We start from the raw sequence: 259,662 nt of genomic DNA, 5'->3' as shown, positions 1-259,662 counted from the left end.
TTTAACAAATCATGAATTACTTTGCACCATGTTTGTACAAATAATAACTCATGTAAAATACAAAAGTAAACTCTCAAATTTTTAAATCATGTCACACTTTGAACTGGACACCAAATCTGTTATCTGTTTCTTTGTCAGTTAGTGGGAAGCCTGGCATTGCATGCTGTTAACTAGTGTGTTGTACTCTGGTGTGTAACTTGACACTGCAACTCTGAGTGAGTCTTGCAGATGTGCATCAGTGAGGCGTGTTCTGTGTTTGTTCTTGATGAAGTTCATGTCAGAAAAGGCTGATTCACAAAGATAAGATTTTTCCTCATTGTTTGCGGAACCTTCTTAATCTTTTGGACATATTTTCACAGCAATCTGGCTTTAAGCTTAATTATGATAAATGTAAAATGTTAAGGATCGGAAATCTAAAGGGAACGTCCTTTCGAATGGAATGCAAAGTGCCTGTTTTGTGGACAGATGGACCAGTTAACATACTTGGTGTTGTTGTCCCAGAAAATCTGGAAGATCTAGGCTCAGTAAATTATGATAATCGACTAAGAAAGCTGGACAAAATTATGCAATTATGGAAAGGGAAATCCCTAACCTGGTAAAATGTCTTTTGCCAACTCGTTAATTATTCCTCAATTTATTTATTTGTTTTTGTCATTACCAGCTCCATCACAAAACTTTTTTAAGATTTATGAGCGGAGGGTCTTCGATTTTGTCTGGAACGGCAAACCAGAAAAGATTAAAAGAAAGGTTTTGTACAAAGAGTATGAATATGGGGGCCTGAAACTTCTCAACCTTGAAGCTATGTGTCTGTCTTTAAAAGCATCAATTGTTCCAAAGATGTATTTAAACATTGAGTGGTACACAAATGTCCTGTTGGACAAAAAACATGTACTGTATCAAAAGAAATTGTATCCTTTTTTACAAGTGATCCCCTCCCAGAGAGTCTGCTGGGAAACATGGCGGGGTTCATAAAGGAAACAATCCACTCATAGTGGTGTTTTCAATTTTTATGTGCCAGAAAAAAGAGACGATATTTTGCAGCAGTTAATATGGATGAACTCTAATATTGTAATAGATGGAAAGCCTTTCTTTTGGAAAAATATGTTTGAAAGAGGAATCATTTTTGTCAATGATATTATCCATGAGAATGGTAAAATTATGAAGTATGATGAATTTAGAGCTATGTATGGTGATGCTTGCTCAAGCTTTTCATTTTATCAACTAACTGGAGTAATTGGGAAAAGATGGAAACAAATAATTAATTATGGAACTACTAAATTATTAGTTTGTAAACCTCTAATAAGAAATTCTAGTTGGCAAAAAGGAACTAAAATAAATAGAAAAATATATAATTTTTATTTAATAAAGAAATCTTTGAAGGCTGCCTCATACAACACAAATGGAAAATGGGAGGACTTTTTTGACTGCCCGTTGCCATGGGATGCCATATTCAAACTAATCTATAAAACCACTATCGATGTGCAAAATCGTTATTTTCAAATTAAAATTATTTATAACTTCTTACCCACAGGGAAAATGTTAAAATTATGGAATATGACAGAGTCAGATGATTGCCGATTTTGTTGTCAGGAGCCTGAATCCACCCTGCATTTGTTTTGATATTGTCATATTGTGTCTTTGTTTTGGGCGGAAGTTGAAAAAATGTGTTTAAGGATTGGTTTGTTTATGAAGCTTAATGTGGTTTGTTATTTTAGGAGAGTTCATTGACAATCATGATTTAGTCAATTTAATTATAGTACTCGGTAAAATGTTTATTTTTAAGGCCAAAAACAGATAGTCACTTAGTATTACTTTCTTTAAAACATTTATTCAGTATTTTCTAACTTTAGAAAGTTACATGGTTGAAAACGATAATGATGCCAAAAAACATTAAAAAAAAGATGAGAAGTCCTCAAAGGCTTATTTTGAAAGTATAATTATGTTTATAGATTATATGATATCTGTTGTTGTGTTCCCTAATTTGAGTGACCTGGACATAATCTGGACTGTACATAAATGCTTATTTTGAAAATGTAATTCTCTTTATAAATTATATGCAATCTGTTGTGTTCCCTAATTTTTTTCTGTGTACATGAATGAAGGTGTGTGTTGCTGAGTCCGACTTGGACATTATCTGGACTGGGCCTGGTTTAAAAAATCCTTTAAACAAATCTAATTTCATTGACAACCTGGTCTGTTGAAGATAAGGCCCTTTTTTAAAAAATAAAATAAAATAAGATAAATAAATAAATAACATTTTCTTGGATAAAAAAGAAAGTAAAACAATATAAAAATAATTACATTAAAAATAGTAATTAATGAAAATGTTAGTGGACCAGCAGCCTATACAATCATGTGTGCTTCAGGGACTGTGTCCCTTGCAGATGTGTTGTCTGTGTTGTGGGAACCAGAATATTGGTAGCAGAAAGAAATAACCCCTTTTGTGTGAGTGGGTGTGGATGAGTGTGCATGGGGGAGGTTGTTTGGGTTGATGCACTGATTGAAAGTGTATCTTGTGTTTTTTCTATGTAGATTTAATTTTTAAAAAAAAAAAATACATATATATATATATATATATATATATATATATATATATATATATATATATATATATATATATATATATATATATATATATATATATATTTTTTAAATTTTTTTTTTATTTGTATTTTTTAGAACAGGCCCGCGGGCGACTCGTCTGGTCCTTACGGGCGACCTGGTGCCCGCGGGCACCGCGTTGGTGACCCCTGCTATAGCGTATATAAATGAGTTTTAAGATGGGACAATGCAGTTAATGGAAGCAATCAATTCTACCTCTAAATCACTTTAAATATGCATTCAAAAACCGTCAACAATACTTCATTTATGTTCCATAACCTGTAAAATAACCAAGCTGTAGCGACATTGTTATTGTAAGAGCGATTACAGAGGAACTCTTTTTCTAACGTAGTAACACATCTGCGTGCTACAGAAATACCCGTAAAAGCTAACTACGGAAAGAGATAAGCTAGTTTCTACGTCAGCACGAAACACGTTTGAGTTTGTAATGCACAACACAGCGATAGAACACAAATCTGTAATGATTGAAAAACATAAACAATCATATTACAGTATCTGTAAAGTATTAGCCCACATTTCATGTTTTGTTTGTACACAGCTAGCTCGACAGCGTATGCACTGTAGTGTACGAGGATGTGCTGCATGTATCATGATCAATAGTATAGTGACTCACTCGATGGACAATTGTCCGTTTGGTCCAGCTGGCCGGGGATGTTTGATTTGGGTGAGCAATCCATTAATTCGGCATAGCTTGGCTCAAAGTTCCAGATTTGCAGCGTGACCATGTCGCACTCTCTCGGCTTCCGTCTACTCCAACGTTTCAGGCTCTTCTTCGTGCTTGCTTCCATAAACAACAGTTCATTCTCCGTATATTTTGTTTCAAAAAGATAAGGTTGTGAATCCTCATTTGTCCAAAAATAATTTTCTTTGTTGTCTTTTCTAAGTCTGCCATGATTAGAAAACACACTAGCGTTTGATTCCGGGAGTAGGAACATATTTGTTGTAGAAAGTCGGAAGTGCGCTGCTACGGAAACGTAAATAAATGCGCCAAATAATTAGTTTCCGCAGAGCATAAAATGACCTAAATACGGTAAATATTATACATATTGTTAGGATTGTGTCTGTTACTACATTATAAATAGACTTGCAGCTTGTATACAAAACTTTGATTGGGGGTTTTGAAGTTGTTTTAGAGGCTTTGAAGGCTACAATGGTGACTCCCATTAGCCACATCTTGCAAGCTTTTTTTTAATCATTATTAAAATCCTGAAAAAAAACCCATGAGTCTTCTGGTTTCTCATAAGGATTAAGAACGATAGGCGAAATTCCAAAAAATGTGCAGTTCCCCTTTAAGTGGTGTATCTACAAATCTGCACAATTTACAGCCCTTTGAGACACTTGTGATTTAGGGCTATATAAATAAACATTGATTGATTGATTGAATTTGGTGCACATTCAAAGCAGGATTGCTATTCCTTTCACTTTAATGGCACCATATGAAGTAACCTGGCACAATTTTATTTTATTTGAGCTGTCACGCGAGGTTACATTTTACGATTACATGCAAAAATAAATTATGTCCACAGAAAATTCAACACCATGCATTAGGGATGTAGATCATACAACACATGATTCAATTAGAATCTTGATTCAACATGATTCTCGATTTAAACCAATTCTCGCAGTATACTATTTGGTGTATATCTCCAGCACCCCCCGCGACCCTGTAAGGAACAAGCGGTAGAAAATGGATGGATGGATGGCATTTTAATGAAATATTTTCATTTGATCGATTGATTGATTGAGAAGTTTATTGACATACTAAATAATTGAATCCATGTAATGCTTTAAAAAGGCAAATGGATGGCACAAAAAGCCGAAAGGCTTGTTTCCATTGTGGTCCATTAAATATTCATCACATTTGATACATTCAATAATAAAAGACATATAACCTGCAACATGTATATAAACAATATGTTAAAAAAATGGATACATTATGTACATATACACAGTATACATGTCAGGTAATTTGAAAAACAATATATACAAAAAATGGGCTGGGGGGTATATACAGTACACTATGTACATGACACCATGTACCTGACTATGCACATGTTGACTCCAAGAGTGTGCAAAACAGAATGAGAAAATATATATACACTGACTATAACCACATATAAACCTGTTTGATGCTTCGAAGAGTTGCTACAGGGATCCATTTTGGTTCAGATCAGGTAGAGGTTGAGCTGAGCCATGATTTTATGGCAGTTTTAAAATTTAGTAGGGAAGTTAGAATTTTAAGGTCTGTTGGTAGTGCATTCCACTGTGTGGTGGCAAAATAGTAGAATGCATTAAAAATGTCAAAACTTGTTACAGGTTACAAAAGCTCCTCATGGCCGCTAATGTATGACATATACGCGATCCTAAATGGCCTAAAAATATTTTTTTCAAATCAATTTAGAATCGTAATAAATACAAAGGAATCGCGATTCAAACCTGGCACCCTTTCTGTGTATTCTGTGCTTATCTTGCGACTTTGTAACTTTAGAAAATACTTGTTGACCCTTTAACACTGTTTGTTTTGAGTAGCCTAAATCCGCCCTTGTCTGTTCACAGCCATGTAAAAGAACAAACAACGGTAATTGGTCTTAACACTTCACAAATCTGGATTTGGTTTCCTGTGCTAGAGCACCAAGAATGGTGTTTTTTGTTGAACTCCATGTAAATGTATAGTTTTGTGTTTATGCTTTCTTGATGCTCATTTATAGGCATCAATATTGGAAGAATAAAACACTTAAACTGTTCAATTTGGTCAGAGAAATATTGTCCTGAATAAACCTCATTTTGGAGGCCACATGGTGAGACAGAGGTCAAGGCACACTTCACACATTAGCCAAGAGGGTTAGTTTGTTTGCTGTCATCAGGCTCAAGGCATGTGTACACATCTGGGCAAAACCACACGTACACACAAACACATCTGCACAATGACTGTGGTCGCTTTAGAAATACTTTTGCTCAACTATTGTAAAGCTTTTGTACCAACATCTCTTTTTTCCCCAAACATTGTTATGTAGTCATTCAGACATATGTAGTTTCAGCAAATACATCAGGTTTCTTATTTCTAAAAAATAAAATGTATTTGAATGAAATTAATCATAATCTTCACATTCAAGGCACATTAAAAGGACATGACATAAATAGGACACAAGTAAATGGATAATTTGGAGTTGGTGGCCCTTTTTGAGTTTATACTGTATATGCTTCCATTTCATGGACCACTTTCCACAAGATATTTGTTTTGTTCTTCCTCACCAGACCTTATTCACTCCCTTTATGGACCTTACGTTGTGCACTGGTCATGCTGTAAAAGCCTTCCCTAAACGTATAGGATAAATTTGGAAGTACATAAACGTTTTAAAAATATATTTATTTAGCTCGTGTGTCTCAAGACTTTTGTCAATATATTGAGCATGGACTGCTGACAGAGCAGCACTGCCCCCCTGTGGTATCTGCAGGTAACGTATCTGCCCTCTGCCCTCTTAATTTGGTGTGATCTTTTCTTTTCTTTTTTTTACAAAAAAGTGCAGTAAAATTCAATATAAATATGCATTAATATAAATAAAGAATAATATAAACTTTTACTATTAACAATGATCATAAATAATTTGTTTTCCCTTCAGTTCACAGTGTAAGGTGGAGACCCTTTGTCAGTGCTTATTATCCAATCCAATCCGTTCCACCAGTTTCTTTCCACAGGAATCTCCTCTGTTTTAATGTCAACTCTGTAGTGCTTTGCACGTTCATTTACACTGCTACCATCTGTGCAACGTGTCACAATATACTCCATAAGTAATAACATTAAAAATAAATACATAAATAATAATTAGTGAAGTAAGTTATATTTTATATGGTGAGATAAATAAGATTATCTAGAAAATGGATGGATGGAATAAATTCAGGATGTTTATCATGGTTCTTCTTCTTTCTACGTTGTAAACACTTTAAGTTTTAACAGTTTTTTTAATTGGATCATATTAGTACATTGTTTGATTTCTTTGCTTGATCCATTCCATAATTTAATTCCACATACTGATATACTAAAGTTCTTAAGTGTTGTACGTGCATACAAATGTTTTAAATTGCATTTTTATCTAAGACTATATTTTTCCTCTTTTGTTGAGAAGAATTGTTGTACTGTATGTTCTTGGGTATCAGATTAGTTGGCTTTGTGCATAATTTTAGCTTTTTGCAAATTCCCTATGTCGTGGAAATTCAGTATTTTTTATTCAATGAATAAAAAGTTTGAATGTTCTCTATATCCAACATTATGTATTATTCTAACTGATCTTTTTTGCAACACGGTTAATGAATGAAGTGTACTTTTGTATATTTCTGCCCAATTACTCAGATATGGTGACACTAGCGAGCAGTAAAGAATATGGAGTGATTTTTGGTCCGATGCATGTTTAGCTTTTCTTGCCACCTTATGTTGTATATTTTTTATATGCGATTTCCAGTTCATTTTATCATCAATCATTATACCTAGAAATGTGGTTTCATTTACTCTTTCAATTTCTATTCCTTCTATTTGTATTTTTGTTTGACATTCTCTTCTATTGTTACCGAATAGCATTATTTTAGTTTTACTGAGGTTTAAGGATAGTCTGTTTTTGTCAAACCATCTTTTTAATTTGTTAATTTCTTCTGTTATTTGTATTAGCTTCTGTGTTCTCTGCTGAACAAATCGTATTGTCCGCGAATAATACTCACTTTAAATCTTTTGTAACTTTACAATGTCATTTATATAAAGATTGAACAATTTTGGTCCTAGTATTGATCCCTGGGGACACCACAGGATATAATTAGCGTTGTAGATGTGTGTCGCGTCACGTATTGTTTCCTGTTGGTTAAGTAACTTCTAATCCAGTTTAAGACCAACCCTCTGATGCCATACCGTTCTAATTTTTGGATTAAAATATTGTGATTAATTGTGTAAAATTATTTAGTTAGATCCATAAAAAGTACCAAAAAAGAAAAGACCTTGCAAGTGCAAATTTGTTTCGCTTGCACGCTTTGCGCACTCACATCCTGCAAATCTCCTGGGGGCTAAGCCCCCCTTGTTCTTAAAACCTAGTGACGCCCCTGGTCAAACCCATGCACTTGGTTGGCGACTGGCTTCCTCTCGCTTGTCAGCTGGGATAGGCTCCAGCTAACCCGCGACCCCAATGAGGATAAGCAGTATAGAAAATGGATGGGATGGATGCATGTTCAAATCCATTGTCTGCTTCATGCAGGCTATACAGTGATGCTCTAAACGTTATCTCGGGTGGAAATTCCTAAGCGACTGCAAAAACTACTCATTAAAATACATTTGTATTAAAGATTAAAACAGAAGGTAGTAGGCAGCTGCTCTGTGTTGAATCTCAAATGTGTGTCTGTTATTATTTGAGGCTGCTCCCTCCCGCAAAAGCAATTCATTCACATGATTCTTTCATCTATGGGAGGTCAAATTAGGCCAGTGTGCCTCAGCTGCAAGTTAAAGAGGAGCTCCATGCACTGTAGCTTTTAAATAAATTCCAGTCATGTGCTTGGACTACTGTATCCCAGCATAAGTAAATACATTTAAATTACATATGTGGATTTTATATTCGTGAAACCCAAATAAACTACCGTGCTTTAAAATTAAAAACAATGGAAATTTTAAGAAATTGGGTATGTATTTTCAGACATAAAGCCATTTAGAAAACATAAATTTGCTTGGCGCATCAGCATCTCATGGTTTCTGTTATTTTTTATTTAAGCGGATGTGAAACGAGGACATTCATGGCTGCTGCTGACATACTTATATATTTGTTCTGCTAGTAATGCTGCACTTTTAACTCTACTGTTTTGTCTCAGGCTGTAAAGTGGCTTGCTCCCAATCTGAGGATTGCGAGTTTTATCCTAAATCAACCTTGTGACCTGCATTTCTGTCAAAGTATCATTGAGTCAATTTTATTACACAACAGATGTTGTCTAAATGCATAACCCAACCTTTAATGCATTGTACAGAATTTAAGCAAGATACAGAACACCCACTGAATGAGGATACGCGGGACAATAATGATAAAGCGCTTCGAATACCTACATCAATTTATTTAGCTGTTTATAGAAACTGTTACCCGAAGAGTGCCTGATAAAACACAATTACTCATAACTGACCTTTAACTCAAGTAAATATCGTTGAATAGCTACTGTATCTACTGTGTATAAAAACCTATGCATTTCATAATGTTGAGTTCCTTGATTAGATTAAACAATCACTTGTTTCTTGTTTGACCTAAAATAAGATTAGCACCCACACGTTTAAATTAATGTGACTTAACTTGAACCTGCAATTAACTTTCATGGACACTCTTCAGACATTTTTTATTTGGCTATTCCCAGTCAAGCCTTTGAAGAGCAACATTTTAATTTATTTTCAAATATTTTTTGTCCTGGTTGAATCCAATTATTCTCTGTCTTTAAGCATTAGTCTACTACGTCTGAATTTATTCATCAGATTGAGGGCTCACTGAATACTGAATGCTCGCACCATCACCTTGTGAGGTACAAAGTGAGTGAGATCATAAGAAATGTATCTACAGTGGTACCTCAACTCACGAGTAATTTGAGATACAAGCTCGCTAAGCTTTTTGTTATTCTCTAAATTGTGAGCATACCTTTTTTTTATTACGCTTTTGCAGATACAGGTTTAAGAAAATACATTCAAAGAACCTATCACTGATCTGTATCTACTCAGAGGTATATAGGAACTTTATGTTTGATGATTAAAAATACTTGAGTTTTAAGGGATTACAGTCACAAACTGAGGAGGTGTTTGTCCAGCCTCTTCTTAAAGGCATGAACACTGCTTGATGTAATGTATCCAACAACCACAGGGGGAAGACTGTTCCATATTGTAATAGCAGAGTGGAGAAAGCTCCTCTCGAGGCATTTGGTGTTTGACTTTGGGGTTTCCAGGGCATGGCTTGGTAGCACCTTTCGGGTGATACCATCTGAGATGTAAGTTGGGAGTAGCAGTGCTTTAAGATTCGCAGGAGAACTAGGGGTATGCATCATATAAAGCAGTGGTCCCCAACCACGGGGCCGCGGCCGGTACCGGTCCGCAGACCGATTGGTACCGGGCCGCGCAAGAAATAATAAAAAAATGTAAAAAAAATAATAAAAAAATTTAATCAACATAAAAAACACAATATATGCATTATATATCAATATAGATCAATACAGTCTGCAGGGATACAGTCCGTAAGCACACATGATTGTATTTCTTTATGAAAAATAAATAAATAAAACATTTTTAAAAATCCCCCCCCCCCCGCCCCCCCGGTCCGTGGGACAAATTTTCAAGCGTTGACCGGTCCCCAGCTACAAAAAGGTTGGGGACCACTGATATAAAGGGCAGTCGTTGCTGCAACTGCTAGTCGATAACAGCTTGCTGATGGCAAAGTCTTCATCCACGGCAATGCTTTTTAGAGCCTTTTTTGGATGATGTTGAGCTGCCCGAGAGTGGTCTGAGCGGCATTCATCCAGGCTAGGCATTAGTACTCCATAATGCTCCTGACCTGGATCTTATAAATGTTGTCTCTGCCTTTAGGGCCAAGCTTGTTGGCCAGTTTACGTAGCGCTCCGAGACGTTGATCATGACCAGCACGTTTGCAGATGTTGGACAGGTCCACGTTAGTTTGGAGTCAATACAAAGACCCAGAAACTCTATCTACTCACAGAGCCTAATTTTAGTTACCCCGAAGAAGAGATCTGGGCGGGATGGATTCCTCTTCCTGGACAGGATTTTAACCTTGCACTTGTTGAGCTTGAAAGTGACCTTCCAGGTGTCAGCCCACTTTCGGATGTTCTCCAGGTCTTTGTTTAGCAATACAGCTACCTCCGGTCCATTTAATGTTGTTAGGTGCTAAGATGGTGGAGTCGTCCAAATACAGGAATATGGTGTTCTCACACTGTTCCACAACATCATCTATGAAGATGGAGAATAGTAATGGATCGGAAATTGATCCCTGGGGTAGATACATTGATGGAATGTGGAAATGAAGATTGACCAGAGAGCACAACCTTGATGGTTCTTCTTTAAAGGTAGTTCTGTAGCCAGACGTGCAGTCTTCCAGTTACACCCTTTGAAGTTAGCTAAGCACATAGGTCATTGTGCCAAACCTGGTCGAATGCACTCATAATGTCCAGTGCGACAGCGTACACTTTGCCACCTTTTTCGAGGATGTTGTTCCAGGTCTGTGACAAAACTGTAAGGAGGTCTGCTGTGCTGTGGTTTGGTCTGAAACCATATTGTTTACTGGAGATAAGGTCATGGCGGAGGAAATATCTCTGTAGCTGTTTGTGGACAGAGGATTCAATCACTCTACTGATGACGCTGAGCAGGGATATGGGACGGTATTTGAATGGATCTGATTTAGAGTCCCTTTTGTGAATTGGGATCACTCTTGCAGTTTTCCATTGGTCAGGAAACAAGCCACGAGAGAAGAGGAGTTTAAAGAGACGGCTTTGGCACACTCTTTGAGGACCCTAGTCGGGATTTCATTTCATCCGGCCCTGAGGCCCTACCTGGGTCTAGCTTGCGTAGGATGTTCCTCACCTCTTTGGGTTTGCAGTGGACACGCCAAAGTGAGAGACTGGTGGTGGGCTCTTAAGCTAAGGTTGTGCTGATGCCCCAGGCAATGTGCACTTGTCCGCAAAGATTTGGCAGAAGATGTTGGCCTTTTCACTTGCTGAGATATGGGAGATACCCTGATGTTCGATGACGAGTATGTCCGTACAGTGTTTCCCATAAACTACCAAGATACCTGTGGCGGTGGGGGCGTGGCTATGGGCGTGGTCACCATGTCATCATCGAGTAATTTGCATAATTTACTACAATGATATGATTTTCTCTAAAAAGGCTCAAAAAATGTATACTTACTAATTAATAATAACAGTTTTGTTTTAAACGTCCATCCATCCATCCATCCATCCATCCATCCATCCATCCATTTTACATTATGAATACACAAAAGATAACTACTACAGTATCAAATTAGTATTAGTATCTAAAGCACCGTCTCCACGTGTGTTTATTGACAACAGGTTTATAACCTGGACACGTTAGCTCGTCGGTATGGTAACAGGTGACTGTTACTGCGTGCGTCTGCCCCGGCCCCCGAGTCAAGTGTTAATGAAGCAGCGTCAGGCTGCTCACCGTCAGTGAAACGCTCGGTGAAATCGCGGATTAACGTTAAATATATGACAAGCCGCGAGCGATGCAGCTATAACCTATCTCACCTGGTAGAGCACCCGCTGCGGCGGCGACCCAGTTCGATCCCACCTGACAGTCGCTTTGTTCCGCGTCAATCCCCCCTCTCACCCTCTCTCCCCCCTCCCCCGTCTCTCTCCAGCAGTCCTTTCAAAATAAATGCATTCAAATCCCGAAAATAAAAATTAAGAAAATCCGAGTCATGGCGGACGTAATTCTTTCATGGCGGGCCGCCACAAATAAATGAATATGTGGGAAACACTGCCGTAGAGCCACTTCTCTCTGAGAGAGAATTGACAATGCCCCACCATTTCTTCGAGCTGAGTGCTTTGTCCGATATATCTTTTTTCAGCTTGTTGTTAAATTGTCTCTTTACTTGTTTCTTGGCTGCTCTTCTGCATTGTCCGTCAAACCAAGCTTCATCACCAGGCTTTCTGGTTATGATCTTTCTTGGTATAAATGCAGCAATGGCGTCTCGCAATAAGTTGGGGAGAGTGATTTTTATTTTTATTTTTATTAAGGATCCCCATTAGCTGGTTGCCACAACAATCCACTAGTCTTCCTGGGGTCCACAAACTCAATACCATTACAAGTAAAAGCATATAATTATATTTACACAATACAGAAACAAATAAAAATAATCAACAAGCAAACAATTTACAGTCTCAGAATATGAATTACAATATAAATATAATTACACAATAAAAAAACAAACAAAAATCATCAACAAGCAAATTAATTTACAGACTCAGATAAAATATTAGTTTTCTTTTAAAAACCTGTTTACTTTCAATGCCGGTGAGAATTCGAGGCAGGTTCCCACACAGCAGAAGACTGCTATACGGATCCGCCTTCAAGTCGCCCAACCCGCGTTACTGTCACATTCGTTTTGGCTCCGCCTAGAGCAGGGGTGTCAAACGTACGGCCCGCGGGCCGGATCAGGCCCGTAAACAGTTTTTTTCTGGCCCGCGTGATGAGTTTGCCAAGTATGAAAATGAGCTGCTTTTTTTTTTTTTTTACAAAAAAAAATCTGCTGTTTAAAATGTGTCCACTCGATGTCACAATAGCAATTCTGATAGGCAAGCAAACGGTTTATACCAAGGCCAAGCAAGAGGTACACAGTAAAGGGGGACTGTGGCTCCTCCTCATTGACCCTCATGAAACCTAAAACCTGCCGTTTAATGTCTTCTGCTTGGAACACATCGTCACTTGGCATCCTCGTTACCCCAAAATGTCTCTGTCAAACACAAGAAAAGTGAACTTAACCATTTTGTAGAGTTTTTACCTCCGTTTCTCATGGTTTGTTGAGTTAGCACTGGATTGATACGTGGACATGACAAAGGAGGTATTTGATACCTACAAGAGTTTACATGTTGTGTTTTTTTGTTCAATCCCAGAAAGACTGTGACTTAAAGTTTGAATCCTGGCTTTGTAGATACTCTGAGACAAAGTCTAAGCTCGTTGTGTTTTTGAAACTGCACCAATTTCCTCAGAATTTTAGACAAACTTTAAGTGTTTTGTCCAGAGGATTATTTGTGATTTGTACTTTTTCAGAATGTGTCTCATTCTATTTTTGGCCAAAATAAAACAAAGAAAAGAACCTGGATTTGTCTTTATTTTTAAGTTATCATGCCATGATTTTACCATTACGGCCCACTCGGGAATAGATTTTCCTCCATGCGGCCCCTGAGCTAAAATGAGTTCGACATCCTTGGCCTAGAGGAAAATTGTACGGTCAGACAGCTGATCCTGAGCGGACTTGTGTCTGATTCGCATACGCATACGCGGACGCGACAAACCAAACCGGCGCGCGCCGCCTAGAGTTATAGGCTCCGCCTACGCGCGCTGAGCCGACCAATGTCTGCACCTGCAGACGTGGACGCGCCTACTAGCGTGTACGCGCATGAGCCAAGATCTCTGGACTTTCTTTGCTGGAACACGAACGTAAGTATAGATTTATTGCTACATTCGCAGTAAAGATCAGCCTTTGTGTTTCCATCATCATTTATGTATGATTGTAATGACGTTGTTTGATATTAGCACTAGCAGTAAAACTTTATATTCTGTAAAAAAAAGGCTTTATTTCCAGCTCCGCCTCCCAGAATGCTTTGCATGGGGACGTGCGTCTGGCGTCACGTATACAGAAAATTCGAAATGGCTGCACGCGGTAGGTGAGGCCCGAGCGAAGAAAAGTGGAAAAGAGTGTTATTCGTCAAAAAACCCACACACGACGGTCATTTTTTCGCCGTGCTATTGTAAAATTGTCTTTTATCTGTGTTTTGTGTTCCGGGGGACCCCGACTCCAGAATGTGAAAGTTTCCCGCGTGAAGCCGGTGAGTAAAAAGTTCAATACAGTTAACTTAGGCCATCTTTTGTTAGACGCTGTGAATGTGTGTAGGTTACATGCTACGATATTCCACATATATCCAACTGCTTGAAACGAAAGCGTATTACTTTATTGTCAGTGTTGTTTAGGCCCAGGTCGCTAACGTTACTGCGTTAGTCAACAACGTAACGCTAATGGGAACAGCCGTTCTTTGCCATTAATGTGAGTGTGTATTATTTCTTTCTTTGTTCTTTAGTGGAGCTCGAGATCCTGTTTACTGTGGACTAGCTGTGTGTGACGCCATGTTGTTTTTGTTTCCATTACAAAAAAAAGGTATGTCTATGTGTTTTTTGGCATAGTTAATTGTAGAAAAAAATATAAAATGAGGTGATGTGAGTGGGAAAAATTGCTGCACATATTAAGGATCCTTTTTCTTGATCTATATTTTTGTTATTTGCTGATGTATATATTTTATATGCTGTTTTTTATTTATTTAATTTATTAGAGACTATTTTATGCTTTATTTACCTTTTTTTATTATTATTATTTTATTTACTATTATTATTATTATTATTTCCACATGTAAGCATAAATAATTGATCATATTAGTACATTGTTTGATTGCTTTGCTTAATGCATGATAATGCTGATATACTGAAGGTCTTAAGTGTTGTATGTGCGTACAAATGTTTTAAATTACATTTCTCTCTAAGATTATTTTTCTCCTCTTTTTTTGAGAAGAATTGTTGTATATTCTTGGGTAGCAGGTTATAGTTTGCTTTGTTTATAATTTTAGCTGTTTGCAAATTCACTATGTCGTGGAATTTCAGTATCTTTGATTCAATAAATAAAGGATTTGTGTGTTCTCTATATCCAACATTATATATTATTCTAACTGATCTTTTTTGTAACACCGTTAATGAATGAAGTGTACTTTTGTAATTATTTCCCCATATTTCTACACAATAACTCAGATATGTAACACTAGTGAACAGTAGAGAATATGAAGTGATTTTTTGTCTAGGACATGTTTTGCTTTATTCATTATTGACGTGTTTCTTGCTACTTTATGTTGTATATTTTTTACTTGAGATTTCCAGTTCAATTTATCATCAATCATTATACCTAGAAATTTGGTTTCATTTACTCTTTCAATTTCCATTCCGTCTATTTGTATTTGTGTTTGACTTTCTTTTCTACTGTTACCAAATAGCATTATTTTAGTTTTACTGAGATTCAAAGATAGTCTGTTTTTGTCAAACCATCTTTTTAATTTGTTAATTTCTTCTGTTATTATTTGTATTATCTTCTGTGTGTTCTCCCCTGAACAAAACGCTGTTGTATCATCCGCAAATAATACGAACTTTAAATCTTTTGTAACTTTACAAATGTCATGTATCTAGACATTGAATAATTTAGGTCCTATATTGATCCCTGAGGTACACCACAGGATATATTTAGCGTTGTAGACGAAACCACCACATTAATATTAAAGATATGGTTAACATTCTTAGTGCTAAAGATATTCCCCTCTCCTTGTATCCCTTCTCCCAGCTCCACCGTCTCGCCGAGTGCCAGCAAGAGTCATGAGTACTTGTCAACTCGACTCCTCAACTGGAGATAACTTTCTAGGTAAAGACTGATCTCTGAAATAATATCTCAGCATCCAGTAACCATGGTTAACAGATCACAACCATTTAATACCAATTTATCTCCCTTAGCACCTCACCATGGGGAAGGACGCATTCATATGCCTTCACCAGCACCTGCATTAAACATGCAGAGAGTTACACAAGGTAGGGACTGATCTCTGAAATATTAGTGTATAGATAGGCCCCTTGGGTATTACCAGTCATGGTTAACTGATGGCTCTCTCACAATGCCCACCTCACTAGGAACGGCAGTCCCTCCTCGACTCCCTCCACCCCCCTCACCAGCAGCCCTCAACATGTGGCAGACCCAGGAGCCTGGATCCAGCCTGGCCTACAGGCCAACATGGCGAGGGGGAAGAATGGCCGACAACATTTCCTGCTCTGGTGAGCAATAACTGACAAATACCGGATGGTCATTCTGTGCCACAAATTTTGGAAAAAATTCAAATTCACAAGCAATCACATATTTTCTTCAAACTTTGTCAATAACTTTTGTCATTAACTAAGGTCAATAGCTAATGTCAGGATTATGAGTAATGAGGATAAACACTGAAACATGTTAATTTTATACTGCTGTTTGTCAACAGCGCCTGAGGTAATCCACATCCTTAGCCTGCTGGAAACTATTAAGCACAACCAAGACCAGCTGATTGCGAAGGTAAACTTCTTAAGCCTTGAATAGGTCAATAATTCATAATGACATTGATTTTGATTCATTATTATTTTTTAAAGAAAGAAACAGCCTACATGGCAGCTTTGTGTGATTAGAGTAAACATTGCTACATTTTCTTGTTACATTTCACCTGTTTGCTCTTTAAATACCACTTTTAATGTTTTTTATTTATTTCGATCGTATTTTTAAAAAATGTGCCCTGGGGCCGTTAAAAAATGACCTGCAGGCCGCAAATGGCCCCCGGGCCGCACTTTGGACACCCCTGGCCTACACGAATACAAACATAGAATGATAGTACAAATATAATAAGAAAACAATGTCAACCTCCCAAAGTTGGGTTATGGATATTTATTTATGCCACCCACCCCCAACCCCCAGCCGCCATCATCCAACAGAGCCAAACAAGTACTCTGATCAAGGAACCAAATAACGATATTGTTTAAACATTTTGGATGTCTTGCACACCTATACCCTGATCACAAATTCATAGTTTACGCGCCTTATTTTAACCACCTCCAGTAACTTTAAGTCCTTTTTTTTTTTTCAAATGTAATCTCCTTAATACCTATCACATATTTTGTATTGTGTAAGCATACTTGGCTTTGGATGCTTCCTACCATAAACATAAACGTATCTGTCTTGTAATCTTGTTTGATTACAGGTGCTGTGAGTAAAAATGTGTTGACAAGGTCAGCCACGGACGCTGAGGTCACCAAACACGCCATCAGGTGGTTCAAATTGGCGGGGGATCGGGCAATGAGGAGACGAGTCCCGCTTCCACCTCCTCAGGAGGAATAGAGATGTATATGTATAAATAAACAACCTTTTAGATTAAATATGTATATTTACTTTTTAAATATATATTATATATATTTACTTTATAGAGTGAATTGACCATTTTCTGTTTCTGCCTATTGACAATATTGTTAGTTTAAAAATACAAGGCAATGCATATGTAAGCCTATATTGCTGTAGTAGGGCTTAGAATTTTTTAGTTTCCTATTTTATCCTACAGCAAGAACAGAAGGGATTTTGAAAATAAGATAAAGGGGTCCAACACGGCCAGATGAGCCAGGGTTTTTATGAGTCCGTTGCTGGTCCGCGGCGGGAGGTTAGGCTTTGATCTTGGGTGCGGAGCGGATGCAGCGCGCCGTCACGGCGCACCCGCCGCAGAAATAAGGCTTTGATCATGGGTGCGATGCGGATGCAACGCGCCGCCACGGCGGATCAGCTACCCGCCGCCGTGGCGGATACATTCCTGAGTGCAAATGGACGCCGATGCGGGTCCGTTCCGGAAAGCGCGATACCTGCGCGGGGGATCCGCCGCGGAGTGTTTTTGCTGTGTGGGTTATTCCAGAGCGATACAGATCTATAAATAAAAAATGTCCGCAATGCATTCTTCCTCGGACGAGGGAGTACAAAATTACCCTCACTAGACGCCCTGGTATTATGATTATGCATAGTGCTACTGTAAACTATTTCGGCCATATGAAAAGCAGGAGTTTTACTCCTGGTTACTGATTTGAACAATATTAGAGTATTAGCTGACAACCTGTTCTGCACTGTTAGCCAGGAAAGAGAAGCATGCATTTGATTAACATTGGTTCTTAGTGAACAACCCAGAACCAGTCGTGCTGCCCTATTCTGGACAATCTGGAGCTTACTGATCTCCCCACTAGCAGCAGACGCCCAGATTGTAGAACAATAGTCCAGATGACACAAGACTAAACTCTTAACAATTTGACAAAAAAGAGGTTGTGAGTGACTGCTCGCTGACTGCTCGCTGTTGCTATCTGTGTGCTTTTAATTGTTTTACAGCTTTCTTTACCACTTCCCAAACATACTTAGTAGTCCTATTTATCTTGCAAATCACCCGATCTCTGTCTCACCACCCCTCCCTCAGCTAGCTAGCTGCTAAGCTAACGAAGCTAGCGCGGAGAAGGTGGCGCCGGTAAGGTGGCGCCGGTTTGAAGGAATCTGCCCCCGCATACCGTGACCACTTCCCTGAAGACCAGGCCTGGCCCTAACCAATCTGGCGCCCTAGGCAAGATTTTAGGTGCCCCCCCTCCCACATCGGCAGTGAAGTGTATATATTCACAAGAAACCGAATAGCTTTGTCTTTGACCTTTTTTTTTTACTTAAAGAAAGCAAATTAACATATTATATGAGAATGTTATGTTATGATTATCTTTAACCGAATCACAGCAGTGCTCAAATGGATTATGTAACAAATAATATTTCTATTAAATAATCTTTACTTTGCATTTTTATTAACGTGGGATTATTTTTTGTATTTAGAAATAATAGTACCAACTTTTTTTTTTTTTCTCCAACATTTGTGGCACTGGCGTGGCGCCCCCTGATGGACGGCGCCCTTAGCATTTGCCTATACGGCCTATGCCACGGGCCGGCCCTGCTGAAGACAGCAGGAACTTCACTTGGTGACAGAAAATACCATGAGTATGGCTCCCTGCGCTTCATGCACCGTTCTCATGGATAGTCTGGCTCTGCTAGAGGGCTGTGTCCACCAGTTAGAGCAGAGTAATCTCGTATCTTTAAAGATGTTGCGGACACATCTGCTAGCGTTAGCTGTAGCGAGCTAACTAGCCCAGCTTATAGCAGTCCTAAGCGGCCTATAAGCAACGGTGAACCGGTTGAGCCGCATAATAGATTTAGCCCTTTAGCTAGTCCTACACCCCAGTCTACCGGGCACCACACCTTAGTCATAGGGGACTCCATCACCCAAAACATAAAGCTTAGCAAACCAACCACAAATAAGTGTATTCCCGGGGCCACAGCACCTGACATTGAAGCTAATCTTAGGGAGCTAACTTGCAACAGGCCCAGTAAAAACGTACGACAGGCTAATCGCACCACTAGTTATGCGAACATAGTTGTACACGTTGGCTCCAGTGACACTAGGATGAGACAGTCAGAGATTACAAAGAGAAACATAGCCAAGACTTGTAATCTACGAAGAAGATGTCCAGGCATTGAGTAATTGTCTCTGGCCCCCTGCCTGCGAGAGGCAATGATGAGAGATATAGCAGATTAGTCTAGCTTGACAAGTGGCTGGCTATCTTCTGTAGACAACAGGGACTAACGTTTATTGATAATTGGCCCTCTTTCTGGGGCAAACCAGGCTTGCTGATGAGAGACGGCCTTCACCCTAACCAGGAAGGCGCCATCATCCTGCCTAGGAACATAGATTTCTGTTTGAGTCACACTTGACTAACTACACTAGAGCAAGCCCGGTCACAGGCAATTACAGAATCTGCTAGTCCGGGTGAGGAGTCAGCTAAAATAGAACTAGCCAGCGCCAGGCTGGAAAATCCCTGCATACATAGCAATTCTCTTAGAATAATACAAAACTCACAATGTTTGTTCTGCAGTGACTGTGTCAAAGGTGGACATGCATTCTACTGAAGTGGCAAATTATGATGCGTTCAGTGTATCGCAGCACCAAGCAAACAATCTGAATATTCCCGTCGTATCAATTCCTAGATATGGTCGAAACTATTTAAAGTGCACTACGCATAATAAACGCAACATTATTAATATTGCTACTTCGGATAATTTCAACAAACAATCCTCAAAACAGCCCACTACCTATAATATGGGCTTTTTAAACATAAGATCATTATCTTCCAAAACGTTATTAGTTAATGAAGTCATTAGAGACAACAAACTTGACGTCGTTGGTCTCGCCGAGACCTGGCTCAAACCAGACGATTTTTTTGCGCTAAATGAGGCATCTCCTCCTAACTATGCCAATACACATGTTGCCCGACCTCTTAAAAGGGGAGGGGGTGTCGCACTAATATACAATGAAAACTATAATTTTACACCTAACCTAAATAATAAATATAACTCGTTTGAGGTGCTCACTTTGAGGTTTGTCACACCGCTGCCTCTCCACCTGGCTGTTATCTACCGCCCCCCTGGGCCCTATTCGGACTTCATCAGTGAATTCTCAGAGTTTGTTGCTGATCTAGTGACGCACGCCGACAATATAATCATAATGGGGGACTTTAATATCCATATGAATACCCCATCGGACCCTCCATGCGTGGCGCTCCAGACTATAATTGATAGCTGTGGTCTTACACAAATAATAAATGAACCCACGCATCGCAACGGTAATACGATAGATCTAGTGCTTGTCAGGGGTGTCACCACCTCTAAAGTTACGATACTCCCGTACACTAAAGTAATGTCCGATCATTACCTTATAAAATTCGAAGTTCTGACTCATTGTCAACAAACTAATAATAATAATAATAACTACTATAGCAGCCGCAACATTAATGCTGCCACAACGACGACTCTTACTGACCTACTGCCTTCGGTAATGGCACCATTCCAAATTATGTGGGCTCTATTGATAACCTCACTAACAACTTTAATGACGCCCTGCGCGACACCATTGATAGTGTAGCACCGCTAAAGCTAAAAAGGGCCCCTAAAAGGCATACCCCATGGTTTACAGAAGAAACTAAAGCCCAGAAATGATCATGTAGAAAGCTGGAACGCAAATGGCGTGCGACTAAACTTGAGGTTTTCCATCAAGCATGGTGTGATAGTTTAATAACTTATAAACGCATGCTTACCTCAGCTAAAGCTAAATATTACTCAAATCTCATCCACCTCAACAACAGGGACGGCGTGGCGAAGTTGGTAGAGTGGCTGTGCCAGCAATCGAAGTGTTGCTGGTTACTGGGGTTCAATTCCCACCTTCCTAGTCACGTCCGTTGTGTCCTTGGGCAAGACACTTCACCCTTTGCCTCTGATGGCTGCTGGTTAGTGCCTTGCATGGCAGCTCCCGCCATCAGTGTGTGAATGTGGAAATTATTTCTTTCTTTTAGTTTATTTCGAACATGAACACATTTACATCATAATACATCACACAATTTCATATCATTTCATTTACATCATGCCCGAAAAGGAGTAGGAAGAAGCAAAGCTTATTTAATCCTACCCCTTTCTCACTTCAAAGCGTTTACAATTATATAAAATCATTTACTGACCTTTTTATATAATAAAATAACATCTATGAATTAGTATATACAACAGTTTGTAATATGTAATTAATTAATTCAGTCATTATTAACATACTGAGATGAAGAATATTTTCAATAAGGTTGGAAGTTTTTCTCATAATTCTTCTTCTTTGTACTTTGTAAGCACTATTAATTTAAACAACCTCTTAAACTGGATCATGTCAGTACAATTTTTAACTTCTTTACTTAATCCATTCCATAATTTAATTCCACATACTGTTATGCTAAAAGTTTTAAGTGTTGTACGTGCATATAAATGTTTTAAATTATTTTTTCCTCTAAGGTTATATTTCTCCTCTGTAGTTGAGAAGAAATGTTGTACATTCTTTGGTAGCAGGTTATAGATTGCTGTGTACATCATTTTAGCTGTTTGCAATTTTACCAAATCACCAAACTTTAATATTTTTGACTTAATAAATAAAGGGTTTGTATGTTCTCTATATCCAACATTATGTGTTATTCTAACTGATCTTTTTTGTAACATGGTTAACGAATGTAGCGCACATTTGTAGTTATTTCCCCATATTTCTGCACAATAACTCAGATATGGTAACACTAGTGAGCAGTAGAGAATATGAAGTGATTTTTGGCCCAGTACGTGTTTTGTTTTATTCATTATTGAAATGTTTTATTCATTATTGAAATGTTGTCCTTATGTTGTATGTTTTGTATATGAGATTTCCAGTTCATTTTATCATCTATTAATACTCCCAAAAATCTGGTTTCTTTTACCCTTTCCATGTCTACTCCGTCTATTTCTATTTGCGTATGATGCTCTTTCCTACTATTACCAAATAGCATTATTTTAGTTTTACTGAGATTCAAAGATAGTCTGTTTTTGTCAAACCATCTTTTTAATTTGTTCATTTCTTCTGATAATATTTGTATTATCTTCTGTGTGTTCTCTCCTGAACAGAAAGCAGTTGTATCATCTGCAAATAAAACTAACTTTAAGTCCTTTGTAACTTTACAAATGTCATTTATATAAAGATTAAACAATTTTGGTCCCAGTATTGATCCCTGCGGCACACCACAGGATATATCTAGCCGTGTTGACATATTTTCACCCATCTTTACATATTGCTTCCTGTCAAAGCACTTTGAGTACCTTGAAGGTAGAAAAGCGCTATACAAGTATAACCCATTTATTTAACAAAAATGATCCTAAATTTTTGTTGAGTACAGTAGCATCGCTAACCCAACAAGGGACTCCTCCCAGTAGCTCCACCCACTCAGCAGATGACTTTATGAATTTCTTTAATAAGAAAATTGAAGTCATTAGAAAAGAGATTAAAGACAATGCATCTCAGCTACAACTGGGTTCTATTAACACAAATACGACTGTATATACGACGGATACCGCCCTGGGCCCTATTCGGACTTCATCAGTGAATTCTCAGAGTTTGTTGCTGATCTAGTGACGCACGCCGACAATATAATCATAATGGGGGACTTTAATATCCATATGAATACCCCATCGGACCCTCCATGCGTGGCGCTCCAGACTATAATTGATAGCTGTGGTCTTACACAAATAATAAATGAACCCACACATCACAACGGTAATACGATAGATCTAGTGCTTGTCAGGGGTGTCACCACCTCTAAAGTTATGATACTCCCGTGTACTAAAGTAATGTCCGATCATTACCTTATAAAATTCGAAGTTCTGACTCATTGTCAACAAGCTAATAATAATAATAACTGCTTTAGCAGCCGCAACATTAATGCTGCCACAACGATGACTCTTGCTGACCTACTGCCTTCGGTAATGGCACCATTCCCAAATTATGTGGGCTCTATTGATAACCTCACTAACAACTTTAACAACGCCCTGCGCAAAACCATTGATAGTATAGCACCGCTAAAGCTAAAAAGGGCCCCTAAAAGGCTTACCCCATGGTGTACAGAAGAAACTAGAGCTCATAAATTATCATGTAGAAAGCTGGAACGCAAATGGCGCGCGACTAAACTTGAGGTTTTCCATCAAGCATGGAGTGATAGTTTAATAACTTATAAACGCATGCTTACCTTAGCTAAAGCTAAATATTACTCAAATATCATCCGCCTCAACAAAAACGATCCTAAATATTTGTTTAGTACAGTAGCATCGCTAATCCAACAAGGGGCTCCTCCCAGTAGCGCCACCCACTCGGCAGATGACTTTATGAATTTCTTTAATAAGAAAATCGAACTCATTAGAAAAGAGATTAAAGACAAAGCATCCCAGCTACAACTGGGTTCTATTAAGACAGATACGACTGTATATACAACGGATACTGCCCTCCAAAATAGTCTGTCTCTTTTTGATGAAATAACAGTATGGGAATTGCTACGGCGTGTAAATGGGATAAAACAAACAACATGTTTACTTGACCCACTTCCTGGGAAACTTATCAAGGAGCTTTTTGTATTATTAGGTCCATCAGTGCTAAATATTATAAACTTATCACTTTCCTCTGGCACTGTTACCCTAGCATTCAAAAAGCGGTAATTCATCCTCTGCTCAAAAGACCTAACCTCAATCCTGACCTCATGGTAAACTACTGTAATACTGTAATAATAACAGCTAGATCGACCTTGTGAGCATACATGCAACATATGTTCAAAGATGCAAACCTATTATTAACACTTACTATTTATTATTCTGTAAAGGGGAAAGTCCTCAAACGCCACTTTTCCTGACTTTCCACGGAGGCCAAGCTGCTCCAGGACTTTGTTTGTGGCAATTTTCCTCAGCATTGTCCTCACCGTGTCTGCCAAATTCGGAACGTTCAGGCAGCATTCAAACCATATCACTGACGGGGCAAATTATTGTTTAACTAAACTACAAATAAATCCACCCTTCTTCAGAAGTCATTCGTTGGTATTTGGTCAGTTTGGAAACTTTATAACAGCCAACCTGCACGAGAAATGTATGCTAGTTAGCGCCGGCGCGCATTTATACACAACGCTAAAACCGTAAAATGGTATGAAATTAATCATGTAGGTTGGAAATTGTTATACAAAAACGTGCTTCGTATTTCACTCTTTCTATACTTACTTGTGATAAATGGATGGTGCACCAAATTGCTTTAAAATCGGGATTCTGGAAGTAGTTAGCCTTCGTCCTTCTTTGTCTCACGGAGCAGCTTCAATTGTGCATGCGTGCAGTCTTCTTCTCCTTCTTCTGATTTTCATGGCGGTTGGCAAGCAACCTTGTGTGTGCATTACCGCCACCTACTGTGCGTGCAGCCTTGACTCAGCCGGCGTCAGATTGTTCACAAAACACAACACTTTCGCAGAAAGTTAGGGAAACGTTACAACATACTGTATAAAAAGTAAATTTGCGAAAAAAAACACTTATAAAAGCCTAACAGTTGCTGTTTCCATTGCAGGCAAATTATATTTGGTATATAGATGAGAACGAGAACGTTCTTAGAACATATTTTTAAAAAAACATATTTTTTAATATGTTCTAAGACCGTTCTTAGAACGTTTTTAGAACATATCAAAAACTTTTATTTTTTGATATGTTCTAAGAACGTTCTTAGAACGTTCTTAGAACGTTCTCATCTTGCATAACCAAAAGAGAACCATAAGGGAACGTTACGTTAACGTTAGGTGTTACCTGGGAGGTCTGCGCAAAGGTCAGCATTGGGTGGTTTTTCTATTTCGTGGCTTTGTTATTAGTTCCTAGCAGATCAGTGCATATATGACCTAATCTGAAAGCATCTTGCTTGTGCCGATGACTTATAACGGATCGAGTTTCAGAAAAAAACACTTGGCCAAGGACGGGGTGATCGCACTACTAATGATCTCTACTAGCCCTACCTTCAGTTATGAGCATTTTCACAGTCGGTTGAAGTAGCATTTATAACAGGGTTGTGCTGTTTGAGCTGTTTTTTTACATGTTGTTGTTTCTGAGAATCAGCACATGGGGAGGTGTTTAGGGCACGTCTGACCGGTAGGAGGCCATGGGGAAGACCCAGGACAGGTCGGGGAGACACTGTCTCCCGGCTGGCCTGGAAACGCCTAGGGATCCCCCGGGAGAAGCTGGACGAAGTGGCTGCGCTTCTCTGCTTAGGTTGCTGCCCCCGCAACCCGACCTCGGACAGGCGAAAGAAGATGGATGGATGAGTGTATCGATGGATGGTTGTTCCTGCTTCATTTACACAGAACAAACATGTGATTAAACAGTTGATGTGTGCGCAATACTGACTGCTAGGACCCACATACAGACCCCATTAGCCTCTATGACAAAATGAGTATGCATACACTAAACTAACATGTATTTATACAAATGAATCTGAATTAAGACAAAGTCACAATATTCTCATTTTAATCATTTCAATAACCCCAGTGGCCCCTTCTTAAAAATGGCTTGTTCCATAGACTCCACACCAATGTTCCCTCTTAGGTGAACGTTTTCGCAATTGAGCACTGCTCCCAAAGTGTGACATTAAACTCATACCCGGAGATGGAGACAAACACACACAACCGTAGACAGTGTCCGCAGGGAGACTTTTCCTTATTAACAGTAATCATGATTAATTATTCAACTAAACGGGAACATATGGACATCCTATCAGTCGTCATCACAGTGAGAGCAGACATTGTACAGTAAGTTATCATTTTATTATGTTTGTAGTTTGTATTTCTTGTTTAGCACTTAGCCATAGTGCTGCATGATGCTTAGTGTTTCACTAATCTGGATCTGTTTATCAAAACTTCTAAAACTTGTAGCTCATCCTCCTTATATTCAGGATCAACAATATAAGGTTCTGGATCAAAATTGTTGCCAAAGTAATTGTTGTTGGCTTTCACAAAGTCTGCATGATTTGCATTGTTGTTGGTGGTGAAGGGATCTGCGGTTCCTACCTCTGCGTCACACGATCATGTGACTGGCTTCCTCATTATCGCTCAAAATGGCTCGGGAATCTCTGTGAAATGTATACTATTTTGATCATATCTATTTAGTTGCAAACTTTGGAGGCCTTTAGGTGCCATGCATCAGATATATATGATAATAGCTGCAATATTGAGGCAACTTGTTTTTCCACTCTACTGGTACTTTAAATTAAGAATATTTCAAACCAAATACTACCTATTTTTTACATGAAACTCTAATCTGAGTGTGAGCACACTAATTTATTAACACAATCTGTTATAAATTACACAAATTATATTTATATTGGGGGTAATCAGTGTTACCCACCTCTTCTAAAGTTTTACGTATCATTGCAGCAACTATCTTTTCAAACGAGGTGCAGCAATACTTCCTCTTCGGTCCCCTTGCCTGTTTTGGCCATGCACGTCCACCTTCTTCTTCGCCTTCTTCTTGATGTCCGACCATGTGTTTTTTATTTCAGCCTGTGTGCAGTTCTCGGAGCCCTCAGCATTGACAAGCTCATAATGTCAACCCTCTTTCGTTCGCTAGAAACATGAGAAAGAAGCAAGTGCTACTGACTCCTACTGAATTCTGATTGGGTAGAGTGTGCCGATCTCGGGCAGATGGCTAATTTCAATATGATTTGCATATGTATAAGGGGGTGGAGCCTGGGCCTGCTCAGGTACACAAGAATCTGCAGTCAAATCCACTTTGATTTGAATGTAAAAAAGAAATGTGCTTGGATTAGTGTATGTACACTTTAATACATCTAATTAGTTTTCTTGTGTACGCTGTTTTTTAGATTTGAAACCCACGCAACTCTTAATACTTGAGGCATCAACTCTACAAAAACAAATCACTTTTAATACTTTAACTGGATAAGACGCAGACTTAACAACACATGATGAAAAAGCAGCCAAAGGAGACACATAGTCAGCTTCCCAAGGTAAATGCTGAACAACATTATTACATTACTAGCGTAGAGGTTAGAGTGTCCGCCCTGAGATCGGTAGGTTGTGAGTTCAAACCCCGGCCGAGTCATACCAAAGACTATAAAAATGAGACCCATTACCTCCCTGCTTGGCACTCAGCATCAAGGGTTGGAATTGGGGGTTAAATCACCAAAAATGATTCCCGGGCGCGGCCACCGCTGCTGCCCACTGCTCCCCTCACCTCCCAGGGGGTGATCAAGGGTGATGGGTCAAATGCAGAGAATAAATTTGCCACACCTAGTGTGTGTGTGACAATCATAGGTACTTTAAAGGCATACTGAAACCCACTACTACCGACCACGCAGTCGGATAGTTTATATATCAATGATGAAATCTTAACATTGCAACACATGCCAATATGGCCGGGTTAGATTAGTAAAGTGCAATTTTAAATTTCCTGCGAAATATCCTGCTGAAAACGTCTCGGTATGATGACGTTTGCGCGTGACGTCACGGATTGTAGCGCACAGCATTGTGGCCAGCTATTAAGTCGTCTGTTTTCATCGCAAAATTCCACAGTATTCTGGACATCTGTGTTGGTGAATCTTTGGCAATTTGTTTAATGAACAATGGAGATAGCAAAGAAGAAAGCTGTAGGTGGGAAGCGGTGTATTAGCGGCCGGCTGCAGCAACACAAACACGTCGTAGCCGGTGTTTCATTGTTTACATTCCCGAACGATGACAGTCAAGCTTTACCATAGGCCTATGGGGAACTGGGACAACAGAGACTCTTACCAGGAGGACTTTGAGTTGGATACACATTGGCCTGTGGGGAACTGGGACAACAGGGACTCTTACCAGGAGGACTTTGAGTTGGATACGCGGTACCGTGAGTACGCGGCTGCGGCTTCCAAACATTTAATCGCTTGCCCGTACGTGCGTGCCGCTATGTGCATGTCACGTACGTAACTTTGGGGAAATATATGTGCTGTATGAACTTTGGGGAGGTGAACGGTACTTTGGGATGTGGGATTGAGTGTGTTGTGCGGGTGTTTGATTTGTATTGGCGGGTTATATGGACGGGAGGGGGGAGGTGTTTGTTATGAGGGATTAATTTGTGGCATATTAAATATAAGCCTAGTTGTGTTGTGGCTAATAGAGTATATATATGTCTTGTGTTTATTTACTGTTTTAGTCATTCCCAGCTGAATATCAGGTCCCACCCGCCTCTCACAGCATCTTCCCTATCTGAATCGCTTCCACTGCCCTCTAGTCCTTCACTCTCACTTTCCTCATCCACAAATCTTTCATCCTCGCTCAAATTAATGGGGAGATCGTAGCTTTCTCGGTCCGAATCGCTCTCGCTGCTTGTGGCCATGATTGTAAACAATGTGCAGATGTGAAAAGCTCCACAACCTGTGACGTCACGCTACTTCCGGTACAGGCAAGGCTTTTTTATCAGCGACCAAAAGTTGCGAACTTTATCGTCGATGTTCTCTACTAAATCCTTTCAGCAAAAATATGGCAATATCGCGAAATTATCAAGTATGACACATAGAATGGATCTGCTATCCCCGTTTAAATAAGAAAATCTCATTTCAGTAGGCCTTTAACTTTAACTTAAGATATTTGTAGTACATGCAATTTATTGTAATGTTTTTCAAACAGCCTTTCTTGTCTAAAAATGTTTTTTTTTTCATTTTAAAAGGCATGTTACATCTTAAAATTGATTGTGGTGTTTCGGGAGGACCAAGCATAAATTACATTTATTTCAATTCATTTCAATGGGCGAGGCTGATTTGAGATACAAGTGTTTACACTTATGAGCTTGGTCGTGTATCGCAAAGTGTGCTCTTAAGTTGAGGTACCGCTGTGTGTAGTATGCTGATGGTGACCTCCTTTTCAAAAAACATGCATATAAAGATGCAAAAAAATGTTTTGGTAATACCGATGCCATTCCACTTTTGCATTTTAAATAAATGATAAATGGGTTATACTTGTATAGCGCTTTTCTACCTTCAAGGTACTCAAAGCGCTTTGACAGTATTTCCACATTCACACACTGATGGCGGGAGCTGCCATGCAAGGCGCTAACCAGCAGCCATCAGGAGCAAGGGTGAAGTGTCTTGCCCAAGGACACAACAGACGTGACTAGGATGGTAGAAGGTGGGGATTGAACCCCAGTAACCAGCAACCTTCCGATTGCTGGCACTCTACCAACTTCGCCACGCCGTCCCAAGAACAAAATGTATAATTAAAAGCTGTGTTTACATTAACTGACAAAAGTAAAGACATTTATGCAGTTCTGCAAATATTGTATCATATTTTTTCATACAACAACATTAAAGACATGTGCATTTGATATAATGTAAAGTGGTCAATGTACAGTTTGTATAACAGTAGACATTTACTCTCCCCTCAAAATAACTCAAAACACAGCAATCAACGTCTAAACCCCTAATCCCCCACTTTTGCCCATGCATGAACACCTGAAACTTTGTAACACTATGGAGTTACATGACACTAGGGAGGGAAAATATCTAATTGGGCTTGTAAATTAATTGCTGTGTATTTACTTGTTTTAAGGGGAAAAGTAAATGTATATTGTTACTGTATCGTCATTTCTTTAGCACTGTCCCGTGAAAAGATACAATAAAATATAATTGTGAGGTGTGTACTCACTTTTGTGAGGTACTGTACCAGAATTCTTGAGTGGCTTTGCTTTTTTAGATTAAAGTGAATTTAATCCTACAGTACATGATCCGTATAGCTGGCAGCATGGTGAGGTTATGATTATAGCACATGTACTCAGGCACGTGCACACATAGGGCCCTATGGGTGCCTGAGCCCCTGCCCTTTTTTGCCTCGTCTTAAAAAGTGCCCTCTGCCTGTGTGTGTGTGTTTTTTTTTCTTTAAACAACATTAATAAATTCCTGTCAGGGATGTAAAAAAAAAACAAACAAAAAAACCAGCGGTACAAAAACTCCACGTTTTCTTGTAATACCGGGTTGTTTGAGCCTGCCGCTTCCTTTAAACGTTTAGCCCCTCCTCGATCTGCGGGCTGCAGCCAGGGGTTACTCAGACGTGACAGTGGAGCAACTTGAACCTGTGAGTTATGGTCTAGTCGCCGTCCACTTATTCAGCATCTAATATGGGTAATATTTCAGAAAAACGCTGTATTATTCTATTAGTCAATGTGTCAGCTTCTGTTTTTGCCGGACGTCGGAGCACGGCGCATCAATTGAGCACGGCACATCAAGTCCGCACAGAGCAGAGTGGATCGTGCGGGACAGGAAGTAATGTACAAAATAAAACACCGGGTTAATTTTCAAAATAAAATGCACGTTTACGGCGGATCACATTTCTCTCACAGTAGAGTTTTAGATATAAGGTTATTGTGACTTTGCTATTACTGTGTGGGTTAACCAAATAATAATAATAATAATGATAATAATAACAATAATAATAAGAAGAACAATGATAATTGTTGAGTATTAAACTCTGCGACTGTTTTTTTCGGATATTGACCACGTTGGGGTTCCGGTCAGAGAACACACAGTCATCATTTGGACTCCTCCAATTTTAATGGTGCATATTGGTGTAGGTTCATTTAGTTAGTTAGTTAGTATCTGTAAACCACAAGCAAACACCCATCAACATTTATGTCATTTAACTAAACAACAATATATATATATGCCTATATATATGCTCAAAGTAAAATACTAGAGACATAATATATTGCATTCCCACAATGGCATATGAGCTAGCCACATTAGCAGCAGCAATGCTATCCTTAACAGGGAGATGTTAGCTCGTAGCATTCTGACAACACAGCATCAATAATATTATTAAAACACCCCTAAATGTTACACAAACACAGTGATGTCTATTAATAAACTAAATTAGTCTTATATAATAATCAACATACTCACACCGTCAAAGACTAGAGCACCGATTAAACTTAGCAGAGAAAACAAGTCAGCACACATTAACACACGTCAAAAGGGAAGCGGAAGTGACCCCTACAGGAAGGAAGCGGAAGTGACACTGTCATGAAATGCTTCAAAATAAAGTATCTGAAACGTAGATAACATGGGGAATTCTTAACAATAATGATGATAATAATAATAATTATTATTATTATTAATAATAATAATAACAATAATTTCAGCATTCTGGGGATATAAGATGTAGGTTATCTGTTAGGAATAGTGCCATCTGTATTTAAACTTGATTCATGTTGATTATGCCTGCAGCCCAATGCCAAAAAAGAAAGGATACAGCCCTCTACTGGCCCCTGGTCCATATTTCTGGCCCTGTATTGGGTTTCAGTTGTTTAGTCTGAGCATTAAGTGAGATAGACCATAAGTTACAACTTGATGGTGTTTTCATCAAGTTAAGGGAAGAAGGACAGATTTTCACATTGAAGTTTTTTCCATTTGGGTATTTATTTTTGTATTTTTTTTCAAAGTTCATGTTGCACTGTTCAATGTTCAATATTAAAGTGCTTATCTTTAACAAAAATAGCCTAATAATAAACCAGTGTTTTGTTGCTTTTCATGTCTTCCAAGCCTATGATAATGTGAATTAACTCATTATGACCATAATTTGTTGACACAAAAGAAATGGCAATCACTTTTACCTACAAAGGACACACAGCTAAGTAGTTAGCTCCCTATTAGCACATTTAATTTTACATTAATTTCCATATTGTGTAAAGGACCAAAAAAAAATTTCTGCCCTTTTCTGACTTTGAGCCCCTGCCCCTCTATAATCATGTGCACGTCCCTGCATGTACTTCATCGTCAATAGATGTTGAGTCTGCTTGTTCTCTCAAAGTTTGCACTGTACAGTAAACCCTTACCCTTGTTTATCACTATTGGTTCTAGGCCTGACCGTGGTAAATTAATTCCCAAGCATAAAATAGGAATTATTCATTGTAAATTGAATATTTTCATAGCTAAAGCCTAAAAAACTGACATGCCTTTCTAAATATGATTAACGTTATGAGAGCCCTATAGACATGATATAAAACACTCATAGTCACTTTTAAACTTGTTCAATTTAAAACAGTAAGGTTGCAGAAGCTGAGCCATTGGCCAGTGGCCGCATGTATTAAGACTTGTGTGGATTTCCCACTAAAAATTGGTGAACGTTCAAATCCAGAAAACAGCGTATTCAGATGTCCAGATGTATTTAAGTGTGCGCACACACTAATCTAAGAACATGTGTTTCTTAAATCTCAATCAACGTGGAATTGATTGCAGATATTTGCTTGGTTGGGCATGCCCAGACCATGTCCCCTTATAAATACCCTGCGATGAGGTGGCGACTTGTCCAGGGTGTACCCCGCCTTCCGCCCGATTGTAGCTGAGATAGGCTCCAGCGCCCCCCGCGACCCCGAAGGGAATAAGCGGTAGAAAATGGATGGATATTGAAATTAGCCATGTGCCTGAGATTTGCACACTCTGCCCAATCAGAATTCAGTAGGAGGTGCTTCTTCCTCATGTTTCCAGTGAACAAATGAGGGTTGACTTTTTGAGCTTGTCAATGCTGGGGGCTCCGACAACCGCACACAGGCTAAAATAAAAAATAAATAGTCGGACAACAGGAAGAAGGTAATGAAGAATATGGATGTGCTTGGCCAAAACAGGCGAGGGGACGGGAGATGAAGTGGTGCTGCACTCTATTTGAAAAGATAGTTGCTGCAATGATACGTAAAAAGAAGATTCTGATTAACCCCAATATAAATATCATTTGTGTAACTTACAACTAAATGTGTTCAACAGTAGCCTGCTCACAGCCAGATTTGAGTTTCACATGAAAATTATGTAATATTTGCTTTGAAATCTTTAACCAAACATGCCAGCATATCAAAAAGGTTACGAAAAACTTTGACTGATATTGTTTGATTACTCAATTTATAATTAAAACACAGGAGATTTACTTGTGGTAGCACCCGAACATAACACATAGGGCCTGATTCACTATAAGATCCAAATACCACGTGCTAAAAAGTGTATGCAAAAAAAACAACGTGTGAGTGGGCGTGTTGCATGTGATCTACTAACATTGCGCGTGCAATTGTAAAGTGGCGCAGACCGCCCTATTTAAATGAGGATTTTGAGTGCAGACGGGGCTTTTCCCATGGAGACGATCATTTTCTTCTCATTAATTTTACCATGCTCTTTCTTACCTGTGTGCGATGTGTTGAACCAGCAGTACACATCTATAATTTGTAACACCCTTTTTGATTCACAATCTAGACAACAGACACTTTTCTTTCACTTTCACCTTTAGTGAGCAAGGCTGTGGATCGCACCACCAGCGCATTTGTGCGCCTGTAATGACTATAACGCAAGAAAATGCATAACGAAAGACGACTTTTCATGTAGGAGGTATATAATAGTAACATATTTACCTAAACACTTTGGAAAAAGAATGCCATTAAAAAAATAAAAAATAAACGCCAGCAGACACCAAAACTCTGAACGCACCAATTGAATGTATTTTATTCGGCCCCATAAATCATCCAGCAGCAATAAAATTATAAAATAAAATTGTTGAATATGTGTAATATTTCTGACCATCCACCAAAATGTTGACATTCACATGTAGGACATAGAATTCTTGTTTGTCCATTTGCAGGTCCTTCTGATAAAACGTAAAATAGTGCTCGCAAAACGGTGATGAGTGTTGACAAATCCCATTGCGAGTGCTAAATAATTATATTTGCATTTTCCCCTCTTAGTATTGTGGGCGTTTTGATGATCGGCATATATTCTGCATATTAATGAAGACAGAAACACAAAATGGACGACACGCCTTATACTGCTCACTTAACAGAAGCAATCCATTTTGCACACGTTTAGTAGATCAGCTTTGCGTGTGGTATCAAGTTTGCACGTGTTTTAGTGCACGCAGACCTTCACTCTATCACAAAAAAATAAGAGTTGTAGAAATTATTGGAAACTCAAGACAGCCATGACATTATGTTCTTTACAAGTGTATGTAAACTTTTGACCATGACAAAATATATATATATATATATATATATATATATATATATATATATATATATATATATATATATATATATATATATATATATATATATATATATATATATATATATATATATATATATATATATATTTTGACCATGACAGTATATATATATATATATATATATATATATATATATATATATATATATATATATATATATATATATATATACATGCCATGACAGTATATACCTGTATATATATATATATATATATATATATATATATATATATATATATATATATATATATATATATATATATATATATATATATATATATATATATATATATATTCATATATATATATATATGACCATGACAGTATATATATATATATATATATATATATATATATATATATATATACAAACCCCGTTTCCATATGAGTTGGGAAATTGTGTTAGATGTAAATATAAACTGAATACAATGATTTGCAAATCATTTTCAACCCATATTCAGTTGAATATGCTACAAAGACATCATATTAGATGTTCAAACTGATAAACTTTTTTTTTTTTGCAAATAATCATTAACTTTAGAATTTGATGCCAGCAACATGTGACAAAGAAGTTGGGAAAGGTGGCAATAAATACTGATAAAATTGAGGAATGCTCATCAAACACTTATTTGGAACATCCCACAGGTGAACAGGCAAATTGGGAACAGGTGGGTGCCATGATTGGGTATAAAAGTAGATTCCATGAAATGCTCAGTCATTCACAAACAAGGATGGGGCGAGGTTTCACCACTTTGTCAACAAATGCGAGAGCAAATTGTTGAACAGTTTAAGAAAAACCTTTCTCAACCAGCTATTGCAAGGAATTTAGGGATTTCACCATCTATGGTCCGTAATATCATCAAAGGGTTCAGAGAATCTGGAGAAATCACTGCACGTAAGCAGCTAAGCCTGTGACTTTCGACCCCTCAGGCTGTACTGCATCAACAAGCGACATCAGTGTGTAAAGGATATCACCACATGGGCTCAGGAACACTTCAGAAACCCACTGTCAGTAACTACAGTTGGTCGCTACATCTGTAAGTGCAAGTTAAAACTCTCCTATGCTATGCAAGGCGAAAAACGTTTATCAACAACACCCAGAAACGCCGTCGGCTTCGCTGGGCCTGAGCTCATCTAAGATGGATTGATACAAAGTGGAAAAGTGTTCTGTGGTCTGACGAGTCCACATTCCCAAATTGTTTTTGGAAACTGAAGACGTCGTGTCCTCCGGACCAAAGAGGAAAGAACCATCCGGATCGTTATAGGCGCAAAGTTGAAAAGCCAGCATCTGTGATGGTATGGGGGTGTATTAGTGCCCAAGACATGGGTAACTTACACATCTGTGAAAGCGCCATTAATGCTGAAAGGTACATACAAGTTTTGGAGCAACATATGTTGCCATCCAAGCAACGTTACCATGGACGCCCCTGCTTATTTCAGCAAGACAATGCCAAGCCACATGTTACATCAACGTGGCTTCATAGTAAAAGAGTGCGGGTACTAGACTGGCCTGCCTGTAGTCCAGACCTGTGTCCCATTGAAAATGTGTGGCGCATTATGAAGCCTAAAATACCACAACGAAGACCCCTGGACTGTTGAACAACTTAAGCTGTACATCAAGCAAGAATGGGAAAGAATTCCACCTGAGAAGCTTAAAAAATGTGTCTCCTCAGTTCCCAAACGTTTACTGAGTGTTGTTAAAAGGAAAGGCCATGTAACACAGTGGTGAACATGCCCTTTCCCAAATACTTTGGCACGTGTTGCAGCCATGAAATTCTAAGTTAATTTTTATTTGCAAAAAAAAAAAAAGTTTATGAGTTTGAACATCAAATATCTTGTCTTTGTAGTGCATTCAATTGAATATGGGTTGAAAAGGATTTGCAAATCATTGTATTCCGTTTATATTTACATCTAACACAATTTCCCAACTCATATGGAAACGGGGTTTGTGTATATATATATATATATATATATATATATATATATATATATATATATATATATATATATATATATATATATATATATATATATATATATATATATATATATATATATATATATATATATATAAAATATATATATATATATATATATATATATATATATATATATAAATATATATAATATATATATATATATATATATATATATATATATATATATATATATATATATATATATATATATATATATATATATATATATATATATATATATATATAAACTGTATATTACTGTCATGGTCAAAAGATATATATATATATATATATATATATATATATATATATATATATATATATATATATATATATATATATATATATATATATATATATATATATATATATATATATATATATATATATATATATATATATATTTATATATATACTGTATATATACATTTATACATATATACAGTATATACTGTCATGGTCAAAAGTTTACATACAGTACACTTGTAATGAATATAATGTAACGGCTGTCTTGAGTTTTCAATAATTTCTACAACTTATTTTTTTGTGATAGAGTGATTGGAGCACATACTGTACTTGTTGGTCACAAAAAACATTCATGAAGTTTGGTTCTTTTATGAATTTATTATGGGTCTACTGAAAATGTGACCAAATCTGCTGGGTCAAAAGTATACGTACAGCAATGTTAATATTTGGTTACATGTCCTTTGGCAAGTTTCACTGCAATAAGGCGCTTTTAGTAGCCATCCACAAGCTTCTGGCAAGCTTCTAGTTAAATTTGTGACCACTACTCTTGACAAAATTGGTGCAGTTAAGCTAAATTTGTTGGTTTTCTGACATGGACTTGTTTCTTCAGCATTGTCCACACGTTTAAGTCAGGACTTTGGGAAGGCCATTCTAAAACCTTAATTCTAGCCTGATTTAGCCATTCCTTTACCACTTTTGACGTGTGTTTGAGGTCATTGTTCTGTTGGAACACCCAATTGCGCCCAAGACCCAACCTCCGGGCTGATGATTTTAGGTTGTCCTGAAGAATTTGGAGGTAATCCTCCTTTTTTAGTGTCCCATTTACTCTCTGTAAAGCATCAGTTCCATTGACAGCAAAACAGGCCCAGAGCATAATACTACCACCACCATGCTTGACGGTTGACATGGTGTTCCTGGGATTAAAGGCCTCACCTTTTCTCCTCCAAACATATTGCTGGGTATTGTGGTCAAACAGCTCAATTTTTGTTTCATCTGACCACATAACTTTCCTCCAGAAGCTCTTATCTTTGTCCATGTGATGTCAGATGAAACAAAAATTTTGCGTTTTTTTGTGACAAACAAGTATGTGCTCCAATCACGTACTCTATCACAAAAAAATAAGAGTTGTAGAAATGATTGGAAACTCAAGACAGCCATGACATTATGTTCTTTACAAGTGTATGTCAACTTTTGACCACCATGTGTGTGTGTGTATATATATATAACACACTATAACAAAGGATGTATCCCGTCCGTAATATTCCTATGTCCCATCACACAGTTCCTTCAATTGAAAAGTGGAGATGGGTGCAGCGAAAAAAAGGCTTTTCATCCGCTTGCCTGTCAGTCTGCACTCATGGCTGCCTTAATTACAGGCCCAGGGCTGCACTTTGCTCCTTCGTGCTCTTGAAAAAGAGTGGCGCGTCCCATTCTCACGACACCGACAAACTCGCGAACGCGCACTCGCTCGCGTCACAACGTGTATAGATGAAAGTCCGCAGCAGACAGCCGCTGTCCGACTTCCACCACTGAAGCGTCTGTGCGCGTCATCGCGGGCTGCTTGGAGGAGCTCGGAAGATGCGGGACGTCGTCCCTGTTGGGAGAAGCTCATTCAAAGTTTAGTCTTTTACAGCGTAGGGGAGGCGATGCTCCACTTGTGTTAAGTCCTCGCGGCGTGGAACCATCATGGCTGTTGACGGTAGGCGACTTGCTTCATTCATATTATATTTGACACATGTCCAGAATAATTCGCATGCACTAACTTCGCCACAAGATTATTCACGAATCAACACAATATCCAGTACATATGTGGCTCTTACAAAGGTCTCAAATCTGTTTAACTGTCAGGGAGATATTGATGAAACGTGTTTTATTATTGTGGCTGTGGTTAAATAAGGTGCACACTATTAGAAACACGATCAGAATTATGAAGTGCAGCAATAACATATGTGATACAATAACATACATGATAGAATAACATACATGATAGAATAACATACATGATAGAATAGCATACATGATACAGGTTCACATCTCTGGCAGTGTTGTTGAGTTTACAATTCAATTCATTAGATGCATAGATGTGCAGGTGTAGCTTGCCTTAAACGTTAAAAGATACCAACGATTATTGTCCTCTTTTCTGACTTATAACTGCTACAATGTTGGAATACTTGTGTTGAAAAGTGCAAAAGAGCATCAAATTATGAGCTTGCATTCTTTGTTTTTACCAGTGGACACAGTGACGTCACAGTGTGGTGGTTGTACTTATGTGGTCATTTCTAGTTCATGCTCTCTGTCAGGCCCCTCCTCTCTCTCCTGTGCCAATGCCTGGAGCCTCCAGTGTTAATCCTTCTCATGTTATGCTCTGTGCTTGCTATTTATAAAATTAATACTTTCGTGTTTTTGTCCAGGACAATTTAGACTGGACTGTTTTGTCGACATGATGAAGTATTTGTTGCGGGTGTACAGGGGAAGAAGACGGCACAGACAGGAGGGACGTCGTATTAGCTCTATTTATCTATTTATATACAAGAAATAATAATATTAATAAACAAGGGAAATTGAGTGTGACGAATCCAAAAGTGTATGGTGTGACTACGTGAGTGAATTAACTGTTGTGTGTTACCGGTAGTGTTGAACAAGAGGCGCGGAAGTTCTATAGGGGCGAGGCAGGCTCGTAGGTCCGTGAGCACAGGCAGGAAGTCGGGGCAATAGCGAGGCGTCAAAAGTCCGTGTCCAGGCGGGAGGTCGAGATCCAAGATGCAGCCAGGGAACCAGAGGGAACGCGGGGAGAAGATACACACAGCTCGTGACGTGGGAACGAAGGCATGCTGCAGAGAGGCGACAAGGAGGACACGAGACAAAAAAACATGACGGGGGAGAAAACACAGAGAGAAAAACGAATGCATAGAGCTAGACAGGTTTGGCTTACTGTACAGGACAGGTAGCTACGTTCTGGCACATGATGCAGGTTTGCCCTGGCATAAGTAGGCAGGTCTTCTCATCAGCGACAGGTGCGTAGATTGCTGGCGATTGATTGCAGCTGCTTGCTGCAGCTGGACTGGCACGCGGCGGGCGCGCTCCTGGAGGTGCGCCCTGCGCAGTGCACAAATGAATGCGCACTGACGTGTGCCCGGGCCGTGACGGTATTATTTTAATCAAATTGTGGCATGCGCACAATATCACTGGCATGCGATTGGCAGTGACATAAATGCTGTCTTTTTTTTCCATGCTGCTCCGTATTGATCTGACAGTAGGCAGGTGTACCTGATGTTGTAAGTGTAAATGGAGTTTATTTATCGACCTGTGAAGAAAGCGGTGAGATCCTCTTCAAGATATATTTACCATTGTACATTTTCCAAAGATAAATTCCAATACTTTTGGAGAGGGTGGAGGGTTTCATTTAAAATCTGGGAATGCCTTCATACACAAACTGTTTGCAAACACTCAAAAAACAGGTTAAACATGTGCCTGTCAGTTTCAATACACCACAAGGAAGTATTTTAAATGTAAATTAATATTGTCATTGTCTATAAGGAAAATTATAATTATAAACAAGCAGTGTAAATTGCTGCAGGTGAGACTGCTGTCAACTTGGAACAGATTTGTTTAATTGTCATTATGTATTGTTTTTACTATAGTATTGTATTTTGTAATCAATTATTTAAATTAGATTTTCTTTTTACTACAAATGCGCTTCGGGCCCCTTTAAGCTTTTCTAATATTTCATTCCAAAATCCTCCAAAAAAAGAAATCAATTTCATGACACCCATAGCTGCCTAATACTGTACATGACATATTATTTTTAATTTGTTCAACTTTTTTCTTTTGTTTTTTGTAAATTCATTCATCCATCCATTCATTTTTATATACTGCTTATTCTGGTGTTAGTTAAATCATTTCATGAAGTTTTGTACTGCATGGGAACTTCATAATAAATATAGACTGGTTTCCGTATTTTAATATGATATACCGTATTTTCCGCACTATAAGGCGCACCGGATTATAAGGCGCACCTTCAATAAATGGCATATTTCAAAACTTTGTTCATATATAAGACGCACCGGATTATAAGGCGCACCTATGCATCCATTAGATGGAGCTGCGCTAAAGAGAATGTCAACAAAACAGTCAGATAGGTCAGTCAAACTTTATTAATAGATTACAAACCAGCGTTCTGACAACTCTGTTCACTCCCAAAATTAATAAACAGCTGATTTACTCGTGTTACGGTAAATCAAACGTTAGTGCAATCACAATATAGTAACACTCGAAATAGTGCAGAGCAATAACAATATATAACAACAACAAACGTTGCTCAAACGTTAATGTCACACAACACAACACACAAAATAAACATGTAAAGCTCACTTTATGAAGTTATTCCTCATCCACGAATCGCTCAAATTCTTCTTCTTCAGTGTCCGAATTAAACAGTTGGGCGAATACGGCATCCAAAATGCCCGGCTCCGTCTCGTCGAAGTCGTCATTAATGGAGTCAGTGTCGCTGCTGTTGTCTAGCAGTTCAGTGACAATTCCTGCCTTCCTGAAAGTTCGGACCACAGTTGAGACTGATATATCAGCCCAGGCATTTACAATCCACTGGCAGATAGTGGCGTATGTCGTCCGGCGCTGTCTCCCTGTCTTGGTGAACGTGTGTTCGCCTTCTGTCATCCTGTGTTCTACTGCGTGACTGATCGCTTTGAGTTTAAACTCTGCGTCGTAAGCGTGTCTCTTAATAGGAGCCATTTTGGGGTCTTTACATAAACACACAAATAGAAATGAAACGTCATATATCCCAGCATGCACCGCACGCTTCTTCTTCTACGGGGGCGGCTACTTACCATAGAAGAAGAACTTCTTCTTCTACGGGGGAAAAAGAAGTTGGCGGCTGTTTACCATAGTTGCGAGACCTGAACTTTATGAAAATGAAGTTTAGGTTTGTTGTGGCTCAATATTGGTCCATATATAAGGCGCACCGGATTATAAGGCGCACTGTCAGCTTTTGACAAAATTGGAGGGTTTTATGTGCGCCTTATAGTGCGGAAAATACGGTAATTACAAACCCTGTTTCCATATGAGTTGGGAAATTGTGTTAGATGTAAATATAAACGGAATACAATGATTTGCAAATCCTTTTCAACCCATATTCAATTGAATGCACTACAAAGACAAGATATTTGATGTTCAAATTCATAAACTTTTTTTTTTTTTTTGCAAATAATAATTATCTTAGAATTTCATGGCTGCAACATGTGCCAAAGTAGTTGGAAAAGGGCATGTTCACCACTGTGTTACATGGCCTTTTCTTTTAACAACACTCAATAAACGTTTGGGAACTGAGGAGACACATTTTTTAAGCTTCTCAGGTGGAAATCTTTCCCATTCTTGCTTGATGTACAGCTTAAGTTGTTCAACAGTCCGGGGGTCTCCGTTGTGGTATTTTAGGCTTCATAATGCGCCACACATTTTCAATGGGAGACAGGTCTGGACTACAGGCAGGCCAGTCTAGTACCTGCACTCTTTTACTATGAAGCCACGTTGATGTAACACGTGGCTTGGCATTGTCTTGCTGAAATAAGCAGGGGCGTCCATGGTAACGTTGCTTGGATGGCAACATATGTTGCTCCAAAACCTGTATGTACCTTTCAGCATGAATGGCGCCTTCACAGATGTGTAAGTTACCCATGTCTTGGGCACTAATACACCCCCATACCATCACAGATGCTGGCTTTTCAACTTTGCGCCTATAACAATCCGGATGGTTCTTTTCCTCTTTGGTCCGGAGGACACAACATCCACAGTTTCCAAAAACAATGTGAAATGTGTACTCGTCAGACGACAGAACACTTTTCCACTTTGTATCAGTCCATCTTAGATTAGCTCAGGCCCAGTGAAGCCGACTGTGTTTCTGGGTGTTGTTGATAAACGGTTTTCGCCTTGCATAGGAGAGTTTTAACTTGTACTTACAGATGTATTGACCAACTGTAGTTACTGACAGTGGGTTTCTGAAGTGTTCCTGAGCCCATGTGGTGATATCCTTTACACACTGATGTCGCTTGTTGATGCAGTACAGCCTGAGGGATCGAAGGTCACGGGCTTAGCTGCTTACGTGCAGTGATTTCTCCAGATTCTCTGAACCCTTTGATGATATTACCGTAGATGGTGAAATCCCTAAATTCCTTGCAATAGCTGGTTGAGAAAGGTTTTTCTTAAACTGTTCAACAATTTGCTCACGCATTTGTTGACAAAGTGGTGACCCTCGCCCCATCCTTGTTTGTGAATGACTGAGCATTTCATGCAATCTACTTTTATACCCAATCATGGCACTCACCTGTTCCCAATTTGCCTGTTCACCTGTGGGATGTTCCAAATAAGTGTTTGATGAGCATTCCTCAACTTTATCAGTATTTATTGCCACCTTTCCCTAATTCTTTGTCACGTGTTGCTGGCATCAAATTCTAAAGTTAATGATTATTTGCAAAAAAAAAATGTTTATCAGTTTGAACATCAAATATGTTGTCTTTGTAGCATATTCAACAGAATATGGGTTGAAATTTATTTGCAAATCATTGTATTCCGTTTTTATTTACATCTAACACAATTTCCCAACTCATATGGAAACGAGGTTTGTAGTTTTAAACATGTACATTTTATGAAGACCCATGTACATGTACATATACGTGTGTTATTCATTAAGCCCTGCACCATTTTTAGTGTATGTTGTTGATCTTTCAGTACTATTTAAGCAATACTAAGGACAGCACATTTTGACAAGTGTTCCTAATTATCCACATTACCATGGAGAAGCAGCATGTTTACAACAGCAGCCTGGGGGAGAGTAGCATTGTAAAAGATGTTTTGCACGTCAGCTGTCTTGGTGAAGCTGTAATAATTTACTGGACTTTTATCCACAATGTTGGTGATTGGTGGTGCAAGTGATTGCAGGATGTATCTTTGGCAGGACATATTGAATGAAAGCAATTGTAGGATCACACATGGAAAACCAAACATACCCTTCTGTCCCTTCATAGCAACTATCCCTGTCCTCTTCAAAATCTCCTCTTTTCCATTTTAAGATATATAAAGTGTACCGCAACAAACATCATAGAAAATCCTTCCAAAATGGCACATGAATCAGTAATGAGTTCTTGTTGACTGCCAAAAGCAGCATGTTTGCTGTACTTCCACACTTTCTTTAATTAGTGACTGTTGGGGAAACCACCTGCTGTTGAGTTGGTTTGGATGTCAGCCAATACAGACCTCCTTTTAATGATGAGAAAGTAGCGTGTTGAGCAGCTACGACTTTGCACAAAGTTAAAAACATTGACGTAAAACACAACTTCCTTTAAAGGCCTACTGAAATTATTTTTTTTTATTTAAACGGGGATAGCAGATCCATTCTATGTGTCATACTTGATCATTTCGCGATATTGCCATATTTTTGCTGAAAGGATTTAGTATAGAACAACGACGATAAAGTTCGCAACTTTTGGTCGATGATAAAAAAAAGCCTTGCCTATACCGGAAGTAGCGTGACGTCACAGGAGGAAGGATTCCTCACAATTCCCCGTTGTTTACAATGGAGTGAGAGATATTTGGACCGAGAAAGCGACGATTACCCCATTAATTTGAGCGAGGATGAAAGATTCGTGGATGAGGAACGTTAGAGTGAAGGACTAGAGAGGCAGTGCAGGGTGTATCTTTTTTCGCTCTGACCGTAACTTAGGTACAGGGTCTCATTGGATTCCACACACTCTCCTTTTTCTATTGTGGATCACGGATTTGTATTTTAAACCACCTCGGATACTATATCCTCTTGAAAATGAGAGTCGAGAACGCGAAATGGACGTTCACAGTGACTTTTATCTCCACGACAATACATCGTTGACGCACTTTAGCTAACGTGATAGCATCGGGCTCAAATGCAGATAGAAACAAAATTTTAAAAAACCCTGACTGGAAGGATAGACAGAAGATCAACAATACTATTAAACCATGAACATGTAAATACACGGTTATTAATTTCCAGCTTGGCGAAGCTTAACAATTGAAGCTAACTTAGCTACAGAGCTAACGTGATAGCATCAGGCTCAAATGCAGATAGAAACAAAATTTAAAAAAAACCTGACTGTAAGGATAGACAGAAGATCAACAATACTATTAAACCATGAACATGTAAATACACGGTTAATAATTTCCAGCTTGGCGAAGCTTAACAATTGAAGCTAACTACGGAGCGGTGGCGGCCGCGGGCGTTGTAGCTTTCTATGACACCCCGGCCGCCATCGGAGTCGGCAAGAAACATATATTTCCCCAAAGTTACGTACGTGACATGCACATAGCGACACGCACGTACGGACAAGCGATCAAATGTTTGGAAGCCAAAGCTGTACTCACGGTAGTGCGTCTGCTATCCAGCTCAAACACAACACAACCTCCTGATTGTGTTGCTGTAGTCCGCTGCTAATACACCGATCGCACCTACAACTTTCTTATTTGCAGTCTCCATTGTCCATTAAACAAATTGCAAAAGATTCACCAACACAGATGTCCAGAATACTGTGGAATTGTTCGATGAAAACAGAGCAGTTTGTATGGTGACACACTGGGTACGAATACTTCCGTTGCCGTCATGACGTCACGCACATACGTCATCATACATAGACGTTTCCAACCGGAAGTTTAGCGGGAAATTTAAAATTGCACTTTATAAGTTAACCCGGCCGTATTGGCATGTGTTGCAATGTTAAGATTTCATCATTGATATATAAACTATCAGACTGCGTGGTCGGTAGTAGTGGGTTTCAGTAGGCCTTTAACCTGCCTTTAGGATGCATGTGAATGTTGCCTCATGGTTGCTATTTTTACCAGCAAGTACAAAGGTACTTCATGATAACCTCACCACACAATGACAGGGTGTGTGGCTGAACGTGTAAGATCATGCATTTACAGGTTTCTTTGTCATTCTATAGTTAAAATAGTTTTTGGCATTTCTTATCTCTGCAGCGGCGTCCAGTTTCAGTTTTTGTAGGCCAGCTGTGGAGTACAGAGCTCTGCCAGAGGACTTTGAACACCAGCTAACTCGGCGGACTGGGGGTAATCTAACCTGGCATGATGGGCGTGGGCAGAAGGCGACAGGAGGCAGAGTAAAGTTGCTACAGCAACCGGGCACTGAGCTCCACCAGGTACTGGACAACAGCACACACCTGCTCCACCCGGCTTGGACTGATATATTCATAAATTTGTATATTACATTTTGCATCGCAACACACTTACAATAACAGTTATCACATCACATTCTAGGGGTGTGGGAAAAAATCGATTTGAATTCGAATCGTGATTCTCACGTTGTGCGATTCAGAATCGATTCTCATTTTAAAAAAATCGTTTTTTTTCATTTAATTTTTTTTTTTTCATTTAATTTTTTATTTTTTAATTAATCAATCCAACAAAACAATACACAGCAATACCATAACAATGCAATCCAATTCCAAAACCAAACCCGACCCAGCAACACTCAGAACTGCAATAAACAGAGCAATTGAGAGGAGACACAAACACGACACAGAACAAACCAAAAGTAGTGAAACAAAAATTAATATTATCAACAACAGTATCAATATTAATTACAATTTCAACATAGCAGTGATTAAAAATCCCTCATTGACATTATCATTAGACATTTATAAAAAAAAAAAAGAACAAATAGTGTCACAGTGGCTTACCCTTGCATCGCATCTCATAAGCTTGACAACACACTGTGTCCAATGTTTTCACAAAGATAAAATAAGTCATATTTTTGGTTCATTTAATAGTTAAAACAAATTTACATTTTTGCAATCAGTTGATAAAACATTGTCCTTTACAATTATAAAAGCTTTTTACAAAAATCTACTACTCTGCTTGCATGTCAGCAGACTGGGGTAGATCCTGCTGAAATCCTACGTATTGAATGAATAGAGAATAGTTTTGAATCGGGAAAATATCGTTTTTGAATCGAGAATCGCGTTAAATCGAAAAAATAATAATCGTTTTGAATCGAATCGTGACCCCAAGAATCGTTATTGAATCGAATCGTGGGACACCCAAAGATTCGCAGCCCTATCACGTTTCATATTGAACAAGTCAAGGCTAAACTACATTTGTGGTGCCCTGTATAGGTTGTGCTCAAAATTATTTGGAAGACATGCTAGCTGAAAAGTATTCTGTCAAGTATTTTGTTTGTTCTTAGGTTTGGTTAGAAAGTGATCAGTAACTTTCTGTCTCAGTGCTGTGAGGTCACACATCTGTTTGGCTTCTGCCTCCTGTCTTTAAAGGGGATTTTTTCCTATCATTCACAATCTTATATGTAAAACAAGAACACATATGTTTTTATGCTGCTAACTAGTAAATAAATGCCATCAAAAGTCTGCTTAAAATAAAGCCTATAGTAGTCGCTCTATTCTCTATTCAAACATAATAAAACATCACTTACTCTACAATGTCTGCTGTTATTATGATGCCACCTGATAGAATCTTGTCACATTTCCGTTGAGATGAAGAATGACCAAGCGTCTTTTCTGTGTCTTTCTCGCCATTTCCGGGTCTAAATTGTCTGTCAAAGTGTACCAACTTGTCAGATTACGTCCTCATCTTTCTACTAATAACGTGAGAGGCATTATGATCTAGAATAAACATTCACAAGCCCTGATGCAAGGAAGCAGCTCACCAGCCAATCATGTCAACATAACCACATAAACTAGTGATCACAGCGCTGCTATGAATAGTTTGTCTGCGTTAGCGCTGATAATAACAATATCACTAATACTTGGAGTATTGTTGGCGGTTCATTGGTGGTTATTTATTGGGTTTTATGAACGGAATTGACTGGTAGGAAAAGAAGATTTCCCATTGGCTCCATTGTAAGTTGACTTTTATTACATTTATTTGAGTAAGAATGTATTTTAAAAAAATACAGCCATAGTATAAATGGGTTATTCTTGTATAGCGCTTTTCTACCTTCAAGGTACTCAAAGCGCTTTGACACTATTTCCACATTCACCCATTCACACACTGATGGAAGGAGCTCCCTTGCAAAGCCCTAACCACGACCCAAGACACTTCACTCAAGGACACAACTAGGATGGCAGAAGCTGGGGATTGAACCAGGAAACATCAGGTTGCTGGCACGGCTGCTCTACCAACCGGATATTTTGGACTGGTAGTAGTCGATCCCCAGCGATCGTTCTGCCACACAATACCTCAATGCTAACGAGGGGAAATTACACTTCAACGACTGTCGTTGGCTTTGACAGTTAGGATTGCTCATTTGCATCAAAACAGTTTTTTTTTCTCACTACGATAGGGCGAAACCATCCTTGCCCAAGCACACCATCCTGGTTTTTGAGTATAAATATTTGGGGTTTTGGCACAGGCCGCGGGACTAGATATGACCAATCTAAGTCTGTGAGCACGAATTGATGAAGTCTACTCGGATGAGCGGCGAAACGTCTTCTAAGAAAAACCAAACAGTCCAGTTGCGATCGATTGAATGCCCTGAGAGGATAACAAGTATAATAGTGAGGATATTTGTTTTTGTTTTTGAACACACTTAGCAAAGTTACATTAAGGAACATCACATGTTTACACTTGCACAAATCAAAGAAAACTAGACTGACAAACAAACAAAACCTAATTGTACTTACAGCTTTAATTAAAATTATTTATGAAGTAGACCGGAACTGTTTTAATAAATAAAACAATCCGTTGATAAATATTATAGAACTTATTAAGGAAGTTAATCTTACACAACTCACAATTCAATTCGATTCCGATTCTTGGGGTGACGATTTGATCGACCGATTCAACACGATTCCTGATTCAAACCGAATCTCGCAATATACTATTTAGTATATAAATGATAACACCTTTTCAAAGCACATTAAAGGTTACAAATGCACCTAATTTGGAAGACGTATACGCGTATAGAAAGTACACGTGATGACGACCTAAAAACATATTTTTAAAAAATCAATTCTTGAATATTTTTAATCGATTTAAAATCGTAATGAATAAGCATCACAATTCGGATGTGAATAAAAAAATTTCAGCACCTCTCATACTGTAGCTATCATTTTGCATAGGGCGTGGAAGGGAAATCTCTCAGGCAAATGTGTCCGGTCTGGATTGCAAATGGCCGCTTTGTTAACACAGCATATAAGCAGTTTTTTCCCCCATGGGGCTCCATCTCCGAAATGGCACTGGTTGTGTAGTATTCTGCATAACATAATTGCTGTTTAAGCAAAAATATATTTTGTAAGAATTTTTAATTAAAAAAAAGACTTATACGAAGATTTCAGTTCCTAAGAGAGTTGTAAACAGATGTTCATTCAGCTGCTGTTCTGCTCCCTTTTTAAGTCGAACATTTCAATCCATTATCTGATGCTGTATTGTTTCCTCACACAATCGGTGTCGGCAGAGACTGGCCTCATTTAAAGCCTGTGGTTACAAGTCATGCAGTCCCACTTTTGTCTTCACCCCATTGAATGGCTCTTCAATTATCAGCTCCTGCTAAAACTTCAAACTGGGCCGGGCTGATAACAGTTTTATACCATGCATTGTTCGCTCCCTTGAATCCGATCGGATGCACATTTTCTACAGTGGTCTGTTTACCTTTGTTTGGAAGATGAACTATAGTGCATACTGCTCAATTTTCACTTCTTCACCTTCCATTCAGTTCCACCGTTTGCACCTCTTAAGCCAACACTTAACATAAACATACTTAACGTAAATATGCCTGCATAGGAGAGATCCTGTAAGAACCTCTCTGTGATGAAGTGCACAGTTGAAAAACAACTTGTAACGACATGTCTCCCAAAACTATTTTGTCATTTCAAACATTTTCTTGTAAACATTAACTGTGTTACAGAACATATGTCTCTCCTCTGAGCTGATCATTTGGACTGTGCATTCTATCAATTGTTATGCTGTTATAATAGTTTAACTATTGAATTTCAAAGTAAAGGTTATGTATTAAATAATTAAAGCAACACACAATACGGACAGCACCAGTGCTCATTCATGCTAGCAGTGTGGGACTTCAAAAAGTGTCTATACCTCGTCAAGAAGTGAGAAATAGTAAATCAATCAAAAAGAAAGGGAGTGTGGGGGGGAAGCAACTAGCTGAGAAATGGATAGAATGACCAAGTGAAACTAAAGGAGTAGAAAACAGCTCTCTGTGGCAGGAAGGTTGTTTGTGAAATGTCAGTCAAAAAAAATGCATTTGATTGTGTCCATTTTCTGCTGCCTTCCACGTTTTAGAACATTAAAAACTCCCATGTGTTTGAAATGTAGGACAAACCCAATAATGTGTGAATCTCCATCTGGATATGTAATAGTTTCTCTACCCTTCAATTTGAAGATGAAACTAATGTATAAAGTGAATGGTGAAACACAAAATGGTGGAACCAATTGAGCCTTATTCAATGAAAAATAATTATCTAATTTAATCCTACTGGCATGATCAAGGTCCATTTTAAAATTGGGCTTCATGTGCTTTTTATGCCATGCTCATACCAACCTACACTCTCTTCATTGGGTTCTGCACTCACTGATCCTCCTTATATATCCCATTCCTTTAAAGTGCCAGTAGAGTGGAAAAACATGTTGACTTTATATGCTTAATTGTGTTTCAATGTATCCATTAAACCATATCCAATTGTATTTACAATCCGCAAAGTATGTGAAAATACCGTCTAAACACCATACAATGCCACAAATTCAGTCAGCCATTTTGAATATTCCGGTCCGAATACCTTTGACTATTTACCGTGATTGACGTCACTGGAGGAACGCTTCTGCACTTTGGTATCAGATCAGTCAAACTGGAAACACGTACAAATTAGAAAGATATGTGCTGTCTATCATTCACATTCTCTATATAAGACATGTTGCGTTGACCAGCATTCCTCCAATGGGGAATTAAAATTGCTAGTCTCTCCCAGATTCTTTTTATGGCAATAAGCTGATGTTTATATTCAATCAACAGGCAGCAGTTGGTATTTTGTGGTTTATTCTCCAAGCTTAGAGGACAAACCTGAGACCAACCCAGCACCCAAGCGTTCCCTAGCCCGGTCCAGATCGGTCTACCAAAACCCCGGAACTCCTGTCTACTTCCTCCTTCTCCTGTCCCCCCACCTGCTGTTTCCCCAGTCTAGCTGTGCTCCTTATCTTAGGAATGTAATGGCAGTCTCAACAAAGACAGCGCTCTACCTCTCTACTCAAGGACACTCGAATGCAAGCACTTTGTACCACACGAGACATTAGCTGATGAAAATATGACTATAGGAGTTTAGAAAGAAGTAACACTTAAATATGGATATGATTCTGATCTGCTTCCAACAAGTCCCCCTTTTGTCATGACGCGGAGTCGAACCCACGTTTCCTCTGCAGCTGGAGCTGCAGGCACTTCTGTTAACCCCTCTGCTGGCAGCACACTCAGACACACCTCTGCTCGCGCTGAGCACAACACGCCCACACAGCAACAAGCCTGCAAGCAATCAGTCATCAGAGCACCTGGACCTGACGAGGGGGAGCGGCATAAAGACCAGCGGACCCAAGGAACCTTTGCCAGAACGTCGCTAACCTTCCAGTAAGCATCACGTCTGGCATTCCTTTCCCAGTGATTTCCTCGTCCATGTTTTGCTCTCTCTCTCCGTGTTTTCCCCCTGGTTCATGCCCTTTTGTATTTCCACAGTGACTCTCCTGACCTCCGTGATCGTGCCTTGTCACTCGACACCCATCCGAATTTCTAACTGCCCTCCTCGATCCACGACCTCCCTGCTCGGACCTAGACCACGCTGCCCTGCTCTTGCCCACGACCACTTGCCTGTCCACGAACTGCCTCTTCACCCTTTTCCCCTTGGATAACGACGAAAGATACAACCAACATTTACAGACAACAACCCTTGGTAACATTTACATTATTAATTTTACACATAGTCAACACTCACTCACTTTGAGTAGCATACACACGCTACGTATTCATCAAAGGTTTCAAATAAACCTTGTAAACCTCAGTCCTGCCTTGGTTGTCGCCTCCTTCCCTTCTCTGATACATAACACCTTTAAGATCTTCTAATAAGATCTTTATTACTTGTACAAAACTTATAAAGCACGCCCCACATTAAAGTAGGTGCTGTTTTTTTTCTTTAAGCAAGCTAGCAATAAAACAACAGCTTATTTACATGGGAGATAGATGGAGGGAGTCCACGTCAATGTCGTCATGGTCAGGGAAGTAAACCAACAATTCTCGAAAGTCTTAAAGTTACCACTTTGCTAGACCCCCTTTAGTGACACTTAGCCCAAGGGGCGATAAAGCAACCGCATGAGGCTATGATGGCCAAAAAAACTCTGAATGGAGACCAAGACAGACTTAATTAGGTCAGTCCACCTGCCTAATGTGTCCCTAGACAGGGCCTGGAGGCCCTTTAAGGCCCTCTGAACTGAGCCATCGGGGGCAGTGTTGTTAGGAATGAAGGTACAGCATTGGTCACCAAACATTGCACACACTCCTTCTTCCTTGGCTAGGATGCGGTCAAGGGCTATGCGGATCTGAACGGCCCTGAGGGAGGTCGGGGCAAGTTGTTCAGCAAGTCCCTCAACGGCGTCAGGAGTCAGGTTGGTTAGTCTCAACGGCGGCGGGGAGTTAGAGAGGCCGCTGAAACAGGAGTTCCAAGGGGTGTTAATTTGGTGAGTGGGGTCACCAGTCTAACCATAGCACAAAGCCCAACGGCTGACGTCGGCATTCTAATGTACAATCTGTGCTTCCCACAACACCAGAATAAGTCAGCTCGTGCCCAAGGGCCTATCCTACAGCCATCTATCAGTGTGGTGCACCAGTAACGGTTGATGTCACCCAATTTGTTGGGGGACGAAGAGGGTCCTGTAATTTGAAAACGCGTGTAATTCAGCTTTTGGGCCACAAAGGGAAGAAGTCGGGTGGCATTGTCAACAGAAGGGTACACATGTCAGTCAACTTAAAAGGGGCGGGGTAAGTGTGGGAAAAGGGACGTCCAGCGGAAGAAGCAACACAGTCACCCAGGTTTTGGCATCCACCTGAGCCACAGGTTGTCTGCACCCGCTCCTAAGGTCAAAGGTCAAAGTTACCAGGCCTTCGGTGGTGATGTCATTAGCACGCACAGATGTGAGCCTTTGAAACACCACCGAGGTGGGGTGGTACTTTAGGTGCTACAGAGGGTGTAGAGGTAGTTAACGCCCTCTCAAGGACATTCATTTTAATAATTCCTTTAGCGTCTGTATCAGTCAGGTCAAGCCCCAAAACAACATAAAAGAGACGATGGGCACAACTTACCAGAGTATGTTGTCTGCATCCGACACCAATGGTTCAGGGTTGAGTCGTAACAAATATAGAGGTTATTACCACGGTAATAGCTATTGTGTCCCCCGTAATTAATCACACTGCACAGGTCAAAAATAAGTCTTGCTATCCCCTTTGACCCAGTCTATTTAAAGTCCGCTGTATGTTCTTAGACACTTGTCAGTCACTGTCGTCAGGAAGGATGAACTGAGACACAAAGACAGTAGAACACGCCCAAGCACCAGTCCGTCAGGGAACACTACCGGGTGTAACATCCTGCCTTTCGTCTATCAATATCAGAGTAATTTAGGTAACAAAAAGGGGATAAACATCAAACTTTTCACTTAATGTAACGACACAGATAGTTATGCTGCAAACAAGCAAGAAAAACTAAGAAACATTTAGCATACTGGATTGGTCTCACACAAGGATATACAATATAGAAGTTGAAAAGAGTAATGTAGGTAGAAAATCTCTCTCGTCTCCTGGGCTGAGGGGCAGATGTTGTGGCGATGTCAGCAATGACATCCCCTGGTGATCTGTCAGGTTCTTCAGCTGTAGTGCAGAGGGAGAGGTGGTACCAGGTGTCTCCTCCACCAGCCAGTCGAAGGGCGTGGGACGTCCGTTCCACGACCTTGAAGGGACCAGTCCACCTGAGCTCCGTCCACTTGCGTTTGATGACCTTGATCTTGACCCTCTCAGCGGGCGGAAGGGAATCTGTACAGAAGAACTGGCACACAAATTCTGCAATTTTTTGTGTAAAATACCATTTTGGTTTTACGCTGAGTCCTCCTTCCATGGTGGGCTGCTGGTCCTGTGAATGGCTGACCTGTATGCAGCTCATAGGGTGAAAAACTCAAAGGGCAGTAAAACAGTTTTATTCACGGACCTTCGAATGATCATTAACGCTAATTGCAACATGTCAATCCAATTAAATTTGGTCTGTGCACAGATTTTAGCCAATTAGTTTTTGATGTTCTGGTCCATCCTTTCAACCTTACCTTGGGACTGAGGATGGTACCCCAAACCTGTGTTCTAGTCCGAAAGCCTTTTCGACCAAGGCTAAGTGAGTATTTTTTTAAATGGTTGCCGTTGTCTGACCTAATCTTTTTGGGGAAACCATGTCGGGGTACTAGGTCATTCACAAGTCATTTAATTACTGATATTGCATCCTCTTTTGAGGTTGTTGTTGCTTCCGGCCAACCACTGTGATTGTCAACACAAGTCAGTACGTACCTTTTCCCTTGTACCGTATTGATCATATCAGTGAAATCAAAGACTATACATGGTTCACCCTCACCTCCTCCATATTCTAAATTTGATCTACTAAACTACTATCGATGTGTAAAATCGTTATTTTCAAATTAAAATTAGTTATAACTTCTTACCCACGGTAAAAACGTTAAAACTATGGAATGTGTCAGAGTCTGATTATTGTCGATTTTGTTCCAAGGAGTCTGTTTCCACCCTCACTCACCCCCTTCTGTTTCTGAAAAAAGGACTGTGTTAGTCATACTATCACTTTCAGAAACATCTAAGAAAAAGGTCAGCTAATAGTCAAGTAGCGGAGGACAGGTCATGTTTGAAGTCAATGATTGTCTCTTTAGCTTCTATGGTCCACTGGGGGGTGTTGTTAGGGTAGGGGACCCCTTAGCAATATCACAAATAACTCAAACTCAACTAAACCCTAACTTTTATGTAACTTATTCAATATGGTGAAAGTAACAAATATGCTTATATTTATATTGTCACCAATACTAGAAAAATACTACCCTTGTGGCGAATGCTTTAGCAATTGTATTTTTAAATTTTACCACACCTGGTGGCCCCAATAATTCATTAAGTCAAGCTCATGTTGTAGAAAGCTGAATGATGCAGACACGTTTATTACTGAATACTTTCTATCAGACTTCTGTCTTGACGACTATGTGTATGTAATGAGCAACTTATTACTGAATACTTTCTATCAGACTTCTGTCTTGACGACTATGTGTATGTAATGAGCAACTATAATTCTTTGATATGCTTAAATGTGTAATGTGTCGTTTTAGCTCAGCTGTTGTGTAGCTGCTAGCTCCTCGTAGCCTACAGGTGTCTAAAGTGCAGCCCATAGTTATGTGTTTAACATAACCATGGGCTAAACCTAAACAATTGAAAATGTGGTATTTGGGTGTCGGTGTAATGTTTGGCAGCTACGCCGTGTCTTATCATTGGACCTAAGTTCTTTGGGTTTTGTAGGCGAGACAGAGAGCAAGGGAACAATGTGGGACACTATTGTGTCCATCTTATACCATGCTAGCTGTTGCAAAGATAGGTCAACATGAGCAGCCACACCTTGAGTTCCAACATATATAAATAATCATAACATATGGCGAGTCGGGTGGCAGAACACACGGAAGCATCTCAGCCAGCTAGGGTTTTCACTGTTAGAGCAGTTGGATGTCAGCCATTCCTGTTGTTTCAGGCTGTGGTATGAGCTCATGGAGGAGTCTTGGTAGTGGTGTCGCAGCTGGGTGGTTGAGCCGTCAGGTAACACCAGGAATGTTCCTTCTTTGCGATTTGAATGTCAGGGTACAGTCTGTAAAGGAGGTCCAGCAATCTGAACCGGAAGTGGTTTGGTGACAGGTAACCTTCTTGTGACCCCAGCAAAGCCTTCGACCTTTAAAGAGGAAGCACACAGTTTTTTTGGTACCTCTGCATTCAGAATCGAATGGGTGGCTGATAAAATTGTCCGTTGACACTCATGTCCAGCAGGGGTCCTGTCGGTACTTCCTGCTGCGGCTCCTGATGTGGGCGTCCTCTTACACGCCTTCGTGTTCGTTTGTTGGCACGACGGAACCTTTCCTGTTCGGAAATGTTCGGACAGTCACGACTCCAGTGACCAGGCTGGTCACAGCCGAAACAGTGTCTACCCCAGACTGGCTTCGAAGCATCGTGTTGTCCACCACCCGAGTCCAACCGCACGTCTGTTGAGGATTATTTCCTCCACCTGTTGGAACTCAAAAGCAAGGTCACCCACTGCTGAATATACCCTAGCTGATCTTTGACCTTTTGGTTCTTTTAACCTTTTATCTTCAGCGATCTGTAATTTAAGTAGTCGTTTCCTTGTTGCTCTGTCATTAACCATATTTTGCATGGCATGAATAAAATGTCCATGCCATATGTTGGTTTTGGCACCGTGTATATCAGGGTTAACTTTGTCCAAAGTGTTTGGCGAAAGGTTCCCTCCCGGAGGTACAGGTGGGAAAGCAAGGTCAACAATGGCTTGCATGCATGCATCGTCAAGAGACTTATATTGTAGTATGTCCAAAGTGTTAATGTCATGTGTCAAAAATGTCTGCCGGAGAAAATGGTCAGACGTGTACAAGGGGTTAATTTTCGGAGGCAGGATTAATCTTAGAGGGGGCGTGTTAATACCTCCTTCTCTTGTCACTGGAGTAGGGGGCGGTGGCCTAGTCAAAGTCTGGGCGGGTCGTTTGAATTGTTTTGCGCATGCGCGGCAGACAAAAAAACAATCAGTCCATTCTGTGGTATTTGTCTCATTAATCATCGGTTCTTTTGCTGCATTTCGTTTTTCCACGTAATCCCCGCTTACTTTTATCATACGCCAAACTCTTAAATTCTCGAGCACCAACCTTGCTCCTTTTACTCTATCTCTGCGCGTTCCATTTTCACCAGCGCACACACACACACACAAGCACTCAGCAGCACACACACACACGCACACGCTAGCACTCCCGCACACACACACACACGAGCATGCGTAAGCACTCCCGCACACACACACTCACACTCAGCAGCACACTCTCTGCGTTTCACTTTACCATAAAACTTCCAGTTACTTTATTTTTTATTTTTTTTATTTTATTTTACCAGACGTTTGAGTTCACGACTTTTCGAGTATTGTAAACTCCCGCTTAACCCTTTCAAGGAACGTTCTCCTTTTTTTTCTTTCTTTTTTTCTCTACCTGCTAGTTCCATTGTCGACAACCGTCCATTCAATTGATCATTACACAGTAATGATTAATCACATTTTTCCCCGACCGCCATCGCATTCCTATCCGTCACACTTGTTCATGTCAAACCCCGTGGTCATTGTGTCTCTCATGCCCCATCCGTAACCCGAGAATGTATTTCTCGTATTTTTCATAAGGACTTTAACCTTGAACTCTATTAGGGGTGACCAAATCCCCAGGGCGAACCACACCACTATTTGCTTACTCGTCAGTGAAGCAGCCCGTCACGGTAATCTTTATCGTATTATTAATAAGGACTCCAACCTCAGAATTAAAAATACGAACGGACTTTAACCAACAACTTTACCGTATTCTTCAGAAGGACTTTAACCTTGCGAATTTAATATACGGACGGACTTTAACCAACAACTTTATCGTATTATTAATAAGGACTCCAACCTCAGAATTAAAAATACGAACGGACTTTAACCAAGAACTTTACCGTATTCTTCAGAAGGACTTTAACCTTGCAAATTTAATATACGGACGGACTTTAACCAAGAACTTTATCAGGCACAGATGAAAGATTCAAGACACAATGACATGAGTTGACCACTATGTACAACTATTATGTAAAATGGCGGACAGGGCAAAAATGCAATCAATTTGTCAAAATCACCACTCTGTGCCTGGGATTACAAAACAGTGTTTGACTTACAGACTTCAGGACAGACTCCTAACGCAGATTTTATCTAAAAAGAAAGGTTCTGCTTACCTTGAATTGGCCAATTGAGTCTGTCCAGAAGATTGCAAGAAGTCATCAATCAACAGCGTGCCATCCCGGACGAGCCCCCAAATTGTTGCGTTGACCAGCATTCCTCCAATGGGGAATTAAAATTGCTAGTCTCTCCCAGATTCTTTTTATGGCAATAAGCTGATGTTTATATTCAATCAACAGGCAGCAGTTGGTATTTTGTGGTTTATTCTCCAAGCTTAGAGGACAAACCTGAGACCAACCCAGCACCCAAGCGTTCCCTAGCCCGGTCCAGATCGGTCTACCAAAACCCAGGAACTCCTGTCTACTTCCTCCTTCTCCTGTCCCCCCCACCTGCTGTTTCCCCAGTCTAGCTGTGCTCCTTATCTTAGGAATGTAATGGCAGTCTCAACAAAGACAGCGCTCTACCTCTCTACTCAAGGACACTCGAATGCAAGCACTTTATACCACACGAGACATTAGCTGATGAAAATATGACTATAGGAGTTTAGAAAGAAGTAACACTTAAATATGGATATGATTCTGATCTGCTTCCAACAGACATGAACACATGTTTTTCTTGTTTTATGCATTGAAAGTCGTAAATAACTAAACAAAAAGTCAGCTAACAATGGAGTCTATCAAGGCTCTCTATTTTGCCCACAAAATTCTCTAAATAACCATCTAAAAACCCGCAAACAATAATGATAATAATGATAAATACTCCATTTACTTACCGTGACCTGAATATTAACCAAATATTAGTGATGTTGTTATTATAAGCACTAACGCAGACAAAGTCTTTTTAGCATTGATAACCAAGCGCTAACTATAGTTTATGCTGCACTGGACTCAAGGAGAGACTTTAATGTAATTATAAAATGAAACTGAAGATGACAGTAATGCAACGTATATGGATGCAAACTGCCGTAAAACTGTAATGAAGAAGAAGCTTATGCAGCACAGCAGCATCGATGGTTTGCTGCTGCATCGCGTCTCTGCTCGTCAAAGTTATTCTAGATTATAAATCATGCCTCTCATCTGGAGAATAGGAGGATTTAGCTATAAATCTAGAAATTGTTCATGTGTGAAATTTAATTTATACCCGGGGATGGAGAAAAACACACTACAACAGAATCAGAAGCAACTTTTTTTCTTTAACTCTTCTTGGGGATTAAAATGTATTCTTCATCTAAACGGGACTTTATGGACATCCTATCAGTCGTCCTCACAGTAAGAGCAGACATTGTACAGAAAGTGATAGTTTTATTATGTATGTAGTTTGTATTTCTTGTTTAGCTCGTAGCAATACTGCTACATGATGCTTAGTGTTTCACTATTGATTGATTGATTGAAACTTTTATTAGTAGATTGCACAGTACAGTACATATTCCGTACAATTGACCACTAAATGGTAACACCCAAATAAGTTTTTTCAACTTGTTTAAGTCCACGTTAATCAATTCATGCTACAAATATATACAAATATATACTAAAGCTGGATCTGTTTAGCAGAGCTTCTAAAACTTGTAGATCACCCTCCTTATATTCAGAATAAAAAATATAAGGCTCTGGACCATCATTTGTCCCAAAGTAGTCGCTTTTGTCTCCCGAAAAATCTGCATGATTTGCATTTTTGTTGGTAGGGACGGGATCTGCATTTCCTACCTCTACGTCACGCGATCATGTGACTGGCTTCCTTATTATCTCTCAAAATGGCTCGGGAATCTCTGTGAGATTGATACTATTTTGATCATATCTATTTACTCACAAACTTAGTAAGTCTTTTGGTGTCATACATCAGATATATATACGATAATCACTTCAATATAGAGGCAACTTGTTTTTCAACTCTACTGGTACTTTAAAGCAGTGGGGACTGGCCAAATTTGGCCCATCGTGTCATTTTGTTTGTCCCACCAAAGTGTGCCTTCCGAAATGTAATACATGTATATCTTTCATGTTCACAATCATTGATGGCATGTCCACAAGGTTAACTAGATGCCATCTAGCAAACATAACGATCTCTGATACCTTAATTTCGGTATGGAGGGAAATTCAAATGATGGAAAAAAAGAGGACCTAAAATGGAACCTTGAGGAACACTAGATTAAAGTTTTTTTTACGAGTATAACCAAAGAAATTGAACAGATGACTACTGACTGCATCTGAAGTAAACAAGCTACAGCAACACTTTAGTTATATAAATCGCATTATGAAAAAATAATGTAATTGCCAAAATGGAGAGGACTTAAAAGGGGTGCCTTGAGAAACGCCTCAGTTATGTAAATCACAAGTTCGGACCGCAGTGTTTTATGTTAGCAAGGTTAAAATGTAAATGCAAGGATCCGCCAATGTGTTTACTGTGGTCCAAGTTCCTCTATACATCAGAAGCATGATGTGTGTTTAGGAATTTGCTGCAAGAATATTTGTCTCCCAAGTTTTGAACTGAATTCGCAAGTTGAATAACCATGGTAAAGAAACTGCACATACGGTCTCAATCAATTCTGCAAGCTTTAATGAGGCTGATCAGGCTCAAACATATGTGTGTGAATGTGGTGGTAAACTGTGCCTGTTTGTCTGGTTGCTACCAAAGGTTCAAGCATACAATTATCATAGCATTTTTCTGACAAGTAGCAATTTTCTTGTGCTCACACATGATGAGTATGCAGAAGGGTCTGATCATTAAAAAGCAAAATGGCATGAGTTTAAACGTCAGCTATAACAGTTGCAACTTTGTACTATACTTAGTCAATCTGCCATCACTTCATAGAAACCACACACTAATTACTGACAGTGTAGCTCCTAGATATTTAACAATAAAGTTTTAGCAGTTTGCTGCAGATTTAGTGACGTACTGTGTGTATATATACGCAGATGATGCAATTTATTTTGACCGCACATGCTCCTTTACCTTAATCGTTGTGGGTTGCTATACGGTCAGTGATCAGACCAATGCATACATAGGTGCAAAGATGGGTTTGCTCACTGGTAAATGTCATGTCAAAATACACCTAGACGGTACTTTAGATAAAACCGTTACCAAGTTTTAAACAAGTAATTGACCAGAATTCAATTAAAACATTTAAAAAATATCCCTGTATGACATTCTGACAATAAAATTGTGTTGGTGTCCAAATATTGTTTAAATTACTTTAAATTATGGAAGCGAGTAATAACTTGTGTTTAATCATGATTAATACAAATTTGAAAGTGCAATAATCAGATTTTTAAAAATGATAATTTGCCAGCACAAATCTTTTCTAATGTCTGTTTATCTGCAGTATCGTTGCAGTGACAATTACAGCATATACAACACTAGCCCGACACAGCCAAGCTTAATCCGACCCGTGGTCATGTGGACACAGCAAGATGTTTGTAAATGGCTGAAGAAGCACTGTCCACACAACTATCTAACCTACGTAGAGGCCTTCTCCCATCATGCGATCACAGGTACTCACTCTATTTAAATGCAAATTATATCATTAGGTGGAAACTAATTACTAGCCATTGCAACTTTCAGGCCGGGCGCTGCTGCGTCTGAATGGTAACAAGTTACAAAGGATGGGACTGGTGCAAGAAACGCTGAGACAGGAGCTGCTGCAGCAAGTTCTTCAGCTGCAGGTGCAGGAGGAAGGACGCAACCTGCAGCTGCTCAGCAGAGGAGAAAGTCAGTGACTATTACACCAGTGTCCAACTTTAAATCAAACAATCAAACTTTCTGTGTGAAAGACCCTCACATCAGCTACAGTATGGCTAAAGCAAAGTGCTGGACAAACAGTGCAGGAAAAACATAGCATAAAGTGTGTTGTTGCTGTTGGTGTTGAATGATTAAACATTATCATTACATTCAGATTTGTCAGGAACAGGAAACAGACAAGGGTGAACTCTCAGAATAATGATGTTTTTTGTAACTTCAGGGTTTACGGAAATACCAATAAAACACAATTGCATACGTCATGTTGTTTCTTCTGCCCTCTGCTGGTGTAAATATTGCTAACATATACATTGTCTTTTTCAGGGTCCTTCGAAAAGCGATCGTAAGCACACAGAAATGTTTGAAGTGTTTTTGACCCTGAAAGACATTGTGAGAGTTGAATTAAACCCATCAGGTCTCCTTGCTGGACAGTATGAAAAAGCATCATGATAACAATCCCTTCTGTCAACTCAATAATCACCTATGCAGTGATATATTGTCATATTGTTTCTTATTTATACCTTTTCATTTATGTAAACAGTGCCAAAACTCATAAATAAATAAAAACGTCAATAAACGCCGACCAGATTCGTGTGTGATTGAAAATGAGTTTCGGGTGACTACATACGGTAAACTACATTACCCATGATGCGTCAGTAAGGAAGTATCCATCCATGGCTTCTGACTGTCGACGCCGGTTCGGACCTCCTAAGGTCCGCCTGGAAACGAAGTGCGGGTAAATAATGTCGTGTCGCTCCGACAGGTATATGACCAAACATGTTTTTAAGGGCACACATTTGTTGTAGCATTTCAATCATTGTCTTTTTCTTGTTTGTCACGCTGTTGTGTCCTTGGGAGTCCATCTCTCTCTCGCTCTCGCTCTGAAATACATTGTATTTACATATTTGATTAAAACATTTCACTGTCAATGTAAAATAGATTTTTAAAAAAAAATTAAATTAAAATTTAGTGGTTATGGACGAACCAAATGCTTTGTGTGAGATACTCGAGCCCCTCAAAAAGTAGCTGAGCTGATGACGCCTTTCTGTGTCACACATAACTGTTACACAATAAGATTAGACTATTTCCACAACAGTATGTTAAATGTCGCTGTACTACAATCACTTTTGACTATTAATATGTATTTGTGTCTCTATAGATGTATTTGTAAGTTAAACATTCACCTCATTACATAACGAGGCTAGCAAAAGGTCCTCTACACACTACATACAATATTTACATCATATCAAACCTTAATCTGCTCATAAAATCTTCTTTAATCCCACATTTACCAAGATGCATCCTGAACATATTTTAAACCAATATGTCATTTGTATTGTAATGACCTGCTGGTGTTAAAGGGGAACTGCACGTTTTCTGAAATGTTGCCTATCATTCACTGAGACAAGAACGCATATGTATTTTTTTTTAGGATTCTAAAGACAAAAAAATGCTTGCAAGATGCGGCTAATTGGAATCACCATTGTGGCCTTCAAATCCCTCTCTAAACCAGCTTCAAACCTCTCCATCAACGTTTTATTTGGATGCTGCAAGTAATGTTGCTACAACTTTTTTTTTCAATCAATCAATCAATCAAACTTGGTTATTATACAGATGATGGAACATAAATGAAGTAATATTGGTGGTTTTTGGATGCATATTTAGAGTGGTTTAGCAGAATGGATTGCTCACATTAGCTGCGTTGCTAGCCACCTCGAACGAGCTCATTATTACAAATTAGAATGCAAAAACCAAACAAACAGATGTGTGGCTGTCTCTCATAAGGATTGTGAACGATAGGTAAAATGAAAAGAAAGTGCAGTTCCTCTTTAATGTTATTTGTTCACATTATTGATATTCTGAGTTCCCATGTTCGTGAACGTACCGAGCCTGAAAGGTGATTGGTGGAGAAGGAGGAAGGTGTTGTGTTGTGCAGTGAAAATGGAGACACTTATGTGTGGACGACAGAGGATATTTTGTTGGCCGACTGTTAGCATAAAATTGCAGGCATCCCAGATAGGGATGTATATCGTTAAGATTTTATCGATGCGATACCCTTATCGACATTCGTTATCGATACCGGTATTTTTCGGTACTCTTACCGGTACTATATGTAATTGGTGTAAATAAAAATGTTGGAAAAATGCATTTTATATTACCGTTTTTTATTAGCACAAGATAGTGTGCAGGTCCACAACATGATGTAACATCTCAGCAGGGAAATTTTTTATCAACACCTGCTTTTTAAGTCCTAAACAAGTCAACTGTGTTTGCTAATGCAGTTCTAATGTCATCATCTTGTAAAAAGCTCACCGATCCATCACTGTTTCTATTCATTACAATTGCACTCAGCTGGAAATATCATTTATGCATTAATGTACAGAGCAGATACCTTTTAAATGATATATCATATCAAATATATATATTATAAATCAAGACAATCAATTAACATGTTATGTGGGTGTGTATTTTGTAACAATCAAAATAGTTTTGACCGACCGGAGATTGACAGCTACCGACCTATGACCTGTGTTGTGTGAACAATAAAAATAAAAAGACTCAGTGATCAATTGTAATTTTCAATCGTCAAGTTGTTGTGTAAAGAGACAGAAGTTCAACACAATTAAGCAAAGTGTCTATTAATGCCACGTCGCAATCGTGCCGCGATGAAGTGACGCCAGACAGCGACTACGGACCTGTCAGTGGATTTTATCTTGCGTCAAAGCAACTTTATGGATTATTGTATAACTTACATTTTTCACTGATATGAGTGGATTATTATTAGCCTATTGGATTATTGGATCGCTATGAGGACGGTTGATGAAGCGTGGTAGTGGCAGTCATGAGTTACGTTGAAACTATAACTCTTGTTAGCGTGCGTGACTTTGAGGGTCTTTTGAGGATGAATTGTGGTGTTACAAACTTTTGTGTGGTGTTTCTGTCTATTTGTAATATTACACGCTGGTTTGTTATGTGTAAGCCAGGGGTGTCAAGCTCATTTTAGGTCGGGGGCCACATGGAGAAAAATCTACTCCCAAGTGGGCCGGACTGGTAAAATCATGGCACGATAACTTAAAAATAAAGACAACTTCAGATTTTCTTTGTTTAAAAATAGAACAAGCACATTCTGAATTTTTTTTCCATTTTTTTACACTTATATGTTGCGGTTAATAGTATTTTAACTTTATATGTCGTTATGTATACTTTCTGAATAAATTATGCGATAATGTTCATCAGTCAACTCATTGGTGTTAATTTTCAATCTATCAAGATAAAAAAAATAATATCAAAATCAAATTACAGGATGTTATTTATGTAGATTGCTCATTCTCCTCGACTGATGTTATTCCGTCCTACGTGTCTGTGTCCGTGACGTAAACAAGTTGACAGATAGCTAACATGAAGATTCCAAGGAAAGGGAAGAAAGAGTCCAGGCCTTTTATCTTTAAGAATAGTAGTTTTCACAGGTAATGCACTTTTCCTTTCTTCTTGTCTAATTGGTCATTTCTTTCTTTGTTGTTATTGTAAAACTGTATAAAGAGACACAAATATATGTCAAATAAACACCACTAAGTAACTACATTTCCATAAATGTTTGCTGCATAATATGTTTTCACACTTACACACACAGCCCACACAATAGCATGTAAACAGTGCTCATAAAGTGATGTAAATAGCCCTATATAGCCCATGTAACACTCATTGCCACACATGAATAAGATTTACATTTACAAACATTGCACCCTCCCTTAGAGGAGTGAGCTAGCGAGCAAAGAAGCTATATGCTAAGTAGCAACAAGCTAAACAGTAGAACAAGCTATCGTCGCACAGTGCTATTTCTACATTTACACGCACACACAACGTCTTCATGTCACTCATAAAACAGACACAGGACTTACAGACAATGTTTCCAAGGCACTTTGTGGGAAGAAACAACAAACTTGGAGCGCTGAAACACGTAAACCTGTCTCGTGTGTAAAAAAGTGGGCGTCTGACTGTCGTGCAGAGACTACCGGAAACTAGAGGAGGGAGCAACTCGCCTTCAAAATAAAAGTCCCTTCTCATTACCTGATAATGTTACATCACACTCCCCGCCTGGTATAAATACTATACCACTATTTCGAACTGCAGTAGGAACATGCTTGATACAAATTACAGAAACCTAACTTAACTTAGTCTGTATCATTAGCTGCCAAGAGAAGGACTGTCTCAGAGACAGGCCTCAGAAAAGTCTTTGCAGATCCAGATCTTGTGACCTTGAGTTCTATCTTCCTGACCTTCCCGTCCTGGTCGGGGAAAGTCTTTGTGACAAGAGCCAGGGGCCACTCGTTCCTCTTAGCTTGATTGTCTTTGAGCAACACGAGGTCGCCCTCCTTCAGATTAGGCTTGACATCTTGCCACTTGTTGCGATTTTGAAGCGTGGGAAGGTATTCACGCCTCCATCTGTGCCAAAAGGTGTTGGCAAGATGCTGCACCTTCCTCCACTGCTGGCGGTAAAGATCCTTGTTGTCGAACGTTCCAGGAGGGGCAGGGAGAGTGCACAACTTCTGCGTCAATAGCGAAGCAGGGGTCAGAAGGAAAGGAGAATCCGGGTCTGAGGAGATCGGTGTGAGTGGTCTGGCATTAATGATCGCTGTTACTTCTGCCATTAGCGTAGACAACACTTCATGAGTGAGATGTGATCGGCTGGATTCTTGAAGCATGGAGTCAAGAATTCTTCTGGAGACTCCAATCATGCGTTCCCAGGCTCCCCCGAAAAGGGGGGAATGAGGCGGGTTGAAAATCCACGTACACCCTTCCTCACCCAAATACTTCCTGACATTGGGCTCTTTGGGATCTGTTAGGACCATGTGCAACTCCTTGCAGGCACCAATGAAGTTTGTCCCACAGTCGGAACGAATCTGCTTTGCGGGTCCTCTCAGTGCAAATAATCGATGTAAAGCGTTGATGAAACTTGATGTTTCCATTGATTCGATGAGTTCTATGTGCACGGCACACGTGCTCATGCACGTAAAGAGCACTGCCCACCTCTTGCTTTCAGCTTGACCTCCATGGGTTCGTCTCGTGGTGACAGACCAGGGACCGAACACATCAAGTCCCAACTAGGTAAAAGGTGGCTCTGTGCACAGACGGTCAGGGGGAAGATCCGCCATTTTCTGTTCAGCAGTCCTTCCACGAAGTTTGTTGCAAACCACACATTTGCGGAGAATGCTGTTGATGCACCGTTTGGCACCAACGATCCAGTATCCTGCTGTACGGATGGATCCTTCTGTGAAGACACGACCCTGATGTTTGACCTTTTGGTGGTAGTGTCTCACAACGAGCTTCCCAATTTGGTTGTGGGCTGGAATGATAATAGGAAACTGCTCTCCAATGTCCAGTGTGGCATGCTTGAGCCTTCCTCCTATCCTCAAAAGTCCCTTTTCATCCATGTAAGGGTCCAGCTTTCTTAGGGAACTATCTTTTGGAATGTTTTTCCCAGCAGCCAAGCAGTCGAGCTCAGTTCTGTAAGTCTCTTTTTGCACACAACTAATTATGAGAGTCTCTGCTTTTGATAGTTGTTGTGCTGTACAAGGTTTAGTGATATCGTCAGTTGTGACTGATGTTCTTTTACGTTCCAGCATGTTGGTTATGGAAGCGATAGCCCGTACTAATGACTTCCATGTGGAAAATCGCCCAAACCGATGAGATCCTAGCTTAGAGTGAGGAATGGAAAGTGCTGTAGCATGGGAACGTACCTCGCTGTCAGTGTCTGGGTCGACGAGCTTGTGATGTTCCATTTCAGAGCTGGGAACTTCATCAGGCAGGTACAGAAAGGTGGGTCCTGTGAGCCATGTAGTGTTTGTTAGCTCCGTTGCAGGAACTGATCGTGTAGCATGATCTGCTGGGTTTTGAGCTGTGTGGACGTAGTGCCACTGATCTGGTTTGGTTGACCTTCTGATTCGCTGCACCCTGTTGCAGACGTACACGTAGAATCGCCTGGTCTGGTTGTAGATGTATCCCAGGACGACTCTGCTGTCTGTGTAGAAATGCATTGTGTCAATACAAAAGTCCAGCTCTTTCTGTACCAACTCTGCCATTTCCACTGCGAGTACAGCAGCTCCTATCTCCAGTCTTGGAATAGTGTGGGTGGATGGAGGTGCTAGTTTCGCCTTTCCTAGGACAAAACCGACGTGACACCCTCCATCGCTGTCAATTACTTTGAGGTAGCCTACGGCAGCGATAGCCTTTACTGAAGCGTCAGAGAAAAAATGAAGTTCTCTCTTCTGTGCTTGTAGACAAGGTGGTAGGTGAGTACGCTCTAGGTATCCTGATGTCCTGTAGATCTTGTAATGAATCTTTCCACATCTTCCATTCAGCTTCCTTTGTCTTTGGTAGAGGGGTGTCCCAGTCAAGGGCTTTGTTGCAAGTCAGCTCTCGGAGTAGAAACTTCCCTTGAATGACGACTGGAGCTACAAGACCGAGAGGGTCGAACAGGCTGTTCGCTACTGCTAGAGCACCTCTACAGGTGTAGGGTTTCTCTGTGGCTATTGTTTTGTAGGTGAAGATGTCATGCTTTAGCTCCCAGCTGAGTCCCAAACTGCGTTGGACAAGAGTGGAGTTGTCGTCGAAATCCAAGTTTTGTAGTCCTCCTGCATGATCTTCCTGAGAGAAGGCTTTTAGCACGTTAGAGCAGTTGGATGCTATCTTGTGGAGTCTCAGGTTTGAAGCAGCCAACATCTCCTGTGTCCTTGTCAGCAGGTCGATGGCTTCCGTGGCTGAGGGTAGCGACGTGAGCCCGTCGTCGACGTAGAAGTCGCGTTCCACAAAGTGTTTGGCATCCAATCCGTGTTCCTCTGCTCCATGTTCTGCTGCACGGTGAAGCCCGTAGATGGCTACTGCTGGGGAGGGTGAGTTACCGAATATATGGACTTTCATGCGATACTCCACAATCTCTTGGCCGGGGTCGTTTTCTTTGAACCACAAGAAGCGCAAAAAGTCTCTGTTGTCTTTGCGAACGACAAAGCTGTGGAACATTTGTTCAATGTCTGCTATTACAGCAACAGTCTCTCTTCTGAAGCGCAGCAACACGCCGAGCAAACTGTTGTTTAGATCCGGCCCAGTAAGTAGTACGTCATTCAGGGACATGCCATGATGTTGAGCACTGGAGTCGAAGACGACCCTGATCTTGTCCGGCTTCTGGGGATGATAGACACCAAAAATAGGTAAGTACCAGCACTCACCTCCTTCCTCTAGTGGCGGTGCCAACTCAGCATGGTTGCGATCAAAGATGTTCTGCATGAAGGCAAAGAAGTCATCTTTCATCTTTGGCTTTCTTTCAAAGGTGCGACGAAGAGTGGTAAGTCTGCTGAGTACTTGTTCTCTATTGTTTGGGAGTCTTTGACGGGGAGATCTGAATGGAAGCGGTGCCACCCAGCTGTTGGTGTCATCCATTGTCATCTCTCTGTCCATGAAATCCAGGAACATTCGGTCCTCGATGGAAAGTCCTACTTGATCATCATCCTTAGTGCTCTGGAAGATCGTGTTGCCCAAGTTGCTGTCATCGAGGACAGGGATGCTGAATTTAAGGCTGCTAGAAGAAGTTGTATTGTGTACTTTGGAGCTGAACCTTTCCTTGACTTGAAGCTGGTTGGGACATGGAGTGAGGAGAGATGGTCTTCCATTTTCAAGCACACTGGTACGGTAGGAAGTCACAGCTGCCGCTTTGTGGGCTGACCCGAGACACACATCTCCTATGACAACCCAGCCAAGATCCAGTCGTTGGGCGAAGGGGGCACTATGAGGACCGTTACGCTGCTCTCTGACGTTATGGACCTGAAGGACGTCGCGTCCAAGAAGTATTAGTATCTGGGCTTCAGGGTCCAGACGTGGGATCATGTGAGCGATGGACCTCAAGTGGTTGTGGTGTCGTGCGACCTCGGGAGTTGGGATCTCCGACCGGTCGTCTGGCATGTGGTTACATTCTATGAGTGTTGGAAGCACTACACTGGTTTTTCCATCCAGAGACTCTGCGATGAACCCAGTGGCTCTCCTTCCGGATGTCTCGGTGACTCCTGCACATGTCCGGGGCGCAGTAACTTGGCTCTCTCTCCTCTCACTTACTCACACTCGCCCTCTCTCTCTCTCTCTGGCGGAACGGCAAGCTCAAACAACCCGGTATTACAAGAAAACGTGGAGTTTTTGTACAGCTGGGGTTTTTTTTACATCTCTGACAGGAATTTATTAATGTTGTTTAAAGGAGAAAAAAAAAAAACACACACACACACACAGGCAGAGGGCACTTTTTAAGACGAGGCAAAAAAGGGCAGGGGCTCGAGCACCCATAGGGCCCTATGTGTGCACGTGCCTGGCTGGAGGCGTGTCTTAATGAAATTAAACAATGGATGTCCGCTAACTTTTTGCAACTCAACGCTAAGAAAACGGAAATGCTGATTATCGGTCCCGCTCAACACCGACATCTATTTAATAATACCACCTTAACATTTGACAACCAAACAATTAAACAAGGCGACTCGGTAAAGAATCTGGGTATTATCTTCGACCCAACTCTCTCGTTTGAGTCACACATTAAGAGTGTTACTAAAACGGCCTTCTTTCATCTCCGTAATATCGCTAAAATACGTTCCATTTTGTCCACAAGCGATGCTGAGATCATTATCCATGCGTTCGTTACATCTCGTCTCGATTACTGTAACGTTTTATTTTCGGGCCTCCCTATGTCTAGCATTAAAAGATTACATATGGTACAAAATGCGGCTGCTAGACTTTTGACAAAAACAAGAAAGTTTGATCATATTACGCCTATACTGGCTCACTTGCACTGGCTTCCTGTGCACCTAAGATGCGACTTTAAGGTTTTACTACTTACGTATAAAATACTACACGGTCAAGCTCCTGCCTATCTTGCCGATTGTATTGTACCATATGTCCCGGCAAGAAATCTGCGTTCAAAGAACTCCGGCTTATTAGTGATTCCCAGAGCCCAAAAAAAGTCTGCGGGCTATAGAGCGTTTTCTATTTGGGCTCCAATACTATGGAATGCCCTCCCGGTAAAAGTTAGAGATGCTACCTCAGTAGAAGCATTTAAGTCTCATCTTAAAACTCATTTGTATACTCTAGCCTTTAAATAGACTCCCTTTTTAGACCAGTTGATCTGCCGTTTCTTTTCTTTTCTTTTCTTTTCTTTTCTACTCTGCTCCCAACCCGGGGTGGACCGCTAGCCTGTCCATCGGATGGGGACATCTCTACGCTGCTGACCCGTCTCCGCTCGGGATGGTTCCTGCTGGCCCCACTATGGACTGGACTTTCGCTGATGTGTTGGACTTTCACAATATTATGTCAGACCCACTCGACATCCATTGCTTTCGGTCTCCCCTAGAGGGAGGGGGTTACCCACATATGCGGGCCTCTCCAAGGTTTCTCATAGTCATTCACATTGACGTCCCACTGGGGTGAGTTTTCCTTGCCCGTATGTGGGCTCTGTACCGAGGATGTCGTTGTGGCTTGTACAGCCCTTTGAGACACTTGTGATTTAGGGCTATATAAATAAACATTGATTGATTGATTGATTGATTTACCACGCACAGTGGCTAGTTGATTGGCTGCTTCGAGTCAAAGCTAGCTACGTTAGCCAGTATAGGCCTAGTGCAGCCTGCGCTAACTGGCATGCCCACGCTGTCTCAAGGTGTTTTATTATTCTGTTCCAACATGTGCGTCCCTCAGCAGGGACAACCACTTTAAGAGAATTGTGCAATTTTTACTTGAAGCCATATTCACGTTAATGTTGGAGTGGTGATTTTTTTTTGTAGCCAGCAAAGCTAGGCTAAGCTAGTCTGAGTGTCAAAATCCAACAGTGAATGCTTTGAAAGATTAAAAAAATGAAGAGTGTGGACTGCGTTATAGTAGCCTATAGGTTAACTAGTGAGGCGGTAAAGAGGATGAAAGAAGTCAATAGATCAGGAAGAGCAGGATATATTATTGTAAAGTACTGCAGCAATGGGAATATTGTGGAGTGAACTGTACCCAGTGTGGACTGCAGATAGCAGTGGCAGGCTGGCCACAATGTTACACTTAGTCTGGGAGCGAAGAAGAAACAAGGAAGTGTTCAATGAGCTATTCTCATTAGTGTGTGGTGCACTCCTCCCTGTTAGATATACAGTTGTCTTGGACTCCATGCCACTGGACCCTGACCCGGATCTGTCAAGGATCGTGTGGTGAATGTCTGTGCACCAGTCTCCCCACGTTAAACAAAGTCACGCACAGGCATCTTCCATAAAGGGATACCCCCTGCCAGGAGGATCTTCATACTCGTTTCGAGTGACAGCCGATGATAATACAGTGCTAGTTTTGTGAAAACAAATACAAGGCTGACTTGTGCAGAGTCATTCTGCCTCCTTAATCGGAACCAGTATTACAGTATAATCATGAATTTATTAAGATTACATGTGTAACACAAAGGACGCTGTATTGGGTAGCCAGAGTCGTTCACAAAGAGAGTATGGCCTACCTGGTCAAAAGGCACTCACGTGACTGCCAATTATTTTAAAAGTGATGCAATGTGTTTGCAGCGCTTTTTTGTTAGTTTTTCGACATGTAAAAATGCCCTGTTGTTTAGCGTGGGGCTGCTCCACCCGCGATTATTGTGGAAAGCTTTTACATCGCTTTACCAACAACCCGGAAAGAAGACAAGTATGGGTGTCCGCAAACAACACTTGTGCGAGGAAAACACACGACACAACATCTACTTTCTGTTCAGGAGAGAACACACATAAGGTTATACAAATAAAAACAGAAAAAAATAATAAATTAAAGACATTGTTTAAAAAAACTAAATTAAAGACATTGTTTAAAAAAACTGACTGTCTTTGAATCTAAGCAAAACTAAAATAATGCTATTAGGTCACAATACGAAGGTCCCGAGTTCAATCCCGTGCTCGGGATCTTTCTGTGTGGAGTGTGCATGTTCTCCCCGTGACTGCGTGGGTTCCTTCCGGGTACTCCGGCTTCCTCCCACCTCCAAAGACATGCACCTGGGGATAGGTTGATTGGCAACACTAAATTGGCCCTAGTGTGTGAATGTGAGTGTGAATGTTGTCTGTCTATCTGTGTTGGCCCTGCAACGAGGTGGCAACTTGTCCAGGATGTACCCCGCCTTCCGCCCGAATGCAGCTGAGATAGGTTCCAGCACCCCCCGCAACCTCGAAAGGGACAAGCTGTAGAAAATGGATGGATGGTAACAGTCGGAGAGAAATTCAAATACAAATAGACAAAGTAGACATTGAAAGAGTAATTGAAACCGAATTTTGTGTGTAATAATAGATTAGAAAATGAACTGGAAATGTCATTAAAAAAATTACAACATAGAGTGGCAAGTAATACGTCAATATTGAATAAAGCAAAATATGTTCTGGACCAAAAATCACTCCATATTCTCTACTATTGGCCAGTGTTACCATATTTGAGTTATTGTGCAGAAATATCGGGAAATAACTACAAAAGTACACTTATTTACTTACCATGTTACAAAAAAGAAAGATCAGTGAAAATAATACATAGTGAGTGATACATAGAGTGATTACAAATACATTGGAGGCAACCACCATAGTTACACACTTCACACAAAAGTCACAATTTCTCTGTGATTGTTGGTCCAAAGCTAATGAACATTTTGACAAAATGTGGTTTGTAAGTTATTTTTCTCGTCGTTCTATGGATTTGTTTATGTTTATTGCGCCGTCGGGTGCGTATTAGAGTGCCTGCTGGTCACTAAACACTGTAGGAATGTAGCTGAAGTATGTTTGAAACTATATTTAGACGCATTAGTTTGGTTTATTTCGTCAGAAAAACTAACGACAAAATGACAGCCGTTGCATGCATCTGGGCACAGACGCACACATCCTTGGTAGCAGTCATGGCGCCTGTTGTTTAGTTTGCCATATTCCCCTTGTAAGTTGTATTTCGTCACGTGACTTTTGAACAGAAGTAAACAAAGTGGTGGGCCACCAAACTAACATGGCTACTGTGCAGCAAACAGAGTGCGAACTATCTGAGTACGCACGGGGCCTAGATCTTACTATTAAAAGCAAATACAAGCAAAAAATCTAACTATGCAATGGAATCTATCCCAATATGTTAACAAAAAAAGATTTGTCGAATGACCCCTCTTTACCCATTCCTCTTTGCAGCACCTCTCAAGCACCATCCGGTTGGATGGGAAGCGTTGGTTTTCATCCAGGATGTTTCAGTACATTGCTGCATTCATCTTTCCCTCTATCCTAACTAGTCTCCCAGTTCGTGCTTCTGAAAAACAGCCCCACAGCATGATGCCGCCACTACTATTCTTCACTGTAGGGATGGTATTGGCCTGGTGATGAGCAGTGCCGGTTTTCCTCCAAACATGATGCCTGGCATTCATACCAAAGATGTAAATATTTGTCTCATCAAACCAGATAATTTTGTTTCTCATGGTCCTAGAGTCAATCAAGTGCATTTTGGCTAACTAAGAAATGGCTTCCGTCTGGCCGCTATACCATACAGGCCTGATTGGTGAATTGCTGCAGAGATGGCTTCTCATCCAACCTGATGGCGCTTGAGAGGTGCTGCAAAGAGGAATGGGCGAAACTGCCAACATTTAGGTGTTCCAAGGTTGTGGGATCGTATTCAAAAATACTTGTGGCTGTAATTGTTGCCAAATGGTACATCAGCAAAGTTTTGAGTAAAAGCTGTGAATAATTATGTATATGTGATTTATTTTTCTTTTTTTTCTAATACAGTACATTTGCAAAGTTAAAAAGAAAAACATTTTCACGTTGTCATGATAAGGTATTGTGTGTATAATTTTGAGGACACAATTAGATATATTCCATTTTGGAATAAGGATGTAACATAACAAAATGTGAAAAAAGTGAAGCGCTGTGAATACTTTCCGGATGCACTGTATGTTTCAATGTCAATTCAAAGCATACTGGCCTTTGAAGTAAAATGTTTATTGGATGTGTTTTTAAATTAGGACTTCTAATTAAATCACAGCAAACAACCTTCAGTTCTGCCACCAAGCGGCTAAAACTGGGACTGTGAGCATGTAATGAGAGACAATCAAACATCAGTTAAAAAAAAGATACAATTATCACTTTTGTCTGGCTATTTTCTTGATTGTTCTGCACAGTGAAGCAGTGGTTAGTATTGCCGCCTCACGGCGAGAAGGTTCTGGGTTGCCATCTCTTCTTTGATCTTTCTATGGAGTTAGCATGTTCTCCTTGATTTTCTAGATACTTCGGCTTCTCCTCATAGTCCAAAAACATGAGACTATAAATTTTACATTATGTTAAAAATTATTACAACTGTTGTCCCTGTGTCTGGTCGAGACAGTCTAGCGGGGATGTGAAGCTGAAGATGGTTGAGGCTTGCCAGTGTTTTGTGTTTTAGTTTTTCTGTCAAATGTAGCCGTTTGTGTGACTCTGATTATTGACCCGTAACAAAGGATCAGCAAAAGACATTATCCTGTCCTCTTCTTTTACTTACAGGTGCCTCTATTAATACCAGCCAAGCAGCTCTTTGCTGCCAGTGTTACACTGATCCTCTTAAGTGTCTTCCATGCACACAATGTCAGAGAGTGGCGAGGACGCATGGACCTGACAGAAAAGGAGGCTGGTATTGTACTGTATGCCTAGTGCTATATTCATTCACGTTAGAGCCAAAGATACATGTGCCAAGGCAAGATGGACAACAACAGGTTGTCATCCGAAGCGGATAGAACCTTACTGGACTGTGCAGGTGCCAGAATCTCTGGCTGTTGGTCTCTGAGGTCCGACTCCAGGTATGACCCGCCTGCATTGATGTTTCTTGTATAATACAAGCAGGATGCCGGTTTTATTGCACAAAATATTAACTTGTTTGTTGTGTGTGTTGTGTGAGCTATAAATAGTCTTCTGAGCAGGGGTATCTAAGAGGTCACAGGCGGCGTAGGTTTATGATGCATGTGAGCGACAGCACAAGTTTTTTTTTTGTGGGTAGTCTCTCTGATGGTTCCCTGAAATGTGTATCAGTAGTCATCAAAAGTATGCAAAACACTTCCCATTTATAGTTTTCCCATATGTAGTTTTGCTTCATAAAATAATTCTAATTTCAGCCGAGAAGAACATGAGATTAGAATTTATGTGGTTTCACAGCTGGTACCACTTACACAATGCAACTTTGTGTTGTTGTGAAAAATGTCACCTAATAAGTGGTGGTAAAAGTGTTAAGAGTTTACCATCTTTTCAGAGTTGACAGTTTTACTTGGTTTCTGCTATCCTGTGTCTGTCGTGATGTTTCCATACTGGTCATCAATGTTTTGATACATACTGTAACTAAATGTATAACCTCCACCTGCCTGTTGTCCCTATACTGGTTTGGTGAATACTGTACCGGTATTATTTTACAAATGTAGGTGCAATATGTCACTCCCGTCAAAATTAATAATTTGAAACTGATAAAAGTACATATAACCACTTATTTTTTGTTGTTTATGTGACAGAATCTTGTGAAGTGTAACGTTCAGGTTCTAACTTGCATACTTGTTTTCCAGCGGGAGCGGAGAGGACTCGTTGGACCGGCTCCTGCCCCCCGCGGGCGCACCCCGCAGAAAGAGCACTACTTCGCTGAGTAAAACAGAGCCCCCCTTGCTTCGCACAGGCACTCGCACAATCTACACCGCTGGCCGACCTCCCTGGTACGATGAGCATGGAGCGCAGTCCAAAGAGGCCTTTGTCATCGGTATGATGCTCAGTGAAGATGGTTTGACTTTCTTAGCTCGCCACTTTTTTTGTTGAGCTGCACAGCATTTCTGCTTGTCCCACTTAAACACGTAACTGCTGTGACATACGCATGCGGCCCGACAACATTAGACACACTCTGCAAAACACATATAATGGTCTTCTGAAATAGAGTGCTGTGTGTATCGGCAGGGTTATGTGGGGGCAGTGCCTCAGGGAAGACGACCGTAGCCAATAAAATCATTGAGGCTCTCGATGTGCCCTGGGTGGTGCTACTGTCCATGGATTCCTTCTACAAGGTAAGTCATTCATGCATGTCAATATACTTTGTTCATGATGTTTTCAAAGTAGAAAGCAGATAACAACGGACGGTGTTCAAATAGTTTTCAGTTGTAGAGATTACATTGATTTATGCGTCAGGGCTATTGTTTAAAGAGTACCTATGATGATTTTCACTTTTCTCACTTACAAACAATTTTGGATACTGGTGTTAATACTCCCTGTGATGTGGTGGCCTACCGCCCGAATGCAGCTGAGATAGGCTCCAGCACCCCCCGTGACTCCAATGGGACATGCGGTAGAAAATGGATGGATGGGTGTTAATACTAAAGCATAAAATCATAAGGCTCATGCATTTGGGCGTGAGCTTGCACACCGTTTTGGATGCTTCTGAATGCTGTGATTTTTGACAGTGGGCCATTTGTGACATACTTATGTGGGCATTCTCGTGCATGCTGTGTCGGCAAGCCTCCTGCCGCTCTGCTGAGCCGTCACAGCCAAGACTGCTGCCTGGAACTTCTGTGTCATTCCTTCTCGTTGTATGCCATCCCGCCTGCTCTTATGTCTTTAAAATAATTACTTCTGTGTTTGTTTTACATGTGACTGTTTTGTCAAGATGAGCAACTATGTACTAATAATCATGGCGGACTTTGTGAGAACCTTGGAGCAAGATCATGTAGCACTTATGCTAAGTGCTAATTGTTTCAGGGACAAAATAAGAACATAAAACAGTCACTTAAAATGTCCGCTCTCACTGGGATGACGACTGTCGGGATGGTTGTGTCTTTCAGCAAAAGACTTAATCCTCACTCCTCAGATAACAAATGAGCATCTTTCTCAGTTTTCATAGCAATGTTTTTGGGTTTTATTCCATTAGTTGAGAGTCAAGTTGAACGCCAATATCCCCTATTTCAGTCTGTCTGGATTTTTAGCGTTGCGTGCGGAATTTCAATGTTAACCAAGTTCTCGGCCTGGTGCTACTACCTTCTACTATACAGGTGAGAGGCATGATTTAGATCCTGGCAATAACTTTTCCAGACTAAAAGGCAATACAGCAGAAGCAGCTCAAGTAGCTAGCATTACCTCTCGCTAGTGGCTGAAAAAGCAGTGTGAGCATGGTGATGTGAGCAAGGTCACTATGCCAGAAAAGTAGTTCCTCTGTGTTAGCTTTTACTTTAACAATGTCTTTATAGTTTGGTCAATATATACTGTAGGTCATGGCATGTAAATGGAACATTGTTAGAAGTTGTTGAATGTTTTTAGAGGGCTTTAATGGACTAAATAGATGAATCCCCATTATCGGCTTCGTACTAGTGGCTTTTTCCAATCTAGAACACACACAAAAGGGAAATACGTGTGTTCTTGTCTCATGTAGGAATTGTGGATGATGGCCAAAATTCCACAAAAATTGCAGTTTTCCTTTGTCAAAGTTGCAGATGACAGATAGTTTTCTTTAATGTGCTTGACATGCTTCATCAGCTAAACAACTAAGTGACAGTCTGTTGGGTTTGACAGGATTTATATCCCGAGGAACAAGCCTTGGCCGCAAGTAACGATTACAACTTCGATCATCCGGGGGCCTTCGACTTTGAGCTGCTGGTTGCCACCCTGCGGAAGCTGAAGCAAGGAAAAAGTGTGAAGATCCCTGTGTATGACTTCACCACCCACAGACGACAAAAAGACTGGGTGAGTGTGTTGTATTTAAGCTTAAAGGGACCAGCGCCTCAGTGGGGCACCTTTTGAGTTTATTTTAATGAAATACTCCATAAATCTCAAAGTTGAGTACAGGTCAAATCTGCATTATATTCCTTTCGGTCAAAAGGCTCAAATTTGGTAGCCTTTCTGTCCGACCTCGCTTCTGTTGCGATTACTAAGGGGTCGAGGTTTAGCCCTAGAAAATGTGACAATGAACTCTGCTGAGCAGCACTTACTGCTAGGCAGCAGGCAAGACATACTATACACTGACCTGGTATGGGTATCAAATTCTGTACTTTTTTTAGGCACTGACCGTAATCTGTTGGAACTACTATCATACAGTAAGGCTCCTCTTTTCCAAAATGCGCTAGCGTAATGCTAATTCCAATTGGATATGCCATAGAGAGACATGTGAAATTTCTGCGGGAACGCGGAAATCTGCGTTTTTAAACACCAATTTTCACGTCCACTTTTGCTTTTTTTAATGAAATTTTAAATAAAAATATATTGTAAATAATATTTGCTGAAATTTCGCCTTAGCCACAGTTACTTGCTGTTTCTCTTGCCTAAACGCCACACTGAGTTGCAGTACGGGGAGGTGATCAGGAGCACCGAAACAAGAGCTCTCGTTAGCTGACCATCTAGCTAGCTTACTTGTTGTCGACTCCATTCGCTCTCCGAGCCACAACGTTGACGGCTGTCTACTTTGCTGAATAATATTTGGATGATTACGATCCGAACACTGTTAGTTCCGAATCAGTTGAAGTTGTAGAGTATTTATCAGTAGCCAGCGAGAAGGTATATTTTCGACGTATATTTTCGACAAAGGTCACATAACCGGAATATGTTACCCGAAAGGGCGTTGCTACAGGACATAGTTGCCAAATGGAAAACGTTTTCTGAGTCCTTTGCATGGTTTTTATACATTACATTTTACATAGTAGTGTTAGTAAATTATCCAAAACAAAATCTGTGGTATGTTTACATGGGACATGTAAGTGTCAAAAAGACATCCAAAAGAAGTTGGTAGATGAGAATAAATTTCAAGGTCAAATAAAGTGTAGAATTCCACCCAATAGCAAAAAATGTAGTCTTGATTTTCAAAACATGTTTTTGGGGTTTGCTAGCAACACTTTGTGCTGACAGAAATATTCCTCTTTTTTTCCCTCAATTGTCCTTTGTTTCTCAATGAATAGTCACACCCCTGTAATGATTAACAATGTGCCATGTGAAAGGTAGCGATCTGGTCCTCCTAAAAAAATGTACAAGACCTTGTAGAAATCTTGTGAAGTTCTCGTACCCAACCTTTCACAAGATTTAGGAATTGTATTTGAACCATCCATCCATCAATTTTCTACCGCTTGTCCCTTTTTGGGGTCGCGTGGGGTGCTGGAGCCTATCTCAGCTGCGTTCGGGCAGAAGGCAGGGTACACCCTGGACAAGTCGCCAGCTCATCACAGGGCCAACACAGATAGACAGACAACATTCACACTCACATTCACACATTGAACCAGAGATAACCTAAAAACAGTCCAACCTCATCATGTATAACGAGTACTGTACAACATCTACAACATGCAGTAAGTCTGAAAATGTGATAAAAGGAAGATAGAGCCCCTTTTAAGGAGGATGCAGATAATACAGGCCAGGACTTAAATCTCTGTTAACCTTCCAACCTTTTATGTTTGTTAATTGTGTATTTTTTTTTATTTCCAAGTATTTCAATATGATTTATCAGGGTTAGGAGCACAAAAGACTTAAGTCCTTTTTAAATTAAAAGACAGAGCGCGCTCATCATGTTGAGAACAATGTGATAATCATGTCCACATACTTCTCAATAAAACATAATATTTAATATATATATATATATAATATAATAAGTTACGGTAACCTACTTTAATAGTTACATTCAAAAAGTGAAATTATTTTGTAATATTAATGTTACCGAATTTGTCAAAATTTTCTCTCTGAAGACTCCTGTGTGTCTCTCCCCTACAGAAGAACGTATATGGTGCAAGTGTAATCATATTTGAAGGAATCATGGCTTTTGCAGATAAAGATCTTCTTCAGGTAAAGTTATATGTTTGGAATAAAGTATATCTCCAGGTTTAACTTTTTAATGAATGTGGTAAATATTAATTGAACTGAAAATGTGTTTGACCATTCCAACTGCAGCTCCTGGACATGAAAATCTTTGTGGACACAGATTCAGACATCCGACTGGTCCGTCGCCTCCGTAGGGATATCACAGAGCGCATGCGGGATATCGAAGGTGTCATCAAGCAATACAACAAGTTTGTAAAGCCAGCCTTTGAGCAGTACATCGAGCCAGCCATGAGACTGGCCGACATCGTTGTGCCACGAGGTCGAGACAACTTTTTTTTTTTATGCAACTTTATCACCGTACTACAAAGAACGCACCGTTCACACCTCCTCTTACTGACTTCTCTTCAAGGGGGCTGCAATATGGTGGCCATCGATCTGATAGTCCAAGCATGTGCACAGTCAACTGGAGGAGGTAAGAGGAACATTATGTGAACATGAAACAGAGGCGCCATCTTGTGGGTGAATGCTGCACCGAGAAAAAATTCAAAAAAGTTACCAGAAGTTTTTCTTATTTCAAAAACACTGTTATTTCCTTGGGTCAAGTACTATTTTAATACCCTACTTTATATTGCTAGTCAGATTTGAGAACTTCATGATGTTGTTGACACATGGAACCAACTTCAAGCAACTTTCTTTTCACATTTTTTATGTCATCTGCTGCTTTCTCTTTATGCAGCGTGAGCTCAGTGTCAGGTACGCTAATGTGCATTTTGTGTTAACTAGTGCGTGTAACTCTATCTTTGTCCTCTCTGCGGCCAAGTCACACACTTTTGATGTCTTTTTTTACTAGGGCGCTTCTAGCATCCGCTCAGCAGACACAACCACTGCCACAGACGCTCAGTGTGTTGGAGGGCACGCCACAAGTCAAAGGCCTCCACACCATCATCAGGTAGCGATGCCTGCTTCTGCGATTTTGTGGGTGATTTGAAATCATCCCAGATGTACAACTTGATTTGTCTTCTCTGCAGGAATAAAGAAACCAGCAGGGATGAGTTCATCTTCTACTCAAAGAGATTGATGCGCCTTCTTATAGAACATGCACTTACCTTTTTGTCATCACAGGTGCGTAGTCAGTGAGTACACCATATAACGAGCTGTTTGTGTACTAGAATTAAACCACTGTGACTAATATGCTTAAAGTGTCTTACATATGCAATGTATCCTTTAACCTGTAATTTGATTATCAACAACGTCACAAAAGTTACTGAAAAAGCTCTAGATCCATCAATGCATTTCCTATACCGCTTGTCCTCATTAGTATCATGGGTTAGTAATAGTTATCCCAGCTGATTTTGGGTGAGAAGGGCAATGGACACGTGCAATCTCCAATTAACCTAACATGCATGTTTTTGGAATGTAGGAGGAAGCCGAAGAAAACCCAGCCAAAATCAAATAATAGGTTATGGTCAAGGTTTGCAAGCAGTCTGTGATCATGCACTACAACATGCAAAATGAAAGCAAAATTAAATATCTGAAATCAACATAAAAAATACTTACGTTGGACTAAAATAGTATTTACCCACTGATGGTGGGAGCTGCCATGCAAGGTGCTAACCAGGACCCATCAGGAGCAAGGGTGAAGTGTCTTGCTCAAGGACACAATAGACATGACTAGGATGGTAGAAGGTGGGGATTGAACCAGTAACCCTCAGGTTGCTGGCACAGCTACTCTCCCAACTTCACCACACCATCCCCATTATTTGGGCAGCACGGTGGAAGAAGGGTTAGTGCCAAGGTGAGTCGCCGCCTCATCGCAGGGCCAATACAGACAGACAGACATTATTCACACTCACATTCCCACACTAGGGCCAATTTAGTGTTACCAATCAACCTATCCCCAGGTGCATGTCTTTAGAGGTGGTAGGAAGCCGGAGTTCCCGCAATGGAGCACAATGGGAGTCGTTCTATTCTGCCTATAAAACTCTCTAAAAACATTCGATCACCTCCATTAAGGTTTTATATACACACTACATATATTCTTACAGTGTGTATATAAAACCGTATTGGAGGTGTTCTGATGTTTTTAGAGATGTTTTTATATAGTTTTATTCGAACACCTCCATTAAGGTTTTATATACACACTACATAAGTATATACTTACAGTGTGTATATAAAACCTATAATATATAGCGGTCACTAGGGCCAATTTTAGTGTTGCCAATCAACCTATAATAGGCACAATTCCCCCCAAAAGTGGAGTTCCCCTTTAACTGGCATCATTGACACAAATTCTCAACAAGTCCTCTGCAATCATGTTAATGTGTAGGTTGTTTGTGGCACCATGTAGAAACAATCCACACTCTTGCTTAGTTGTTGAAAATACTGTAATATGTACGGAAAGGCAATGTACTGTGTATACAGTAGTACTGTGTACCCTTTATATGCATCGCATGAATAACAGGTATTTTCTCTGTCTCAGCCTTGCAAGGTTCAGACACCACAGGGCCATGAGTATGAGGGCCACAGATTTGGAGGTAAAGGGGTGAGTGTTTTTTGCTCCTCATTCAAGTGTGTCTTTTGGGCTTTCGATCATCGAACTGTTCCGCTGACTCATGTCCACAGATTACTGGTGTGTCCATTCTGCGGGCAGGAGAGACCATGGAGCCCGCCCTGAGGGCTGTGTGCAAGGATGTGCGTATTGGCAAGATCCTCATCCAGACCAACCTGGACTCAGGAGAACCCGAGGTAGGTCTTGCTCATTTTGAAGCAAGTGTGTTTAACGGGAAATACATGTCTGAAAAACCCCATCAAACAAAAGGCGAAGAGGTTCGATTGTTGCTCTCCAGATGATGGGTGTCTCCTTGGAAACTACACCTCCTGCTTTTGTAACCATGGTAACCTGTCTGTTTTCCTACGGGCCTCCCCAGCTACATTACCTGCGTCTGCCCAAAGACATCAGCGAAGATCATGTCATCTTAATGGACAGCACTGTGTCGACTGGTGCAGCAGCCATGATGGCAGTGCGAGTACTTCTGGTGGGTTCACTTGACATTATTAGCCTTCCTTCAGACCTCATGATCACCTACCAACATTTCTTTTTTCAACGCCAATATTCACCAACCAGACACAATATTATGATCACTTGTAAGAGCTAATAATCAATAACAATTGTGTTAATCACTGTGCTTGTAATATGCACTGCACAATACTACACAATTTTGGAAGCGAAAATTACATAATAAGATTCTCAGTGTAGCTGCAGTACCCTCTCAGTGCACCAGTTCAAACTACATCGGTTTCATACAGCCCCCGTATTGGTCACATTTGATTATACAAAATGTCATAATGTTGGTCTGTGATGTGTTTGCGACTGAGCAGGACCACGAAGTGCAGGAGGAGAAAATCCTGCTGGTGTCGCTGCTGATGGCAGAGCTTGGTGTGCAGTCTGTGGCCTACGCCTTCCCAAAGGTTAAAATCATCACCACAGCCGTGGACAAGGACCTTGACGACTCTTTACACGTCATCCCCGGTATCGGTAAGGCATTACTCACACTTTCTGGTTTAAGTGGAATATGGAATTGTTATAGAGTACCTGAGAAAGATATTACAGTATATAGGTGTGTGCTTTTAGGGGACTTTGGGGACCGCTACTTTGGGACGGATGACTCTGACAGATGGAGTGATGAAGAGGATCAAGAACAGCCATCATACTGATGTGCGAAAGACTACTTAAAACATTATTTTATTCATGGCGTATTGTCAACTCACACTCCTGTACCCTTTGAGGGGGTGAGTTTATAAGGACTTTTGTTTCATTAACCACTGAGAATTTTTAAACTATGGTGCTTATAGAAAGCGGTGCAATTACTGTATGTAATAACAATGTTATGTTTCAAATGATGTTATTCAGGATTTCACTGCACCAGCTTTTCATTCATCAAGTTATTTGAGTAAATATGCTTCTGGTCAATGAGTTACAATTAAGGGAACGCAAAAGACCTCAGAAACATATTTGATTGCAAAGAACAAAGAAGGAAAGTCAGTTTAGAAACACAAAAGGAGATACAAATATACAGTATATAACAAAACTTGCAATCAGTCATAAAGGTGAGTAATTTGGGGGGAGAATAAAGAAAACCCCGAAATAAAGCGTGAAACATAGCAGCATAGTCTCCTAAGACCCAACCTTTTGTATGACATGCATTTTTTATTTATCTTGGTTATTTGGGCTCTTTGGAACCCAAAGGGTATAAAAACAAAGAATAAGTTTCCATCCGAACTTTTCGATGTGTTTTCAGTTCTCTTGAACCCATGTGATGTGGTATACACTTCCTCCACCACTAATTGGCAGCATAATGTCCTCATAAGTGCAAACTAGTGTCTTGTAGAGAAAGATGTTGTATTGTGGTCTACACCAGTAGTCCCCAACCACCGATTGGTACCGGGCCGCGCAAGAAAGTAAAAAAATATATATATATTTTTTTTTTATTTTTTATTAAATCAACATAAAAATCACAATATATACATTATATATCAATATAGATCAATACAGTCTGCAGGGATACAGTCCGTAAGCACACATGATTGTATTTCTTTATGAAAAAAAACAAAAAACCCCCCACCCCGGTCCGTGGGACTAATTTTCAAGCGTTGACCGGTCCCCAGCTACAAAAAGGTTGGGGACCACTGGTCTACACAACCAAAAATGTGATGGCCACATATGAGGATGTTAGGTCCTAGGAAGATATTTATTAAGCAGACTCATTATTTTCAGCATTCTGCTGGATACCGTAATCCCTCAATTTATGAGTTTAATTTGTTCTGTGACACGCTCTTAACTCAAAACATGTGTATCTCATGTGTTAAAAACGATGTGGGGAAGGAACTGTGCCCGATTTCTAGTAAATACCTGTTTGAGGTTGTGCTTTTCGGTGGTACCCTCGACAGATTAATGGTCTCATTTAAATGGCTAGGTGTGGTCGTCGAGGGAACAGCGGAACGTGAACAATTACCTTGGCATAAAGTGCTCCAATTCAAAACGGTGGTTTACCCCAATCAATACTAGGATTATCCAGTTTTAGCTATGGGAGACCTATTACAATGGATGTCGACCGACTTGGAAGAATAAAGAAGCGTATTGCCTCATGGTGTTTACCCGATAGCTGTACAGCAAAAGTCTCAGTTTGGTGCATCACCCTGGTCAGTTAACGGTCATCTGAAGACCAGACCTTCTGAGGAGAGCTAAGCTAATTTTAGCAATTTTATTCAAGTCACCCACATTTGCAGTCCTCTCCAAGGTTTCTCATTGTCATTCTCATTGACATCCCACTGGGTTGAGTTTTTCCTTGCCCTGATGTGGGATCTGAACCGAGGATGTCGTTGTGGCTTGTGCAGCCCTTTGAGACACTTGTGATTTAGGGCTATATAAATAAACATTGATTGATTGATTGATTGACAAAACCACATTACTCCTCCTAATCCAAGGGTTGGCTATCCGGTGTAGCATCCTCTCCAGTACTAGATCTTACCGGGAAGGCTGATTAGTGTTATCCCACGATAGTTGGACCACACCCTTTGTTTCCCCTTCTTAAAGTGGAACCACCACACCGGTCTGCCAATCCAGAGGTACCGCCCCCACTGTCCACGTAATGTTGCAGAGTCTTGTCAACCACGACAGCCCCACAGCATCCAGAGCCTTAAGGAACTCCGGGCGGGTCTCATCCACTCCTGGGGCCTTGCCACAGAGGGGCCCCAGAAATAGGAGAGCCCACCACTGAATTCCCCAGGCGCTGCTTCGTTATAGGAAGACGTGTAGGTGGGATTGAGGAGGTCTTTGAAGTATTCCCTCCACCAATCTACAACATCCTGAGTCGAGGTCAACAGTACACCATCCCCATCATACACAGTGTTGACAGTGCACTGCTTCTCCCTCCTGAGGCGGAAGATGGTGAGCCAGAACTGCTTTGAAGCCGCCCGGAAGTCGTTTTCCATGGCTTCCCTGAACTCCCATAACCAAATTTTTGCCTCCATGACCACTGCAGCCGCACACCTCTTGGCCTGTTGATACATGTCCACTGCCTCGGGAGTCCCATGAGCCAAAAGGACCCGATAGGACTCTTTCTTCACAGCTTGACGACACACCAGCAGGTTCTGGAATTACTACCATGACAGGCACCAACCACCATGCGGCCAAAGCTCCAGTCGGCCGCCTTGACAATAGAGCTGCGGAACATGGTCCACTCGGACTCAATGTCCAGTGCCTACCTCGTGACATGTTCAAAGTTCTTCCGGAGGTGAGAATTTAAACTCTCTCTGACGCGACCCTCACTATGCGTTTGGACCTGCGAGGTCTGTCCGCCATTCTCCCCGACCATCAGAGCCAACTCACCACCAGCTTATGGGTAGAAAGCTTTGCCTATTTCTTCACCCGAGTGTTAAAAACATGAGACCACAAATCAGATCATCGAACTGCGGTCTAGGGTGTCCTAGTGCCAAGTGCACATATGGACACCCTAATGTTTGAAAATGGTGTTTGTTATGGAAAATCTGCAACGAGCACAAAAGTCCAATAATAAAACACCACTGGGGTTCAGATCCAGACGGCCGTTTCTCCCAATCACGCCTCTCCAGGTTTCACTGTCATTGCCAATATGAGCGTTGAAGTCACCCAGCAGAACAAGGCAATCACCGGAGTGAGCACTCGCCATTACTCCCTCGAGGGAATCCAATAAGGGGGCTACTGTGACCTGCTTTTTGGTGAGTAAGCACAAACAACAGTCAGGATCCGTCCCCCCACCCGAAGGCGGAGGGAAGTCACCCTCTTGTCGACTGGGTTAAACTCCAACATACAGGCTTTGCGCCGTGGGGCAACAAGAATTGCCACCTCAGCCCGTCGCCTCAGTGTGTAACACCAGAGTGTAAGAGAGTCCAGCCCCTCTCGAGATGACTGGTTCCAGAGCCCTTACGGAGTCCGACTATAACTAGCCGGAACTTCTCCACCTCGCGCACCAACTCAGGCTCAAATACTAATGAGCATTGATAGAGGAACTGGTCGCAACAGCCAGACTCACCGGTGTAATGGGTGGGCGTGGGGGGGTATTGGCGGCCATCAAATCATGCAGGAGCTGGTCGTGATTATTGAGAGTCTGTTCAAAGCTAGAGAGCATAGAGTGAAGGCGTTCCTTTTCTCTGGAGTCCATGTTGGCCATTAGATTTGTCACAATCGGCTTTTGCCAGAGCAGGACACCAACGCAGAGAAGGAATAATACACATAATAACAAAAAAGCACACTCAAAAATGAGTGAGGAAAAACCACTAAGGATGCACACAAGAGGTGTGGAGAAATGGAAAATGCACAAAAAAGGTGTGGAAAGGAAACAGTTACAGTACCACTACACTGCAGTGCCAGGACGGAGCCACAGGAATGAAAAGCGTGACTAGAGCCAGAGCAGAGGAGATGAACACGACTGGAAGGGTAAATCATCAGGAATCTACTGGCACCAAGTGGATAGACGAGAGAGCTTAAGTAGTCAGGAGGAAAAGGGTATCAGGTGTACGTGAAGGTGTCTCCGCCCCTTGACCCGAAAACCAGGCACTGCAACAAAGAGCAGACAGGCGGCAGCAGAGCTCCCAGATCATGACAGAGAGGTTTACACAAGAATAGTCAATTTAAAAAATACAAATATAAGACAAGACAATGCAGTGGGATAAGTTCTTAGCTTACATTGCATTATGACATCATTACAAAGTTCTTTGGTCAGAACAGCTTTGGGGTTAATGCAATAATTTATCCTAATATGATTCTATTCTACAAAACTTGGTCAATGGTTTGCAACTTTCATTCATTAAATTTAAATATATGATATATGTAATTAATCCTTTTTATCAGAGTGCATGTTGGGAATTGATGCAATTATAGTATTTATTTAGGTTGATCAAAAAAGACAGTAGAGTATGTTGAGTCCCAGAACATATTGTTTACTTTGCATTGACACAGAAACCCTTGGAGTTTTGTGGGGACTTTTTCGTCCTTTCAGGTAAATTGTTGCTCTATTTTGTATTTTTTTGGTGATGTTACTCCGAATATAATTATTTTGTCCCTAGGAGGGGTTTTTAATGTTTAATTTTAATGTTTGTATTTCAAATTCTGAGCAATGATTTTAGCCTCAAAGAGTATAGCACCTGGACGGAAAATGTCCTCAGGTTGTTAAGGGGGAACTGCACTTTTTGGGGTATTTTGCCTATTAGTATCAATCCTTACGGAAGACAAGAACACATACGTTTTTCTCTTTTTTATGTATTCTTAATAGCAAAAACAAAAAACTAGCAGGTGGCGAACAATGTAGCTAATGGGATTAATCTATTCTGCTTATGAAGCCCTTTATAAAAACATCCAACAAATGCCAACAATACTCCTTTTACATGCTGTGACCTGCATAATGACCAAGTACGAGGAACTACTTTTAGTAGCACAGTCCCTTTATCAAAGATGAACTACGGTAGCTCTTGACATACTGAGCTGTTGCATCGTCTCTGAGTTGGTAAAAGTTTGTGCAAGATTATAAATCATGCCTCCCGCTTGTGTAGTAGAAGGTTGTGGCCATAAGCCGAAAACTTGGTCAACTTTTAAATTCAACATAGACCCGAAGACATTGCTAGGAAGACGCGAAAAGATACTTGTTTGTTCCAAACATTTTTATTTTTTTTACCTGAGTGAGGATTATGATCACCCAAATAGGGAACACAAGTCTAGTGCTGAAATATATAAACATCCCATCACTTGACATTCCGAGAAGAGCAGACATTGTACAGTTAGTAATTGTTTTATTATGTTCGTAGTTTGTACTTCTTGTTTAGCACTGAGCATATACAGTATGATGCTTAGTGTTTCACTGTAACATTACCTGCTTATTTCTCAGCTTTTAAAACTGGTAGCGAATCCACCTTATATTTAGACTTGAAAATATAAGGTTCTGGATAATCATTTGTCTCAAAGCAGTAATCTTTGGCTCTTCTGAAGTCTGCATGATTAGTAGTTGATGTTCTTGAAGGAAAAATGGAATGTGAAATATATGCGCCGCTATAATGTATCGGCAATGCCTAAAATGACCAAAATACGATAAATATTACATGTTATCATGAAAATGCCTGTTACTACATTACATATATACTTATAGCATGTATATAAAATGGTAATGGAGGTTGAAAGCACTTTATAGGCGGAATAGAATGTCCATTAATCGCATTGTTAGTCACCTCTTGCTATTATTTATTTATGATTTAGACTGCATAAAAAAGAGAACGACGTGTGCTCGTCTCGCATTTAGATTGTGATGATAGGCAAATACCCCACCAAAAGTGTTTTTTTTTTTCATTTTGTGAATGCTCCTTTGACCCAACTATATGTCAGTTTTATTTTGAGCAAAAAAAATTGTTTTATGCACTCTAAATTCTTAACTTTCTGTCCTAGTACCAATGTACTGCCATTAAATTATCAATCAATCAAATGTATTTACAGTCACGATTAAAAGTTTACATACACTTGTAAAGAACATAACGTTATGGCTGTCTTGAGTTTCCAATAATTTCTACAACTCTAATTTTTTTGTGATAGAGTGATTGGAGCACATACTTGTTGGTCACAAAAAACATTCATGAAGTTTGGTTCTTTTATGAATTTATTATGGGTCTACTGAAAATGTGACCAAATTTGCTGGGTCAAAAGTATACGTACAGTAATGTTAATATTTGGTTACATGTCTCTTGGCAAGTTTCACTCCAATAAGGCGCTTTTGGTAGTTATCCACAAGCTTCTGGTTAAATTTTTGACCACTCCTCTTGACAAAATTGGTGCAGTTCAGCTAAATTTGTTGTTTTTCTGACATGGACTTGTTTCTTCAGCATTGTCCAAACGTTTAAGTCAGGACTTTGGGAAGGCCATTGTAAAACCTTAATTCTAGCCTGATTTAGCCATTCCTTTACCACTTTTGATGTGTGTTTGGGGTCATTGTCCTGTTGGAACACCCAACTGCACCCAAGATCCAACCTCTGGGCTGGTGATTTTAGGTTGTCCTGAAGAATTTGGAGGTAATCCTCCTTTTTCATTGTCCCATTTAAAGCACCAGTTCCATTTGGCAGCAAAACAGGCCCAAAGCATAATACTACCACCACCATGCTTGACGGTGGGAATGGTGTTCCTGGGATTAAAGGCTTCACCTATTCTCCTCCAAACATATAGCTGGGTATTGTGGCCAAACAGTTCAATTTTTTGTTTCTTCTGACATCACATGGACAAAGATAAGACCTTCTGGAGGGAAGTTCTGTGATCAGATTAAACAAAAATTGCTTGTGGGTGGCTACTAAAAGAGCCTTATTCCAAACTTGCCAAAGGACATGTAAGCAAATATTAACATTGCTGTATGTATACTTTTGACCCAGCAGATTTGTTCACATTTTAAGTAGACCCATAATAAATTCATAAAATAACCAAACTTCATGAATGTTTTTTGTGACAAACAAGTATGTGCTCCAATCACTCTATCACAAAAATATAAGAGTTGTAGAAAATATTGGAAACTCAAGACAGCCATTACATTATGTTCTTTGGAAGTGTATGTAAACTTTTTATTGTGACTGTATATAGTACTTTTCATGTACAGGCAAGTTGCAACACAAAGTGCTTTTCACCAGTAAAACCCTAAATCAAAACATAAACGCATGCACAGACAACACTGACAATAATAAAACATGGCCCTGAAGATTGAAGAAAAACACCACCTGGGGAATAATTAATTAAAAATTGTCGTCATGTAAAATAATATAAAACATATTTTAAAGTACCGTAATATATATATATATATATATATATATATATATATATATATATATATATATATATATATATATATATATATATATATATATATATATATATATATATATATATATATATATATATATATATATATATATAACCATGAAATATTGCAAGTAGTAATAATAGCAATAAATAAAATAAACTTAAGAACCTCCGTAGAGTTTAAAATGTTCACTAAAAAGCATAATTTAAAGGTGTGGCTTTAATCTTTTTTTTAATACCCTGCAGTCCTGAGGCTCTTATATTTGATCGGGTTGGTCTTTCCAAAAAGCCAGTAATGTGTTGTTGTTTGAGCCTCTCTTTCTTTCCGAACATGGTCACTCAGAGTAGACGTCATACACTGAAAGCCCTGCAGGGGTCAGTGTTGTTTACATTTAGTTTCCAGTAATAACAAGACGGGGTATACCGCGCTGGCTACACTTTGTTGAACATGTTTAACGTATAAATGGCAGTTTCTGCCAAATGTGTTTTACTGTACAATGTGTGGTGCGTAAATACGAAATAAACTGTAAAATGTCACGTCAGGGTAGCAAAATAAGCAGTGAAAAAGCATATTTCTCCACAACACGCTTTGTGTGTGATAACAATCCTCCCGTGCAACCTTGTGCTCTAATTTGATCATCACAATGAAAGTGACGCCTTCACTCGTTCGTTCATTGTGCACATGTTGCGTTGAAGGCATAACACGGCGTGAGGATGTACGGCGCCGTGGCACATCCACGCGTGTTTTTGGCTCGTTCCTGTGCCAGGAGCGGGTGACACTACAATCACGGATGTCACAGGACGCACGCTGCATCCTCCAAGACAGCGCAAGACTCACTCGACCACATGACTCCTGCCTCAAGGTTAGCCTGTTGCCATGGAGACAAGCCCGCCAATGAAAATTGGGCAGGCAGTTGCGATGTCGACTGCAAGCTTTTTGTTTTAAGGGATGACCTATTTTCACCCCCCATCATGCATATAAGGGAACGCGTGTAGATGATCCCCCTCCCCTCAAAAAAAAAAAAGGCTACACATACTTTACACTAACAAAGGGGATTGGGTTTAAAAAAAATAAAATTTAAACCAAAATCCATTTATACTGTATGTTTATTTTTACCAATGAATGCAAAAATGAAGACACGTTTTCCCCAACCACAATCATGTTGCATCTTCTTCCCCCACACACCCTCTTAATTTGTAATAAGCGAGACTATGAGATAAAACATATGGTGTTTTTAAAGTGGCACTTTATTACAAAAGTATAAACTTGACGGACATTTCATGAATAGTCTTGATATAAAATATTACAATCTTTTGCACTTAGCACTTAATCACACGCTGGCGGAGTACAAGACCCTGTAGTCTGAATAGCAAACACAAAACAAGATCTGCCACACTGAAGTGGCGTGGAGCTTTCCAGGAACACGCCACTATAGCTTCATGGCTTTGAAATAAAACAGAACACACTGGAATTTACATTGCAGCTGTGTGAGTCACAAGAGAAGTTATTCCATAACAATATTAAACATCATACAAAAAGATAGATTTCTTGACATTGATGATATATTTATTATTCTTTCTCTTTTGTAATGTACATACACATTGCATCAACATACAGTATAATCACACACTTTGCTGAAGATATTTGGTCAAATGAAATCATCGTCCAGCATGTGGTTGCGTCTGCACTCTATGTCCTGCTTGTCTTCTTCTTATTCTTGCAACATTTGAACACTGATAACAGAGAAGATGTTGGTGATGGAGTGATGATGACGCATGACTTGTACACACCATATACTGTAATCTCTCAAAGCCGCAACTATGAAATCTAGACAGATGACCACAAGGCAGGGACTTTGATGTGATCAAAGGGGAGTCGAGCACTCTGTTGCCACCTTAAAAGACTTTACCAGTTTGGTATTGTTTGTGTTGCAGGCGCAAAAGGAATAGAAATGAATGAGTGAATGATGAGTCCCAACTCTAACTGGCCTTGTGCTCTACAGAGAAATAACGCACTGTGGAAATAAACACCCTACAACAATAGGAAAAAACCCAAAACATTAATATAGGTACCACTTGACAGGGCTTAATTTTTCTGAGTTTTTTTTTTTCTTTTCTTTTTTTACAGCATGCAACTTGTAGCAGGCAAAGTGCAGGACAGGGTCAACAAAGTAAAACAGCTCATTTACAGACAGCAGTGGAGACAGTGTTCAGTCCGTGTCAGCTGGGACACAATTTGTAACCATGAAAATGCTTTGTGTAGGCGTTAAGGAGGAATGCAAAAGGTGTGCAATTTATTTTCCTTAGAATACTCTCATAATTGTTTCTCTTTGTCCCTGAGCGTTCAAATGTTTTGACTAGTAATTCATTCCTTAAATAATTTAAATTCCATCCTGAATCGATATTGTACAGAGCCCCTAAAGGGACATGGAGGGGAAAACATTTTATACTTTTGCGAGATATCGCAAAAGGTCCTTCTTTATTCGTAGTCCATGATCTCTACATTTAGCGTACATCCACCGGTACTGTAGTTCGTTGCTGATGAATTCAACCAGGACCGCAAGATCACAGTACCCATTACGACGAGAAAGCCCCCTCGCCCTGAGTATTCTTTTCGGATGTCTCTCACTTATGTCAAAGCCATGTCTACATGCAAGAACGGATTTGATGTCTTTATATGTTAGGCAAATACTAAAATAGAAATCAATAAACTTCTCCCACGAATGATGGGTAGGCTCCTCCATCGCTTTGTCTGTTTCACTTCCGGTTCACTGACATAGGAAAAAAACGTTTTGCGAGACCTCGCAAAGAGTACTGCGAGGTCTCGCAAAACATGTTTTTCCCTCCATGTCCCTTTAGGGGCCCCGTAATATTGACTGCATTCAGGGAAGGCCTATTCACAAGTGCTACCGAATATTTCTCTCATTGCTGTGCTTGTTTTCCAGCCCATAAACAACTTTTACCCGCTAGATCAGAAAGAATTTAGGCTTCTTACTTTCTTGTGCTTTGCACATTTATAAATGAATGAACTACAGCATAGTGCTACTGTTACCTACTGATTGCGCTGCAATAGTCTTGTGCTCATCAATTACTCACTACCTTTGGGTTCCTTAGAAGGTTTGTAGATTGGACTTGGCCTAGGTCATAACAGATAAACATTAGTACCTTAAGGCCCCTGGAGCCCGGGAAAGGCATGACGTTATGATGTAAACAGTATGTGTGGGGGAGCATGACGGGGGCTCAGCCGCCATTCCTTAGGGTGTTTGCTCCTTGTGGCTAAGGTCACAGTGCAGCCGCCACCTCAAAGCCCTGTAACGTACATCTCCATGCCGTCATTGAAGGTGAAGATGGTGGTGGTGCTCGAGGAGGTGGAGCCTTGCTTCAGGTCACCGATGCTCTCGTACAGGCTCTCCCCCGGCAACAGCAGAGCTTTGGCAGGCAGGTGCTGTAATTTGGGGTTGTGCTGCGAGGGCGGCGGCGGAGGGGGCTGTTGCTGCTGCAAGGGCTGCTGGGCTTTCTTTCTCCTCGGCCGCAAAGTGGCACATGTGTTGGGGGGTCTTTCTCTTCTCCAGCCGCCCCCGCCATCCAGATTCTCGTAGGCTGGATCACACTCCTCGGCCCCGAAGGACTCATAGCAGTGGTCGTCAAGGGACCCTCCAGTTGCTTTTCCCTCCTGAGGGGCCCACGTCTGAGGTTTGACAACTACGCTAAAGCCCCCGTCTCTGTCTCGGTCACCACGACCCAAGGTCCTGAAGCCGGGATTGGACGGAGGAGACCCAGGTACTGCTCTCTTCTTCTTCCCTGGTTTACACACCTTTGAGTACATCTCAGCCACCTGAAATGAAACAATTGATGACAATGGGCCCCATTCAGCAACCGTTCTTAAGAACAAATTTTGTTCTTAGGCCCACTTATGAAGTTTTTAAGGAGATTTTTGTATTCACCAATGTTTTCTTACTGGGATTTGTTCGTAGGTAAGAACAAAATCTACGAGTGCTCCAGAGCATTCTTAGGGTGGCCTATTTGTTCTTAAGTGTGACAAGTTCCCTTACTTCTATTGTCTAATGTTAAATTAATATCATAGCTAGATAGATTTTATATATATATATATATATATATATATATATATATATAGATAGATATATAGATAGATAGATAGATAGATAGATAGATAGATAGATAGATAGATAGATAGATAGATAGATAGATAGATAGATAGACAGACAGCTAGACAGACATATAGCAAAATGAGCAATATATAGAAATTTCAAAATACACACACACTGCAAGATGCCGCAGATCGTGCCCTGGGCAGAGAGCGCATATTTCACGACCATGTACGAAGTGACAAATATTTACTTGAACGCTTTAAGCTACCGAGAGCTGCCCCCCCCTTTCTTAAACTTACGTTTTGACATTATGTATTTCCCCCGCGGGATAATACGAATTTATCTTCTGTAATCTGTTTGTGTTTACTCCGTGGGTCTGATGTTCGGCTTTTCCGCCGGAATTGTGCCCTTATATGGAGAATTTAGGGCGTTTACCTATGCAAATTACGGGATTAAGTGTGTTTACATATGCATATTGCGGAAATAAGGGCGTGTTAATATTAAAATTATGATAGACACGCACGCACTAACCATTTGGCATTCAGCAACTTAAGAACAACAGGTGGGAACAATTTGGGCGTTTAGGAACACGTCATAAATTTGAATAGACTCCTCTTAGGAAATCACTTAGGAAGAAAGATAAGAGGAAAAGTTAGGAACTTATTGCTGAATGGGGCCCAATTTACTTAGTTAGTATGTTTTGTTGCTTGTATTGTTTGCACTGGACTTTTTGTTATTGTGATGCATGTGAGGCACAAACTGTGTACCATTTAAATCAGTTAATCAATCAATCAATCAATTCCTTTATTGTCATTGTCATAATAACACTTAAGTCATACATGTCAACGAGATTTTGTTTGAGCTTTGTCCAGCGGCATAAAACTGCATTGAAGTTAAAAAGCAATAAAGCATTTTTTGGGCAAACATGTCAAAAAGGAATAATTAAAAGGAAACGTGCGTCCTCCCTTCCTTACCACAGCAGCAGAAGGTTGCATACTCTCCATCGTGTGTGCAGCCAGTGGGCCTAGGGCTTTATTGTGGAGCATGAGGGCATCTTCATCCTCTGGAGGCTTCCAGATGTACTGCTCTCCATTGCCCATAAACATCACTTCCTGTCAGCAGAGCAACACATTACATTTGTATGAATGTCCGTATATTCTTCAGTATTGCACTGATGAAACAGTTTAAATAAAGAAGGTGCGTTTTGAAATCACACCTAAAAGGCCCCTTAGGGGCATAAAACGAGGCATGGATGTATGTTGTTTTTTTTAGTGAGTAGACTTTCACTTGTACTGTGAGGAACCCTGTGCTTGGAGTCTGGGTGACTCACTTTCAGCATCTTGCATCATGCGCTGGAAATGCGCGCCGAGCAGCTCAGCCAGCAGACTGTACGCATGTAATCCTGTCGACTGTGTCATGTGACTTAACTGAGGTTCCTGTGCATAGTTTGACCTCAGTGACTTCACACGAGGCAGTAAATGGCCTCCCACTGTGACTGGAGGAGAGCGCCTCGCATTTAAAGCATAAAGTCTACCATGATTAGTGGCAGCAATCAAAGAGCGTGCTCTCTATGTTGTTATTGTTGTTAACGGGAAGTAGCATCCATTGCTAAGCGCTCTGTGAAATCAATGCGCCCAGGAAAGATGTTTTTGCAATGCTTAAAATGAGCCATATACTGTAAATATTACATGTTATCCTGAATGTGCCTATTACTACATGGCTGTATTCATGTGACTAAATGTATATTACCAGCATTGTTAGTCCCCCTGTGCTAGCAGTTTTTTTTACTATCTAGAACGCAGAGACAAGTGAAAGACGTGTATTCTTTGTCTCACATAAAGATTGTGGAGGATGAGAAAAAATCCCCAAAAAGTGCAATTTTCTTTTTAGTTGACAGTTACAGTTAGCGATAGAGCCACTAAGACATTAAATAAGGTTGCTTACATTGTCCCAGTAAAACAAAGTGTTTATAAACTCTCATAATGGCCATGAATATCATACTAATTTGGAGATTTCAATGATTAATTGGAACTTTTCTTTTTTCCAGGGTGGCCCGAGTGTAGCTGGAATAGGCTCCAGCTTGCCCCCCGAGGGACAAGCTGTAGAAAATGGATGGATGGATGGAATTATTTTAAACTTTTAAAACAGGAACTGAGAGCACAAGTTAATTTGAATGTTCTCAAATTACACAACGTCAAAAGTATATATAAAGAAATGCATACACTCCCACTAATGCTTTGAAAATGCCCTTTAGCAAGTTTCCCCTTGACTAGAATTGATAATACTTGATTAGATGTACCTAGCACTTTCCTAAACACTCAAAGCGCTTCACAGGGAACTGAGAACACATCGTTCATTCACTCCACATTGACACGTTGGCGGTGGTAAGCTAAATGTTTTGCCACAGCTGCGCTGGGGTGAGCTGACGGACGCGTGGTTGCCAATTTGCGGCTACGGTCCGTCCGACTACCACCAAACATTCATGAAGTCAAGTGTCTTGCCCAAGGACACAAGTGCCGTAACTAGGATGGCAGAAGCTGGAATTGAACCAGGAACCCTTGAGTTGCTGGACGGCTGCTTTACCATCTGAGCCAATTGTCCTAGAATTGATGGTTTCCTTACGGAAATATCAAATTATGAACACATGTGCAACTACACTACTAATTTGGAATAATTGTCCTGTTAGAACGCACAGTTGTGTGTAAGTTTCAACCATTTATCGGTTTAATTTGAAGTGGGATTGAAAATATTGGAGGTACTGTAGTCCTCATTCTTCAGGATTTCTTCTACAATGGCAGCAAAACGACCTGACGCTCCTACCACCATGCTTGACGTTTGCTGCAGTGTTCTTAGGTTGAAACTATTAACTCGTATGTCACATAAAAAAGTGCAGCTTTTAACCATTGGAATAATTTCTATAGTTTGAAAACATTTAGCGGGCCGCATTGAAATGTTTAATATGTTGTATTAAGCCAAGGTAGCACAGTTAACTGCTTTTTTGTGCTGTTTTTGCAAGACTCGTGTCACATGACTTCAAACTTGACACCTCATTGGCTGGTTCTGAGACAGGATAGATTGCTTTAGCCTTATTTTGGCGGGAAGAGAGGCTTGCTTTTTGAAACAGTGAATTTTTCAGCTCTCAATTTTTTTACATTGAATGTTTATACACAGAATTCTTTTACACTGATTTTTTTTCTACACAACATTTTCAAACATTTTTTTTTCAATGAAACATAATTTGATGTAAAAAAATTTCAGTTCACAAAATTCAAACGCAAAAATTTCAGTTACACAAATTCAGTGTCAAAAAAAGCTTTCGTAATAAAGACACAAATTAACCTGCATAAACAAACACAAGTCCAAAATTGTCTTATGGGATCATAAACCAGTCATGATCCGCAAATTGGTCAAAAAACAGTCTGGAACCTTCTGCACAACTTGTCAACAGACTTAGGTGAGTATATGTATGATTGTATTTGTATTACATTTTTAGACTGTGTGTAGGTTAGAGAAAATACCAAATAAAATAAAACTTGTGCACCCAATTCTTGCGAAAATCATTGTAGACATATGTTGTGTTGTCATTCCATCCATCCATCCATTTTCTACCGCTTATTCCCTTCGGGGTCGCGGGGGGCGCTGGAGCCTATCTCAGCTACAATCGGGCGGAAGGCGGGGTACACCCTGGACAAGTCGCCACCTCATCGCAGGGCCAACACAGATAGACAGACAACATTCACACTTACATTCACACATTAGGGCCAATTTAGTGTTGCCAATCAACCTATCCCCAGGTGCATGTCTTTGGAGGTGGGAGGAAGCCTGAGTGTGTTGTCATTCCATCCTCGAAAAAGAATGGTTGGAATAAACCATGAAAAGGAACACATTTATATATGATAATGTTTTATTTCAGTCTCTTAATAATGAACTATTTAGCGCTGATTTATTGAGTCACCCAAAATATTAACAATCTAAGTGTTTGTGTTGTAAATGTTAACATGGTGAACAGTGATTTGAACAGCATTATAGCTCTACATTTGGCAGATTATGAAGTTATGATTTTTATTCTGTCGTCTTGACGCTCAGCGGTGAAACTAAGTAATATAAGAACATTCTACCAACCTTAGGGAAGGAGGGAACATTAAATGCGTCCATGTTTCTACGAGGCAGCTTTGTGCTGTGTGGATGTGGCGGTGGAGGGGCGGGATGGGAAGGCGGAGGGTGTCGTGGCGGCGGCACCGGCGGGTCCCCCGTGTCCGTCCCACTGTCCCTCTTCTGTGGCGCTTTGTCGGCCTTCCTCAGCTTCCTGACACAGGCGTACTCGGCCGTCTCAGGAGGATGAGGTGGAGACATGACCTGGTTTTCGGGATCGGGCAGCCCTCCTTCCACATCCCCGTCCGGATCAGGTGGCGCCGGGGTGTTGGCGGGGACAGCCGGGGGGGCCGGAGTGTCCGTCTGCCCGGCCCTGCCTACCATGGCATAGAGCGCGTCGTCAGTTCGCGTGGTTGAGGAGCCACGGCCCACTTCAGAGTAAGTGTGCTCTCCATCCTCTCCAGTCCCAGAGGGAATCTGGGGAAGCTGCCTGCCTTGAGAGCGAAGGATCAGAGTTAGACTGGCAGCCAGGACCGAACTGGTTCTGGACACCTCTGCCAGGCTCAGGTTGGTACCACAGTCACCATAAAGCAGAGGTCACATCCTCTGCTTATAACATGAGAGCAAAACTGAGAATTTGTTTAGATTTTTAGGATCCAAATTGGCTTCCTTCCAGCAGGATGGACATACTTTTCTCCAGGGCTAAGTCCTACTACTAAAGTTTGCTTGCTCCATGATTTGACTTATTTTATATTGTTGTTTCTCTTATGGTTAGAAACCTTGACCCTTTTTCCTTTTGGGAACAACACAACCCCAAATTCCCTTTGGATGGCATCCAAAGCATCCTCCATCATTGTGCAAAGCAAACCATCTGAAGTACCTAGAAGAAGAAGGTCAGTACTTTTGCGTGTGAAAGACGCACTTACTTTTGCCATTGCAGTTCATCTTGTTCATCTCAGTGTCTGATTTACTGATGGACCGCAGCTTGGATTGCCTGAGTATGCCCTGGTGACACACACACACGCATGCACACACACGCACACAGGGCCAGTTAAAGACTGATTAAGACTAAAGATGTGAATGATATGTTTCCCTGTTGAATCATGTTGCTTTCTGAACAAGGACGCCTACCATGTCCATGAGACGGTGTTTTCCACCCTCGCCGGGTACATTATGTGTCTTTCCCTTCCTGGAGAGGACACAACTGTTACTGTATGTCAATCGTGGTCACATTAGCTACAGTTGCGTGCTAGAGGGATAGTCCAAGTCTTTGCATGTGAACATGTAGTATACATAGTGCAACTATATATCTTAAGTATTAACACAATTGGCCATTAGACCTAAGTTATACCTGCTAATCGCTGAGATCCAAATGTGTGTAAAGGCTGTTCTACCATTGCAGATTAACTGGCCTTGCATGGATACTACAGCACAGTAACTTCAGTACATTTTGCTGTCCGTGTAAATGAAAAGTGTACCTTTTTTTAAAATGAAGTAACTGTACTTAATGTTTGCAGTATATTTTGATAAAAGCTCAATATAAAAATAATGTGCTCAGATGTCTTGTCAGATTATCACATACAGTATTGGGGTTTTTTCTATCCCTTCACTTTAAAAAATAATTACTTACTTTAGCTTCTGTAGCACACATTTGTCTCCTATTTAGTGTAAACATTTGTCTACCATGAAGACTGGTGCATGCGTACAAAACCTGCTCCGAGGATTGAGCAATCAAAAGTGTATACAGTTGTACCTTAACTTGAGTGTTTTGAGATAAAAGCTGTCTCTCAACTAATTGTAATGCTTAAATGAAAACCGCTCTTATTTTTACATTTTGCTTATTATTCTCAATCCCTATGTAAAACAAAAACACATTTGTTTTTCTTTGTTTTCTGCATTGTAAGTCATAAAATGTATGAGGTGGCTAACCATGCAGCAAAAAGGAGTACTCTATTGCACCCATAAAGCCCTCTTAAAAACTTCTAAAAGCCGCCAACAATTCTCCATTTACATCTCGTGACCTGAATATTAACCAATTAATAGCGATATTTTCATTATAAGGGCTAACACAGAGGAACTACTTTTAGCTGTGACGTGATCACAGAGGGCTCACTAGCTTATGCAGCTTTTGACATACTGAGCTGCTGCTGCTGCATCGCCTCTGAGCTGGTGAAAGTTATTTCTACATTATGAATCATGCCTTTCACCTGTATGGTAGACAGATGTGGCCATAAACTGAGAAGTTGGTCGACTTTGACATTCAACTTATACCCGGAGATTGTGAGAAAGACACAAAAAGATGCTCGTTTGCGACAACTTTTTTTTTTGTAACCTGCACGAGGGTAATGATTAATTCGTCATCTAAACGGGAAGATATAAACATCCCACAAGTCAGCATCCCAGTGAAAGCAGACGTTGTACAGTAAGTGATTGTTTTATTATGTTCATAGTTTGTATTTCTTGTTTAGCACTTAGCAATAGTGCTACATGATGCTTAGGGTTTCACTAAAACTGGATCATTTTAGCACACAGCTTCTAAAACTTGTAGCTCATCTTCCTTGTAGTTATGCTAAAAAATATAAGGTTTTGGATCATCATTTGTCCCAAAGTAGTCTTTTATGGCACTCATGAAGTTTGTCATGGGTGGTCAGTTTTGTTGTTGAAGGGAAAAGCGAACTTTGTGATGCCTCTGTGAAATCAATACGTCAATTGTACATGTTATTATGAAAGTGCCTGTTACCACATACACTATACATACTTATATATGTTACTCCATATATACTTGCAGCGTGTACATAAAATGTTTATGGAGTTTTTTGGATGTTTTTTAGAGCTCTTTATAGGCAGAATAGAGCAAATCCCATTGGCTCTGTTGTTAGCTGACTTTTGGTAGCGTTTATCTACGAGTTAGAATGCATAAACATTGTCTTACATAAGGATTGTAAAATAATAGATAACATTTTTTAAAAGTGCAGTTCTTCTTTAAAGGGGAATTATTGTGCAAAACCAAATTTTCTCACCTGTTGATGTTTTTGTGTATTTGGGATCTGCATAAGTCCTAAAAATTTGAAAACAAACCATGGAGGCATAGCAAAGGTAACTATAAAACAATCATGCCTTCCGTCATTCTTCCTCCAAACGAACCGTTTGGAATTTTCTCTGACTGTTGATGTTATTCCAATTGGTGACATCAGCTGATATATCCATGTACAGTATCGTCACGTTTTACCCGAAGATCTTTGTGCCAGTCCGCCATTGTGGTCCGATGTTGTAATAAGTAAGTTCCTTCTTTTTACCTATCCTCTTTTGTGGGGCAAACTGGCTGGTACATGCTAATGCATCCTCCGCTGTTTCCTTTTTTAATACAAAGTATCGTATATATAACTTATATCTGCCATTAGAATTCATATGGAAGCGCTAAAAACTACAACATGGCTGTCGGGGAGAAGACACAGTTGAAGTGGACGCACGTAAATAAGACCGCCAACAAAACGGCACATCCTAAAGGGACTTCAAGACGATCTGTAAAACATAATCTATACTAAAGTGGACCAAAACACTGTAATTACATGTTATGTAGACCACAAGGAAGTGTTTTAAATCAGTGGTCCCCAACCTTTTTGTAGCTGCGGACCGGTCAACGCTTTAAAATGTGTCCCACGGACCGGGAGGGTGAGGGTGTGTGTGTGTGTGTGGGGGGGGGGGTTATGGTTTTTTTTTTCTTTTTTTTTTTTTGTGTCATAAACAAATACAATCATGTGTGCTTACAGACTGTATCCCTGCATACTGTATTGATCTATATTGATATATAATGTATATATTGTGTTTTTTATGTTGATTTAATAAAAAATAAAAAGAAAATGTTTTTATTTTTTTTTATTTTTTTTTTTATTTCTCGTGCGGCCCGGTACCAATCGGTCCACGGACCGGTAGCGGGCCGTGGCCCGGTGATTTGGGACCACTGTTTTAAATGATCCGACCAAAACATTTGACTTACTCTCTCGCATTAGCTTATAGCTAGAGATCAACATACCTTTTGTTTTTTTAAACCATGAGTAGGAAGAACGTGAGGGTGAAGGACAGTGCAAAGAAGAAGAGGTGATGTGAATGAACAAAAACAGGGCGGAGTGTGTAGTGAACTTTGCAATTCTGCTAGTCAATGCTGGTCTGCAGCATACTGAAGAAGATGGAGTCATAACACCAGCCAAGATTGTTAAAATAATATCTAAATGGTGTACATTTATCCATGAAAACATGGAGAAGCTGCTTATGGTGTGTTTGATGGAGAAGCAGCTGGAAGGAAATGCCGTTGAAATCCAGTCTCCAAGGTAAATTGTGTACATTATTGTTATATTACTTCATAAAACTCCTTTAGTTAGTAGTACATTCTATCATATTTTTTGTATACAATATTTCTTATCTAAAAGTTAGGTTTTTTTAAAAGGCATTTTACATGTTAAAACTGTACTGTTTTCAAGTCATTTCAATAGGAGATAATGATTGTCGATGCAAGTGATTTGAGTTAAGAGCTGCGTCACAGAACCAATTAACCTCGTAAGTTGAGGTACTACTGTATATGCGAAGGGATCTGGTGTCAGATGGAATACGGGGGTTCTAAAATGTTACTGGATTCCATTGAGGCACTATAGTAAAACATTTTCAATAAAAGTTGTGTACATTCTTCTCCTCTCAGCGTCATGCTCATATTGCGCAGCTTCCACCCTGACCATGCCTTATCTGTTGCATCAGTGGTCAAGGGCTTTTCTGGCTACCGTTTTTAGAAAAAAGTGACCAACTCTACTGAGCCGTGGTCGTCGATTACTGCTGTCCACCTGGAAAGTTGCCGTACATGGAATTTGTAAAATTGTAACGCGAGAAATCTTGAATTTTGTACATGTTTTTTTGTTGTTGTGTACAGTGTGCTAAGGCAGTGTGCCGTGAGATACAGTCTGGTGTGCCGTGGGAGACTATGTAATTTCACCTAATTGGGTTAAAAATATTTTTTGCAAACCAGTAATTATAATCCGCAAATGTGCCGTTGTTGAGTATCTGTGCTGTCTAGAGCTCGGCAGAGTAACCGTGTAATACTCTTCCATATCAGTTGGTGGCAGCAGGTAGCTAATTGCTTTGTAGATGTCGGGAACATGATTTGTCGTGATCACAATATGCAGGAGGCAGCGTGTAGGTAAAAAGGTATCTAACACTTAGACCAAAAATAAACAAAAGGCGAGTGCCGCTAAGTGCCGCTAAGTGCTGCTAAGAAAAGGCATTGAAGCTTAGGGAAACTAAACTAAAACTGAACTGGCTGCAAAGTAAACAAAAACAGAATGCTGGATGACAGCAAAGACTTACAGCGTGTGGAGCAGACGGCGTCCGCAAAGTACATCCGTACATGGCATGACAATCAACAATGTCCCCACAAAGAAGGATAGCGTCCGCACAACTTAAATAATCTTGATTGCGAAAACAAAGCAGGCGCGGGGAATAGCGTTCAAGGAAGACATGAAACTGCTACAGGAAAATACCAACAACACAGGAAAAGCCACCAAAATAGGAGCGCAAGACAAGAACTAAAACACTACACACAGGAAAATACCCAAAAATTCTAAATAAGTTACGGAGAACGACTTTTTATTGTCAATATCGGCTGCTGAGTAAAAATTGTTTATGTTTTCTGCTGGTGGTGTGCCTCGGGATTTTATCAATGAAAAAAATGTGCCTTGGCTCAGAAAAGGTTGAAAAACACTGTGCTACCGAATGCAGTAATTAGCACTGGCAACAAAAAGATTGAAGATGTGATTGTTAGTCTTATGTTGAGTTCTGTGATTGACATGCGATCAGGGTGTACCCCACCTTTCGATCTCAAATCAGCTGAGTGTGTACCAGTACTTGTGTGTAGTGGGTCATCTCACCTCTGGCAGCCCACGCAGAGCACCACAAGGAGGATAGTGACAACGAAGGCTGAGGCAGCAGCGATAACACCCAGCAGCAGGACCTTGCCGTAGGGAGGAGCCGTGAAGTTCAGCCCGTCCTGCATGGAGGCCATGTGGGAGCGCTGCCGCTCACTTTCTCTCACACACACTCACCTTTACCCTCACGTTCATGCACACAGGCAAACGCCACGCTCTCACTGGGATCTACGGTGAGAAGGAAAAGTACAACTACTCAACAAAACAAGTCGCACAGAACAAAAAAGTACTGTTAAATGTTTTCAGTGGTAAAGACATCTGTTACGACAGGGGGAGAAAATGTGAGGATTTCTGTCCAGCGCTGAGGCACTGAAGTGAACAGACAACACGCCTGCGGCATTTGCTTCACTTCTACCTTGTTTGAGGGATTACCGAGCTCTCTGTGTCACACATATTTAGACATCAACAGCAGAACTGCAACAGACAGCCCTTCTGGAACATGCCTTTTTTTTTTACTTTAATTTGTTGTGCTTGACCCAATAAAACATTTTTTAAGAAACGCTACAAAATTCCAAAGAAAAATATTATCAAGGTGTATCCATGTCCTGTCAACATGCTAACATTTGTGCTGAATCTTCCTACATGAAGTACTGGTTAGCACATCCGTCCCAATGCAGGAAATCCGGGTTCGAATCTCTGTCAGGAGTTTGCATGTTGTCCATGCATGAGTAATAAGAATAACAATAATGATGATTAATTAGATTTATATATTACTTTTCTAGACAATCAAAGCACTTCATGTAGAACTGAGAACACATCATTCATTCCCTCCACATTCACACATTGATGGCGGTAAGCTACATTTGTAGCCACAGCTGCCCTGGGGTATACTGACGGGTGTGCGCCTACGGTCCCTCCGACCACCACCAAACATTCATACACATTCATACACCAGTGTGAGCGGCACTGGGAGAAAAGTGGGTGAAGTGTCGTGTCCAAGGACTCAACGGCTGTGATTAGGCTGGCGGACGCTGGAATTGAACCTGTAACCCTAAAGTTGCTGGCATGGCCGTTCTACCATCTGAGCCACGACGTCCCAATAATGAATTTTAGCCTCTTTATTGTCCATAGGTCAGTCCGTCCAGGATTTTGTGGGATTTTTTTTGTGATTATTGCGGCCTAAAATGCTTAGATTGGGTGCAGCTTTTTTCAGAAAGTTGTGGCAAAAGTTGCGATGTTCTAACATTGAATAAACTTGTGATTTTATGAATTGCCGGTAGTTATAAATGTTTGAAGTCTTTCTTGTAACCTCAACCTAAAAAAATCTCAGGATTTCATCGAATACTGTATTGATGTTTTACTCACTTTATTCCGCACAGACTTAAAAGTAAACACTAGGTGGCAGTAAAAGCAATTTCTCAGAGATTATTGGCAAATTATTGTTTTAATTACAACAAATATTATTAATAACTACTTATAATTACAGAAAAAAACACCACAAAAGGCTTCCTTATCGTCCGATGTCTGCTCTGTTGTCCACAAGTTGCAGACATTCTCTGAGTTTGTTTTACGCTTGAAAAGTTTGTCTATCTTTCTGTTCCAACAAATCTACCTCTGTGCGTTAAAAGCATTTGTGAACAGTTGAGAGTGATCTACGACGACAATTTTTCTTGGTAATTGACAGACAATGAAAGATTATCATCACACTTCAACCTCTCTGTCATGTAAATTCTGCCTCTTTGCTAGGTCACTTTGCAAATGAGAACATGTTTTTAGTTGCTTTACCCCCAACGAATAAAGGTTAAATAAATATATCAAATATAAAAGTGAGGAGGCCGGTGTGTTGCAAAATGTTTGTATACTACATTACCCAGAATGCTTAACGTCGTAGACGGGGACTGGGAGTAGGTCTGATCTGAATTGTGCCGTTTGAGCAACAAAGAGTTGATATATTGTTACACGTTGCTGTTCCTACTTTGTCTACAGAAAAAACAAACATAAGTCTTGATTAGACAGCTGACGGGCACATTTTAGCGCAACTCAGAGACAAATTCAATTGGCAAAAATGACGCCGTTTAGCCAAAATGTGTGAGGAAGTTGCGATCATTGGCCAAAATTACCAGGTTGCGCGTAATTCGCAAGAACTGGTCAAATTTGCGTGAATTGGCGCGATGGTGACATTGCGAATTCCTGAAGGGACTGACAGGTGTGAATGTGAGTATGAATGGTTGTTTGTATGTGTCCTGTCATTAAAGGCCTACTGAAATGAAATGTTTTTATTCAAACGGGGATAGCAGATCCATTCTATGTGTCATACTTGATCATTTCGCGATATTGCCATATTTTTGCTGAAAGGATTTAGTAGAGAACATCGACGATAAAGTTCGCAACTTTTGGTCGCTGATAAAAAAAGCCTTGCCTGTACCGGAAGTAGCGTGACGTCGCAGGTTGAAGGCTCCTCACATTTCCCCATTGTTTTAAATGATGGCCGTCAGCAGCGAGAGCGATTCGGACCGAGAAAGCGACGATTACACCATTAATTTGAGCCAGGATGAAAGATTCGTGGATGAGGTACGTGAGAGTGAAGGATTAGAGTGCAGTGCAGGACGTATCTTTTTTCGCTCTGACCGTAACTTAGGTACAAGGGCTCATTGGATTCCACACTCTCTCCTTTTTCTATTGTAGATCACGGATTTGTATTTTAAACCACCTCGGATACTATATCCTCTTGAAAATGAGAGTTGAGAACGCGAAATGGACATTCACAGTGACTTTTATCTCCACGACAATACATCGGCGAAGCACTTTAGCTACGGAGCTAACGTGATAGCATTGTGCTTAACTGCATATAGAAACAGACGAAATAAGCCCCTGACTGGAAGGATAGACAGAAGATCAACAATACTACCAAACTCTGGACCTGTAACTACACGGTTAATGCTGTACCTCCTGGCGAAGCCTAGCAATGCTGTTGCTAACAACGCCATTGAAGCTAACTTAGCTACGGGACCTCGACAGAGCTATGCTAAAAACATTAGCTCTCCACCTACGCCAGCTCTCATCTGCTCATCAACACCCGTGCTCACCTGCGTTCCAGCGATCGACTGCGCGACGAAGGACTTCACCCGATCATCGATGCGGTCGGCGGCCCGGAGACGGAGAAAGTCAAGGTAGTCACGGTAGCGCGTCTGCTATCCAACTCAAAGTCCTCCTGGTTGTGTTGCTGTAGCCAGCCGCTAATACACCGATCCCACCTACAGCTTTCTTCTTTGCAGTCTCCATTGTTAATTGAACAAATTGCAAAAGATTCACCAACACAGATGTCCAGAATACTGTGGAATTTTGCGATGAAAACAGAGCTGTTTGTATTGGGATACAATGGTGTCCAAATACTTCCGCTTCAACCCTTGACGTCACGTGCAAATGTCATCATACCTAGACGTTTTCAGCCAGAAGTTTCCCGGGAAATTTAAAATTGCACTTTATAAGTTAACCCGGCCGTATTGGCATGTGTTGCAATGTTAAGATTTCATCATTGATATATAAACTATCAGACTGCTTGGTCGGTAGTAGTGGGTTTCAGTAGGCCTTTAACTAGAGGCCAGTCAAAGGCCTACCTCACCTTTCACCCCAAAGTCAGCTAGGATAGGCTCCATGGCACATGACCCTGGCTGTGGGAAAAGAAACTGAATAAAGTGATTTTTTTTTATTAAGACTGAACGTGCCAGCATAATTATTATTTCTCACCTACAACAGCAACGTGGCCCTTCATATTATGCAGTTTTCCATCTTTTTATCTTATATTTCATATTTGGCACAATCTCAAAGAGAAAGCTGGCATGTGCACATTTTTTCAATATTTTGTTAAAAGGATTCCGACACCTCAATATCACAGTGTTTGTTGGTGTTACTAAATCCAACATGGTAAATGTCTCTCCCTCTGTACGAAGGTAGTTAGACTTGATGCTGGTGGCTGTGGGACACATTTTAAGTCCGTCTCTCCTGGGGATTCTTCTTGTTTTTGTCAGCCTGCTGTTGGGCAGCCTGTAGATCATCCACTTCAGGAAGGTGTGTGGATGACAACAGGAACAACACAGACTGGAAATGAGGTATTAAGTGGAGACTTATGCCATTTTTTTACTTAAATGAAGTAAACAGTAAACCTGGTTTTAAAAGCAAGTTGCCTCCTTGGAGTGGTGAATATGTAGTCTCCAAAAGGAGATGTTTCTTGATGCCATGGATGTTTGCTTATGACCATTGGCGTTGTTAGGCCTATTTTAGGGGGGCTGAAGCCCCCCTAAAATGTTGTTAAGCCCCCCTAAATAATTTAGTGTTAAAAAAAAAAAAACAAAAAAAAAACATTTTTTTTTAAATTTTTTTTTTTTTTTTACAAATACATGCCGACATATTCATTATAAAGTGGCCCGAATATGAGTTTAAATACATAATCATATAACCTGTCATTATTCACTCAGTTTCCCCTCACTTCATAGCGTAAGGTAGAGAGCCCCTTTAGTGCGTCGGTATCCAATCCATTCCACTTGTTCATATAGAAAATGCCCACATCACTCAAAATCCAGTCCGCATTTTCTCTGCGACCTTGCTTGTGGTCCTTGGACTTGTTCATATAGAAAATGCCCACATCACTCAAAATCTAGTCCGCATTTTCTCTGCGACCTTGCTTGCGGTCTTTGGACTTGTTCATATAGAAAATGCCCACATCAGTCAAAATCTAGTCCGCATTTTCTCTGCAACCTTGCTTGCGGTCCTGCAGGTGTACGAAGTACGTTAGCACACAGCTAACTTACAATTGTAAATAATTTAGTTTTTAAGTTTTGTGTTTCTTGTAGAATCTATATAAAGTAATATACTTTAGCCTATTGTTAAAATAATGAAAAAAACATCATTAAATATATTTGTTTTATTGTATTGTTACATTAATAGCTGTTGTATTATTATAGGATGGCTTGTTAAACATTTCATTGGATTTTCAGAGGGTGGAAAAACCAAGATATTTAATATAAAAAGTAAAATGAATAAATACATAAAAAGAAAAAGAAAAAAAATGGTTAAAAGCCATCGTCCCGGGGAGCATTTAATTTTGTCCCGTGCATTTTTTTTACCGTCCCCGGGACGACGGGACTACGTTAATCTCAAACCCTGGAAGTTACATTTTATTGTTTGCATTATTTGTTTCAGCATTGCACTTTGAAGATGGTTCCTCAGCTCTTTGACAGCTTTGGCTCTTTTTCAGATCAGCAGACGGACTCCAAGTCTTTCTTATTTACAGTATATATAAAAGTTCCTCATTTCTATTCAGACTTCCATATATATTTAATTTCCTTAACGGCTTGCCATAATATATATATATATATATATATATATATATATATATATATATATATATATATTATATACAAGCCAAATTATCCCGATCCAGATATTACTTTAATTCAAGTAATTAAGTAATATTTCCAGGGCTTGAATTTACAACCATTTTAGTCACATATGTGCCCAAAATGTAATCTGTGCAACTTCAAAATATTTGGGAACAAACAATTATTGTATTGTGAGCTAAAGTGGTGGCATTAGCCTCTATGTTGTGAATGAATAACATAGAGGCTAATGCCATGACTTTCATTGTGTTTCAGTGTATCTTGAAGGATCATGCAAGTCATTGTTTCTTGTTGATGCTGTAAACAAAATGTCACTGTGCAAACCCATGTTTGTTTGTACTGAATACAGATTGAAAATAAACCCACTGAAATAATAATAATAACAATGATTAATTTGTAAGTCTTTGTTAGCCGTTTGTGAAGTTTTGTGCTTGTGCGCTACGTTCGCTCGCATCCTGCATCTCCTGGGGGCTAAGCCCCCCCCCCCCTGTCCTTAAAAGCTAGTGACGCCCCTGCTTATGACCCCTTTCACACAGCAAACTAATTCGACTTGTATTGTCCTTTTTGCTCCTTTCTTTTCATTGCACCTCAAGTGTGACTTTGCTGATCTGACAGTCTAAAGGTCCTCTGGGGTCACTTCTAAGAACCAAGCAGTTCTCTCTTCATCACAACTTTACCAAGACAGGTCTAAAACCCATATGACAAATATGGTGTCAGCGGAGTCCAAATTATTTAGTGGAGAGGTGTTTTATGGCTTCGACCGTGAAAGCCGAAAGCTGCGTCACAATAAAAGCCTCAGTTATTAACTGCAGGAAATTTGTGATGCAGCTGCAGGAATAGCATGAACTTCAGGTAACCGTGATTTACGCCTCCATCTGCACAAAGTGTTTGTCGAGTTCAAATGTTCTTTTACAGCAGACCATATGAGGAGGTTCGTCTGGCTCAGAGATGTGCAAATTTAGCAGATGTTGGGGGAATTTACATTCCTATAATTAGGTTCAGCCGTGGACTTAAATGTGTACCAAGTTTTACTGGCAGGAAACACTTGTCCTTTTAGTCATGGCGGAACCTTAACCATCATTGATTGTTATAAATTGTTAACACCAAGGGTGTCCAAAGGAGACATTTGCTACCATTTTACTTCATAGTGGGAAAACCATTTAATACAAAAATACCCCGCAAACAAGAAAAAAAAGAGGGCAAAAAGGCACAATGTCAACACAAAAATTTAAAATGTTGATACAAATAACTAACAATAACACATTACTTTGTCTTTAAATATAGTGAGGATATGTGGTGTAGAAAAATGGATGAATGTGTTGGAGACTCTAAACCAGGGGTGTCAAGCTTGTTAGAATTGCAGACATCGTCACAGTTATGGCTGCTTTGCGCCTCATATGCCTGTTTTTTGTTTATCTTTGTGTTTGTATTACCTGTCTCCTTAATGAAAAGGGCTTCTTACCTGCACTTGCCTGCCATCTCTACATCAGACAAACACCGAAACGTAACAGATCATACAATATCAAAGTTTACATTAAATTTTTCTCTGTCAAAATTGATAAATCAAAAACATTTATCAATATAGAATACTGGAAAGTGCTTTATGGGAGGTGAGCTTGAGTTCTACACCTGTGTTCGAAATTGTCCGTAGGTGTTAATGTAAGTATGACTGGTTGTTTTTCCTGCGATTGACTGGTGAGCAATTTAGAATGTACCCGCTTCTCGCCTAGTTTACCTACACCCTACGAGAATAAGCGGTATAGAAATTAAATGAAAAGAATAAATATCAAGATGGCCTCCTGCCACTTGTTTTGAATGTTCAGTACAGCATACTTGCCAACCCTCCCGTTTTTAGCGGGAGAATCCCGGTATTCAGCGCCTCTCCCGACAACCTCCCGGCAGAGATTTTCTCCCGACAAACTCCCGGTATTCAGCCGGAGCTGGAGGCCACGCCCCCTCCAGCTCAATGCGGACCTGAGACCGAGTGGGACAGCCTGTTCTCACGTCCGCTTTCCCACAATATAAACAGCTTGCCTGCCCAATGACGTCATAACATCTAGGGCTTTTAGAGAGTAGAGTGCACAACTGCGCACACAACAAGGAGACGAAGCAGAAGAACGAGGAAATTACAGACATGGCAACGCCGTCGATGAGCAAGATGAAGAAATACGCTTGCAAGTTCCAAAACGAATGGAAACAAGAATTTCAGTTCATCCAGGACAGTTCGAAGGGGAAGGTGTATGTTGCCTGTACATTTTGTAGAACAGACTTCTCCATTGAACACGGTGGCCGAAATGATATACTCATCATGAACGGAGAAGTTAAACAGGACAATAGTGCCATCTAATGGATAGCCACCGGAACACTGAAATTCAAGTATTTATTTTATTTATATGTAAATAAAATAAATATATATATATATATATATATATATATATATATATATATATATATATATATATAGCTAGAATTCACTGAAAGTCAAGTATTTCATACATATATATATATATATATATATATATATATATATATATATAATATATATATATATATATATATATATATATATATATATATATATATATATATATATATATATATATATATATATATATATATATATATATATATATATACATACATATATATATATATATATATATGAAATATATATGAAATACTCGAGTTGGTGAATTCTAGCTGTAAATAACCACGCCCCCAACCACGCCCCCGCCCCCAACCCCCACCCTCTACCCCCCACCTCCCGATATTGGAGGTCTCAAGGTTGGCAAGTATGAGTACAGTGGTACCTCAACTCATACTTGCCAACCTTGAGACCTCCGATGCCGGGAGGTGGGGGTGGGGGGTGGGGCGGGGGCGTGGTTAAGGGCGTGGTTAATAGGGGAGTATATTTATAGCTAGAATTCACCAACTCAAGTATTTCATATATATATATATATATATATATATATATATATATATATATATATATATATATATATATATATATATATATATATATATATATATATATATATATATATATATATATATATATATATATATATATATATATATATATATATATATATATGAAATACTTGACTTTCAGTGAATTCTAGCTATATATATATATATATATATATATATATATATATATATATATATATATATATGTATACATATTTATTTTATTATACATATAAATAAATAAATACTTGAATTTCAGTGTTCCGGGGGCTATCCAGTAGATGGCAGTATTGTCCTGTTTAACTTCTCCTCCGTTCATGACTCGGCCACCGTGTTCAATGGAGAAGTCTGTTATACAAAATGTACAGGCAACATAATTACATACACCTTCCCCTTCGAACTGTCCTGGATGAACTGAAATTCTTGTTTCCATTCGTTTTGGAACTTGCAAGCGTATTTCTTCATCTTGCTCGTCGACGGCGTCGCCATGTCTGTAACTTCCTCGTTCTTCTGCTTCGTCTCCTTGTTGTGTGCGCAGTTGTGCACTCTACTCTCTAAAAGCCCTAGATGTTATGACGTCATTGGGCAGGCAAGCTGTTTATATTGTGGGAAAGCGGACGTGAGAACAGGCTGTCCCCACTCAGGTCCGCATTGAGCTGGAGGGGGCGTGGCCTCCAGCTCCGGCTGAATACCGGGAGTTTGTCGGGAGAAAATTTCTGCCGGGGGGTTATCGGGAGAGGCGCTGAATACCGGGAGTCTCCCGCTAAAAACGGGAGGGTTGGCAAGTATGCCTCAACTCAAGGGTGCACTGCTGGTCTGCACCATACAGAAACAGAATGAGTTTAACACCAGCCAAAATGTTAAAAATAATAAATAAACGACAGACATATTTCCTTGAAAATATGGAGTAGCTGCTGATGGTGTGTTAGACTGAGAAGCAGTTGAGACGAGATACTATAGAAGGTAAATGATGTACATTAATATTATTACGTTAAACTACAGTTGTTGTTGAAGTACTACATTCTAGGAGTGTCAAAAAAATCGATTTTCGATTGATTTTGATTCTTGTTTGTAACGGTTAAAAAAAAACCTACTTTTTTTGGTTGAAATCTGTCCTGTCCATTCACTCAGACAAATCATATTGTTGATGTAGATGATCATATCTGCTGTACAGATTTACTTTAGAAAAGAGAAATAGTGGATATGTGTCTTGTTGCCTTATTTGTATTTGACTTTATTAAATATTTGGGTAGCATTTTGTTAAACAAATCCAGTTTTCTTTTTAGTAATTTAAACATTTGTTAGAGCTGTTTGTCTATTTTATGGAGGAATGCAGTTAATCATAGAACTGGTACCCAATGTATTGATTTTCAATTTAGAATCGGTTTAAATCCAGAATAGATTCTGAATCAAATCGTTACCCCCAAGAATTGAATCGAATCATGTGGTACCCAAAGATTCACAGCCCTACATTTTGTTGTATTGTTTTTATACTGTCACGGGGCATGCGTAGTCCCGCATGTCTTCTGTTGCAAGCTCTGCCGGCGCCTCCGCTGGCAGCGCGCCAGGACAAGCCCCTGCTCGCTCTGGCCGCACAGCGGCCACACGCCGGCAAGGCTGCAGGCGATCAGCAATCAGCGCACATGGGACTGATGTAGGCGAGCAGTATAAAGAAAGACCAGTGGACCCGAAGATCCGGGGCCGGAACGTAATTAACTCCTCGTAGTAAGCATCCCGTCTCTGGCTTCCCTCCCGCCTACTTGACCTCTCTCTGTGTCTTCCCAGTTCCCGTGTCTTATGTCCCTTGTGAAGTATGAAGTGAAGTGAATTATATTTATATAGCGCTTTTGATCTAGTGACTAAAAGCGCTATACATAGTCAAACCCAATATCTAAGTTACATTTACCAGTGTGGGTGGCACTGGGAGCAGGTGGGTAAAGTGTCTTGCCCAAAGTGCCCCCCCCCCCCCCCCCCCCCGCCCCCAGTAAACATAACATATTCAATATTTATTATCTAAAAGTTATATTTATATTTTATGTTTTGAAAAATCCAAATTCCAATTAAATACTTTTTTATCAAATTCAATGGGAGACATTAACTTCAGATACATAGCTAGGTACTGAGATACATAGCCAGGTATTGAGGTACTACTGTATGTCGCCCACAAGAGAAAAAATGTGGACACCCTTGTCATACACTATACACACTTGGTTATCAATTATTCATCTTAGCAAGACAACTGTAGGCTCCCAACTTTTTCTGTTCAACCGTGTTGAAGAAGACCACATCAAACTCTTCAAAAACAATGAGCTAACATGACGTCTCTCGGGTTCAAATGAAGTGACCTTTGACTTCAGTCCTACATCTTATAGAACGTCTTACCAGAAGAGAAAGTCCATTTTCTTCCATTTTCATTTGATGTATACAGTATGTGAAGTGATTTAGTGTAGGTGGTGTATCAGCCCAGTGGAAAAGCAACATGCAGGATACTTTTGAAGAACTGAGGAACGGCACATGAGTCATCTGTCAGTGAATGAAGAGGTGCAAAGACCGGAAGCAGTTCTATCTATTGTGAAACGGCAGGAGAGCCCATAGCAGAAACAAGGGAGAAGGTAATGAGTGAGAAGAAAGGGGATGGTGTAGGTGGGGAGGTAAAGAAAGCAGAGCGTCAGGGAGGAGAACGAGCGTAGGAGTCAGGTGTTTGAAGACGTTCAAAGCAGGTGATGAGACTGGCCGCCACATTTCCCAACAAGGTTTCCTCATCGGCTTGTCCACGGCTCCCCACCCATTCCCTGTCTCCCCCTCCCCCTCCTGCCTGCGGTGCTGAGCCAGAGTGACGCCTTAGCACTGCAGTCTAATCTCTGGCCTGGGAGCCAACCAATTGGACCGGCCGGGTCTTGGACGGATGCCTTCCAGCTAAACAATGGTTTGTTGACAGGTGGACTGCACATTTGATACACCACACAAGGGACCGCGATGTGTTCAGGTGCAGTAGCCATGACAGAGGTCACCTGTTGACTTGGCTCCAATCTTGGAGTGAAGCATGCGTGCCGTCGCCTGATTCCATTTTCCACTCAAGTGAAGGAGTTGCATGGTTTCTGCATGCAGCACTTGACAAGGCCATAAAGTCAACAGGCAACTAGGGTGTAGTCCTTACAAAAATAGCACGGGCAAGCATTTAGCCCAGTACATGTTCGATACCAGAAGGGTTTTGTTTTCTAGGAACATGTCCTGCATTTCTGTATGTCCATTATTAATAAAAGCCGAGCCGCCTTCAGTCAGCCAGGCTGGGGCCACACTGCCAATCTGCTGCATGTTTTGATAAACCACCTGGGAGTATAGAGCAAAAACCTCACTCTCTGTGTGACACAAATAACGTGTGTGTGTGTGTGTGTTGGGGGAGATGATTGAGAGGGGGGACGGGACTGCTATTGTATGAGAATGTGAATTAGGTCAAATGTTTCCTTGCAACAACGATTAACCGTGCGCCCCGTGAGGAAGAAGACTGAAGTGGAAGAGGTTCTGTCTTTATCTCTGTTACCTCATTTATTTTTATTAATATTATCTTCTTTTTTTTTTAAATGAACAATTTCTTCGGATTACATCCTTTTCTGGCAGTTCAGACAAACACGCTGTTGAATACAGATGCTGGAGGTTAAATGACAAGGCGGCAGCATCTTCTGGCTCCTATAGTCTTCCCTCCTGGAAATCAGGAATCGCCCCCTTGTGAGGAGCTAAATGTGCAGAGATGGGCTTCATAGTAGCACCAATAGCAGGCATCCATCACTGGCGGATGTTGGCTGCTGGCTCCAACCGCAGCAAAGCATGGTGACAAGAATAATGGAGGGAGCATGATTAGAAGTGTGTGGGTTTTTAAAAGAAAATTCACACCAAAGGTTTTTTTTCCAAATCAGTGTGGTTTGGTAAAGGATGTCCCTAAGGTCAGCAGGCAACTTAAAGCCGCCCCCCCCCACCCCCCACCCCCACCACCACACACACACACACACACACACACACACACATCCCCCAAACCCTCCATGAGTGGTGGGAGGAAAGAAGGTGGGGACCGCAAACGTCCACAGAAACCTTAATTATCTTTATACTTCACCTTAGCACACTTCACTGCTTACATGCGCATGAAAAGGTGTGATTGGCTGCTGTTTTTCCACCTTCTCTTTCCCACATTTTATCCAATATAGGCGCTCCTTTTTGGGGTTTGAACGCTAAAAAAAAAAAAAAAATGCAATGCAGTACACAGCTGAGAGGGGCGCACACGTGTCCGCGCCTTTTAACGGATGACCAACGTGGACGTGGCGCGGCTGCACAAAGAAAACATGCCACACGCCTAAATGAATAATGAAATCCTTTTGTATGTATCACATGTGTACAAGATCTAAGCACATAATGTACACCCCCCCAACCCCCAACCCCCCACCCCCACCCCCACCCCACTCCAACACACGCACGTGCACAAGCGCGCACACGCGCACAAACACGCACTCACCCACACACGCGCGCACATCATGATCCAGGCATTGCGCTAAAGCATCCCCATACTCACTCAGCTCAGAGGTTCGGAGAGGCGCAGCATCAGTCCGTCCTTTGGGTTCAGGTTCTGCTTCGGCTCGGACCAGCAGCCCTGCACCAGCCAACCAGCATAATCAATCACTTGCGACACTCTGTCTTCTCTGGGCTTCACACAACAGGAATGCAGCATATTGCATCTGGCAGCTTTTTTTTTTTTTGTGCACTGCCCGCTGACCCCGAAACTGTACCGACTACCGAGCAAGGGCCGCTTTCTTCCCAGTAGAGATCCGAACCTTCCGCCCTGACGTTTGCAACCCGGTCCAACAGAATCTCCAAGAGCCGGGTTCTCCTCCAGTATCCCTCAAGCCCCTTCCATCTCCACTTGCATCCTCTCCTCGCAGTCACTGCGCTTCCATGTGACACAGGCAAAGCTTGGAGACCCCACAATTACAATTCTTCCTTGTGATGCTGCTGCCACCCACTGGTAGAGTTGGGAAGTGCACCTCTCATGCATATTCCCTGTTGTGTCCATATAAAAACCCTCGACAATATTTTGCCAAATAATACATATGTTGAGCTTATAAACTTAATACAAAACATGTAAATCAGTCCTCTAATTAAATGTTCATTTGTTTTCAGTTGTTTTAATCTCACACATGTTTAAAGGCTTCAGATCCTCCAGTTTTGCAATTAGTACGTCGACTACTGCCACCTGCTGGTGTGTCTGAGAATAGCAGAGAGAACATCGACCTATCAGAAGGAAGGAGTCAGTGTTGCTGTATGAGGGGCGATCAGTGCCACAATAGGCGAGAGTAGGAGGAGGGCTGAAAAATACATAAATGGACAACAACGAGCAATGTGCCATCAGGTTCATGGCTGGTGAGGCACTTACTCCTTTGTTTATTTATTTATTTTTTATACTTTGAGTTATTGTTCTATAATAAGTTAAATGCCTACTGAAATTAAATTTTCTTATTTAAACGGAGATAGCAGATCCATTCTATGTGTCATACTTGATCATTTCGCGATATTGCCATATTTTTGCTGAAAGGATTTAGTATAGAACAACGACGATAAAGTTCGCAACTTTTGGTCGCTGATAAAAAAAAGCCTTGCCTGTACCGGAAGTAGCGTGACATCGCAGGTTGAAGGGCTCCTCACATTTCCCCATTGTTTACACCAGCAGCGAGAGCGATTCGGTCCGAGAAAGCGACGATTACCCCATTCATTTGAGCGAGGATGAAAGATTTGGGGATGAGGAACGTGAGAGTGAAGGACTAGAGTGCAGTGCAGGACTTATCTTTTTTTGCTCTGACCGTAACTTAGGTACAAGGGCTCATTGGATTCCACACTTTCTCCTTTTTCTATTGTGGATCACAGATTTGTATTTCAAACCACCTCGGATACTATATCCTCTTGAAAATGAGAGTCGAGAACGCAAAATGGACATTCACAGTGACTTTTATCTCCACGACAATACATCGGCGAAGCACTTTATTGAATTACATCAACAGTATACAAAATGGGTTATTTTCTGGCGCAATTAAAAATCAATTAAAACGCATCAGCAATTAAAACATATACCGTAAATTTATCTGCTTGGCTTATGCAACTTCTGGTCAATAAACTTTGATTCAAAGTACACACATCTCAAAGATATATTAACTGCCCTGACCACATGATGGCGACAAATGCACATGTAACAATGTTAATTAAAGGCCTACTGAAATGAATTTTTTTTATTTAAACGGGGATAGCAGATCTATTCTATGTGTCATACTTGATCATTTCGCGATATTGCCATATTTTTGCTGAAAGGATTTAGTATAGAACAACGACGATAAAGATTGCAACTTTTGGTATCTGATAAAAAAAAGGCTTGCACCTACCGGAAGTAGCGTGACGTAGTCAGTTGAACATATACGCAAAGTTCCCTATTGTTTACAATGATGGCCGCATGAAGTGAGAGAGATTCGGACCGAGAAAGCGACAATTTCCCCATTAATTTGAGCGAGGATGAAAGATTTGTGGATGAGTAAAGTGCAAGTGAAGGACTAGTGGGGAGTTGAAGCTATTCAGATAGGGAAGATGCTGTGAGAGCCGAGGGTGACCTGATATTCAGCTGGGAATGACTACAACAGTAAATAAACACAAGACATATATATACTCTATTAGCCACAACACAACCAGGCTTATATTTAATATGCCACAAATTAATCCTGCATAAAAACACCTGCGTGTTTGTTATGCTAGCTCCTAGCTCCTCTGCTAGCTCCTAGCTCCATAGAACACGCCAATACAATTCAAACACCTGATCAACACACACAATCACTCAGCCCAAAAGACAGTTTACCTAACCCAAGGTTCATAAAGCTTATATATTTTTAAAAAGTTACGTACGTGACGCGCACATACGGTCAAGTTATCGAATGTTTAGCAGCCAAGGCTGCATACTCACGGTACCTGATATTCAGCTGGGAATGACTACAACAGTAAATAAACACAAGACATATATATACTCTATTAGCCACAACACAACCAGGCTTATATTTAATATGCCACAAATTAATCCTGCATAATAACACCTGCGTGTTTGTTATGCTAGCTCCTAGCTCCTCTGCTAGCTCCTAGCTCCATAGAACACGCCAATACAATTCAAACACCTGATCAACACACACAATCACTCAGCCCAAAAGACCGTTCACCTAACCCAAGGTTCATAAAGCTTATATATTTTTAAAAAGTTACGTACGTGACGCGCACGTACGGTACGGTACGTGTTATGCTAGCTCCTAGCTCCTCTGCTAGCTCCTAGCTCCATAGAACACGCCAATACAATTCAAACACATGATCAACACACACAATCACTCAGCCCAAAAGACCGTTCACCTAACCCAAGGTTCATAAAGCTTATATATTTTAAAAAAGTTACGTACATACGCAAAAAAAAGCCAAAGCTGCATACTCACAGTAGCACGTCTGCGTCTTTGTCATCCAAATCAAAGTAATCCTGGTAAGAGTCTGTGTTGTCCCAGTTCTCTACAGGCGTCTGTGTATCCAAATCAAAAGTCCTCCTGGTTAGAGTCTCTGTTATCCGAGTTCTTCCATCTTGACTGCATCTTTCGGGAATGTAAACAAAGAAGCGCCGGCTGTGTACTGTTGTGGCTGACTACGTTCGAAAAATACGTCCATTTCGCACCGACAACTTTCTTCTTTGCTTGCTTGGCTTCCTTCTCCATAATGCAATGAACATGATTGAAACAGATTCACGAACACAGATGTCCAGAATACTGTGGAATTATGAAATGAAAACAGAGCTTTTTCGTATCGGCTTCAATGTGGAAGGCATACCCGTGTTCGCCGGGCTACGTCACGCGCATACGTCATCCGCAGAGGCGTTTCGAACCGGAAGTTTAGCGGCAAATTTAAAATGTCACTTTATAAGTTAACCCGGCCGTATTGGCATGTGTTATAATGTTAAGATTTCATCATTGATATATAAACTATCAGACTGCGTGGTCGGTAGTAGTGGGTTTCAGTAGGCCTTTAAATGAAAAGCATAACACACTTTAACAACAAGAGTTTACAACATTTAGTTGTAACAGAACAGCTACTGTCAACAACTTGTGATCTGATTGGCTATCGCAACTGTCTCTCAACTCTATGTGTTACTAGGCCACCTACTCAGTGGCCTAGTGGTTAGAGTGTCCGCCCTGAGATGGGTAGGTCGTGAGTTCAAACCCCGGCCGAGTCATACCAAAGACTATAAAAATGGGACCCATTACCTCCCTGCTTGGCACTCAGCATCAAGGGTTGGAATTCGGGGTTAAATCACCAAAAATAATTCCTGGGCGCGGCACCGCTGCTGCCCACTGCTCCCCTCACCTCCCAGGGGGTGATCAAGGGGATGGGTCAAATGCAGAGGACAAATTTAACCACAACTAGTGTATGTGACAATCATTGGTACTTTAACTTTAACTTAACTTAAATTCATCCGCTAACGGTCCCGATGAGTATTCAATATCCAACCACAGGACGCGTAAATGTCACGTTCAACATGAGGCCATCTAGAAGGCCTTACTGACAACAACTTGTGATCTGATTGGCTATCGCAACTGTCTATCAACTGTATGTGTCCGTTCACTTACAGTGCACAAACGCCCGCATTGTTGATTCTGAAGGCGTCTGGCAGATTTCGTACAGCATGGCAACATAAGCTAGTTAAATTCTGATTGGATACAAATTAAAACTAAAAACAAAATCACTGGAATGAGCATAATAAGACATGAAGAGAATATGAATAATTTTAGATATTTAGGGAAAGTAAATAAAAAAATAATTGTATCTTTAATAATGATCGGGATTTCTGGTTATGTTAGGCCAGCAGAGAAGGCCTTGCTGGCCCTGACGGCACACCACTGGATTATCATGACCACAACGTGGCAGCAAATTGTTTAATTTTTTCACTGGGACAGTTTGTGTCTATGTGTGTATGTGCATGCACAGGGGCATAGCCAGTGGTGTGCCAATACATTGTTTTATAGGTGGCACAGGGGTGGCACCTAGTTCTGCAGGGGTGGCAACCATAAAACAGTCTATCTACCCCAGGAGCTGCTGTAGCTACTACAGTAGTTTACCACGATTACCACCACCAAGTATCGAGTGACTCTTCTTGTAAAGCAATTGTTGACATTAAACAATATTGTAAAGCATCGAGGTATTACAGTACGTCAGACAACTTGCAACCATTGGCGCAAAATACAAATAAAGAATGTCAAATAGTCTCTTTAATAAATAAAGATTGTAACATTCATAAACCTTTATTTACATTTAAACATCATCATCATCATCAATCTTTATTGCAGACCTTAAGATCCATTTAAACATATAAAAACAGAATATAATACATTAAAAACAAAACAATAAAACATACATTAAAAACAAAACAATAAAACATAAAAACAATAAAAACATAAAACCCAAATGTCAGTTTCTGACATACAAACATGTGTGCAAATGATTCCACAGTCCAGATGAGTACTTAACAGAACTGCGGCCAGAGTTCGTTAACACAGAGATTATGTCATTTTCAGACTCAGATACCCTACACATAAACTTATACATAATGTTGCGTAGCAACGCTGAAAAAGTGGGCACCCCAACACTAACAAACATCTGGCTTGCACTGGAGCTTCTTGGAATTCCCAGGAGAAGCCTCATACAGTCATTATAAGCAACCTGCAGTTTCTGTATGCTTTTTTGCTTATACTTTACCCACAGGGGGGCAGTATACAGAGGAGTGCAATAGGCTCTGAATAAGTTTATCTTTACATCATATGTACAATAATAAAATTTATTTCTCAGCATGTTGGCTTGGGCATACAGCATACACCGCTGTCTGTATAGGTCATCATCATCACCCAATAGATCAGTAATGATGTGCCCCAGATACTTAGTTTTATCACACACACTCAGCACCTGTCCTGACAGATAGAATGAAGGAAAAGAGAGGTCCTTGTACTCTCTTGTTCTACATATCATGATGACACTCTTTTTGGCATTATATTTCACATCATATTTTAAACCATAATCTGTACATATATTCAGCAGCTGTTGGAAGCCAGCACTGCTAGGAGACAGGATGGTTAAATCATCCGCATACATAAAATGATTGACCACAGTATTACCAAGTACACATCCGGTTCTACATGTATTGAGCTGTACAGATAGGTCATTCATATACAGATTGAAGAGGGCAGGGGAGAGAATTCCCCCCTGGTGTACCCCGTTCCCAACCTTAAATGTTGCTGAGCATTTACCGCCCCATCTGATCTGCATGCTCTGATTAACATACCAATATGACAGAATTATGATTATACTATCAGGCACGCCCCTCTCTTTCAGTTTTAAAAACAGTTTCTGATGGTTGACTCTATCAAAGGCTTTCGATGCGTCAATATAGTCAATCAATCAATCAATGTTTATTTATATAGCCCTAAATCACAAGTGTCTCAAAGGGCTGTACAAGCCACAACGACATCCTCAGTACAGAGCCCACATACGGGCAAGGAAAACTCACCCCAGTGGGACGTCAATGTGAATGACTATGAGAAACCTTGGAGAGGACCCCATATGTGGGTAACCCCCCCCCTCTAGGGGAGACCAAAAGCAATGGATGTCGAGTGGGTCTGACATAATATTGTGAAAGTCCAACACATCAGCGAAAGTCCAGTCCATGGTGGGGCCAGCAGGAACCATCCCGAGTGGAGACGGGTCAGCAGCGTAGAGATGTCCCCATCTGATGGACAGGCTAGCGGTCCACCCCGGGTTGGGAGCAGAGTAGAAAAGAAAAGAAAAGAAACGGCAGATCAACTGGTCTAAAAAGGGAGTCTATTTAAAGGCTAGAGTATACAAATGAGTTTTAAGATGAGACTTAAATGCTTCTACTGAGGTAGCATCTCTAACTTTTACCGGGAGGGCATTCCATAGTATTGGAGCCCGAATAGAAAACGCTCTATAGCCCGCAGACTTTTTTTGGGCTCTGGGAATCACTAATAAGCCGGAGTTCTTTGAACGCAGATTTCTTGCCGGGACATATGGTACAATACAATCGTCAAGATAGGCAGGAGCTTGACCGTGTAGTATTTTATACGTAAGTAGTAAAACCTTAAAGTCGCATCTTATGTGCACAGGAAGCCAGTGCAAGTGAGCCAGTATAGGCGTAATATGATCAAACTTTCTTGTTTTTGTCAAGTCTAGCAGCCGCATTTTGTACCATCTGTAATCTTTTAATGCTAGACATAGGGAGGCCCGAAAACAAAACGTTACAGTAATTGAGACGAGATGTAACGAACGCATGGATTATGATCTCAGCATCGCTTGTGGACAAAATGGAACGAATTTTAGCGATATTACGGAGATGAAAGAAGGCCGTTTTAGTAACACTCTTAATGTGTGACTCAAACGAGAGAGTTGGGTCGAAGATAATACCCAGATTCTTTACCGAGTCGCCTTGTTTATTTGTTTGGTTGTCAAATGTTAAGGTGGTATTATTAAATAGATGTCGGTGCTGAGCAGGACCGATAATCAGCATTTCCGTTTTCTTAGCGTTGAGTTGCAAAAAGTTAGCGGACATCCATTGTTTAATTTCATTAAGACACGCCTCCAGCTGACTACAATCCGGCGTGTTGGTCAGCTTTAGGGGCATGTAGAGTTGGGTGTCATCAGCATAACAGTGAAAGCTAACACCGTATTTGCGTATGATGTCACCTAGCGGCAGCATGTAAATACTAAAGAGTGCAGGGCCAAGAACCGAACCCTGGGGAACTCCGCACATTACCTTAACATAGTCCGAGGTCACATTGTTATGGGAGGCACACTGCATCCTGTCAGTAAGATAAGAGTTAAACCAAGATAATACGCGTTTTGATACGCTCTAATAAAATATTATGATCAACAGTATCGAAAGCGGCGCTAAGATCAAGAAGCAGCAACATAGATGAAGCATCAGAATCCATCGTTAGCAATAGATCATTAGTCATTTTTGCGAGGGCTGTCTCCGTAGAGTGATTTGCCCTGAAACCGGACTGAAAAGGTTCACAGAGATTGTTAGACGCTAAGTGTTCATTTAGCTGCTGTGCTACAATTTTTTCGAGGATTTTCGAGATAAACGGAAGGTGGGACACCGGCCGGTAGTTTACCAGGAGATCAGGATCGAGGTTAGGTCTTTTGAGTAGAGGATGAATAACCGCTTTTTTGAATGCTAGGGGAACAGTGCCAGAGGAAAGTGATACGTTTATAATATTTAACACTGATGGACCTAATAAAACAAAAAGCTCCTTGATAAGTTTCCCAGGAATTGGGTCAAGTAAACATGTTGTTTGTTTTGTCCCATTTACACATTTTGACAATTCCTCCAATGTTATTTCATCAAAGAGAGAGAAACTATTTTGGAGGGCGGTATCCGTCGTATATACAGTCGTATTTGTGTTAATAGAACCCAGTTGTAGCTGAGATGCATTGTCTTTCATCTCTTTTCTAATGACTTCAATTTTCTTATTAAAGAAATTCATAAAGTCATCTGCTGTGTGGGTGGAGCTACGGGCGGAAGCAAGCCACAGGCAGCCCGGCTTCACCCTGATGACATCACAGCTCAAGATTTTTTTTCTCTGAACTCTTTTACTTTTGATCAGCCGCCCTCAACAAAGGACTCTGTTTCTATGATCAAATATTATCAGAACATGATTTTGGACATTAGAGCATATCAGTCACAGCCATCTGAATTTCATGCCCCCCCCCCCCAGGACTCAAGCCACGCCCAAGTCACAAAAAAAATTGTTTTCACCCACTCAATCCCAGGTACAAAAAGAGAGACATTTTGGACAATTGATAGGGGAGGATTTTACCCCCCTCCTGACCTCCCTCCACCCACCCCAAAAAACGGTTCCAGACAGCGGGGAGCGCGTCTGGTATCCGCTCCTTGAGGGGGGGGCTAGGGCTGGGAATTGTTCAGGTGGGGTGGCTCAGCATCGCCACGCCAAGCCACAGCCTCCAGCTCGGCCACCACCACCTGTCTTTTGTCACGCCAAGCCACAGCCACCAGCACGGCCGCCACCACCAGTCTTTCGACCTGCCAAGCCACAGCCTCCAGCTAGGCCACCTCCACCTGCTCCACGCCAAGCGCCACCAGTCGCAGCTCCACGCCAAGCGCCACCAGTCGCAGCTCTACGACGCCAAGTGCCGCCAGTAGCAGCTCTACGACGCCAAGTGCCGCCAGTCGCAGCTCCACGACGCCAAGTGCCGCCAGTCGCAGCTCCACGACGCCAAGTGCCGCCAGTCGCAGCTCCACGACGCCAAGTGCCGCCAGTCGCAGCTCCACGACGCCAAGTGCCGCCAGTCGCAGCTCCACGACGCCAAGTGCCACCAGTCGCAGCTCCACGCCAAGACCAAGCATCCCCACGCCAAGACCAAGCATCCCCACGCCAAGACCCCCCAAGCCAAGACCAAGACCCCCCAAGCCATGACCAAGCACCCCCATGCCAAGACTCCCCAAGCGAAGACCAAGAACCGCCATGCCAAGACCAAGACCCTCCAAGTGACCAAGACCCTCCAAGTGACCAAGACCAAGACCCCCCACGCCAAGACCAAGACCCCCCACGCCAAGACCAAGACCCCCCACGCCAAGCTTCGCCGCCTGACGCGCCACGCCAAGCTTCGCCGCCTGACGCGCCACGCCAAGCTTCGCCGCCTGACGCGCCACGCCAAGCTTCGCTGCCTGCCATGATGACGACGCGCCTGCCTCCTCGTCTGCCACGGAGGTGGCCACTGCCTGGTCGTCCGCCACGCCAAGTGCGCCCACCTCATCGTCGGCCACACATGTGGCCCTTCCCGGGTCGCCCACCTCGTCTGTGGCGGCGGCGTTCCACTCGCCGCCGCCACATGACTATGCCTCGGTGGATTCGGGGCCACTTGGCCTGGCGACCCACCGCCATGTCCCCCTCCCGCCGTCCCATGACTCTTGATCCTGTTTTTTGTTTTTGGACATCTGGGATCTGTCCGTAAGGGGGGGGGTTCTGTCATGTCTGTTCATGTTTTTGTTTTGGCCATGTGTTTGTTTTTTGGACTCTTTTTAGTTCCTGGTTGCACTTCCTTGTTTGTTTGTTTCCATAGCAACTCATTAGTTTTCACCTGTCCTGTCACGCACCTGTTTCACGTTTTGAGTCACGCACCTGTTTTCACCAATCATGTCACTGTTATTTAAAGCCTGTCTTTTTCTGTTGGTCTTCCTGGCGACATCACCTTCTCCACACTATTTCATCACTCTGCTTCATGTCATGTCACAGTTCTTTGCCAAGTAAGTTTTATTCATTTATGCCACAGTTAGTGTTTTTGTTTTATTGTTCATAGTTTCTGCCTTTGTGCAAGTTTTGTGTTTATACCCAAGTTTTGTATTTCCGCCTTTGTGCGCGCCTTTTGTTTATTCCTTTTTTTGTAGTTTATTAGTGTTAAAATAAAACATGTATTTAAATTCACGTCTGGCACGCGCCAACTTTCCGTTGCCTTCCGGAAAAATAAAACCCCAGGACCAAGTCTTGACAAAATCACTGTGTCATACCAAATCACACTATATTTTTATTAGTGTTTCAAAAATAAATGTGGGACAATCTGCGGGCTGTAGTTTGGGCACCCTTGAAATAAGCAATTTGGCGTACCACGAGATGGAGCCCGAATGATGCGCGTATCACAGTTTAAAAACACTTCCTCAAATTGTTCCAACTCTGAGTGAGGTGGCACCTGGGGTGGCCTGTCAGATTTTAGGGGTGGCACGTGCCACCCCAGGCCACCCCCTGGACACGCCACTGGGCGTAGCAACAAACAGTGGGCACCCATACACAAGATTCCTGAAGGCCCACTCATCCCACTGTAAACCAAACGTCGCCGCCCCATACACACAAACTTGGTATGTTTATACGCACTTAAAAACTGCTTTTTGCGTGGATTTGGCTGAAACCAGCTTTTTAAAACATATGTAAAACCCTAATTAAGTGTGTGACTTTTTAAAGAGGGGATCAACATATTTAGAATTTATCTAAATCCACCCCTAAATAATTTGGTTTTGGTTTTTTTTTTAAAAATATTTATTAAAAAAAAAGTGCCAACCAATTTAACGTAAAGTAATCAGCATAAGAGTTTATTTATTTTTTAAATGTATTTATTTATTCATTATTTATTTTTATGTCACCTTAATATTATTTTTATTTTTTTTATAACTAGAACATGATTTCAAACAGTGATGATTGTTTTAAGACTGTAAGGGAAGCTTCCCCTAATATATGAAAAAAAGTGGTCAATTATGTACTTTTGTGTTTACATTTCATTGATTACATATGAGCTAGGATGTGTTCAACTTTTTTTTCAGAATCAGCTACTTTCAGGACAGCTGATGCGACTTACTTCTCATTGATTGTGGGAGCGTCACATTCTATTAAGGAGTGTTGAGCTCAGCGTCCATTGACTTCAATGGGGTAGCATAGTGTGGGTTGTTCCTCTGCAGCGAAACTGGACAGTCATTGGATAAATGCTCAGCTTTGTCGTGCCCACAGGCGTCGCACGTCTCTGGAAGTGTATGGAAAGCAGGCTGGGCCTTGGTTGGCCTGGACGCCGGGCTTCTGCATGATGACTGGATGATCTGCCTGAGGTTGAACCCATTTTTGTTGTTGGTTGTCTTCGACATTCTTAATTTGATTTAAGCAACCATATCATTTAACTTTTATGGCTTTATTTATTTTAATATTAACATTAATAATTTTTTACATATTTAATAACAAAAACATCTGCAAACTTAACAAAACCCCAGGGCCCCTCTGTGCTGGTTTTTATATACTGTATATATGGTTACAAAAGCGTGAATGTGAGTGTGAATGTTGTCTGTCTGTCTGTGTTGGCCCTGCGATGAGGTGGCGGCTTGTCCAGGGTGTACCCCGCCTTCCGCCCGAATGCAGCTGAGATAGGCTCCAGCACCCCCCGCAACCCCAAAAGGGACAAGCGGTAGAAAATGGATGGATGGATGGATGGTTACAAAAGCTAGCCGATGGTGACTAGCCCCTATAACTGGAAACTAATGTTGGCTTCAGCTTTATTTGAATACAAAGTCCATGCTCCTATCCTGCAGGAAAAGCCCTTAGTTATACAAGTATATATTTATTTTAATTTCAAAGGTCAATCAGCCGCTTTGCTTCTATGTAGAAGGATGGCAGTGACAAGCTCTTGCCAGCTCACATACGCCCCCCCGCCCTTCAGGGTCAGTACTGTACTGGGTGCCTCTCCCTATGACATTCCTGGACAATGACCAAAGCGTGGGATTTTTCATTTGGGTATTCGATTCCGTTGAATAATATGCGGGCAAACAAAATACACGGCAAACTTTCGCCGAAAACAGACAAAAAGTCGGGCATACAAAAATCAAGGAGCTCCTGCATTGGCAACATGCTGACAAACATCTAACCCAGTTTATGAAGGATTTTACAAATCAATCAGTGTCTCGGCTCACACATCCTCATCTCAGATTAATGTATTTAATCAGGAAATGTGAAAATTCAGCCATTCTTAAGAATAGATGTCTTAGGTATTCAAATTAATTTTGTTCATGGAACAAATAAAATCACCAGTGCCGCTAAATAACCTCATGTAACGACAGAGATTCACACATCTTTTCAGGAAATGTACAACAGCTTGAATAACCAGTTTGTGCACATCCTCAAAAATACATGTTAATAATTGGAGACTCCTACTTATCCTAAGTGATTTCCATTCATCCATTTTCTACCGCTTGTCCCTTTCGGGGTCGCGGGGGGTGCTGGAGCCTATCTCAGCTGCATTCGAGCGAAAGACTCTCGACTTGAATCTTTTCTTGAGAAGCATCATATAATCAATGACGGTCAGTATGGTTTTAGGTCCAAACGAACAACCTCAATGGCGATAACTGAAGCTATTGAGGAAATTACTAATGCACTGGAGCTTAAAAGATATGCAGTTGGTATTTTTATTGATCTAAAGAAAGCCTTTGATACCATTAATCATTCAATTCTACTAGATAAAATGGGAAGATATGGAATTAGGAGGCTGGCTGGTGACTGGTTAAAAAGTTATTTAACAGGGAGGGTACAGTTTGTTAAAATGGGTCAATTTTTATCTGATACTCTTGGCATTGCTTGTGGTATCCCCCAAGGGTCCGTGTTGGGGCCAAAACTGTTTAATGTATATATTAATGATATGTTTAATACATCCAAAGTACTGAAATGTATACTATTTGCAGACGACACAAATATATTCTACAGTAGTGATGACTATATTGAGCTCATAGATACAGTAAACACAGAACTAAACATAGTAAAAAAATGGATGGACACAAATAAATTATCTTTGAATATAAATAAAACTAAGATAGTGATGTCTGGAAATCGCAACATAACATCTGAACAGAAAATAAGTATTGATGGTACCCAAATTGAAATCGTAAATGAGAATACATTTTTGGGAGTAATAATTGATAGTAAACTATCATGGAAACCTCATGTCAGACACATTAAAACAAAAATCTCCAAAAGCCTCTCAATTATAAACAAAGCAAAACTATACCTCAATGAAAATGCACTCCATACTCTATACTGCACCTTGGTACTGCCTTACCTTACATACTGTGTTGAAGTATGGGGGAATACTTACCACAACACAATTCATCCTCTGATCATATTACATAAAAGAGCAGTGCGGACCATTCACAATGTTGGTTATTTAGAACATACTCATAATCTGTTTATGCAATCAAAGTTGCTCAAATTTGATGACCTTGTTAAATATAATACATTAATAATCTTATATAAAGCATTTAACAAATTATTGCCATTAATCTACAACGTTTTTTTATAAGACGAGTGCAGGCTCATAACTTGAGAGGCTTTGGATATTTCTTATTGCCGAGAGCTCAAACCACTCGTAAACGTTTTTGTGTGTCTGTATGCGGAGTAAAACTATGGAACAAACTGGACTTACAACACAAGCAATGCCAAACTATTAATCGATTTAAACTATTATACAAACATGGGGTCTGGTTCAAATATAGAGATGAGGGTCTTTAAATTGACCTGCTGCTATACTCTGTCTCAAAGTGTTAACATGTGCTCAATGTTTCCTTACCATTATTGCTATGTTGTCTATTACCATTGTTGGTGTATTCATTATTCCTACATTGTTGATACAAATTATTGTTACAGTGTAATAATTATTGTTACCTGTGGTAATGCCACTATGATACAACATCTGTATTATAATCCTTCAACAAAGTAAGAGTGAAACTCATGTGAATAATCACTGAATGGAGAACTGGGGGTGGGATTAAATAAATTATCTTCTTCCCACTCCCTTTCAGGCAAAACTGGACAATCATGAATTACATACTATACATTACCTTTTGCACTATATTAATTTATATTATTATGTGTTGTCAACTTTGTACTGTTTTATGTTATTGCCTGAAATAAATAAATAAATGAAAATGAATGACAAAAGGCGGGGTACACCCTGGACAAGTCGCCACCTCATCACAGGGCCAACACAGATAGACAGACAACATTCACACACTAGGGCCAATTTAGTGTTACCAATCAACCTATCCCCAGGTGCATGTCTTTGGAGGTGGGAGGAAGCCAGAGTACCCATTATCTACATTTATACTGGGAGCAAGGTAGGTAAAGTGTCTTGCCTAAAGACACAACGGCCGCGACTAGAATGGAGGAAGCTGGATTCGAACCAAGAACCCTCAAGTGTCTGGCTGACTGGTTTGCCATCTGAGCCACACCGCCCCAATTAGTTGTTTGTTTATCACCCAAGGTCAGCTGAAGTAGACCCTGAGCTCACCTGTGTCCCTTAAAGGATCAACACTAGAAAACGGATGTCAGAACACATACAACAATAATGGCTGTTTAACCATACAACTATACAATACCATATCAAGTACAGTCGGAAAACCAAATAGCTTTGTTGTCTTCAAACTGATATTTAGTCAGAATAAGGATTTATATTTATGAATATTAAAAAAAAAGATTTTATTCTTCAAAAGTAAGTACCGATGAAAGTGTCAAAACAGTATGTGGCTGGAACTTTTGGTTGAGCATGGGTGTGCTTAGCGGGGTCTCTGTGGAAAAGTAATCTTTTTTATGTTTTACTGGCACTTTTGCTAACTCCAGCCGTCAACTCTATCATACTTTTTACAAAAACAAGAAAGTTTGATCATATGACGCCTATACTGGCTCACCTGCACTGGCTTCCTGTGCACTTAAGATGTGACTTTAAGGTTTTACTGCTTACGTATAAAATACTACACGGTTTAGCTCCAGCCTATCTCGCCGATTGTATTGTACCATATGTCCCGACAAGAAATCTGCGTTCAAAGGACTCCGGCTTATTAGTGATTACCAGAGCCAAAAAAAAGTCTGCGGGCTATAGAGCGTTTTCTATTCGGGCTCCAGTACTCTGGAATGCCCTCCCGGTAACAGTTAGAGATGCTACCTCAGTAGAAGCATTTAAGTCCCATCTTAAAACTCATTTGTATAATCTAGCCTTTAAATAGACCCCCCTTTTTTAGACCAGTTGATCTGCCATTTCTTTTCTTCTCTCCTCTTCTCCCCTGTCCCTTGCGAGGGGGAGTTGCATAGGTCCGGTGGCCATGGATGAAGTACTGGCTGTCCAGAGTCGGGACCCCGGGTGGACCACTAGCCTGTGCATCGGTTGGGGACATCTCTGCGCTGCTGACCCGTCTCCGCTCGGGATGGTTTCCTGCTGGCCCCACTATGGACTGGACTCTCGCTGATGTGTTGGATCCACTGTGGACTGGACTTTCACAATATTATGTCAGACCCACTCGACATCCATTGCTTTCGGTCTCCCCTAGAGGGGGGGGGGGGGGGGGGAGGGGGGGGGGGTGTTACCCACATATGCGGTCCTCTCCAAGGTTTCTCATAGTCATTCACCGACGTCCCACTGGGGTGAGTTTTTCCTTGCCCGTATGTGGGCTCTGTACCGAGGATGTCGTTGTGGCTTGTGCAGCCCTTTGAGACACCTGTGATTTAGGGCTATATAAATAAACATTGATTGATTGATTGATTGATTGATTTTACGAACCTGTCGTATGCAGCTTCTTTTTGGTCAGTTGCGCCTGTGAATTCCGCAAAGTCTGGCCAAGGGAAATCCGACAAGCCAGGCCGCTCCAAGCCTCGTGCGCCTCCGGATCCAGATATCACGGAGGAGTAGACCATTTTTAGGAGCATAGGTCAGAAGATGGACAAAATGCGAGGCGCCATCCTCGACACACTTAAATCCGTTGTCAGTGGAGAGATAGCGGCTGTTTTGGAGCTGTTCGAGAGCATTCTCTTGTCCTATGACGTGGCCATCGCTAGCCAAGTACACATTCGCTTGCAGAGCTTTATAAAGTCAAACATGTTCCACAGTTGTCCAGAATCCAGGGAGATTTTAATCGCTAGTCTTTACTTAATGTATCTGAAGTGGCCCGTGTAAACTCTGTTAAAATGAATGTACATCTGCAATTTTCCTGTTTGTTACAGTGTGTACCACTTTTTCTCCCTCATTCCTTCTTTCGTAAATTAGATAGTCACATTTTAGACTTCATTTGGAATAAAAAGACTCACGTTTACGAAAGCAATATTTACAGAGACCCCAATCGTCGGGAGGATTAGCACTACCAAGGTTTAGGTTTTACTACTGGGCCACCGACATTAAAATTCTTAAATATTAGCTGCAAAATGAAGCATTTGATCGCCCTCCGTTATGGCTGGTTATGGAGGCTAACTCAACTAAACCAGTATTTCTTAGGGCTCTGGTTCACTCCCCATCCACAATTCTACTCTCGCTTTTGCGAAAAAATCAGATCGTAAAAACCTCCTTCAGAATTTGGGTTCAGTTCAAACACTATTTTGGTTTACAGACTATTTCTAGTCTTGCACCCATCACTGCTATTCATGCTTTCCCTCCGTCTCTTGTCGACAGTGCCTTTTTAAATGGTTAAGTCTGGGGATCAACAACATTAAATATTTATACATTGACAACACATTTGCCTCTTTCCAGCAACTTTGTGATAAATTGTCAATCCCTAATCAACACTATTTTAGATATCTACAGATCCACAGTTTTGTTCATAATACTTTTCCCAGGATCCCAAACGTACCAACTGACACAGTTTTAGATGCTTTTTTGACACTATTTCCGACTTTAAAAGGATCAATTACACGTATCTACAATGAAATTTTTCATTTACGCCCTGAGTCTCTGAATTCAATTAAATCACTTTGGAAGGGAGACTTAGGAATGACCCTATCTGAGGAGAGTTGGACAGAAATTTTAAGTAGAGTTCTTCTAGTTGTGCTAGACACAGACTTATTCAATGCAAGCTAATACATCGTACTTATAATACCAAAGTACGGCTGGCTAAGATGAATGATGGAATATCGGCATTATTAGTGTCAACAGACTCCAGCCAACTTAATTCATATGTTTTGGCTTTGTCCATCCCTGTACAGTTATTGGACTGAAATTTTAAATACTTGATCTTTGGTAATTGGAGAAAAGATTGAATCAAATCCTCTGAGCGGACTATTTGGGGTGGCCCCGCTGCCATCTTCTCTTAGTAAATCCAAAAAGAACTTGGTAGCATTTACTATTTAGTTGGCTAGAAGACTCCTTGTGCTAAATTGGAAGGCTGCAGCTTCTCTTTGCCACACCAGCTGGATTAGAGATGTTCTTTATTTCCTTAAATTGGACACAATTACCAGTAGGCTGACATTGAATGGTTGTTCTGTGAAGTTTCAGAAAGTATGGGGTTTCCTAAAATATGTAAAAGAGACTGATCTCAAATTTAACCGCGATTGAAAAGTAATTAAAAGGTAGAAAACTGATGAGCCTTTTCTATTCTTTTTTTTTTTTTATTTTTATTTTTTATTTTTTTTATAATGTCCTGCCCAGCTTCTTGGGCAAATCATATAGCAGATGTAGATGCCCATATCGGCTGTTCAGATTTACTTTACAAAAGAGAAGTGCAGGATACTTCTCTTGTTGCCTTACTCGTATTTTGACTTTATTAAATGTATTTATATTATCATTTGGTGCAACCGGGCCGGAGCAGGAGGGGATAGAAAGAGAGAAAAAGGAAGACAGAGGGGGGAATTGTGGGGACAAGAAGGGGATTAGACAGATAGACAAAAACAACAACAGCAAACACAACAACAACAACAGAGCAACATCAGCAAATACGACATGTACAAATATGATGGTAAAAGTAATAGCAAATAAGCAGTTAGCGAAAATTTTAAAAAAAATACAGAAATGACAATGAGCATTATTACACTAAAAATGGAGCAATATGAATACCAATAGAAATAGTGCTATTGATAATAAACAATACCAGTACTTTACCTTTATTATCAACAATACAATTGTTCAAATGCAACAATACATATACGTAATGATAACTTGAGATACGAAAGAATGCAGAAAAATGGAGGGGAAGAAAGAGAAGCAACCTACATTAACCTTGTAGATTGTTATAGTAACAATAGGTTAAGCTTTGTCAGTGTGCCATGTGTTATACCCAGTTTACCCTTTTCTATTCTTGTGTGTATTGCTGCACCGTGTTGGGGATGGGGACACTCAGGAGTGTAGCTGTCTGTGGCTTCATGTCAATATTTGCCCATACTTATTTGTTCTTTTACAAGTTTATTATTTATTTATGTTATTTTATATTTTTTGGATTACTTGTTTTGGGAAAAAGGAACAATTGACATGTGTTTTATTGTATTTCTGAACTGTACAAGTAAAAAATTCAATAAACAAATGTAGAAAAAAAAAAGAAAAACAATACGGGGCTAAAATGAGGCCAATACCTGCAAGAACATTCAAAATGCTGTTTATGATCTTCCACTTGTGTTTATTTGGGTTGAGAATTTGAGTTACGGCAGGAACGCTTATGAAGCTCATTATATCGCACAGAATGTTCATGTTGTCCATTTTTGCACTTTTTTAGGACAACCTTTTCGAAAAGCATCCACTTCAAGGCTAAACAAGTTTGCATTTTTGGTGTTCAAAATACCACTGTCCAAACAAAAGGGTCCCAGTCATACCAAAGACTATAAAAATGGGACCCATTACCTCCCTGCTTGGCATTCAGCATCAAAGGTTGGAGTCGGGGGTTAAACCACCAAAATGATTCCCGGGCGCGGCGCCGCTGCTGCCCACTGCTCCCCAAGGGGATGGGTCAAATGCAGACACATCTAGTGTGTGTGTGACAATCATTGGTACTTTAATCTTTAATCTTTAATCACAGAGACATAATACTCAATCAAAACACACAAGGACAGGTTTGGAGCTGATCAAGAAACATACAGAACACACTGTGGTGTGTTTTCTATACATACTTCATGAAATCTAAGATTAATCACAATAATCACTCAGTGATGGTGTAAATGTGAGCAGGAATGTCTGTCTCCACATGTGAGGTGGGATCATGGTGACCGATCCAGATAAACCTTTCTCCCAAAGTCACCTGGAAAATACATAGGCTCCAGGTTCCTGTAGCCCTGAACAGATGAAAACAGATGGATATATGGATGGATTGATAGATGAATATCTGAGATACAATACTTAGAATAAACAAAATCATCTGCCAGAATGCTTAGACCAGTGAAATAATTTGATTAGTAACATATAATGCATAGTTTTTGGAAAAAAATTGTAAAAAAAATAAACAAAAACAAAATCAGTTTTGACCATGATTTTAGATATTTATTTATTCATCTTGTTTCTGTCGTGCATAGGGATGATGTTTGATAAGAAATTATCGAGTTTGAGCCCATTATCGAATCCTTTTATCAAACCGATTCCTTATCGATTATTTTATCGAATCCAGATAGGTTGTTGTATATGGAAAAAAACACACAATATTTGGTTTAACAAAAGCTCACTTTTATTTTATAAGAAACAAATAAAATAAAATAAATAGATAAATATGGACTGTTGTTACCCCCCTAAAAAAATAAAAATAAATAAAAATAAATATTGACTGTTGTTACCCAAAGTATATTAAGTGGAATTTTTCAGAAAAACAAATATATACAGTAACACAAAAACAACCTGTCTCTGTGATCACTATAGGTGTATAAATAATAATATAGTGTTAAATAAAATCAGTACCTGGGGCACAAAACTGAAAATAATACAGCTCTCCAAAAAGTGCACTTCTGCTGCTATTGGAACATCCTTCTGGGGTCCATCAGTGTGGCTTCCTCCAGGAATGACTGCACGTCCTTGTCCTGGAGGGAAAATGAGGGACAGACACAGCATAGAATTAGGGGGGAAATTAGCTGAATGTGAAGACTAGGCTGTTTGTTATTAAGTCTTTAGCATTAGTATGTGGAATTAAATGAAGGAATGGATTAAGTAATGAAGTTAAACATTGTACTCATATGATCCACTTTAAGAGGTTGTTCAAATTAATAGTGCTTACAAAGTACAAAGAAGAATTATGAGAAATACTTTCAACCTTATTGAAAATAAGATATTCTTCATCTCAGTATATTAATTATGACTGAATTAATTAATTACATATTACAAAACGGGCAGCACGGTGGCAGAGGGGTTAGTGCGTCTGCCTCACAATACGAAGGTCCTTAGTAGTCTTGGGTTCAATTCCGGGCTCGGGATCTTTCTGTGTGGAGTTTGCATGTTCTTCCCGTGACTGCGTGGGTTCCCTCCGGGTACTCCGGCTTCCTCCCACTTCCAAAAACATGCACCTGGGGATAGGTTGATTGGCAACACTAAATTGGCCCTAGTGTGTGAATGTGAGTGTGAATGTTGTCTGTCTATCTGTGTTGGCCCTGCGATGAGGTGGCGACTTGTCCAGGGTGTACCCCGCCTTCCGCCCGATTGTAGCTGAGATAGGCTCCAGCTCCCCCCGCGACCCCGAAGGGAATAAGCAGTAGAAAATGGATGGATGGATATTACAAAACTGTTGTATATACTAATTCACAGATGTTATTTTATTATAAAAAGGTCAGTAAATTATGTATATATTTGTAAACGCTCTGAAGTGGGAAAGGGGTAGGATTAAATAAGCTTTACTTCTTCCTACTCCTTTTCGGACATGATGTAAAGTGAAATTATATGAAACTGTGATGTGTTATGCTGTAAGTGTGTTCATGTACGAAATAAAAGAAAGAAAGAAAGAAAGCACTAGTTTATTAGACAGCCCTGCAAACTCTGGAGTGGTGTAGGCTACAAGATACCTTTAACGTTATCAGACACATACAAAAAGACTAACGTTAACATTACTGTTAGCCACTGACTATGCATAGGTAACGTTAGTCTAGCTAACATTACTGCAGTCCTGGTTGACATAAGAGGTAACGTTATTTTAGCCTAATGGCTAAAAGTGAGCAGATATGGAAATTAACCGGCAACAGTTAACGTTAGTTACTCACCAGCACTATCACTGGAATTGGCGCTGCAGGTTGAAGCACAGGAAGAGGGGTTTGCTTCGTCATCTCTGTCGCTGCTTCTCCACAACACGTTTCTCTAACCTTCAGGTTATGTACGGCCTGAACATGTTTCATCATGCTTGTTGTACTTCCCCCCTTACATGAGAGCGAAGTCTGGCAATAATTGCAGGTAGCTGTTTCCTTGTCGTATTTTTTTGTAAAATGAAGCCATGCCTTGAGGCGTTTTTTCCGGTCCATTGTTGTTGCTGCTTCTGTATCTGCCGCCTAACGACTGAGCTACGTCATTTCCTGGGACGTGCCACAGGGCATTTCCTGTGGGACGGGATTCGTTCCTAGGGATTCGAATAAAGAACCAACTCTTTTTCTTTACTTTAGTGGCCTCGATAACGGGAACCAGTTCTCAAAAAGGGATTTGAGTCCATGGAATCGGTTCTTTTCTTATCGAACAACCGGGAGAACCGGTTTCGAACATCATCCCTAGTCGTGCAGGACAACAAGGGTCGGACCAATACACAGGAAACCTAAACACAAATCTTGACAAAAAGTAACCATATTACTGAATCCCACCTACTACATTATACTTGTGTATTTTTTCAGTGAATGTAGATGTTTTAAGCATTTGTAGCTGTATATGATGCTGTTTTTCTTCCCATATATGTTCATCTACTAAATTGGGTTACCTTAAATCTGTGTTTTAATGTGATTTTGTCCTTCAGCCCCTCCTTTTCCGCCGTTTTTTTTTACTCCATGGCGTGGCTCTAATCATCTCCCATACTACCCTCCCCCTAGTTTCTAGCCATAGTGTTGTTGCGATGAGGTGTGTGTGTTTGTGTGTGAGTGTGTGTGTGTGTGTGTGAGTGTGTGTGTGAGTGCACTGCTGCATCTTTTACCCCTCACAGGATTGCTTCTCCTGTTTGAGCATATTTAAAAAGGAATATTGACTGTTGCTAGTTGGCATCTTTTAAGAGTGTAATCATCATGGGCTGCTGCTCGGCGCGATGCATGCTGGTCCTGCTGTGCTGTTTTCAGCTGGTAAGATGAGCATTTTCTCCCCTCGCACATGCATGATGCTTCACCACACACACACACACACACACACACTCACACACCTGCATTAATTTGGAAAGAAAGTAGTTTAAATGTGCATGCATTATGCTGTTATTAGTATACAATTTACTTATCAGTGCTGAAATTTTGAAGTGTTCACATATGGACTAAGTTGTTCAAGCTTGATATGTGAATTTTGGAAACCTTTTTAAAAATTGTTCTGCCTTTTTTCCTAGTTTTTATAACTGGACAAAACAAACTGAGTGTTTAAACCAATTTGTGCACATCAAACAAGTTATCAGTTATTCTACAAAATCTATCAAATTGTGCTAGTGGAGCAAAACTACACACAGGCATATGCAAGGTGCAAATAGAAAAGAGTGACTGCAACTTTGCTTCGACGACAATAGCTTTGCGTCTGCCTCTGTGTTTCCCACCCTGCCCCCCTCCTTTCATGGCATGCAGACTGGGCCACTAAACCCGGGAAAATGAGTGCTTTGTCCCTGGTGCCTGTGCTGAGACAATTCTGTTTTATGCTTCCAGATCACTGCGCTGGAGAGACAGGTGTTTGACTTCCTTGGCTTCCAGTGGGTTCCCATCATGATAAACTTCATTCACATCATCCTGGTCATCCTGGGCATATTTGGTGCCATACAGTGCAGAACACGCTACGTTATCTTGGTGAAGGAACTACTTGGCTTTGCTGTTATGCCTGATATATCGTATGCTGATATCTTTAATAGTGGCACAAGACTAGACTTAGACTTCCTTTTTATTGTCATTCAAATTTGAACTTTTCAGTACAGATAAGAACTAAATTTCGTTACATTAGCTCATGGTAGGGCAGGATAAAAAAGCAATAAGGTGCATGCATAAATAAATAAATAGGTTACTGTACAGATAAATATATTGCACTTTTTCATATGCATCCACGTTCATGGATGTATGTTATATTGTCTTTTTTATTCCAGCGAGTTAATCCATTTTAGGGGGAGTTGAGGGGATAATTGATATATATAATAACACAAGCATGGATATGAAGAATATGCCGATCAGGGATTCTCAACTGGTTCCAGCGTAGGACCCACATTTTCCCAAATGATCCGATTGAATTAAAGTATAACCATGCATGTATTTGTAAATAGCCTGAGTAATACTTTTAAGCATATTATGTATACAGAATTTCATGTGCAAAGTGCATTTCAGAGTACATAATCAAGGAGATGAGGAGGAACATAGCAGCATGTGTGCATAAAAATAACACAAACTAAACTTGTACACACACCACAAAAACAGATATTTTACTTACAGTATATCACTGCAATGGGTAAAGCCCATAAAAACAATTGTATTTCAAGATAACAAAACAGACATCAGCTTTATTGTTAATGTTCAAACCCTCAGGCTGACTTTTTTGTACTTTCAGTAATTATTTGCTGTATTATGGTCATCATTTTTGTTGTGTTACTCCATTTTATAAACCCCATTTCCATAAGAGTTGGGAAATTGTGTTAGATGTAAATATAAACGGTATACAATGATTTGCAAATCATTTTCAACCCATATTCAGTTGAATATGCTACAAAGACAACATATTTGATGTTCAAACTAATAAAAAACATTTTTTTTGTAAATAATCATTAACTTTAGAATTTGATGCCAGCAACACGTGACAAAGAAGTTGGAAAAGGTGGCAATAAATACTGATAAAGTTGAGGAATGCTCATCAAACACTTATTTGGAACATCCCACAGGTGTGCAGGCTAATTAGGAACATTTGGGTGCCATGATTGGGTATAAAAGTAGATTCCATGAAATGCTCAGTCATTCACAAACAAGGATGGGGCGAGGATCACCACTTTGTCAACAAATGCGTAAGCAAATTGTTGAACAGTTTAAGAAAAACCTTTCTCAACCAGCTATTGCAAGGAATTTAGGGATTTCACCATCTACGGTCCGTAATATCATCAAAGGGTTCAGAGAATTTGGAGAAATCACTGCACGTAAGCAGCTAAGCCTGTGACCTTCGATCTCTCAGGCTGTACTGCATCAACAAGCGACATCAGTGTGTAAAGGATATGACCACATGGGCTCAGGAACACTTCAGAAACCCACTGTCAGTAACTACAGTTGGTCGCTACATCTGTAAGTGCAAGTTAAAACTCTCCTATGCAAGGCGAAAACCGTCTATCAACAACACCCAGAAACGCCGTCGGCTTCACTGGGGCTGAGCACATCTAAAATGGACTGATACAAAGTGGAAAAGTGTTCCGTGATCTGACGAGTCCACATTTCAAATTGTTTTTGGAAACTGTGGACGTCGTGTCCTCCGGACCAAAGGAAAAGAACCATCCGGAAGTTGAAAAGCCAGCATCTGTGATGGTATGGGGGTGTATTAGTGCCCAAGACATGGGTAACTTACACATCTTTGAAGGCGCCATTAATGCTGAAAGGTACATACAGGTTTTGGAGCAACATATGTTGCCATCCAAGCAACGTTACCATGGATGCCCCTGCTTATTTCAGCAAGACAATGCCAAGCCACGTGTTACATCAACGTGGCTTCATAGTAAAAGAGTGCGGGTACTAGACTGGCCTGCCTGTAGTCCAGACCTGTCTCCCATTGAAAATGTGTGGCGCATTATGAAGCCTAAAATACCACAACGGAGACCCCCGGACTGTTGAACAACTTAAGCTGTACATCAAGAAGAAGCTTAAAAAATGTGTCTCCTCAGTTCCCAAACGTTTATTGAGTGTTGTTAAAAGGAAAGGCCATGTAACACAGTGGTGAACATGCCCTTTCCCAACTACTTTGGCACGTGTAGCAGCCATGAAATTCTAAGTTAATTATTATTTGCAAAAAAAAAAAAAAATTTATGAGTTTGAACATCAAATATCTTGTCTTTGTAGTGCATTCAATTGAATATGGGTTGAAAAGGATTTGCAAATCATTGTATTCCGTTTATATTTACATCTAACACAATTTCCCAACTCATATGGAAACAGGGTTTTTACTTTATTTTTCTTAAGAGGGTTTTTTCAGGTAAAATGTTTACATTTCCATGTCCAATTTTTTCACAGGTCTACAATACTCAGGCAATTATTCTACAATACTCTCAAAGCCAAACAGGATGTAAAAGTCTTTCATCATTTACATTTGTTTCTTACTTTTTTTGCTCAGAACACTCAATGAACTTCAGCCCTAAACAAAAATATCAAACATATAATGTTTGTGTTCGTTATTTTAACGCTTTGAAGGCCTTTTGATCAAATGATGCCGGTTTAAATTAGTATACATTTGCATAAATTTAGTTATTTTACTTTTTTTTTAAACCTGTGACCTTAGCTGATCAAAAGGCATTCAAAGAGGAGAAAATAAAGAAACAAACATTACATTTTTGATAGTTTTGTTTAGGACGGAAATTTATTAAGAGATTTTACCAAAACAGTAAAACCAATTATAAATCCTAAATGTATTAATGCCCTTCAGAAACGTGAGGACTTTTATGTTCTATTTGGCTTTGACGATAATTAAAATGTTCCCAGAAGGTTAAATACATGTTTATCAAGCTGACCCACAATCTCAGAATATATGCAGTAGATGACGTATATCACAATACTGCTAGTATTTTGCAAACTTTCTTGTGACAGGAACACACTTTCTTTTCTTTTTCTTTTTTTTAAAAGAAACCTGAGAATATGTTCAATCTTTTTAGAACATCAACATCTTCAAAGCACAGACACACGTTGTCAGTTAGCTGTGTAATTAGCACTTTAGCTTAGCTCAGAGCTACAATTAGAATGTGGCTCTATAAAGTCAATAAAATCTTATTTCTATGGCATCCATCTAAAACAGAATCTCAAAAAAAAAAATCTAAAACAACCAAAAGGGAATAAAAGCAGTAAAATGGTGGATAATAAATTACAGCAATAAACAGACAGTAGCTTTCAGCCAATAGCTATTGAAGTATCATAAAGGTAAAAAAAACAACAACAAAGCACTTACTTCTACTATGTTGAATGTCAGTGAAAAACGAGTTTTCAGCAAGGTTTTAAGGTGCAAGTGTCTGTAAAAATCTGGTTTTGACCATTTCATACAATTAACAAAGTGTAAGAATGTTAATTGTGTGGTTTTACAGCTATGTGTAACATTCCTGTCTCATCTTGTGTGTTTTATGTGCTCAGTACCTGCTGTGGATGCTCTTATGGCTCAGCTGGAACATCTTTGTTTGCTGTCTGTACTTGGACTTGGGAGGAATTTCCAAAGTGAGCCTACTGATTAGCTCTTGATTAAAGAGTGCTGCTAGTTCCAAACATGTGTTTACTTGCACACATTGTATTGCAACTGACACCTAATAACATGCTTGCACAGTTTGTTTATATTCCTGGTTAAATAATGTACAGTACAGGCCAAAAGTTTGGTCACACCTTCTCCTCATTGAATGCGTTTTCTTTATTTTCATGACTATTTACATTGTAGATTGTCACTGAAGGCATCACAACTATGAATGAACACATGTGGAGTTATGTACTAAACAAAAAAAGGTGAATTAACTGAAAACATGTTTTATATTCAAGATCTTCTTCTAGTTTCTTCAAAATAGCCACCCTTCGCTCTGATTACTGCTTTGCACACTCTTGGCATTCTCTCGATGAGCAGTAATCAAAGCAAAGGGTGGCTATTATGAAGAAACAACAATGTAAAACATGTTTTCAGTTATTTCACCTTTTTTTGTTAAGTACATAACTCCACATGTGTTCATTCATAGTTTGGATGCCTTCAGTGACAATCTACAATGTAAATAGTCATGAAAATAAAGAAAACGCAGTGAATAAGAAGGTGTGTCTAAACTTTTGGCCTGTACTGTATATAGAAGCACATAACACCATTAGCATATACAGTATGTTTCCATTTAGCTTGAAAGATGAGTTGAATTAGCTTTTTTTTGTAATCAAGCAAAAATGGTAATGGTTTTAGTTTTTTTCTGAAAAATGCATATAAGGTAGTAGTTTTACGTCACATATTTACAGTTTCACGATTTAACATGTCGAAAAATGAATAGGAAAACGCAGAGGTTGTTTAATCCTACCTCTTATCAGTTTCACAGCATTTACTTATACAATAGTTCACTTCCTGTGTTCAATGCAGCATGTACCAGTCGCCATTATGCATCCATCTATCCATTAATTTTCTTATGCCGCTTATCCTCATTATAAAGTCACGGGTAAACTTGAGCCTTTCCCAGCTGACTTTGGGCAAGAGGCAGGGTTAATTACCCTAATGATTGACAACAATGATCAATAAGTTATCTTCTTACCACTCCCTTTCAGGCAAAACTGGACAATCATGCATTACATACTATACATTACCTTTTGCACTATATTAACTTATATTATTATGTGTTGTCAACTTTGTACTTTTTTATGTCATTGCCTGAAATAAATAAATACATGAAAATGAAATGAAGATGTGCAATTGTAGAGTGAAAAATTCTGAAGATTCACAACATTTCTACCGTTTCCAAATAAGATTACATATCTGAGTTTTACTTATTATAAAGGATAGTCTGTTTTTGTCAAACCACTTTTTTCTGCAAGTAATACTAACTTTAGGTCCATGACTCTTTAGTGACTATGTCATTTATTTGTATGTTTAAACAGTTTTGGTCCCAGTATTGTACCTTGGGGTACTTAAGCATGCAGATACAGTGTATACATTCTCTTATAGCTTCACGTATTGCTTCCTATTCCTTAAGTAGCATTTTTCCCAGTTCAAGACCAACTCTCTGATAACATACCGTGATAATTTGGGAATTAACATTTTATGATTGATTGTATTAAATGCTTTTGATAGGCTCATAAGTACTCCGGAAGCACACTGTTTGTGATCAATAGAATTGGTAATTTCCTTACCTATCAACCAATGCCATTTATGTGAGCTCTGTATCCAAGTATTGGGTGTCCATGAAGAATTTAAAAATTAATTTTAGATTTGTATTTTGTTATAATATAAATGATTTCCTCTTCTGTCACGTCAGTAGGGAATATCGAGTTGCAACAAAATGAATGCAATAGGCCATTGCAGCACTGCATTGTTGACTACCTCTGCAGTACTTAAACAATTACTAAAACTAACAAGTTGTACGTATATGTCACTGCAGGAGAGTGACATTCTCTCTCTTAGAGTGTCGTCGCATCGCTCTTGGTGGAAGGAAAACGGGCCAGGCTGTCAAAGCGAGCGGCTTCCGTCCACGGGCTGGCAGAACCAGAACCAGGGGAACCCAGAGCTGACCACTGTGCTGAGCTGCTGGCTGGAGTACCAGTACATAGAAGCCCTGCACAGCATCATCCAACTCTTTATATCAGTGAGGGAGCTTTTTTTTTTTGCATATGTGCATGGCAAAATGATATTTCTAACAACTATCCTTATCAATTTCCACAGCTCCCAGCATTTGTTTATGCTTGCTATGCGGTCAGTCTTTTCTCCAACGAAGAGAATACCTGTAAGTATGCAAACACTCGTATAATTATGGATGACATTCAACTTAGACCCCATCTTCAAACAATCCATCCACCGATTCATTTCTATCGCTTGTCCCTCTCAATTATCAAAATAACCAATTTCCTTTTGCATTTGTGCATTCTGTTTATGCATTTTGTCTATTTCAGTCGATACAATTGGTGAGTTTCACAGCCCATCCAAATCACCTCACTTCTTCTACTAGTCTAAACAGCTGCGGTACGTAACAATGGCTTGGTTCAGTAATCCTACTGTCACACTCAATTTTTCTGCTATTTCTCAGGTGCACCGTCTATTTCTGTGTTTGCAGATTATAAGGAACCTTGTTGACAAAGACGACCACCCATGTGATGACATTTCTTCAGCTGTTTGTCCTTATTTAAATCATATTTCATGGATGTTAAACTACAGTGATGCGAAAAAAAAAGTACAAATAGCATGGTGTTTGAGTGATTGATTGATTGAAACTTATATTAGTAGATTGCACAGTGAAGTACATATTCCGTACAATTGACCACTAAATGGTAACACCCGAATAAGTTTTTCAACTTGTTTAAGTCGGGGTCCACTTAAATTGATTCATGATACAGATATATACTATTTTCACAATACAGTCATCACACAAGATAATCATCAGAGTATATACAATTAATTATTTACATTATTTACAATTCGGGGTGTGTGATATTGAGGGGGGGGGGGGACTGACTGACTTAGTAGGATATGTATTGTACAGCAAGTAGTGGACACAGAGAGAAATCAGAAAGTATAAGAAAAAGTATATTATTTACAACCCGAAGAGTTATGATGTGGAAGGGAGGGTGTGAGTTTAGGGTTGAAGTTGTCTGGAGGTGTTCTTTTAGTGCAGTTTTGAAGGAGGATAGAGATGCCCTTTCTTTTACACCTATTGGGAGCGCATTCCACATTGATGTGGCATAGAAAGAGAATGAGTTAAGACCTTTGTTAGATCGGAACCTGGGTTTAATGTGGTTAGTGGAGCTCCCCCTGGTGTTGTGGTTATGGCGGTCATTTACGTTAAGGAAGTAGTTTGACATGTACTTCGGTATCAGGGAGGTGTAGCGGATTTTATAGACTAGGCTCTGTGCAAGTTGTTTTACTCTGTCCTCTGTGTAACTATTAAGGCTACCTCTGTGCGTGTGTGTGTGTGTGTGGGAGGGGGGGGGGGGGGGCATTTGTAAATAAAGAGTTGCATAGTTGAGGAAAATGAATGTGATTACAGTTTTGCTAAATCATCATAAAATTTGTCTATGATTGTTATTATGGGGTTATTGTGCACATGGTTCGCATACAAGCGACATATATTAGCACAACATATATAGTATTAGGGCTAAGTATAGTGGGAATTTCAGTGTAGTTTGAAAACATTCGTTAGTGCTTATAAGGTAATCCAGATATAAAATGTGTGTTTTAAAAAAAATAAAAAAGAGTATCGCTAGCATGGGCGCGCTGCTGCTAGGTAGCCGAAGACGCGTACTTTACGTAAGCTGCGTCACTTCCGGTAGAGCAGACCCGGTTGAAGCTGCAGTCGGGGTAAGTTAGCAGGTCCGCCGAGGCAGCTCGACTAATAAATGTAACGGCGAGGGTTCGAACCCGCTGTGGGCTTCATTTTTGACAGGACGTCTTGGAGCGTCGGCACGGACACGACAAGCCAAAGTCCCGCTCCTGCTGGAGACGCTGGATAGCTGCCGCGGCTAACTAGCAAAGTAACATCCTCTCTAGCTGTTAGCATCTCCACAAAGCGGAGTTTGTGAAGCCTGCACACTCAACGTTCTGTCACACGGCTACAGACGCAACACCTGCAGGATCAATGATGTCCGCTGCCAGCATTGACCCGCAGGTAAGCAGTACGAATAAAAGCCCCGGAATTTAATTTCTCCAAGGAATCGACGTGTATTTCCTCTGAAGCCAGCTAATTTGCTAGCTAAAATGCTTGGCTAGCTAGTAAAAAAACTGCTTGTAATCAAGGCCTGTTGGGCTACAGTCCTCACTAGGTGCATTGTTGCAATAGCGTCATGCCGATTATAGCCTTTATGTAATGCAGCACTTGGATGTAGAAAATGTGATAATGTTGTCAGTCTAGCGAAGATAGCGAGTGGCATCCATGACCCATGTAAGCATTCATCTCCCCCTTTTCTCATGCACCCCTCTACTCAGATATCGAAAGGACAGGATGCCAGCAAAGGTAAGAAATACTTTAACAACTAAATATACTTTGCTGACAATAAACAAGCCTCCTGACACCCAATATCTGACCCATATTATGTTCATTTAATCAGGCAGTGTTTGTACATGTGACTTTAAATACCAAAAACAAGATGATCTGCCCATGCTTACGGGTTTGGTCTGGGTTCCACCATCCCAAAAACATGCACGTTAAGTTCATTGGTAGTGTTTAAAAAATAGTGTTCCTGGTTTTGGGTACTCCAATTAATGACTAGGGCTGGGCGATATGGACGAAAAAGTATATCTCTATATATTTTTACTTAAACTCGATATATATCTCGAGATATTTTCCGGTGAAAGTATACATATAAAGATATTCATTTTTGAGCGAGATTCACTGAAATTGAACTGAATGAAAACTGTACTGTAAACAGTCAGTGGCACTTTTATTAACCCAGTTAGTCAAGATGGGTATTTACTACGGGTGTAACGGTACATAAAAATTTCGGTTTGGTACGTACCTCGGTTTAGAGGTCATGGTTCGGTTCATTTTCGGTACAGTAAGAAAACAAAATATAAATTTTTTGGTTATTTATTTACCAAATTTGCAAAATCTTCCACCAAAAATATTTTTCTTAGTGGAATATCTGATGTGAAGTAATCGGAACCTTGGATAGGTCAATAATTCATAATAACATTTATTTTGATTCAATATTATGTTTTGAGCAATGACAGTTTGAAAGAAAGAAAAAACAGCTTTGTTTTATTAGTCAACATTGCAACTAAATTACATTGAACCTTTAAGCTTTTTTATTTCACTTTTGTAATGTTTTTGTTTATTTTAATAGTATTTTTAGAATGTGCCGTGGGCCTTTAAAACATTAGCTGTGGGCTGCAAATGGCCTCCGGGGCACACTTTTGACACCCCTGCTATAGATAATAAAAATTTAATCTGATAAATCTATGGATAAAAGCAGACGCAAGCACATTTATCATAACTCTCGCTCGCGCTCTCTCTGTCTCTCCCCCTCCCTCACCAATGCTGCTGCGCACCTTCACAATTTGTTTTGTTTTTAACCTTCTTAACTCTTAACATACATTGTTAATACACGCAACCATAGCTCGGGGTGCCGGACATTTGGGGCATTTGGGGGGCACCGCCCCGGCGGCCCCGCGGGGAGGTCATGTCCGGTGGGGGGAGGACGTGTGGTCAGGACCTTGCCCACAGCAACCGGTTTCGCCGGACATGTCCTCTTTTGCTGGCATGCTGGCGGCTAACGGGCTGGGATAGACTGGCCGTGCGTCCTCTTTTCGCCGGGCGTGTACTCTTTTGCGGAGCTGTCGGGGCGGGGTTTCTTGGATGCCTCAGGTTTCCGGCATTTTGAGTATTGTTTACACAACGTGCAGTACGCTACTTTCTATGTCCGTGTGGAAACTCGTTCGGTACACCTCCGCACCGAACCGGAACCCCCGTACCGAAACGGTTCGATAAAATACCCGTACCGTTACACCCCTAGTATTTACAGCACAAAAAAAAACTGTTTAAGTAGCACATAATTACATAACATAAATAAAATAGAAAAATATGATTTATACGTAAAATAAATACCATAGCTGTACAAATAATACAAAATGTATCAAACTCAGATAAAAAAATTATTTACAGGCACTTTTTAAGTCCCAGTCGACAATGTAATGGACTGTCACACACGTACGGTTCTGGTCAGTGCCAAGTAAGTGACTTGACTTAATTGTGCGGCTATGGTCTTCTTCACATCGGCAAACATTTTTGGCAGCATTTCTCGTGCGAAATATGTCCAGCTTGGCAACTCGAGAACAGTTTTGATTTTGGCTTACATGGTAAACAACTCAAATGAATGTTTTATCCAAACACATACATTTGTCCAAATGTGGCCAAGTAGACACATTGTGGGTTTACTGGACGTTGCCTACATCGCTAAAAGAAAAATCTAAAGAAGAGAATCCCTCTGCCATCTTCCACTATTTTCATTAATATAAAAATCGTCTGCTTGAATATTCCCTCTTCTCTTCTCCAACTCTCTCGTCTCATTTGGGATGTCTGTTGTGATTTCCCTTCCTGGTTCGATGACCCGCCCTATCTTGCCTCTGATTGGCCTGTCCCTAATGTTTTGCCTTAATCTCAACCAACCTGATCATGGATGTTCTTATACGTGCAAACACGTCTTGGAAGGAGGAAGGGGAGGGATTTAGTAGCCCGTTGAGAGGGAGTGGGAAGCGGGGGAGAACAGGGAACACAACAAATAAGCAGGGTTAGGTCATTTTAACGTGAAATAAATTATATCAATATTACAATATTTTCTTAATTCATATCGTGTTTAAAAATATATTGATACATCTTACAAACTCGATATATCGCCCAGCCCTATTAATGACTATTTCTTACATTACAATGCCTTTACGGTTACGCTCAATATAATGCTGCTCGTTATTTTTATGGCATTCTGGAGTTAATCTAAACTTGTCAGAGACACACCTCCAAGGTCATCAGAAGCCTACACTAGCATGCCAAGAGCTTGCCAATTTAACCTAAACGAGCATCACTACACAGCACACTGTCTTTGGTCACGGCCCCCAAAAATAATGACAAGTTGCGAAACAGGTAAGTAACTCATACCCAAACAAGGACTACATCTATATAGTTGAAGAATAAACAGCACAAAAATCAACACTTAATTAACTAAAGATTTCCCGATAATGTGATCAGATCAGGGGCCGATATTTGCTTTTTTGTAACTGATCGGCTGATGAACTGCGTATCTTTACCACAACTGTGTCCATGGCTAGAAATTTTACTCACGTGAAAGATTCCTTCAAAAGGGTCGCACGCTCAGGGAGACACAATTACATTTCCATATTCCTTGTTACACACATGCAGGAGTTAAATAAATTCCAGGAGGGTGTATGTCTTGCCAAAACACCAGTTCAAATTTGAGAGCAAGCTGCAACAAAGGGGAGTAAGTCTGGATGCAGGAAGGCTTTGAGAGCAAAACCCAAATGATTTAAATGGTAGCAAATAGTAGTGTTTGTTTAGTTATTGTGCACTAAAAAAATGTATGTCACATTCAATATCACACATTCATCATCTGATTTCCTATAACAGTAGCTAATTGTAAATTGAACAAGATAAGCTTAATAAAAATGTGTTGCGTTTATTTTGATTACTTGCTATAAAACATTTTCAGTTTTGTAATCTATGGTCAGTATGTAAGGATCAGGACTCGAAATCGGGTCGGAATCAGAGGCTAAAAATGTTGATTAGGAAATCCCTACACATAACTTTAGCTGCCAAAATGCATGTAAACAACATTATTCACTATGATGCAGGATGGTTAACTGACGTTAAGCAGCATACGCCAGATGTTGGAAGATTTCAATAATTACTGTTATTAAGGAGTAATGCCATTATTAATTCACTTACTTTTCCAAACAGAATTTTCTAACATTGTTAATCGCACACTGTCTATACTGCAGGTGTTAATGTTTGTTTACATGTGTCCTGCAATTGACCGGTGTCGATGGTGTACTCTCTTGCTCAAAATCAGCTGGAATAGGCTATAGTTCACCTGCAACCCTAATACCAAATTATTGGATAGATGTTCATTCACTTTAATTGTACAAAATTTGCCCATCAGACTATTGAACACATGACATTAGAGCAGTTTGACCGCCTAGTTTTGTGCATTTATAGCGCCCACGCTATTTAGTATCACATTTTCTTGAACCGTGTAACAAAATTCTTATGTGTATCTGTGACAAAAGTTATATTTTATTGCAGCCTTTCCAGTTTCAGTGCAGAACGGCTCCCTGCACCAAAAGGATGCGGTCCACGACAACGATTTTGAGCCTTATCTCACTGGACAGTCCAATCAGGTGGGCAGCTTCTATTGAGTTTTAGGACATCAAGGCTGTGTTCACACTGGTAATCTGCTACCAAATAGGAAACACCCCAAAGTCTGATTGCACACTCGATCAAACAAACCACACTATCAGAGCAAGTGTAAACACAGCCGAAATGTCATCATGTTGTTGTTGTTCCTAACAAATTATTGTTACCATTTGTAGAATAACAGCTATCAGTCCATGACAGACCCTTACCTGTCCAGCTACTACGCCCCGTCCATTGGATTTCCTTACCCCCTCAGTGAGGCTCCGTGGTCTACAGGTGGTGACCCGCCTATACCCTACCTGACACCGTATGCACCCCTCAGCAATGGAGACCACCACTTCATGCATGACACAGTGTTTGGGCAGCCAGGGGGGCTCAGCAGCAGCATTTATCCCCACAGGTTTAACTTTTTCCCAGAGAACCCGGCCTTCTCCGCATGGGGTACCAGTGGTTCTCAGGGCCAGCAGACTCAAAGCACAGCCTATGGGGGGAGTTACAGCTACCCACCCAGCTCCTTAGGAGGCACTTTAGTCCCAGATGGTCAGACCGGTTTCCATAGCGACACCCTTAGCAAGGCCCCAGGTATGAACAACCTAGAGCAGGGCATGCTAAGCCTTAAAATAGGCGGCGATGTGACCGCAGGCAGCTCGGGTGTAAAGGCTGCTGGCTCGGTGATCGGCGGTGGTGCCAGTGTCGCTGTTGCCGCGGGCAACGGGGGCACACCAGTCGGAATGCCGCCTCCGAAGCCAGCATCGTGGGCTGCAATTGCTAGTAAACCCGCCAAGCTGCAGCAACAAAAGACCAAGAACAAGCTGGGCACGTCCATAGGTGGTGGACCTCTGCCCCCGCCCTCCATCAAACACAACATGGACATTGACACTTGGGATAATAAAGTGGTTGCCACAAAGATGGGTCCCCCTTTGCACCACCACCACCATCACCACCACCAACAGCACCCGGCGCAGCAGCTTCACTCTCACCCTGCCAGCCTCTTGCCTCCTCTTCAGCAGTCGCTACAGTCAGCCCAGTCTCTGGTGCAGCAGATGACAATGCAGGCTCCTCCACCCCCACCCCTCCAGTCCTACCAGAACCACAACTCTGCTCCAGCACCTCAGACCCGCTGGGTCGCCCCACGCAATCGCAACTTGTGTTACGGTGGTGGAAGCTTGGACAGTAGCGGCTCCTCAAATGGCGGCGGTGTCGGTAATGGGGGCGTAGGGGGCGGCTGCTTGGGACTAGAGCCGGGCTGCGAATCCCATCCCGTCCTGGAGAAGCTGCGAGCCGCCCACAGTTATAACCCAAAAGAGTTTGACTGGAACCTAAAAAACGGTCGAGTGTTCATCATCAAGAGCTACTCTGAAGATGACATCCACCGCTCCATCAAGTACTCCATCTGGTGCAGCACGGAGCACGGCAACAAACGTTTGGACTTGGCTTTCAGGGCCATAAACTCCAAAGGTCCCGTCTACTTGTTGTTTAGCGTCAACGGCAGTGGCCATTTCTGCGGCGTGGCAGAAATGCGCTCGCCCGTGGACTATGGCACCAGCGCTGGTGTTTGGGCGCAGGACAAGTGGAAGGGCAAGTTTGACGTGAACTGGTTGTTTGTTAAGGACGTGCCTAATAGCCAGCTGCGCCACATCCGCTTGGAGAACAACGACAACAAGCCGGTCACCAACTCGCGCGACACTCAAGAGGTTCCACTGGAGAAAGCCAAGCAGGTGCTGAAGATCATCGCCCAGTACAAACACACCACCTCCATCTTTGATGACTTTTCTCACTACGAGAAGAAGCAAGAGGAGGAGGAGGTGGTCAAAAAGGTCAGTGTTACCTTGTTCCACATTTGAATTACGTAAAAATATATTTTCATATATATTCATTATTATTTGAGCTGAAACTTATGCAAACGTATGAATATAACAATAATAATAATTATGACACAAAGAGCCGCTATTAAGGGAATAATGTTACTTCTTAGAATCTGCATAAAATTATTGTAATGTCGAATAGTGAATGGCACATTTATGTGAAACCTAATTGTTGGCAGTATAATATATTTTATTAATGTGTTTGTTTTGCAGAGCTATGAACCTGCCACAATACAGAGCCGACCCCGACTTGATCAGGTAAAATAACAGTAATTTTTCTTCAGGGAAAATGATTTTGGATGATGTGTCAAGTCTTTTACATACTATATAATGTTTAAGAGTAAGCCTGGGCAGATAATACATTTTGCTAGACGATATATTGTCCCAGAAATAATAGCAGATAAACTATATCAGCATAATGTCAGCATAATTTTGAGACCAAATTAAAGGGGTCATATCATACTTTTTTTTCCTACATTTCAAACACTGAAATGGTGCTTGTTTGGTCAAAATTTTGCGCAGATTATGTTTTACAGACCGTTTTTGAGCCACTCTGTCCGCTTAATCAGGATACGCCGTTTTATGGGCGATCTTATTTTTACACCATCCACTTTGACTGCGTCTTGTCCCCGCCCACTTTGTTGTAGTTTTTAGCTCTTCCATATTGACTCTACGGACAGATAATTTTCTTTTTTTTTTGTCCTGTCCACCCACTTAGGCAAATCATATTGTTGATGTAGATGCCCATATCTGCTGTACAGATTTACTTCAGAAAAGAGAAGTGTGAGATACTTCTCTTGTTGCCTTATTTGCATTTGACTTTATTAAATTGATTTATTTAATGTTTGGTGCAGCCGGACCTGAGCAGGAGGGTATAGAAAGAAGAAAAAAAGGAAGCCAGAGGGAGAAAATTGCAGGGACAAAAGGAGATAAAACAGAGAGACAACAACAGAACAACATCAGCAAATACGATTCGAAGAATGATAGCAGAGAAGCAGTTAGTGAAGTAAATATATTAATAACATAGAAATGACAATGAACATTATTGCACTACAAATGGAGCAATAAAAATACCAATAGAATTAGCACTATTGATAATGAATACTAATAATTACCTCTATTATCAACAATACAATTGTTTTAAATGCAACAATGCATACATGTACCGTATTTTTCGGACTATAAGTCGTTCCGGAGTATACGTCGCACCGGCCGAAAATGCACAATAAAGAAGGAAAAGAACATAAATACGTTGCACTGGAGTATAAGTCGCATTTTTGGGGGAAATTTATTTGATAAAATCCAACACAAAGAATAGACATTTGAAAGGCAATTTAAAATACAAACCCCGTTTCCATATGAGTTGGGAAATTGTGTTAGATGTAAATATAAACGGAATACAATAATTTGCAAATCCTTTTCAACCGATATTCAATTGAATGCACTGCAAAGACAAGATATTTGATGTTCAAACTCATAAAGTTTATTTTTTTTTGCAAATAATAATTAACTTAGAATTTCATGGCTGAAACACGTGCCAAAGTAGTTGGGAAAGGGCATGTTCACCACTGTGTTACATCACCTTTTCTTTTAACAACACTCAATAAACGATTGGGAACTGAGGAAACTAATTGTTGAAGCTTTGAAAGTGGAATTCTTTCCCATTCTTGTTTTATGTATAGCGTCAGTCGTTCAACAGTCCGGGGTCTCCGCTGTCGTATGTTACGCTTCATAATACGCCAAACATTTCCGATGGGAGACAGGTCTGGACTGCAGGCGGACCAGGAAAATACCCGCACTCTTTTTTTAACGAAGCGACGCTGTTTTAACACTTGCTGAATGTGGCTTGGCATTGTCTTGCTGAAATAAGCAGGGGCGTCCATGAAAAAGACGGCGCTTAGATGGCAGCATATGTTATTCCAAAACCTGTATGTACCTTTCAGCATTAATGGTGCCTTCACAGATGTGTAAGTTACCCATGCCTTGGGCACTAATGCACTCCCATATTATCACAGATGCTGGCTCTTGAGCTTTGCGTCAGTAACAGTCTGGATGGTTCGCTTCCCCTTTGGTCCGGATGACACGATGTCGAATATTTCCAAAAACAATTTGAAATGTGGACTCGTCAGACCATAGAACACGTTTCCACTAAGCATGAGTCCATCTTAGATGATCTATGGCGGCGTTTCTGGATGTTGTTGATAAATGGCTTTCGCTTTGCATAGTAGAGCTTTAACTTGCACTTACAGATGTAGCGACCAACTGTATTTAGTAACAGTGGTTTTTTGAAGTGTTCCTGAGCCCATGTGGTGATATCCTTTAGAGATTGATGTCGGTTTTTGATACAGTGCCGTCTGAGGGATCGAAGGTCACGGTCATTCAATGTTGGTTTCCGGCCATGCCGCTTACGTGGAGTGATTTCTCCAGATTCTCTGAACCTTTTGATGATATTATGGACCGTAGATGTTGAAATCCCTAAATTTCTTGCAATTGCGCTTTAGGAAACGTTGTTCTTAAACTGTTTGACTATTTGCTTATGCAGTTGTGGACAAAGGGGTGTACCTCGCCCCATCCTTTTTTGTGAAAGACTGAGCATTTTTTGGGAAGCTGTTTTTATACCCAATCATGGCACCCACCTGTTCCCAATTAGCCTGTACACCTGTGGGATGTTCCAAATAAGTGTTTGATGAGCATTCCTCAACTTTATCAGTATTTATTGCCACCTTTCCCAACTTCTTTGTCACGTGTTGCTGGCATCAAATTCTAAAGTTAATGGTAAATTGCAAAAATAAAAATGTTTATCAGTCTGAACATCAAATATGTTGTCTTTGTAACATATTCAACTGAATATGGGTTGAAAATGATTTGCAAATCTTTGTATTCCGTTGATATTTACATCTAACACAATTTCCCAACTCATATGGAAACGGGGTTTGTAAATAAAGAATAGTGAACAACAGGCTGAATAAGTGTACGCCATATGACGCACAAATAACCAACTGAGAACGTGCCTGGTATGTTAACGCAACATATCATGGCAAGAGTCATTCAAATAACTATAACATATAGAACATGCTATACGTTTACCAAACAGTCTGTCACTCCCGATCGCTAAATCCGATGGAATCTTCCTCCCCGGTGTCGCCTCTGGTATGTCCTTTCTTTCTGCTGCTCGATTGCCGTTCTCTGCTGCATATTTCACTACGTCCAGCTTGTAATCTGCAGTATATGATTTCCTTTTCGGTGCCATTTTTGTTCAGTTCTTCTCAATATTTATAAGTTACTGCAAATGTTGATGTGATCCATTTTAATAGCTACGGCAGTAGCATATAGCAGTTAGCATCCCATGACCCACAATGCACTTCTGCCATGACCCTCCCCCGCCGAATTCTTATTGGTTGACGTGTGAGTGACGATTGCTGACGTGTGTGTGACGATTGCTGCCATTCGCTTCGTCTCTTACGCGAATGAGGTAAATAATATTATTTGATATTTTACGGTAATGTGTTAATAATTTCACACATAAATCGCTCCGGAGTATATGTTGCACGTCAAACTATGAAAAAAACTGCGACTTATAATCCGAAAAATAAGGTAATGATAACTTGAATTACAAAAGAAAGCAGATAAATGGAGGGGAAGAAAGAGAAGCAAACTATATTAACCTTGTAGATTATTATACTAAAAATAGGTTAAGCTTTATTAGTGTGCCATGTTTTACCCAGTTTCCCCTGGGGGGCATAACGTTAATTTGTTTGATGAAACGTGATTATATGCATGAGTGTATGTATTCATATGTGCTTGTATATATATACAGTATGTATACATGTACTGTATGTTTTTACAGTAAATGTGCGTGTGGATGTATGCACCGTGTGTATGTATGTACTGTATTTGTGTACATATGTGGGAGCGAATGTACCTATGTTTGCGCGTATGTATGAATAAATGTACGTATGTATATATGTATAAATAATTGTGTGTATGGGCGTATGTGTGCGCCTATGTATGAATAAATGTATATATGTATGAATAATTGTGTGTATGGGTGTATATATGTGTGTTTGTACAGTATGTTCAATATATTTGTCTCCCAGTATGTGCGGGAGCCAAAGTAGGGCCCCAGCCACCCAGAGAGTGCAACCCAAAACCGCAGGTGCAGGGCCCAGGGAACAAGGGACCACCAGCCCCAAGCAGTCAGGCCGGCCAGCGACTGGACCCCCAGGCCCTGGCCCACCATGCCGCCCAGCAGGCCAGCAGCAGACCGTAGACAGACGCACCCAGCAGAGGACAAGGCACGGGAGAAGCAGGAGATAACCAGCCTCCAAGCTAACGAGAGACCCCCACGCTGGCAGAAAGACGAGACGCCCCGCCCATAGGGGCCCAGAGACTCCCTGCAGGGGGACGGGAAGACAGCCCCACCCTACAAGCAACCGGGCCCCCACAAGCCCAAACCCTCTCAGGAGACCCCAGGACGCCCCACCCAAGTCGGCCACAGCAGGACTGCCCAGCATGGGGCCATGGGAACCACCCATCCCACCTGCATGGACCCCAATGATGGAGATGGAACATCCAGCAACTGCCCTGTTAGATCCTCCCCCTGAGGGAAGAGGAAGGGAATAAAAAAAATAAAAGAGATCACAGACACGCCGATGCACAAGGTCACTACCCCAGCAGCTGGCCGCCATGCAACACTGCAAAATACCATGCAATGCACCGATTGACGCGGGGATGAGACTCAGCAGGCCCCAACCAAGGCATGCATCCGAAAGAGGGTTGACGACGGGACCCAATGGCCCCAGACACGCAGATGGGCTGCAGTAGCCCGAAACAGCGACCCCTGTGGGGCAAGCAGGCCCTCCCCCCTCCCAAATAAAATAAAACAGGATAAAACCCAGTTAGACCCACAGGAAGAGGGTAGCAAAAAAAGAAGGAACTTATTGACTACAACATGGGCTACAGTGGTGGATGCACGCAAGGCACTCTGGGTACTTTTATACCATAAATGGATAATCTGTTGACGGTTTTCCCAATTTGTGACGCCACCAATTGTGCACATTCCAGACAGCTAGTTTGGCGAAAGTATGAAGGAAGGCAAGATTGTTTTATAAATATCTCCGCAATGCCTCCAAGGTTTGATTTAAATTTTTCGGGACTTATGCAGATCTCAAATACACAACAGCAGGTATCGGTAGGTAAGAAAAGTTGGTTTTGCACAATAGGTCCTCTTTAAGCACTAATGTAATCATAATAACAGTGTATAATAATGCAAGTACTGGTCTTCCTTTCAAACGTTACAAACTTTGATTTATCATTATATATATTTTTAACATTGTAATTGGATGTTCAATAACTTAATTATCCTAAATAAGTAAAAAAATATTGTTTTACTTGTATAACAAATAAAATGGACTCTCAATCTACTTAAGCAAAAATTGCACTTAAATAAATATTGAACATATTGAAGCACAGTTTTTCCCCAGTTGGAAAAAGTTGGTGAAGTGGTCTGTTTTGTTGTAGTTGTGTTTTGTTGCCATCACTTTCCAGCAAACTGGGCATACTCACTCGTTCATCCATGTTAATGGGCTCATCATGCTGATTCGTTTAAAGTTGAAATATTTCCAAATCAGAACATATGCCTTGCGAATCTCTGTGAATTTGTGTGTGGGTGTGTAAGAGACGAAGAAAATAAGCACACACAAATACAGCAATACATGATTGACAGCAAAGCTATCAATTTTATTTTCAGTTTATTGTTCGATTCATTGATTTGACTATTGGCCCAGGCCTATTTGAGAGTGAATGATTTTTGCATAATTTTACCTCACTGACGAATGAATCTTTGACTACTTTAATTAGTGCTGTATGAATAACACTTGCTACCGTATTTTTCGGACTATAAGTCGCTCCGTAGTATACGTCGCACCGGCCAAAAATGCACAATAAAGAAGGAAAAAAAACATATATACGTCGCCATGGAGTATAAGTCGCATTTTTGGGGGAAATTTATTTGATAAAATCCAACACCAAGAATAGACATTTGAAAGGCAATTTCAAATAAAGAATAGTGAACAGGCTGAATAAGTGTACGTTATATGACGCATAAATAACCAACTGAGAACGTGCCTGGTATGTTAACGCAACACATCATAGCAAGAGTCATTCAAATAACTATAACATATAGAACATGCTATACGTTTACCAAACAATCTGTCACTCCTAATCGCTAAATCCGATGAAATCTTCGCCGGTGTCGCCTCTGGTATGTCCTTTCTTTCTGCTGCTCTATTGCCGTTTCTGCTGCATATTTCCCTACGTCCAGCTTGTAATCTGCAGTATATGGTTTCCTTTTCGGTGCCATTTTTGTTCAGTCCTTCTCAGTTTTTATAAGTTACCGCCAATGTTGATGTGATCCATTTTAATAGCTATGGCAGTAGCATATAGCAGTTAGCATCCCATGACCCACAATGCACTTCTGCCATGACCCTCCCCCCGCCGAATTCGTATTGGTTGACGTGTGAGTGACGATTGCTGCCATCTGCTTCGTCTCCTACGCGAATTAGATAAATAATATTTGATATTTTACGGTAATGTGTTAATAATTTCACACGTAAGTCGCTCCGGAGTATATGTCGCACCCACGGTTGAACTATGAAAAAAAACTGCAACTTATAATCCGAAAAATACGGTATTATTATTGTCATATTACTGTCCATCTGTCTAATGCCTGCAATGCAGTAGTATCCCTGCATTAAGCTTGTTTTTTTGTCTTTTTTGCTCTCCACACAGGATCGTCCGAAGTAAACATGGGGCGCCTTGTGGAAGCTCAATGGCAGGTCCTGCTGGGATAAACACAATGAAACGTATTTAGATTTAACAAAAAGAAGACACATGGACATGAAGAATATTGAAGACTAATATTTTTTCTATTTAATTTTGTCGACTCTGGTCTGTCTTAACCACGTCACTCACAGCTCCCTCATCTTTAGGAAGTGTGAAGGGATGAAGTCTCTTTAGTATGACATTCATTCATATTTAATTTTTTAAGCCTTATCACTGCCCTGGAACATTGGAAACATTGACATAAACCTGCACGTCTGTTTTTAAGATCCCACAACAACATGCTGCTGATATTCAGTGACTGTTCACATTGTGGTTTGTGTGTTGGAGAAATGTGAAGTGCTTGTGTTGGTGACTCTTGCGAGTGAACAAACGTCTGCTATTTGTGTGTGGCCACTTGTGTTCAGCATAATTACGGAACATTTTGTCATGTCCACTTAAGGAATGTGTGCACCGCAAGTCTCCCTGCAGGCTAAATGTGCTAAAAGTTTCAGACAAAGATTTGATTGACTGATGACACTAATTTACAATAGAGCAACATGGTGGAGAAAGCTTGTCTGTCTCAATTGATTCTTCATCTCCACCACAGAGCCTTAATGTTTCTTTTCAGCATAGTTTCAGGGAATTTGTGTATTCAATTACGGGCCCTCTTTTCTTATTCAAAGAACGACTTAACAAATATGCTTGGCTTTTTTTCCATTGGCACTACATTTGCTTTCATTCATCTGCTTTTTTCTTCTTCTCTTATTTACGTCTGTTTTCTTGCTGTCTTGTCCAAATCTGGAAAGCATGTAATGCTTTTAAAACTTTGTCACTTGGTTTTGTAGTTCTTTATTAACATACTAGTATTTGATGATGGCATCATTTCCACTGCTGTGACCTTTCGTCATGCACCATCAAATATAAGCTTTAATGTACTGACATTTTCTGACTACAAACGCCTCAAACGTTTAACTGTAGCATTATACCTAACTGATTTATTCTAAGTATATGGAAACCTGCAGAGACTAGCATATATGCTATATGTTTGTGATGTTTTTTTGTTTGTTTTTTTCAAATAACTTGCTGTATTCCGTCTGTGTGTGTTAGAATGAGTGTGTCAGTAAAGAGAGGGAGTATGACTGCGGTGCAACCAGAGCTATATAACAGTATTGGATTATAGAAAAAGTTATGCAAAAAAAGTTTAATGTCACCCCTGAATTTAATATCATTGTATCAGAGGTCACTATCACATTCTTAGATTTGATCATATTCATTATTAAAGATATACTTATATGTTATTGTGCCTGTTTATTGTCTATGCACTAATCAAGCTTGCTCGCCCTTTTACTTGACTTAGTTGTAAGCAAACTTATAAAAAGTATCATTCTGCTCATTGTTTTTGAACAAAATATATTCATACAGCAATAGAATGTGCAAAATTGTGCTTTTGTTATCACGTTTACTGGAAACGTGGTCCTTAATACAGAATACTCAGAATACCATTACTTGTTTTGTCACCTTTATTTGGTAAGTGCCATTTTATTACATATATTGTATTAAAATGTTAAACAATGAATAATGTCCAGGAAGGTGGCCATGATGTAATTTTTTTTTTTTTTTTTTTACTAAGACAGTTTGGCAAAAATAGTCTTATTTTCCAGCATGACTTTGCCCTGTCGTGCACAAACGCCCCCCCAAAATTGTTCTTGGATGAATTTGGTGTGGAAGGACTCCCGTCATTCATCTTTCATTCGCAACAGAGTACTTTGTGGAACCTTTTTGTGTAAAAGTATATATATATATATATATACATATATATACAGGTAAAAGCCAGTAAATTAGAATATTTTGAAAAACTTGATTTATTTCAGTAATTGCATTCAAAAGGTGTAACTTGTACATTATATTTCTTCATTGCACACAGACTGATGCATTCAAATGTTTATTTCATTTAATTTTGATGATTTGAAGTGGCAACAAATGAAAATCCAAAATTCCGTGTGTCACAAAATTAGAATATTAGATAATACAAAAAAGGGATTTTTAGAAATGTTGGCCAACTGAAAAGTATAAAAATAAAAAATATGAGCATGTACAATACTCAATACTTGGTTGGAGCTCCTTTTGCCTCAATTACTGCGTTAATGCGGCGTGGCATGGAGTCGATGAGTTTCTGGCACTGCTCAGGTGTTATGAGAGCCCAGGTTGCTCTGATAGTGGCCTTCAACTCTTCTGCGTTTTTGGGTCTGGCATTCTGCATCTTTCTTTTCACAATACCCCACAGATTTTCTATGGGGCTAAGGTCAGGGGAGTTGGCGGGCCAATTTAGAACAGAAATACCATGGTCCGTAAACCAGGCACGGGTAGATTTTGCGCTGTGTGCAGGCGCCAAGTCCTGTTGGAACTTGAAATCTCCATCTCCATAGAGCAGGTCAGCAGCAGGAAGCATGAAGTGCTCTAAAACTTGCTGGTAGACGGCTGCGTTGACCCTGGATCTCAGAAAACAGAGTGGACCGACACCAGCAGATTACATGGCACCCCAAACCATCACTGATGGTGGAAACTTTACACTAGACTTCAGGCAACGTGGATCCTGTGCCTCTCCTGTCTTCCTCCAGACTCTGGGACCTCGATTTCCAAAGGAAATGCAAAATTTGCTTTCGTCAGAAAACATGACTTTGGACCACTCAGCAGCAGTCCAGCTCTTTTTTTCCTTAGCCCAGGTGAGACGCTTTTCGCGCTGTTTCTTGGTCAACAGTGGCTTGACACGAGGTATGCGGCAGTTGAAACCCATGTCTTTCAAGCGTCTCTTGGTGGTGGATCTTGAAGCACTGACTCCAGCAGCTGTCCACTCCTTCTGAATCTCCCCCACATTTTTGAATGGGTTTTTTTCACAATCTTGACCAGGGCGCGGTGATCCCTATCGCTTGTACACTTTTTCTGACCAGTTTTTCCTTCCCTTTGCCTCTCCATTAATGTGTTTGGACAGAGCTCTGAGAACAGCCAGCTTCTTCAGCAATAACCTTTTGTGTCTTTCCCTCCTTGTGCAATGTGTCGATGGTTGCCTTTTGGACAGCTGTCAAATCTGAAGTCTTCCCCATGTTTGTGTAGGCTTCAGAACTGGACTGAGAGACCATTTAAAGCCCTTTGCAGGTGTTTTGAGTTAATCAGCTGATTAGTTTGTGGCACCAGGTGTATTCAAAATTTAACCCTTACACAATATTCTAATTTTGTGACACACGGAATTTTGGGTTTTCATTTGTTGCCACTTCAAATCATCAAAATTAAATGAAATAAACATTTGAATGCATCAGTCTGTGTGCAATGAATAAATATAATGTACAAGTTACACCTTTTGAATGCAATTACTGAAATAAATCAAGTTTTTCAAAATATTCTAATTTACTGGCTTTTACCTGTATATATATATATGGGCAGCACGGTGGTACAGGGGTTAGTGCATGTGCCTCACAATACGAAGGTCGTGAGTTCAATCCCGGGCTCGGGATCTTTCTGTGTGGAGTTTGCATGTTCTCCCCGTGACTGCGTGGGTTCCCTCCGGGTACTCCGGCTTCCTCCCACCTCCAAAAACATGCACCTGGGGATAGGTTTATTGGCAACACTAAATTGGCCCTAGTGTGTGAATGTGAGTGTGAATGTTGTCTGTCTGTGTTGGCCCTGCGATGAGGTGGCGACTTGTCAAGGGTGTACCCCGCCTTCCGCCCGAATGCAGCTGAGATAGACTCCAGCACCCCCTGCGACCCCAAAAAGGGACAAGCGGTAGAAAATGGATGGCTGGATATATATATATATGTATATATATATACATCTTGTCAAGTATCAATCAGTATTTATTTAAATAGCCCTAAATAACAAGTGTCTCAAAGGGCTGCACAAGCCACAATGACATCCTCGGTTCAGATCCCACATCAGGCCAAGGAAAAACTCAACCCAGTGGGATGACAATGACAAACCTTGGAGAGGACCGCAGTTGTGGGTGACCCCCGCCCCTCTCTACGGGAGACCGGTGCAATGGACGTCGAGTGGGTCCAGTCCATAATAGTGAGAGTCCAGTCCATAGTGGGGCCAGCAGAAGACCATCCCGAGCGGAGACGGGTCAGCAGCGCAGAGATGTCACCAACCGATGCACAGGCGAGCGGTCCACCCCGGGTCCCGACTCTGGACAGCCAGCACTTCATCCATGGCCACCGGACCTGTGCCCCCCCCCCCCACCCCCCCCACCCCCCTCCACAAGGGAGAGGGGGGCAGAGCAGAAAAGAAAAGAAACGGCAGATCAACTGGTCTAAAAAGGGGGTCTATTTAAAAGCTAGAGTATACAAATGAGTTTTAAGATGGGACTTAAATGCTTCTACTGAGGTAGCATCTGTAACTGTTACCGGGAGGGCATTCCATAGTACTGGAGCCCGAATACAAAACGCTCTATAGCCCGCTGACTTTTTTTGGGCTCTGGGAATCACTAATAAGCCGGAGTTCTTTGAACGCAGATTTCTTGCCGGGACATATGGTAAATTACAATCGGCAAGATAGGCTGGAGCTAGACCGTGTAGTATTATATACGTAAGTAGTAAAACCTTAGTCACATCTTAAGTGCACAGGAAGCCAGTGCAGGTGAGCCAGTATAGGCGTAATATGATCAAACTTTCTTGTTCTTGTCAAGTCTAGCAGCCACATTTGATACCAACTGTAATCTTTTAATGCTAGACATAGGGAGACCCGAAAATAATATGTTACAGTAATCGAGACGAGACATAACGAACGCATGAATAATGAACTCAGCGTTGCTAGTGGACAAAATGGAACGAATTTTAGTGATATTACGGAGATGAAAGAAGGCCGTTTTAGTAACACTCTTGATGTGTGACTCAAACGAGAGAGTTGGGTCGAAGATAATACCCAGATTCTTTACCGAGTCGCCTTGTGTAATTGTTTGGTTGTCAAATGTTAAGGTGGTATTATTAAATAGGTGTCGGTGTCTAGCAGGACCGATAATCAGCATTTCCGTTTTCTTGGCGTTGAGTTGCAAAAAGTTAGCGGACATCCATTGTTTAATTTCATTAAGACACGTCTCCAACTGACTACAATCCGGCGTCTTGGTCAGCTTTAGGGGCATGTAGAGTTGGGTGTCATCAGCATAACAGTGAAAGCTAACACCGTATTTGCGTATGATGTCGCCGAAGAGTACAGGGCCAAGAACCGAACCCTGGGAAACTCCACACGTTACCTTAACATAGTCCGATGTCATATTGTTATGGGAGATGCACTGCATCCTGTCAGTAAGATAAGAGTTAAACCAAGACAAGGCTAAGTCTGACATATCAATACGTGTTTTGATACGCTCAAATAAAATATTATGATCGACGGTATCGAAAGCAGCGCTAAGATCAAGAAGCAGCCACATAGATGACGCATCAGAATCCATCGTTAGCAATAGATCATTAGTCATTTTTGCGAGGGCTGAGAGTGATTTGCCCTGAAACCGGATTGAAAGGGTTCACAGAGATTGTTAGACGCTAAATGTTCATTTAGCTGCTGTGCAACAATTTTTTCGAGGATTTTCAAAATAAACGAAAGGTGGGACACCGGCCAGTAGTTTACCATGAGGTCAGGATCGAGGTTAGGTCTTTTGAGCATAGGATGAATAACCGCCTTTTTGAATGCTAGGGGAACAGTGCCAGAGGAAAGTGATAAGTTTATAATATTTAGCACTGATGGACCTAATAATACGAAAAGCTCCTTGATAAGTTTCCCAGGAAGTGGGTCAAGTAAACATGTTGTTTTATCCCATTTACACGCCGTAGCAATTCCCCTGTTATTTCATCAAAAAGAGAGACTATTTTGGAGGGCAGTATCCGTCGTATATAGTCGTATCTGTGTTAATAGAAACCAGTTGTAGCTGGGGTGCGTTGTCTTTAATCTCCTTTCTAATGAGTTCATTTTTCTTATTAAAGAAATTCATAAATTCATCTGCCGAGTGGGTAGTGTCCAAATTTTTTCCACAGACTGCTTCATACAGACAGAATAAAGGTGGGGCACGCTTTATAGTTCTGTAACTGTATTATAACGGCAGAAACTTGTTTAAAACTGAAGACGTACTGTATTTATTTGACAATCTGAAACAGCTAAATACTCCCTTGTCACATATACTGTAATACAAGCAATTTAGAAGGCCTTCTTTGGCCTTGACAACAGCTTGCAAAATGATAGGAATGCAAATAAATAACTTTGACACCTTAGCCAAGAATTATTAATGTGCTTTACTATTTGTTCTGTTTTTACCAACAATCCATGTACGACAATTATATTTTTGTATACAAATATGGTTACCTGAAAACAAAGTTTTGTTGTACTTGTGCAATGACAATAAAGACCTATCTACCATGCTAATGCATGTATTGACCATTACAAAAACATACAAATATTTGGCTAATTACCATTGCTATTTATGCAGCAAGGGTGTAATACATTGGATGGTCTAATACAGGGGTCGGCAACCCAAAATGTTGAAAGAGCCATATTGGACCAAAAATACAAAAACAAATCTGTCTGGAGCCGCAACAAATTAAAAGCCATATTACATAGTGTGTCATGAGATATACATTGAATTGAGATGACTTAAAGGAAACTAAATGAGCTCAAATATAGCTACAAATGCAATATGTACATATAGCTAGCCTAAATAGCATGTTAGCATCAATTAGCTTGCAGCCATGCAGTGACCAAATATGTCTGATTAGCACTCCACACAAGTCAATAACATCAACAAAACTCACCTTTGTGCATTCACGCACAACGTTAAAAGTTTGGTGGACAAAATGAGACAGAAAAAGAAGTGGCATAAAACACGTCCTAGAAAGTCGGAGAAAGTTATACATGTAAACAAACTAAGGTGAGTTCAAGGACCACCAAAATTAGTAGGACAAAACGGCGCTCGCCAAATACTCGAATCAGTGAAGCATGTTTAATACAAACAGTGTGCTTTATAACAATTAGGGAGGTTTGTGTCGTGTTTTTCCTCATACAGAAACCATATTAAAACAAAACTTATTTTTTTTCCACTCATCTTTTTCCATTTTTCATACATTTTTGAAAAAGCTTCAGAGAGCCACTAGGGCGGCGCTACAGAGCCGCGGGTTGCTGACCCCTGGTCTAATATTACCTAAACATGAGCACTAAGTCAACATCTGCACCTTATGCTAATAACTTCTTTCTTGTAACGGTTGCATGGCCCAAAATCCTCATTGTAATGTTCCGATGTGGGCCACATTTCATTTTCTGCTGAGAATATTAGACGGGCCATTAAAAGTAGCAGGGACGCTATCCCCCCTGGGCCGCACTTTCTTACCAATCTCCTCTTTCCCACTGCCGCTTCCTGCCACAGTGATGTCCCAATACTTGTGTCTGAATGAACGCATATGATCCATCTTCCAGATTTCGTGCTGCACATCGATTCCTCTCTTGGCATTCACCGCGTGCCTTAATCGTGTGGATGTGCAATCAAGGTCCACTGTGAACACAAAGAGCGGCATCTTTTTGTCTTGTCTGACAGCCAAGCCCGCACTCGTCTATTACTAACATTTTACACCTTCCAAAAATGTCAGCACGTAACACGAAAACGACGTTGTAAAGACAACACGAGTCCGAGGAACACATCTTTCGTGACATCATTAGCGCACAAAGCTGTGATGTTAGCAGGCCCGCTCGCTGCTCTCTCGTCCTCACGCCATGACACACGAACAGCAAACATTATGTCCAGCCTCATATAACAACAACTCACACATTGTTTTGGTAATTAATCACATGACGTCGTACAGTGTCCATGTCCTGTATGTCCTGAGGGTCCAAGACGTCATGACGTCATGTGAGTGTCCTGGATGTCCTGCGTGTTGAGCTGACCGCGGTGCTGAAAGTGGATCAATGCGCAACTGTGCTCCTCCTCCTCTTCCATCTCTTCCTCCTCTTCCAGTGGAGCTTTGCATATAGAGTTAGTGAAATATATATATATATATATATATATATATATATATATATATATATATATATATATATATATATATATATATATATATATATATATATATATATATATCAGGGGTGTGGGATGAAAAAAAATCGATTCGAATTCGAATCGCGATTCTCACGTTGTACATTCCAAATCGATTCTCATTTTTAAAAAATCGATTTTTTCAAAAAAATGTATTTATTTAATTTATTTAATTTTTTTTTTTTTTTTATTGATCAATCCAACAAAATAATACACAGCAATACCATAACAATGCAATCCAATTCTGAAACCAAACCCGACCCAGCAACACTCAGAATTGCAATTAACAGAGCAATTGAGAGGAGACACAAACACGACACAGAACAAACCACAAGTAGTGAAACAAAAATGAATATTATCAACAACAGTATCAATATTAGTTACAATTTCAACATAGGAGTGATTAAAAATCCCTCATTGACATTATCATTAGACATTTATAAAAAAAAAAAAAAAAGAACAATAGTGTCACAGTGGCTTACATTTGCATCACATCTCATAAGCTTGACAACACACTGTGTCCAATATTTTCACAAAGATAAAATAAGTCATATTTTTGGTTCATTTAATATTTAAACAAATTTTACATTATTGCAATCAGTTGATAAAATATTGTCCTTTAACAATTATAAAAGATTTTTACAAAAATCTACTACTCTGCTTGCATGTCAGCAGACTGGGGTAAATCCTGCTGAAATCCTATGTATTGAATGAATAGAGAATCGTTTTGAATCGGGAAAAAAATCGTTTTTGAATCGAGAATCGTGTTGAATTGAAAAAAAAAATCGATTTTGAATCAAATCGTGACCCCAAGAATCGATATTGAATCGAATCGTGGGACACCCAAAGATTCACAGCCCTAATATATATATATATATATATATATATATATATATATATATATATATATATATATATATATATATATGTATATATATATATATATATATATATATATATATATATATATATATATATATATATAAATATTTGCTATTTTGACACAGCAGGGCCTTGATAGGGCTGGCCTGTTGCTGTTGTAAAACAGTTAACCCCATCGATTATTTTTAAAATGTGGGAACTTCCAGTTGGAGTAGAAGAGGTTTCAAACACTTTTCCACTGAGGGCCACATCGCAGTTATGGCTGCCGTCAAGGGCCACTTGTAACTGAGTCATTCATAAAATATACATAGGGATTTGCCTCATGATATTTAAACACAATCACTGTTCATTTGATTATTATGTATTTTTACATCCACAGTACAAAAAAATCTAAAAACAACAGTGACTCATATGTTTGAGCTTGCACGGTTGAATATGCTTTATAAAGCGGGAAAGTGCAGAGTTGATTTAATCCGACTTCTCCGTGTTTCAGCAATCACTGATATTTTGTTCACTACCTTTGTTTAAATATTACCTTTTTCTAATAAGGAAAAAAAAGAATATAGAGAGTGTTGAGGTTGCCCTCCGAGGGGTTCTTCTGACCACCAAACATTGACATGAAAGCCCGGTTTATTTTGCAATAATTCAGCAGGTTGCTTTCCAACAATTGTCTTTCGTGTCTGTGTCAGACACGAACGTTTTAACACGGCAGTTTTTAACTAGCCTATATAAATCAACCATTTATAAATACACATCAGTAGGCTAAATGAACCTCTTAACAGAATGTGGTTACTTCCTGGATGGATGAGGTGCCGGCTTCACCTGTGCCCTCGTCGGTGCAACTCAGGGTGGGGGCTCTCTCTCAGTACGTCTTGCTGGCTGCTAGGTTCTGGGTGAGGGGGCGTTTTCCTTGCTGCTTATGCTGGCTATGGGGGGAAATGTTGGGTACCCAATCTTCCTCTGCAAATTTAACAAATGCAAGCACACACACACACACACACACACACACACACACACACACACACACACACACACACACACACACACACACACACCAGTGTGCCTGCATGTTGTTTTCTGCATCTTCATTTCTTGCGAGGCATTAATTTGACACATAATTATTATTGAAATATAAAAATAGCTATATTAGTATAGCTGTTGTAGTTGTTTATTTCTACAAATTAGCAGGCGAGCATGCATTTATTGCTCTTATGTGAGTATGTTTTGCCCTCTTTCTTGTTGTCCATCCCCAGGTTCTCCAATCAGATTCCACGACTACTGTTCCTGCACCCATTCTTATCTGGTCCATCCAGCACTACACAAATCCATGAAGTGGATGTTCTCCCAAGCTGTTGTTGTGTTTCACTGCCCTTTATTTCTCAAACCATACCCAATCTAATTGTCTCTATTTCCCATTTGTCTGTCCCTTTCTAAACCACATACTTTTTGGCCGCTCTAAAAATAAAAGTGCAATACAACTTTAACGGGATGGGTATACCAGATCTTAGCCTTAAAGAGGTAATCAGATATATTGTACACGCTCAAAGATATTTGCTTAGAAATGTCCATTTTGTAAACTGTTTGTCCTCATTATGGTCACAGGGGAGCTGGAGTCTATCCCAGCTGACTTTGGGCTTACACTTTGGACTGATCACTATAGTCAATCACTATCTAACTTATTAATTACACTCTTTAGGATGTAGTTTTGTTGTTATTAATGGTTTAAAAAGTCAATTTTAGGTGATGACAGTAGTTCTATGCAATCAAAACCATTAAGACGACACAAAATACAGAGGCCGGTTTATTGATCAAGTTCATATTCACCAACCGTACATAAAGTCATTACAATAACTCAAAAGTGCAAAGTATGATAGTTTCACAACAAAACCATACAAACAAACTAAAATGATATCTGCAGAGAAAGACACATAGGAAATGTTGATATCTTAGGACAGATAAGGGAAAACTGCTCTCAGGTCTTTGTTTATACATCACTCATTAAGCAGATATTTTCAAACTCAAATCAAATCAAACTTTATTAAGCGCTTTTTACACATAAAAAAATGCAACACAATGTGCATATGGATTGCACATAACAAATATGATTTCTAACATAAACATCCTTTACAATTATTATGTACGCTTTTAATTTGCACAGGTATTGTTTCCATTAGGCAACAGTAAACACTAGTGTGGAGATGTGTTGGTTCATAAATCGACGCGAGACATACTTGTATTATACTGAACTAAGTCCTTTGGTGAACGATTTAGGATTTTCTAGGTCCACACGTTGTGCGTCTCCAAACCAAAGGAAGACTGCAAGACCTATGACGTGGACGCCGGGGATGAGGAAGAAAACTGCGGCCCATGACTGGGTGACCTCAATCAAGTAACCAGTTAGTGAGACCATCACCACCGCTGTGAAGCACATTTGACAGCTATTTCATTTAATTGTTATAGTAGAGTTTACACCACACAAGAACGCTGATAATACGTACCCATGAAAGCCCCCAACATATTCATAAAACCTAAAACAGAACAAGAAAAAATTAATGCACAGCTTATTATATTGACATTTTTGCTAATATTTATCAAAGCTAAAATTTTGTAAACACATGCACTGTTTGCTTTCGCACAAAATTTTAAATTAACTTACCAAAGAGGGCACCAGCGCACGATGGTGTGAGATCCTGGACGTTGACAGACGCACCACTGAAAACCATGACAAATTCACTAAAGCAGTGTTTTTCGACCACTGTGCCGCGGCACACTAGTGTGCCGTGAGATACAGTCTGGTGTGCCGTGGGAGATTATGTAATTTCACCTAATTGGGTTAAAAATATTTTTTGCAAACCAGTAATTATAATCTGCAAATAATGTGCCGTTGTTTAAGGGTCTGTACTGTCTATAGAGCTCGGCAGAGTAACCGTGTAATACTCTTCCATATCAGTAGGTGGCAGCAGGTAGCTAATTGCTTTGTAGATGTCGGGAACATGGTTTGTCGTGATCACAATATGCAGACGACAGCGGGAGGCAATGTGCAGGTAAAAAGGTATCTTAATGCTTAAACCAAAAAAAGGCAAGTGCCGCTAAGAAAAGGCATTGAAGCTTAGGGATGGCTATGCAAAATTAAACTAAAACTGAACTTGCTGCAAAGTAAACAAATGCTGGACGACAGCAAAGACTTACAGCGCGTGGAGCAGACGGCGTCCACAAAGTACATCCGTACATGACATGACAATCAACAAGGTCCCCACAAAGAAGGATAGCGTCCGCACAACTTAAATAGTTTTGATTGCTAAAACAAAGCAGGTGCGGGGAATAGCGTTCAAGGAAGACATGAAACTGCTACAGGAAAATACCAACAAAACAGGAAAAGCCACCAAAATAGTAGCGCAAGACAAGAACTAAAACACGACACACAGAAAAAATGTAAAAAACCTCAAAATAAGTCACAGCGTGATGTGACAGTTTGTGACAGTACACCTACTTTGAGACAAGAGTTATAGTGAATCATGGTTGTTAGGTTTGAATTCATATCCAACAATTGCGAAAACAACTTTTTATTGTCAATATCGGCTGCCGAGTTTCATTTTTCAATGATTTCTGCTGGTTGTGTGCCTCGGGATTTTTTCAATGAAGAAAATGTGCCTTGGCTCAGAAAAGGTTGAAAAACACTGCACTAAAGAACATTGGACTTGTAAGCTGCATTTCCATGTGACTGCATTTCAATGTTTTCACTCAAAACCAAAACAAAAATGAAAAAAAGTTCAATTTGTTTTAATCCTATAAGAAACATATTTTTTATATAGTTATGCCAGGTATGTCAAACGTACGTCCCACGGGCCGGATCAGGCCCGCAAACAGATTTAATCTGGCCCGCGGTCCGCAAGATGAGTTTGCTATTTATAAAACTGAGCTGCAATTTTTCATGAAAGAATCTGCTGTTGTAAATAAATACAATTGGATGTCGCAATAGCAATCCTGCATAATGAAACGTAAAACCTGCCTTATGGTCTGTTTTAAACACAGCGTGCTTTAGCACTTTTAATTCCCCAAAAATGTCTGTCAAAAGAGAGGAAAGTGGACGCAGAGTGTAACTCAACCCTCTTGAATAGGGTTATTTTTTGGTTAAAGAAAAAGGAAAAAAAACAAACGGGTCATTATCCGTTATCCGAATATATTAATGTGTTTGAAATTTGAAAATGGGAATTCAAACAACGAGTGGAAAGCTCTTTTCTCTATCAATGTTTAGACATTGGGTTGATTGCGCATGCGCAGTGTCTCTTCAGGATCCTTGTCTATGAGTGACCCAGAACAACAAGAACAGATGAAGAAGAAGACAAAGAACGACGTCAGTGTGGTCAAAACCATATTTGCGCGGTCATGAGTTCCCTTCTATTTTTTAATGTGCAGTAACTTGGAAAGTGACACGTTTTATTGGTTCTCTATCGAGCAGGCAAACGTTTTTCCATTTCTGTTGTTGTTGTTCAGGGTCACTCACAGGCGAGGATATGGAAAAGAGACACTGCGCATGTGTAATATACCATATTTTCAAACATTGAACACGGAATAGAGAAAACAGTTTTCCACTTGCTGTTTTAATTCCTGTTTTTGATTTTCAAATATATCAATTCGGATAATGGATACCGTTTAGGTCCGTGTTCATTCTATTTCCCATTCTTAAACGCAAATCAAAAAACAAACGTTTTTAAATTTTTCTTACCGGTATATATGGCAGATTTAAAACAAACAAAAAAGGGTTGATTTTCATTCAAATATTGCCATAAAATTGGATTTTGTGCTGTTTTCCTTTAATTTATTTTTATTTTTCCAGATAAACACAAAAATCGAATATACATTCTTCCAAAATGCAAAAATCAACAGCATTTTAGCTTTTCCTTTAGCGTTTAGCATGTTTTTAGCTCTACGGTAACACCTTTGTTCAGCGGGAGTCCTATTGTTGTTTAAAAAAGTGTAATTAAATAGTTGTTCAACTTTTGTTTTAGAAATGCAAATAGAAAAAATGGCCCGAAATGTGTTTATTGATTTGAAATTAAGAATTTGAAATAGAATGAACAGAAGGTACATGGACCCAATCCATTTTCCGTTTTTTGTTTTTTATTATCAAACCCGAAAAAAATGTATATTATTTTTTTGTCAAATTTTTAATTTCAAATGAAAAACGGACGGCCACGACGTACAAGGGCTATATCTAATACCTAGTAGAGTTTTTATTATTTGTTATCTATTTAGGATTTAGTTAAATCCCAGACAGGCTGTGACTTTGTTGGCTTTATAGATAAACTGAGACAAAGTCGGAGTTCATTGAGTACTTGTTGTGTTTTTGAAACAGAACCAATTTTTTCATTAGAATTTTCAACTAACAAAACTGTTTTGACAAGAGGGTTATTTGTGATGTGCATATTTTCATAATGCGCTTGTTCTATTTTTGGCCAAAGTAGTTATGCCATGATTTTACCACATGGGAATAGATTTTTCTCTTTGCGAGCCCTGAGTTAAAACTAGTTTGACACCCCTGAGTTATATGGGCATGATAAGGTGGCAAAGTAGCCAAAATATTTATGTTTCATTATTATTACAAGAAACTTGGTATTCCTTACTGTGATTGCTGAACACAGGATTAGATGAAAAATACTACCGGTATAAATACAGTACTATGCAAAGTTATATTGTTTTAGCAATACTTTAATGACCACCTATAACTAAAATGTCACTTAATAGAGCATTGACCTCAACCAGATATGTCAAATAAAATAACAATGTATTTTGTCCATCAGTCAGTTTCCTTGTTCAATGACAACCAGACAGTGTGCCTTTATAGATCTATCTGTTAATAATTTGGTAATTTGATGTAGGTTGTTGAGTTGAGTTGAGTTTGAGTTTATTTCAAACATGCATGCATACAACATGATGCATCACAATTTCCAGTTTCTCTATTCAACATGTTCGAAAAGGAGTAGGAAGAAGCAGAGCTCATTTAATCCTACCCCTTTTCCTTTACATAGCAGTTGCTAAAACTTTTGTTCACTTCCTGTTTTTTAATTCATTCACAATATACTCCATAGGTAATAACAATAAAAATAATAATAATAATAATAATAATTGGTGCAGTAAGTTGTATTTCATATCGTGAGATGAGTAAGATTATCTTGAAAATGAATGGATGGATGAAATAAATTCAGAATGTTTATCATGGTTCTTCTTTGTACTTTGTAAACACTTTAAGTTTGAAGAGTTTCTTTAAGTGGATCATATTAGTACACTGTTTGATTTCTTTGCTTAATCTATTCCGTAATTTAATTCCATAGTGATTAAAACTGTAACTTTAACCCAGCTTCTCCTCAAAATGTATTTATTCTTGATCCCTGTCAAACTATATATATATTTATATTGAATATACTGTAAATTATGATATTCAATGCTGTCTATACTACTGTATATGTACAATGCTAACATTCCACCATTACTTTATGATTGTATTCACTCTACTGTGTCCTTATCATACACAACGAGGTCACCTTCAAACACGTACCTGCTGGTTAAGGAAAGTGAAACCATAGCTGCAGAAATTAAGATAACCGCCATGTGAAACGAGACCTTCCCAGCCAGCGGAATGACACAAACACCAGAGGCGCCCATGGCAATGAACTGAGGAAGGGAACACATGTTATAAAAGAAACAATGGTACAAAAATATCACAATGATACCTCAGTTTTTATACGCCTCGCACAGTTTTTTGTTTTTTGTATGGGCAAACCTGTCATGATCTGGCAGCTCTGCTGCCGCCATACTGCTTTGTGTTGCAGTGCCTGGTTCTCGGTCAACGGGGCGGAGCGTGCAGTGATAACTTTGTTAAAAGGTTGGTTTGATATACTTTTAGAGGGACAAGCGGTAGTAAATGGATGGATGATAAACATTTTAACGTATAGTATTTCCTATTTAAGTATTACCTTGATATTATATGCATTTAATCTTGTTTCAGAGTCCTTAAAACTCATTTTTTCTACAAGTAAAGCACCAACTCGGCGAGTCTAAATAAAATTGAGCAAATGTGAACAAAACCTAAAGGAGTTAAAAAGGAATTGCACTTTTTTTGGAATTCTGCCCATTTCTCAAAATCATTATGAGAGACAAGAACACACGTGTTTTATTTTTTAGGACTTTAAAGATGATAAAAAACGCTTTGAAGATTCGGCTAATGGGAGTCACCGTTGTAAGCTTAAAGCCCTCTAAAACAACTTGCATGTACAGTCGTGGTCAAAAGTTTACATACACTTGTAAAGAACATAATGTCACGGCTGTCTTGAGTTTCCAATAATTTCTACAACTCTTATTTTTTTGTGATAGAGTGATTGGAGCACATACTTGTATGTCACAAATGCATTCATGAAGTTTGGTTCTTTTATGCATTTATTATGGGTCTACTGAAAATGTGACCAAATCTGCTGGGTCAAAAGTATACATACAGCAATGTTAATATTTGGTTACATGTCCCTTGGCAAGTTTCACTGCAATAAGGCGTTTTGGGTAGCCATCCACAAGCTCCTGGCAAGCTTCTGGTTGAATTTTTGACCACTCCTCTTGACAAAATTGGTGCAGTTCAGCTAAATTTGTTGGTTTTCTGACATGGACTTGTTTCTTCAGCATTGTCCACACATTTAAATCAGGACTTTGGGAAGGCCATTCTAAAACCTTAATTTTAGCCTGATTTAACCATTCTTTTAGCACTTTTGACGTGTGTTTGGGGTCCTTGTCCTGTTGGAACACCCAACTGCGCCCAAGACCCAACCTCCGGGCTGATGATTTTAGGTTGTCCTGAAGAATTTGGAGGTAATCCTCCTTTTTCATTATCCCATTTACTCTTCTGTAAAGCACCAGTTCCATTGGCAGCAAAACAGGCCCAAAGCATAATACTACCACCACCATGCTTGACAGTAGGCTTGGTGTTCCTGGGATTAAAGGCCTCACCTTTTCTCCTCCAAACATATTGCTTGGTGTTGTGGCCAAACAGCTCAATTTTTTGTTTCATCTGACATCACATGGACAAAGATAAGACCTTCTGGAGGAAAGTTCTGTGGTCAGATAAAACAAAAATTCAGCTGTTTGGCCACAATACCCAGCAATATGTTTGGATGAGAAAAGGTGAGGCTTTTAATCCCAGGAACACCATACCTACCGTCATGCATTGTGGTGGTAGTATTATGCTCTGGGCCTGTTTTGCTGTCAATGGAACTGGTGCTTTACAGAGAGTAAATGGGACAATGAAAAAGGAGAATTACCTCCAAATTCTTCAGGACAACCTAAAATCATCAGCCCGGAGGTTGGGTCTTGGGCGCAGTTGGGTGTTCCAACAGGGCAATGACCCCAAAAATGCTAAAGGAATGGCTAAATCGGGCTAGAATTAAGGTTTTAGAATGGCCTTCCCAAAGTCCTGACTTAAACGTGTGGACAATGCTGAAGTAACAAATCCATGTCAGAAAACCAACAAGTTTAGCTGATCTGCACCAACTTTGTCAAGAGGAGTGGTCAAAAATTCAACCAGAAGTTTGCCAGAAGCTTGTGGATGGCTACCAAAAGCGCCTTATTGCAGTGAAACTTGCCAAGGGACATGTAACCAAATAATAGCATTGCTGTATGTATACTTTTGACCCAGCAGATTTGGTCACATTTTTAGTAGACCCATAATAAATTCATAAAAGAACCAAACTTCATGAATGTTTTTTGTGACCAACAAGTATGTGCTCCAATCACTCTATCACAAAAAATAAGAGCTGTAGAAATTATTGGAAACTCAAGACAGCCATGACATTATGTTCTTTACAAGTGTATGTAAACTTTTGATCACGACTGTATATATATATATATAATGTAGTAACATACACATTCATAACAATATGCACAATATTTGCCGTGTTTTGCAAATTTTAAGTATTACTGGAACTTATTTCCTCAGCACATGTATTGCCATTTCCATAGCAGCGCACTTCCGACTTCAGGCAACAAGTGTGTGTTCCTACCTCCGTAAACAAACACAAGTGTGTTGTAATCATGGCACACTTAGTAACAGACACTGAAAGCGTCTATTTTTGGACAACTGAGGATTCACATCATTATCTTTTTGAAGCTGAAAATACGGAAGATGAACTGCTGCTTATAGAAGCGAGCACGAAGAAGAGACGGAAGCCGAGAGAGTGAGGTTGGCGTGACTTCACGCTGCGATTGTGGAACTTTGTGCCAAACTATGACGACATAAATGACGTGCATACCCAAAATGAACTGTAAACGCCCCCAGCCAGCTGGACAAAACAGACACATGTTCATCGAGTGAGTCTCTTTAATATTGATCATAATACATGCAGCACATCACCGTACAACTACAGTACATGCGCCGTCAAGCTAGCTGTGTGCAAACAAAACATTACATTTGGGCTAATACTTTACAGATACTGTAATATTATTGTTCATGTTTTTCAGTCAGTACAGATTGGTGTCTTATTGCATTGTGTTGTGCATCACAAACTCAAAAACATTTAGCTGGAGATGCAAAAAGCTAGCTTAAGCTAATACCGAAGTACGCAGATATGTTACTACTCTAGATACACAGTTCCTCAATATTCGCTCTTACAATAACAATGTCGCCACAGTTTGGTTATTATACAGGTTACGGTACGAAAATGAAGTATTGTTGACGGTTTTTGAATGCATTTTTAAAGTGATTTAGAGGTATAATTGATTGCTCACATTAGTTGCATTGCTAGCCACTTAGAACAAGCCGATTATTACGAGTTAGAATGCAAAACACAAAAAAATCCTTTTGTCTTGTTGTCTCTCATAAGGATTGTGAACAATAGGCAACATTTTAAAAAGTACAGTTCCCATATAAGCTCTTACCAAAGGCAGCAATCATGAATGAAGCTTTCAGCACACAAAACATTGAGATCTATAGTTATATTTTGATAACTCGCCAAATCTTTTTTTTTTAAACGTTTAGGGATCTATTCTATTGCATACAGAGCAGGTTTTTGCCATGGGCAATGTGGGCAACCGCCCAAGGCGCAATCAATGTGAGGGTGCACGCACAAAAAAAAAAAAGGATCAAAACAACACTCGCCAGTTTTCTAGACTACCGCCGCTCATTTCCATTAGTGGCCTTTTTTATATGGAGAAGGCGGCACATTTGCTCCAATGTAAGGTTGGCAATTTGCCCCCCGTTTATTTGAAATAGAGACATAATATTCCTAATTTTTCCAAAAACCGCCTCTGGTAGAGGTAATTAAGACGTCAGCCCATCTCACTCACACTGTTAAAAGTAATTTGGGCATTTTGTCAGAAGGACTATTGTTGTCAAGTTGACAAAACAAATTGATAATGTAAGTATGTACTGAATATATACATGAACTCAGACGCGCTATATAAATATAGCTATATAAATACAGTGTAACAGGTACGTTAGCTAGTATAGTAGAAGTTCTCAATATTTGGGCAAATCAGAAGTCTAGATTACGACTCGGAGAGAGTAGGACAGACACAATTAAATGATACTGGTGTTATTTAAATATGTACAGTGCAACAAATAGTGGACAGACATTGATAGGAATGGCCATTCAAAACAAAAGAAAAAACAGCAAGGGTTCAAGTAATTCATAACAGGTAGTATCAAAAGTTCTTAAAGTTCATAAGAGTCATATGAGACTGATCGCAGTCCATATGCGCAATCACAGTTCATACAGCCACACGGGTTGGGGTTGTGGATATGGCAGTTTGTAGTGAAAGTTCAGTTTATGGGCAGGGTGTGTATGAGGTAGTGCAAAGGGCCGCAGAGCAATGAGGTGCGAGGCAAGGGGTTCGGCTATAAGCCGCCTACCGGCCCGACCAGAGCAGGTGGAGTTCAGGGGTTGAGTGGTGGAGATCCTTGGGCTCAGGCTCGAGGCCTATCTACAGCTCGCCATCCAAGACATAGGGACCTGGCCAACTCGGCTTAATATCTTAACATTGACACACTCTCTCGTCGCAACTCGGCCCTGATGGTCGGCACCGGCTTCAGATGTCCCCAGGTTTAGCCACCGCACCTGGCAGCCATCTTGGAACGCTGGATTTTATAGCGCGCGATTGGCTGCAGCGGGTCACGTGAGCGCGTGTGTTAAACTCGCGAGATTAAACGTGGAAACGGAGCAGGTAATATGAGGAGATGCCATGAGAGGAAATATGGCTTATTTCCCACCCGTGTTACAACAGCTATATAAATACAGACCATTTACCATGTTGAGCCAACTTGACTTACATTTGTAGGAACTTGATCAAACATATTGAACCAACATATTTTAAAGTTATCTCAACTAATATTTTCAAGTTCACCTTACATCAGACTGAACGTCAACTCATGTTTTCAAATGTAATATACCTGACACTATAAGTTGACTCAACTTAACTCAGTCAAAGCACAAAAGATGACCTAACTGAGCGCTAAATGTTAAATGTGAGCACTAAATGTTAAATATAAACCTAAATCTTAAATCCAAACCTAAATCTTAAATCCAAACCTAAATCTTATATTTAAATCTAAATGTGAGCGCTAAATGTTAAATCAAAACCTAACTGTTACATCTAAACCTAAATGTTAAATATAAATATAAATGTGAGTGCTAAGTGTTAAATCTAAACCTAAATGTGAGCGCTAAATGTTAAATGGGAGCATTGAGATTCAGCATTTAGCGCTCACATTTAGATTTAGATTTAACATTTAGATTTAGGTTTAACATTTAGATTTAGGTTTAGATTTAACATACAGATTTAGATTTAACATTTAGATTTAACACACAGATTTATATTTAAAATTTAGGTTTGGATTTAACATTTAGATATAATATTTAGAGTTAACATTTAAATGTAATTGTGATTAAAGTTAGCTAAATCAAAGAAAAGTGAGTTAAATCTGAGAAATACATCTGCTAGAAAAATTGTGACTGAACTTTTACATTCGGCACCCCATACTTGTGATGCTTGATCCACCAACAACAGTCTGTGTAAAAGTACAATAGTAAAAAGTAGTTTTTAGCAGGAACCAAAACCATATTCGAGATTCCCTTCCCACTTTTTAGTGTAGACCTAAAATCTTCCTTTTTGATGAAGCCTATAAAAGTGCCTTGAGATTGCTGTGGATCGGCACAATACAGTTTTGAAATGTCATCTAATCATGGACATTACTTTTCTTTCGCTTCACATGTAGAGAAATGATACAATTCCACCATACAAACACACAAATACACTATTAGCACACATTGGGATTTCAACCATCAACTGTACAAGCGTACAGTAAAAAAAAAAAGTCAGCATACTTACTTGCATCGTCTTTCTCACAAACACGACACTGTATCCTATATAGGAGGGGGGAAAAAAACTTTGTTGAATTGCATGTATTAAAAGTCAATCAAATGTGATCTATGATGTCATTAACTTTGGTGACAAAAGATACCTCGGCTGATGAGTGAATCTGAAACATATCCACCCCAAAGAGCAGCAGGAATTGCTGCTAGCCAAGGAAACACATTGTACACCCACACCTGCAAGAACAGACACATACCAACCATACCATACCAACTTCATTTATAAAGCCCTTTAAAAACAACCATTGTTGAAGAACAAAGGGCTGTACACCACAAGAAAATACAGGCAAAGGACAAACTAAAAAATAACATTTAAAACAGAGGTAAAATACACACACACATATACACATACATACATATATATATATATATATATATACATATGCACATAGAAAAAGCAAATACAAATTATCTTAAGAGCAATTTGTTAGATAAAAAGCAGTTAAAAAGTTAAAAACAGTTTAAACAGTTCAAAGTCTCATGCTGGGTTAAAAGCCAGTGAGTAAAAATGGGTTTTAAGAAGGGTCTTAAAAGTAGCCAAAGAAGGGGCATGTCTCACATGGAGAGGGAGATCGTGCAACATGACATGAGTGTTGCACAAAGTAGTTATGGAAGGAGAAAAAAAGTACCGCAGCGTGTGGATATTCTTCACTGAAGTATGTTGGCATCCACGACAGTAAAATGTAGGAAGTGCCACATGTGCATAGGTGAGCAAAAACCATGGCCCTAACAAAGAGGAGAGGAAACAGAGAGGTTATGTTCCTGGTGAAAAACCAACGCACAAATACAAGATAAAGAGTGAGTTTTACCAGACGCATGGCTTCTTCAGGAGACTCAGCAAATAGGACATTGAAAAACTCCTTGAGTGTGAGCCGTTGTTTCTTTGCTTCTGTTTTGGATAAGATTTACCTGCATGATCACACAGCAAACATTTTACTATAGCGCCAACATTAGTGTCACTTTGAAGGAAACAACGGCTTTTAACTAAAACACGTTAATCGACCAACTGTTGAATACCAGGGACAACGAAATAAGTCAAGTCAAGTATAGTGACACCTCATCTTAAGAGTGTTTTGAGATAAGAACTGTCTCTCATGGCTATTTGTTTTGTTTTAAGTTTCAGGCAAACGCTTGAGTTACGAGCATCCCGCCATTAGTTGGTGTGGCAAATGTCACAGTGAATGCCGTAAGATCCGACCAAAACATTTGGTCTTGCTCGCTAGCAATAGCTTGTAGGCAGATATTGACATTACTTTGTTTTCCAACCATGGGAAGGAAGAAAGTGAGTGTGAAGGATAAAGTTGAGAAAAAGAAGCAGATTATATTTATTTAATTAATGAAAGAAATGATCAAAAACATGATGATCGTGTAGTTGACTTGATGTGTATCACTGCTAGTCTGCACCATACTGAAGTAGAATGAGCTCAACAACCATTCAAGAATGTTAAAATAATATCCAAACCAGGGGTCGGCAACCCATAATGTTGAAAGAGCCATATCGGACCAAAATAACTAAAAACAAATCTGTCTGAAGCTGCACAAAATAAAAAGGCTATTAGAAGCCTTATAATAAAGGTAACACATGCTGAAAGTGTCAATATTAGCCTATACTATCAAGATGACTATGTAGGCTAGAAATACATGAGCATTCATGTTTAAATGTTTATTTCTCCTGCAGCACATCCTGGAGAGAATGACGCACCACGTGACTACTCTGCTGTATGATGGGACTTTAGGTTTAACTTCCATTACAACGTTAATGTATTATGTTTAGTAGGCATTGATGAAATTATCCAAATACAATAAAGAAATCCGATTTTTGATGTCGCTTTAATTTTTAAAGATTCGAAAAAAACAAAATAGATTGTGCATAATAGGCCTCCTATACTTTCAGACTTCCCCATGGAATTAAAATGCAGTCATCTTCAATTCTCACTAATACAATACAATCTTCTTCCCTTTTTCCTCTTATCTGGGCAAAAGACAGAGTGCAATAAAACACAGCCTGCAATTATAAATTAAAAAAAACCAGCAGCATTTTCAAAAAGGTAAAGCATATACAATTAAAATAATACAGTTTAAGTTCAATTTCTGTGCATTATCCTCTTCTCATTAGTTTTCTGCAAATGCCAAGTTGGTCACTGCGAGGGTAAACGTGGAAGCCTTCTCTTTTGACACCAAAATACAACGCAGCCGATCGGGCTTGAGCAACAAAACACAATAATATCCCTATATGTCATTCCAAATGTGTATTGACAAAATTCAGAAATCACTCTATAAAAGCAGCTACTTTGTTACTAAAGATGTGCCCATAACTGGATTGTCGTTTAATGTGACTTCAGGCAGGTAAACTCTAACTTTAATCTTCACGCAGGACTGTAAACTATAATCTGTGAGGCGGGTGCGGTATTTGGATTTGATGTAGTTCGTGTTCGACAATATCTGTTCTCACAGGTATTTGTTTTGTTTGCAACAGCCACCTGCCTGGCACCACGTCAAGCTGAAAGAAATGTGCCTCGCAGGCTTACGCAAATCTTCGTTGACAGAAACGTTGAAATGTAATATTTATTTGACATATTTTTACAGCACTGGAAAACATTAGTGTTTGTGTCATGTTTGTACTCCTACAGAAACCATATTAAAACAAAAAACATATTTTTTCCCCAACTTTTTCCATTTTCACCCGATCTAAATGGTGAACATTTATCCTTAAAAATAAAGAAAGCTGCTGAAGACGTGTTTGACAGAGAAACAGCCGGAAGGCGATGCCGTAGAAGCCACCCTCCAAGGTAAATGCTGTATATTATTATAACATTATTTCATAAAACTACTGTAGTTATTTATAATACATTCTATTGTATTGTTCCCATACAATATTTCTTTTATTGTCACGGCATGTTAGCTGTTTCCTGTCTCGAGTTCTCCTGTATCCTGTTCCTGTTTTCCTGCCTTAATCCTTTGGACATTAAAGTCATGTTTTCGTCCATCACGCCTGCCATCTTTGCATCTAGGAGTTGGTCACCAGCACTACCTGACAGAATACTCAAGCAGTGACTTGAGGACGAGGCAGGCATAAATAGTAGCCAGCTGATTGACACCAGGTGTGGCCTGGCTGCCAATCAGCCGCAGGTAAGGGGAAACAGTGCTCAGACAAAGATGTGTGAAGCGGTCACGGAAAAACACCCACACAACAGGAAGAGTCACCAAAATACAAACCCCGTTTCCATATGAGTTGGGAAATTGTGTTAGATGTAAATATAAATGGAATACAATTATTTGCAAATCCTTTTCAACCCATATTCAATTGAATGCAATACAAAGACAAGATATTTGATGTTCAAACTCATAAACTTTATTTTTTTTTGCAAATAATAATTAACTTAGAATTCCATGGCTGCAACACGTGCCAAAGTAGTTGGGAAAGGGCATGTTCACCACTGTGTTACATGGCCTTTCCTTTTAACAACACTCAATAAACGTTTGGGAACTGAGGAGACACATTTTTTAAGCTTCTCAGGTGGAATTATTTCCCATTCTTGCTTGATGTACAGCTTAAGTTGTTCAACAGTCCGGGGGTCTCCGTTGTGGTATTTTAGGCTTCATAATGCGCCACACATTTTCAATGGGACACAGGTCTGGACTACAGGCAGGCCAGTCTAGTACCCGCACTCTTTTACTACGAAGCCACGTTGATGTAACACGTGGCTTAGCATTGTCTTGCTGAAATAAGCAGGGGCGTCCATGGTAACGTTGCTTGGATGGCAACATATGTTGCTCCAAAACCTGTATGTATCTTTCAACATTAATGGCGCCTTCACAGATGTGTAAGTTACCCATGTCTTTGGCACTAATACACCCCCATACCATCACATATGCTGGCTTTTCAACTGTGCGCCTATAACCACCCGGATGGTTCTTTTCCTCTTTGGTCCGGAAGACACGACGTCCACAGTTTCCAAAAACAATTTGAAATGTGGACTCGTCAGACCACAGAACACTTTTCCACTTTGTATCAGTCCATCTTAGATGAGCTCAGGCCCAGCGAAGCCGACGGCGTTTCTGGGTGTTGTTGATAAACGGTTTCCGCCTTGCATAGGAGAGTTTTAACTTCCACTTACAGATGTAGCGACCAACTGTAGTTACTGACAGTGGGTTTCTGAAGTGTTCCTGAGCCCATGTGGTGATATCCTTTACACACTGATGTCACTTGTTGATGCAGTACAGCCTGAGGGATCGAAGGTCACGGGCTTAGCTGCTTACGTGCAGTTATTTCTCCAGATTCTCTGAACCCTTTGATGATATTACGGAACGTAGATGGTGAAATCCCTAAATTCCTTGCAATAGCTGGTTGAGAAAGGTTTTTCTTAAACTGTTCAACAATTTGCTCACGCATTTGTTGACAAAGTGGTGACCCTCGCCCCATCCTTGTTTGTGAATGACTGAGCATTTCATGGAATCTACTTTTATACCCAATCATGGCACCCACCTGTTCCCAATTTGCCTGTTCACCTGTGGGATGTTCCAAATAAGTGTTTGATGAGCATTCCTCAACTTTATCAGTATTTATTGCCACCTTTCCCAACTTCTTTGTCACGTGTTGCTGGCATCAAATTCTAAAGTTAATGATTATTTGCAAAAAAAAAAAATATGTATCAGTTTGAACATCAAATATGTTGTCTTTGTAGCATATTCAACTGAATATGGGTTGAAAATGATTTGCAATTCATAGTATTCCGTTTATATTTACATCTTACACAATTTCCCAACTCATATGGAAACAGCGCAGGACAGGAACTAACCCAAAACACAGCAGAACACCAACAAAAGGGCACGGCTTAGTGTAACCAGCCGTGACATATACAAACTTTGCTTTTCTTTTTATAAGGCATTTTATATATGGAAATAGCGCTTTTTGGGGGAGGCCATGCACCAATTAAGTTTATTTTTATGTATTTCAATAGGAGATGTTGATTTGAAATACAAGTGTTTTCAGTTAAGAGCTCCATCACATAATCAATTAAGCTTGTAAGTCGACATACTGCTGTAGGTAAAAGTACTGTGGCACTGTCCAACTAACTGTATTTAGTGGAAAACAAGCCATATTGCTGCCAACACCTGACAACTAAATAATTGAGATCAAACACAAAGACATTCATTGAACTTAGTTTTCATAACAAACTTTTGACATTGCTAAGGACTGTGAAATTTGAGGAAAAGCATTATGTGTAACAGAGACATGTTTGGCCTTCATAACCAGATCGTCATTTGAAGCTACACTTTTAATTGCATAGAAATCATACAGTATATGGCACCTTTTAATAAAAACTGCCAAACAACGAGTGCCCAGAGTCCAGACAGAAAACCAACAGCATAGAATGCACTTTCCCAGCCGTACAAGTCCAACATTAGCGATCCCAGCCCACCTGCCATCAATATTCTGGAAGAACAATTTAAACGTGTCACAAAAAATACAGTTGTACTGGTGTGTTGATTAGTGTGGGTGTATGTGTGTATATGCGTGCGTGTCCTTGTGTGTGTGTGTGTGTGTGTGTGTGTGTGTGTGTGTGTGTGTGTGTGTGTGTGTGTGTGTGTGTGTGTGTGTGTGTGTGTGTGTGTGTGTGTGTGTGTGTGTGTGTGTGTGTGGCATACCCAAGAGAGCTCCCACTTTGAATGATGCTCATTAAAAAGCCATTTTCTCCTTCTGCTGCACGCTGTGCAATCAGACTGGCCAAAGATGGGACAAAGACACCTGGAAACCAATTTTGGACAGACACACCACCATTTTGGATACTTTTGATGAACTTACATTTGCTGCAATCGCATTTAAAATAACAATTCATTTTGCAAAGGTTATAAACTTGCAATAACTAAAAAAAACTAAAGAATCTCAACACAGCTAACAGTACATTGAATAGTCCGAGTGCATCAGTCTTCATTATGTGTACATAAAAACGTATTATTTAAAAACCATCACTTCAAAAGTGTTAAAAGCTTGGTCATCACATTGTACTAAACAATCGTGGATGCTGACCAAAATGTGCAATGTTACTTATGCCTTTCATTGCAGAGGACATGTCATGGGTTTGATTCCTCAGGGAGGGCATGTGGCATAAAAACAAAACCAAAACCACTCATGCGATCGACTACATCTGGCAAATCTAAAAAAATGATGACTAAAATTGCGAGTAGTTCCATCTAAAACCTGTATGGTGTCTTACAAATTGGAAAAGGAGCTATTTTGGTCAGAGTGGAGGAGACTGGTTCCCAGACGCAACATGATTAGCCATATTCAGTCATTTACAATACTTTTAAGAAGTTCCACACTGTTAGGGTTAGCGTCAAGTAGTTCATATGACACAACTCACTGTCACAATGAAGTTATACTATGCCACATGGTTCTGCGCTTGGATTCTTATCATTGGATTTATAAATACTTGGTATCAGAAACAAACACCCATACTGGATCCAGAGCCTAAGTTTGAGAAAGGCTGAGTCAATAGGAACACAGCAATTCACTTTCGTTTTTATGCAGGTAAAATGTACTAAACATGTTCTGCTTTGATGCTAGCTGAGCTTTTTCTGCTGTCATTAATCAGTTTTGCTACGGTCTTTTCTTTAGCGTAAAATCACCTTGCACTAGTCCCATGAGGGCTCTGGCCATGGTCATTAGAGTCAAGGTGTGAGAGCCTAGGTGGGCCAGAAGGGGCGTAGCGGCTGTGATCACGGCCCATGATGCTGCTGAGAAGATAAGAACTCGCTCCCCTCCAATTCTACAATGATCAACACCCCAAAGTCAAAAGCTGCGCCTTTAAGCTAGTAGAATTCTGTATGTGAAACACTTACTTGTCACTTGCATATCCTCCTAAAATCTGTGTGCAAGAGTAGCCCCAGAAGAATCCACCCAGAGCGAGACCAGTATCGATCTTGCTCCAGTGGAACGTGGTTGCCATTGAGACTGCACAGACAGGCATGGTCATCCTGGCGCAGTAGAGCAGGCATGTACCAACAAATAAAACTAGCATCCATTTGCGAGCTACAGCTCTATCGGTTGGACAAAAAAAAAGGCATACCAAGAGGATTAGTTATAGTCTCTCACATTAACAGGATACCTTTCTGGAAAGTAATAGGTTGTTAGCTTATATGGTGAAACATACAGATAGAGTCCATGCTCTTTATTTGAGAGTGACAATCTGAGAAGCTTGAAAACAAACAAACAAATGGCATACAACTCACCTGGGCCACTGTTCTTTGCCTCCCGCCTCATCCCTGGCAATATTGGCTGTATAAACATTACGATCCAAGAGGGGAGCAGCCAAGTTAATCCAATCATCTCCCAATGTGTGTTTGTCTGCCATTCAGAGCATATGCTGGCGTCTTCAGGGTTTAGCTGTGCAGCATTCCCACCCAGAGAAGTGAGCTGCTGTAACACATCCCAGCTTCAGGCAGACAGGCACAACTCGTAAAACTTGTTTGAACAAATAGTAGGCAAAACTGATGTGGTTGAAGCGAATGCTAACACCGTGATTGACAAACAGAAACATGTTTTGCTTGATTGCAAGACGTCTATGAAGATCTTGATAATATTCAGGCTGAATGTACTTGTTGGGCTAGGTGTATTTACAGGATTTGACAAAACCTACTGAACATTTTGAATTGTGGTGTGGATTTGTTTCCCAATGTGTGATCATTTATGAAACCATCTTTTTTTGTCAGTATAGAACACATTTTGAACACTTATTGACAAATTACAGGCATTTGCAGAGGTGAATATATACCAGTGGCCCCAAACCATCGGTCCGTGTTGCATTTGCTACCGGGCCAAATAGAAACATTGAATCATTTATAAATGACTACATTTTCACCAACGTAAATGTCGCCTGTCTTACCAGACACACCAATAGGCATGTTCAGAGATGTATAATAAAACTCCTGACAGAAAGGCGGCATTTGTTATATTTGGTATATCTTTGTTACATGGATCGATGCACACTAATGCAGATATAAAATGTAAATGTGTCAGGTTGTTGCCAAAAGCTAATTTCCATCTGCAGTCCCCGGCAGGATGATGGTATCTATAGCCAACAAGGTCCATAAAAAGTTAAGTAAGACAGCACAGACATAAAGAGTACAAAAAAAATACACAGACTCAGATATCACACCGTAGGTTGCAGCATGACCTCAGCTCAGGACAGATTAAGTATAAAGTCACCACAGTAGTTAAAGTGTATAAAACAGATGGAGAATTGCTTTAGTGCTAAAGTGCACGTGTGCTAAATTGTTGCATATAATAATTGCATATAGTAAGTGTGCTGAAGGAAGAAAATACACATCTCTATTGGCCTAGTCAGTTGCTGTTATTATTGCACATACAGTGGAACCTTGATTTACGAACCCCTCTATTTGCGAACTTTTTGATGTATGATCCTTTATATCGAGCCAAATATGCCTCCGTATGCAAACTGTGTCGCTGTGTACAAACGCTTTATTAAGTCATTTATTTTGTGTCAAACCTGCAGGCAAAAAGCAGAGCGCATCATTGTTTTGGAGGTGGGTGCTCGCACAATTGCGCACTGCTCGCAAATGGAAAATGTATGCAGCACACAAAATATATCCTAAACTCTGAACAAAATAAACACATAAGTATTTGTTCTGTACCATTTTGCAATGCAACTCATATGAATGACGTGACAACAAGTTGTCACAAAAAAATAAAATATTGACGTTTGCCGAGACATTTTTCTTGAGCAAAACGGATTACTGTCGGCCGTAATCATACCAAAACAAACAAACTATAGGTCGTATTGACAGCAACCGTTCCACACACTCTTGGCTCAGCCAGTGATGCGTTCATGGTCACAAAAACAGTTGGACAACTCCAATATCACGCATAACGTGATGCAGTTCACACTGTTTTGCAGGTTAGTTAGCAGCAAAAGCAGTTAAAAGAGTTAAATTCTAAATTTTAACTCCTAATTCGGCCACATGAACGTGCACTACATACACACACGTTCCACATTCAGATGTGTGCAATACTGTCTTGTATTAAGAATGTTAATTTTGAGTATTTTTCATGAAATGTGGTCACGAGATTACATAAATGCTAATAAAAACTCTGTAATGATATAGTTTACAAACACAATGTGGTACAATGTAACCCATGCTTGTGCTACATCACACATCTTATTGTATAAAATGTGATCTCGGAAAGGGGTACGTGTCTCAAATTCTTCCAAAGCAGGACTCCACAGAGACATTCAACATACAGCTTTATTTTCTTTGTCAGTAGGCCATGTCACTTATATTAGTAAATAATATAATGGAAATGATTGCTGTTGTTTGATTATTATACTAAAACATTTAACTTATGTCAGCTTCGGGACAGGTGTGCTGCTGGTGCGGCCACAGTGTGCAAGTGTGATGTTGCTCACATGTGGTCCAAGGAATGCTCAGAGTTTTTACGTTTGCTCAGACACATGAAAAATTAGGAGGAACATTTGTTGTAGTAGGTGGAGCCAGGGGCGCCGCTAGGGATTTTGGGCCCCATGAAAAGAATCTTTACAGGGCCCCCTGTATTATAATTTCATCATCATTAGGGGCCTCTCTGGGCCCCCCTCCATCATGGGCCCCTAGAATCCGTCTCCTTTACCCCCCCTTTTCGGCGCCCCTGGGTGGAGCCCTCCACGTCACTAGCTGCACAGGACACTTCTCGTCACTTACTTCTTAGCGCTTCAGTGTGCGTGCGCCTTTTGTGTGTTTTTCGCCTTTTGCATACTTGCCAACCCTCCGGTTTTTACCGGGAGACTCCCGGTATTCAGCGCCTCTCCCGATAACCTCCCGGCAGAAATTTTCTCCCGACAAACTCCCGGTATTCAGCCGGAGCTGGAGGCCACGCCCCCTGCAGCTCAATGCGGACCTGAGTGGGGACAGCCTGTTCTCACGTCCGCTTTCCCACAATATAAACAGCTTGCCTGCCCAATGACGTCATAACTGTAGAATGATCGAGGGCGAGTTCTTGGTTTCTTATGTGGGTTTATTGTTAGGCAGTTTCATTAACATCCTCCCAGCGCGGTAACAACACACAACAACAGCAGTCACGTTTAGTCTACCGTAAAGCAGTTCGTCTGCCGTAAATAGCAATGTTGTGACACTCTTAAACAGGACAATACTGCCATCTACTGGATAGCCTCCAGAACACTGAAATTCAAGTGTTTCTTTTATTTATATGTATAATAAAATATATATATATATATATATATATATATATATATATATATATATATATATATATATATATATATATATATATATATATATATATATATATAGCTAGAATTCACTGAAAGTCAAGTATTTCATACATATATATATATATATGAAATACTTGAGTTGGTGAATTCTAGCTTAAATATATTCCCCTCTTAACCACGCCCCCCCCCCCCCCCCCCACCTCCCGGTATCGGAGGTCTCAAGGTTGGCAAGTATGGCCTTTTGACATGTTTTGTGCGTTTTGCTAACTTAAATGAGTCCCAAAAAATCAACAGTCCAGCGTGGAAAAGGAGGGAATCGCTGTGGAGTTAAAAAATAAATTTAAAAAATACTATTTGCGAGGAGCAGATTAATGGCGCTCACAAATATGAAATGATCATAGAAGCAGGCTTTGAATACCACAGCCAGTTTTAATTGTGATGAGATCTGACTTCTCTGGAAAAACATTTGCCAAAGCAGAATTATTTTAGAGCGACGAAAAGAGTTACAGTACTCTCGTTTCTGATAATCTGTGAGTACACCAGTGGCTTCTGTGTGTGTGCGCATGTTGGCAGAGCATCGCATACAGCACAGTTCAGTGTGTTGTTTTGGGTTGTTATTAAATAGAAAGTTGATCCATCAACCCCTTGTTATGTTTGTTTGATACACAATACTGTACAGCACTTTTTATTGTGTTCAAAGTGTACCAACCTTCACTAAAAGATGGATTTGTCGAAGCTGGAACCCATTATTCATATTTACATTGTTTATTATGGAAAAATGTGTTTCACTATATGAACTTTTCGATTTTTCGAGCCCTGTTCAAGAACTGATTAGGTTCGTAAATCGAGGTTCCACTGTATTTATCTTCCACACGTGGAAGGCCGGTCCGTCGGTCCCTGTTGCAAAAATGGTTGGGGACCCCAGGTATAAAAAGTACTAGGGATGTGTTGATCGATTGGTCACCGTTCAGTATCGGACGATTTTAATTAAAAAGTATGAGATCACCATTGCCGTTTCTTTCAGTGACAATCATAAACACTGATCACGTCCGGCTGACACCGTAGTTATTTTTGTATATCATTTATTTATTAGTCCCTCGGCTGACAAGCAGCTAGCAGCTAAATATGTGTCTATACTGTATATACAGTGTGGAGCCGCTCCCCTAAGTTAATAATAATTACTTCTATTACAGCAAATAAAACATCTTTATCAGTAGCTTACATATTATTATGATTGGCGGATGAGGCTAAACGTGTTACACACGGAGCGCAAGCCAGGGGCAGGCATGCTAATTGCTAAGCTAGTTTTAAACAACACCAAGATATAAGTGCTTACTAGTAAACTTCAGCTTGTGTAGCTGGAACAGCATTACAGCAGAAAGTAAGCAGCAATTAACAGGAAATTAACAAATACATTAATAATAGTTAGAGAAAGGATGATATAACAACAAACGACGTGTAAGAAGGGGGTAATCCGTAAATTGTTGGTGTGGATATTCGCTGGACACAGGACGACTTTGAGGGGAAATACCAAAGGATTTAAATGAGTACTAGAAATTAGTTTTTAATTTTGTTTAGTTATTCTTTATATGCTGTCCCCTGAGTATGTGGCTGCACAAAATGACAGATAGCTAAACATTGGTCCATGGAGTTGAAAAGTGAATGATGACTCAGACGTTGAAGTATTTTAGATGTCTGTTGGTCTTTGTCACGGAGTTTGCATGCCAAAAGACTTTTAATATTGTGAAACTGAAAGGGATATCAAAAAACGGTCATGTATAAAATGTGTGATTAAAGGCCTACTGAAACCCACAACTACCGACCACGCAGTCTGATAGTTTATACATCAATGATGAAATCTTAACATTGCAACACATGCCAATACGGCCGGGTTAACTTATAAAGTGCAATTTTAAATTTCCCGCGAAACTTCCGGTTGAAAACGTCTATGTATGATGACGTATGCGCGTGACGTCAATCGTTGAAGCGGAAGTATTCGGACACCATTGTATCCAATAAAAAAAGCTCTGTTTTCATCGCAAAATTCCACAGTATTCTGGACATCTGTGTTGGTGAATCTTTTGCAATTTTTTAATGAACAATGAAGACTGCAAAGAAGAAAGCTATAGGTGGGATCGGTGTATTAGCGGCTGGCTGCAGCAACACAACCAAGAGGACTTTGACTTGGATAGCAGACCCGCTATCCGACGCTAGCCGCCGACCGCATCGATGATCGGGTGAAGTCCTTCGTCGCTCTGTCGATCGCTGGAACGCAGGTGAGCACGGGTGTTGATGAGCAGATGAGGGCTGGCTGGCGTAGGTGGATAGCTAATGTTTTTAACATAGCTCTGTGAGGTCCCGTAGCTAAGTTAGCTTCAATGGCGTCGTTAGCAACAGCATTGTTAAGCTTCGCCAGGCTGGAAAGCATTAACAGTGTAGTTACAGGTCCATGGTTTAATAGTATTGTTGATTTTCTGTGTATCCTTCCAGTCAGGGGTTTATTTCTTTTGTTTCTATCTGCAGTTAAGCCCGATGCTATCACGTTAGCTCTATAGCTAAAGTGCTTCGCCGATGTATTGTCGTGGAGATAAAAGTCACTGTGAATGTCCATTTCGCGTTCTCGACTCTCATTTTCAAGAGGATATAGTATCCGAGGTGGTTTAAAATACAAATCCGTGATCCACAATAGAAAAGGAGAAAGTGTGGAATTCAATGAGCCCCTGTACCTAAGTTACGGTCAGAGCGAAAAAAGATACACCCTGCACTGCACTCTAGTCCTTCACTCTCACGTTCCTCATCCACAAATCTTTCATCCTCACTCAAATTAATGGGGTAATCGTCGCTTTCTCTGTCCGAATCGCTCTCGCTGCTGGTGTAAACAATGGAGAAATGTGAGGAGCCTTTCAACCTGCGACGTCACGCTACTTCCGGTACAGGCAAGGCTTTTTTTTTATCAGCGACCAAAAGTTGCGAACTTTATCGTCGATGTTCTCTACTAAATCCTTTCAGCAAAAATATAGCAATATCGCGAAATGTTCAAGTATGACACATAGAATGGATCTGCTATCCCCGTTTAAATAAAAAAAATTCATTTCAGTAGGCCTTTAATGTTTACATTAAGTCAAAATACAAAGCAGAATAAGCGGTTACTGTATGTTGCATGGAGACTCGATAGAATATTAACTTTTAGCACTAGCTGTCCTAAGAAATATAGACAATCAATGAACTGCACACGTGTAATATATTGGATACAGTTACAAACAAAGCTTGTTCAAGGCTCAACAATGATGGATGCAAAAGCTCCAGAGGTAGATGTTTGTAGACTACGTTGTCTCATACACCATGGAAAAACAAGACGACGGATCTGACCTTTGACCTTTATCAGGTGACGATGACAGCCAATAGAAAATGGAGGCCTTTCTAACTGAAATGACTAACTTAAATCACCACCAAGGAGCACTGTATAACACTACAGCAGGGTTATTCAACTAAATTGTTCTATGGGCTCACAGTTTCAGAAATCAAAAGACCAGGGGGGGGGGGGGGCGGACCCCTCGCCTTCACTATTATGAGAACCAGCACCTTCTGTAGTGACCCTTATTTTTTTAGCTATTTATTTTATCTGAGTTACACATTTCAGGACAAAAAAGCCCTGTTGTGTAAAATGCAAGGGACGCTGGTCTTTAGCTGGCTAAATTGTCAATGCAAGGATCTGCCAATGTGCTTACACTGTTCCAAGTTCCTCTATACATTTCATTTCATTTCATTTATCTCCTTCATTGATGTGCATTTTTGATCAATAGACAATTAAACTTTAGCAACTAAACACATATTTACACACCTATGCTTGAGAAGGAACAGGATGAAGAAAATCTTATATTTCCTGCCCCCTTCAACATAATAAGTAGTTTTACTAAATGGATAGCCCAGATTCACAAGCATACAAACCAAACAAATACATCCAAATATAATGAAAACAAACAAAAAACACACAAAAAAAACAAGTGCAAAACTTCATGAAGTACAAACCGAACATAAAAAGTAATATACACCTCACGGGATGAGACAAAACAAATACAAAACCAGACAAAAAAAAAAAGAGTAAAATAATAAATATAGAGCAAAATGTAGACAATTACGGCTGTCCATATGATCTTATTGTTCTGTCTTTATATATTTTTTTCAATTGGAATATATTTCTACAATCTTTTATCTCATTGTAAAGAGAATTCCATAGTTCAACCCCCACCACTATACACATTTGTTTTAAAGTTGTCCTTGAATACTAATGTTTGAAATGGCCTTTTCTTCCATGCTCTTGTGATGACAAACATTTTTTGTAAATTTGCTGGTAATGTTTTTAATTTTAGCCTTAAACATAACACATAATGTCTTTAACTTTACTAGCTCCTGTAGTTTCAATAAACCAGCTTTAATAAATAATATGTTAATGTGTTATAGATAATCTAGTTTATGAATAATCCTTATAGCTCTTTTCTGTAGTTGATACAATGCCTTTATGTTACTCATATGTGTTCCCCCACACTTCCACACAATATATGGCAATATAAGTGCACAATACAATATACGCATTGCCTTGTAATCTAACACATATTTTACCTTATTTAATATAAAAATACTCTTAGACATCTTTTTCCGTACATGTGCAATATGAGATTTCCATGTCAGACCGTCATCCAGTATCACTCCTAAAAATCTAAGTTCATAAACCCTTTCAATATCAATTCCATCTATTGACAGTTTGATCGTTTCCTCCCTTTTCCTCTTACATAAAATCATAAACTTTATGCTTTGCTCTAGTGTTTTTAGGAATTCACTGCAAACAAAATTTCCCCCACATTTTGAACTAAATGCTGGGGTCGGTCTGGTGTAACTGCCGGGCCAGAATTGGCCCCCGGGCCGCCAGTTAAATATATCTGCTTTACAGTGTACTATTGACTTTCTTTGCTTGACCAATTGTATGTAATAAAAACAATAGTGAACTAGTATAAATATTGTGTTGATATTAATAAACTGTGAATAGCACTGAGCATAAATTAATTGAAAAATGTATGGTTAATACATGAGACTGGTATTGGCATTGGTATCGGTCATTCTCACTCATGGATGATCGGTATTGGAATCGTCAGCATTAAACCCTGATCCAAACATTCCTAAACAATACAAGGTAGGGTTAGAATGAATAAATATGTGATATTATAATCATAGTTAATTTATGTTATAGACATTTTTTTTAATTTAACATTTTCAAACATTTAATTGGTAAAATTACTGTTGGTCAAATTGTAAAGTAAGTACAAATGAACCAATGTTTTTTTTAATTTTTTGTTGTAATTTGTTTAAACCTAAACTTGAGGAAAAAAAACAAACCAAGACAGAAAAAAATGTTTCACAAAAGTTGTGTTTATTTTAATATTTGCAAATCGATCTTATAAATGTTGAATAATAAAAGGGACGTGAGCACTCCATGTCTCAATATGCCAGCGCAAGTCAATAGAAAGACAACACAACCTTTAAAGAACTTAAAGATGGACAACTAGCAGCAAGGTTGGTTTGATTCTAGAAGTAAAGTGCCCTTCCTGCGGTAAATTAGACACTTGCATGCGGTCAAAGTGAAACAACTGTTGGACCAAAAGTCAGACAACGCTAGATTAAAAGATTCCTTTGCAACTCATTTTGATCACATTAAAAAGAAAAAAGTTAAAGCATTTTATTTTTACCGATTAGGTATATTCGGTTTTAAGTAATTTATATATTGTTAAATTGTAAATTTACACAAAAGGGCTCAATCTAAATATGTATTGACTTTAAAAAAGAAGTTCACCCATTTAAACTTTCACAGTTGTACTCTCATCACAGTATCCCTCTTGTACAATCAACTTGCTTTTTTAAGCAAGCTAATGTCATGTGGGCACAACTGTCACAATAAATAATACACACTCAAGGCGTTCAAGAAACAAAAATATACAAAATTTGTATTTGCTGACCAACAACTCCCCTAGAATCCAGGAGGGGTATTTAAATGTTACTTTGAAAATGCAACGATTTACAGTCTGTGCAATAAATGAAATACTAATCTCTCCTTCAAGACAAATGAAATAAAACATAGCATTTATTTATTAATAATAAGCTGTCATTCGAGATAGCGATTTAAGCCAGTTTTAGTTATCATGGCTGAATGTAGTTGTGACTGGGTTGCACAAAAACGGTAGCACAAATGTTACAATGTAGACCAAACAGTGATAGAAGGTATAGTTTTTTGGGGGAAAGAGGAGTGTTATTCCATGTTTGTATTAAACAGGAATAAAAAATAATCAGTAACTGTATTGCTACACAAAAAATAATAAAGGGAATACTGTTAAATTAACACCAGTTGCATGAACATACAGTATGAATTAACTGTTCACAAAACATATCTCCATGGCAACATACATGATGCTGGTTACGTGCAACAGTCATGACTAAGTTTAACCAAAATAAATAAAGAATCCCGGTTTAACCCACTAACCAGGTGTAACATCGCTATGGTTGTCACACATTCTGATTATAATCTAAGAGGCCTTCCTTGTTTGTTTGTTCACTTGGGGTCCTCGATGGTTCCCGTACTCAGATCAGTCATTTTAGGATATTTCACCTTCTTCTGGTCCAGCTCGTTCTGTGCCCACAGCAGTAACTTGAGGAGTTTAGCTAGTTTGGGAGTGGACTCCCTGTTTTCATGGTCCAGCACAGCTTGGTTCACCTCACTCCACACCTGTGCATCAAGCAAGACAGGCCTTTACACGCTTGACACGCACATTTCCATTTCAAATTTAACCTTCCTATAGTTCAGGTCAAAACACTTCTCTAAAACATACTGCCAAATGTTTGCAACATTCATAACATTCTATACACAGTAGTAAATGATTCTTCAATGATATTGCTCTATTTGAAATGCTTTTCAACATTAAATGAATTCAGATGATGCATTTTTGAAAGATGTTGTATAAATTGCGATGGTCAAAATTAGTAGCTACAAATTCATTTTTAATTTATAAAACTAATGTGGTCATTTGTAGTACATTCTATTATAATGTAATGTTTTCAAATAGTATTAATTGTATACATGTGTGTTTTCCTTTTTAAAAGGCATGTTAGATGTTAAAACTATGGTGTTTGGGGAGGGCCAAGCACTGATTAAATTGACTTCAATTCATTTTAATGGGAAAGGTTGCTTTAAGAAGAAGTGTTTTGAGTCACAAGCTCAGTCGTGGAACGCAATGTGCTCGTAAGTTGATGTACCAGTTCCTAAGCCAGGGGTCGGCAACCCGCGGCTCCGGAGCCGCATGCGGCTCCTTGACCACTCTGATGCGGCTCAGCTACATACATGCCGACCCCCCCGATTTTCCCAGGAGATTTATGGATCTCAGTGTCTCTCATAGATTACTCCCAGGGAAAAAATTTACACTCTAATTACTAAATAAAGGGCGTGCCCTAATTGCACTGCAGTAATTGTCCTCTATAGCATTTACATACAGCGTGCCAGTCCAGCCACATGTTGCATGTTGTTATTACTTGCACACACAGGAGACAGCAAAGCATACTTACTCATCAGCCACAAAGCTTACACTGACGGTAGCCGTATCAAACAACTTTAACATTGTTACGTTACAAATATGCGCCACACTGTGAACCCACACCAAAAAAGAATGAAAAACACATTTCTGGAGAACATCCCACCGTAACACAACATAAACACAACACAACCATTACCCAGAATCCCATGCAGCCCTAACTCTTCCGGTCTACATTATACACCCCCGCTACCACCAAATCCCCCCACACATCAACCCCCCCCCCCCCCCCCCCCCCCCTCTCCGTGCGTTGGTTGAGCGGAAGAGTTAGGGCTGCATGGGATTCTGGGTATTGGTACCGTCAGTGTAAGATGTGTGGCTGCTGAGTTAGTACGCCTTGCTGTCACTTACGTGAGCAAGCTGAAATAGCATTCTACGTGTGGTTGAGCACGTACACTGTTAGGGCAGACTGTAGAGGGCACCAAATGCAGTGTCATCACGCTCTGATATTCGGGAGTCTCCCGGGAAAAATGAGAGGGTTGGCAAGCATGACGCTATCAAGCGCCATTCACTCAAAACTCGCGGGCTGCACTAACATCAAATTTCCACATTAAAGTGCGTGCCGGTGCGTGTGTCGGAGACACCTGGTTAACATAGCACAAAGCATTTAAGCTTTGTATGCAGTGTTTTTCATTTAAAAAAATTTTTTGTGGCTCCCATTACTTTCTTTTCTTTTGTGAAACTTGCCAAAATGGCTCTTTGAGTGGTAAAGGTTGCCGACCCCTGTCCTAAGCCCTTTGAGAAAACATGTGATTAAAGGCCTACTGAAATGAATTTTTTTTATTTAAACGGGGATAGCAGATCCATTCTATGTGTCATACTTGATCATTTCACGATATTGCCATATTTTTGCTGAAAGGATTTAGTAGAGAAAAACCAACGATAAAGTTCACAACTTTTGATCGCTGATAAAAAAAAGCCTTGCCTGTACCGGAAGTAGCGTGACGTCACAGGCTGAAGGGCTCCTCACATTTCCCCATTGTTTACAATGCAGCGAGAGCGATTCGGACCGACAAAGCGACGATTACCCCATTAATTTGAGCGAGGATGAAAGATTTGTGGATGAGGAACGTGAGAGTGAAGAACTAGAGTGCAGTGCAGGATGTATCTTTTTTCGCTCTGACCGTAACTTAGGTACAAGTGTTCATTGAATTCCACACTTTCTCCTTTTTCTATTGTGGATCACGGATTTGTATTTTAAACCACCTCGGATACTATATCCTCTTGAAAATGAGAGTCGAGAATGCGAAATGGACATTCATAGTGACTTTTATCTCCACGACAATACATCGGCGAAGCTCTTTAGCTACGGAGCTAACATGATAGCATCGTGCTTTAATGCAGATAGAAACAAAAGAAATAAACCCCTGCCTGGAAGGATAGACAGAAAATCAACAATACTATTAAACCATGGACCTGTAAATACACGGTTAATGCTTTCCAGTTTGGCGAAGCTTAACAATGCTGTTGCTAACGACACCATTGAAGCTAACTTAGCAACGGGACCTCACAGAGCTATGATAAAAACATTAGCGCTCCACCTACGCCAGCCAGCCCTCATCTGCTCATCAACACCCGTGCTCACCTGCGTTCCAGCGATCGACGGAAGGACGAAGGACTCCACCCGATCATCCGTGCGGTCAGCGGCTAGCGTCGGCTAGCGCATCTGCTATCCAAGTCAAAGTCCTCCTGGTTGTGTTGCTACAGCCAGCCGCTAATAAACCGATCCCACCTACAACTTTCTTCTTTGCAGTCTTCATTGTTCATTAAACAAATTGCAAAAGATGCACCAACACAGATGTCCAGAATACTGTGGAATTTTGAGATGAAAACAGAGCTTTTTTGTATTGGATTCAATGGTGTCCGAATACTTCCGTTTAACTATTGACGTCACGCGCATACGTCATCATACATAGACGTTTTCAACCGGAAGTTTAGCGGGAAATTTAAAATTGCAGTTTATAAGTTAACCCGGCCGTATTGGCATGTGTTGCAATGTTAAGATTTCATCATTGATATATAAACTATCAGACTGCGTGGTCGGTAGTAGTGGGTTTCAGTAGGCCTTTAAGGGCTATATCAGGGTTTCCCCTGGATTGACAAGATACCTGTGGCTGTAGGCGCATGGTCATTCCGACATTATTTGCTATGATGCATATATTTTCTTGAAAAAGGCAAAAAAAATGTATACATACATTTGCAACAAATGTGTTATTTTTTATTATAGTATGAACATATATTTTTCTTACATATCGGTTTGCTCTATTTTTAAATTGTTGCTTTATATTGTAAAATGTACTTTGTTGAGAATTGTTTTCTAGAGATTTCTCCAATCCTTTTAGTCATTATTTATTTATTAAAAACAACTAGCAACAAATCTAGCATTCATGTCTGGTGTTAGTGTTGACTGTACTCGTGTTGAAACACTCTTTACTTCTGTCGCTTCATGTCCGCAACGAAAAGAGAGCTGCATAAAGCCTGACGTCACACAGCCTTCCTTTCCTTAAAGGCCGCCACAGTCATCTTAAATTTTGTCTGTCCGCGGGTATATATCTCGAATACATTAAAGTATGTCCACAGCGCGGAAATGCTGCTTCCGATCCAGACAACCCTGTGCGTATTGCTTACATCATCACAACATCGGGTTTTGGCAGCACTTTTCCGGTGTTTAGAGTACATCTTTTTTCGGTGCATTACTAGTCAATAGTGCGTAAATAAACTATATATATCCATTCACACTTTAAAGTTAACTCGGTGTTAAAGTGTATGTTAGTGTGTTATGACGTTACTTTTTTCGATGATCTTGAACACACCGTTTTGGCGGAGATTGAGGAAGTGTTGTTATGTGTCTAGGAGTGAAGCACGGAGGGGAAAACGTGTGCATGAAGGCAATAATTGTTTAAGTTGGGCCGGTAAACTTGAACTACGTAAAAAACTATAATTTGTAAAAGTGTGGCGGATAATATTTTGCTGTGGCGCACCCCCACAATCAAATACATTAAGGGGAAACCCTGGATTTATAAACAAAGTTTGATTGATTGAATTTTGATGTTGCTGTTCCTGGTCTGCCTACACAAGAATCGAACATAAGTTTTCATTAGACAGTTGACTTTAACTTTGCACGCAACTCTGGAAGCAAAACACATTTCATTGGCGAAAATAAAGATTAGCCAGCATGTGCAGGGAAGTGTCTAGCTTTGGACAAAATTGAAGGGATGCGCATAATTTGCATGAATTGGTTAAATTTGCAAGAATTGGCACGATCGAAACATTATGAATTCCTGGAGGATCTTGCAAGAAATTTCCAATAAGAAGAAGACATTATTATGTTAAATACCCCACTGTGTGAATGACTAAGTGCAATGAACAGCACATCATTTTTATATTTCTAGACTACCTTTTGCCGCTGCATCATGTTGAGCAGGTCTCCAAAGGGCGACTCTTCCGGGTTATCAAAGGCCAAAAGGGCGAGCGTTCTCTCCATCTCTGTGAGACACTCACGACTCTCCTCCCCCTGCTCGGCCAGCTGTGTCTGAGCAAACTCCAACGCTGACTCCGTCTCCCTTAGCCTGATGAGCTCAATCAAATGTTGCTGCTGTACCAGAGAAATAAGGTACATGCAATGAATGTTTTGCTTTGTTGATTAAAGCTATATCGTTAAAAACATAAGGCTGATATGTAATGAGAATGTAGTTATATTTTTACAAGACACTTGTACAGTCACAAGAATTAAGTCGTTAATGTGCGCGTCCTCATAAATCACTATTATTCTAACTAGGAAGTGGTGGTCTGAAGGACATCCTTCATTTTTCCATACTGTTTGTCCAGTGTTCCAGGAACCACAATACAAACAGACCTGTCATGTGCAGCTGTACCTGCAGATGAAAATACAAGTATCGGTTGGTGTCGAGCAGCTCCGGGTGTAGGCTGTTGATGAGTGCTATAGCTTCCTGGATCTGTCCCTTCAAAATCATCTCTCGGATCTTTATCCTTTCATCTAGAGAGTCCAAGTCCACACTCGGCTCGATGCCAGACTCCATCCGAAACTTCTCTGCTGCCTCTTTAAACCCCTCTAGAAACATAAAGCACATACACATTAATTAGGCATGTGTCATTTACTCTTGCATCGTTTCAAGGCCACGCCCCCAGGGGAGGAGCCTCACCTGTCACCAGGTAGTTCATAATGAGACGATTCATGTCTGCCCTCTGAATGTGCACGTTGTTTAATTTGTCCATCCACTCGTCTTTTGTGATGTCTTCAGGCTTTTCGGCATAACTCATCATTGGAAGCCTGTTTAGAGAAACATATTTTAGCTGAGGCAGAAAGACGTGGCCACGACTGACACGGTTTGGTGGCTTGAAGTACCTACAGCAACAGTAGGGGTAGAACGGAGAACTAATATAAAAACAAACACACATATCATGGTGTTTACCACCAGCATAGTACGACAATGACAGGACTAATGTGCTACAGCGCCGAAAGTCATGTGGACAACATCTAGCGCTAAACTCATTTGAACATCCCAAAACAAACCCATTTCCTCCTCCCGGGAAACAGCCGCGGCTAGTTAGCCGACCGCTAACTTACCGTCCAAACGCAAGGTCCAGGGTTTATTTATTTCCTTGTAGACGTGAAGATAATGTGAAATTATAGGAAGAAGAACTATTGGTTCTCCAGGAAGAAGTATTTTGTAAACTACAGGCTCCCAATGAGGTTTTTCCGCGGCTGGCTAACAAGCCAAGCTAACGTGATATCCTCGCGATAGCCACGTCATTGTTACGAGCTCAGCCATTGGTGGAGATGGTGACGTCACAGTTGCTGAGGAGCTGGAAGGGTGATTGTTTTTTTAAATAAATATCTAGTGCTCTATTTAGCTATTTTTGTCAACTTATATGCAATATTAAAATTACTAAAATAAACTTGTCATACACCGTAAAAATTTTTTTTGTCTAAAACCAGGTTGATAAATTAAATGTAATCAGTATTTATACTATTTTTGTTTGATAATGTGGCAAGGTAGCCACATTAAATTGTACTTACACTTATTTTAAAAATGTTCATGCCAAACTTCGTTGTACTTTTTTTTACATGTAGTCACGTCTCTTTTTCGGCGCGCCCCCGCTTCCCGCATCCTCGCGTCGTCCTGGTCGGCATGAATGCGCACGGCGCGTCGCCGAAGGGGGCGGGGCCAAGGTTCTGCTGCAGCTGTCCATGGTTGGTGGGCGCTACAGAGGGTCCGCGGAGTGATGCAGCCATAGTCACGCTACACTGTCCTTTCTAGCTACCTGTTCATCGTTTCTGTCTCCTCGTATCCGAGCTGCGTCAAAGGTGAGTCTTCTCCTTCTCGTCGCCTGGTTCTGTTTTCCCGTGCACGATGGCGGTTGCCCTTCGAAAAGGCTTCCGACGAGCGGGCCTGCCTTGCATCAAGAGCAGGCCAGGAGGCAAACCAACATGGATGCTGCGCGCCATGGCAGTGCTGCTGATGATGATGGTGATGATGATGTGCAGAGATTATGCTCCTTGCATCGTTTTCACGGCCTTTAATCCTTCTTATTGACATTTGAGTTGAGCGCAATTCCAACAAAGAGACCGATTTTTGCTAATGTTATCTTCACAAACCTGCCTCGATCGTGGCTTTATCCGTCTCAATATGAGGAGCTTGATATGGTGTATTTATTCTGAGAAATACGTTTTTTATATGTGCTCTTTTGAAGCATCCTTGGCCAAGACAATATCACAAAGGATGCCTTGCAAATATTAGGGCACGTTACAATGTAAAGTTACTTTATTAGTGCATGACAAATGCACTGCAGGCGAGTGTCATAAATCCAGGACTTGCTCCCCCTTTGACTCTGCAGAGCTGGGCCAGCTGTTGGCCGCAGTCAGCACCATTTAATCTCTCCAATTGGAGATATATTCTCTTTTTGCCAAGATGTATAGAATTGTTCACATATACTAGTTTGTTGTTTGTGCAGCCTGTGGACGTGAGGCATCATGGCTGAGCAGCAGAGGCAGCGCTCTCTGTCCACCGCGGGTGAGTCCCTCTACCATGTGCTGGGAGTGGAAAAGATGGCCACAAATGATGACATCAAGCGGTCCTACAGGTGAGACCACACCCACCCATTGTGAGGAAGATGCCACACTACGGTTCTAGTGGCTGTCTGGTGCGACTTTCCATGTTATTCTATGCAGGAAACTGGCACTGAAGTTTCACCCCGACAAGAATCCTGACAATCCAGAGGCGGCTGATAAGTTCAAGGAGATAAACAATGCCCACGCCATCCTCAATGATGCCACAAAGCGCAATATTTATGACAAATATGGCTCGCTGGGACTGTATGTGGCCGAGCAGTTTGGAGAGGAGAATGTCAACACTTACTTTGTACTCTCAAGCTGGTGGGCAAAGGTAAGATCGGATTGAAGTGATTTCATGCTTCTTCTGTTTGTCTCTGCAAGGAATGCACGATTTGGAGGAATAAAAAAATAGCTATTTTTCTGCAAAAAATGTAGATTTTTAGATTAAATTCATTCAAATGCGAGAAATATCTAAAATGATGAGGTAAAGAAGTAATGTTACTTTTTTTCTCGTCTCAGGTTGCCACACATTAGAACAACGTGCATTAATCTACTTTCCGAAATATTTGGGATTATTAATGCCTATACAGTATATTCGCTTACAACATCCTTGGGCACTTGACGTAGCCTCATTTTCGAACTAAGCCCAGAGAATTTCTTTCTGCCATTTTACACTGTCACCATTAAAACGTTTTTGCAGATACTGTACAGTAATACTGTACAACAGGGCTATTCAACTGGCGGCCCGGGCAATATAATCCCACTACGGCCACAAATAGGCGTTCTTGTGCTGTTGGGGTTTTTCGTTTTTGCAGACTAGAATGCCCCATTTCTAACATCTGCCCACAGTTTCAAAATAAGATTTTCAGTCTGCACAGGTTGCGTGAAACTAACTTAGAAACAACTAAGGAATTGGTTAACGTTAGGGGAAGAAAAAAGGGATGAGGCCATAGTAGTAAAATAACATTGTGTGGCGTTAACTGCCATATATTGGCATACTTTTTTTTTTGAAGGCCTGAATGCGGCTACAGGATGTTGTTGCGACAAAACCAGATGTGTTACACGGAACTGATGTTAAACAAATAAAGATTTGCATTGTATAACATTCATACAAAATAATATAAAAGAAGAAATAGCCTGCTCACTGATATAATCGCTCATCAAATATTTTCTCTAGACGACATCAAAGTGCCAATATGGAAAGAGAAATGACATCAAATCCGTAAACCTTGCGAAACTATATGCGATTATTTGTTAAAACGCTATCCAGAAACACCCGTTAGGCATTCTTATGTCATGACAGAAACACCCAAGCCGCAGTTGGACCCTTTTCAGACTGTGGGGCCAAATTCGGCAAGGGAATGAAGCCATACAAACATTTTAGCACCAAGTTCCTTCAAACACCACTGTACTTTGATAGGAAAACGATGGACAAACTTATGATTTACATAACTGTGGCCTTCCTCAAGACGCCCCTTTAAGTCCTCTTCTTTTTGGCAGTGACACATTTTCATCGTAATGTTACTCATGTAGCTAAGGTGTTGCTGTTGCTTGTTCACTTCAGTTTCAGTTTGTAGTCATTTGTTCAACGTCTTATGTCATACTAATAGTGTTCCTCAAGGTTCCATTTTAGGTAATTTTTTTCATCATTTGGGTTATTCACCTGGTGGTCCACGAGTTCAATTCATAAAACATGTGAGAGACTCAGAAGGTCCTTAAAAACAGAAGTGCACTTCTGTAACTGACAAAATAAATAGACCAAGATCCAATGTTGACGGTAGAGGATGCTGGTTCTCCAGAATATACAAAATAAAAAATTAGTAAATAGAGACATCCAGCACACGGTGCCTAGCTTTCTAGAAATGTGGCCCCCAAAACAATTTAGTTGAATATCCCTGCTGTACGCTAATACAACGCAAGTGGTGTTAGATATTAGCATATCAGCTGCAACATACACAAACTTGCTGTTTCCTGTAAATACTTTTGATTGGCCAGCAAGCTAAGGATGCAAGGCTCAACCATTCTGATTTGAAGATGGAGGAGAGAAAAAAATAAAAAGCCTCAACGTGGATTAGATGTTGATTAAGTGTGCAGCCCTAGTGTCCGCCATCGAACTTCACCGTTTCACTGCCTTGCAGGCGCTGTTTGTGTTCTGTGGCCTGGCCACGGGCTGCTACTTTTGCTGCTGCCTGTGCTGCTGCTGCAACTGTTGCTGCGGAAAATGTAAACCTCGGCCTCGTGAGGGTCAAGAACAGGACTTCTACGTGTCCCCTGAAGACCTGGAGGCTCAGCTGCAGTCTGATGAGAGAGGTGAGTGGGTCTGCATGTGTCCATCTGCGTTTAAATACTGAGGCGTCTTCTTCCTGTTGCTCTAGTAGAGGCCGGAGGTGACCCCATAATGATGCAGCCAACAGCGACAGAAACCACCCAGCTGACATCGGACGGCCACTACTCCTACCACACCGACACCGGCTTCAACTAACCGGCCGCACCCGTCCATCTTTGCCTCGGTCCTGCCTGCTCCCCTGCGCCACCTCAGTGACATGAAGGAATCCATCTTTCACAAGGCAGGCCATGCAGAGGAGCGGGACTATAGTCCGCATGGCCCATGAAAAGACCGACCTTACATCTCTTTCCCTATTTATTTCCCCACAGTATGACAAGAAATGAGCAATTATTTTTTTTAAATTTTCGGTTTCTCCTACTTTATCCTCTTAACGGCCCCAATTCGCCCTCACTCACATCATTGTGTAGCATGCACCATTCATTTATAACACACATCGCAGTGTTCTCCTTCCTCTTCTGCAGCGTTTAAGGCTCATCACGTTGCTGCAAAAGTATGTGCAATATGTCCACTTTAATGCAGTTCTCCCAAGTTATGCTAGGAGAGCGGCGTGTTGTGGTTCGGTGCAGCGCTCAGTGCCATCCCACGCAGGAGAACAACAGTTATTAAGCAGTTATGTTTAGTCTAAGAAGTTGTGCTTGTCTTTTGTGTGTTTTTCACACCAGTCACTAGGTTGTTGCGGCACGGCAGACCATCACCTGCTGTGTTAATTACTTCTGGGTGTTGGCGCATCTGCTTCAGCTTTGTTTCACTCCATCCTTGCAGCCTCTGTTATTATAACATGGGTTTGTTTGATCTAATGTGTGGCTGTTTCATGAGTGGTTGTCATATTCCCCGTAGAGGAATGTTGTCATATCAACACACATCTCATTATGATCCAAAACAGTTAGCGTGTTTTGTCCAGTATACACTGCAAAAGTTGTCGGAATGCAGAACATAACACTGGGAAATAATGCTTACTACAAAATCTGTTTAATCCTGAGATGAGAGGAATTCTCATTTTCATCTTGTTTTGAGGTGTGCTGAGAGTAATCACTGTTGACTCGTTTGACTCCGCTTATATCTCGTACGGAACATCATGAGTGATCCGAAATCCCAGAGAGAATATAATTTGTCATATATGGATTTGCATCTATTGCCAGGCGTTTTGCAAATCCCCACAGTTTGCTAGATTTGCCACTTTGTCAGTGTGTCCACTGCTAATCATGTGTTGCAACGGTTTACAAGCGGTGAGCTGCGACGAGCCACCGTCTGCTATTAACGATATGGATGTTGACTTCTGTGGCCCTCGTATGATGTTTCCTGTAACCCTCGATGAAACATAGATGTACCTGTCATAGCTTTTTCATTCAGATACTGAAAACGCTACTGTACATGTTCTAAGTTGAATGCACTGTGTGTTTAAAACGGGGGGAAAAAATACCAGTACAATGGATCAGGAAATGACGAAACAAAAAGAACGTAGTACAGAGTACAACTATAGTGAATTGGAGTTAAATTTATGTCATACTTTGTCATGGTTTCAAATGATGATGGGGAACCATTTTAACGGGTGCAGTGTTGTATTGTAACCATTAAATTGTGCAAGCAAAGGTTTAATGGTGCAGGTTGGTTGTACATACACTTGGCCTATATAAAGTATAGAAACCTTTATGTTGTAGCATGGTAATTGTGTGTCTGGAAGAAAACATGATCTAATTTGCTGTTGGTGAATAAATGTTCCTAAACATTTTGACGTATTCAATTATTATTTGCTGTCAATACTACATCTCATTCAGAAGAAAGTTAGGTTTTCATAAGTTTGTCTTATTGTATTGTCTGTCAGCAGTACACATGTATTTTTTGCTGCCATACCAACACTTATTGTCCTGTACATTTAGAATGTTATTGCAACAAAATACAAGTTATCTTCCCAACAAAGCAATATCAACATTATTATACTTCTGATAGCATCAGATAAACACCAGTAGTGCATGTAAATATGTTATGTTACAGTAAATGTGAGAATCTTCATTGTTTCAAAAAGGGGGTTTGGCATTCATTTGTAGAAGCAAAAAGTGCAGTCCTAGCAGGCTTGTCCCTGTACCAGTAGATGGAGACAAGTCCTTTTCTTTTAAACTGTTGCAGACTTCATGATCAATTACACTTTAAGACACTGTACAATAAAATTACAACTCTATGCTGTAACCACAGTTATACTTTTATAGTTAATTACAATAAAATGGCCACTCTAGGTTTTAACTTCACAATTGTAATTCTATAAAGTTACAACTATAGGTTGTAACATCACAGCTGCGATTTATGAGTTAATTACAGCCAGAATTACAGTGCCTTGCTGTACCAAAGTTACAGTAAATTGCCTGTAATTTTACATATTTACTATGAAAGTAATGCAATTATTGGCCATGCTTGGTTTTGTTTGCAGGAATATGGCAAATGGTACTATATACAGTATATATGTAATAATAGTAAAAAATAGCCCTTGAAAAAAACACCTTCATTGATGTTTTATATACATGATGTAAGTATATATGTAATGTAATAACGGGCACATTTATAATAACATTTAATATTTATGTATTTTGATCATTTTAAACATACGTGGCGCATTAATTTCCAAAACACATCACGAGGTTTGCCTTTTTTTTCTTCACTGATTCTTACTCATTGCAGACTTCATGAGAGCCAACAAACATAATACAACATCACTTACTGTACAAGGTCTGCTGTCATTAGGATGCCGACTGTTAGGATGTTCATATATTCCCATTTAGATGAAGAATGACTTGTAATCCTCACGAAGAAACGGGCTGTGGGGGGGGAGGAAGATGAAGCATCTTTTTGTGTCGTTCTCGGGTGCTAAATGGATGTCAAAGTGTACCAACTTGTCGGAATACATCCTCAGACTTCTTCTGTTCAGGTGAGATTTTAAATCATAAATCAAGTTCAATAAACTTCCAGCGAGCAAGGAAGCAAGGAAACACCTCGCCAGCCGATCATGTCAAAAGTGTACACATAGCTTGAGATCACAGCGCCGCTATAAATTGTTTGTCTGCGTCAGCGCTTATAATAACAATATCACTAATACTTGGTTAATATTCAAAACATGAAAGGTAAATGGAGTATTGTTGGCGGTTTTTGAATGGTTATTTATAGATTTTATGGGCGGAATAGTGGTGTAAGCTGTAAGCGGACTTTTATTTACGTTTATTTACAAGTTAGAATGCATTAAACAAAAATCCATCTGTTGTCATGTCCTTCTTTCATAATGATTGTGAGCGATAGGCAAAATAAAAATAAAAAAGTGCAGTTCCCCTTTAAAACCCACCTTTCCTTCAAGCAGTTAGGAGAATAATTCTCACAGGAACTCGATATATATATTTGGGGGTAATTGATGTCATTTTTATTCTGAAATTAATCAAACAATGGCTGCAGCAAAAAGAAAACCTTTTTCACAGAGAGCAAAAGGACGAGTGGAGCCTGTCAAGAAATATTAACACATGTATTTTTTCTCACAATTACCTTTATTTCTTTATTAGTAAGACCAAATCATTTAGATCATGGGTGTCAAACTCTTTGGCCCGCCGTGTAATTTCATTTGGCCCTTGAGGCAATATCAAATTAACACTAGAGCTGGCCCGCCGATTATATACAGCGGCGGTGCCGCAGTAACACCGCATTCACCGCTAATTCTCATACTTGCCAACTCTCCCGGGAGACTCCCAAACTTCAGTGCCCCTCCCGAAAATCTGCCCCGAGCTGTCGTCACGTCCGATTTTCATCCAGTCCAACGACGTGCTTGCCCAGTGTGGATAATGCATATGTTTAAGAGCTATTTCTTTATTCATAATCATGTTTGAATCAGCTCATATTTTTGAAATTAATTTTACTCTGTATACTAGTTTCTCTTTGTCTTCAGATTGCCTATTTAGACAGGGTCGTAAACCATCAGGAATGTGAACACAACCCCCAAGTCTCTCTTCTTATCAGTGTTGAGAGGGGGGGGGGGCTTTCTTTGTGTGAAAAGAGTTGCTTTTACCTGTGGAATGCCAGATCAACTTGGGCTGCGCATTTGTATGTGTTGTTCGAGGCTGGTCTCTATTCTCAAATATTTGACAATAAAATTACAAAATAACTATTCTGTGCTGGGTGGTACCTTTGAGTCAGTATATATGTCATTAAGGAACTTGGGACTGACCAGCGCTTTACATCCCACTTGGAGGAACATCTGGTCAAACGCAACAATTGTCACATAATATGTGCGGCTTCTGCACGCACTAACACAAGTGAATGCAACGCATACTTGATCAACAGCCATACAGGTCACACTGAGGGTGGCCGTATAAACAACTTTAACACTGTTACAAATATGCGCCACATTGTGAACCCACACCAAACAAGAATGACAAACACATTTTGGGAGAACATCCGCACCGTAACACAACACAAACACAACAGAACAAATACCCAGAAGTTTTTGCAGCAGTAACTCTTCCGGGATGCTACAAGCTGTGTGTGTGGGTGGGGGTATTTTGTAGCGTCTCGGGAGAGTTAGTGCTGCAAAGGGTTCTGGGTATTGACAAATGTGGTGTTTTAACCTGCAATATTGTTCAATTAAGGACACATATGTAGCTTACGTGCTATTGTGTGCTAGCTCCAAGTAGCCTATACTGTATTGTGCGGATATATTACCATGTTTACCTTTTGTAAATGACTTGACTAAAATACAAGAAAAGACAAACCTTGTGTGCTGATTGGAGGACATTTAGATGTTAATTGGCTGTCCAGCTTTGGGGGGTGTATTTTGTAGCGTCCCGGAAGAGTTAGTGCTGCAAAGGGTTCTGGGTATTTGTTCTGTTGTGTTTATGTTGTGTTACGGTGCAGATGGTCTCCCAAAATGTGTTTGTCATTCTTGTTTGGTGTGGATTCACAGTGTGGCGTATATTTGTAACAGTGTTAAAGTTGTTTATTCGGCTACCCTCAGTGTAACCTGTGTGGCTGTTGATCAAGTATGCGTTGCATTCACGTGTGTGTGCGTACCGAAGCCGCACATATCTTGTGACTGGGCCGGCACGTTGTTAGAATGGATGAAAAGCGGACGTGACGATAGCTCGTAGAGGACGTTAAAGGCAGTGCCTTTAAGGCACGCCCCCAAGACTGTGGTCCGGGTGGAATACGAGAGAATGGTTGCCCCGGGAGATTTTCGGGAGGGGCAATTCCCGGGAAATTCGGGAGGGTTGGCAAGTATGCTCTACCGACGTGTGCGCACAGTTTGCTGAAAAACTCAGTGTACTCGGCGCTGAGTTAAGACGGCAATTTGGCGACTTTGATGGTCAGAAATGTAGATTTGAACTGCTTAGTAATCCCTTCGCAGTTGATGTGGAAAAAAGCACCAATTAACCTCCAAATGGAGCTGATTGAACTCCAGTGTGATGACACGCTGAAGTCAAAGTATGATGCTGTTGGCGCCGCACAGTTTCCACAATTCATCCCTGACACAATGCCTCAGCTCCGCACCCAAGCTGCTCAATTGCTCTCCCTGTTCTGCAGCACTAATCTATGTGAGCAACTTTTCTCCTCAATGAAGATGACGAAAACGTCTCACAGGATACATCTGACTGATGAACACCTTCGTTCGATAATGAAGGTTGCCTCAGCTCAAAGCCTGAGCTTTGAGCTTAGAGTTAGAGTTAGAGTACCAATGATTGTCACACACACACTAGGTGTGGTGAAATTTGTTCTCTGCATTTGACCCATCCATCCCCTTGTTCACCTCCTGGGAGGTGAGGGGAGCAGTGGGCGGCAGCGTTGCCGCGCCCGGGAATCATTTTTGGTGATTTAACCCCCAATTCCAACCCTTGATGCTGAGTGCCAAGCAGGGAGGTAATGGGTCCCATTTTTTGTTATAGTCTTTGGTATGACTCGGCCGGGGTTTGAACTCACAACCTACCCATCTCAGGGCGGACACTCTAACTACTAGGCCACTGAGTAGGAACTAGCATCCAAGAAAATATGGCAGGTATCTGGCTAGGGCACATCAGATTAGATCAGTGTGTTGCAAACTTAGCAGTTTAAAGTCCTGAATGGTTGGTTTATTCATTGTTATTTTATTTTCAAATTTATTAGCCTGTGGAAAAAGTTAATGTTTATATTTACCTTAGAAGGCTGCAAATAGAAAACAGGCATTCAATTTTTATTTAAATTGTATTTGATATGCCATTGATATTTTTTAATTATTATTATTATTATTTGAAACTCGATTTTGCATGTCACTATAAAGTTATATAAGCCTTGCTTGTTCAATATTCAATGCAAAACTTGTTTGGGTCCCTATTAAAAGGTTAATTTGTTCAACCTTGGCCCGCAGCTTTGTTCAGTTTAAAATTTTGGCCCACTCTGTATTTGAGTTTGACACCCCTGATTTAGATCAAAAGTAAGCAAATTATTATATCTGCGAGAGACTACATTTTGGTACTGCACTTATTTATTAAGTTTTATTTGAATTGATGCTTTAATACGTATAATTGGAGTATAGATTATTATTATGCAACATGTTACTTAAACAATACTTATTACTATTTTTAATATTTTTTATTTCCCAATCAAAGGGCCATATGATGTCATACACTGTGCGTGTATGTTTGTGTTACCAATAATAGCTGCATTGATCCTCTCTCTCTCTCTCTCTCTTTCTCTCTCTCTCTCTCTGTGTGTGTGTGTGTGTGTGTGTGTGTGTGTGTGTGTGTGTGTGTGTGTGTGTGTGTGTGTGTGTGTGTGCGCGTGTGAGTGTGTGTGTGTGTGTGTGTGTGTGTGTGTGTGTGTTGTGTGTGTGTGTGTGTGTGTGTGTGTGTGTGTGTGTGTGTGTGTGTGTGTGTGTGTGTGTGTGTGTGATCCTGCTGCTGCTGTAAGTTGAGCTGATTGAATGGAAACAAGCGACGCAGACGAGTCTCTTCAAAACTCTCCTTGGTGAGCAGCCATGAACCGACCCGGTAAGAAAACCTACCTTCTTCACATTCTCAAGGCTAGTCTTCGAACTTAAAATTAGTCCTAATGTTTTTTTATTGTGACTTTTTTTTATTTGTCTCTGGTGGGCTAACGTTAGCATTATGTACAACAGGTAGCATTAGCTGCTAGCTAACTAGCTTCGACTGAAAATAAGTTCAGTACCATGGACAGTACTCTTTGTTTATTTCATCTATCTATCTATCTATCTATCTATCTATCAATCCACCGATCCATCTTTCTATCTATCCATCTATCTATCTATCTATCCACCTTTCTATCTATCTATCTATCTATTTATTGTTCCTGTGTAGGTGTTGGTGGGACTTCATCCATTAGTTTGTCCAGCAGCATGCCAGTGAATGGATGTCCCCCCACAGATCTAACAGAAGAAGACATAGACAATCTGCGTTTTGAACTTGCCAAGGTGAGGCTGCTCTTTTGTGTCACAAAACAATCCATCCATCCATTTTCTACCGCTTGTCCCGTTCGGGGTTGCGGGGGGTGCTGGAGCCGATCTCAGCTGCATTCGGGCTGAACACGTGAGTGTTAATCCGGTTGTGTTTTTCCTCAGATGGAGGAAGAAATCCAGACATTGAGGCAGCTGGTGTTGGCCAAAGAGAAATATGCCGCCGACATCAGGAGGCAGCTGGGTCTGGGTCCTCTCAGCAGCCTCAAACAGAACCTGTCCAAAGGCTGGCAAGAAGTTCAGACCTCATCCCCGTGAGTGCTCCTCGTCACATGTTTGAAGTGGATTTGCAGCTTTCTATTTTCAAACGGGTCTGTCATTGTCATGTTAAACCCTCGTCCCGTGTTGTCTTCAGTGGCACCACACTTTTTCATGTCATGCTGTGTTGTGATTACGTAACCGGGAGGAAAGCCCTCTAATCGCTGTTATAAGTCACACGGCTTTGTCCCTTTTCCAGATACCTTACAGCCTCTGCAACCATGGATGACATCAGCAACTCCAATGTGTGAGTGCTACTTGTTCGAATAACATGCACCCTGACAAAGACCATACGTGGGATCGCTTGTTGTTTTGTCAGGTGTTTATGCACTGAGGTCCCCCTGCAAGGAACAAGTGATGGGATTTTCTGGGTGCAATAGGATTGGTGCTCTGTTAATAGCCTTACAGCCTGAATTAGTTTAGGAGCAGCTGTGTTAGTGCAAGCTTCAGCATGAAGTGTATGTGCAGGCATTCTGTTTGTGCTCGTGTAGCGAGTTCTTATGTCTGCCTCTTACTTTCTACCTGCAGATATGTGAGGACCAAGGAAGGTCTCTCTCATGCAGGCATTGTGACATCTTCTGCATTGTCCAATTTGGGTGTGGTCATCACCAGGAGGCTGGCAGAGATGAGGTACCCTTCAACACTCACGCAAATGTCTAAGGAAGGAACATACTTGTTAGCAATGCGACCTCTCAGCACAAGATGACAATGGTGGATTTTGGCAATCTGATCCTGGCAGACGGACTGACAGAGGGGAGGCCAACAGTCAGGCCAAGCCACTCCATGCGTGTAAATTATGAAGCTTCTTAAAGAACAGCTCTAAGGCTTCAACTCAAATCACACATTAATGTTATTCTATCAGTATGGAATAATGTATTCTTATCACGATGACAGCAAAAGAAAACAAGCTGTTTATAGTGTGTCCCTTTTATGTTTGCCAAATTAGCAGTACAGCACCAAGGGAGGGCAGTATTGGTCCATCTGTGTTTGGGTTTTTAGGCTTGTCTACTTAGGTTTAACCTCAAGTATACATACAATTAATTTGTTCACCTCATACATTTAGTCATTTTTTCACAGTAAGTTAGTGAATGACTAGTGATGCATTAGATTTTGTCATTTCAAAATGTGTTCCAATTTAGAGTCAACTTTTTTCTTTGAAACTACCAGTAATATACATTGATATTAATCTATTTGAGAGTCAGGCTGCTGCCAGCTGTCATCATAAACTAATTTGCAATTCTATTGTACAGTACGTATAATGTTTTAAGTAACTTTTGACAATTCTTAACAGTCACACAAATGTAAAAAGTAGTTACTTGCAGTATACTAAAATATAAAGAATTATCTACAAGCCCTACAGTAGGTGAGTCAACTAACATTAAAAATCGGTGTTTGACCTTCTTACATTCAAGTGTACAAAAGTTAACTCATGTTAATTGTAAAAGAATACAACAATGAATAGAATATGCAACCTTTTGATGCATGGACAACTCAACAATCTTTACACAGGAACATGTATTAATCTAACAGTAAACAAACATAACTTTGCAGTGTGAAATCAAATCAGTAGGTTCCATTTTGGATTTCATTGTTATCATCACACTTTTCTTTATTGTTGTAACAGATAGCCCTAAAACAGTCAAGGAAAAGCAAACGTGTCGTAATGGCATATAAAACTAGCGTCTTTCACAAAAACCTTTAAGTCCTTTTATAACTTTAAGGCATTTATTATTATTGTTGTTATTATTATCATTATTTTCCTTTTGCTCAACATATTTATATGTTGTTGTTAACATGGACACATGATAGATGAGAGAGTGAGGTAAGTAGCAAACTGAAAATAACATGATACTTCACAATTACAATTATGTTATCAGATATCGGTCCCATATCAGCAAAATGCAAATATCAAATAATATCGACTTGCATCTAAAATATCTCATACAAGAAGTCCTGCAGTGTTTTCACTTGTGCAAAGCTGTACAGCCAATTAACATCTAAATGTCCTCCAATAAGCACACAAGGTTGGTCTTTTCTTGTATTTTAGTCAAGTCATTTACAAAAGGTAAACATGGTAATATATCCGCACAATACAGTATAGGCTACTAGGAGCTAACACACAATAGCACGCAAGCTACATATGTGTCCTTAATTGAACAATATTGCAGGTTAAAACACCACATTTGTCAATACAAACAAGTATCAAATAAGTATACTTGCATGTTACTTACAAAGTCCACAAGGTGTATTAGAAACTATCCAGTAACAAATGTGTCAGCATCATTCAATTTACTGTGTCATGAGCTAAATATAATACATTATTGTGACCACTATTACCGCTCTACTTCGACTGAAAGACAGCATAAGTCCATTTCAAACGGTGACAATGAATAGTTTGGTGTGTTTCATACCTACCATTGCTCTCTGACATCCCACACATTTGTGCTGATATTGTATCGGATTAATATTGGTATCACCCACTACTCAAGGCACCAATATCAGTATCGTATCAGTGAAAAAGTTGTGTCGGGACACCCCTAGAAATGACCCCATTAGTATACAGTATTTATTGCAAAACATCAAAGCCTCCTCCTGCCATCAGGTTGTGTTAGCCATTAAGAGGCCATAATCCAATCACAGAAGCACAGGTGAACATGGCGGACAAGCTTGTTGTTGTCATCTAAATGGAAAGCTGGTTGATTTCCTTTGTGCGTCTGTTTTTGTCTTCACGCTGCAAACACATCAGAGCTCTTCCCCTTCCAAGCCCGCCACGGTAAGCTTTGAGATGAAAATGTATTATCCTAAATTATAATGATTCAAATATAGTATTTTTTTTATACTACATTCGCATCTGTTTTTTTAATGACGGAAGCACCCTGAGCCACACAATGAGTGTGCCATCTATGAGGTAAATGTCTTTTTTTCTATTGATTACGTAGCAGTGCACTTATAAGATCTACTGTATATCGCCTATCAAAATATTCTGTCATCCTAGACACTCCTCTACATTCAAGTCTTTTGAAGAAATGGTTGGCAGTGTGAAGGTAAGTTCATTTGTTAGTACACACAGCGCTCTACACCGATATTGATCACATGCTGTATGAATCCCGCAGGAGAAGATGACAAATCACGGCGAAACTTCTGGCTTTGAAAGAAGATCTGCACGTTACAACACATGACGACTATTTTTCATATCATAATGTTGTAAAGCTCTCTTTGGTTTGTCTGTGAAATATGAACTACATTACCCAACAACTACTATGCAAAGATTTCTGTGGAATGTAGAATTCATTCTAAAAAAATATATTTATTTTCACGTCTACGACCTACTTTGACAGTTCATTGGCATTGTTTGTGACTTTAGCAAAATCTAATATTTATGAGTATTTTTGTACAATTGGATTGGTTAAATTACGTGTTTTACGTGAATAAAATTAAGTTATTTAAAATGTACATATTTTGAGAAAGTTTGATTGTGAAGATTCAAGAACAGTTTTTCCTTGAAGCCATCAGAACACTGAATTTACCCTGTGCTCTCTCCCCCGCCACCCTCCATTCATCTGTAGGGTGGACCGCCACAAATAGAATTACATTATAGAATAGAATAGAATAGAGTTTCATTTGTCATTATTACAGTGAACAGGTTCAAAGAACAACGAAATTGGAGCTGATCTCCTAAGGTGCATACACAATATTTTAGTAATATAAATAGTAAAAAGAAGATATGTATCTATATATGTATATATCCACACACATGCATATATCCATACATATGCATACAGATACATATGCTTGCACATTATAGTCCGGAAAACTAAAAAGACATGACACATGAGGACATGACGGACACATTGTGCTCACTCAGGCCTGTTCAATGTTTGGGAGCGGCATGGCGTAGTGGGTAGAGCGCCCGTGTCAGAAACCTGAGGGTTGCAGGTTCGCACCCCGCCTCTTACCATGCCGTTGTGTCCTTGGGCGGGACACTTCACCCTTGCCCCCGGTGCCGCTTACACCGGTGAATGAATGATAGGTGGTGGTCGGAGGGGCCGTAGGCGCAAATTGGCAGCCACGCTTCCATCAGTCTACCCCAGGGCAGCTGTGGCTACGAAAGTAGCTTACCACCACCAGGTGTGAATAAATTATGGGTTTTTAACATGTAAAGTGACTTTGGGTACTTAGAAAAGCGCTATATAAATCCCAGGTATTATTAATGCTACTATGGCTCTTGGGTAAAAACTGTTTTTTAGTCTATTTGTGCCCGCTTATAGCACTCTATAGCGTCTGCCAGAGCATAAGAGAATGGAGCAGAAGAGATCAGGGTTGCCAACTTAGTGACTTTGTTGCTATATGTATTGAGTAATTGGACAGCTTTAAAAAAATCTTTGGAAAAAAGAACAAAAACACTTGTGCTGCTGAGGACCACTCCCACATCTAAAAGCACTCCCAGGCGACTCCATTTTGTTTGTAAGATAAATGTAGAAAATAAACAAAAATAACGAAAGGGAGTGACAAAATAAAGTTAATTTGTAGTTTTACATATTTGTTTTGCTTGTCATTTTATTTTTTAAAGATGGCATTACTTCAAGACACCAAAACCCACCTCTGCCACAGATAAATTGCAGTCCTCTGTGGGAAACAGTCACTAGTGTCCATGCACTAAATTAGTCCTATTTCTCGAATAGTTCGGCTCTAATTGAGCCTCCTGCAGCCCATGGAAACACCTTAATCTGATCGTGTTCGGTTTTTGAAAAGTCGGACTAACACACCCGGATTGAATTACTTATCTTTTATTGTTTTCTTCAACGTGTCATGCTGCTTTAAAATAATGATTTAAAAAAAACTGTGTTGTCCTGTAACACACTGGCTTGTTAAAAGTTTAAACCTTCCAAAATATAATTTGTGTTTGATATGTGTAAATATTTGAGTGAGTTTAAAAGTTATACATTTCATACAAAATCCAGCCACACACAACCTCCTCTGACCCAGCAAAATAAATAGGTCCTCTGCAAGGGAGGACGTTTCACAATCTTATTTCAAATGCAAAACATTCTACAAGAATAAAAATATGTGCTGTGGGGTGGACATCCATCCAGATTTCCATATGAAATAAGGAAGATTGATGATGTAAGATGCAAAAATGCATGTGTGCAATGAAGATGAAAATTGCTTCTTGCTCTATCCTTTTAATATGACGCAAAATGTGTAACCTTATTTACAAAATACCAAAACCAAGAATTGGGTTCGAATTTAAAGGCCTACTGAAATGATTTTTTTTTATTTAAACGGGAATAGCAGATCCATTCTATGTGTCATACTTGATCATTTCGCGATATTGCCATATTTTTGCTGAAAGGATTTAGTAGAGAAAATCGACGATAAAGTTCGCAACTTTTGCTCGCTGATAAAAAAAAAGCCTTGCCTGTACCGGAAGTAGCGTGACGTCACAGGAGCTAGTATTCCTCACAATTCCCCATTGTTTACAATGGAGCGAGAGAGATTCGGACCGAGAAAGTGACGATTACCCCATTGATTTGAGCGAGGATGAAAGATTCGTAGATGAGGAACGTTACAGTGAAGGACTTGTGAGGCAGTGATGGACGTATCTTTTTTCGCTCTGACCGTAACTTAGGTACAAGCTGGCTCATTGGATTCCACACTCTCTCCTTTTTCTATTGTGGATCACGGATTTGTATTTTAAACCACCTCGGATACTATATCCTCTTGAAAATGAGAGTCGAGCACGCGAAATGGACATTTAAAGTGACTTTTATCTCCAAGACAATACATCGGTGACACACTTAGCTACTGAGCTAACGTGATAGCATCGTTCTCAAATGAAGATAGAAACAAAATAAATAAACCCCTGACTGGAAGGATAGACAGAAGACCAACAATACTATTAAACCATGTACATGTAACTACACGGTTAAAAATTCTCAGCCTGGTAAGGCTTAACAATGCTGTTGCTAACAACGCTAAGGCTAATTTAGCAACTTAGCAACCGGACCTCACAGAACTATGATAAAACATTAGCACTCCACCTACGCCAGCCAGCCCTCATCTTCCCATCAACAGCCGTGCTCACCTGCATTCCAGCGATCAACGGCGCGACGAAGGACTTCATCCGTGGGTTTGGCGGCAAGCATCGGCTAGGCGTCTGCTATCAGGGTAAGTAGTCCTTGTTGTGTTGCTGTAAGTATTGTACTTAGCCGCTAAGACACCGATCGATCCCACCTACAACGTTCTTCTTTGCAGCCTCCATTGTTCATTAAACAAATTGCAAAAGATTCACCAACACAGATGTCCAGAATACTGTGGAATTTTGTCGAAGAAAACAAGAGGTTTTTCTATCGGGTCCGATGGGGTCCAACCACTTCCGTTGCTTTTGTGACGTCACGCGCATAAATCATATCCAAAGGAGTTTTTCAACCGGAAGTGTGGCGGGAATTTTAAAATTCCACTTTATAAGTTAACCCGGCCGTATTGGCATGTGTTGCAATGTTAAGATTTCATCATTGATATATAAACTATCAGACTGCGTGGTTGGTAGTAGTGGGTTTCAGTAGGCCTTTAAGCGACAGTTTGTGATGATTTTGTTTTCATGTCCAGTGCTAATATAACTGTAAAATTGTACATAAACTAGCAAGTACATTATTAAGTGCTTCACACTGTAAATAAGGGTTATTCCTGAAATCCAAACAGTAGAAAGAGACGACGAAAATAATTCTTAAATTGTACCACAATAATAATAATTTGAACAAAAAGGGGCAGTTCCCTGACCGGGAATCGAACCCGGGCCGCGGCGGTGAGAGCGCCGAATCCTAACCACTAGACCACCAGGGAGCCTGGCAAGGCCGAATATAAATTTGTTTATATGTCTTAAACAGCGGCGACTGTTTACATAATTCACTTTTATATTTGAGAAATACGTCGCGTGGTAAGCCTATGGCTCTACTTGAATGTATTAGATGTTCTTCAAATGTGTCATTTTCTCGTAAAGAGGCTACCTCCAGCTTGATTAGCCAAAGCCTCTTCCGTCTGGCTATGACGTCAGCTCGTCTAAGGCAATCCACAGCACGTTGCATGTTCCCGAGGGCTCAATGCACGTCGTGCCCGCCCTCCACGCATGTCAACAGTGTCTTTAAAAGCAGCCCGCAGTCCTCTCCGTTAGTGGGACACGACATCGTCTTTCCACAGATGGGCCACTAGAAGCTACTAGAAGTCTTCTACCTTCCTGCAGCCATCCGGACCTTCCAACCGCACCAGGAGCCAACAACTGCTTCCCAACTTTAACCCCAAAGGTAAGTCATGGTTTGATTGAGACTTTTATTAGTAGTGTGGACGGTTGTTTTTAAACAAATTCCATTTTACTTAATAATCTTTTACATGCACAGAATGTACATGTTTTCATTCATGTTAGTCATTTATTTAGCCGCAGTTTATGACTCTTCTGTAGTACAAAGTGTACTCATCTGCTCCTAAATCCCCAAAGCCGCATTTGTTCCATTAAAGCTAAACTGCACTGCCTTCTGGTCCTTAAGATGTTGCGTGCAAATTCAAATTCTGCTTGTAATACTGATTTAATTGCAGGTTTTCTTTTGTAACAGTTTCCATAATTTCACACATTATGTAAAAACTAGGGCTGTCAAAAATAATGAGTTAACTCATGTGATTAATCACAAAAGATGATTGCATTAATCATGTATATGCACCGATCAATCAAGCAATTCATTTGAATACAACTGGTTACCTGAAAGGCGGGTGGGGTTGTTATATGGTCAGTGATCAGGTCAATGCGAAGATGAGTGAGGAGATTTTGACTGTTGCAAGTTTCACTTCAAAATACTCTAGACTGGACTAAAGATAAAACTGTCACCAAATTTTGAGCAAATAAAATAAATATTTTTTAAAGAATGTTCTTGAATGACAATCTCACTGTTAAATTGCATTTATGTCCAAATATCGGTGTCTTTTTAAGTTCAATTAAATTATGCAAGTAATAACCTGTGATTAATCAGATTTTCTAAAAAAGTAATCATTTGACAGCACTAGTAAAAACCTTAGTTGTGTTAGGCCATGTGACATCAAGTCATGTTAAAAGAAGGCAACTTTGGGCCCTATAGTCAGTGACAAGGTTGGCACTTTGCCACACCAGTTGAGACGTGAAAAACTTGATTCCCTGAACCAGAAGCAGCTGTCTCCGCCCCATGGCTGTGCACACAAACAAATAGCATAGATCTGTGATCTGGGAATGAAAACGTGTCCATACGCCTGTACTCTGACAACAGAATTCCATAACAAAGTAGATGATCAGCAAGAAAACTGTAATTGATGCCTATTTAAACCTGAGATGATAATTTCCTATGCAGGTCACCATTTTCCATCTGTGAGCGGTTTTCCACCTGAAGTCGGAGAAAATGGCAGCAATTCCATCGAGTGGCTCCCTCATCGCCACACATGATTACTACAGAAGTGAGTTTGAGGCCTCCTTCAAGAATACCTGTACATGACAGCACATGACGCACGCTGTCTTTTTGGGTGTAATTTAAAATTTAAAAAAATATATATGTATATGCTTTCCAGGGCGCATTGGGTCTACCTCTAGCAACAGCTCATGTAGCAGCGCTGAATACTCCGGAGAGGCCCTCCCTCACCACCCAGGTATGTATGGCAAAGGTCAGGCTTGTGTTTGGAGCTAAGTCTATAAATAACACATCGGCTCTTCACAGGACTACCAAGACAAGATTCCGGTCACTGGTGGACCTCCTTTTTCTTGGCAAAACCCGGAGCTGAAACCCATAAGTAAGCTTGTGTAAAAAAAAATTTAAAAAAACACTTACAAACCAAAAACTGAAGACAAACAAATGTTTTAAGTTTATTCGCTGGTCGTGAAAACTGTTGTCTGTTCCAGAAATGGGAGCTACACAGTGGCCAACGGTCAGGTTACCTGCATTGCCAGGGAAATGCTTCTGAAACGCCAACTCAGCGAAAACAGTGACATTGGAAATTTTGAACCGTCAAAACCACCGCCTGCCTCCTCCTAAAGGCGCCTCAACCTCTTCCTCCACCTCCTCACCACCAACTTGCCGTCGCAGTCCAGATGGAGATGATGGTGGTGATGAAACATTGCTTCTTCAGTAAATAGTTAGCTTTTTTTGACTGTATGGATTCTTTATATGACGACCAAAAACAATGTTTTTCATCCTTTTTTCTCTTTGTGATTTTGCATTGTTGGTGAAATAATAAAATGATTGAGGCACTGGGTTTGTATTTCCTTTGGGAAGTTTTTCTACCATGTGATGACCTCAAGCTGAGCTGCTGTTTTATAACACAAGCTGCAGTGAGCTGTTTATGTGATTGGCAAAAGCCATTGTGTTGCTAAGAAGCTTGCATGACTCACCACCTTACTGTAAATGTAGGTCAGCATGTATACTGGAACATATGCTGGAAGAATGCATGGTCAATTCCTGTGCAAGTCATTTAGGAATACACTGCTATTAATTCTAATACTGTTATATTGAGCCTGATCTGTTAATCTAAAGTTCAAAATAATGCATTAATAATTTTAAATAATCCGTTTTTAATAATAGGTATATGGTTTGTAAAGATGTAGCTTTCAGTTGTCATATGCCGGTAATAATTTTATTTGTTTCACACGCACTCCACAAATTAGGAGGAACGTTACACTTCTACTCGCACTACTCAACACGTCCGAAAAGGAGAATTAATTTTCATATTAACCCTTCTCGGTGTGTCAGCAATTACTAATAGTCTATCTACTTCTTAACTTAACAACTTAAGAGTGCCCTAACTTTGCGTGTGTTTTGAGATAGGAGCTGTCTCTTGGCTAATTGTTATGCTTTAAATTGAGTTACAAGCACACATGCATTTAGTTGGTGCAGTAATTGTCACAGTGAACCCCGATAGATCTCACCGAAACAGCTGACCTTACTCATTAGCATTAACCTATGGTTATACTTGCCAACCTTGAGACCTCCAATATCGGGAGTTGGAGGGGTGGCATGGTTTGGGCGGGGGCGTGGTTGGGGCGTGGCCAAGGGCGTGGTTAAGAGGAGAGTATATTTACAGCTAGAATTCACCAAATCAAGTATTTCACATATATATATATATATATATATATATATATGTATGAAATACTTCACTTTCAGTGAATTCTAGCTATATATATATTTTATTTTATTTTTTTATTTTATTATACATATAAATAAAAGACATACTTGAATTTCAGTGTTCTGCAGGCTATCCGGTAGGTGGCAGTATTGTCCTGTTTAAGAGTGTCACAACATTGCTGTTTACGGCAGACAAACTGCTTTACGGTAGACTAAACGTGACTGCTGTTGTTGTGTGTTGTTACCGCGCTGGGAGGACGTTAATGAAACTGCCTAACAATAAACCCACATAAGAAACCAAGAACTCTCTCTGCTTGTTGTGCACTGTACTCTCTAAAAGCCGTAGATGTTATGACGTCATTGGGCAGGCAAGCTGCTGGGAAAGCGGACGTGAGAACGGCTGTCCCCACTCAGGTCCGCATTGAGCTGGAGGGGGCGTGGCCTCCAGATCCGGCTGAATACCGGGAGTTTGTCGGGAGAAGGGAGGTTGTCGGGAGAGGCGCTTTAGCGGGAGAATCCCGTTCTCCCGCTAAAAACGGGAGGGTTGGCAAGTAAAGCATATTTTGATCTCTAACTGTTAGAGATCAAAATATGCTTTACATTCCAAGCATTGGAAGGAAGAAAGTGAGTGTGAATGTCAGTGCTGAAGAAGAAATTAATGATATTCATTGAATTAAAGAAAGGAATCATCCAAAAAAATTTCTTATTTAAACAGGGATAGCAGATCCATTCTATGTGTCATATTTGATCATTTAGCGATATTGCCATATTTTTGCTGAAAGGATTTAGTAGAGAACATCGACGATAAAGGTTTGGTCACTGATAAAAAGAGCCTTGCCTGTACCGGAAGTAGCGTGACGTCACAGGTTGAAGGGCTCCTCACGCTCTCGCTGCTTGTGTAAGCAGCGAGAGCGATTCAGACTGAGAAAGCGACGATTACCCCATTAATTTGAGCCAGGATGAAAGATTCGTGGATGAGGAACGTGAGAGTGAAGTATTATAGTGCAGTGCAGGACGTATCTTTTTTCGCTCTGACCGTAACTTAGGTACAAGGGCTCATTGGATTCCACACTTTCTCCTTTTTCTATTGTAGATCACGGATTTGTATTTTAAACCACCTCGGATACTATATCCTCTTGAAAATGAGAGTCGAGAACGCGAAATGGACATTCACAGTGACTTTTATCTCCACGACAATACATTGGCGAAGCACTTTAGCTACGGAGCTAACGTGATAGCATCGTGCTTAAATGCAGATAGAAACAAAATGAATAAGCCCGTGACTGGAAGGATAGACAGAAGATCAACAATACTACCAAACTCTGGACCTGTAACCACAAGGTTAATGCTGTACCGCCTGGCGAAGCCTAGCAATGCTGTTGCTAACGACGCCATTGAAGCTAACTTAGCTACGGGACCTCGACAGAGCTATGCTAAAAACATTAGCTCTCCACCTACGCCAGCTCTCATCTGCTCATCACCACCCGTGCTCACCTGCGTTCCAGCGATCGACGGCGCGACGAAGGACTTCACCACGATGATCGGTGCGGTCGGCGGCCCGGAAACGGAGGAAGTCAAGGTGAGGACAGCGGCGCGGCGGCGGGCGTTGTAGCTTTTGACGACACCCTGGCCGCCATCAGAGTCGGCAAGAAACATATATTTCCCCAAAGTTACGTACGTGACATGCACATAGCGACACGCACGTATGCGATCAAATGTTTGGAAGCCAAAGCTGTACTCACGGTAGCGCGTCTGCTATCCAATTCAAAGTCCTCCTGGTTGTGTTGCTGTAGCCAGCCGCTAATACACCGATCCCACCTACAGCTTTCTTCTTTGCAGTCTCCATTGTTAATTGAACAAATTGCAAAAGATTCACCAACACAGATGTCCAGAATACTGTGGAATTTTGCGATGAAAACAGAGCTGTGTACAAACCCCGTTTCCATATGAGTTGGGAAATTGTGTTAGATGTAAATATAAACGGAAAACAATGATTTGCAAATCCTTTTCAACCCATATTCAATTGAATGCACTACAAAGACAAGATATTTGATGTTCAAACTCATAAACTTTATTTTTTTTTGCAAATAATAATTAACTTAGAATTTCATGGCTGCAACACGTGCCAAAGTAGTTGGGAAAGGGCATGTTCACCACTGTGTTACATGGCCTTTCCTTTTAACAAAATTCAGTAAACGTTTGGGAACTGAGAAGACACATTTTTTAAGCTTCTCAGGTGGAATTCTTTCCCATTCTTCCTTGATGTACAGCTTAAGTTGTTCAACAGTCCGGGGGTCTCCGTTGTGGTATTTTAGGCTTCATAATGCGCCACACATTTTCAATGGGAGACAGGTCTGGACTACAGGCAGGCCAGTCTAGTACCCGCACTCTTTTACTATGAAGCCAGTAACACGTGGCTTGGCATTGTCTTGCTGAAATAAGCAGGGGCGTCCATGGTAACGTTGCTTGGATGGCAACATTTGTTGCTCCAAAACCTGTATGTACCTTTCATCATTAATGGCGCCTTCACAGATGTGTAAGTTACCCATGTCTTGGGCACTAATACACCCCCATACCATCACAGATGCTGGCTTTTCAACTTTGCGCCTATAACAATCCGGATGGTTCTTTTCCTCTTTGGTCCGGAGGACACAACATCCACAGTTTCCAAAAACAATTTGAAATGTGGACTCGTCAGACCACGGAACACTTTTCCACTTTGTATCAGTCCATCTTAGATGAGCTCAGGCCCAGCGAAGCTGACGGCGTTTCTGGGTGTTGTTGATAAACGGTTTTCGCCTTGCATAGGAGAGTTTTAACTTGCACTTACAGATGTAGCGACCAACTGTAGTTACTGACAGTGGGTTTCTGAAGTGTTCCTGAGCCCATGAGGTGATATCCTTTACAGTGCAGTACAGCCTGAGTGATCGAAAGTCACGGGTTTAGCTGCTTATGTGCAGTGATTTCTCCAGATTCTCTGAACCCTTTGATGATATTACGGACCGTAGATGGTGAAATCCCTATATTACTTGCAATAGCTGGTTGAGAAAGGTTTTTCTTAAACCGTTCAACTATTTGCTCACACACTTGTTGACAAAGTGGTGACCCTCACCCCATCCTTGTTTGTGAATGACTGAGCATTTCATGGAATCAACTTTTATACCCAATCATGGCACCCACCTGTTCCCAATTTGCCTGTTCACCTGTGGGATGTTCCAAATAAGTGTTTGATGAGCATTCCTCAACTTTATCAGTATTTATTGCCACCTTTCCCAACTTCTTTGTCACGTGTTGCTGGCATCAAATTCTAAAGTTAATGATTATTTGCACACAAAAAAAATGTTGATCAGTTTGAACATCAAATATGTTGTCTTTGTAGCATATTCAACTGACTATGGGTTGAAAATGATTTGCAAATCATTGTATTCCGTTTATATTTACATCTAACACAATTTCCCAACTCATATGGAAACGGGGTTTGTATATTGGGATACAATGGTGTCCCAATACTTCCGCTTCAACCCTTGACGTCACGCGCAAACGTCATCATACTTAGACGTTTTCAGCCCGAAGTTTCCCGGGAAATTTAAAATTGCACTTTATAAGTTAACCCGGCCGTATTGGCATGTGTTGCAATGTTAAGATTTCATCATTGATATATAAACTATCAGACTGTGTGGTCGGTAGTAGTGGGTTTCAGTAGGCCTTTAAATTAAGATATTATGAATTAATTATTAAATAAATACTTAAGTAAAAACTGACAGGAACGTTCCACAATGTATAAATAAATGCAGGATATAGTACACCAGGGGTCTCAAACATGCGGTCCTCTATTTAACTACATAGTATAGTGTGAGTGCAGCTTGTGCACCTTGGGTGGCCAATACTTAAATATACCTGTAATATGGCAACACAAAATACACAACAATTACAGCACAACAAACACACATTAGGCAACACAAAGAGCAACCTTCTGTAAGCAACCGGAAATGTCTCTGACCATCTCCTAGGAAACTCAACCGTTTCATAGGCCTACCATGGCTCATGGTCACAATAGCTGCTGGTAGAAATTGTTTACCAATTTCGTCATGTGGTTAAAACATACTGTAAATCTAAAGTGCATACTTCATGGGGCCCAGCCTCACCCAGACTATAACTCCAGCGGCCCCAGGTAAACTGAGTTTAAGACCGCTGTAGTAGACTAGGCAACAACTTATTAAATAGTAATGGATGGTTTTCTTTAATTATTCTTCTTTAACATAGCTTGTGAGCTTGTTATATAATATAGAATATAGTAAGATTGTGTCCTTAAAACAGCCACTTGGCATGTAACTACTGACTGTAACCGAGGGATCGATAAGAGCACTCGCTGGTCACATGCAAAAACATTTCAGAGAAAAGATCAGATGAGAACATCTGGCAGTAAGCACACTAACAGTTAAGTCAACAGTGAGCAAAGTTGTATCAGTTAGACGGAGGAGATCATGTTTAAGTGCAGCACATAAACACTGAGACTTCATGCCGTGATGATTGTCATGATAAGCTCCTCCGTCTTTCTCTAAAGACGGATCGGAAGAAGCATTTTGCTCTAAAAATGTCCCGTGACTATGTCCAGACATTCCTGTGTCTCTTCGCCGACACAGGAATGTTTGATAGAAGTTTCTATGAGCAAAGTTCACGGGACACATAGTGAAGGATAGGTCCTCTCACTGTCACAGCCATAAGAGGTTGGTTGTCACACGTTTTACTCTAATGTGAATTGCTCATCATCAAAACGTATTTCAATATTCATTCCTATTGAAGTTGAAATGTGTATCCCACTTATTTTACAACTCATTGTAACAAAGAGGTAAACAATTGGGAAAACCAACCAATCCCATCACAGGGACTGTTGTCACATGCAGTGGGAAATATTATTTTTGTGGGAAAAATATTTTAAAACAGGAAAGAAGGCAGAACTTAATTATAACTTATACATGCATTGACAAATTGACAAATACATGAACAGTAAATACAGCTTTAGACAAGCTTACTGTATACAGCAGGGAAGTCCAAAGTTTTTCCAATGAGGGCCGCGGGTTGAAAAATCAAAGCATGCGGAGGCCATTTTGATATGTTTTCATTTTTAAAACTAATACAATGTATGGCTTTTGTTTTTACCTTTAGGGCTCCCCTGAAGTGCTTAGTCTTAGTCATAAAAATTTTAAATATAAGTCATATATTTTCTTATATTATTATTATATATAATCTTCAGATCAACTTTAGGTCTATCTGTCGATATAAAGTTAAACTTTTTTTTAATTTTTTATGCTCTTTCTGACAAAAATGACCCTATATTTTATGGCAAAAACACAATATGTGTTTTAATTATTTTCCCCCAAAAAAGTGGAATATTTGATGTGAAGTAATTGGGGTATTGAATAGGTCAATAATTCATAACTCCATTGATTTTATTTTATTGTTATTTTTTGAGCAATGATAGTTAAAAAAAAACAAACAATAAAATTGTTGGGGATCCATAAATAAAATAAGTAAAATAAAATAAGTCATACTTTTTTTTTTTTACTTTCAACACATAAGTCTCCTGATAAACTTCAGATCTCTCTGTCCATTATAAGTAGGTATTATTTTTTGTTTGTTTTAGGCTCTTTTTGTCAAATAAAATGCTGTTTTTTATATGGCAAACACACAAAATAAGCAATATTTTCCCCAAAAAAATATTCTAAAGTGGAATATGCAATGTTAAATAATCGGAGGCTAGAATGGGTCAATAATGTATAACAATATTTATTTAAATGCATTATTATTTCTTGAGCAATGACAGTTTTAAAGAAAAAAAACAGCCCGAGTGGCAGCTTTGTGTTATTAGAGTCAACATTGCAAATTTTTCTCATTACATTTCATCTGTTTGCTGTTTTATTCCACTTTTTTATTATATATTTTTGAATAGTGTTTTTCGAATGTGTCGTGAGCCGTTAAAAAATTAGCTGCAAGCCGCAAATGGCCCCTGGCGTGCACTTTGGATAACCCTGGTATACAGTATGTAATATGCAAAAACACATGAGTACATGTGACAACCAACCCAACCCCAACTGGGATTTTTTGCTTGCATTAAAAACAGGCAATCATGTAACAACTCCTTAGCTGGTTAATAAGTGAAGTGAATTATATCCATATAGCACTTTTCTCTAGTGACTCAAAGCACTTTACATTGTGAAACCCATTATCTAAGTTACATTTTTAAACCAGTGTGGGTGGCACTGGGAGCAGGTAGGTAAAGTGTCTTGCCCAAGGACACAACGGCAGTTACTAGGATGGCAGAAGTGGGGATCCAATGTAGAACCCTCAAGTTGCTGGCACGGCCACTCTACCAACCGAGCTATACCACCCCTAAACTAATCTAAATAGTAACTTTACCTCCACACTTTTTAAGTGTAACAATTGTTTTGTTATGAAATCATTGTGTAAACCGCCCACTTTTTAAGGGTAACAATTGTTTTGTAATGTAATCATTGTGTAAACAGCCATGAAGACAAATATACAGTAGTGCCCCAATTTACGTGCTTAGTTGGTTCTACGACTGACTTGAAACCCTCATATCTGAAATCAACATCACCCATTGAAAGCAATTGAAATCAATTTAATCAGTGCTTGCAATTTAATCAGTGCAATTTCATCACTACTTACAACTACAATAGGTTTATGAATAATATGTATAATGTATAATATAATAATAATGTACAGCATTTACCTTGGAGAGTGGATTTCTATGGTATCTTCTTTGAGCTGCTTCTCTGTCAATCCCACCATCAGCAGCTTCCCTATATTTTCATGGATTAATGTCTGCTGTTTGGATATTATTTTAACGTCCTTGGCTGGCACAGTAGGTTCCTCCTGCTTCTGTATGGTGCAGACTAGCAGCGATACGCTCGCCTTGCCTCGCCAGTCGGTCATATCTTTGCTGATTTCTTTCTTTAATGCAACAAATATCATCTACTTCTTTTCAGCACTGTCCTTCACACACACTTTCTCTTTTTCAATGGTTGAGAAACAAAGTTGAATCGATCTCTAGCTATAAGGTAACGCTAGCGCGTAAGAGCAAATGTTTTGGGGCGGATCTTACGGGGTTCACTGGGAGAATCGCTACACCAACTAGCGGTGGGGAGGCTTGTAACTCAAATTTATACTTGCATCTTAAAGCATAACAATAGGAAGAGAGGCAGCTCTTATGTCAAAATACTTGTAAGTTGAGGTAACATACTTAGGAGTTGAATGTTTACAATGAAAAACACAACAAGTATTTGCACCTCAAGTTAAGTACCAATGTTTGTCACAAACATACTAGGTGTGGTGACATTATCCTCTGCATTTTACCCATCACCCTCACCCCCTGGGAGGTGAGGGGAGCAGTGAGCAGCAGCGGTGGCCGCGCCCGGGAATCATTTTGGTAATTTAACCCCCAATTCCAACCCTTGATGCTGAGTGCCAAACAGGGAGGTAATGGGTCCCATTTTTATAGTCTTTGGTATTACTTGGCCGGGGTTTGAACTCACGACCTACCGATCTCAGGGTGGACACTCTAAGTTGAGCCGTCTTACTCTTGAGAACACTATGTAGGTGAGCTCTGATCTTCATGCAGTTCATTTCCATACCGCAATTTGAGAGACAGCCCTCTGATGGCTAGATATAATGAGTGTGACAAACAACTGCATGGTCCCCTACTGTAAATTGTAAACCAAGACAAGGTCATTTAATGTAAAAAGTAGGCCGGATTGCATGAAACGTAAAGATATGTAAGAATCAGGAATAACAACATTCTTTATGCCTAAAGGTCCAACTCTTTGTTATTTAATGTAATAAGTTACAAATTAAATAATTGGAGCAAAGTTTTTTTTAAACCAGATTTTAGTGGAACTTTGTCCTGGTGGAATCTGGGCCAAAGGCAACTGCCCTGTGAGTCCGTGCTCCCAAGGAAGTGTCTGCTCCCGCATTGCGTGCAACTGGAGAATACGTAAACAAGATCTGCATGTGGCCTCTTATCAGTGAGTACTGTGTAACGACTTATTGAATTACAGAATCTATGTTTGCTGTCTCGGGCAAAGGGTTCATGGCCTGCCCGCTTGTTGGGGTGCAGTATGCTGTTTTTAGCTCTTTATTTGATGAGCAGCATGAACTGACGGCGTGCAGCACTCATTCCCGACATTGTCACTCTAGCACACACACACACACACACACACAGGCTGACAGTGTCAACACGAACAGTTGTACTGTTTGAAGGCCGACCTGCATAGACGGCCTGTTAAAATTAGCTTCACCCTGACCCGCTTCATGCGACAGTAAAATCTGCAGTCAGAAATCTTCTGTTAGAGGAAGCTTTTTATCGAAGACGACCTTAACCGCCTCAGAGGTTACACATGCAATATTCAACTCGTAATAGTGTATTATCCTCAAAAATGTGTTACACAACAATGTGCTGTCGCAGCAAAGTACTTACAGTAACAAAGTGGTATGGTATCAATTTATTTCGAACATGTATACATTTACATGTGATACATCATATAGCTTGCAGATTCTCATTTCTCTTTACAACATGTCTAAAAAGGAGTAGGAAGAAGCACGGCTAAGTCTTCAAATCAATTCTGATTCTCATAAGATGAATTATATACAATTTTCAATAAAGTTCAAGATATGAATCAACATGTTTCTACTTTGTACTTTTTAAACTCTTGCAATTTGAACAACCTCTTGAACTGAGTCATATTAGTGCTTAGTTTGATTTCTTTGTTTAATCCATTCCATAATTTAATTCCACATACTGACATGCTAAAAGTCTTAAGTGTTGTATGTGCATGCAACTGTTTTAATTTACATTTCCCTCTTAGGTTATATTTGTCCTCTTTCGTTGAGAAAAATTGTCGTACATTCTTGGGTAGCAGGTTAGAATTGACCATCCATTCATTTGTCCCCTTTTGGGGTCGCGGGGGGTGCTGGAGCCTATCTCAGCTGCATTCGGGCGGAAGGCGGGGTACAACCTGGACAAGTCGCCATCTCATCACAGGGCCAACACAGATAGACAGACAACATTCACACTCACATTCACACACTAGGGCCAAGTGGACATAATTTTAGCTGTATGCAGATGCACCAACTCATTCAATTTTAGTAATTTAGATTCCATAAATAAAGAATGTGTATGTTCTCTATATCCAACATTATGTAGAATTCTAACCGCCCTCTTTTATAACACTGTTAGAGTATGTAGTGCGCTTTTGTAGTTATTTCCCCCTATTTCTACACAATAACTTAGATATGGTAACAGTAGCAAGCAGTAGTAGTGATAAAACCAAGTACTGTACTTGTATCAACAGGGTTGTAGTTTGTTTGGTGCCATCATTTCAAAACGTGATATGACCTTTGACACAGTTACTTTAATACGTTAGGATTATCTGACTTCAAGAAAATACAGTGGGGCCTCATCTTTAGTCATTAATCCGTTTCATAGGGTATGTTGAAAACCGAAACATTTCGTATAAGAAATATTGTACATCCAATTAATATGTACCAGATACCCAAAAATGTTAACAAAAAACACCTTTTATAGAGAATGATAGAAAACAATGTAAAATGCAAATCAATGACAGATAAAATTCCTAAATTAACATTTAACCCTTGCAAATGTGAATGTTATAGGTTTTGAGGTCCCAAAGCCAGTCATAAGTATTAATATATATTTTTTTACTTTCAACGCTTAAATCTTTAGATCAATTTCAGATCTTTCTGTTGATACAAATTAATTTAAGGGCACAAACTGCAATATTCGTCCACGCATACATAATATTTTTGCAACCACATCCACACAACTAGTGTTTCACTCCTAAGTCACCAACATCGTTTTTATTACACAGAAGTTGTTGGCAGATTCAAAGCAACTATATGTCTAACATGAATATATGGCACTTTATAGTTCTCTGACGGTATCTAGTGGTTGAGGAGGTCAAATTACACCTCTCACAGGATTTGCACATATTTCAAAGGGAAATGCTTGGATTCATTTGGTTTTCATGAACAAAGCATTATAAAATAATGGGTTTATCGAAAAATGGCCATTATACCGGTAATAGGGAGTCAATGTGAGACAAAAAAGTCCAGAGAAACTCCAATGTATACTCACTCAACAGCTCTCCCTGTGCTGGAACCTTGCCGTGGTGGAGAGTCTTGCGTGTCTCAATGACCCTTGAAAGCTATACCGGCGGGGGATCACACCCCTGGCAGGTTTAACCATGCTGGGCAGGTTTCGGGATAGAGGCCAGACAAAAGTCAGCACCCGGTCCTCCAGGTTGGGGGTTGGGTGTGAGGTTAACAACCCAACCCCGTAAAAAAGCACCATGTTATAGAAACGACGAGAAGGAGCCATTCCGGTACACTGCGGCGGAGAAGCGAGGGCGCATCCTTGGATGTATCTATGACGGGGCCGGGTGAAATCCAGCAGGAAGCCCGACCCCTGATGACCCCGATCTTCGAAACCAAAGCCAACAACAGAGTAGGTACCTGGAACGTGCGCACACTGTTCCAGTGTGGGCGCATGGACCAGGTGCTGAAGACTATGAGGGACTATCGCCTGGACATCTTAGGCGTTAGTGAAATGAGGTGGACTGGGCAGGGACGCTTCGTGATTGAAGGAGCAACCGTTCTTTTCTCTGGGAAGCAAGACCACCATACCCATGGAGTCGGGATCGTCCTTTCCAACTGTGCGGCTCAAGCGCTAGTGGGATGGAAACCGGTGAATGAGCGCATCATCACAGCAAGGCTCTATACTAAACATGCCAAAGTCACCATCGTACAAGTCTATGCCCCAACCGAGGCTGCCTCAGAAGAGGACAAGGATGCCTTCTACAGCCAGCTCCAAGCCGTGCTTGATGAGATCCCCAGCTACGACATCAAGATACTGATTGGAGACCTAAATGCGAAAGTGGATGGCGACAGAAGGGGCCTCAATGCCACAGTGGGACCACACGGGTCTGCAAGCTCTACCAATGACAACGGGGAGAGACTGTTGATGCTAGCTAGCACCAACGGCCTCAGTATTTTTCAAGCACAAACAGATCCATAAGATGACATGGGTTTCACCTGGGGGGGGACCCGAAATGAGCTGGACTACATATGCATAAACACAAGATGCCGTTCGTCACTGCTGGACGTTCGTGCACACAGGGGTGCAGATGTAGGCTCAGATCACTTTCTTGTGGTGGGTAAAATCAGGCTGAAGCTGAAAATGTCATGTCTGTTGATCATGTTTTTGTCTTGGCCATGTGTTGTTTGTTTTTTGGACTCTTTTTAGTTCCTGGTTGCACTTCCTTGTTTGTTTGTTTCCATAGCAACTCATTAGTTTTCACCTGTCCTGTCACGCACCTGTTCCACGTTTTGACTCACACACCTGTTGTTAATCATGTCTGTGTTATTTAAGCTTTTCATTTTCTGTTGGTCTTTCTGGCGACATCACATTCACACTCCTGCCACTCTGTTCACCCTCATGCTGATGATCCATGCTGCTCTTTTTCATGCTTTTTCTCATGCCAAGTAAGTTTTTGTTTATTAATGCCACAGTTAGTGTTTTTGTTTCATTGTTCATAGTTTCTGCCTTTGTGCAAGTTTTGTTTTCATAGCCAAGTTTTTGTACTTCCGCCTTTTGTTTACTTCCCTTGTTTGTAGTTTATTAGTGTTAAAATAAATCATGTATTTAAATTCACGCCTTGCCCGCGCCAATTTTCCGTTGCCTTCCGGAGAAACAAAACCCAAGGACCAAGTCGTGACATTATGTCGCCAGCATAACAGTTTCTCCGCACGAAAGTTGGACGTTTTGGACGAGGCAGCGTGGGAGGTCCTCCGCGCCATGGAGGAGGAAATGCTGCGCTACTCCTCCGTGGAGTACAGAGACTCCATTTGGTCCGAGGACTGCGCTGCGTCACCGCAGTCCCGGAAGCGCCGCTCCCGACGAAGAACGTCAGGGAGGGCTTCCGCAAGCAGAGAGGACACGTCACTCCCGCAAGCTCCTCCGCCTCCGGGCGGAAGCAAGCCACAGGCAGCCCGGCTTCACCCTGATGACATCACAGCTCAAGATTTTTTTTCTCTGAACTCTTTTACTTTTGATCAGCCGCCCTCAACAAAGGACTCTGTTTCTATGATCAAACATTATCAGAACATGATTTTGGACATTAGAGCATATCAGTCACAGCCATCTGAATTTCATGCCCCGCCCCCCAGGACTCAAGCCACGCCCAAGTCACACAATTTTTTTTTTTCACCCACTCAATCCCAGGAAGAAAAAATACTTTTTGGACAGTTTGGAGGGGAGGATTCTGCCCCCCTCCTGACCTCCCTCCACCCACCCCAAAAGACGGTTCCAGACCGCGGGGAGCGCATCTGGGATCCGCTCCTTGAGGGGGGGGGGGACTAGGGCTGGGAACTGTTCAGGTGGGGTCGCTCTTCGTCATGCCATGCCACAGCCTCAAGCACGACCGCCACCACCAGTTCTTCGGTCTGACAAGCCACAGCCTCCAGCACGGCCGCCACCACCAGTCTTTCGGCCTGCTAAGCCGCAACCTCCGGTTCGGCCACCACCACCAGTCTTTCGCCCTGCTAAATCGCAACCCCCAGCTAGGCCACCTCCACCTGCACCACGGGTAGCTCCAAAGCTAGCAACATGCCATGCTGCACCACGCTAAGCTCCGCCAGTAGCTGCTCCACGCCGCCAAGCACCGCCAGTAGTTGCTCCACGACGCCAAGTGCCGCCAGTCGCAGCTCCACGACGCCAAGTGCCGCCAGTCGCAGCGCCACGACGCCAAGTGCCGCCAGGCCAAGACCAAGCACCGCCATGCCAAGACCAAGCCAAGACCAAGACCCCCCAAGCCAAGACCAAGACCCCCCACACAAAGACCAAGACCCACCACGCCAGGCTTCCGGAGAAACAAAACCCAAGGACCAAGTCGTGACAGAAAAAGGTGCAAAAAATGCAGCTCGATAGACCCTACGCAGTGGAAAAGCTTAAGAACACCAACCTGTTGAGGAGCTACCGTGAGGAGTTGAGGAAGAAGCTTGAGGTACCACCACATCCTTCCATTGAGGAGCAGTGGAGTCTGTTCTCCCGTACCATCACTGAGACTGCGGAAACAGTTTCAGGCAGAAGAAGGGGCACCAACAAGGAGAGATGGATAACGGAAAAGACCTGGAAATTGATTGACTAAAGGAAGATGGCAAAGATGGAAAGAGAACAGAAGAGGAGGCTCCAATGCTGGAGGATGAAAGACGAGGAGTACAGACACCTGGACCGGGAAGTAAAAAAGAGCTGCAGGAAAGACAAGCGTAGGTGGCTGGAGGAGAAAGCAAAAGAAGCACAAGAGGCAGCAGAGAAAAACAACACTAAAACACTCTACAGGATTGTGCGGGAGCTAACCAGCTCCAGGAGCAGCTCCGGGGTGCCAATCAAGAGCAGGGATGGCAGGGCACTCCTAAGCGACGAGGAACAGGAGGCAAGGTGGGTGGAGCACTTCAAAGAGGTTCTCAACCAGCCAACACCTCCCACTCTCTTTCTTTTTGATCGGGAAACACCAGCCCCAACTCTGACAGTCACCTCAGAAGAGATAACCAGGACCAAGATTGCCCAAGCAATCAAGAGCCTCAAGAACAGCAAGGCACCAGGACTCGACGAGGTATCTACTGAGTTGCTGAAGCACGGTCAAGAGGTGGTCGTGGAGAGCCAAACGCACCTGTTCAACCTGATCTGGCATGCCGAAGAGGTCCCTGCCGACTGGAGACGGGGGGTTATAGTGACGCTGCCAAAGAAGGGAAACCTCGCAAACTGCAACAACTGGCGGGGCATCACACTGCCGTCGATCCCAGGCAAGGTTTTCTGTAGTGTGCTGCTCCAACGCCTAAAAGACGAGGTAGATAACATCTTAAGGGAAGAGCAAGTCGGCTTCCGAAAGGGAAGGTCCTGCGCGGAACAGATCTTCACTCTTCGCAACATCATAGAACAGTGCCAAGAACTCCAGACACCCCTTATCATCAATTACATCGATTTCAAGAAAGCCCTCGACAACATCCACCGGGAATCACTGTGGCAGATCCTCCAGCTATACGGTATACCATCAAAGTACGTCAACATCTTCAGAGCCCTGTACCACAACTCCACCTGTCGAGTGAAAACCACCAACAGCACAACCGACGACTTTGACATTGTGACCGGGGTAAGACAGGGTTGCATCTTGTCTCCCTTACTGTTCATCATTGTCATAGACTTTGTCATGAGGAAGTCTGTCTTCGAAGCAAACCTCGGCATTAAGTGGGGAGGGGACAGACTGGCAGATCTGGACTTTGCGGACGACTTGGCTCTACTTAGCCATTCCTACGCTGGGCTCCAAAAATTTACCAGCAATCTGCATGAGCAAGGGGAAAAAGTCGGCCTATGTATAAGCCAAGAGAAGACCAAGGCCATGACCGTCGCACAAGACCAAAATGTTCCACTGCTCACCGTAGGCGAACAAGGCATAGAGTATGTTGAGAACTTCACGATCTTGGAAGCAACATCTCAAACACTGGAGACGCAGAAAAGGATGTACAGACCAGAATCGGAAAAGCTGCAGGAGTCTTCCAACGCCTCCGGAACATCTGGTCATCAAAATCTATCAGTACGTCCACAAAGCTGCGCCTCTATATGTCAGTGGTCATCCCTACAGTGACCTATGCCTGTGAGACGTGGATGAAGACATCAAGCATTACTAACAAGCTGGATGTCTTCCACCGACGGTGCCTCAGATACATCTTGAGGATCTCATGGAGAGACCACATCACCAATGAAGAGGTGATGAGAAGGGCAGGGGTAGCACCATTGTCTGACATAGTCTCTGACATGAGAAGGAGAATGGCTGGACACGTACTCCGACTGCCAAGAGAGAGACCGGCAAGTCTGGCAATGGACTGGGTGCCAGAAGGGGGAAAGAGGAAGAGAGGACGGCCAAAGAAGACGTGGAGACAAACAGCCAAGGAAGACCTGAGAGAGATGGGAGTCAGCTGGCATGGAGCAAGAAGGGTCGCAAGTGACCGGAACAAATGGAGGGGACTCGTCGCCCAATGTTCCGACAGGAATGGGAGGAACTAAGTCTAAGTAAGTCAACAGCTTGTGCTAAAAAATAATTTAGCAAAGAACCGACAATGCAAATATTGAGTTTACCGTATTTTCCGGACCATAGGGCGCACCGGATTATAAGGCGCACTGCCGATGCATGGTCTATTTTTGATCTTTTTTCGTAAATAAGGCGCACCGGACTATAGGGCGCATTAAAGGAGTCATATTATTATTATTATTTTTTTTTTTCTTATTGAAAAAACTTCCTTGTGGTCTACATAACATGTAATGGTGGTTCTTTGGTCAAAATGTTGCATAGATTATCAATCAATCAATCAATCAATGTTTATTTATATAGCCCTAAATCACAAGTGTCTCAAAGGGCTGTACAAGCCACAACGACATCCTCGGTACAGAGCCCACATACGGGCAAGGAAAAACTCACCCCAGTGGGACGTCGGTGAATGACTATGAGAAACCTTGGAGAGGACCGCATATGTGGGTAACCCCCCCCCCCTCTAGGGGAGACCGAAAGCAATGGATGTCGAGTGGGTCTGACATAACATTGTGAAAGTCCAGTCCACAGTGGATCCAACACATCAGCGGGAGTCCAGTCCTCAGCGGGGCCAGCAGGAAACCATCCCGAGCGGAGACGGGTCAGCAGCGCAGAGATGTCCCCAACCGATGCACAGGCTAGTGGTCCACCCGGGGTCCCGACTCTGGACAGCCAGCACTTCATCCATGGCCACCGGACCTATGCAACTCCCCCTCGCAAGGGACGGGGGAGAAGAGGAGAGAAGAAAAGAAACGGCAGATCAACTGGTCTAAAAAAGGGGGGTCTATTTAAAGGCTAGATTATACAAATGAGTTTTAAGATGGGACTTAAATGCTTCTACTGAGGTAGCATCTCTAACTGTTACCGGGAGGGCATTCCAGAGTACTGGAGCCCGAATAGAAAACGTTCTATAGCCCGCAGACTTTTTTTTGGCTCTGGGAATCACTAATAAGCCGGAGTTCTTTGAACGCAGATTTCTTGTCGGGACATATGGTACAATACAATCGGCGAGATAGGCTGGAGCTAAACCGTGTAGTATTTTATACGTAAGTAGTAAAACCTTAAAGTCGCATCTTAAGTGCACAGGAAGCCAGTGCAAGTGAGCCAGTATAGGCGTAATATGATCGAACTTTCTTGTTTTTGTCAAAAGCCTTGCAGCCGCATTTTGTACCAACTGTAATCTTTTAATGCTAGACATAGGGAGACCCGAAAATAATACGTTACAGTAATCGAGACGAGACGTAACGAACGCATGAATAATGATCTCAGCGTCGCTAGTGGACAAGATGGAACGAATTTTAGCGATATTACGGAGATGAAAGAAGGCCGTTTTAGTAACACTCTTAATGTGTGACTCAAACGAGAGAGTTGGGTCGAAGATAATACCCAGATTCTTTACCGAGTCGCCTTGTTTAATTGTTTGGTTGTCAAATGTTAAGGTGGTATTATTAAATAGATGTTGGTGTCTAGCAGGACCGATAATCAGCATTTCCGTTTTCTTAGCGTTGAGTTGCAAAAAGTTAGCGGACATCCATTGTTTAATTTCATTAAGACACGCCTCCAGCTGACTACAGTCCGGCGTGTTGGTCAGTTTTAGGGGCATGTAGAGTTGAGTGTCATCAGCATAACAGTGAAAGCTAACACCGTACTTGCGTATGATGTCACTCAGCGGCAGCATGTAAATACTAAAGAGTGCAGGGCCAAGAACCGAACCCTGGGGAACTCCGCACGTTACCTTGACATAGTCCGGGGTCACATTGTTATGGGAGACGCACTGCATCCTGTCAGTAAGATAAGAGTTAAACCAAGACAAGGCTAAGTCAGACATACCAATACGTGTTTTGATACGCTCTAATAAAATATTATGATCGACGGTATCGAAAGCGGCGCTAAGATCAAGAAGCAGCAACATAGATGACGCATCAGAATCCATCGTTAGCAATAGATCATTAGTCATTTTTGCGAGGGCTGTCTCCGTAGAGCAGGGGTCTCAAACTCGCGGCCCGCGGGCCAAATGCGGCCCGCCGGACGCTAGTTTGAGGCCCCCGCCTTGATATGAAAGTTTAATGTTAGTGCGGCCCGCGCGAGTTTGACATGGATGCTGTATGGTATCATGTACCCAGAAATGACAGCTTAAAGCTGTGTGCACACCGGACACAATTGACACGATTTTGTCCCGCCCATACGCGAGCGAGCCCGCCTGTTTTGCTTTTTCTCTCATCATCCATGACTGAGATCACCACCATCACTGCGCTGTACTGCTCTGAAAGTCCGAAGCTCCGCTGTCATTTCTGGGTACATGATACCCTCTGGAGGCGTCACATTCTCCCTAGTTCTCCCTATAAACGTGCATTTTTTTCACACTGACAGGCTCAGATAGTTACAATAAGTGTCCGACAACATACTAGAAAGGAGAAATGAACGTATGTCTACCTTTAGCTTGAGATCGCTGTTTGTTGTTGTTCTGCTGCTGTGTGGACTAAAGGGGTGTTCACAGCAAAAGCGACAAAAATAATCGCAAAATACTCAAAAATACTCCCATGGTCAGTAAACGGCCGCCGGTAAACTGTGGGTTTTTCCCCCAGTTCTCTCCTTCAGTGCTGCTGCTCTGAGCCGGCTGCCTGCCAGCTAGCAGTGGTTCAGTCCTCCGGTCCAGTCCCGCGAAAAAAATAAACAACCTCCGGTCTGCATTGACTTTGTATGTAATCTCGTCGGTTTTCCCCCGGTTCTCTCCCTCCGAAACTCCCGGTCAGGTAAACCGCCAGCGAACTCCGGTCCAGTCCCATTCCCCCGGTCAGGGGAAGTTCACAGGGGATTCACCGGCTCTCTCCTCCCGGTCAGTAAACAGGGGATTCACCGGCTCTCTCCCTCCAGAGCCGGCTGCGAAACATAAACTCTCCTGGTCGTTAAACGGTTGTCGGTAAACTCTGTCTTCCATAAACTGCAGCGGGCACAGCAGCCTGCAGGACACCGCACAGGACCTGTGTGCAGTAACGTTATGAGACTCTCCACACTGATTGGCTCTCGCAACAAACAGCGATCTCAAGCTAAAGGTAGACATACGTTCATTTCTCCTTTCTAGTATGTTGTCGGACACTTATTGTAACTATCTGAGCCTGTCAGTGTGAAAAAAATGCACGTTTATAGGGAGAACTTATAATATAAATATTAAACGGCCACCACAAACACTTTGTGTTTCCATGGTTTCTGACGTTCAACCAATCACTAACTGTGCCGTGCTCGACGTCATATGCAGGCGCAGGACCCTGAGCCAATCTGGTACCAGCGGAAATTACGTTCTTTGTACGTCAGCTAAACACTAAAACTTAAACTTCAACACAACAGCGATACCTAGTGAAATTATATATTACACAGCCCCAAACATGTCTTTCTCAAAGCCTGCAGTGAAGAGAAAGGTTGGTGATGAGCACAGACAATTTCAGGAAAAGTGGGAAATTCAGTATTTCTTTGTGGAGCACAGGGGCACTCCGACGTGTCTTATTTGCACAGAGAAAGTTGCGGTGCATAAGGAATACAATTTGAAACGTCATTACACAACTAGACATGCTGAGGACTATGCAAAATACCAGGGAGATGAGAGAGCCAACCGAGTTGCCAATCTTAAAACATGTCTACTGAAGCAACAAGATTTTTTTAAGAAAGTAACCAAAGAGAATAACGCAGCAGTCGAAGCTAGCTATGTGGTTAGTGAGATGATTGCTAAAGCAGGAAAGCCATTTACAGAAGGTGAATTTGTCAAAAAGTGCCTGTTACAGGCTGCAAGTATTGTCTGTCCAGAAAAGAAAGGTCAGTTCAGCAACATCAGCCTTTCTGCCAACACCGTGGCAGAGCGCATTTGTGACATGTCAAGTGACATTTATGATCAACTGTGTGAGAAAGCAAAATGTTTCAGTGTATACTCAGTCGCTCTTGATGAGACCACAGACATCACTGACACTGCCCAGCTCGCAATATATGTCCGTGGTGTTGATGACAATTTTGAAGTGACAGAGGAGTTGCTCACAGTAATGCCAATGCATGGCCAGACCACCGCTCAGGAGATATTTCACCAGCTGTGTGATGCCATTGAGAATGCCGGTTTTTCATGGAAGAGATTTGTTGGGATAACAACTGATGGAGCGCCATCAATGACAGGGAGGAAAAATGGACTGGTGGCACTTGTTCAAAAAAAACTGGAAGAGGAGGGTGTGGAGGAAGCCATAGCTCTGCACTGCATTATCCATCAGCAGGCCCTTTGCAGCAAATGCCTGAAATTTGACAACGTGATGTCTGTTGTTGTGCAATGCATCAACCACATCAGATCCAGGGGCTTAAAACACAGAAGGTTCCGTGCTTTTTTAGAAGAAATGGAGTCAGAATATGGGGACGTGCTTTACTTCACCGAGGTACGTTGGCTCAGCAGGGGAAACATGTTGAAGAGATTTTTTGAGTTGAGAGCAGAAGTGAAAGTCTTCATGGAGAAGAATGGGGTGGCTGTTCCTGTGTTAAGTGATCCTATATGGCTCATGGACTTAGCTTTTCTTGTTGATGTCACGCATGAGCTTAATGTACTGAACAAGAGGTTACAAGGCCAGGGGCAACTTGTCAGTGCTGCCTATGACAATGTGAGAGCATTCTCCACAAAACTTATGCTATGGAAAGTTCAGCTATCTCAGACAAACCTTTGCCATTTCCCAGCATGCAAGGCACTTGTGGATGCAGGCACACCATTCAGTGGTGAGAAGTATGCTGATGCCATTTTGAAGCTACAGGAGGAATTTGACCACAGATTTGCAGACTTCAAGACGCACAGAGCCACATTTCAAATTTTTGCGGACCCCTTCTCCTTTGATGTGCAAGATGCCCCTCCTGTGCTTCAAATGGAGCTCATTGACCTGCAGTGCAACTCTGAACTCAAAGCCAAGTTCAGGGAGGTGAGTGGAAGAGCAGACAAGCTTGGGCAATTTTTGAGAGAATTGACTCCCAGCTTCCCTGAGCTTTCCAGAATGTTCAAGCGGACCATGTGCCTTTTTGGGAGCACGTACTTGTGTGAAAAGCTCTTCTCCACCTTGAACTTCAATAAGTCCAAGTACAGGACCAGACTTACTGATGAGCATCTTCAAAGTCTACTGAGGGTCTCAATTGCTTCCTCCCTCAAGCCAAATGTGGCTCGGCTATGCGAGAGGAAGCGCTGCCAGACCTCTAGCCAAAAGTAGGCAAGAGAAGCCATGTTCAGAACAGTTCATGTTGAAAGTTTCATTAATGTTCATGTTAAAGGTTAAATAACTGTTAATACTGTTAATTTGAATCTGAAAAAAAATAATTTCTCTACCCACCAACTATATGTGGTTTCTTAAGTTTTTCTTATTTGCTGTTTTATTATTATTTTATTTATTTATTACTGATTGATTGATTTATTTTCTTTATTCTTTATTTGTTTATTTATTTTTTCATCTTATTTTGTGTAGAAAATTAAAAATTAAGATATTTGAGAACAGTGGAATGTTTTATCAGAGCTTTTCTTGTGGAAAACCGGAACCAAAGCACTGAAAAAGTGTAGGGTATAGCAGAAGCAAAAGCATTGAAGACAGTTTTTTTTTTCTTTTTTTTTCTGTTTTTAATAAATGCGTTTTTTTTGTTGAAAACCTGATGCGGCCCAGCCTCACCCAGACCCTAGCTCCAGTGGCCCCCAGGTAAATTGAGTTTGAGACCCCTGCCGTAGAGTGATTTGCCCTGAAACCGGATTGAAAAGGTTCACAGAGATTGTTAGTCACTAAGTGTTCATTTAGCTGCTGTGCAACAATTTTTTCGAGAATTTTGGAAATAAACGGAAGGTGGGAGACCGGTCGGTAGTTTACCATGAGGTCAGGATCGAGGTTAGGTCTTTTGAGCAGAGGATGAATAACCGCTTTTTTGAATGCTAGGGGAACAGTGCCAGAGGAAAGTGATAAGTTTATAATATTTAACACTGATGGACCTAATAATACAAACAGTTCCTTGATAAGTTTCCCAGGAAGTGGGTCAAGTAAACATGTTGTTTGTTTTATCCCACTTACACGCTGTAATAATTCCTCTAATGTTATTTCATCAAAAATAGAGAGACTATTTTGGAGGGCAGTGTCCGTCGTATATACAGTCGTATTTGTGTTAATAGAACCCAGTTGTAGCTGGGATGCGTTGTCTTTAATCTCCTTTCTAATTAGTTCAATTTTCTTATTAAAGAAATTCATAAAATCATCTGCCGAGTGGGTGGAGCTACTGGGAGGAGTCCCTTGTTGGGTTAGCGATGCTACTGTACTAAACAGAAATTTAGGATCGTTTTTGTTGAGGCGGATGAGATTTGAGTAGTATTTAGCTTTAGCTAAGGTAAGCATGCGTTTATAAGTTATTAAACTATCACTCCATGCTTGATGGAAAACCTCAAGTTTAGTCGCGCGCCATTTGCGTTCCAGTTTTCTACATGATAATTTATGAGCTCTAATTGAGCCTTTTAGGGGCCCTTTTTTGCTTTAGCGGTGCTATACTATCAATAATTTCGCGCAAGGCATCGTCAAAGTTGTTAGTGAGGTTATCAATAGAGCCGACATAATTTGGGAATGGTGCCATTACCGAAGGCAGTAGGTCAGCAAGAGTCATCGTTGTGGCAGCATTAATGTTGCGGCCGCTATAGCAGTTATCATTATTATTAGCTTGTTGACAATGAGTCAAAACTTCAAATTTTATAAGGTAATGATCGGACATTACTTTAGTATATGGAAGTATCATAACTTTGGAGGTGGTGACACCCCTGACAAGCACTAGATCTATTGTATTACCGTTGCGATGCGTGGGTTCATGTATTATTTGTGTAAGACCACAGCTATCAATTATGGTTTGGAGCGCCACGCACTGAGGGTCCGATGGGGTATTCATATGGATATTAAAGTCCCCCATTATGATTATATTGTCGGCGTGCGTCACTAGATCAGCAACGAACTCTGAGAATTCACTGATAAAGTCCGAATAGGGCCCAGGGGGGCGGTAGATAACAGCCAGGTCGAGAGGTAGCGGTGTGACAGACCTCATAGTAAGCACCTCAAACGATTTATATTTATTATTTAGGTTAGGGGTGAGGTTGAAATTTGCATTGTATATTAGTGCGGTACCCCCTCCCCTTTTAAGAGGACGGGCAACATGCGCATTCGTATAGTTAGGAGGAGATGCCTCATTGAGCGCAAAAAATTCGTCTGGTTTGAGCCAGGTTTCGCTAAGACCAATGACGTTAAGATTGTTGTCTCTAATGACCTCATTAACCAATAACGCCTTGGGAGACAATGATCTTATGTTTAAAAAGCCCATATTATAGGTATTGGGCTGTTTTGACGAGTTTTTGTTAAGATTATCCGTAGTGGCAATATTAACAATGTTGCGTTTATTATGCGTAGTGCACTTTAAATAGTTTCGACCATATCTAGGAATTGATATGACGGGAATTTTCCGATTGTTTGCTTGGTGCTGCAATAGACTGGACATATCATAATTTGCCACCTCAGTAGAATGCATGTCCACCTCTGACACAGACACAACAACAAAAACATTATGTGAATTGTGTATTATTCTAAGAGAATTGCTATGCTTACATGGATTATCCAGCCTGGCGCTGGCTAGTTCTAGCTTAACTGACTCCTCACCCGGACTAACAGACATTGTAATTGCCTGTGACCGGGCTTGCTCTAGTGTAGTCAGTCAAGTGAGACTTAAATAGTAGTCTATGTTTCTAGACAGGATGATGGCGCCTTCCTGGTTAGGGTGAAGGCCGTCTCTCATCAGCAAGCCTGGTTTGCCCCAGAAAGAGGGCCAGTTATCGATAAACGTTAGTCCCTGTTGCCTACAGTAACTAGCCAGCCACTTGTTAAGCGAGACTAATCTGCTATATCTCTCATCATTGCCTCTCGCAGGCAGGGGGCCAGAGACAATTATTCGATGCCTGGACATCTTTCTGGCGAGATCACAAGTCCTGGCTATGTTTCTCTTTGTAATCTCTGACTGTCTCATTCTAGTGTCATTGGAGCCAACGTGTACAACTATATTCGCATAATTAGTGGTGCGATTAGCCTGTCGTACGTGTTTACTAGGCCTGTTGCGAGTTAGCTCCCTAAGATTAGCTTCAATGTCAGGTGCTCTGGCCCCGGGGATACACTTTACTGTGGCTGGTTTGCTAAGCTTTATGTTTCGGGTGATGGAGTCCACTATGACTAAGGTGTGGTGCCCGGTAGACTGGGGTGTAGGACTAGCTAAAGAGCTAAATCTATTATGCGTCTCAACCGGTACACCGTAGCTTGTAGGCCACTTAGGACTGCTACAAGCTGGGCTAGTTAGCTCGCTACAGCTAACGCTAGCAGATGTGTCCGCAACATCTAAAGTTACGACATTACTCTGCTCTAACTGGCGGACACGGCCCTCTAGCAGAGCCAACCTCTCCGTGAGTATGGTGCAAGACGCGCAGGAAGCCATTACTCACAGTGTTTTCTGTCACCGAGTGAAGTTCCTGCTGTCCTCAGGGAAGTGGTCGCGGTCTGCGGCAGTAGCTTCCTACTGACCGGTGCTGCCTTTCTCCGTGCTAGATTAGGTTTTACAGACCATCTTCAAGCCGCTTTCTGACAGTCACTTCCGGATGCGTCGTTTTGTGGGCGGTCTTATTTACGTGGCTCCCCTTCATCAGCGTCTTCTTCCCGTCATCTTTGTTGGAGCGATGTAGCGTGCAAGGACAGGAGTGGAAGAAGTGTCAAAAGATGGAGCTAACTGCTTTAATGACATCCATCCATCCATCCATCCATCCATCCATCCATCCATCCATTTTTCTACTGCTTGTCCCTTTCATTCAGACTTTACTTAAATCAATAATGGAGCATCTCCTCATCTGGAAACAACAACACCGGAAATGTGTCCCGTGAAAAACCGTCTGACCGAATTTCTCTAATAAATAAAGTTCCTTTGGTGAATATTATAAACTCACTTCACCGGTATGTTTTAGTGCTTTCATGGCGAGTTTACTGACAGATATAAGTAAGAACTTTACACTACTTTATATTAGAAATGGCAACAGTGGAGGATGAATGTCCCATAACAAGAAGATAGAGAAAAAGAAGAAGCTTTTTTTTTTGACACGGACTACAAAGGAGGAGGCGCACATTTTTTTCAGGATTTATGCAGATCCCAATTACAGATCAGCAGGTACCAGAAGGTAAGAAAAAGTGCTTTTGCATAATATTGCGAAACAAAACGCCAGAAAATATGTCTTACCTTATACACACACCGTAATAATACTCGTATGTTGAAGCACATCAAGCGGTTGTCATGATCCGTGGTCCGGATCATGTTTTTGTTATGTCTTGTTTCAAGTTCATGCTAAGTGTTCGCTTCACGCTACTGTCACATAAGATTTGTTTGTTCATGCCACAGCTCGTAAGTTTTCTGGTTCATGATTCCAGTGCTAAGTTTTGTTTGCCTCCTGCCTTGCCACGTAAGTCTTGTTAGTTTTATGCCACAGTTCTCTGAGTATTGCTTGTCCATAGTCCATGCTAAGTGTTGGCTTCTGTTTCCTGGGCTAAGTTTTTGTGCTTTAGCTCCAAGTATGAGCAGCGCGTTGTACCTTCGCCTTGTGTTCCTTTTTGTTTGTACCTCTTTGAGTTTTGGATAATTAAATCATGTTCCTACCTGCAAGTCCTGTCCGGAGTCATCCGTTTGCATCCCGGAAGAACGAACCTGGCAGTAAGCTGCAACCCCGCCGTGACAGCGGTGCGGCTTCATAGCTTACCAAAGTCGTACTAAAACATTTTGATAGATTTTTGAGCACCGTGTGTAATGTTCTATATTTTCAATGGAACATATAAAATGTTGGTGTTTACTTGAGTCATATTGCCATCATAGTGCAGTCTACAGTATATTCTATGTTTGACTGCCATCTACTGGTCACACTAATCATTACACCATGCACCAAAAAAAATTGCCTCGAGGTCCATAAGCAAAACCAGAATTATTCCGTACATTAGGTTGTAAGGCGATAATATTTTAAGTGCGCCCTAGTCCTGAAAATACGGTAATACCTTTACAACTCGTGGTCATATTTTATTCCGCTAACTTTTAAGAACATTCCGTTGCCTGATGTCATTTTCAAAGGCAATAAAAACATCTACAAAGGTCCCAGGCCTCCACAAGTGTTAACATCACTTGTACTTTTATTGAAGACTCTTGTTGGCGATGAGCGGCAAGGGAGTAGGGAACGCCACTTTTGTATTTTGCTGCGATTTCTTTCTTGAATTCAACAGTGTTTTATCAAAGTGTTGGTATTCTTGTTATAGTCAAGAAGACACGGATGACATCTGTGCGGTCATACAACGTGTTTGCTATCACAGGCGTGGTCGAGACAGCTTTATGGCGCAATATGTCACACTGTCGTTACTCCGCAGCCTTGCTTACCTGCAGTCTTACGTCCTACTCCAGCAAAAGACCAGACTGGCACATTCAGGTTAATAGCAAAGACTACTTCCTGGATGAGGCAACACACCATACACTACTGCCATCTAATGAATTGGATTTGCAACTGCATACAAAGTCTACTATATTATACAGTTAAATGTAAGAAAACAGGAAAACAAATTGACAGCAGAACTCAGTGTTAAATACTAAATTATTGTTTGTTTTTTTAAACAATTAACAGGTATTAACACATTTGAACACACAAAGAAACGTGAAAATTTGTATCGATTTTCAGCTACCGGGAATTGGCAATGTAACGATTCAAATGTGAAAGATACCCATCCCTAATTGTGAAATACTTGAAGACCCTTGTCGTAAATAATATGTATAAATCTAAGATATATTACTGTGCATAATAATGTACGGTGAAAACAAGACAATTTGACTTCAAAAACCGTTTAAACAACTAAAAAAGGCATTTTGGTCAAATGTTCCTGTATTGTGGGCAGTATATTTAGCTTATTTTTAAGAATGTATGCTTAACTGCTCTAACATGGAAAGTATGTGGTGAGAAAAAAAAACTGTATTTTTGTAGCTTTTTCAATACATTGATTTTCCTGGTACAGTTGTCCCTCGCCTCATTGTGCTTCAAATATTGCGTTTTCACGACATTGCGGATTTTATTTTACTATATATTTTTTAAGCATATTTTACAGCATTTTGTCCTAACAAGCATTTTCAAGCATAATAAATGGCTAAATTAACTAAAAATATCAACACTACTCTGGGGCTGCGCAATATAGACGATAGACGATATACGATATAAATTTGGCCAACGATGGATCTTTTAATATTATTGTTGTATCATGATACTGCAGGTTGATTGCACATTGAAGCAAATGTGATAGCAATAAGCAAACAAACACATCCTCAATGCAATATAGCATCCTTTCAATGTAGCAGCTAATGTCCGTCTAAAGTGCAAAGCCACTTCTAAATCAGTAATCCTCGACTCCATGGTGGCAAATAAACCACGTATCTCACAAGTATATTGGATTAAAAAAAAGAGTAAAGGTGACTAAAGGGTGTTGATTCACATCAAGAGGGCTCCCATATTATTGAAAAATTTATTTAGAAGGTCGTTAACAGGGTTTTAATGTTTTAGCTAATAATATTTACCTATAATTAATATTTTCGACTTTGGAAATTCTTGCATGTATCCAGTTCATGTACAGAACCAATTAACAGCGATAAACAAGGAACAACTGTGCAGTCAATACCACAGAACTCAAACTTAGGAAACAATAAAACCATTTATTAAAACTCAGGGGAAAGTTTAAGTCATTCCAGGAAACACATTTATACAATTTAATGTTTTTACTAATACATTTCATTACTTCACTTTTCAGACATATGATTGTTTTGTTCAATTTTGGACATGCATGCTTGCAATTTACTGAACAGTGATCTGCACTTCTCTCGACAGTATGTCCACTGCCACTCATTGTATAACCTCTCATATGACAGCAGCTGTCGATCTTTGCAGACCTACATTTCACTGTGCCAAAATATTTGACCACGTCGCTGCTTGAAAGTAGGCCAGACTGCTACAGACTACAGAGTGGAAAAGAACTAAGTATATACTTGACAATGTTTAAAAGGGTATATAACATAATCCTCAAGTTCTGCTTTGTCACTTGATCTTCTTGAAAAATCATTCAAATTGGACTACAGTATTTATTGACTACTTTAATTGTTACCAACGCTATCTACCATGATCACCAAAGTATGTTATCAGTAGTCTTTTCAATGTTTGTTGCAACACCTCTTGAGCATTACTTTTCAAAATTAGTCTTTTTGACAAGTGGCATACAAGCTTTGTAATTTTAGACTATATGATGGCATCTCCATTCTCCTCATGTGCACTGGCCTCTTTAGGTAACACAACAGAGTCTAAATTGGATTTAGGTCTGGTCTCTGGCTCTGCTGGATATTTTAAAAACGTTTAACGTTTGTTTGATTTTGTTGAACTATGCTTTTGCAAAATCCCATACGCTAAGGTTAGGTTTTGTGTAAAAATGACTAAAATTTGTCAAAAATACATACTTTTTTGTGAATTAACTGCTATTCAGATATGATTTATTTTAAATGTGACTACTTAATCCTGAACGCTGCAGTGTAATCCTGACATTTTGATTTGGGTTGACTTGATTAAATGCTAAAACTATTAGCTTTGTGGCTACAGTACAACTCAATCGTATTTCTGTAATTATGCTGTCCTCTTGTGGACAAAAACTTCACTCCTCCAAAAATCTAAAATAGCTTTGTCTAAATTATATTAATACACTACAGGGAAGTTGAGCTAAAATAAAATAAAAATGTAGTTTTAATTAAAATATATTTTCTTCATTTATCTTTGGTTATCTGATTTGCGTTTTTTTTAATGTTATATTTTACTTAGATATTATCAACTATCTGCCCGCACATGAATGACATCAGACTGGTCGGCTGGACAGGTTCAAAACCTCGGATATACCGTATGTATGTATGTGTCTATACATACATACATATATATATATATATATATATATATATATATATATATATATATATATATATATATATATATATATATATATATATATATATATATATATATATATATATATATATATATATATATATATATATATATATACACATACATATATATATACAGTATATATATAAATATATATATATATGTGTGTGTGTATATATATATATATATATATATATATATATATATATATATATATATATATATATATATATATATATATATATATATATATATATATATATATATATATATATATATATATATATATATATATATATATATATATATATATATATATATATATATATTAGGGGTGTGGGAAAAAATCGATTCGAATTCGAATCGGGATTCTCACGTTGTGCGATTCAAAATCGATTCTCATTTTTTAAAAATCGATTTATTTTTTATTTTTTAATTATTTTATTTTTTTGATATTCTTTTTTTATTTTTTATTTTTTTTATTAATCAATCCAACAAAACAATACACAGCAATACCATAACAATGCAATCCAATTCCAAAACCAAACCCGACCCAGCAACACTCAGAACTGCAATAAACAGAGCAATTGAGAGGAGACACAAACACGACACAGAACAAACCAAAAGTAGTGAAACAAAAATGAATATTATCAACAACAGTATCAATATTAGTTACAATTTCAACATAGCAGTGATTAAAAATCCCTCATTGACATTATCATTAGACATTTATAAAAAATTTAAAAAAAGAACAATAGTGTCACAGTGGCTTACACTTGCATCACATCTCATAAACTTGACAACACACTGTGTCCAATATTTTCACAAAGATAAAGTAAGTCATATTTTTGGTTCATTTAATAGTTAAAACAAATGTACATTATTGCAATTAGTTGATAAAACATTGTCCTTTACAATCATAAAAGCTTTTTACAAAAATCTACTACTCTGCTTGCATGTCAGCAGACTGGGGTAGATCCTGCTGAAATCCTATGTATTAATGAATAGAGAATCCTTTTGAATCTTGGCAAAAATCTTAGCCACACGATTATCAAATGTAACAGGAAAATTAATTCATACTGACCAAACTGGCTTCATGGAAGGTCGACAATCTTCAGACAATACAAGGAAATTGTTTAATGTTATTTACTATGCTAGAAGTCTCCCTTATCCCACAGCAGTATGTACTGTTGATGCGGAGAAGGCATTCGACCGCATAAACTGGTCATTTATGTTTTGCATATTACGTAAATTCGGATTTGGAGATAATTTTATTCAATGGATTAAGATGCTTTATACAAGGCCCATGGCATCAGTCAAAACCAATAATCATATTTCAGAACCTTTTTCGTTAAAAAGAGGAGTAAAACAGGGATGTCCTGCATCTGGATTATTATTTAATTTGGTTATTGAACCCTTGGCTGCAAAAATAAGAAGTGAAAATAACATTCATGGTATAAAAATTGGCTCTCAGTATAATAAGCTATCGATGTATTGTGACGACATAATTCTCTACCTTTCACATGTTAACTCCTCTCTTCACTATATCAACAATGTCATCACTAAGTATGGCTGTTTATCAGGGTATAAAGTCAATTGGGACGAATGTGAAATATTACCACTTAATAAACACTGCAAGAAATCACAAGTTCAGAACTCCAAAATTAAATGGAAAGAGGTAGAAATCATATATCTAGGACTACATATTACACCAAACCTTTATACAAGCAGAGATCTAAATCTTAAACATTTAAAAAATAAGATAGAATCCAAAATGGAACGCTGGTCACGTCTCCAAATATCACTTTGGGGTCGGGTGAACATAGTAAAAATGAGTATATGTGGGCTCTGTACCGAGGATGTCGTTGTGGCTTGTGCAGCCCTTTGAGACACTTGTGATTTAGGGCTATATAAATAAACATTGATTGATTGATTGATTGATATAGCCAGCAGTTAATTATATACTGAAAAATGATGCCTGTCCTAATTAATAAAAGTTGGTTTAAGAAAATACATACAATGATATCACATTTTATATGGTGTGGAAAGAAGGCCAGATGTTCATACTTAAGGTTGTCTTGTACACAAGATAAAGGAGGACTACAATTACCAAACTTCTTACATTATTATCTCTCCTTCGGTTGTGAACAAGCAAGCCACTTATTTCATTCTTCTGCAGATAAGGACTGGATCAACATAGAAAAAAATATGTTAATGAATTTGGACATTGATGTGGGGAGTTTATATTATATTAAAAAAAATACCTATTGAATTGAGGCAGAGCCCAATAGAAGCCACCTTTAACATTCTAAAACTGTGTCAGAAAATACTAGGAATCAAGTCAATGACTTCTGTAAATCAACCGCTTTGGTACAATCCTAATATCATAATTAATAAAAAATGTGGTTAAATGGACAACATGGAAAGACAGAGGTATTACTAAACCTCATCATATTATTAATAAAAACTCTTTTAAACCATTCAATGATTTAGTTGATCAATATAATGTACCCAGAAATCATTTTAAAAATGTTATCTCTTTAAAACACGCTGTAAATAAATGCATATCCTCTGAAAGTATGTCTTTAAATAGCCATGAACTGGAAGGTGCACTTTTTAATCAAGATACATTTAAGAAATTAATTAAACTATTTTATGGAACAATAAATGAACACCACACTAGAAATGCAAATGATGCATGTGTTCGGAAATGGATGATGGACTTAAACATTTTAGACGAAAAATGCCAATAAGCCCTTTAGAAGCATTAAAGATAAGCTGACTCAATTTAAGATATTGAATAAATTGTATTTTACATCTTCTCAGCTGTTTAAAATTGGTGTAGTAGATAGCAAGTTATGTATGAAGTGTCGGGCAGCTGAGGGAACTCTTGTTCATTTATTGTCGGAATGTCAGAGAATAAAAGAGTTATGGTTGAAAACAACAAAAGAAGCAATCACAGTCCTTAATATAAATATCCCAATGACACTGCAAACTTGCATTCTTGGGGATCTCCATCAATTTAGTAACGTGTCATCAAAGAGTAAAAATGCATTTCTTTCAATATGCATAATAACAAAAAGGGTAATATTACAAAAATGGATAGATGTTGATAGTCCAACTCATACTGACTGGTACACACAAGCTACGGAGATGATATCAGTAGAAAAAACTGCATTTAGTTTAGATAATAATGAGTCATATATTGGAATATGGGATCCATTATTTAAATTTGTTTGAACTATTAAATTACCCAAAATATGACTTATTATATCATTGTGGAAAATATTGGACACAATGTGTTGTCAAGTTTATGAGATGCGATGCAAGTGTAAGCCACTGTGACACTATTGTTCTTTTTTTTAAAAAATGTATTAATGTTTGTAATGATAATATCAATGAGGGATTTTTAATCACTGCTATGTTGAAATTGTTACTAATATTGATACTGTTGTTGATAATATTCATTTTTGTCTTACTACTTTTAGATTGTTCCATGTCATGTTTGTGTGTCCTCTATTGCCCTCAATTGCTCTGTTTATTGCTATTCTGAATGTTGCTGGGACGGGTTTGGTTTTGAAATTGTATTGCATTATTATGGTATTGTTGTGTTTTCATTAAAAAAAATAAATTAAAAAAAATCGTTTTTGATTTGAGAATCGTGTTGAGTTGAAAAAAAATCGATTTTGAATCGAATCGTGACCCCAAGAATCGATTTTGAATCGAATCGTGGGACACCCAAAGATTCACAGCCCTAATATATATACATACGCATGGGCAGCACGGTGGAACAGAGGTTAGTGGGTGTGCCTCACAATATGAAGGTCCTGGGTTCCTGTGGGGAGTTTGCATGTTCTCCCCGTGACTGCATGGGTTCCCTCTGGCTACTGCAGGGCTTCCTCCCACCTCCAAAGACATGCACCTGGGGATAAGTTAATTGGCAACATTAAATTGGCCCTAGTGTGTGAATGTAAAAGATGTCTGTCCAGGGTGTATGCCGCGTTCTGCCCCTAGTGCAGCTCGGATAGGCTCCAGCACCCCTGCGACCTCGAGAGGGACAAGCGGTAAAAAATGGATGGATTGATGGATATATATATATACACACACACACATATATATATATATATATATATATATATATATATATATATATATATATATATATATATATATATATATATATATATATATATATATATATATATATATATATATATATATATATATATATATATATATATATATATATATATATATACACACACACACACACACACACACACATTCCTGATTATAAAGTATCATAACAATCATTAATAAGATTTAAATGAGAATAATTACAATTTACACATCCCACCAATATGGAAAAAACATTTTAAACATCAATAATATTTTAATTTAGTTTTCATTGTAAATATGCTTGTGAATTCTTGTGTTTAACAAAAGA

General features: G+C 40.3%; 11 protein-coding genes, 1 non-coding gene and 1 pseudogene across 31 annotated transcripts; 9 read left to right on the top strand and 4 right to left on the bottom strand.

Moving 5' to 3' along the window:
- Positions 1–13,686: 13,686 nt before the first annotated feature.
- LOC133653053 (uncharacterized) lies at positions 13,687–17,299 on the top strand. 4 transcript variants are annotated; one of them, XR_009826644.1, is made up of 6 exons: positions 13,687–14,193; positions 14,443–14,519; positions 15,741–15,818; positions 15,908–15,982; positions 16,082–16,496; positions 17,173–17,299. XR_009826644.1 is itself a non-coding variant. In XM_062052063.1 (6 exons), exons 1-6 carry the CDS (start codon positions 13,872–13,874, stop codon positions 17,179–17,181), a joined length of 696 nt encoding a protein of 231 aa, XP_061908047.1. In that variant the 5' UTR covers positions 13,687–13,871; the 3' UTR covers positions 17,182–17,299. The 4 variants fall into 4 exon arrangements, 3 of the variants coding, with proteins under 3 accessions (XP_061908047.1, XP_061908048.1, XP_061908046.1); XM_062052063.1 differs by lacking the exon at positions 14,443–14,519 and having other exon boundaries at positions 16,082–16,222; positions 16,426–16,496; XM_062052064.1 differs by lacking the exon at positions 17,173–17,299 and having other exon boundaries at positions 16,082–16,222; positions 16,426–16,682.
- Positions 17,300–38,134: 20,835 nt separating this feature from the next.
- Positions 38,135–61,974, top strand: samd10a (sterile alpha motif domain containing 10a). Its single transcript, XM_062052061.1, has 5 exons — positions 38,135–38,365; positions 45,676–45,854; positions 61,021–61,189; positions 61,260–61,406; positions 61,758–61,974. The coding sequence occupies exons 1-5, from the start codon at positions 38,353–38,355 to the stop codon at positions 61,778–61,780; spliced, it is 531 nt and encodes a 176-aa protein (XP_061908045.1). The 5' UTR covers positions 38,135–38,352; the 3' UTR covers positions 61,781–61,974.
- Positions 61,975–62,109: 135 nt separating this feature from the next.
- uckl1a (uridine-cytidine kinase 1-like 1a) lies at positions 62,110–85,431 on the top strand. The gene is given in 17 exon segments (XM_062053436.1): positions 62,110–62,196; positions 74,957–75,249; positions 76,000–76,187; positions 76,379–76,485; positions 77,981–78,151; positions 80,159–80,230; positions 80,336–80,525; positions 80,616–80,653; positions 80,655–80,678; positions 80,943–80,959; positions 81,057–81,155; positions 81,235–81,328; positions 82,686–82,748; positions 82,829–82,951; positions 83,134–83,241; positions 83,585–83,741; positions 83,838–85,431. Coding segments are annotated over 16 exon segments (1,647 nt in total). The 5' UTR covers positions 62,110–62,196; positions 74,957–75,136; the 3' UTR covers positions 83,921–85,431.
- Positions 85,432–92,028: 6,597 nt separating this feature from the next.
- si:dkey-70p6.1 (uncharacterized protein LOC570575 homolog) lies at positions 92,029–118,482 on the bottom strand. Of its 6 annotated transcripts, none has more exons than XM_062053430.1 (8): positions 118,102–118,482; positions 105,352–105,402; positions 105,178–105,296; positions 100,397–100,454; positions 100,192–100,270; positions 99,296–99,759; positions 96,148–96,285; positions 92,029–94,899 (listed from the first exon to the last, which is right to left on the bottom strand). In XM_062053430.1, the coding sequence occupies exons 2-8, from the start codon at positions 105,367–105,369 to the stop codon at positions 94,366–94,368; spliced, it is 1,410 nt and encodes a 469-aa protein (XP_061909414.1). In that variant the 5' UTR covers positions 105,370–105,402; positions 118,102–118,482; the 3' UTR covers positions 92,029–94,365. The 6 variants fall into 6 exon arrangements, with proteins under 6 accessions (XP_061909414.1, XP_061909416.1, XP_061909415.1 ...); XM_062053432.1 differs by having other exon boundaries at positions 92,030–94,899; positions 99,296–99,642; XM_062053431.1 differs by having other exon boundaries at positions 92,030–94,899; positions 105,178–105,402.
- Positions 118,483–118,914: 432 nt separating this feature from the next.
- nkain5 (sodium/potassium transporting ATPase interacting 5) lies at positions 118,915–147,143 on the top strand. Of its 2 annotated transcripts, XM_062053429.1 has the most exons (8): positions 118,915–118,946; positions 129,170–129,264; positions 140,717–140,854; positions 144,359–144,439; positions 146,335–146,538; positions 146,616–146,676; positions 146,843–146,912; positions 147,004–147,143. In XM_062053429.1, exons 3-7 carry the CDS (start codon positions 140,774–140,776, stop codon positions 146,896–146,898), a joined length of 483 nt encoding a protein of 160 aa, XP_061909413.1. In that variant the 5' UTR covers positions 118,915–118,946; positions 129,170–129,264; positions 140,717–140,773; the 3' UTR covers positions 146,899–146,912; positions 147,004–147,143. The 2 variants fall into 2 exon arrangements, with proteins under 2 accessions (XP_061909413.1, XP_061909412.1); XM_062053428.1 differs by lacking the exons at positions 118,915–118,946; positions 129,170–129,264 and adding an exon at positions 139,936–140,158.
- Positions 147,144–148,170: 1,027 nt separating this feature from the next.
- Positions 148,171–162,790, top strand: ythdf1 (YTH N6-methyladenosine RNA binding protein F1). Of its 2 annotated transcripts, XM_062053426.1 has the most exons (7): positions 148,171–148,244; positions 148,330–148,551; positions 148,869–148,896; positions 152,695–152,789; positions 152,982–154,622; positions 154,884–154,928; positions 161,460–162,790. In XM_062053426.1, exons 2-7 carry the CDS (start codon positions 148,522–148,524, stop codon positions 161,472–161,474), a joined length of 1,854 nt encoding a protein of 617 aa, XP_061909410.1. In that variant the 5' UTR covers positions 148,171–148,244; positions 148,330–148,521; the 3' UTR covers positions 161,475–162,790. The 2 variants fall into 2 exon arrangements, with proteins under 2 accessions (XP_061909410.1, XP_061909409.1); XM_062053425.1 differs by having other exon boundaries at positions 148,203–148,551.
- Positions 162,791–172,236: 9,446 nt separating this feature from the next.
- Positions 172,237–190,285, bottom strand: LOC133653051 (voltage-gated purine nucleotide uniporter SLC17A9-like). 4 transcript variants are annotated; one of them, XM_062052058.1, is made up of 14 exons: positions 190,181–190,244; positions 190,077–190,144; positions 189,687–189,884; positions 189,474–189,613; positions 188,493–188,592; positions 188,156–188,280; positions 183,653–183,752; positions 183,473–183,569; positions 182,933–183,020; positions 182,800–182,834; positions 176,993–177,108; positions 173,093–173,148; positions 172,935–172,964; positions 172,237–172,854 (listed from the first exon to the last, which is right to left on the bottom strand). In XM_062052058.1, the coding sequence occupies exons 1-14, from the start codon at positions 190,196–190,198 to the stop codon at positions 172,673–172,675; spliced, it is 1,353 nt and encodes a 450-aa protein (XP_061908042.1). In that variant the 5' UTR covers positions 190,199–190,244; the 3' UTR covers positions 172,237–172,672. The 4 variants fall into 4 exon arrangements, with proteins under 4 accessions (XP_061908042.1, XP_061908044.1, XP_061908041.1 ...); XM_062052060.1 differs by having other exon boundaries at positions 189,687–189,798; positions 190,181–190,213; XM_062052057.1 differs by having other exon boundaries at positions 190,077–190,285.
- Positions 190,286–198,503: 8,218 nt separating this feature from the next.
- Positions 198,504–223,231, bottom strand: LOC133653762 (glucose-induced degradation protein 8-B homolog). 4 transcript variants are annotated; one of them, XM_062053416.1, is made up of 5 exons: positions 222,956–223,231; positions 204,885–205,012; positions 204,597–204,793; positions 204,119–204,316; positions 198,504–199,862 (listed from the first exon to the last, which is right to left on the bottom strand). In XM_062053416.1, exons 2-5 carry the CDS (start codon positions 205,003–205,005, stop codon positions 199,689–199,691), a joined length of 690 nt encoding a protein of 229 aa, XP_061909400.1. In that variant the 5' UTR covers positions 205,006–205,012; positions 222,956–223,231; the 3' UTR covers positions 198,504–199,688. The 4 variants fall into 4 exon arrangements, with proteins under 4 accessions (XP_061909400.1, XP_061909403.1, XP_061909404.1 ...); XM_062053419.1 differs by lacking the exon at positions 222,956–223,231 and adding an exon at positions 205,763–205,784; XM_062053420.1 differs by lacking the exon at positions 222,956–223,231 and adding an exon at positions 205,310–205,322.
- dnajc5aa (DnaJ (Hsp40) homolog, subfamily C, member 5aa) lies at positions 204,867–210,874 on the top strand. 4 transcript variants are annotated; one of them, XM_062053423.1, is made up of 5 exons: positions 204,867–204,894; positions 206,698–206,826; positions 206,915–207,128; positions 208,936–209,107; positions 209,173–210,874. In XM_062053423.1, the coding sequence occupies exons 2-5, from the start codon at positions 206,717–206,719 to the stop codon at positions 209,277–209,279; spliced, it is 603 nt and encodes a 200-aa protein (XP_061909407.1). In that variant the 5' UTR covers positions 204,867–204,894; positions 206,698–206,716; the 3' UTR covers positions 209,280–210,874. The 4 variants fall into 4 exon arrangements, with proteins under 4 accessions (XP_061909407.1, XP_061909408.1, XP_061909406.1 ...); XM_062053424.1 differs by lacking the exon at positions 204,867–204,894 and adding an exon at positions 205,858–206,050 and having other exon boundaries at positions 209,176–210,874; XM_062053422.1 differs by lacking the exon at positions 204,867–204,894 and adding an exon at positions 205,860–206,050 and having other exon boundaries at positions 206,682–206,826.
- LOC133653761 (tumor protein D54-like) lies at positions 215,980–220,323 on the top strand. The gene is made up of 9 exons (XM_062053415.1): positions 215,980–216,130; positions 216,458–216,570; positions 216,718–216,866; positions 217,070–217,117; positions 217,399–217,500; positions 219,617–219,643; positions 219,743–219,778; positions 219,866–219,914; positions 219,984–220,323. Exons 1-9 carry the CDS (start codon positions 216,118–216,120, stop codon positions 220,047–220,049), a joined length of 603 nt encoding a protein of 200 aa, XP_061909399.1. The 5' UTR covers positions 215,980–216,117; the 3' UTR covers positions 220,050–220,323.
- A 410-nt stretch (positions 223,232–223,641) lies between the features above and the next one.
- trnae-cuc (transfer RNA glutamic acid (anticodon CUC)) lies at positions 223,642–223,713 on the bottom strand. The gene has a single exon. It is a non-coding gene; the product is annotated as a tRNA-Glu (tRNA).
- A 300-nt stretch (positions 223,714–224,013) lies between these two features.
- Positions 224,014–226,130, top strand: ppdpfa (pancreatic progenitor cell differentiation and proliferation factor a). Its single transcript, XM_062052056.1, has 5 exons — positions 224,014–224,171; positions 225,240–225,342; positions 225,454–225,531; positions 225,600–225,672; positions 225,782–226,130. Exons 2-5 carry the CDS (start codon positions 225,288–225,290, stop codon positions 225,912–225,914), a joined length of 339 nt encoding a protein of 112 aa, XP_061908040.1. The 5' UTR covers positions 224,014–224,171; positions 225,240–225,287; the 3' UTR covers positions 225,915–226,130.
- An 11,332-nt stretch (positions 226,131–237,462) lies between these two features.
- On the top strand, positions 237,463–240,241 carry LOC133654361 (craniofacial development protein 2-like; annotated as a pseudogene).
- The last annotated feature ends 19,421 nt before the right edge of the window (positions 240,242–259,662 follow it).

The sequence above is a fragment of the Entelurus aequoreus genome, linkage group LG07 (assembly GCF_033978785.1).
Source record: "Entelurus aequoreus isolate RoL-2023_Sb linkage group LG07, RoL_Eaeq_v1.1, whole genome shotgun sequence".
Taxonomy (NCBI): domain Eukaryota; kingdom Metazoa; phylum Chordata; class Actinopteri; order Syngnathiformes; family Syngnathidae; genus Entelurus; species Entelurus aequoreus.
Note: the sequence above shows the minus strand (reverse complement) of the source record. Positions and strands in the feature narration are given on the sequence as shown.

What these genes read in the sequence shown, in the direction of transcription:
- LOC133653053 (XM_062052062.1), top strand. Translation starts at nt 13,872, where the DNA reads ATGATTGTAATGACGTTGTTTGATATTAGCACTAGCAGTAAAACTTTA. An exon ending in AACTGGAGATAACTTTCTAG is followed by an intron (nt 15,819 to 15,907) that starts GTAAAGACTGAT and finishes TATCTCCCTTAG; the next exon opens with CACCTCACCATGGGGAAGGA. An exon ending in CGACAACATTTCCTGCTCTG is followed by an intron (nt 16,223 to 16,425) that starts GTGAGCAATAAC and finishes GTTTGTCAACAG; the next exon opens with CGCCTGAGGTAATCCACATC.
- samd10a (XM_062052061.1), top strand. An exon ending in CGGGCACTGAGCTCCACCAG is followed by an intron (nt 45,855 to 61,020) that starts GTACTGGACAAC and finishes GTTTATCTGCAG; the next exon opens with TATCGTTGCAGTGACAATTA. An exon ending in CTCCCATCATGCGATCACAG is followed by an intron (nt 61,190 to 61,259) that starts GTACTCACTCTA and finishes TGCAACTTTCAG; the next exon opens with GCCGGGCGCTGCTGCGTCTG.
- si:dkey-70p6.1 (XM_062053430.1), bottom strand. An exon ending in ATGTTCCCTCCTTCCCTAAG is followed by an intron (nt 96,286 to 99,295) that starts GTTGGTAGAATG and finishes CTCTGCTGACAG; the next exon opens with GAAGTGATGTTTATGGGCAA. An exon ending in TGCAACCTTCTGCTGCTGTG is followed by an intron (nt 94,900 to 96,147) that starts GTAAGGAAGGGA and finishes GTTTCATTTCAG; the next exon opens with GTGGCTGAGATGTACTCAAA.
- nkain5 (XM_062053428.1), top strand. Translation starts at nt 140,105, where the DNA reads ATGGGCTGCTGCTCGGCGCGATGCATGCTGGTCCTGCTGTGCTGTTTT. An exon ending in TGCTGTGCTGTTTTCAGCTG is followed by an intron (nt 140,159 to 140,716) that starts GTAAGATGAGCA and finishes TTATGCTTCCAG; the next exon opens with ATCACTGCGCTGGAGAGACA. An exon ending in TCATCCAACTCTTTATATCA is followed by an intron (nt 146,539 to 146,615) that starts GTGAGGGAGCTT and finishes CAATTTCCACAG; the next exon opens with CTCCCAGCATTTGTTTATGC.
- ythdf1 (XM_062053426.1), top strand. Translation starts at nt 148,522, where the DNA reads ATGATGTCCGCTGCCAGCATTGACCCGCAG. An exon ending in AGGACAGGATGCCAGCAAAG is followed by an intron (nt 148,897 to 152,694) that starts GTAAGAAATACT and finishes ATTTTATTGCAG; the next exon opens with CCTTTCCAGTTTCAGTGCAG. An exon ending in TCACTGGACAGTCCAATCAG is followed by an intron (nt 152,790 to 152,981) that starts GTGGGCAGCTTC and finishes TACCATTTGTAG; the next exon opens with AATAACAGCTATCAGTCCAT.
- LOC133653051 (XM_062052057.1), bottom strand. Translation starts at nt 190,198, where the DNA reads ATGGCAGACAAACACACATTGGGAGATGATTGGATTAACTTGGCTGCT. An exon ending in AAGAATATCCACACGCTGCG is followed by an intron (nt 183,021 to 183,472) that starts GTACTTTTTTTC and finishes CTGTTCTTGCAG; the next exon opens with GTGTGGGTGTACAATGTGTT. An exon ending in TTGTGAGAAAGACGATGCAA is followed by an intron (nt 177,109 to 182,799) that starts GTAAGTATGCTG and finishes TCCCTTCCTCAG; the next exon opens with TTCATTGCCATGGGCGCCTC.
- LOC133653762 (XM_062053416.1), bottom strand. Translation starts at nt 205,005, where the DNA reads ATGATGAGTTATGCCGAAAAGCCTGAAGACATCACAAAAGACGAGTGG. An exon ending in ACTTGTATTTTCATCTGCAG is followed by an intron (nt 204,317 to 204,596) that starts GTACAGCTGCAC and finishes TCTCTGGTACAG; the next exon opens with CAGCAACATTTGATTGAGCT. An exon ending in ACATGATGCAGCGGCAAAAG is followed by an intron (nt 199,863 to 204,118) that starts GTAGTCTAGAAA and finishes CTTGATGCACAG; the next exon opens with GTGTGGAGTGAGGTGAACCA.
- dnajc5aa (XM_062053423.1), top strand. Translation starts at nt 206,717, where the DNA reads ATGGCTGAGCAGCAGAGGCAGCGCTCTCTGTCCACCGCGGGTGAGTCC. An exon ending in TCTCAAGCTGGTGGGCAAAG is followed by an intron (nt 207,129 to 208,935) that starts GTAAGATCGGAT and finishes ACTGCCTTGCAG; the next exon opens with GCGCTGTTTGTGTTCTGTGG. An exon ending in GCTGCAGTCTGATGAGAGAG is followed by an intron (nt 209,108 to 209,172) that starts GTGAGTGGGTCT and finishes CTGTTGCTCTAG; the next exon opens with TAGAGGCCGGAGGTGACCCC.
- LOC133653761 (XM_062053415.1), top strand. An exon ending in AGGAGGCTGGCAGAGATGAG is followed by an intron (nt 217,501 to 219,616) that starts GTACCCTTCAAC and finishes CAAACACATCAG; the next exon opens with AGCTCTTCCCCTTCCAAGCC. An exon ending in AAATGGTTGGCAGTGTGAAG is followed by an intron (nt 219,915 to 219,983) that starts GTAAGTTCATTT and finishes TGAATCCCGCAG; the next exon opens with GAGAAGATGACAAATCACGG.
- ppdpfa (XM_062052056.1), top strand. Translation starts at nt 225,288, where the DNA reads ATGGCAGCAATTCCATCGAGTGGCTCCCTCATCGCCACACATGATTAC. An exon ending in GGCCCTCCCTCACCACCCAG is followed by an intron (nt 225,532 to 225,599) that starts GTATGTATGGCA and finishes GGCTCTTCACAG; the next exon opens with GACTACCAAGACAAGATTCC. An exon ending in CCCGGAGCTGAAACCCATAA is followed by an intron (nt 225,673 to 225,781) that starts GTAAGCTTGTGT and finishes TGTCTGTTCCAG; the next exon opens with AAATGGGAGCTACACAGTGG.